At 38.1% G+C, this 288,358-nt stretch overlaps 3 protein-coding genes across 29 annotated transcripts; 1 reads left to right on the top strand and 2 right to left on the bottom strand.

Annotated features, from left to right (window-relative positions):
- The first annotated feature begins 4,869 nt into the window (after window positions 1-4,869).
- LOC134162654 (non-POU domain-containing octamer-binding protein-like) lies at window positions 4,870-7,119 on the top strand. The gene is given in 2 exon segments (XM_062616777.1): window positions 4,870-6,217; window positions 6,219-7,119. Coding segments are annotated over 2 exon segments (1,374 nt in total). The 5' UTR covers window positions 4,870-4,982; the 3' UTR covers window positions 6,358-7,119.
- A 57,167-nt stretch (window positions 7,120-64,286) lies between these two features.
- Window positions 64,287-109,962, bottom strand: AEBP2 (AE binding protein 2). 3 transcript variants are annotated; one of them, XM_062616773.1, is made up of 9 exons: window positions 109,112-109,960; window positions 92,778-92,985; window positions 89,680-89,787; window positions 81,430-81,616; window positions 75,160-75,284; window positions 71,071-71,138; window positions 68,040-68,153; window positions 67,710-67,776; window positions 64,287-66,410 (listed from the first exon to the last, which is right to left on the bottom strand). In XM_062616773.1, the coding sequence occupies exons 1-8, from the start codon at window positions 109,744-109,746 to the stop codon at window positions 67,722-67,724; spliced, it is 1,500 nt and encodes a 499-aa protein (XP_062472757.1). In that variant the 5' UTR covers window positions 109,747-109,960; the 3' UTR covers window positions 64,287-66,410; window positions 67,710-67,721. The 3 variants fall into 3 exon arrangements, with proteins under 3 accessions (XP_062472757.1, XP_062472760.1, XP_062472758.1); XM_062616776.1 differs by lacking the exon at window positions 68,040-68,153 and having other exon boundaries at window positions 109,112-109,962; XM_062616774.1 differs by lacking the exon at window positions 67,710-67,776 and having other exon boundaries at window positions 109,112-109,958.
- Window positions 109,963-127,610: 17,648 nt separating this feature from the next.
- Window positions 127,611-286,796, bottom strand: PLEKHA5 (pleckstrin homology domain containing A5). 25 transcript variants are annotated; one of them, XM_062616761.1, is made up of 30 exons: window positions 286,614-286,796; window positions 286,394-286,470; window positions 283,234-283,291; window positions 191,074-191,157; window positions 189,972-190,092; window positions 186,085-186,189; window positions 181,887-181,959; window positions 178,110-178,210; window positions 177,037-177,152; window positions 169,925-170,392; window positions 164,394-164,862; window positions 162,777-162,860; window positions 159,967-160,086; window positions 159,216-159,269; window positions 153,651-153,731; window positions 147,791-147,853; window positions 146,593-146,673; window positions 146,309-146,458; window positions 144,897-144,998; window positions 143,650-143,761; window positions 143,368-143,414; window positions 142,222-142,410; window positions 141,546-141,663; window positions 139,170-139,285; window positions 137,638-137,847; window positions 134,993-135,151; window positions 133,561-133,688; window positions 132,597-132,742; window positions 131,363-131,447; window positions 127,611-128,491 (listed from the first exon to the last, which is right to left on the bottom strand). In XM_062616761.1, the coding sequence occupies exons 1-30, from the start codon at window positions 286,709-286,711 to the stop codon at window positions 128,473-128,475; spliced, it is 3,834 nt and encodes a 1,277-aa protein (XP_062472745.1). In that variant the 5' UTR covers window positions 286,712-286,796; the 3' UTR covers window positions 127,611-128,472. The 25 variants fall into 25 exon arrangements, 22 of the variants coding, with proteins under 22 accessions (XP_062472745.1, XP_062472733.1, XP_062472735.1 ...); XM_062616749.1 differs by having other exon boundaries at window positions 131,343-131,447; window positions 286,614-286,786; XM_062616751.1 differs by having other exon boundaries at window positions 135,020-135,151; window positions 286,614-286,786.
- Window positions 286,797-288,358: the final 1,562 nt, after the last annotated feature.

The following is a 288,358-nucleotide window of genomic DNA, read 5'->3' as shown; positions in this document are numbered from 1 at the left end:
TTTCTTTGAAGCGCTATCTGTATTTAAAATGCGAATTATACCACTTCAGCTGCACAGAGAACCTGAGGGAAAAGTGGGTGACCTGTCAACCCCCTATCACAAATGAGCTTGTTTCAAGAGTATGCCAACCACCTAAGCTCTCAGGACCAGCTCTGGAAATCCATTAACAATCTGCCACGGGGATGGTTCAGTCACATATCCTCCACTAAACAGTTATATCAAGAGTCACAATGAGCTACAAAGAAATCTCCACATTTTTATAACCCTACAGTGTTCTCCTCAGTTTTTATAACGTGGAGGATCTTAGTTTGTGCTTCCCAAGATGACAAAAAACCTGGCTTAAATTTCAGAGCATCTGTAGGCAGAATGGTGGATAACTCCTCTACTCCACTGGCCCAAGGAGCTGAGCAGAACTCAGGATGTATCGCCATTCCCCCACAGCATCTCAATCTTTTGAACAAACTCCACAAACCTCTTGGCACACAGCACAAACCATAGGTATCTGCAAACCAAACCATCTATCAGCAGGTACAACCCTTGCTTTTTCTCTGAGGGATTCATTTTCCAAAATTTTCTGGTGGACCTTATTCCCTTATTGAGTGAACAGTACATAGAAACCAGATAGGCAGTGGATTGAGTGTATCTTGCTTTTTTAATATCACATGCCTTTGTTTCTTATTGCATCCCATCTCTCCTAGCCATTTATTCTGTTGATTTTACTGTTCTAATGTTATTTATACTGCAAAAGTACAAAGAAAGGCATAAAAGCAGAACAGCAAAGCCTGTTAAACCCATATCTGACAGGTATAAATGATTAGATGAAATTTAGGGAACTGAAGAATTAGGACCAGAGTGCTCAAGCCCTGAATAAAACAGGAACTGAAGATGGCCAGATGATGTTCCGAACACTACATTTTTCCACTGGGAAATGAATTTGTTCAGAGAGAACAGCTTGGAAGCTGACTCCTTCCTTACCCTTAATGCCAGAAGTCTTCCTCAGGTGACATCTGAAGTGTCACCTCATCTCCCAGCAGACAGAGAGATGAAAGCCTGTTAACAACCATAACCAGTCTTCAATTCTTCTGTAAGTGCCACCTTTGCTGCAGATCAGCCTAGGCTCTGTCATCTTCTTTGCAGATGTCTATAAGCCTGGGAGTCTCCAAGATAGGAACATGTCCACATGGCTAGATCCTTTGCCTTTTTTTTTTTCTTCCAAAGATCAGCAGCTGGCTGCAAACTGAACCCTTTAAAAAAAAAAAAAAAAACAGACAGCTATAAAAGATAGCTACAATGCAGGAGCAGTTTCAAAACCTGTGAATTTTATCAAAACAGAAAATTCCATGACTTCTCAACTCCAGCAGGGAAAAACCCCATATCCTTTCTTCTGGTCACAGACATGGGGATATTAAAATTTCAGTGAACAGAGAGACAGAAAACACCTTTTCCTGTGTAACCCCATAACCAGGGATATTTCTCACCTGTTGCAAGTCATATTTCAACCATGGCGATCAGAGAGCTGAAACGTCTGAGCACGCGGTGTAGAACACAAGCAATTTCTCTTCTCATGACTTGACAGTTGCCGATTGCCAGCAATGACCCATCTTTTAGTCTACACAAATCGTCCACAGCTGATCAGTGCAAGTGCCTGTGCTGTTCATACTTTTAGGAAGATCCAATGTGAAGGCAGGACACAAAAAAATCAAACCAAATCAATCAGCCTCCTGTAGGTGAGGCTGAGGAGTGACTCTGAACTCAAAAAAAAAAAATGCTTGTGAAGTGAGAAAGGCTTTACTGTGTTAATTCAAACTTCTGCAGGCAATTGCAGGCAATCTGGATTCCATTTTGAGGTTAAAGGAGTTTGCCTGTATGATTCATCTTTAAGAGAGATCAGAATAAACATCTAGAGAACTTCAGTGTTTATGACTGGAAGCAAGCCTGTTAATTGTTAATTATGAAGTGAATACTGTGTAAAGTAATGTTTTCAAATAAGATATGAAAAGGCACTAAAGCAAATATAACATCCCTAGGAAAAAAGCCTCCTAAAATATCAAAACAAAAAGGAAAAAAGAGATGGAAGTGACTTAGGTCAGGGTTAGTTCTTGAGGAGGACAAGTGGAATACAAGAAAGTCTTTATAGTATGTTTTCATCTGTTAATCATCTACTAATTGGCTCATCTGAAGAGCTATTATCATCACCTATGCCCGCATCCTAAAATTACAGCTGGCAAAGAATTCTTCTTTCTCTTGTAGCATTTGGAAAGTTGCATAAACATTGACTAATACGAATCTGGTATTGAAAGGCAGCCCTGGGTAATGAGAGGAGCTTGGACAAGGAAAAGTTCTTGCCTTCAATGGGTGTCTGGGGAGAAGAAAACACTCCCAAGCAAGAAGGAAATCCAAGCAATGAATCTGCTCAAGAGCCTCAAATCTTCTCACTCCCAGTTGTTGACTTGGCTAACAGAGACAAAAATTATGCTTTCCCTGCAAGACACAGAACAGATTATTCCATGATAAGAAATTGCACCCCCTGAGGATTTGTAGGGAGAGATAAAACAGGAGAACAGCAGAGCTAAGATCTTAAAACAGAAAACCTAAATCTCTGTCTAGAGTTCATGCAAGTCCCCTTAAAGGAAACCAAAGAAAAGAGACTTACTAAAACCCCTCTGTGGTTGTTGTTAGTGCTCCAAATTGGGAGTGGCCGACTGAAACTGTGGACTAGTTCTGGATGTTACTGGAAAGAAAATAGTGAAGTCGACTCATGCTAACATTACAGAGAAGGGATACATGCATTTTATTCTGTGGGGTTTTCTTATGGATTCAGTTTCTGGCTTTACCAAATGCATTTGACATTTCTCAGATAAGAACTATTTTGTATCTGTGTGCAGAAGGCCCCAGGAAGGATGCACTTATTTATTTTAAGTTTCTGCATGAGAGCTCAACCTGATTTAGAACACACTTGGGAGGCAGCCTAAATATTTTGATTCCAACCATTTTTGCTGTCACTAACCACCTGAAAGCTTATAATTACAATGACAGACATCTGTCCAAATCAGATGTTATTTTCTTTTAGCAAGTTATCCTACCATCACAGGGAATACCTCTAAATAAAATAAAAACATCCCCACACAGTTCTGCATCAGTACAGACAAGACACATCATCTTCCTATTCCATCCCTATGGACTGCTGCAGTAGGAAAAAGAATTTATGCATAGCTTTTTCATTTTTTCCAGAATTACTAAAGCTCTGCCTTCTTTCCAAGTCCAAGGAAACTTTAACCTTGGATCACCTGGGAAGAGAAGAAATTTTTTTGCAGCTAGCCTACTAGCAAGCTCTGTCTCAATCAGTTTCAATTTTTAGGATATTTTGGCATAAAGTCTTCTGTCTGGATCCCTGGCAGCCTGAGTCCAAAATGGAAAGACAACACAATACAAGGCAGAGACAGACAACATGGATCTGTATGAGCTGATGTGGGAACTAGAGTTAGGGCTCACTCCCAGCCCACATCTCTTCTTGGAAATGTAATACTGTATGTGATACTCACCTGAGCTGGTGTTGCCAACTCAGTGTCTGTGCTGTACTGCCTTGTTCAGTATGGACATGGAAAAGGGAAACAACCTTCCTTCAAATATATTAGCGGATGTAGTGTGCGAATGGCATTCCCACTCTTCTTTGAGTCAAGGTCTCTATAGAGGAGAACATGTCCTTGAAAGGTGTATTCCCCCAGGACATCAGCTGAAATCCTGACTCTCCTGCCCTTAGAAAGCCCTCTCATAAGGTATCATCTCACAGGTCGGAAGCGCTGGCAGCTGGCGATGAATAAATCATACACTATAATCTCTTTAATACTAGTCTCACTCCTACCTCCTAATAAATGAAAACACTACGTTTCCTTTAATAAGAAATGCATGAAAGTGTGCCATTCATAAAAAGATTCAATCAAACATATGAAGCATATCCTGCCGTGACCCACATTTCTGTAACAATGTGATCTTCTTGTGTGGTGGTGGGACTTGTTTAGGCAACTTTTTTGTTTGCTGGTTTGGTTTTTTTTTTTGACATGCTAGTCACCTCATTCAGAAAACCTGGACAAATATTTAGGGATAATTTTACAAACGCAAAATCATTCTCCCGTTCAAAAGTGGTAAATACAACAATTTATTTAAAGAGAGGCTGACAGATCATGCTTTTTCTTAGAGCAGAAATAAAAAGTCCCTTTTCTTCCTCTTACTGGAAAATATGGGGGAGTTTTGCTTTAGGCCAATTAAATCAGAAGGAATAATGGAGAAATTGTTCGCAAGAGAAGGAACCCCTTCTTCAGTCTTTTCTCTTATAAATAATTGCATTCAAGTCTGAATGTAAAAAATTAAAATGTAATTTTAAGAGCTGATTTTGCAAAAGTATTTTAAACATCTTTTGCCATCTTTGATTTCAACAACTGGAGACAGAAAAATGAGAAAATGACTGAAGCTAATTCACCAGAACAAGGGAGTCCAACATCACTAACAAGAGAGAATACTCCACATATGCACTATCTCACCTTCTTATTAATCACTTGCACAGTCAGAAATCACAAAAGTATTTGATTCACTGTCATGGAAAATCTTTGTCCTAAGCAAATAGATTTCACTAAAAATACTCAAAGCAGTTACTGAACATTTATCTTTCTAATAAATTTTTGGAAGAACAGAATCATTTAATTAGGGAATTAGGTTGAATCCTGGTTCACTGAAGCCAGTGGGAGTCTTCTACTCACTCCACTGGTGTGATGGTTTAATATTTAGAATTCAAAAGGACTGTCTACCTGCTTAAAGTTAAGCAAGCGCTTAGGTATGCTGCTGCATCGGGTCATTAACCTCCAGTTTGGGGCGCCTGGTTAGGTTGTGTGAGGGCTGCCTGCGCACGCGCTCTCTCCTCCGTGCCGCTGAGGGGATTGCAGGCCACCATCTGCCGCGGAGCCGGGGTCCGTCGCCAGGTGGGGAAGATGCTGGGCAGCAAGGGCTTCAACATGGAGAAGCAGAACCACGCTCCGCGGAAACAGCACCAGCCGCACCTGCCACCGTCCATCCCCGCCAACGGGCAGCAGGCGAACAGCCATAATGAAGGCCTGACTATTGACCTGAAGAACTTCCGGAAACCTGGTGAAAAGACCTTCACCCAAAGAAGCCGCCTGTTTGTGGGGAATCTGCCCCCTGACATTACAGAGGAAGAGATGAGAAAGTTATTTGAGAAGTATGGCAAGGCAGGTGAAGTCTTCATCCACAAGGATAAAGGCTTTGGCTTTATCATGCTGGAAACTCACACTCTGACAGAGATTGCAAAGGTGGAACTAGACAACATGCCTCTATGTGGGAAGCAGCTAAGAGTGCATTTTGCGTGCCACAGTGCATCACTGACAGTCAGGAACCTGCCTCAGTTTGTGTCCAATGAGCTCCTGGAGGAAGCCTTCTCAGTGTTTGGCCAGGTGGAAAGGGCTGTGGTTGGTGTGGATGACAGAGGACAATCCTCTGGGAAAGGCATTGTGGAGCTCTCAGGGAAGCCTGCTGCTAGGAAAGCCCTGGATAGATGTAGCGATGGGTCTTTCCTGCTAACTACATTCTCTCTCCTTGTCACTGTGGAGCCCATGGATCAGTATGATGATGAAGAGGGTCTGCCAGAGAAGCTAATCATTAAAAACCAGCAATATCACAAGGAGCGTGAGCAGCCTCCTCGGTTTGCACAGCCTGGTAGCTTTGAATATGAATATGCCATGCGTTGGAAAGCTCTAATAGAAATGGAGAAACAGCAGCAAGAGCAAGTAGACTGCAACATCAAGGAAGCTCGAGAGAAGCTGGAAATGGAAATGAAAGCAGCACGCCATGAGCACCAAGTTATGCTCATGCGGCAAGATTTAATGAGACGCCAGGAAGAGCTGAGGAGAATGGAGGAATTGCATAACCAAGAAGTACAAAAACGTGAACAGTTGGAACTCAGGCAAGAGGAAGAGAGCAGGTGCCATGAGGAGGAAATGAGAAGGCAGCAAGAAGAGATGATGAGACGCCAGCAGGAAGGCTTTAAAGGGAATTTTGCTGATACGAGGGAGCTACCAGACATGCGAATGGGACAGATGAGTACGGGAAGCACCACTGGCATGAACAGTAGAGGAGCCATGGGTGGTACCAATGTCCCAGCTGCTGTACCTTCTGTGACTGGTCCTGGAGCTATGATACGTGATGGGAATGACTCCACCACCACCTGCAGACCGCTTTGGCCAGAGCGGTGCGATGGAGGGCCTCGGAGCAATGGGAGGGAATCCACCTGCCTTCAACAGAGGAAATCCAGGGGCTGATTTTGGTTCTAACAAGCATCGCAGATACTAACAGGATTAAGCTACTCCCTGCGCACACCCCAAAAAGGAAAGGAATCTTGGCAGGCCACGCAGGGCTCAACTCAAGGCGGGGTGGGGGGGACGGGGGACACGGTGATATTAAAAATAGTTAATTAGGGCCTGTTTTGGTAAAGCCACTCTAGGCCAAGGGGGGTGCAGTCTGACTGGTAAAGGTTTTAGAAGAATTCATGTGGTGCATTCCTATAATTTCAATGTGAAAAATGGATTCTGGGAGGATGCCATGGTTGTTAAGCCGGTAAAATCCAGCAAGGACCCTCATGCCTTGACCATTCCAGGTTGCTGTTTGCAGCTGGAGTCCTGAGACTAAACTAGATAAAAATTGCAGTGTCTTGGCATTTTTTTAGTGTAGTGTACCTTGCTGAAGAGCACAGGGAAGTTTCTGGAGAATAGGGCAGCATCTGGGTACTTTGCAGCTCCCATGATTCTGTAAATTGATATAGCTCCAAATGATCCATCACATAGTTAATTGGGGAAGATTTTATGTTCGGGGTTATTTTGGTTTTGTTCTGTTTCTTTTTCTTCTAACTTGCAGTTACTCCTTTATCTGGACCATCTGTTTCTTTAAAGTAGTTGACTGTCGTGTGCAGCCGGAATGGCTGTGGGAGGCTCTTCTTTGGATGGATTTTTTTTTGATAATGTGTTGTATTGCTGTTCATTTTTACTGGTAGTAAAGTACAATCTATTGGACAAAGATACTGTATCTCTTGATGAAGATTTAACTAAAACAAATGTTTATTTATCAAGTTTCATAGAACTTCATATAAGGGTAAAAAAAGTATTAATGAACTTCTAGAAATGGGAAATTGCTTCATGTTTAATTCCCAACTGAGTGCTATGTCCTTCTTTCAGTTGCACAGAGAAACTATAAGTAATGTCTTTTTGGCTGGTTCTTACTATCCCAAATCAGCTAAAGGATTTATCCCATTTCTGTGGCAGATGCCACAGTCTTAACTACAGCAGAACACACCCAGATAGAAAACAGCTCCCAATAAATTCTGATAAACACAGATACTGTGTCACCTCTCCTCTACAACTGAAACTATTAACAGCTCTCACTCTACTCTCCCATCATGGCTTCCCTCACTAAAAAAGCCTAATGCCAGGTCACCATTCTTATTTGCTCATCATGAAGTAGCTTTTGGTTACTGTAGGTATTACATTTAAGACCTCTCCCAAAGCTGCAGGATGAAAATCATGTTGTCAGCAGAAATGACACACTGGCACAATCAGCTATGTTTATGTAAAGGTGAAGCTCAGCTGTGCAGGATACCAAGTTTTCCTGAAGGACATTCAAAAACTTCTCACAGAAGCTAATACAAGCCTTACCACATCCCAATCTGTATGCAAAACACACTTTAATCTTGTCCTTTTCTCTTTCTACCACACAACACAGCTGTGGATTGTTTTGAAACAGAACCCATGCAAAAGGGTACAAATAACAGCATGCACATTTGTTCTCCAGGGGAAAAGCTAAGAGACTAAACAACATGTAACAGACATTGGCTGCATCACTTCTTGCAGACTGCAACATGCTTGGAGGCTGACAGCTGCAAAAACCATGGTGGCACAGAGCACCCTGCTCCATGAACACACTGTTCAGCCCACATTACAAGTACTGACTTGGAACCAGCATGCATTGTCCATAATGAGGATTTAATACTGTAAATGCTCAGAAGATAACTGACCATTATGAAAAGAAGCCATATCGCTTTTATACATAACTCAGTTCCTCACAGCAATTGTCTCACATCAGAGATACATCCCAAACGAAATGCTCAAAGATACCCATACCTAAATGCCAGCCTGATTACAGCGCACAGGCAGAGTAACTGTGGGCAAGTTTCTCCCTAACCTTTCTGTCAGAGCCAAGGTATTCATTTACAGGGAGCTCAGTGACCACTTGAACTGTCCAGACTGGGGTACAGCACACCAAGGTTGACAGGTTTCAATGAAATCACTTGGTTTACCATACCTTTTTGGTATGTTCCTTCAGCAAGCACCAAAGACTTTTATCGTTGCATTGCAAATTCAGCACAAATAAACTGCACATGGGGAAAACAGTTTATGATTAAAGTATAGCAAGGCCTTAACACCTGTGGGTGTACGATTACTTGATATGCTTACTAAAATGTAAACATTTACAAAACTAAAACATAGCTATAATGAAATATCTGATAACATAAGTCTAGGTAGTACTGGTGCTAAATTGTGCAATGAAAAAATTGACCAAATTTAATAAAACTAAACCAACATCCTTGGAAAATATGTCACCATATTACTAAAAATGCATTATTTTAAAACGCTAGCAGAAGTCACTGAAGTGCCATTTCAGTCTACGTAGCGTAAAACTCAGTTATAACAGAAGATGAATGATAATTCAGTCACAAATCATTCTTTCAATGCCTTATTTTTGGCACTGTGTTCAAGCAAATCTCAGCATTATCTCATAGGCTTTGGTGTTGCTGAATTAAATGAAATGTTTACCACAAAAAGCTAAGGCAATAACCTGTTGCACGTCTCAGTTGAACTAAGACACATGGGAAATGCTTGCTGGAGTTTATTTTAAAAGTCAGCATTTATATACAAAACAAGAGAGGTCTTCAGAAAAATATAGTTCATTGCCATCAGAGTTCTGGGAGAACTTGATGGAGGCAGACTGCACTCCCCAGCAGCAGCCCATGTCTAACAGTCTCCAAGAACATGACGACAAAGAAATTATCTGCTCTTTGTAGGAGCTTAGTGCTGCACTACACACACCGAGATGGTAAAGGACTGCGCCCAGCAGAATAGTATGTCCTGCCACATGGACACCCCTGGTGCACAGTGGGGGTCCTGGAACACAGAGAGATGCAGTTTGCATGAGAATGGAAAGCCAACCTGAGAGACTGTCAAGCCTACCCAGGCAGTTATAATACCATAGTTAAACACCATGAAATTTGCTTTAACCTCTTTTGCTTTTTTGCTCTTTCACTGAAATTTGCTTTTCATCTCTTTCTGAATACAGTTTAAGTCTTAACAGAATGGGAGAAATAGTTGAGTTTATTTTTGTTTGCTTCTCTGGTAAGCTAACATTCACATTAAACTATATGAAAACAGGCATTCAGTATTTAGGGCCTTTTATGTCATTTTGATTGTCTTTTTTTTATACACAAGGACTCACCTCAGCTAGTTGCAGCTATATGTGTATGTACAATTGCCACTCTGCCCTTTGCTATTCAGTATTTTAAGGTCATCTACAGCAATAATCCTGTTTCATATTTTATTAAACTATCATTCTCTTCCACAAAAAATGTAATGTTAATCTCCTAAACCCCTTCTGGCTTCAGCTGTAATTCTCTTCCACCACGGATTTAGTCTGTTGCTCATCATTACAGCACCAAGTACACTCGCTTTAATAAAAATAGGAATGAATTTAGTCTTTAGTTAGCAGTTGTACCAAAGGGCAAGGTAATTAATAGCTAAACAGACATGAGTATATAACCATTCATGTAAAATGAGTAGTGTGGGATACCTGGTTGAAATCCTTATTAAACCTTTACTTGTTTTATCCTAGTATCAACAGAATAAGGCAGAGTAGTCAACTAAGCTTTTGTAAGAATGATTTCTACAACAGGCTTAATGCAGACCCTTAGCATTTCAAGATAAAGCCACAATTGAAGCTTCAGAAACATAAGCGATTGTGTTTGACATCTTTGGATCACAGTTTTACCTTCTGTCTAGATGAAGGATATTAGTACTGCAGTCAGAGACACTGCAGTTCTTGATCACTTACATAGTACTGTCAGCACATCACTTTGAAGACTAATAAGCAGAGCCTGCTCCCAGCATGCACAACAGTGCCAGGTGAAGCAGGCTGAACAAAGAGCTTAGTACTCAACCTGCCACCTCCATTGCTCTCTTTTAAATTGAAAGACATTACCTTTGACTCAGGAGCTACATCTTTGCCTCACTCATCTATTCTGCCTTAGAATACTCTGATTACTGTCGCTGTCAGAGACAAGGTACAGGATTAGATGGATCTAGCCCAGATATGTCATTCTTATTCCACATGAAGTTTCATTAGCAAACTCATAATGTGGTAGAAACCTTGAGCTTTACAGAATACTAACACTACTTTTCTATGTAATTGTTAGTATGAGCTAGTAGCAGCTCTCACTAGGTATCTAGGGCTCTGCATCTTTATTCAGTAGCTCTGCTTCTAGGGCCTCTACTGCTGAATCAAGAGTATCCATTTTATCAATATGGATATTTTACTCTTGTATTGTGATTCTTACTGAGTCAAATATTGTCTGTCCTCCCAGTGCTGACATGAAAGCGAAAGGTCAACTTAAATCATGTTGATTCGAATCTGCATCACAAAGTCCATTTAATTAAGATATAAGGTTATTGCCTCACTATTCCTAATTGAGATCGATCATGTAACAGTAAATTATCCCACATTGGAAAAATTAAGTATTAGTGATCAAGAAAGCCTAGCATCATTTAAAACCTCTGCATTAGAGAGGGCAGCAAACGAAACCAGGATTAATACCCCCTCAAACATTCAAGGTACTTACACCAGAAAGAAAAACTGCCAAATTATTTATATTTATATTCCAAATACCACAGCAGCAAGTGATGCAAGTCTTCAAAATGTGTTTTTTATTGGATTAGAAATAGGGAGCCAAGCTTAGGGTAAAAAAACCCAAACATAATACGGTGAGAAGTAGTCACTGCTTATGACTGAAGGAAGATACCAGTGGTTGAGTAACTCCAGGAAAACTATACCTTGAGGCTGTTAGGTCTCCAGGTCAGGAAGGATAGGGCTGAAAGACTGTCAAGAGCTTGCCAGCACAGAGTAGTCTGATGTTGAGCTATAAGCCTATCTCTCCAGCTTTTTCTCAGAATGCAAAAGCAGCAATTTACTGAACACTGGTGGACTTTAAGCTTTAAGCCCCTCATATCTAACTGTAAGAAAATGTCTGCAGTACCTTCAGAAAGAAAATTTAGCTAACTAGCAGTGGTTGAGTTAGAACAGAATTACAATAGTATTTGATTCATTTTTTCACCAAGTGTTTCTGCTCTTTCAGCTAAAATTTGACCTTAAGTCTTAATTATTACCTCTAGTATGTTATTAAGCCTTCTCAGCATTGTGGGAACAAGGAGCGTTGGATGCCTGGTCTTCACAGAAATACTGACAACAAGAAAACCACACATACACACTAGCAAATCAAAGACCTGAGACCCATCCGGATCTATAAAGACCGCAACCTGAAGAGTGCTTACTGCAAAACTGTTCTGAAACCTGTTATTATATAGTGCTGAGTTTTGGAAAGAAGTGTTGCATAGCAGGCATACAGGAAAAGAGATTACTTACATACACATTTCATGAACAAACCAAGAAATGTTATGCTTGCTTTTTGTGAGATTATTAAAGAAACAGGTAATCCTCCTAGTCCAGTCAAATGCTATTCTGCTCCCTAATTGTACCATTGTATCAATTAATGATTTGTTCATACCTTGAATTGTATAGGTTGTTCTAGTCTCATTACCTCAAAAAGAATATGTTAGAGTTTCTCTATAAGGAAGAGGGGTTTTCTGCCTGAGAAAGATGATGGGGGGGGGGGGGGGGGGGGGGGGGGTCTGAAATCTATGTAATCGTGAATGATATAGCAAGCAGAGGTAAGGATTGTCAGTTCCCTGTTCCTTTGAAGGTGAAATAGGGTCCATCTTATGAAGCTGCTGTGAAACCAGTACAAAAAAAAATTAAGAAGGGTGGTTCTCAGTACAGTGAGTAGAGCAGATCTGTGAAACTCCTTAACACTGTGCACACAGGTTTAAAAGCAAACAGGTATTTGCAAAGTTGCATTGTAGATCACAAAGCAGACTAGGCATAAGCATGCTCAGGAAATTCTCTGGGGTGAGTATAGTCAGCCTGAAAAGTACTAGGGTAGACCTGTTTTCACACTTCCCCAGTGGACATACATCCCCATGGATCTCTAGGCAGTGGACATACATCCCCATGTATGTCCACTGCCTAGAGATAGAGTTCTGTGTTTTGTGGACAATTTCTATAAACAGTTATGAATGTTCTTATATCCCAGCAGGCTTGGAACATTGTTCTAAGTTCCACTTGCTGCAGCATATCAAATCCTTCTTGTAAACATATTTTTCTTAAGAACATGAAGAACTCAAAAACATTTCAAGATCTGACTTGTCTTTCCCTATGTGATGTTACCCTGTGCTTCAGATCTCTCAAAGTGTATATAACAGGTCTTTGAAAACATAGTGTGAGTTTTCTGTGCAGAACTGTCAGTTCTGCACATTCCGAAGATTACTGTAACACTTAAATATTTGAGTTTAAAAAGCACTGTAAAGATGGAGAAGGTGACATTTTAAAAAGTTAACCTAAATAACACAGACCTATCATCATCCAAGACAATGTTTACATAATTTAATAATCTGAATTTTAAAAAATGCTGTGTAAATCCATATTTAATACATACCACATACTTGCTAGGAATGTTGAGCAACTGCTGAGTTACTTTTAGCAAGAAAAATTCAATAGAAGTGTATCTATCTAAAATACAGGCTATAATGCCAGTCTTCCGTTCTTCTTCTTTTTTTCAGTTGCTATTTTATTTCCTGATCATTCAGACTTGTCAGATATTCACTATTTCACATCATGCTTATACATGCAATTTACATGCACATTTTTCTCTCCTGTGCTGTTAACAATAATTAAACACATTTTATCAAAAATGAAAAAGGTCTAATTAAAGATAAGAGGCCAATAAAATCCTCCTCTTTGTCTGCCTCTTTGGTTCTCAGCAATTTCATCTTCCAAAGTTTTTTTTTTACTCATCCAGTACTAATTTGTGAATCCACACATAGGCTTATGAAAATTAAAAACAGTCCTACCAGCAGAACTGAGTAGAAAAAATGTTTCAGAAACCTACAGATTTTTTTGCAAATAATTGTGGTCTCTGAATGGACGTTTTCTTTTTTCACCCATATGTAGGTGCTAGTAGTTTCCATGACAACTTTGTCAGTCTTCCATTTGCAGTAGTATTTTTCATTAAAGCTTACATATGTTATTATTCAAATATTAGCTTTAGTTTTTGCAGAACCTTAAAGCCTTCTTAACAAAGGCTGTTATGCCAATAACACTGGAGAAATGTTTCGAGTCGATTTTGACACAAATGACAGAGCCCTCTTGATAAAAGCATAAAAAAAAGAAAAAGCAATGACATATGTAAACATACATTAGATATCTTGCAGCCTCAGCAGTCTACTCAAAGCATACCATGCTATCATTCAAGCATATCAAGACTTTGAATGCAATTATACAAGAGGTGTCTCCGGCAGCATTCTGAGCCATGACAATCAAGACTAAAACTGCTGTATTTTCCCTGGTTTGTAGTCAAAAGCTTGTAGATTCTTTAAGTTTCATAAGGTCTCCTTTCCAGTCATAAAATCAACCTTGATTCTCCCAAGCTTATAATGGGTGGGCTCATGGAAGTAGCCCAGTTTTCAAACCAAAGGAGAAAAAGATATATATATACAGAGAAAAGTGTTTCTGTAAAAAAATAATTGAGCATTCAACACAAGAAATAATGATGAGACTTCATTCATGGCAGAAAAGGGGAGATATTCCAGCAGCAATATTGCAGCTGAACCACTAAAATCCTCAAGTAGGGTCCAACTTAAACCTGCTTGGATGCATCTGCTGTCATGACAGACATGTCATTCTACAGTGAGATATCCCAGAAAATTAAGACACGTGAGGCTGGGGTTTGGATTTGGTATGTGGTTGGTTTGGGTTTTTTTTTTGTGACTTGGTTCTGGGGACTTGTTTTGTTGCTTTTTTTTTCTTAAAGCGGAACATTTGATGTGATGTGCAATTCAGATAGGCTTGAAAAAAACATAACCCTGTAAAGCATTTAAAATTGGCACGCAGGCTGGGTTGAGCATTCAGGCAGCACAGCTGGGTGCCTGAAAAGGGAGAATCCAATCAGCAGTAACTGCACATGTATAAATTGTGTGAAGATGGGGAAAAAAGGAATGCTGGCAATTTTCTACCATGTTTAGAACAGGGAGAACCCTGTACTGACCCCAAACAAGGGGAACAGTAACATTTGGTGATTCAGCCTTAAAAGGGCAAAATACTTCCTCTAAGTTTAGTGGTAGATGTCTTTCAGGAAGCATCTGGACATGTGAACTGGAGGAAGGAATGAAAGCACATTTGGGAAAGCCTCAGATAGTGCCCAACTGTGCACATCTGTGACTATGCAAACAGTTATGTAGTGCCTCATATAGCCAAACCTTTTTTTTGAAACTGAGCATAAAGATTAAGCAATACAAAGCCAAACCAGAGAAGTGGAGAGTTTCAAGTTTTCTAAAACCCAAAATGACAAGTTTCAAAACCCTTCTAATGCCACCCACTGCCATATTTGGGTGATGCGCATTAGATTACGTTCACAGAGATGCACAGTTGCTATAAAGAGCTTTTATCACACAAGGATGACAGGATAGCAGCTCCTCCAGTCAGAATCATCAAAACAGGTCTTAGGAACATTTAAAGTGTGTTTTAACACTTCATTAATTCCTGTACACTGGGAAATGAACAGGAAGACAGCATTAGCTAAGTAAGCCAGTGTCTTAATAATAAAATCAGAGCTAAGTCAGTTCCTAGGGTAAAGGTCTGAGGAGGGATTTTATTACCTTGTGGAGTTGCACTTAAGCTGTTTCCAGGAAGTCGTTAGCTTCTAGTGCAGTACCACAAGGACACTTTCCAGTGCTCGCAAGTTTCCCCATTCAGTCAGAAGACAGAACACAACTGTAGCAGCTCCAAGGGTCTTTTCTGTTGCCTTTGTCATAGATGTTTTTTGAACTTTATCAGATAGTTTATCTATTATGTTCTGCCTCTTCTGTTGCTTCTGTTGTATCCAAGCCAAGTATTGCACACTCGTTCTCAAAACCTCAAAATACATCTATGCTACTATTTACATTTGGGAGGCTACGCAGAAACCAGGCTACTCATTTTCAGTGTCTTAGGAGTCAGACCATTTGGCTTTATAAGTCAAGGTAGTTATCTGATTAAGCAGAAAAGACTCAATAATCTATCCTTGAACCCTACAAGGGGGAAGGGAACTGGACTGAGCTCACTCTCTGAACTATCAGTTCTGCTCCTTACAATATCTAACTAAAATTGCAGATAACAGGCAGATAGTGATAGATTACATCATTTGATTCTCTTCTCTTAGGTGAGCCTGTTGAAAGGTTAACATTGCAATGAGATTTTGTTGCTTTCTTGGATGCCACCAAATTTTGCTCCTTTCCATTAGGGGAAATTCACTGTCTAGAGAACAACGGAAAAGGACTCTCACCTTCTGCAGCAAGATCATGGCTATGAACATTTAAAATATTTCTGAAGCAGAGAAAAGGTTGTTGTTATAATCCATTGCTGATTTCAGTATTATTATACTGATTTTAAACACCACGCAGTGAACTACTAACTGGGTATTGAGTTCCCCTCTGCACTGTACACATAATAAGAATCCAGCTCCTTTCTGTAACAGGAAAAAGGAATTTCTTTTAAAAGTCTGTTTCAGCTCATTATCCAAAATGATACATATATTGCATTATATGAGGTTCGCAAAGAGGCAAGCTGTCTTGATCTGATCAAGCAAATGATCAAAGATGGTTGCAGTGGCAGGCTGTAACTCTATTAGCATAACACTAGGAAAGGAAGCTGCTCTGCTGGCTTTTCATATGCATAACAACTTTCTTTTCTCATTATTCTCCTCATTCCTACCTAGAGATGAGCCTATTTAGAAGGTGGACCTCAATGTGTAAGGATTTTGGGTTTCTCCACTCTATACAAGGTCTATGACAAGGTTTCATCTCTTTATTCCTCTATTTATTCATACTGATAAAGCTATAAAACGCCACTCTCATAAGCACCTCTTTTTTATAAGAAGCTAAAAAGGAGATTTCAAACAAACAGAAAAAAAAACCAAACACAAACATCAAGCCTTTCCCTACCTATCTCCTTGGATACAAGAGACTGACCTCCCAGGAAGACAAGGAGTCAGATCCTGCATCTTTTAACTTATAGGTGTTGCACCAAAGCTGTGCAACTGTTAAAAGGACAGAAAACTCGAAAACACTAAACACATTATTTTCATAAAGACAGTAAACCTGAGCAAAGTGGAGCTGCAGATGATCTTGTCTGGGTACTTCTAAACCAAAGCAAGAGATTATGTCGTACCCCTTGGGAAGCAGCTTGCAAATCCTGCTGATCAGCCCTTGAAGAGCTCTCTGGCAAAAACAGGTAGTGAACGAACATTCGGTGACACCTGAAAAGAAAATTATCAAGTCACTACAACAATGCAGTAATAAAATGAAGGTAAGTGGGGGTTGCAATTTCAGCATTCATGTTCAGTCTTATCATCTAAAGTTATTTTCTATGCCTATTTTTTTTCAGGGCCACCACTGCTTACCACAACTAAACCTAAAATAGTACAAGTTTTGTTGCTTTTTGTTGGACTCTGCAACATTCTTTAATGTGGGAAACTGAACCTTCACAAAATAGTACAATTCCCAGTTGTCACTCTAACAGCAGAAAGAAATCTCTATTCCCTTTTAAAGTCAGCCCAAGCAGTCTAGACTTGCCCAAAAGAGGTTGCTTCAGCATTCTCCCAAGTGATTTTTCTTTTGCAGAAGATTTTATTACTAACACCTGGTGCAAAACCACCTACCTTTACTGAAGATCAAATATCCTTCACATCTATTCCAGGCAAGGCTGTTGCTATACATTGTTTATATTATCCCTATGATGCCTGTTTCACTTCCCCTATTGCTACCATAAATTTCTCCCTCAGGGAGTTGCTCAGTCCCCTGATGTTAGCATTCAGTCTTTTCCACTGCTTCACACCAGCTACAACTTCACCAAAGAGGACATTGAGTGCCAGTCAGCAAATACCTCCTTCTGCCGGACCAGTGGCAGAAGAGCCCATTCCAGAGCATTTGTGTTATCTGGTTTAGTAAATTATGGAAAATTTTATTATTAAACCTTACTCACAGGGAGGGGAAAAAAAATAAATACAACCTTCTCTTTTTCAAAACTACCAGAGAACAAAAATATGAGATTGGTGAAACTGGTTTCTTCCATTTCTTCATTAGTTTGCTCAGAAGAACAAACAATCCGATTCTTCCAAGGACAGCGAGTGCTGCCATGGTGTTTTTGTATCACCATGGCAGTAAAATAAATGTTACATATTTGGAAATCTTCAATGAAAGAAGGCAGCACTGGGTGAAATATGAAGATGCAGGTTCACATTTAAAGCACTAACAGTGTGACACTGCCACCTCAATATTTCCTAAAAAAACAGCTTCAATAGAATATACCAAGAAGCATTTGTACTCCTGTTCATAGCCAGAGTAGTTCAGTCCCACATAGAGCAGCAGAAATTATTTGGGGGAGAAGAGATGCAAAATAAAAAGGAAAGGAAAAAGGAAATTCTTCCCAAAGACATCTCTCAGTCCTGACACCTGGTTGCCATGTGCAAAGGGCTAAATCACAGGTTCCCTGCACAGCAAAGATTTGTCTTTAAACAGTTTTCAGTAAACCATTTTTCTCAAAAATAAAGTTGTCAGTCAAATATTTTCTGTTAAAATGCATTTCCAATTGAAATTTGGACTTTCTAATAAGTGTTGGGGAGGAATAGGAAAGGGAGAAGCATAGGTTTTCCACAGAAAAAAATCTATTCCACCTCAAATTTGAAGTTTGTTTTTATAAATCAAAATAGTCCAGGAACTTCATGTTGTACACTTTGTCTGAACTGGGATCCTTCAACAGATTATGTCTAACTATCCAACAATTTTGCAACTTTTATTATGAGATCTATCCAGGCAAAACATCACCTCATATATTGAGAACATAGAACAACTAATCTACAGTTTCCAACAGTTTCTTTCAACAGTGCTTTTGAATCAAATTATTTGGTGCACAGGCAAAACTTTCCAGTCATTTCAGAAAAGTAATTTTTTTCACTGGATTTTCTGTAAAAGACAATGACTTTCCAGTTGGAAAAAAAGGAAAAAAAGAAAAAAAAAAGAAAAAGGATGTGCAGGTTAATAAGTACCACAGACCCTCAGCCAAAATCCATGCACACCAAAATAATAGTAGTAAAGTAGATTAGGATTTTAAAAGGCAGAAGGAATCTCCTATATGCAGTCTGCTTCAGTCCCAGTCTAGCCAGGATAAGAGTGTGCTTTTAACTCATTTAATCCCTGCACCTGAGCTTAAGGGGCCAGTCTACTTACCTACACAATGTTGCTCTCAGGATGAACATTCATAATTTCAAGTATTCAGAAATATAAGGATGGACAGAAGGACAGTGAGATATATCACACAATAAAAGTAAGGCTGTCACGGTTTAACTCCATCTGATAACTCAGAACTTACCCAGCCGCTCGCTCACTCCCCCTCCTACTTCACCTCAGCTCCCATGTTCAAAATATGAAGTAAGCCTTAATACATAAGTATGCAATTCTTGCATACATTGAAAACAATCAGCTAGGATAACAAAAGAATAATTTAGGTTGTGGTTTGTCCTCTTTTTACAGAAGTGTGCTTGAAGTTTATATAGGGAAAATATTTTCCCTATATAGGCTTGCTTACTGAAGATATATATTGAATTTTACACAATTAACATATGGAAGGTCTCAGACGATATTAACACATAATCTAAATATAATCAGTAATTATATATGATGTCATCTGAAACTAATTCAGTCCCCTTCACAGCAAGCCTAGATTTTGATCTCATATATCATACTGGCCATGTGTGTTCCAATCTGTCGTGTCTCCTGCCTCCTTCTTCAAAGGCATACAGGTGCCTCAGTGTCACCTTCCATGCTGCCCGTTCTGCACAGGGCATGCTGTCCAAGTCCATCTGCCAAGCTACCTTCTCTGTCAACATTTGTTTTCCATGCTGCCTGTAGGAACAAGGACAGTTAATACAATGTCAAACCCACAAGTGAAATGCACACCTCCCTAAGTTGACCATATGATTATTTTTCTTCACCCTTGTTACCTTCCTGTCTGTAACACACAATTATTTTTCATATTATTGTACATCAGAGACTAGGCTTATTTGTGCCAGAATCTGCAGACTGAATACATGGCTTGCTTCTGACCACAGAACAGATTACCTAGTAGAAAACCAACATGATGATTATGGCACCATTCTTAGTTATTTCTTTGCTACTAATTCTGCTGGTGTTAATAGCAGTTGATGAGTACTTGACACTTTTAAAAAACAATCTTCCATATTAAGTAAATAAACATTGAATGAGGAGCCTATCTTTAGAGACTCATTTATTGCAATGCCTTACACTGCATGATTCTGTTTTTCAAGCTAAATGAATTGGAAGTATTATCCTACTGTTAATATCTACACCACTAAATGCCAGCATCAACAGATTCTACTGACAAGCTGTGTTTGGGTTTCCCCCTGCTATCAAATATGCCAGGGCTTTAAAAATGTCCTCAAGTAACTGGAATTACTCATTCAAAATAGAAGCATCTATGAACTCCCCCCATGTCATAAATAATTAATTCTGGGCATCTCGTCCATTTTGCCTTTGGCCATTTTCTGCAGATGCCACCTAAAATTCCAGAAAATGGGCTTTTCAGTCAAGAATCACAGAAAGTAGTCATGCCAGGAACAGTCACAGTAGTCAAGAATGTTTAAAAGAGGTCCTCTATCGAGATATGGGTTTTGTTAGACAGTGACTCGTTATTATGAATATGTGCATATAATGATGCATTTTAGGTCTAATGAAAAAAATAATTTAAATTCTTAAAATCTTTGAAAGGAAGCACACATGCAGTACATGCTGAGGAACAGCATTTGGCAACTATGTTTAAGCCAAGCTGTTAATGTCAAAGCATCACACATGTATGTATGAATGTAAGTAACTGCAATTATTAATATTATGTATTGTTAAGCACGAAATGTGTGGTTTGTAGATTGCACGTATCTTTACAAATTACACTGTAAGCTGAAACTGTCTTCACTCATCAAGAAGTCTATGAAGGCACTTGTCAACCCTAGTTGTCCCTACTGCTGAAAGCACAGGCAGACGCAAAATGTTGCCTCACCATATTTGTTAGGCCCTTGTGGAAGTAGTAGTTATTTTGCTACTTTTTGTTGCTAGCTTTCTTCTCAAGAAGGCAACAAACAGAATTATAATAGCTTGGTGCTTGGCTGCCTAAAAATCACAAATTTGTGGAAAGGAATAGGAAAGCAATATTAAAAAATAAAAAATATTAAACGGATAATCAAATTGGTCAGCTGTGATATCAGTGCCATCACACATAGGAACATAGTTCCATATATAGAGAGAACCTAGTCACAGAAAACATGGAAACATTTCAAAACGTTTGAAGATTGACAATACATTTGACAAAGCAGAATATGGTGAAGACTAAGGAAGTGTTGGAAGAAAGGAATGGTCAGATATTTGCAGAATTCATTTTGAGCAAAAGACTTACTGTTAGTTCACATCCCAAGAAAGCAGCAGAGAACATGAGACACAGTAGAATAGACCAGGGAACTGCTGCAAATGTTAATGAATTTACCTTAAGTGGGCAGAAGTGACAGTAAAGATCTATCTTTTGCAACTTGCACATTAACAGACAAAGTCAATCACAAGTATGATACCATGACCCCCGACCCTCCAAGAAAAATCCCATAACCCCACACATAAGTGTAAAAAAATAAAAACACCAAATGTCAGACAAGTCTGGACTGGAAACAAACAAACAAAAACCACAACCAAAATAAACTTGGAATAGAAATGCAGAACAGGCAGAAGATACCACACTAAAGACAAAGCAAAAACAGGTCCATGAAGACACAGGGAATCCTTTACTATTAAGGAATTTTACCTAGTCTAAATATTTCCAATTTCTAAAACAACTTAAATCATAAAGAAAGTGAAGAAACAGCAGAAAGCAAATTAGGACACTCTCAGGAGTATCCAGATCAGTTAACTCTGTATGTCATTTCCTGTGTTATGGGTAAGCACACTGGAGAGCTATTAGAGGATTGTTATGGAAGACTGTTAAAACTATTTTAGTAATAATGTTTATAATGACATAGAATTAATCATAATTCAAAGATACACACAATATGTAGTTACAGAACACAACATACTGTCTATGGAACAAAATGTCAGATGGAAATATTGATAAGATTCAGGATTGGCTTTAAAGACTCATCTTGGAAATCCTGAATAAGACCGGCAAGAGGAAAACACAGAGAGAAGACCACTACTGTTCTAGTTTATTAGAGACTTTTAGTACTAATTCTTGAAATGTCTCAGAAGAGGCTTATGTGAATACCAAAAGCAAGGAAAACAGGCCCAGTTTATTGCAGCTGAAGGATTTCTCAGTAAAAAGCATAAAGAAGTATAACAGAATGGGATGGTGTTACCACCAATGAGATGAAAAGGAGCTGACAAACATGTGAGCCAAAGTGGCAAAAACTTAGGGAAAGCCTCAGGAATGGTTGTTTAAATTTGATATTAAGCTTGGAAGGAAATCCTGCAGCTTGTTGAGGGACATGGAGCTTGGCACAGTCAAAGCAGGATCAACTTCCACAATTAATGAACCCACAAAAGGCTCCTGTACAGCTCTGTAATAGTACTCCCCTGCTCCAGCTTACTGCTACAGCTGACCAGGCATACAATGCTCAGTGGAAATCTTGGCAGGGTGCTTTTTTGGAAGCCGCAGAAGAGGACTTAGAACAGAGACTCAGATGTTCCTTTTTTCATCCTTCATCTTCTTTTTTTTTTTTTTTTTTTAAATTTTTGTTGGATTGGATGCAGGTTTAGTGAGAAGAGCAATAGCAGAAAGCAAGCTTCAAGGAAACACCCTGAAATGTGGCGAAAATACAGCACAGCTTCCAAAGAAATTGTATCAGCAACCATTTCAATTCATATATTTGGATGAACTTCACTGAGAGTTGGAGCAGAAAGGCATTCTTCAAAAGCCTTTACACAAATCTCTCCAAATTTGGTCAAAAGGCATCTTTAATTAAATCATGTTTAAATAAAGAAATAAAAAATAAAAAAAAAAGAAACATTTGCCACCACGCATTTCAAAGTTAGATATCTCAGCTACATGCTTAGCTTTTCATTTTGCAGCACAGCTTAATAAAGCCAGAATCAATCATTGTTTGGTCTGAGGGTTTTTTTTCTTCTCTTCCTTCCTCCCCTAGAAAAGGGACTGGTCAAGGCTACACTGGCCAAAGTCTGAAGGACAGTGTAAATCAATTCTCCAAAGGCAGGAAGAAAGGGATGAAGGGTACTGAAAAAAACAAAGCAGTCATTTCAAAATGAAAACAACAATATGACACTGAAGCACAGCCAGGACTACCACATGCCATTAACAGAGACTGTGTGAACAGCTCCATCACTGCAGCTGCAAGCAGATGCTCATGTCAGAGGAGTGCTCTGCATGGACAGGTCACAGAAGGCTGCGCTACACCCCAGGGGGAGCAATCGATGACGTAGATCTATGACAGTTCAGCACAGCAGGATCAAGTCGCTATGGGACAAGGATTCAGCATATAGCTATGTTGTCTTATCTAGCAAGTTTTATTTCTGGCTGACAGAGCTGGCCTTTAGGGCCTCCAAAGACGCAAGTCCCAGGCTGCTTTGATTTGCAAAACTGGAAACGCTTGCTCTAATCTCAGCTTGTTTAAAAAATAAGCATGTTTCTATCCCTAGTCTATCCTCTATCTTTCAAAATAATCTTGACAACAGATACTGACTGATAGAGTTGAAAGTGTCATAAATGTTTTTTCACAATCAAGTTATTTTCACAGTCAGGACAAACAGCCACTCAGAGTTGACCTCAGAGATTTTTCTCAAGTTTTTTAAAGGATCTCTGTACATTTCAGCTATGAAGAATAGCACTGCCCTGGCTTGCAGGGCCAACTGCAATTGCTCACAGCTGTAACAACTCTGGTGTTCAAGCTGTGTGATGGCAAACCACTAATTCCTGCCCAGGGCTGTGGCCTGAAAGCTGGGCATAGAGGGGACGTTGCAGGAGTCTCATTCGTCTTAAAGTACTGAAAACTTAACTAGGCCCAGCAGACACCAAAGGAAAGAAAGAACTGATCATAACTCCTGTTGCTGCTGCTTCTTCCCCTTTATCCAAATCATCGGCAAACTCCCCAGACTCTCTTCAGGCAACATCACTCCTGTCCAGAGCCTGTGACCAGGGCATCCCTAAGGAGTCTACATGGTCAGATTTGCTGAAACTCAGAAACAGCTTCTGTTTAAATTTTTTATGATGTTAGAAGTGAAAAAAAAAACAAAACCAAAACCACATCTCTATCAAAAGCTCCTTAATCTTGCCAGCTTTCCTGCTATTCAGCATTCAAACATCGGCACTACAGCTTTTCAGAGTCCTGATCCTTTGCAGCTAGGACTACCATGGGAAACAATAGGTAAAAGGGTTATTTCTAAGGCTGCTGCTAGTGAAAAAAAAAATTGAGATAAAATACTCTAATGAACTGAACAGTAAAGCACACACAGATGAGCCTGTACAGAGAATGATTGACTGTCCAACAAGTGCTTTGATTTTCCACTCTTAAAAGCTAGCACACACAGCATGAGAGCTTTAAAAATTCACCCTCATACAGGTTTTCTGAATCTACCTAAATTCAGACACAGTTTTTTGAAGGATGTTATCAGAGCATAAAATGTCATTGCCTCCTCCTTGTTTCTGAACGTTAAAACCATCTAAATTAGCAGGTTCATGTACAACACAGGATTTTTTTTAGGTGCAAAACCACCTTGCTTTTACAGGGGTGTGCTATATAGAGAAGTTATACCTTTCAGCACTGGCGCGCATACGGAGAGAACTGCTCATATATGAAATGAAATGGCACAAATTAGTAGAAGATCTTACACAAAAGAGAACACCTCAGACAGGTGTGTTTCTATGAGATAGTAGGTGTGTTTTCCTCCATGATATCGCTGTAGCTGTGGGAGTCTTCCAGACAGTCCTTTTGCTAACATATCAAACCCCTTCAGTTTACTCATGAACACTAGGACAGTGAAAACAATCCTCTGAATCAACCAGCCTACCCACAGGAGAAGAGGACTTAACTCCTCCAAGTAGCAAATCTTCTGTTCCATAACCTAAATGTCACAGCTTGCACTGTACAGTAAATCAAATATTTACCTATTTGACATTTCCACTGTCATTATATTATCCTTACATGCTCTTACCTACAGTAACATTCTGCCACAGCTCTTTTCTTCTATAGCTATTATTCCCATTTCATTTGCCATATGGGAGCACTGAAGAGCTGCTGTAATAGGAATGCATCATGCCAGACCCAGTAAAGAGCAACAAAACCAGTCCATTTCCTAAAGATTTTCCATGTCAAAGTAACTTTTCTTTGAGTTTAATCTCTGACATTGATTAATCCTTTTACTTTATCCTTTTCACATGCTCAGATTTTTGTCTGTCTTCCACTCTAGTTTTACTTTTGTCAAAAATTGTATCCTGTGCGAATTAACCATATATATAGGCCCTGTGTTGCCTTTCTGCAAACCTCTTAAAAATGTATAAAGTTAAGTTCTCATAACCATATGGCTGAATGAGACTAGGGGTCCCTTTACCTCAGTGACTTGTAACAACAATCAAAGGCAGTACCTCAAGAAAAATGGAAACCCTTCTCCAAACAAATCCTGAGTACAGCTTTACTGGACAAGTATTTCCAACATACTAAGCATCTAGTGGCAACCTTCCAAACTTGTGCAGCCATCTTAGTGTAGTTCTTTTTTGATTTGTATCACATAACATAATGCAATATTTCATCAAATGTCTTTCCAAGAACAGAGATATTCCTTTTTTATTTGAATTCAACTAATCTTACACATAAAAAAGAAATCAAGTAACTATAGCATGAACACTCTTAACTTAGTCTGCTATGATATTATGTGACTACTGTCTTCCAGTCTGTACAGATATTGTCTCCCTAATCAGTCAATGATCCAATCAGATATTCAACCAAAGCTTTTACTCTTTAGCATACAATTTCCCAAGTTTCTGCTCTGGCCAGATGAAATTTATCTTGCCTCATCATTTTCAAATCTAACTGCTACTGATTTTCATATCTCCTCAGATATTTTCCCGAATTTAACACTTCTCAGTGAGTGCCACTTGCTACTATATTTTTTATACTTTCATGGCATCCTCAAGGAGAAACAGAGAGGACCCAAAACTGTATTTATTATTATTTACAGATTTTAATTGATGTAAAAAAAAAACAGTAGGTACCATTGTTAAGTATTCTCACAATATAAATACAAGGTAGAATAACAGACTTTTCTATGTAACTTAAACAAAAGGCTGCGCGTAAGAGTTAGTTTCAGCATAAGCTTAAATGACACTGCTTTGATACAGTTTCTTCCCACTGTTTCACATTCCTCATTATAAAAAAAAATAAATAAATCTTCTTCCTCTTCTTCTGCAGTCTACAAGTGATGTGCAATCCTCATCCAAATGGATTTAGATATAAATCTAAACCACTTTCAGAAACTTTAAGAATTATTATCTGGAAAACAGTGATGCTTTGAGATGTGTTCTACATGCATCAATGTTCATTCACATAAGGAGTCTGAGACTGGGGTCTTCTGATATTAGTAGCCATTCTGGTAGACATAGAATAAAATCAGCCTCCCATCTTTCTAGAGGACAGCATAAAGACTGGAATCAGCCTACATGGTTTACATGTGTTCATTGTGGAATCCCAGAAGAAAAGATCCCATGATATCAGGAGGAAGAATGGATTATAGGTTCAATCCAGAAAACATATTTGAGGATTCACAATCACTGCAAGGTAAATAGAACCATCTTCTTTTCTCAGTGACTGCCTTCACAAATTCTACTTTTGGTGAACACTAGGTCAATCCTCTTTATGTTATAGAACAGGCATGAGGAGGCACCTGAACAGAGACTGCTGGATAGCATACTGTCAGGAAGCCTATGCCTGTGTATAGTTATAGTTAAATGTGAACATGAAGCTTCCTGCAATATCTTGGGGCAGAATTAAGTAGTAAGGGATCCTGACAAAGTGAGGGATTGTCTTCTGACCTCTTGTTTATTACTTATACATTTATGGTATTATCCACCTGTATAACTAATCCATGAGGACAGGAGAAGAAAACTTCTATCTATCAGTCATAGGCTTCAGAGTTCCAAGATATATCATAGTATATCATATATCATTAAGTATACATATACTTATGCACCACTTTCCAAGTGGTTCAGGGATCCTGAATTCATTCAGATGAGTTTTCTCTCTAGAGTCCTGAGTCACTACAGAAGGTTAACTAACTGATTGCATCAGAACAGTAAAGCAGACAACTTGCATCTTTTAGAACAAGGATGAAATGTAGGGAACATGGATGAAGTCATCATTCAAAATTTTAAATGTAAAATACCATAAGATACTAGAGACGAAGTGTGCACCTCCAGTCCCTTTGCTGCATTGAAAGCATCAAGAAAAAAGGCAAACCTCTGAACATTAAAAGCATGTTCATCAGCAGGTCCAAACACAGATCATGATTATCCTCCTCCCATGAAAAGAGGAAAAAAAGAATAAAAAAAGAAAAGAAAAAGAGAAAATAACCAAAGGAATTGAAAGGATCCTAAGCTGTGTAGATTTATCTGACCTAATACATTTCAGAAAACAAAGATCAGTAGATCTGACAAAACTTCATGAAGAAGTCTTCCTCAGATCTCAAGGACAGTAGAATGAAAAAACAGTGCAAAACACTCATACTGTTGTCAGCAAACATACTACCTGTAGGAAGCCTCAATCAAAGCACGGTGTGCTTTTTCTGGTTCTACCACATTAAATCTGTGAATCTTAATGGCTGGTGACAGCATAGCACCACATTAAAATGTGTTACTTGTCACAAGTTTTCTGCTGTCTCATTTTGGATTTCTAAGGAATGATGACACACAAGCCCCACAGAACTTGCCTGAGAGCATGTTATGATGTGGAAAGAATCACATACACCATTGATGAAAACAACCTCAGACAGATGTCCTCAACTGTTATATGGATCACTCAGACAATTTGAAAAAGCTAAAATAATGATTGCATCCACACAAATTATTGCATTACGTTGGCGTGCCAGCTACATTTAGTGTAACCTAGAGGCATACAAGGCAGAGAGATTAGCTTTTTGGAGCTATAGCTAGTTTAGCAATCTTTAATGAGTTACACAGGTAGATTTTATAATGAAAATGATAACACATAATCCATCTCTGCCATTTTAAAAAATGCAGGGTAAACACTTTCATACAGAATGCTTCAAGGTGGATCAGAATGCAGGTGGATACAGAATGCATTCAGGGTGGATCTTCTACTTGATTTCCTCAACCGCTGCAGTCAGGCACAGGAGCAAAAAACACATTAGAAAAAGCTTTTGCAGAAGCTTGATGTCTTCCGTCTGCTTATTTTGGACATAGCCAAGGTCTATACAGGTGTATGCCAGATGGGCATGGTTACACTGCTTGTGTTGACAAGTGCAATATTTCCAAAGGTTTTCTTGTTTTTCTTGGACAACCTTCTGGAGAATGTCTAAGACTCCTGCCATGTATTTCATTAAATCCTGGAAAATTTTGAACTTGCCTGGAGAAGCCAGGAGAAGATGAGAATATTGCAGCTGGGACTGGATGTTGTTCTGCTGGAGTTTGAAGTTTTTCTCCATCCTGTCAGATAGCTGGTGTTGGAGAAACAGAGTTGTATGAGAAGATTTAATGAAAGTAAAGAGCTGTTCTTTGGAAACAGTGGGCAATGCTGGCTTTTTGGCCTAACAGTAAGTGGTATAGCTGAGTGAGAGGAGATGGCAGTTCAGCCATGACAACGAACACAAGGAACTGCGCAGGGGGATATGCAATGGATGGGACAAGTTCCTATGGAGTCCTTACTGCAGCCTCTGGGCCTTTTTCTGGAAGTTTTGCTGCAGGGAGAGAAGAACCTGACAAAAAGAGAACAGAAAAGTGCACCCACAAGCAGAAGAGGAGTAATTCTTTTTGTGTTGTGTTGGGACCACCAGTCTGAAGTCAGTTCTCCAGGCACTTAAAACCAGAATTGTACTATGCAAAAGCCCTTTTGTCTTAGCTCTGCATGGCTTTGCTGGAGTTTTTTTCTAGGCATCTTCACACACTTATATGAAGTGCAGGATATTAATTCAACACTCATTTTCCTTCTCGGTCTAGGTTTGCTGACAGATTTGCCAAGTATCATCCAATCCAGCCTTCACAGCTGGCTCAGTTTCCCAAACACCTAGCAGTGTTTGGGAGTTTTCTCTCTATCATATACAATACAGTTACAGTTTTCCCTTTGCCAGCCTATCAGCAGCTTCTACAAATGTTTATTTCTTAAAAGAGACCATACCTTGGCAAAGGATCATGTCCTGGCCACTGCTCCCGAAAAAAAAAGCAGTCATTTATGCTTTACTAAGTTCCTACAGAAATGTGCCACCACAAATCCAGTCATGAATTAATATACATTGTTTCAGCATTACAGCAACTAGTTGAGTCCAAATGACTCTATTTATATAAAAATAGACATAGAGGCAGACAATGTGAATAACAAATATAACCCCAGCGCACTGGCACTGGTATTATGATTGATTTACTATAGAGGAAAGCACCATATGAAGGAAGGCACCATATGTGCTGTCTTGGACATCAACACAGGGAACCTAAAAAAGAGCTTAATCCTTTTAGCCAGAAAAGAGCCTATACTTGCAATGAACCTTTGCCTCTTTCCATACACTAGCAAAAAACAACCCATGCCTATAATACATGATTCTTTATACCCCAAACTAGCACTGACACAGATGTAAAAGAAACCTCATTTGCCTGTACTTATCAGCATAAATAAAGAGATCTGAGGCCTCACTGACAGAAAAAACAACCTGCAAACTGAGGTTATTCAAAAATTTCCCCTTCGGAACACACCAAATTTCCTAGCAAAGTTTTATCCTCATCTCTATCAGACAAGGCATTGAGAGCATTCACAGATGAGCTGTGCTAGACTTGAAACTGTTATTTTCTTTAAATCATGGAGGGAAAGCTTCTACTTACACATTTAATCTTCAGTTCCTATGATATCAGAGACACATGCAAAAGAATTTAGTTCACATTAGAGTTTTGTGTGTATTTAAAAATATATACATATATATGCACAAAATCACTGTAAATTTAGATAACTATATATTCACTGACTCTAAAATCAGGTCTGTTAGATAATCACTATCCATTAAGATGTATCTACCATGTTTATCCATACTGAGCCTGTCTTCTAGTCTCCTGGAGACTAGCAGTACTTTTCCCCCCTTTCTGAATAGTACCCCTAAAGGGATTCTAGGTTCCTTGGTCTCTTTTGCATAATTTGGCAATTACCCAATTGCTAAAGTGTTCAAGGAGACACTCTTTCTTAACACAGGATCCAAAGTTTTCCAACCTCTTCTCTTAATAGCTTCTTCAAACCTAAGGGGTTGTTGACAGTTGATGAGTTCCTGTATTTCTCAGAAATTTATGTTAGCAATTCAAAGTTTCCAGATCTCCTTCTGCATTTTTAGAAGACCTACAACTTTCAAATAGGTTTATTAAAATGAAACACTGAAGATTCAGTGATTCACTCTAAACTGCAGATTTCTCAAAATACAAATAAAAGCTGCCAAATGCAACCCTGCCTTAGCCAGCTTCTGATGTTTTCATGAGGATATGACTGCCAAGATATGTAAACTGAGTGACTTTTTTCTTTGTCTTCTAGAATCCAGATCCCGATTTCTCATTACATTTATTTGTAGGGTTCTTCCCTCTTCTGCCCCCCCAAAAATGAAGAGCAACTCCCTCTTTTTTGGATGATTTTCTTGTGTTTACTTGCTCCCGATTGAACTGTCACATCAAAGAGCTACATGATTTACGCGGAATTACTCTAATATACTGTTATCAAAGCATGTAATGACTCAGCGTGCATATCTGCAAGTTTTCTCATAATGAAGTCAATAACGACACTATTTACTGGAGGTGAAAGGATGCATTCAAGTTTGATGCTAACATCTCAAATGGATAAATTGTTCAAGTTGATAATTAAAAATAACATCAGACCTTTGTGCTGTTTTTCTTGGCACATCACACTAAAACATTCCTTACTGGATTGTGGTGGAAATTTCTAAACAAAACCTGCAGATGTATGACCGGCTTTCCTCTCCCTTCCATTTGATGGCCTCTGAGGATTCTTACAGAAGAAACCTGGGCAATTCCTGATCTTCCAGGCTGAGACTAACTTCACCTTCTTAACTTTCACTGATGAGGTCTTTTGCAGATTCTTCTCAGGGATGCTGCGTAATATTGCACCAGTATTTGCCATAGTTTTCTTTGGTATGTAGGTGGCAATGTCTATTTATCCACTGATTTTCCCAGTCCCTTGCTTCATTTAAGACAATAATTTTGTCACTTACCTTGCCTTCATATACTTCTGTCCCTCTTTACTATTACCTGGTGTTTGGCTACAGTTTTCTTACAGTTTTAAATGTTTCTTCTCTTTTCATACTCTTAGACTCTACCACTTCCTTTGTCAACGTCCTGGAGAAATAATACACAGTAGCACTGGCTGAACACATTGCTTCTCATTGCTTGTCACCCCTTCTCAGCAGCTAAACCTTTTTTTTTTTTTTTTTTGCTTACCCTTGCCAAATACCCCAACTCATCCAGACACATAGACTTTCCAGGGAGGATTTTTCTGGAGGTATTGCAGCATCTTCCTATCGCTGCCTTCAGCAGCAGTGTCAGCTTCAGTGGTGTTTTATTCATGTACTTCCTTCAAGCTCATATTTCACGGTAAATTATTATAACAGTACAAACTCATTACAATGTTATTGGAACAGCACAACACCCTAGAGACCCAGCAAGTGACTTTGCCTTGCAGCAACAGCCTGTAAAAACAAAGTCAGGGTTAGTTGGACAATTCTGTTCTTTATGCCCTCAGGCGGGGTAGACACCCAAAAGGCTTAGACAGCTCATACATAAGGTACCTGCACTTCAGATTGTTTCCTTGGAATCCATTTGACTAACTTAGAGAAAGCTCAAATCTTACCATTCACTTTCTAGCTTCCACCTCCTCTCTAAGAGAAGAGCACTTTTTTTCCTTCCCCTCTCTTATCTACACTAAGTTCCATGCCCAATCAACATCAAGATTTTTCCTTTCTGCTAAGAAGAGGTATTTTTCTAATACTACTTTTGTTGAAGATGACTGGGAGAACTACCCAGACTTCCACAAGTCATTTGCAAAGCTAACCAACATATTGACATAGTACATGCATTCATCTTAGATATAATATACCTATAAAATTTTTAGATATCTGCAAATTATGTGCTTGCACTTTTTAATTACGAAAATAAGCAAGCTATCAATGCTTATCTTCATGACATATTCATTTTACAACTTGTAACTCTCAGAGAAATTACCACATCTGATATTTTTCTTGTCTCAGAATATCCGACTTGAGATGACAGAGAACTTTTTGAGCTTTTGTATCTTCAGGTAGTTTGTACAATGTTCAGGCATGACTTAGTGCCTTCTCTAAATGCTCTTCTAAGAAGCACGTATCATTTTCAGAAGACAAAAGTGGCATGGAAAGATAAGCCCCATTTTCACAATCATCGGGAGCATTCAGACTGCTAATAGACAGCAGCTGCCATTCACCTATATAGCTTAGGCAGACTTACAATGCCAGTGTGCTAAATACATCATGCCAGACGAGGGTTTTTCTGTGTAAAATTACAATTGCCTGTTGCTTTGTAAATGTCACCATAATTATTACATTCACTCTGCAATTTAACCTCCACAGTGGATTAAGATACCCAGCTTCAGTTGAAAACTGACTGATATTTGACAACATCTGTCAATTCTGACACCATGGCTGCGCATTTCATATGCTTGGAAGAAAGATAACCATATGACAGCCTCTCAAGCCAACATTTAACAAGTCTCCTTCACGGGATCTACAGGCAATTAAAATAGATGCTGTTGATTTGAATAACTTTCTGTTGAGAAACTGGGTAAGGCTGGGTCAGGGAGAGGCAAGACACAGGGAAGAGGTGAGACAAAGTGAATTTCAAGGAATTACTGCTTTTCAAAGCACCAGCCCAGACCACCAGCAGAGCCTACATGACAGGCCAGCTGCCAGGCACAAGGGTGCTGAACCAAGCCTCTGGGCTCAGGATGCATGAGGTCAGGCAGACGCAGAGCATTCAGGTCCATTTGTTGTTTTCCAAACGGCTGTTGGGATCTCAAGAGCTTTCCCAGCTATGGATAAAAAATTAATTTTGCTAATCCTAAAGTCTTGCTTTCCAGCAACACCATTCCTAAGGATCTGTCTGGTCAGCTTCCATACTCAAGGTATTTTTTGGTAGTCAAAAGATAGGAAGGGCATAAAGCTTCCTCCAGAACCTGTAGTTCTCTGCCTGTGGAGTCCACAGCCCAAGAAAAGGACCAGACACACAGTTAGCACCCAGGGATACCTCTACCTGATGTGAATCATGCCATGCCTATTCAAACCACTGGGAGAAGAGAAGGGAATAGGGACTGGGAAGTATTGCATAGGTTCATTTTCAGCAGCTTGGTATAGTGACTAAACAGCTTCTGTAAACAAGGCCAGATCAAAATAGCTCCTAAAGTCTAACTGTGAGAGACCAGCATTCCACTTTGTGCTTATGTGGCCCAGGAGATAGAAATCAAAGAATTTAAGTGATTTATCAAAATCAGGGTTTATTGGGGTCTTTTGTGTCTTGGTCTGGACTGTTTAGGTTGACCTGTGTTCTGTTCCTTTGTGATTGTGTCTTTGATCTTGCGTATCCTCAATTTTTTCACTCTTGCTTGTTGAATGATCATGTTATTGTGCTCACTGGTGATGGAAGTTTTTCCAGGTACTGCTGCACAGAGGTGTAAATTCTCAGTGCAGTTTGTCATCTCTATTGCTGGTACAGTCTAATCCCAACAAGGCTCAAAGACACTCTGCTTTGTACCTTTTGGCATTATCACTGCTCCTGCCTCATGCTTTGATTTAGAATCTTAAGGTGAATATTTAGACTGATACAGAAAGAGCAGAAATTTTATTTCATTTTTTTTCCTACCCAGAAATGCACAGCCTCATCTATCACTGTGATACTGTCTTTTATCTATTACTCATTCTGCATTCACATTGTACCACCTGCCCACTCTTAACCTGGATTTGCTATGTCTAATCTGTGCATCACCACCACTCTCTCAGATGAAAAATATAAAGGATTTGCTTGAATTCAGTTAATTAGGAACTACACCATTCAGGGAGCTGTACCAAAAAACACTTGATTTATGAGTTGGCAGTTTAAGTGGCCGCTTAGCAGCACTTAACAACTACTGCTGATGCAAGATGTCCCTATTGATTTAGGACCATGCAGGTTTGAAGCAAGTAAGGTAGCTCCAGCTCACGTGCACCAGAGCTGGCAGTTCACGTCTGGAGGAATATATCTGAGACACAGTTTCTGAGCGAAATCCAGTTAGAGAGCTAGCAAAAATTTACTATCAAATCACTGTCTGGGGTGGGGATAAGGGGAAGTAAAAGAAAAAGAAAACAACAACAACCTACCACACCCTACATCCAGAGTGCTGTTAGCATTTTTGCCTTAAACACCGAGTATGGGAAAGTAAATACCTCAGTTCTGTACACATTTACTTACTTTTTCTATTGATATCCTAAATTATAGAGAGATGGAATATATTAGCTCTACTTGATTGTTTTAAATACAGCTTAGAGAGCTGGTAGTTGCTTTTAGGACAGCCACTGAAATGTGCTTCAAAATGCAAGAAAGGAACAACTTCTGCTTCCTCAGTTTCAGATCATGCTCACTTAACACGATCCTATGTTATGATGCAAAACAAAAGGAACAGGTGAAAGTTACTAGGTGGTGACTCAAAGACCACAGGATTGAATCCCACCGTCACTCTGGTGATCCCAAGAACATGTATCAGTCAGGGTAACATTTACTGAAGTACATTGGGAAAAGTGAAGCGTTGTAATGTAACGTTTCCACACATTTCTCTTCTGCACACCTTTCCCAGTGCACATCACTTTTTTCCACTCAGGCTTTCATTGTTGCAGGCACAGGTCAAAGCCTGAATTCAAAGCCTTGCCATCCATCTTTGCAGAGGATGCAGAGACCAACAGTCCTTCAATATCTTTTCCACAGTATACCTCTACCTACAACTGAATGAGAAACACTGAGTAGCCAGTGGTTCATCCACCATATATGTATTTGTACCTGGGGTTTGAGCACTGGGTGTGAGCCGATTGTGAGACCAAAAGACACCCCTTTGCATGCACAGATCTCAGAGAGCTGGGCTTTCAGTACTCGTTTGGCCTGGGGTCCCTGGAGAATTGGGGTTACTGACATGGGAAAGGAATGGGCATCTATGGAAAGACTTAGATTTGTAGCTGCAGAGGCTCAAGGCTGGGGGAGAAAACTTGCCACCACCACCTCTCCAAACAGGGGTGGAAAGAAGTAGCACTGTGACAGTTCACTCAGGAACAAGCTGAGATCCTAACAGCTCCAGCTAAACCCTAGAGGAATGTAAGTCACTCTATATGAATCAGATGCTGTAGAAAAGTCTAAAAAAGAAAAAAAAAAAAAGCCTGGAAGAAATCATGTACAGCTAAGATATATCCCATACAATGTCTGGAGGCAGAAATAGGCTTAAATAAATATGGGGGTAGGGACTACTATCCTTGCAAAAGCAGGAATAATACCACCCCCATGCCTGACAGGCGATAAAACACATTGTGGAGCAAGGCACCAAGAGGCTACAGTGACTTGGGAGATCAACAGATGAAAGGAGTGAGTGAAAATGTCACTATATATGAATAGATGCATCTGAGCACTCTAAAGATTTTATAATCTGTTACCCAAACCAAGATGCTGTAAGAATGGATCCTAGAGAAACAGGGACAGAGAAATAGGGAGAAGTAGGAGAAAGAAGACAGGAAATAGCGACTGAGTAATGCTCCTCACACATAAAAAAAGTTTGGAAGGAGAGGAAGGGGGAGTCGGACAGCTTTAAGCTCACATGGTGGCAAGCATGAGTCCTGTGCTTCCTGTAGCTATTCCAACAATAAACACATCTAAGCAAGAGCAAGCCCATGTGACTGTGACATGCATGTGTGCCTCACTGAAGGAGATGTCATGTAGATCACAGATAATTCATCTGATGTGGCATTTGCTCGGGTAACCGTGCAATTTTCTGTGAACAGCAAACTAAGCAACTGTGTAAAATCAACTGTGTTCATTGCTCTCTTCTTCCCTGTGGTTGAATCAACATTTGGGTTTTTTTGTTAATGCAGTATTCAACTATCTGATCCATTCATACTTCTCCCTCTCTTTTTTCAACTGATCTCCCATTTATGAATTTGTACTGTATATGAGTGCACATTGAAATTCATTCAGACATTCTGCATTCATAGGGATGCACAAAAGAAAGACGCATTCATAGACAACACAGACACGTCTGCGTGGAGGAGACAGTGACGGCCTTAAGTCTCATCAAGGAATACAGAGTCAGTCTTTCAGAAAATCCAACCATTAGTGGGCTTCCTGGGGGCTGACACCCTGTAATTCATCAAGGCATGCATCATACACAGAGCCATCTCTGCTCCAGTTTAATCAGTTTTCCAATCTCAGTTCCAGTTCTGAGCATGGAGCTCATGTTCCATACATGATACCTTGTGTCTCACCCATTGGCCATGCTGTATTACATCTGCTCTCCCCACCCTCTTTTTCAGATTCTGTGTGCTAGACATGGGTTGTTGGCTGTCCTTCAGGGTGTGGATGGGTTGGAGATTTCTGATGGGTTGGATTTTTTTCCTATGAATGTTTTATAATTCAAATTAAGAAAAGAAATTTATCATTATTGACTGGACAAGTGCTACCAGTAAGTTTCCTCTCATAACATACTCTTGCTTATAGTTTCAAGTGTACAATCACAAAACCTACAGTGCCCAGGGAGGTTGTGAATGCTCCATCCGTGGCGGTGTTCAAGGCCAGGTTGGACGAAGCCTTGGGTGGCATGGTTTAGTGTGAGGTGTCCCTGCCCATGGCAGGGGGGTTGGAACTAGATGATCTTAAGGTCCTTTCCAGCCCTAACTTCTGATTCTATGATATATAGATTAGAACCATGCTAGGATTTATGAAGCTTTCCTGATTTAATGCCACTTTGTTTTTTATTTAAATATATGCATAGAAACCTCTGTAGCATTTAAAGGATATTATCTATGACCACACACAGAGATGCTTGAATCTGTTTTTAAAAGCCTGCTTACCAGGTGGCCTTATTTTCTACTCAAAAAACAAGGCACATGCACACAAAATTGCCTCACGTGATTTATCATAAAGTTGTTTTTCTATTTAAGTGATTAGGTAACATGTTCCCTGCTTATACAAAAAAAAATGAAGGTGTGTACATGTCAAGGAATTTCAAAAGGAATATCCTGTAGGAAAACATTGCATCTGGGAAGCAGCAGAAAGCAGATCAGACCAGACATCTGTCTTTTTTTTTTCCAGTGCAGCAGTTATGAATTTGGTAAATTGACTCTCAAAATGAGAGTTCTGCTTCTGCACAAAAATTCACTGAACTCTAACTCATTATCAGGGGAAGGTTGAGTATTATGGCACTCATAAAACCAATGATCCACTGTTTTGAAACTTACCCGTGCATCAGGCATCATGCAGGCTGATCACGCAAGAAAAGAAGCTCCAAACACTGAGCCACATGAAATGGGAGCCCATTTTTTTTTTGCCAGCAAGTCTCATGATGGATATAGTCTTATGTTGTAGAGCTATACTCAAAGGAAGCCCATCCTACACCACAGCTGCAGCATCCTGCATCTTACTTGCCATTCCCTTTGCCATTGCAGTATGTGGTCTCACGCATCATATACTGCAAGCTGACACACTAATTGAGGGTGCACTGGCATGAGACTAGGAAGAAATACTAAGGTTCCATCGCTTTAGTAAAAGAACAGGATATAGATGAAAAAGTCCTGCACATGAAACATGACATGATGTTCAGGTGTGATGTCTCTGGGCAATTTGCCTCAAAGATGCTTTAGTGAGATAACACTGATGAGAAACATTATTGTGGAGCAGTTGAAAAACAATAGAATCCCACTGAACAATTCTGAACAAAGGTTCATTTAAAACTTATATGAAAGGTACGTAAACACACAGTCAGTCTGCTGGCAAACTGGACAGTATTTACCACAGCAAAACTTGCGCTGACATTCCACTTGCAGTGAAGTACCTCCACAAACTTCTACTCATCTTAGACCGTGTATGTCTTAAGAAGTGTTTTAAAGTGTTTTCCCTGTACTGCAGCAATAACAAGGCCTGAAGGTGATTAATACTAAAAAGGACATCCATCCTCTGTAAAATCCCTATTGAAATCAAGCAAATCAGGGGTAGGCAAAGTCGGATCTCTTCCCCTGATTCCTCTTACCTGCAGGAGTAAAGCCATTATTTGCAGAAGGGAGGCAAATTTTAATTTGAAAAAACAGATAGTTCGTGTGCCAATAGAATTTTGCAGCAACACTGATGCAATAAAAAGCAAACTTGTGCTTTGGACAGGTCCTTAAGCGTAGATAGGCTTCTGCCATTACAAAAACTTCTTCCTGTCTCTCTTTAGAACTTGATTTGGTTTGCTGTCATTTCCTAGCTACTGACTGGATACCTTGACAACACCATAAAACTTCATTCCATTTTGAAGGTTTAGCATGTTATATAACAATAACCAGCTCACTCCCCCTAACACACACAGAATCACAGAACTGTTAGGGTCGGAAAGGACCTTAAGATCATCTAGTTCCAACCCCCCACCATGGGCAGGGACACCTCACACTACACCATGTCACCCAAGGCTCTGGCTCTGTCCAACCTGGCCTTGAACACTGCCAGGGATGGAGCATTCACAACCTCCCTGGGCAACCCATTCCAGTGCCTCATCAGCCTTGCAGTAAAGAATTTCCTCCTTATATCCAATCTAAACTTCCCCTGTTTAAGTTTTAACCCGTTACCCCTTGTCCTGTCACTACAGTCCCTAATGAAGAGTCCACCCTGAGCATCCCTATAGCCCCCCTTCAGATACTGGAAGTCAGGCACATGCAGGTGACACGAGGCACTTAAAGTCAAGAATAAATCCTTTAATTATCCACCCACAAAAAAAATCATTGTCACTTTTTTTGCCCAGTGTTGCAGGAAAGAAATGCACCTCTGGTACCATGTTGTGTGATGAGCCGGCAGAGTTACGGTGTCTTGTATTTGGTTGCCATGCATCTACCTGGCACCTCCTCCAAGACGTACAGGGTTACAGATGCAGAGAAAGGAAGAAGAGATGGACAATTAAAGGAAAGTGTAATTACTCTGTGGGTCTGCAGCAGTATACATCCAAGAAGGACCCATGCATTTTACACTGCTCATATCCTAAGAGACAATCATGAGTACTGCAGGCTTTGATCTTTTCTTTAGGATGAAATAGAGAAGTATATTTTACCATGTGTTTCTTAACATCGTATAATTTATCTTAAGATCTTACAGAAAACAAGGCATGATAGCTTGTATGTGAGTTAGCTGTTCCTGGTAAACCTGGTGTTTTTCCCACGTGGGTATTTCCAAGTATACTGCTTTGCCCAGAACAGACTTCGAAAATGCCATTCAAGTGCCAGGCCCCCTAAGCCCATGAATGGAAAAGCCCAATTTCTTTGCAATTCTCTCATATCACCAGCTGTCTAAAAACCTCTCTGAGAGGATTTAGATTGGATTTTGTGCTCAAAAAAATACTTTCTTTTGTGAAAAGATAGAATTGCCTAGAAGGAAAGTCCTATTTGCGCTTCTACAGTTTGGCACCAATTATTTATTTATCATATGAGTTTAAAGACTTTTCAGAAGTAATTCACAAACCAGAAAATCCACCAGTATCTGTGAAATTATTCCACAGGTTTCAATTAGCTGCAAGATTAGTTGTATCAATTAGATACAAGTAAAACTAGTGATTTCCTCCCCCAGTGAAGCCCAGAAACTTTTTTTTACAACATTCACAAAACATACCCTGTACTTATAATGGAATGAAAGAGGAAGACAAGGCAGACAACATAAAATTACTTCTGTACTTACTAATAGTCTCCCTGCAGCCTTTCACAGTATCACAGTATCACAGTATGCTAGAGATTGGAAGGGACCTCAAAAGATCATCTAGTCCAATCCCCCTGCCGGAGCAGGAACACCTAGAGAATGTTACACAGGAATGTGTCCAGGCGGGTTTTGAATGTCTCCAGGGAAGGAGACTCCACAACCTCCCTGGGCAGCCTGTTCCAGTGTTGTCACCCTCACTGAGAAGTTTCTTCTCAAGTTTAAGTGGAACCTCTTGTGTACTCAAGAGGGTTTTAGGTGGGCTTCAAAAATACACTCCAAATCTGCTGAAGATGAGGTTCCTGCTCCTTTTGAAAGCCTGCAGAATTAAATTCGCTTGAAAACTTCAAGAACTTCATCAGTTGGAGAATAATTGCTGCTACAGCTGTTTTAAATATGGAAACCAGTAGAAAGAAGATCTTTTCTATACATGACCCAGCAGTGTGCACTCACAGCCCGGAAAGGCAGCTGCATCCTGGGTTGCATCAAAAGGAGTGTGACCAGCAGGTCAAAGGAGGTAATTCTCCCCCTTTATTCCACTTTTAGGAGACCCCACCTGCAGTACTGCATTAAGCTCTGGGGCCCCTAACAAAAGAAGGACATGGACCTGCTTGAGCAAGTCCAGAGGATGGCTACGAAGATGATCCAAGGGCTGGAGCACCTCTCCTATGGAGACAGGCTGAGGGCATTAGGCTTATTCTGACTCTCTCCAGGGAGACCTTGTAGCAGTCTTCCAGTATATAAAGGGGGCCTACAAGAAATATGGAGAGGGACTTTTTACAGGGGCAGGTAGTGACAGGACAAGTGGGAATAGCTTTAAACTGAAAGAGGGTAGATCTAGATTAGCTATTACGAAGAAATTATTTATTGTGAGGGTGGTGAGACACTGGAACAGGTTGCCCAGAGAAGTTATGTTAAAGGCCAGGTTGGATGAGGCTTTGAGCACCCTGGTCTAGTTGAAGGTGTCCACCTTCCCGTGTCCTTCCCATGGCAGGGGGCTGGAGCTATATGATCTTCAAAGTTCCTTCCAACCAAAAACATTCTATGATTCTGTGACAGCCAAATAAGCAAAAACTTAGGTAGTATCCATGCTACACCTCTTAAAAATAATACCACCACCTTTCTGGTACCTTTTTAAAAACTAATACTAAAATCTAAGAGTTAAATTCGAGTCAATCATAATTTTTCTTACCTTTAAGTAATGCTCTCCTATACAAACTAAAGGTCATTATTTATTTCTGATTTCAGCATTTGAGAAAACTTAGACTTTGCTGGCTGTTATTTTCCACTTGTGCATACAGAGGTGCACACAAGAAAGGAATGAAACACCTAAAGCTCCTCTTAAATAGATTCATGCCAGCAGATCCTAGATTCTTTTGGGAACTCTGTAGAAACAACTGAAATGTAAGAAAGGGAAACACATAAACATAAAAGCTTCAGCTGGGCAAAGTTTATTAAAGGACTGGGATCCTAAGTTGACCACACATTATTGCTGAATCCATTAATATTATGTTTGCAAAATGTATTATAAAGTGATTCATAGATATTTTGATAATTGGGTATACGATAAATTATGTTTTTATAGACTTCTAGAATATAGTAGATAACCACCTTTAACTGTTTTATAAATGAAAGTTTAACAACAACTGCAACTATGACCTTTAATTTTTACACACTAATTCTAAAACTATGACACATGCAGAAGCCTTTACATCAGTCAAAAGCTACATAGCCTGCAATCCCAAATAGAATCTTCAGACAGAACTCCAAGGTTTGGGTTTCTGTTTCTGAAACACTAAGAATGAACTTTTTCCCACGTTGTCTGAAACAAGCAGATTTTTCCTGCCTTCAAACAAGGAAGCCTGCGGGCTCAGAGTGGAAGAGATGGACTAAATGTTGACTGAAACACTTAATGGCCTTCAGGAAGCAATACAAATGCCAGGTGCTAAGGTTCCAGAGGCCTGTAACCAGTATTCCATGAAATTGAAATATTGCAAATAGTCTTCTACTCTTTGACGGATGTTGCAATGATGTTCTTGCATTTTTCTGTCTTTCACACTCACATACTTGTCCTCTGGACATTCCTCATATTAAGCTCATGCTCGTATCTGTTGTTTGCAACAAGTCTCTAAGGCAACCACGGGGTTGGGCAAATAGTTTCAGTTTGTACATGATAATAGGTAATTCAAAACATCTATTTTTTTTAAGCAATCAAGTCATGTACACATCAAGCATTGCAGTTCATAAGTGTCCAAGAAAAACAAATTATTGTGTCCAGCTAGACAATAACAGCTTGATCCCAAAGCTCTGCAGCTCTCAGTAATTTACAGGGTCAGGGCTGAACTTCAGGGGCATGTAAAACTCAGCCAGCTGCCAAACATCCACCTGTTGTAACCACAGGGTAAGGAAAAGACTGATTAACTGCAGGTTTTATTGCCAGAGAATACACATAGCATGTAATTTCACCTAAGGTGAAATTCACTTCTGTCCAAAGTCTGGCACCTTTACACAGCAGGTACACCTCATGCAGGCTCCAAGAGGGTCTGATCCAGAGCTTGAGCCAGTGGACAGACCACTCAAAAAAAAACCCACAATAGTAAACAACTTTCATCTCCACTGGGCTACGGTGAAGCTCTGCTTTGCTCCCAGCACAGGTCAGAAAGCAAGGGCTTGATCCTGATAAGACCTGAGCACCTGTGGTTCCAGAGCTTGACAGGATGAGCCTAATTCACCACCACACAAAACAAAACTGTCTGATGTCCTTTTAGGTGCATGGGAACAGAGGTAATGACACTGACAAAACTGATCTTTCTGAATGGCTGTTTGTCATGAGAAAAGCAGCTCTGCTCCAAAATTTCCAGTTACTCTACAATTCCTAAGAGATCAGAGCAGAATTAAGCTAAAGCTCTCAGGACAAATCAACTCTTAAAAGGGTTTCTGCATTTAAGACCCTGGAGACAGAGGGAGTTGAAATAAGCCACGTTGATCGGAGTCAGACTCTGATGGTTGAAAGCAGAAGTGTGCTGTCACGGCTGAGCTGTGGCCAGCACACATCTCCTCATGCAGTACCGACAGTACCACAATGCCCAGAGCATCTAACAGGTGATACTGGTGCCATGGCAGGACTGCCAGGCAGCCACAGGGTTTCCAAAGTCCTAGCAGAGCTGTCTACTTACCTCCTCCATTGCTCCCCGAGCTGCAATGAACACATGGCTTTATGGTATGGTTTATGCACTGTTCAGCTATAATGCCACCAGCAATATTGCTGCTCTGAGCTCCAGTGTAGAAGATTATTTGAAGAAAAAATGATAGTGTATTAAAAAAAAAAAGGTTTCAATTGATTGACATGTTTTGCTTGGAAAAAGGGGGTGTTTGTTCTGCCTCACACACTGTAAGCCTCCGTACTCACCCGAAGTGCTGCTGGCAGTTTTTCACTCGTAATATACACTTGCCTCAGTGGCTGAAGTACAGTCACATGTGACGTTGCTACTCTGGAACTGAACAGCTTAAAGCAGTGCTTCTTCAAAGCTTTGCACATGCTTGTGGACAGCTTAAGACTTGATCCTGCAAGCACCTCACTCACGAAACAAGACCCCCGTTGAAATTGGCTTATATCCTAGATTAAGAAGAATTGGGCCCTCAATATTTTTCTCAATTTCATCATTTTCCTGCTTTCTGTGTATTCAGGTGTTACTTATTTCTAGCTCAGCTGGTGCCTGTGCTTAATGCTAAGACAGTGACCCCAGAAATATCTGAGAAATAGGATAACAGTAGGTTTGCAAGCCAGTTGCAACAATGTCGATGAATCCTACTGACCCCACAAAAGATACTATTGCCTCTGAACTCCAATACTCTGAAATCAAAATACGCATGATATCCAAAGTGTTTGCAGAATAAAGAAGGGTCATTTAGCTTACCAGTAATAGTACCAAGTTACCGGTTGGCAAAGGTCTCATCTCTGGTATTTGTCGCTCTCTTAGGGCAAACCCAGAACCTGTTGAAACTCTGGTCCATCTTGTGGCAAACATATGTCCCAAATGTGTCGTCTCCTCCTCTCATGAGAGAGGCATCAAGGGTGCAACATCACTCTTCTAGAAGCTGTTTTATTTAACTTCACAGTACCTGGAAGGACGAGAGCAGAGGTAGGTTCTAGGTTCCACAGCAGAAACATCTCAAATGGTCACAATTAGGCAATTAGGAATAAGGCAAATAATTCCTCCTTCAGTAAGAATTCAGCACAGATCCCACTGCAAGACACAGGTCCCTCAGCACCAAGGGAAACCTTGCACAGTTACATGCAGATGTGAGAAACAACGTTCTAGATGTGTTATCCGATCCAGCAGCGCAGACTGCTTAATTCCATAGAGCTGCTCAATGTATCAGCCTATACATCTGATGTCAGGTCTTCTCAGGACACCAAGAAGACCATCCAGGTGTGATGGAGTGAGCTTCAAAGGCACCAAGAACATTAAGTTTTTGAAATATCTGTACAGTGTCCAATGACAGGAGACACAGTATCAGCGGCTGCATACCAGAACTTGCTGAGCTAGTATACTTCAGCTGAGTTAAACAAAAAACCAAAGTATTTTCACAGGTGTACTCAAGGGCATCAGCAGCAAACAAGCTTTCCACTTGGTACCCAATAACATCCTGGATGCCATTACGGTCACAAAAGCAACTCCATTTCAGACATCAGCAGTGTTGAGATGCCATATTCAGTGGCATCATTTAGTGCCACAAGGACCATCAGATTGGCCTTATACTGTTTTATTAATGAGACACTTTAAAAAGAACAGCTGAACTAAGTCTGAACTCTACTGCAAACAAATCCCGAAGTCTGATTAGTAGATGGATTAGTAAGGTTAGAAAAGACCAGATTGTTAGTCGCATCTAACAGCGCATCTTAGGTAACGGTTGTAATAGGAATAAACTATTCTCAGCTGAATTTTTTGTTGTTGTCGTTGCTGTATCGGAAGGGGAAATATTCAGTTGTTTCACACAACAGAACAAGCCTTAGCTTCTTGTAGACTCCTGAAGATCTGAGGATGTTTATAAACCATGGATTCAGCAGGGTGCTTACTATTGCTCAGGTCTAGGCAAATTCACAAGTTGTACTGACTTTTGCAGAGCTGAAGTCCAAGTATGTATTATTTCCTCCCCCACTCCTCTCCAATTACTGGTTTCTTTTGGAAGGATAACTGGTAAATGAACATAGAAGGGTCTATTACAAGTGGAAGGAGTGTCTTCTTCTCAACTTAGACACCACCTGAGACTCCAACAGCTCTGGCATGACCTTGATGGGCTTCTTAAACATGTTAAATCCATAACATTTGAAAGAGAGTAATCCACAAGGAGCAGAGCAAAGAGAAAGAATTGAGTGCAGCCTCAGCAAGTTTGCCAGTGACACCAAGCTATGTGGTGTGGTTGATGTGCTGGAGGGAAGGGATGCCATCCAGAGGTATCAGAGCTTAAAAGGCCTGAGAGGTGTGGCTATGTGAACCTCATGAGGTTCAACAAGGCCAAGTGCAAGGACCTACACCTGGGTCAGGGACAATCACAAGCACAGAGGCTGTGCAAAGGCTGGATTGAGAGCAGCCCCGAAGAGAAGGATTTGAGGTGTTGGTTGATGAGAAGTTCAACATGAACCGACACTGCTCTTGTAGGCCAGAAAGCCAACCGTGTGCTGGGCTGCTGCAAAAGGACCAAGTCCAGCAGGTCAAAGGAGGTGATCCTGCTCCCCTCCTCTGCTCTTGTGAGACCCCACCTGCAGCGCTGCGTTCAGCTCTGGGGCCCCAGCACAGGAGGGACAGGGACCTGTTGGAGCAAGTTCAGAGGAGAGACATGAAGATGCTTAGATGGCTGGAGCACCTCTTCTATGGAGACAGGCTGAGAGTAGGGCTTGTTCAGCCTGGAGAAGAGAAGGCTCAGGGGACACTTTACAGAAGCCTTCCAGTACCTAAAGGAGGCCTACAAGAAATGTGGACAAGGAATTTTTTACAAGGGCTTATAGCGAAAGGACAAGGAGGAATGGTTTTAAGCTGGCAGGGTAAACTTACATTAGACATTAGGAAGAAATTCTTCACTATGAGGGTGGTGAGACACTGGCACAGGTTGTCCAAAGAAGTTGGGGCTGCGCCATCCCTGGAAGTGTTCAAGGCTAGGTTGGATGGGGATTTAAGCAACCTGGTCTAGTGGAAAGTGTCCTTGCTCATGGTAGGAAGGGTTGGAACTAGATCGTCTTTAAGGTCCCTTCCAACATAAACCATTCTATGACTCTATGAAAGAAGGGGTGATTGGCCGTTCCTCATTTGGGAAGTGATAGGTAAAATACATCATTCTGCGTCCTGAGGACCACAGTCTGACAGCACAGGGGCAATGCTTTCAGTACTGTTGTCCTGGGTTCAGCAGTAGCAGTCATTTTTTCTCCTTCTTGGTAGCTGGTGCAGTGCTGTGTTTTTGACTTTTGGCCTGCAATCGGTGCTGATAGCACCGATGGTTTTAGTTGCTGCTCAGATGTTTTGATCTGGTCAAGGACTTTCTGGGCCTCGTGCTCTGCCAGGGAGGAGGGGAGGCTGGGAGGAAGCAGAGACAGGACACCTGACCCAAACTGACCAAAGAAGTATTCCATACCCCAGCATGTCATGCCCAGGATGTAACTGAGAGTTACCCGGAAGGGCTGGGAGACTGCAGGGTTGGAGGAGGTATCGGCCGGTGCTTGGTTGGGCTGGGGGGGGGTGAGTTATCAGTTGGCTGGTGCTGAGGTGTTGTATTCTCTTCCCTTGTTATTTCCTTTACCATTATTATCATTGGTGGTAGCAGTAGTGATTTGTGTTATACCTTAGTTACTAAACTGTTCTTATCTCAACCCGTGGGAGTTGCATTCTTTTCGATTCTCCTCTCTGTCCCTCCAGGAGTAGAGGGAGGGCAAGAAGGGGGGAAGCGAGTGAACGAGCTGCCTGACTAGGTTTAAACCACTACAACTGTCCTCAAGTTACCCAATGAGGGAAGCAGCTCACTCATCAATAAGCTCCACCCATCTTCAATTATCTTTTATCCTTTTAACCATAGGTGTTATCAGCGGAGTATTTTAGATGACAAAACTCATGTGTATCATGCAACTCTAGACGTTGCAATACAACCCACCTGGTTTGCAGATGCTGGTATGGAAGGAGCAATGTCTTCCATAGGATCTGCATAATCTCTGCCAGCTCTGTGCAAATACCTTATAGTTTAGAAAGTATACCAAATGCCTATATTTAGGTAGGTGATTGCTCCCCAGATAGATGACTGCTGTATCCACAGTTGAAGCCATTGTTCATTGTAGTATTTTCTACAAATATTTGCCTTTTCTTTAGACACTGTACCAGCACAAACAGGAGAATAAGACCCTCTCCTTCCAGTAGAGAACTAGCGTACAAACTCCTGGTTAGCCTGCAAGGTGGTACATACGAACCAGGATGTAATGATTTCATTGAGGGTCTCATCTTGCATGAGTCTTTGTGGAATTTGATTCCTACCAGACGTGTTAGGTTTTTGAGCCTTATAGCACAATCTTTGGGTGTAGTTTAGTAACTAACCAGGTTGACTGCTTGGGGCAGATGTTTCCTTTTCTGAAGCAGGAGGGATGTCCTGTGATTAACATTGTGACAACTTTTGCACAATGATTAGAGGTTAAAGCACTAGTATATGCAATATCTCATTCTCTGCTCCCCTCTGGGTTTTTTTTTGGAGCACTTGAAGTTTAGAAAGAAACAAAACAAAACAAAAATTCATGAGGAGTTTGAGGATGAAACAAACAGCAACAGATGAGACACTCCCCAGCTTCCATCTTGTCAAGAGTGCTAGGATAAAAATAAAGGTCACAGATCCTGGACAGAAGCACAAGGAGAGACATGTGTTCCAAAGGACATCAGTATTCAGAAAACTACAATGCCACTGCCCTGAGGGCATCTGCACACCTACCAGGAGATCCACACCAACTTCTATTTTAATAACTATTTTTCTTGAAAAGCCTCTTGCATACATCTGAAGAATGGAATTATTGGCACGTCCTGTTAGAATGAAACAGAGGTACCATTGTCATGGAGCTGCTTTAAAAAAATTCCTAGACTGAAAGAAAAACAACTAGAGTCACAGTTGGATCAAAAGCAACTGAAGCTCTTGGGCTTGCATCCATTAGCTAGAGGTGAATTGAAATAAACTCCCCATTCCACAGAGCTTTGGCAATCTCCTGGGAACTATATGCACCTCCAGAGCTATAAATAAATAAATAAAAGCAGCAAGCCCAGACCTCCCACACCATCCATTTGACATTAGAGTCCACACTTGGGTGGTCCAATTCGTAAACCAGCCTCTCTTTTATGACAGTGGAAAACACTAAATCATGCTTGTGAAAACTGAGTATAGTTCCCAAAAAGATAGGAAAAAGAAACAGAATATAAGCAATAGTTAAAGCAAGTTAAGTACTCAAGAAGGAGGGAGCTGAATGAAAGAAGCCATTTAAAATTAGACTTGTATTGGGCACTCCATACCTCCAGTGCATTTTGATTCATTTTGGCACTTCCCATACCCCCCTCACATTTTGGAACATCCAAGCCTACAATGCTATTGACCAGGACAGACTCCTGCCCCCCACTATAGAATCTCAATGATTCCACATTTGCAGAGTGTCAAACACTTGGTATCCTCTGTAAAATTTCATGAGACCCCTTCTTTCTCCTGCTGACATACCCTTTCCAGAAAAATGGCTGTTGCTGAGGGGGAGTGCCAAAAGCTGCGTGATCCCATTCTTCTACCTTATCCTCATGCTGCAGGTAGCGCTTTTGCATTTCTCCATCACTGTTATTTGAACAAGCACTTTTAATTCTCCCTAGAATAACCTACATCTGCAATATGACAGCACAAACCTGGTAAAGCCCTTTTTTCAGTTCTGATTACAAAGCTTAACTGGAGCACATTTAATTGTAGGGCTAGAGGCTCACCTCTCACTGCCAGAGCCTATAGTTAAAAACTGTAAAATCATGAAACAAAAACTAAACTTAATCCCTCTTGTGAGATTCTTCGATAAAATAGAAACAACAGATTTAATGTTTAGAGCTTGTCTTAAGGGGGATTTATAACATCAGCCCTTATCTCATATATGAACTGATCTGGGACTAAATGCCATGAGACTGCCAATTGCACATCTTCACTTGTACCACTGCTCTGATGGCAAATTTATCTATTGATCATTAAGATTGCTTTCAGTTGCTTAACCCTGTCTACCAAAGAGTTAATGCTGATGGATGTCACTTCCACCTCCCCGTCCACATGTGCATTTTCTTGCCTTCCACACTCTCACAGTCCTCTGAAGATCCTTGTGTTCAACAGATGCTAGACTATACAAAGGCCTCATTTCAGATGAGGTCTCAGGTGCCTACAAGAAAGCCTCTCCTCCATGCAAATTCCAAAATATATCTGGTCTTCCTTCGTAGCACAGCTGACTCTCCTGCAGTCTGAACTTTCAACACTGGTATTTTAATTTCTCATTGCTTTTCTAAAAATGCATCCATATTATGACATACACAGTATATTGTTACCAACCAAAATGATGAAGAGACACCTATAACCACAGTCTATACATTCTGTATATGTAATACATATATGTTTTGGTTTATATGTAAATAAATACAGAATATAAAGAATATCTTATCCTCTATCAATTATCTTATGTAGCAAAATAAAGCTGAAGAGACCCATAGGCAGCTTTATTTGTCAGCACTTTTAAGGATTCATGGCTGTTTCGGAAATCACAGTAGTATAAAGCACATATAATATTTGATTTAAATAATGCATAATGTCATGCCATTGGAGATTGACGAAACCCATCTACCTGCAAACACTTGTCAGTTTACCCTGTGACCTCAAAGACACTGAAGTGTCATCTAACTATAGCCAGTCTCCTATTTTATCTGTTGCATGTAATAGCCTGTATATAGGTCTTTGTATTTTGTCTACAGTAAAATGACTGGTTATACAGCTTAATTTTTGACATAATATCAGGTGCCCAAAATAGGAATTAAGCATATGAACTGTATGAAAGCCTAATTGTTGTGACTACATGGTCAAAGCCCACTTACCCTTACTGCAGTAATTTTTTTTCTTCAGGCTAAAAAATGGAGAGAAGCAGCTGAAAGGGGACAATAATTTCTGTTGAATCCTCAGGCTTTTAAACACATGCACTGGACAAGAAACCAGAATTGAAGGACAGGGTATAGGGAAGTAAATGGCAGGGCAAGTTAATTGTTTGATGATATTCTGTAAGGAATTTCCATTAAGGATTTGCAGTCTAACAGGCACTCTGTACCAATCCACTGGTCGGGTAGCTGTGCCATGAATACAACTACTCCATCTGGCATGCAGACAAGGTAAGCAGAAAAACTTGCTACTAATTAGGCTCAGCTAAGCACCAAGCTCCTGGTTTCAGTGAAGGCTAAAGCTGCGTTTTGGAAACCAGTGAATACTGGAAGAGGGGAAGTTTACCTGACAGACCTTAGGATACCACACCAGTGAAGAAACCAAAGCTCTGGTAACAGCTAAGCAGAAGTGGTTCTTGGTACCACTGACCTGTCAGAACAAGAATCATAAGGCTGTAGAGCAGCTAGGCTGATTTCGGTATTCAAAGTAATTCACATTAAGATGGAGAATGAAAAGGGCATTCTGATCTGCAGCTTGGGTGCTAAGCACTCTATCACATTTTAAGAACCTAGACACAAGGAAAAGTTGTGTGCTCTCTTCCATATATGTTTTCAGTGCAACCAAGAAGACAGGTATCATTCAGACAGAGAAACAGACATTTATCACAGAACTAACAGTATGATTGTTGTTTCTGTACTAGCTCTTTTGTTAACCTGGTTTCAAACCTTATTTGACTTGTAGTTTGTTCTTATAGTACATGCAGATGCCATTTCCAATGCCTCATGTTTTATTCCTATAACCAGCAGCAGTCTGCTGATCATTACTAAACGTACCCTTACTCATGCACTAGAGCCTGCTGTCTTTCATTCTCACACACACACTTCAGGCTAAGATTAGTTAATCTAGCATAATCTCAGGGATGGAGAATAAAACCTGCACTGAAGAAAGCTTACAAAATCTTTCCTTTCACATAATCATCTCAAAGGCAGCTGCCTGATAAAGCAGTATTAACACAGTGAATACTTTGTTAATTTAGAAATACTAGTACAGCTAACTCAAGCGTCAGTCCTAGACATGCTGTACTCTCTGCTGCTAAAACAGGACTTTCCAGTAAATTCTGTTTACTGAAAGACTCACTTAACGCATCCAGTCCCTGGATTTCTCATGGAACCTTGCTAATAATAGTGAACAGGTCCAGAAGACTGCAATCATTTGGGGTCATTTATCTAACAGCATTAAACAGAGCAGGACTGTAGTAAAAAGACCAATCATGCCAGAACCCAAAAGTTCATGCAAAGGTAACCAAGAGTCCCCTGACTAGTAGGGCAAATAAGAGGTGGATTGAGGCAATAATAGGAAAATAAGTTGCCCTTCTCCCCCTCTCAGTGATGACAGAGAGACTTCAGGCTCTAGCCCTTTTCTGTCATGTCCCCCCCTTAACTCTAAAATTGTCTTTCCTTTTTTGAAAAATGTACAGCGTCTGGAGTCCCAGACATCAAATATTTTATGGTTTAATACATTTGAACTATTAGCTGCCTTACACTGAGAAAACAAGAGCTTGTCTGCACAGAAGTTTTATCAATACAACATACCAATACAAACTAAGCTCACCTAACAATGTCAGAACAAAGGTACATTTAACCCAATCACTTTTCAGTCTGGCTTGATGTCCTCTCTCACATACAGCTAATTGAAGAAAGCCCTTGGTGTCACTGCAGAAAAGTAACTACAAGAATTCACATCTTACATCAGTGTAAGATTTTGGGTAAATTCACTCTTCCAGGTCCAGATGTGCTAGCAAAAGGGGTCCATCTTTAAGGGACTACCATTTCAGCAATGTACCGCAAAGCATTCAGGTGCTTACAGATTAATTCTCTTCAGGTAGAATTAGGTTATACTAAGCAGTTAAGATAGTTGACCTCATGTAACACAGAAGACACATTTTGTTATTGAAAGGCAGAGGTATTAACTTTCTCTAACCACTCCTTGATAAGAGTGATCTGAAACAGTAAACGATAACTGCCCTCTTCTTTGTCAAACACTGATACTAGCTGTGCCTTTCTTCAGCAAAACATTTTAGAAAATTAGGGGGGGAAAGCTGTATATGATAATCAGTAAAGATACAAATTACAGATGTAGACTGAACATAGCAAAGCGTTGGGTCTCAATCTATTTTTGGTATGGACTTCTGAAGTCAACTGGGCATCAGAGAAGTTTCTCACACAAAAGGCCACTACATCACACTTCTGTTGCATTTCAGCACTTGCAAGTTTGGCTTGGTTTTGGTAGCAATTTTAAGAAGCAGCAGGGAGCTCTTATGATTTTTACAGTACAAAACTTGTGCTGGAATGGAACAACAGCAGCAATATAATTTCATTTACTTGAAAACACATTTTTATATCCACTGTTAATCAGGAGAATTAATATTTTAAGTAGTTACAAGTATAAACTAGGTTGTAAAAAGCATATGCCTTCACTCCATCCTCCCCCTCATTTTTATTTTGTGATGCTGATTTCAAGTCCAAATCTTCATGATTTTGCTCAGTCATGATTTGGACAGAAGTCCCATCAATCTCCTCATTTGTCCTGAACAACCTTCTGATAGGGATGTTGCTTTAGCACTGGAAATGTAATGAAGGTCAGCTTGGAAATACACTGGCAATATTTTATGGTTTTTATGTGTGAACCATTTGTTCCTTTTCTGTGGGTGCCCCTTTTCTCTGAAAAAGTAGTACAGCTTCTTTTGTGTAAGATAGCAAAAAAAAAAAAAAACCAAACAAAAAAAAAACCAACCCAAACTCACTAACCACCAAAAAACCCCTACAAATAAAACAAACTGATGCCAACAGAGCTTCCAAGAGGGAAAGAGGAAAAAAGTGTACACAAGAAGGACATACTGACTTTTGGAATTTTACTGTCAAAATATACAATCACTCAAAAGACACATCATCTGTACAACTGACAGCTAAAAGTTTATCCCTTATTATAAAAGAAGCTGATGAAGTGCAGATGGCAGCTTGTGTATTGAGTTGGCTGCTTCATAAACTGTAATTATAGTGGATGCAAAATGGATCACCTCATCCATCTGGAATAAAAATGGGATTATCACTTAGCATTTTTTTTCTATATAGAACTGCAAAATAGCTTGCCCATCCCTACTCTTTGCCATGGCAGGGATTTGACAGTGAAAGAAAAAAGAACGCAGAGCCCAGGTTATCTTTTATTCACAGAAGCGATAAATTAACCACTGGAAAGATAAAACCTGCCCAAGGAATCATTTCTCCTCACTGACCTCATGCTTAGGCACCGCTTGGAATGAAATCAGCTTTGGAAAAAGTCACCCATAATTGAAAACAAGTGGTGACAATGCACAAAAAAGATACACCAATAACTGACTTGTAGCTCCAAGACAGTTTCCTAAGCTCCTTGAAAGCCTGAACCTTTCCTAAATAGGCAGTATCTAGTGACATACTCACCATCACTTGCCAGATTACTGTCATGTGTACATCACACATCAACCCGTGGATTTGTTTGTTAAAAGTCTAACATGAATACTGTGCTCTTTTTAGCTGTGCAAACTCCAGCAACAGAGGTCTCACCATAAAGTCCACAGTACATCATACAACACACATAGTTAAGGATCATGGAAACACATCTATTATGACTCAAATCCCACTTAAATGAAATGATCTTAGGCTTTGTGACACACATGCAAGTAATGACTCAATTACTCAGCATTTACTTGTACACTTACATTCAGGAGGTAGCTCAGGGATAAACAATAAATAGCTACCAGATTTATAAAACTAGTGTTATAAAACTTAAAAGATTATTTGTTGATGCCACTACTGTTGGAGGCAGGGAGGGGAACCATATAGAGAGTAAATGTACCATATGCTTTGGCAAGAATGCCAATTAGACCTTTTGCAGAAACAGAAAAAACAACTTACGGATTTCAACCAAAAGACAATCTGATTTCTTCTGTAACTTCTGATGAGCAGCTTGATACACAAATAAGAACTCAAAACCACCTAGGTCATTGGAAAACAGCTTATTTTGAACAAACATATGTGGCAAAGGAAAAAGAAATTACCTTTAAATCACCAGAAAAAATGCCCCAAAGCATTTCATTTCAGTTTTCAACTGTGACTCATTTAGCACTATCCCATTAACAATTCTAGTTTCTTTCAGTTAATCATCTGTTACGTTTCACATCCAGGCAGAAGAAGTACAGAAATTCTATATTTCTGCTTTGGCAGTATCTTGCATCCATTTTGGATGACTATGGAGTTGAACAGGAACACTGAATTTGGCTCAACAAATTCTTAACATAACTGAAACATTTGCCAAAACACACACTCACGTTTACTCACTGTAAGAATTGGATCTGGAGGAACAGAGAAGAGGGCCTAAGAAATGGCCATCGTGCACATTCTTGCAAGTCTCTGCTGGAGCAATAATGTGATTTATGTCCAAGTCAAGGGACCACCTTTGCATCAGATTCATGTGTCATTAACCTACTCCCATGATTTTAGCCTTCATTGTTGGGATTAGAAACTGGAAAGTACTCATACGCGGATTGACTCCACAACTCGTTAAGAGCTGTAAAGTAGGTATGCTTTATTCAGCGCTGAGGCCCATGGGAGTTGCTCCTCCTTTGTCACTCAGTTCGTTTATATTATATATAGTGATTACCTAAACATGAGATTGCTTCACACCTAATACATATGTAAAACCTATTCCCGTCTAGTATTATAATTAGTTTTCTGGCATTCGTCCCATTGGTGCGCCTGCGCAGTGCCTCCTGGTGGTGGTTGTTAGGGGGTTGTGAGGATGAAGGCCTTTAGTTCCTCTTCATCACCACGAGTAACCTCGCTTTCAGGCAGACTCAATAAGGTTTCAACTCCTATCCAAACTTCAGGTTCGGTACAAGTCGGTTTTGTGTATCTTAAAGCAGAAACTTGTCAAGTTTGCAAATTGCGTTACTCTGGCTATCTTTTGTTCCTTTTCTTTCTAAAGATACTATTTGAACATGAATGTCTTAAATGTTAAGCTGTGAATCTTATCTACTACAATTCTGCCTAGCAGCTGTAACTCCTACAATTCTGCTTCACCATTCCAGTAACTTTGACTCCTACAGCTCTGCTTCACCAAGCACAGCGACCGCTTAAGCAAGCAGGCACAATGTCAACCCTTTATTTCCCGGTATCACTATGACCCAAGTGTACACAATGTACTGATCTCTGCCCGAGACTGCAAAGAGCCTTAGAGTACAACCATGAGTACAGAAACTTCACAATGACATTATCAGAAGGAAGCCCTAGAAAGCTACAGAGACAGTGATGAGAAGCTGGTTACTTTCCAGACAGCCCCCCCAGAAGAGGGCTGTAACCAAATGATTTGGTAGGAGATACGGCTCAGGTTCTACAGTTCCTGGACACAGCCCATCCTCTGCGCTCTTCCGCATGTGGCCATGCAAGATCATTTCTGAAATGCCAGATTAAAACTTCAGGCTTTAAGCATGAGCAAGGCAGACACTGTATGTCAACAGCTCTGTGCTTACTGCGCTATCTTGCACCACTCCTGGACTGATGCAGAGTAATTCCTTTTCTTCCTGGGAACAGAACTATGTCGCATGATCTTTCACTTAATAGAGGATAAAGGCTAGGTAGGTCATTACTGCAAAGCAGTAGATGCATAGCAAAGTTTGGGGGCATCAAAAGCTATTACAAACCTCACACCACTGAAGACATACAGTAGAAGCAAACCAACCAGCCAGCCACTTTCTGGAAAAACAGGTTTTCTTCAGAAAAGTTCTATAAATACCAATACATGGTACATCTTGCTGCCATCACTTCCATGCTGCTATATTGGATAATTCTCAGGGCAACTGCAGCTCTGAGTTTAGGAACTTGTTTTTAACCCTGCCTTGCGTGTGACTTACTTAGACACTAAATACAGAATTCCATGAACATACTGGCATCCTGTCATGCCCCTTTAAGAATAATCAGGTGGTCAAAAGTGGAGCCTTGGGTCCTGGAATTGAAAAGGTGTTTAAAGTGATCAAGCACCATAATTACCCAGCCACATTTTCCAAAATTTGATAAAGTTCAAAATAAATTTTCTGTACTTTAATAACATTTCTTTAAAATATTTTCACTTTTATTAGTCAGTTTTATTAAAAGAGAAGGCAGTTTGTATTCTGCTCTGCAATATCTGAGAGATATAGTCCAAACAGTAAAATAGGAAAGCTGTTAAAACAGTAATACACAATTCCATCCTATAGCAACAAGGGCAATAAATTGCACATAAGGAGTCAGGTTTAGAAAAGGAACTAAGCACCTTAAGTAATATCACTACAAAGTGACACATTTATGCATAGTCATAGTATGGTAGATTGCTGCCACCTTTTGGTTACAGACTGCTACAAAATTAAATTACCTAACACAAGCAATGGAAACTCATACTGTAACACATGGGATCCTACATTTAACAACAGTGGGATGGGACAGGAGCATCATTTATACTTTCCACAAACTTCACACTGTGTGGCTGCATGTCTTGACATCTACTTACTATCCTCCAGCTTAATATACCTTCTTCTTCTATTGCGGAAATCAGCTCCCATTAGAATGCATGTACTGGTTACTAAATTATGAAATACTTTGAGATTAAAACTCACAAATATATTAGCTAAGAAAAAAATAATAATCCAAGGAGATAAACACATCAGAAACTACAATGTAGAATTTGTACAGCTTGTAGTAGATTACCCAGATGAGACTTTAGTCAGGATAAACCTTTCATCTTGCATTTCTCCTCCACAATAATTCACTCTGAGCAACAATAAATGCTGCTTATTTTAAGACAGAGGCCACCTTTCACCCCAAACCTAGCTCTTTGAAAATTTTACAGCACAGATTCAACTTTTATCCTCATCTATTTTTAAAATTATTACTAATGAGTCAATGAGAAGTAAAACATGCAAAAAAAAATCACTGCTACCATAGATTTTACCTATGCAGCCTGTGCTACAACTTAGGAGACTATGTACATAATACATGAAGCAAACAAATCCAGTTAGTTTTACCCATGAAGAAGGTATTTCCAGACTCTGAGATCTGACTGTAACATAAGTCCTCAGCCTTCCAATCTATCGCAAACTCATCAACTGTAGAGGTAACAGCCACAATGAAACTATTAAAAAGATCTTCATATCTATTACCCTCCTTTCTTAAGTCTATGCAACCCAATCAAATGTTATTTGAATGAGGCAGCACATGTGTCTGGTCAGTGAGGACATGAAATTCATAGATGACTCCACAGCACAATGAAAAGGCAGCAATACTACATGATGGCTTTGAGTATGAAGGCACAGCAAAATTTTAGTAATTACACATGAACTTGCTCATTGTCAGCAGAACATCTCTTGACATCCTTTTATGTTTCCCCACCTCCCCACTTGCTTAAAAAGAAAGAATCCAGCTGCAGGCAACTGCTAATTAAATACTTTGGCTTTCATCTACAGTTGCTGTATGCACACATCTGCTGTGCAATAAACACTGCTTTAAGTGCAATTGACATATTTTCTATGCTCTAGGAGAGAATATTTATGACATGAAGAAAGAAAAAGGAAGCAGGGTCCAAACCCCTGCCTCACATTCACTAGAAAGTAAAAGCTGCAAAGTATTTAAAACGGTTTAAAATGCCTTTATTGCTTAAGGGCAGTCTTTAATCTCACATTCCAGTGCTTTGCTCTAAAAATAACATATTTACTAGTTTTTTTTTGCCTTAAAATTATGTAAATCCAAACATATATTTCAGCACCTAAACATGTTTAAGTGGTTCATGTTGAGCATTTTGGCTTAAATGAATCATAAGCAACAGCATGCTCCTTTCCTCCTGATTTCACAATCTGGGTTTCAGGCATGGATTTAAACAGAGGTAGACAAATCACATACCTGTAATCAAGTCCTTCTGAAGTCAACGAAGCATCCAGATGCTTCGTCAGACTCCATATGCCTGTACAAATCTCACTGACCGATGTGAGCTTAGACATAACATGAATGGTACATGCCAGAAAAACATGACTGATCCATGGCATTCAAACAAAGGAGATCTCTGAGTTCGGTCAGTGGCATAGAATCATAGGTAGGAAAACACCTTAAAGATCATGAAGTCCAACTTCTATCCCAGGACTGTCAAGTCCATCATATCACTGAGGGCCTCATCTAGAGAGTTTTTGAATACTTCCAGGCATGGTGATTCCACCGGTGCCCTGATCACCCTTTCAGGGAAGACATTTTTCCTAATATCCAATCTAACCTTTCCTAATATTCAATCTAAACCTTTCCTAATATCCAATCTAAACGGCTTAAGGCTGTTACCTCTTGTCCTATCGCCTGTTACCTGGGAGAAGAGATGGACCCTCACCTCATTACAACCTCCTTCCAGGTAGTTGTAGAGAGTGGTAAGGTCCCCCCTGAGCTCTTATAGGACATTTAGTCCTATGTCCTTATGTCATGCTTTAACCCCAGCTCGTAACTCAGTATCATACAGCCACTTATTCACTCCCCACTGACCGCTCCCCATGGCAGGATGGGGAGGAGAATCAAAAGAACGTAAAACCTGTATGTTAAGAACAGTTTAATAACTGAAGTATAATATAAAACTACTAATAATAAGGGAAATAACAAGGGGAAGAAATATAAAAGGGGAAAGCAAAAAACCAAAACCCCAAACAATAAACACAAGTGCTGCGCAATAAAATTGCTCACCACCCACCGACAAAATACCCAGCCTGACCAAGCAGTGATCTGGGCCTTCCAGGTAACTCCCCCCAGTTTATGTACTGGGCACGATGTGCTGTGGTACAGAATACCTCTTTGGCTAGTTTGCATCAGGTGTCCCGTCTCTGCTAGCTCCTGGCTTCTTGTGCCAAGAAGCTTCTCACATGAGAGACTGAAAAGCCCTTGATCAGGGTTAAGTACTCTTAGCAACAACTAAAACACTGGTTATCAGCATTGTTCTCAGACTAAAACCAAAATGCAGCAGTGTATCAGCTACTAATAAGAAAATTAACTCTATCCCAGCTGAAACCAGGTGCCTTCCTATCCCTTTCAGCTGGGATGGAGGTAATTTTCTTCCTAGTAGCTGGTACAGTGCTTGTGTTTTAGATTTAGGATTAGAGTGACATTCGCAACAGAGATGCTGTTGTTGTTACTGAGCAGTGCTTATCCTAAGTCAAGGGCTTCTCAGCTTCTCATGTTGTCCTGCCAACGATGAAGCTAGAGGGGCACAAGAAGCTGGGATGGGACACAGCCAGGACAGCTGATCAGAGGTGGCCAAAGAGGTGGCCAAACAGATGGCAGCCCACTGCTCAGGGACTGGCTGGACATTGGTCACTGGGTAGTGAGCAATTGCACTGTGCATCACTTGTTTTGTATATTCTTTTATCATTATTTTCCTTTTCTGTCCTATTAAACTGTCTTTATCTTAACCAACAAGTTTTACCTTTCCTTTCGCTAATTCTCTACTCATCCCACCACAGTGAATTGAGAAAATAGCCATGTGGACTTTAGTTGCCCGCTGAGTTAAACCACAACATATTATTACAGAATGAGTTTTTGCTGTGAAGTTGTTGTGCATTACTAGTATTCAAGTATGACCTAAGTCCCTTTGGAACTTCTGGTGAAACATTTTGCTGGATATTGTTGAAAGCAGCTGTTCTCACAAACAAGTACTACAGAAGAAACACTTCCAGATATTCACCTATCTAACATTCTCCTTAAATACAGTCCAATTATACACTCTCAAGAAAAAAAAATAAAAAATCCCAAACTCCCCATCTCATCCCAGACTAGAGCAGCAGGATCACCTCCTTCTACATGCGGGTCACAGTCCTTCCGATGCAGCCCAGGATATATGGCTGGTTATCTCAAATCAGAAGCAGTTCTTCATAGTAAGTATGAAGGGATCTTGTATCTTTCACTGAGACTACAAACACAGGCAAGGTATTAAGACAAAAAGATATTAAAATTTGACACAACTTTTCAACAGCATCCAGTAGACAGCACACAAGTTTTCTGTAAGCAAGACAACCCAACGGTATGCTGATCGGCAATTATCTCTCATCTGGGATGAAGTAAACAGATTTATCATATTACTTACTATTTGTTAGTCTATTGTCAAGGAGGATTTACAAGACTGAAAAGAAACATTTCCAGAATTAGTAAAAACAAATAATGTAGCACAAATCACAGCACAATAATCTTCATAAACAATTGCAGGAGCTGAATTTACCCATGACCAGCTGGTTGACAGCCCACCTCTAGTATGCAATCAAGTTTTATTCTCTCTACACTTGTAACTACTTTTCTTTATTCTGTTGTTAAGCTACATTGTGACATCAAAGACATCTTGACTTTTAATTCTTCTTTGGGAAAGAATTAGAGATGAAGTGCAAATATGCGTGTGGGAGAGAAGGAGAAATAAATATAGTAAACTTGATGTACAGCTGACAGCAAAATAGCACTGGAACAACAGGCTAGAGCAGAACACTGCTTTTCTTTTTGCCTTAACAGAAAACAGGGAAAACAGTATCACTAACTCTCAACCTCCATCCCCTACCAAACCCACAAGTTACATCTTTCTTCCCCTCTTGTTCCAAGTCTGCATGGAAGAAAACATCCACTACTAGTCTGAGTTACTCCACTAGCTCTAACATGACAGCTCAGCACAGTGAGCCTTGTGGATATCAACAGGTAACTCCCAATACTGCTATTGCCCCTGAAAATGATGCTATATCCTGGATTTTAATAGTTTAAGAAATTACAGATCAAAATACTTTAAGATGACATTGCAAGCTGAGATTTCAAAAATCAGGGCACACAAGAATTACAGGTACATGTGGAACCTTACTGTAGTCCATCTCGATACTGTAACTACTGTGTGCTGTGAATGGATTAACATGGAAAGTACTGGACAAAAAACAAGAAGGTTGGTTAAATTTTAAGGATTACAAAGCACTAAGCAGCAGACAACAGCATTCCAACTGTATGCTTCATTAAAATGAAAAATACAAAGCAGTGATTACAGGATATTGATAAAGCTGCATCAAATCCCAAGCATACATACAGATTACTGTACAGAGTACTGTATACTGTCGTATGAGAATTAAGACACGTGGACATATATAGTCTGGGGAGAATTTTTCGCTGTAAGAACAGCTGCTGTAATAAACACAACAGGAAAACAAGTTCTCAATATTGCCATTTCCAGTCAAAACCCCAAAACAGAGGCTGCAACACTGGTCTATGCTCATGACCAGTCTCTTACCTAGAAAGAGTAAATTTACAGCTCCTGTCTCCTGGAAGCAGTGTTCCGCTTTAAACATAAAAAATTAACTGCTGGCATTTTTTGTCCCTCCAGCAGATAAGCTGAGATTTCACAGCATACCTAAATCTACTTGTTTTTTCTAGTTTGTCAGCTATGTTCATAGAAACATAACAGAATACATGGTTTAAAAAAAAAAATAAATCTTCATGTTCCAGAAGTATGAGGTTTATTTTTGGTCAGATTTCAGTTCGTTCCACATTAGAAATAATATTGTAAAAGAGATTACAGTAGTGAAGCCCTTCAGCACTGTAATAATTCTTCTCATATACTGACACATTCACCTCTAATATTTATACCTTAGTCTTCTCATTGCAAGCACACAGAGCATTTCACAAAATGAGGCCCTATTACAAAGGCACTAACAAATGGACATTCTTGATTTTAAAATACATTTTCCATGATACTGCTGAAAACAGTAGTGCAGGTGGGGCTTTTTTCCCCAAAATAATGTAATTTAGAAATTGTTACTAGAACTTGAAGTGACATCATTTACCAAAGAGCATTCTTTGCTTGGAATAAGTAAACACCAGGATAAAACATCTAAAGGCACTTTTACTTGGCTAAGAAAATCCATATGATGTTAAGACCATATTCTGCCACTGGAATGTTTTTAGAATACCTTGGTTTAGGGATCAAACTGTTTATTTTATTTTCACAGCTGTGTGCATATAGGAGCCATTCACAGAATGTCTCCTTAACAATTTGGAAAATGACTGAAAGAAGCCATAGATTCTGCTGCTTTTTTGAAAGCCAACTATCCTGATGAGATTTCTTTTTTCTGTTGTACTTGTCATCCATTAACGTGACAAGAAAAATTTCATATCCACGTTTAAAGTATCAAGACAAGAAAGCATTAAGTGAAAATATATTATCAATTGCAGACTGATAAATAAGACTGGTTTGCTATGATAATCAATTCACATGCTGCCCTGAAAAGCTGAAAGAAACAGAAATAGACTGCTTAAATGCCTATAATTTAAAATTATGCAGATTTAAATATAATTAACCTATTTGTTCCCAAATGAAGCTAGATTTAATACATAATTTAAATTGGAAACTACCAATATTATCGGTATAATACATACTAAATTAAAAATACAGTGTTGAATGTTAAGCAATTTGGCCAAAACCTGAAAAATTACAGTAACTTCAGAGAAACTTATATTCAATACAAGAACTGATGTGTTTCTGCTCCTTAAAGTGCTTTAGTAGATAGAGATTAACATCAAATAATCAGCTATAAGCTATGCTCAAATGCTAGGATATGAATTTCCATCCCGTTTAGCAAAAGCAATGTTCTTCATTCTCAAACCACCACTACTCACTCGAAAGTCCTGTTATTCAGCTTTAGAAAACTGTCAAACTCAAGCCAACACATTCCAAAAGGACTGGTGACTTTGGGCACATATACTTGGGTGCGCTGCAACTCTTGAAAAGTGAGCCTTTCAAAAAGCTTGATTTAGTACTTCCTTTGAAAGGCATCCCAGAAGTAAGATAACCCAAGACACCCACAAACACACTTGAGATTTCTGTGCTAGTGTCACCTGACAGCAAAGGAGTAAACATTCCCTCCCACACCTTTTTCTGACCCACATCCTCAAGCATCAGCAGCTACCTTAAGCTAACGCACCAGCATAGTTCAAGCACAGAGCAGGCCTAAACATAGACTAAAGCCCCAAATCCAGCGAGAGATGATCAATTTTCAGTTCAAACAGCTCCAACTCTAGCCATATCCTATGACCATAGATCACTAACATGATCTAAACATAGCTGATGTATCCGTGAGCACGTGGGCTGGAAGAGAAAACCTGCTCAGTTCCGAGTGACAGCATCACAGAACTATTCATGCTGGAAGTGAGCATCTGAGCATCCAAGTGAGCATCTAATCCAACCTTCTGCCCAGTGCAACACTAACAGCACTGAATCTAGACCACGCTGCTCAGGGCTTTGGCTGCATCTTGAAAACTGTCAAGGACAGATTTGTGGCATCTCTGGAAGTAATCTGCTCTGACTCTTGACTATCCTCACAATGACAAAAATTTGCCATTTCAACTTATGACCACCGACTCCCATCATTCTGTTGTGCAATTTTAAATGCGCCTGGCTCCACCTTCTTGTAACTTCTCAGGTACTGGAAGGCTGCTGTTAGGTTCCTCTAAACCCTTTTCTTTCCAGGCTGAACTTGTCCAGCTCCCTTGGCCTCTCCTCACAGAGTACACACTCCAGTGTGTTCTGCCATGATTTAACTGTGAAATGAAGTAATTTTCTTTTGCTTACCTTCTGCAATGTGTTAAGGATAATACAGAACCTCTACGCAAAAAAATACAAATTTAGGATATTTACACAGTTTCTTGTTAAAATAGTCTGGAAAAAGACTGCAGTGAAGGGTAAAATAACTACAGACTTGTCTTGATGACATTTCTCTACAGGGAAAATAAAAATGCTGTAAGAATTTGGGAAATCTATTAAAAAAAAAGTGTTCTTAGGACAGGAGGAAACCTCTGTATGTTACATCCTGAAAGAAAATACATGGAGCTACTCAATAGGGAAGGGGCCAACTATTTCATCAGACTTTTCAAGAATAACTGTTCTTCTGACTGTCAGTTTCATGTATCTTGTAATCCAATAAAACTGAAATTCATTTAGGGACACACACAAAAACTGAAGGTAAAAAACAGCCAAAAGTCCACTTACCTTCTGACTCCTATGGACAGTTTAATTAATTCCAATGTATTCATTTGTTCACAGATATTTTAAATTTAAACTGATTTTTCCTTCCAAGGCAGAAGCTGTACCACGTGAGTATCAGGTAATACGTTTCTCAAACCCAAAGAAAGAATGTTGTGGTTTACATGAACAAAATATGACTTGAAACCATCATTTCCCCATTTTGTAAAGGTATGCTTTACCCCATTTTGCAAGGTAAGTGTTACCACTTAGGAAACAGAGATAGTGACATTTTTAAATTTTCCTTTAAAAACTTCAGTAAAATCTTACAATTTTGAAGCTAATGAGGTTTGTTTGCTTTGTTTTATTAGAAAAAATACTCAGGCAAGGTCTACAATCATCTGTCAATTATAAATGACTTACAAGAAACTCATGAAGCAATAAAATTAAAAAAATACAAACTATATCTGAAACACTTCTATTTGGCAATTTTATAATGAATTCAAAAAAAGAAACAAAGATTACGGATTATTTTAAAGGTACAGAAAAAGCAGTAGGTGAAGTGCTCAAGCAAAAAAAAAAAAAAAAACCAACAAAAAAAACAAACCAAAACACTGCATTTTTTCTTTTTCAAAAATAAAGTCACATCACTACAGATTTTATGAATAATACCCTTATTAAACAACCATTCCAGAACATCTTATATTAGTGGTGCTTTTAATCTGCACTTCATTTTGTTTGATAAGATTTTTTTTGTTTGTATATAAGTAACATTTTTAACCCACTGGAGCTAAGCAAGACTCTCGTGTCAGTACCAATGCAGAATGCATCTGTAGTATATTAAGATATACTCACTCCTGCAACCAAAGGGTTACTTTAAGTTTTATTCTATTTAATAAAAATTTAGTGTAAAAACTGCTGGTTATTAGTTTCACTGTAGTAAATTCCTCCCCAATAAGGAGGACTAACTCTGCAGTTTGACTGCATATATTCATACAAATTTTACATATTAGTTCCTTCCAATAGTAAGGAAAAAACTAATTTCATGTTCACTATTAGAAAGGAGCGCCATGAATTAATTATGGGTACTATTCATCCCTCTAAGATTTCTGGGAAGGATGTTCAATGTTATTTTTGTTCTTACAACAGATATTAACAGTAGTATATAGTCCCTTAGGTATGTAAAAGAAGGTTTTTTTTATTGTTAAGGAAGGTGCTTTTTTTAAACAATTCTTCTGGCAGCACTAGTGAATTACAATATCCTTCAATATTATTTCTACCATAATATATACATTTTAACTTTCATGCCTCTAGAAAAACATCTACAGTACATTTCATAATATAAAAATATATTACAAATCTGCTGAAATATTTACAAGCAATGTCCTATTATCTATATGCAACATTTTTGTCTCCATACAAAGACTAACAGGTTAGACGCATCTCTATTTGTCAGTTAAAAAAAATCCATGGCTTCTTGCTTATTAAGCAAGAAAATGATTTTACTTTCCTTTTCAAAGCCAACTTTGGTGCATAAAGGATTGAATTTCTAGATTTTTTTAAAAATACCATTTTCTTTACATCTAGAAAACATTAGGCCAAATAAAAAAAGTATACTTTACAAGTGAATGGGGATCCTAGAGGGTCAAAAAAGTAAAATAAAACACCAATAACACTAACTGCTTACGTAGAGGTTTTTAAAAACCCCACCACTGATACTGATCACATAAAAGCAGATCTCATTAAACATACTATACTACTCTTGAAGAGGGGGTCAGACATACTGCAACACTCTTAACATCTTTAAACCGTACTATGTATTCATAGTTGATTGGAAAAGACAAGCATTCCATCAACATTCATTTAAACATTATAATCCAACATATTTTAGGGATCTGCAAAAGGACACAAGATTACAAATGACAAATGATTACTATCCACCATACTCAAAAGGGCAACAGAATAATCCCTTGGTAGCTATACTATTGTCTGGCATGTGTTGTATTTAGTTAACATTGACAAGAAGCCTAATAGCTTGTTAACAGTTCTGGGAATTGTGAGTAAATGGTGATGGTTACTTTTTCTTTTCATCAAATATAAACTACTGTATTCACTAAAGAAAAAAGCAGCTTAAAGAAGCAAGCATGCAAAGCCTTTTAGTTGTTCCACTAAGTTGCCAGAAGAGTGTTTGCTCAGTCTCCCACTGTACCATTCCATGAAAATGTGGATATACAGTAATATATTAATATATTCCACAGAAGCATCAACTTCATTCACAGAATGTTTACACTAAGCATAAATATATATCTAAGACAAAAAAAAAGAAAAGAAAAAAGTTAAAAAAAAAAAAAAAGGATGGGATTTGACTAATGTGCAACTTTATTTCTAAATCCATTGTCAGTGACTAAGACTGCAGGTGTCCCCACTTCCTTGGTTTTTACCTCTTCAACCTCTTCTGGGGCATTGTTCTGTAAAAGAAGACAGTACAGTTTTACATAAAAACCCTGAGAAGTAAATTTGAGTCAGCTAGAGTATACTATGAAAACATGACTATATAAAATGTACTTTCATTTAATTTGATTAAAAATGAAAAACATTTTAGATGATCCTATATTAGCGTACATTTCAGATTATTATTTCAAACTTTCTATTGGAGTCATCATTTTAGCACAAAATTAATAGCTGTCACTGAATTTCTTTAATCATTTTTTCCCCTTGTAAAGTTTTGGTCTTTAACTTTTATTTCTCTAATCTCCCACAATTGGTCCCAAACCTCTTTTTAATCACACTCTGATCTATACTGCTAATAATCTAGTACAACATTATGTATAAGGAACCTTTTTTTTTATTTGGGAGATGCAGAAAGGGTGGCTCATTTTTTCCCAAGGATTTAATCTCAAATATCATTAAATTTTTATTTTAAAATATTATTTTTAACTTTTCAAATCAAACTGATCTATCAAGGTAATCAATATAAACATGATTAACACCTAAACTGGATTATGAAACAGTCACTGTGTTAAGCAGTTTTAAAACACAAAATCCAATTTCCTCGTAACATTTTTATGATTTACAGTTAACATCAGTAACTAACATACTAAAGTAAGTATTTTAAATACTTACACTTACAAAGAAAGCAGAAATAGTATGAATATTTATTTTGATATCGTAAACCCGGATTTCATTAATTTGATTAGTGAAATACATTAAAGGTGAACTGAAATGCTTATCACATATCAAAACTTCAGATTAGTGCTCTAGTTACTCCTTTAGACCCTAGGTTACTGCATGTTAAGGAAGAAATACAGGAGCACTGAACTTCTGTTATGGTAGAAAAAAAGACTTTTGTCCTAAATTCATTTCATGAATTTTTAGCATAAGCCCATAAATACGTATTTCTGGGCTTTAAAAAACTTAAAGAGTGATTAAGCATTTCAATTACCTTTAAAAACTGTACACGCACAAAAGTGTGGGTACTGAAAATTATGTGAGAACACTAATAAAGGGGAAAGGGGGGAGGAATCAGGAAATTATAAGAAACAAGATGGATCTTTAGGGCCAATCTGAAGCCCTAAAAATACAATGTGAATATAGCGTAAAGGCAAGTAACATGTACTGTCCCCTTCTTTCCCGCTCTGAAGAATCTTGTATTAAAAAAATAACAGTACTTGTATAAAGTACAGATTTCAAGGTAATACTGCATGTATTACAGCTGAATATAAAATATGTAAAGGTAAATTTGGACTTTAAAAAATTGGCATACAAACCAGTATGTGATCTTAACAGAAGTGATCTTTCAGGATTCCACTGTGTGTACCTCCTTTACTAGAATTTCTGTACACCAAGCACAAAAAAGTAAAATACACTTGGTAAATACACACATTCCCCGTTTCTCAGTAACTAGAGTTCAGTTCAAGTAGTTAAGAAATTCTGAAACAACTTAAGACTTCAGAACTTAACCCCTGGACGCTGACAGGATTGAGGCTCCCTGGACTGGTGTATAATGCCATTAGCAATCCTGATTTTCCAACGTCAAAAAGTTAAGTGAGTCTTAAGACCATATTTGAGTTAAGAAAGTTTCAAAATTAGGATGTTACCTGTATATGTTTGGGTCCAGAAGCAAGGCAGTATCTTTTGGTAGTTTTGATAAATGAACTACTTTAGTTTTTAACTGATGTCGCTCACTTTCATTTACCCACACATCAGGAAGACTATGAATAAATAAATAAAATAAAAATATTCAAAAAAGATAAAACTATTTTTCTTAACATAAAGCTATGTGGTAAACTAGCACATATGAGATTTTTTAAAGCAACTTTTACATATCACTGTTTGAAAAACATCTTCACAGGAGTGAGAAAAAGACAGCCAATCTTTACACATTATACTTCAAATTTTTCCAAGTTCCCAGGATGGAAAATATACTAAAAAGAATTTAGATTATTCCAGAAGAATGCTAAGCCAAATGTATCATGACAACAGCACTACATTCTCCATTTTAACAACTTAATGTGAAAATGGGTAGCAGGAATTAAAAAAAAAACAACAAAACAGATATTTGAAAATACTTTATTTTACTGGGCATAAAATTCTTTGATGCTGTCAAAAAAGGGTAAGTAAAAGCCAGAATACACTGCAAGCACTGAGCTTTGAGTTACACTAATGTGCTTGCTCCAAGTTCCAACTTTGCTGAAGTTAACTGATTGTCTTCTGAGGAAATACAGGCAATCACCACAAAACAGTTTGGCTCTGTAACAGTTCTCATTGAGATACAGAATAAAACTTGGTCGTTACATATCAAAAGGAAATGCTGCTTCAGTGCGGACTGCAATGAAACTTGGGGAAGAGGGCTGCAGGTAACATACATCACTGATCTATGATTTGTACTTTAATTTTTTGAAACCAAACATGCCCACTTTAGAGTGGCTTACTACAATGTTATTGCTTCTTTTACTGAAAGCACATCGGGTTTTTAAGGCCCTGCTGAAGTTTTCAGGTAATGCATTAAGAAAAGCACTCAGCCTGCAGAGGTCGTCAGCATCTTAGCGAAAACCTGCTTTCGTGCCTCCTGTAAATTAGCATTGATTAAAGCTGTGCAGAACAAACAAGTGATCCATTTTGCTTCCACTTTTTAAAATAAATTTCAGATTGGGGAGAAAGTTTAAGATCATAATTAAGAATTCTAACATTTTCTAACATTTTGAAACAAGTTTCAAATTAAGAAACCCAGCATTTAAGACTATCTACATGAGTGTTTTCTCTGACAAAGCTATATGCGATTTTTACATACTTTTGCAAATTATTAAACTGAGTCGCTATTTTTCATCAGTAAGTTAGCTGTAAATCAAATTCAATTTTTCAGGTAAGCCATCCCAAAAGTTAAATGAAAGAGAGATCTTTTACCCCAGTAGGAAAAGCAGTTTCTCCAATGATACTTTCCACTTTTCAGATGAAGGTGGAAGAAAAAAAAATGGTGGGGGGAAGGGGGAAAACACACATACAAAACAGGACAGATGCAGCGCCCATGACACCACCCAGAAGGCAATCCATGTATCTACTAATGTTTAGTACGGATCATGAAAGGTGAAAAAAACATAAGTTTTTTTTAAATAAATCCAAAATTGTTTTTTTGACAAGCAATGTTTAGAAGACATTTTTAGTAGAAGCTATATGCTGAAGATGCAAAATGATACAAACCACAAAGTAGAAAACTTTTTACATTGAAAGGCTATTTGAAATATACATAAAGAAAACAACTCAGTAAGCTAAGAAGTACTGGCACAAAGTATAAACTCCTGCTCCAAAAAGGAAAAAAAACCCTCAAGGGAAATGGGCATTTACCTTATTTATAGACTAGTATTTCACTTTCTGGGAAAAAAACCTTAATGTACCCATAACCTGGAAGAGTTTAACAGTTTCTCAAGATGACTCAGAATAGAAAAAGTTAAATCACTATTACTAGCTCCATCTGAAAGCTTGATGAACAGCTCAGCACAATGGAAAGTAATCATCATGACTGCATTCAGCTTTCTACAGTGTGAGTACATTCACTGTGTAAAACAAATGGATGACATAAGCCATGAAACCTTGCATTTGCTGTTCTAAGCTGTAATAATCAAGGTGAAATTGAGTTTACCAAATACTCAAAAGATTTAAAGCTATAATATTCAGTGCAGGAAATACACCCTCTACCTAACCCAACCAAGATGCAAGAAATACCAATTAAACCACATTATTCCTCTGACCTGATACTACTGAACAACTTGCCTTCTCCAACGCAGATTCTAATACTATATACAACTGCATGAGCAAAAGCCTTATTTGAATCTATATTAGAAAAAAAGCAACACTGAATCTGAAAGATCCCCTTGTTCTAGAAGCGTCAGAAGAAAAGAGATAAGGTCTCACCTATTTCAAAGAAGTAGGGAAAATCTTTTTAAACTACACTTAACTACTTCATCTGTCCCAAGCCTACCTGAGGGAAGTACTTTTGTCGTACATTACATGCGAGAATACTCATTTGGAGCAAGGTAGAACTTTGAAAACCCAAGAGGAAAAAAGCAGCCAAACATGCTGGAAAAGTACATGGAGCTTCTGTGGGATAATCCAAAGAAGCAGCAACATGAGATGCACACCTTACAGGGCCAACTGTGGTTATTATACTGCTAAATTTTGGCACCTAGGCAAAGATTCTTGCACTTCTGCTGTTACACTGATGATTGTATGTTTTTCAGTACCTAGAAGTATTTTAGTATCATGATGAATCAGTGGGTAATACAAAGCTGTTTCGGTGATAAATTTTCTTATGCACACAGCTGGCAAAACCAACCTGAGCTTCCTATTCAATAATCAGAGGACCTTGTTATTAACACCTAAAGTGACAAAATGCATTAAGAATACAGCTTCAACTTTAGCTGAACTGACTTAAAAGCTGAAGTAAAAAGAAGAAAAAAATCAATTAAAGCAATGCTTATTATTTTTTAATAATGACTTCTTTATAAAAAACATTAAAACATGAACTTTAACTGTTCAACAGCATAACATAATTTAGCAACAGAAAGTTCATTTACTCCACTGTAAAACCTTCCCCATTAAAATCCTATATTGTATCACTAGTAATATACTCACATGTCCTCTGGTGTCCAATGAAGCAAGAGTTTTATTTTTCCAGAATCTTCTTTTCTTTTAGCTATTACCTGATAAGTCACATAAATCATCATTAGAACCACATCTGCAGACTTTTTGCTCAAAACCTATTGCTCTTCATGTTTAACTGGATATTTATAAAAGGCAAACTGTTTTACTCTGAAAGTTGTATTACTCTATATAGAGTTAGAATATACCTTGTTTCTTTTGAAATAGCTCAGATTTTTAAGTTGCTACTCCAAAACTTGAAGAATACACGTTTCTCTACAAATACACTCATCTTGTTCCACAACACATCCATAGAAGATGGAAGAAACTGATGCAGCTTATAGTTTAATTACAGCATGGCATAAGGATAAAAATCTTCTCTCACAAATGCTTTGACATCTGGCCATACTGTATAACTGCCTAGGTAACTTTTACTCGTTCCTTTTCAATACCCAAACCAAGCATTGAACCAGGTTATGGCAAAGGCTACTTGGAAAAACTCACAGGCTTAGAGACTATTTAATGCTTAGGTAATGAGGACCCTTAACATTGCAGAGAGTACACTTGCTGCTATTGTTCTATGAATGAAAAATCAAATGACATGTCAAAGACCTGTCAACAACTGATAAGAGTTTAAGCAGAACACAGGTACTCTACTGCTAAGGTCCCAGACAAGAAGTGAGAACTCCTTTCTCATAGTTTCTCATACTAGCACATGGTAGACCAGCACATAAGACGCTCTCACAGAGAATAAAGTTTTTAGGTGCAAGACCCTGAAGCTAGACTCCCAACTTTAGCCAAGATAAAGTTAGAAACACACACACAGGAAGTATAAAAAAAAAGAAATCTGTTCATTCAGATGCAAATTTATTCTTTAACACCAGCATGTAAAAGGTATCCCAAAAATTTCCAGTAACCTGAACAACAGTGAAAAGCCACCTGCTTCCTCTTCTGATTTACCCTTCTCCTTCAGTACACATCACAAGACTTAATACAGATTTTCCTATCTTCTTTAAATACCCATTCTCCTACCTTCTGCACCTCTGAGCATAAAATTCTTAGTAAATCTTTGAAAGATTCCATACACAGCCACTGCAGATACTGTGAACTGCAAAAACTCTTCTGAAAAGAACAGTAGCAACTGATCTTTATGGAAAAGGCTAAACTAAAACAGCATATACCAAAGCCCGTAATCTGCACAAACCAGTTGAAAATCAACTCTGCATAATCTGAATATCATGCTTCTTATAAAAGATATAAATTAACACAATTAGCACTACGAAAATTTTACCATATCCTAGGCAGGCTAGAGTTAGAAACACAGCTATGATGCAGACAGATGCAAAATTGCAAAAATTTTGCAAAAAAACAACTGGAAAATTTCTATTTTGACAATAGTAAACAGAGCTTTACAGTCAAGTCTGCAAAAGTTACGACTGAAATGGGAAAAAAATCTAGCATATCTACAATAATGATGCTCTGAAGACTCAAAACTGTGTTGTAAAGAACTGAAGTCCATTAAGTTTTTCACTTAAAACTAGAATTCAGTCAGCAGACGTATGTTCAAAGACAGCTTTATTTGAGAAAACTCACACTGTATTATCTAAATTTCATGCACTGTTCCAGAAACAGTGAGTTTAGCTCTGTAAACACATTAAAGCTGTCTCAAATCAGAAATGGAGTTCTGCTGACCTCTTCTGGAAAAAAAAAACACTTCACCCAGCAAACTGGTATACATCTTCAGTCATTTACTGTGTTGCAAAGTTTTAAGATTTCAAAACACATGTAACTAGTATCAATACATGTGACCACTGAATTGAAATACCAAAACCAGCTAAAATCAGTGAAAAATAGTTTAACATTCAAATATTATAGAGAATTAATTCTAGCAATTCAATAAGCAGGGGACAGAGGAGGCAGGGACAGGACACAGGACACAGTATTTTTTAATCACAGTAATACCTGCTCTTTAGGTTAAATGGAAATGATAGAATTTTTCCATCTGACAATTTATAGAAACAAAGTATCAAGAAATTAATTCCAATTAAAAAAAAAAAGCATATAAAAAACTCATAATGAAATCAAAGATGAACTCCGGACAGCAAAACCATTTCTTCAAAAAGGCTTTATTGATGACTGCATTCTACAGCTTTCCATATCTATAAAGAAGAGCTTGAAAAATAAATACATATATAGAAAGGGAATGACTTTTCATAGATGGTGAAAGGTATCTATAGTGACTGCTTAGAAATTCTTAACATCAGTAATCTTTCACTAGGATAAACATCCTATCAAATATCACAGTGCGCAGAAATTATTCTTATGCTGGGTAAAAAAAATAAATCAACATGATTTATGTCAATTTTCAGACAGCAAGACAATATTTTCTTTATATTTTGCACTTTTCAAATTAATGCCCCTGATAGCTACACATATTTTTCTTCATCTGAAGGTGGACTACACAAATCATATTAGATTATTTAGCCAGTCACCATTCAAATTCCATGTCCTAAAGCTTTTAAATTATGCAAAATGTGCTTGCATCTGAGGTGACCATTAGCTCAACATAATAGCATGGATCCACAAGACTGCTTCTATTCTACCTTTTCTTTTCAAAGCAGATTTTAGGCTGAGTCTCACCGATATGGCTGCTGTCCAGCACACAAGCCCACACAACTGTAGCAGCATGCTAAAACAGTATAGCAAAGTGCAGTTCAGGGCAGGAATCATAAAACACTTCTCCCAATGGTACAACCTCTCCCACAGCTGCCTAAGTGATTTCATACCTCATCAACGCCTATCACCTTAAGTGGCACATGCACAGATAAACTAAAAGGACTTGCACTACTTCCTCGAAGTTTATTCAAAGCAGTTTCAGAGCACATTCTGCCTTATATCTCTTATGTCTCCTTATGAATAATTCCAATAGACAAAGGTGAGCTTCCACAACCAAGTAGTCTGCTTCAATAACCTTTCAGATTACAGCACACTGTGAATTGGAAGAGAATCCGCTTTTCTCACAGCACTGTAAAATCCATGTTGGCCATGAAAACTAGAATGAGATGTAAAGAGAGTAACAGCTAAGCCACCTTCAATTAGCCACTTGCAGCTGGTGCTCAATGCACATAAAGTTCAGGAGTAATCACTTTGGAAAAATTGGCCACAGACATTTTATAACAATCATCAGTCTTGTAGAACAGGGTGAAATAAATTAAGCATATAAAATCATGTTTCATTTATGGGAAGAGATTGACAATCCAGTAGCTAGAATCATGTGTTAAGGCTAAGCCATAGCTGAAGGTAAAGCAGTCAACACTCCTTCCTTGGACTGTAGTTCATTTTGTACTAATCTACCAGTTTACAAAGCACTCCTCCCCCTCATTTTGTTCCATCTCTTAATCCTTTCCTTCAGCTGAGTCTCTACTCTCCCAGGTTGGTTAAGAAATTGGAGGTTATACAGCTTTTAGAACTTTAGATCCCTATACCCTAATTCAGTACTTTCTTGCATGTTTTGAACTTTTCTGAATTAATACTGATGTTTATCCTATCCAAGCACAAGTGAAATTAACAAAACAGGATACAGGAATAGGACTAAAGGACACCTGGTATTTGCCTCCTCCTAGCAATTCACTGACATTTTGCTGGCAAGCTTATTAAAAAAGAAAAAAAAGCATAAACACCAATTTCAGATCAGTGTCTTTAAATACTCAATTATATAATTACCCTCAAATGATATCAGCATTGTCATTTAGGAATATGGAAATGCTATCTGCATTGCATTCTCATTTGGAATATATAACCAAATTTTTCTGCAATGCATACTTGCTGCTAGATATTTCCCCCAGTGTATCAGACAGGAAATGTTGCAAGCTACTCAATTTGTGAGCTAGAATAACTCCTAACACTACTTTTTAAAAGATAATTTATTAATAGAAATGGACAAATCAACAATGTAAAATACCCTCAATTACTTTTTTCTGATTAAATGCCTATAGCAGTAAGAGAAAAACAGAAATCTTTCTGAAGTATTAGGTTTTTCAAGCACACAGGTAAACAAACAGAATGCATAACATACATACTTACAGTACTATGAAATACAACACTGTGGCCTTTTCCTAAGCTTTCTATATGTGCTGAGAGGTTAAAGCAGATGGCTCGATGTCTTATAGCATCCAGTGTTTGCGCATCAAAGAAGTCATGAGGTCTTGCTAGAAAAAAAGGAAAAGAGATCCTTAGTATTCCACACACTGAAAACATTCAAACACATCCAAGCATGCAAATAAGTCTCACGCATCATTAGTAAATCATTTATTATGGTAGTAACACTACCTTGTCAAGGTGTTGTAAACATTAATTTAACTGAGATGAAGACTACTAGGGTGGCACCTTGTAGTGGTGCAAGTTTGGTCAAGACATACTTCATGTAGATAAACCAGCTATTTTGACACACTGAATTACACTTGCTCAGTTTTTAAAGTTTCAAGTGAATCCTTGATCATTAAATTTACCAACTCATTCATTTTGCTCAACACCTCTGGGAACATCCATTGCTATCACCTCTTAATAAAAAAGTCCCACTACAAAGAAACTAAGCCCAGAACTCATTATTAAATATAAGGTATAATTTAGTACAAAAGCAGCTCTTACAGCACAGTCAAGAGTTACAGTATTATTCCTGTAACTTCTTAAAAACTGGTATTAAAGGACTTCAAAAGATGATAAAGCTTACAATCAACAAATTAAAAGCAGGGCTATACATATGCCTTATTTCTTAACTTTATTATGAACAATCTGAAAAAAAAACACCAGCTATTTCTATTGAATAGAAAACAGAACTGCTTGGTACTGCAGTGGAACACAAACCAATGGATTAAGCAAGAATCATTGTGAACATACAGAAAATACCAGCTTGTCAGGAAACTTTTGATCTTTAAGGAGTATTAAGGAGTAATAATGCTGTTCATGTGAAAAACTCCACACTGCTAGACGTGTTTGCTTCTGTGTACAAGTTGTCATTCCATGTTCCCTGATTACTGGCAAACATATTATCTCCTAGCCAAGAAGCACCACATATTACACTTGCATTTATAATGAGTAAAGTGCAATTAACATCCATCTGATATTTTACAACTAGTCTAAAGTCAGCAGGCACTAATAAAGCCCTCATCCTTTTAGGAAAGGACTTTTATAGTTAAGTGTTTCTTGAACAATAAAAAATTATTGAATTCTGATTTGGAGTGTAAAGAATGTCTATCAATTCTACACTAAAACTAGCTAAACAGTAACTGCTACTAGGCACATACTTGCATACTGTTAGAAATACTTCACACACTTTTTTAAAAATAAACCATATGGTACAGTAGTAAAATTACATAAGCAAATGAAGCATGAATGAAATTAGGCTTTTTTAAAGCTTGAGAGCAGTAATTCTCTATATAACACACTGAAATTAAAACTAAGAATAAGATTTGATATTACATTATCAACTATGTACCTTCCAGTAATCTGCAAAAAAAAGCCATTAAAAATTCTGCTGTCTTCACTGAATATAACTTCTATATTCTTTTTCACCAACCCTATCTATGAATTGCTTCAAAACAAACTACAAATTCCTCTTACAGCTAGTATTTGCTCCACTCCTGGGACTACTTGTTGTTAAGCATTCATCTGTACATTCTGTCCTTACTCTATCTCAGTTGGATACTGCCAATTAAGCAATCATCTCACTGAAATGCTTTCTCCCTGTAAGTGGCAAGTAAGCTCATGCTGCAGGTGGTCAATGATGCAAGCATATAAATATTTTATAAATATGAGGGAGGAAGAAAAGGGAGGGTAGAACGCAAAAGAAGCCCTACGTTTTTGCTTTTGATTTCATATGTGAAATTTCTTCAGGATTTACCACTGGATAACATTCAACAGACGCTGGAAAAAGGCCACAGTTTGTCAAAGGCATAAGAATAGTTCTGGTTATTCCTTACTGTTAATGCTGGATCTTCTCTGTGTCTTAAAGCTATACCCTCAAAATCATTTCAGAGTAAGCTATCTCCTTCCAAGTACACAAATAAATTAAAATCTTCACACCAGTATCCTACTAAATGAAATTCCAAGTCTTATGTAACGCAATCTTACTATAAATTTCACGAATAGTAAATTTCCTTATCACGCTTTTCTCCAACATACTCATTTATTATGCTCATTAATTACTACAGTGTCATCTTTTCTACTGGAAAAGCAAGCGACAGTATTATGAACGTAATCTTAGGTTCTGAAAAATTCTCCGAGGTAGCTTCAGAGTAACAATACTGTGACCTATTTGACATACACAGTTTTAGTATGCTTGGACTATACCTCTAAATGACAGACTACATGAAACAGTGAATGTGCATAAGTTTATCCAGAAAAGAAAGCAAACTACTGACCGTAATCATGAATTATTCTGCAACATCAAAATTTATGACAAATCAGGTGGTCTCTATAGCACCATTGATGTTAACAGCTATAAGGATGTCCATATTAAAACATGTTTTCATCATAAAAGTACTAACTTCCAAACATAAAAGAACACATAATATTAACAGACAGCGAAAAAGAAATGCAAAACAGTTTAAGAACCGCAAGATGTTACAAAAGAAAGAAAAAAATATCAAGTTAACAGTAAGAATTCCCCTTATAGTATTAGATGATCACAATCTCACATAAAGCCAAAGCAAAGTTTCCTTTCTTTCTTCATGGATTAATGTTTTTCAGAAGGTTTTTACTATCAGATATAAAACATAAAGGAAACAAATTTATTGATTTGCTGTATTTAAACTATTAAGAGTTTATACAAAAGGATGTTTCAATAGCAGCATGTATTAGCAATCAATTGCCAATGAATATTTAGTTAGCTGCTTACACCTTGCAGAAAAAGCCAGGGTCACTTCAAACCGTGAGGAGGAAGAAAGAACACGCTGACAACATTTTTTGTGAAAAAATTTCTGTGATGCAAAATTTATTTTTCCTCTAATGGTTATTTGTGAGCAACTTAGACTGTACGCTATCAAACAGCATCCTGCTTTATACCCATTTCTCATAAGTTGGTTTACGTCAACTTGCAGAGAACCTGGCACATGCATTCAACACTCCTCCATTTGGACTCTTAAAATGCCTAAATATAAAACTACGTTCCCAGCTTTATATATTCTAGACTGAAATTACTTAATGCTGTTCCTTCATTAGTTTGGTTTCTTAGGTAAGGGTCTTCTCTCTCCCTCATAATTCTTGAAAAGCCAAAATACATAAATTAGCAGATTTCATTCTTTAACTAAAACTAAGCTAAGAAACAGAAAGACAAACAAATCTGTCAAGGTCACCAAATCAACAGTAATCCACACAAAATTTTAAAAGAAAATCAATAGTTAGTGTTTTCGGAAAATGCCATCAACTTTGGATACATTTCTGGGTCACAAACCCTCTGGAGAAATATATTACAGCAGTCAGTTCCCAGCTCAATTAAAGATTATTTCTGCCTTACGGTGAAAAACTCTACAGCCAGCACTGCATTTGCCTCAAGAGGCAAGAAGATTAAAAAATTGTTCAAGCAGCTGTCATTTTTCTTGCTGAGCAACACTTGATCAAGACAGCAGGCCTTTCAAGTACTAGTCTCAACTTTTTAACTTTCCCATAATATTTACTACTTACACTTTTTACCATAGATTCTGTCGTGGTTTAAACCCAGTCAGGTAATTTCGTTCGCTCACTTCCCCCCCTTTCTTGCCCTCCCCCTGCTCCCGGAGGGACAGAGAGGAGAATCGAAAAGAATGCAACTCCCACGGGTTGAGATAAGAACAGTTTAGTAACTAAGGTATAACACAAATCACTACTGCTACCAATGATAACAATGATAAAGGAAATAACAAGGGAAGAGAATACATCATCTCACCACCAGCCGACCGATAACTCGCCCCCCCCCAGCCCGACCAAGCTCCAACCGATACCTCCTCCAACCCTGCAGTCTCCCAGCCCTTCCGGCTAACTTTCCTGGGCATGACGTGCTGTGGTATAATACCTCTTTGGTCAGTTTGGGTCAGGTGTCCTGTCTCTGCTTCCTCCTGGCTTCCCCTCCTCCCTGGCAGAGCATGAGGCTAAAATCCTTGGCCAAACCTAAACTCACTTCAGCAAGCTGAAAGTCAAAACACTGCACTGCACCAGCTACCAAGAAGGGGAAAAATGACTGCTACTGCTGAACCCGGGACAGATTCATTCAAGAATTCTGTAATATATTCTCACTACAACTAAAATGTCTTTGCAGGTAATTTGAAGTTTTAACTATGAAGCTCTGATTTGGAACTTGGCAGTTAATAACGTTTATCAATTACTAACAAAATGCCAACCTGAAAAAAACCTCTACTGCATAGGGTGAAAAAAATGAATAAAGACACATTAAATTGGCCATCTAACCAGATTAGTATGGAGAAGCAAGCTAGGATGCAATTCAAGAACCTCTGAAAGTGAAAATTTTTAAGGGACCAATCTTATATATCTGTATTTTGAGTACCACAGTCAACAAATCAAGATAATCCTTTAGGAAACTACAACTATTTCAAGTAAGTCTCTCTTTCATTACAACTATGATGAGCTAAAAACATACTACAAAGTGACCACATAACCCTCCCCTGATCAGCCTTTTTTTCTTGAGCCTTCTCATTTACACAGACCGCTAAACAGAAACCTCTTTGAAGTCAATTTCTGAAAAGAACAGAAATAGCTTTCTACGGTCTTTGAATGTTGAAACAGTGTCAAAAGTAGAGTTTACACTTCAAGTTTACACTTTTAAAATGTATTTAATGATATAATTTGCTCAGATATATTTTAAGAATACCCAAACATTTCCAGAAAAATAAAGTATAAAATAGATCACCATAACTACAGTTAACAGCAACTCTTCTAGCACTGAACCTCACAGTGTGGAAGAAAGACACAGGAACTAAACTTTTCAGAGTTCCAGGTGACACTGTATCTTTCCAGGTCAGGCTTGTGTTCCAGGCAGAAAAATGACCACTGTTTCATAAATTTCAGTTGCTTAAAAACTCAGGTGAGGTATTAAGATAAGAATAATCACAATCATGATACAGAGCAATCGCCTAAGACCACTAGTATGTGCATCCCCTGCTGCAGTACTAGGTGAGTAATTGGTAAATCTATCTTTCCACAGGAAGAGAAAGATCAATACAGCAAAGTGTTCTGCCACAGAAGAGTCCTGGAAAATGTAAGACTGAAATTGCTGTCCCAGCAAACCAAAAAATGTTCTCCAGCAACAACATCACCAAAAATCCTACTGCCAGCCAGGAGACAGTACTGAAATTACTGCCTGCTTATGAACAGAGCTCTGGACAATATGAGACCACTGGTTCTTAAAAAAAAGGTCTCGCACTGCTCTCCGATACTGTAAGGTTGCCGTTACACCACAGCTAGAAATTAATGGAAAGGTTTTTTTCAGCTGTTGATGTATCAGCAGGAAAACAAATCTAAGCTCTTTTTACATGCTTCTAACTCCAAAATGTAACTGCCACAGTAACAGTTTAAAATTAGTAAACCAGTCCAGTATTGGAGAGCTGCATTCAGAGCAAACAGAAAACAAAGCTAGATTTTTTTAACAATTGCCTAGTCTTTCCTAACATTTCTGCACATTAGAATCTCTAAATAAATTTAACACGGCTATTATTCTGATGCTAGAACAACTCAGGAACTTAACAACTGGATCAAAATGGACTAGGAAAGGTACTTGGTGATTACTGCCTACTAGAGGAAACAAGTCTCATTTTAAATGATAAATCACACTTCTCAGCACATCGGTTCATATAAAATTAATGAACGTCAACTGTGTGGAGATAGATTTAAAAAACGTAGCAAGTCACATCTGTTCAAAATTAGATCTTGGTTATGCTCACAAAATTATCATTAAGCTAATGAAATGTTTTGCTCAAAAGAGAGCTTATATAATATGCATTTATCTCTAATTTATATGAATCTGCAATCTGTCTGCAGCACTGAACTTCAGAACTCAACATCACTAAACAGAACATTTTCCAGCAGTAACAGTTAGCAAACAAAAAGTAACTCTAAAATGAAAAGTATCTTTAAATTGTAAATGCAAACTGTTGCTCACAGAAAACTGAACACACAGATGCTTTACCCGAAAAACTGACACAAACAGAATCTGGGATTGTTTTCCTCCCATCACAAGGAATGCCCACACTATAATGCTAAATATTGCCAACCCTACCAGACCCACATCTGTAAACAACCACACTGAAGAAGAACTTCCTATCTAAGCCACAACTTTCAACAACTTCTGCTTCTGGAAATACTTACGTAATGACCGTCGTCTCTTGTTCTTTAACTTTCTTCTTTTATTTATTCCAGCTTTAGATGGAGATTCCTCTTTGGCCTTTGGCTGGCTGGCAACTTTTGAAGAGTTCTGCTGGCTGAAGTGTGTGGGCACATGACGGGCAAGTCCTCCCTGAGATGCAAAGCTGGCATTGCACCCACCAACTACACACTAATGAGAAAAACGAAACAGAACAACTGCATCAATATGGCACTCATTCACAGGAGTTTGACAGATCTTTCAGTTTGACCTTTCTGGCTCAACCTCCAACACCAAAAGGAATACAAATTCTTAATGACCATGCAATTCTTCAAAAGAAAACCAGAAACAGAATCCGAAATAAACTTCTATCTGAACTTTGTAACTTTCCATAATTATTCCATAACATATTTTCTAGGCTATATTATAATCTGTAATATTGTATAGCATAAAAGCAAATCTCAAGCAATACACTTATGTTGACAAACTCTTCCCACAGAAAATAAATGCTTTTGAAGAACTTTCCCATCCAGAGTTAAACATCCCCTTGTCTTCCAGACTTTCTGTATTTCTCAACAGCTCTTCAATCTTCTGTATTTGATAATGGTAACATTTCCCTAGCATCCTCATTTCTTGTGACAAGGCAAAAGTAAACAAAACACAGCCTTACCCACATTAAATTTTAAATAGCTTAATGCCTTTTGTAAGTACTATACAAAGACAGTAAAAAGCTATTTTACGGTTCTGAGACTTTAACTTCAGTAACTTGAAAGTTGTATTAACAATTATTTTTTGGGATGCTACGGTTACTCCAGGAGTACTTAAGAAAGTCTTTATTTAAAGAAAATGGCCTCTCCTTCCCAAACAGAAAAGTAAGGAAAGATTTAACAATAATTAAGCAGAAGCACAGAAATTGCAAGGTGCATGTGACTAAGCTAGTACTGGCCATAATAATTATTGTTATTTTTCTAAATATTTGGTTTATATTTACAATTATTTCATTTACAAAATAGGTATTTAAATTATACTGCTGGGGAGGGAGGCACAAACTTTTTCTCTTGTATATTTGAGCTTACATGGGTAATAGAAAAGCTATTTTAAGATATGCATTCCATGACTGGCTGCAATGAATTGTGTATCCACATGACTGATTTTCCTTCTCATCCGGAGAATAGTAGCAGGGCAAATGAGTTGACTGGCCAGTAGCAGAAAACCCATTACCACACTAAAACACTGGAAAGTCCTCCTTCTTCCACATCTGTTCTGCTTCTCCCCTTGGTCCTCTCTTTCTCAAGCTGTCATCTGTACCTCTCTCCTCTACCACTTCTCTTTACAGCAAACTGTATGAGGCAGCTCCAAAAGGAGCTCAGGAATAAGTAATGTTGCAACTATGTACATAATGCTAAGTTTTCTCTTAAGACTAAAGATGAATTTGCAAGCCTGTACAGTAATCTGCCCCAAGCCTGCATATTTGACTGAAAGACAAGTAAGCAACAGTAGAACACCATCCAGCATGTTTTGTCCCTAAAATCCAACTCCGATGTTTCCCAACTGTGGCTGCAGAGCTGAAAAGTCTATTTCTGCCTCAGACCTAGTAAATGGTTTTCCAGGATCATTATAAAACAATAAAGTGCTCATGAAGAGAAAAACCTGTGTTATTTCTGAGGACTTAATACTTGCTAAGGGACTACAAATACGTACATATCATCTCAAGACAGTAAAAGACAAAAAAAAAGGGTTTTTTTTCACATTTCTTACTAGCCTTTTTTTTTTGAAGGAAAAAAGAAAACAAACAAACAAAGAAAAACCCAACCTTATAAGAGTTCAGGGAAAGTTTTCTAAGTACTGAACTAATTACAAAAGCTTTAGGATCCTTCACACTGCATTTGTTCATCCCCATCTCTCCCACTAGTAAGTATCTCAAGAATTGTGAAGACTTTTTATCAAAAACCTACCCTACATCTTTTTACCTCACCCTATGATTTCCCATGTTTAAATAAGAGCAATATTGCATGCTTATACCATAGTAACTTAAAATGTAAGAAATCCCAGCACACCTATAAAACTCAAAATACTCAAGACCCTGATCTCAATTACACTCAACTAAATATTTATTACTTCAAATTAATACTGAAGATTAAAATTTACACTTATAGAACCATAAAATATTTTGGGTCAGAAGGGACCTTTAAAATCATACAGTTCCAACCCCTCCACTATAAGCAGGGACATCTACTAGACTATGTTGTTCAAAGCCACATCTAACCTGACCCTGAACCCAACCCATTTAGTTCTGTTAAAGATAAATCAATAGATATAGGTAAGATACATGCATGTATTAGTTCAAACAATTTTTTATTCTCCAATTTTTAAGTCCTTGAAATAGCTGTCTTGCCCTTAAAAGCAGTTTCATGAAACAAAGCAACTAAGTCTAAACTTAGGTTTAACTTTCATTAAGGTGCTTCTGACTTCTGCTTTTATCTCTTTCAGATCCTACAAACACTGACAGAAAAAACAAAGACCAAAAAAAAAATAAAACAAACAAACAAAAAACCCACACCCATACCCCGAAGTTCAATCACACTGAGAAATTAAAATTTCAGCCTTGCCAATGCCTGCTAGAGGTCAAAATTAGCCTAAGTCTTGGTACAGTTATGCATTATCATATTCCAAGTTTATTAAAGTATAATATCAAAAGGCAATACCTTCTGGAAATAACACATGAACTTTGTGTCAGGCACATTTCTAGAGCTTTTTAAAACACAAGTTCATAAGACTCAATTGCATTTCTTGTAAGATGGGGAACTTTGGGAATCAAACTGCAGTTTGCCAAAACAATGTCACAATTTGACTTTTGTCGAGTCATCTACAAAGAAAAATATCACGGATATTCTATACAAATTATCTACAGAAGCTACTACTTACTTTTCTTGCTTTACCCAAGTTTTACTTTCAAAATTCCCAAACCAGCATCCTTAAATCTTCAATATACTCAACTTGCAACTAGAAATTATCTTCTTCAGGAAAGCCTATTTATACTCTGCAGCCACAATATGAAATACTTGCAGAAATTATTACATTCAGATATTGTGTAGTTTGACTACCTGATCATGTCATCAAATAACAAACAGCTGATATATCAAAGATGACACATAATGCCTTTGCAGGAGACAGGAAATAGTAAGAGAGGAGAAAAAAATCTTACCTGTTTTTTTCCTTTTTTTCTCTAAAATAATATATCCAGCAATCCGTTACTAATGGGTAAAGTCTCTTCTCTCCAAACATAAAGGAGCAGTTCAGGCTGTCACTTCAGGATCTCTGGACGGTAAGTCACACCAAATCAGCTTCCCACCAGATAATTATACAGATCTAGAGGGCTTCTAATAAATCAAACTGAACTATTATGTACAACTTTAAACCAATCTTTACATTTTTCCCCAAAAACCTATACCTATAAATTTTGCATTCAGTTTTAATATGATAGATTGGGTCCGGATTGGTGGATATGTTACTTCAAGAGAAAATAAGTCAACATATAAAAGGTTTAATTTCTCCAGTGTACCCATACCCACCATTATTAATGGGCAGTAATGACCAGTGACTTTAACAAATAGTATATTAAAAAATCTAGTAGTACAGGGTTTTTTTTCTGAATTCAGAATAACCAAATCTCCTTTTTAGAATATTCAGTGTGCAATTTTTTCCAGTAAATGTAACAGTAGTATTTTAGACATCTGGATAAACTTTCTTACTGTCTCAACATCTAAGAGCTTAGGCAGAATGCCTTTACATTTTCTATCTGCATCTGCAATACTCTAATGGTTAGAAGATATTCTGCCAAGAGAGTGACAGATATGAATTCCAAATGAGGACTGAAGCTGCTTGGCTGTGTTTTCTGCATTTCAGCAAGTATAACTCTACTGAGAGCCATATCAAATGCAGTCACCCCTTAATGATTTCTGAAGTTACAGGTGGTAGAATGAGCATCAAATTTCATTTTTATTATTAATTTCTCCCTCATTCTCCCCTTTTAAACGAAGGATGAAAGCCTCCAATGAACACTGTACCGTTATTCTTTGTCACTGAAAGCATTTACCCTACATGAGCAAATCCTGTATGAGACTGATCTTAAACATTAAGAGCATACCCACTGGAATCAGTATGTGAAAACAGCTGTTACAATATGCACATGCAGTCATATTTACAGAAGACTGCTATATGCAATTATTTTGCATAAAGTCTCCATTGTTTTGTGCTCTCTTTACCATTCCACAGAAACAGAGAATGGTTTGAGTTGCAAGGCACCATCTAGTTCCAACCTCCCTGCCATGGGTAGGGGCACCATACACTAAACCATGTCTCCCAAAGCCCCATCTAACCTGGCACTGAACACTGCCAGGGCTGGGACATCCACAACTTCTCTGAACAACCTGTTCCAGTGTCTCACCACCCTCACAGTAAAGAATTTCTTCCTTAGATCTAATCTAGATCTCCCCTCTGTCAGTTTAAAGCAATTACCCCCTGTCCACTATATGCCCTTGTGAAAAGTCACTCTCCAGCTTTCTCGTAGGCCTCTTGGATACTGGAAGACTGTTGTAAGGTCTCCCCTTCATTGTACCTAACATCTTGTATTTGATCATCTAGACTACATTTTAAGACTTTGATATGTCTTCAAGCAATTTTCAATGCCTTGTACAGCAACAAGGCATGGTCAGTAGTACATCAATTTTTTTTCAGTACCAGAAACCATGCTGCAAAATGCAGGCTGTCACATCACATTAGCTATTCAAATTTATTTATTATCTGTAACAGTCAAGTTTAGGACAAGCAAGGCAGAATTTCTTCATTCACTTTTTCTTAGCTTGCCAAAGACAGTTACTAACTCAGCAGATTATTCCTCTAGATACACCTGCCTACATATTCTGAAAGCCTGAAAGCCTTTAAGTTGCTGAACCCTCAACAGGACCACCACTACATGTTGGTGATAATCCACAACATTCCACCAGCTTCTAAAAAGCTTCAAAAATTATGTAATTAAGTGTACTAAAAAAGAATTATGTTCAGGTTTTTCTCTCTCAGCTCTGGATGCAGAATCATACACAAGCATTAAACATACTAAATGTCTTCAGAGAAACAATTATATGCTCTGAAAATACCTATATTAAATGAATGTCTACTATGTCCAAAAACCCCAGCAAAATATCCATTTATGTTGTTCTACATGAACCCAAGGCCACCAGCATTAAACACTTCAGAAAAAAAAAAAAGGTGAGAATAAACAGAAAAGTAATACGACTAACGGGGACTAAGGTTCTAAATTCTGCCCAAAAATCTAGGGTTTGGGGGTTTTTCCCCCCTTAGTTCAGCAGATGACTCAGATATAAAATATCTCCTCCTTATGAACAGGACATACGCTACCTAGAAATTGTCCCATATAAAAATGAAGTTAGAATAACAAAGATATTCATAAGGAAATTTAGCTTTTCTGAGACAGAGGTATTGCAAGATTAATTCTGAGGGGGATACACAAACAGGAAATAAAGGAAAAAACTTACGAAAATATGAAACATTTGCCTTTTTAATTTAGAAGTGGGTTTATTTCTGTGACAAATGCATTACAGTCACACAGTTTATATGTATGCATGGAAAGGACATGTAAACCTACAACTAATTTTTAATATGAAAGCACAGCAGCTCATTTACAGCTGGATAAAGCTTTTAGTCAAAGAACACCACACCATGTGTATCACAAAAATAGATAATTAAATCCAACATGGGCAACTACATAAAACAAGTTCACCTGCAAGCAAAAGAATGACAGGAGAGAGCAGGAACATATCCTTCAACTATTCTAAGTTCTCTAAAATGACAGATTCCTTTATTTCATGCTAGAACTCAAGTATATTCTCATGAGGCAACAGAAATTTCATTTGCAATTTAGGTTTTGGGAGATTTGTTGGAGTAATCATCAGGAACATGAGGTCCTTACTACAAATCTGACTTGAAAAAAAACTGTTTTTTCCTTAAAAAAGAGCAATTAAGATTTATAAGAACAGCTAAATGAACCAAACAGAAACATTTGCTCTGTTTCTGAATGACTGCTGTGAAACAATTAGTAATGGCTGTTCTTAGACCAACCAAGGTTAATATCCAACACTTTAAAAGTTTTTGTATCAGACAGTAGACTTCAAAAGCTTGCAAAAGAAAAGAAGTAAGGAGGAAAGGAGTCTAGTTAATTAATAGGCTGTTACCACAGACACTTACTTACTTGGCTACCTCATGTGAGCCCTGAAGCCTATATTCAGTATAAATGACAGGGGAACAAAAGATGTTACAAAATTCTACTGAGACCACAATTATCCTCCATTCAAAGCCCCCAGGAACAGATTGAGAAATAGAGAGATAAAAAAAAGGAGGGATTAAGACAACAGTAGGAAAAAATGCTGAAATGACACACATTGAGCCATGATGATTAACTACTGCAACCCTAGCCTGTATTTTCTTATTTGCCTTAGTTATGACCAGAAAATACAGAAGATCAGCTGGTGAAATAACACATATTTAACACAGAACTAAGTGTTTTAAATTTTAGGGCTCTAGCTCTATCAGCCTAGCCAAAACACCGGGATGACAACTTTTACTGACTCAGCAGGTAACTGACAGACTCGGAAGCACTTGCTGTATATCTGAGCTATGCCCACCTCTTTTAAACCCAGTGTCTCTAAAACTCAGTTTCTTCGATCCAGACCAAAAGAGTACACAAATTACCCTACTGCAAGGCCCTCTTTCAAGACCAAAGCTTGCCATTATAATGTATGTAAAATATTTAATTCAAAAATTAGAAGACCTAAGGTACAAGTTTATTCTGATGACTTTTTCTTTTACTCAGGGAACAGCACTTAAGATTAGATCAGCTGCTGGAACAATCATATCTGCAAACTTCCAGGGATCCATGATCATTGTGCTTCCAAAAGCATGCCAGCCTTACTCCTTTGAACAAAAGGTATGATAACCTCAAGAGCAAGTTTCCTGCTGTTATTCATTCTCAGTCAGAAATTTTCAGACTAAACTACACAGTTCAGTATGGAAAAAAAGTCTAACCTTTATTGAAAAAAACACCTCTTTTCACATACAATGCACTATTTTTACTCCCTATATTTGGAGTAGTTCTGTTTTCTGTAATACCTACTGTTATAAGCTATGCAGAAGCAGCAACTTCTGGAAGGCATCATTGTAACAGAAAAGTATTTTTTTGTAATAAAGCTGCCTTAAAAATGAAAAAAACCCAAACAACCCAAACCAAAAGCCAACAACCACCGAAGAAAACAAAACAAAAAAACCCAGAAGATAGTACCTGAGAGGAAAGAAGAGAGAGCGAAGTGAAGAAAGTGACTAAAACTTAGTGAGGCTGGGGAACTGGGCAGAGGAAGGCATAAAATGCTACCTAAACTTACAAAAAACAAAAACAAAAACAAACAAACAAAAAAAAACAAAAAAAAAAAAAAAACCTAATTCATTTTCACATCCTACATGGAACGAGAACTTCAGTCTGAAGTAGTGTGGGTGGGACTTACCATCAAGTGATCCAGGACTGACAGCTATGAACTGCCCCAACTGTATCCATAAGAGGATGAAGCAACTCATTAATAACGGATTGGTGGATATGGGAATGATAAACACTACTATACCTAGAATTGCAGGTACAGATTAGGGGAAAAAAGAAAGAGAAAGTTAGCAAATACTATGCAGGAAATACAGTCAGCTCAATGGTCCCGCATTCCTGACTTCCTTATTATTCTCTGAGCGGTTAACCATAATCACTGACTGTGTTTCATCTGAGTTTTGTTAACAGAACCAACTCTTACTCCAGCACAGAACGTGCACCATTAGGCATGATCCAAAGTTTAATGTGAAAGTGTAAAGCATGAGGCAAAATGTCTTGCCGTTAACAGTGTAAGCAACTCAACTGGAAAATGCACAAAAAATTCAACATCAACATTACTTACTTTCACATTCCCCTACCATTTATAGATTAAAAGAAAAAGGGATACAGAAACAATAACAGTATCTTCACCTGTTTTCATAACAGAACAGCACCTTTGGGCACTATTATTGCAAAAGCGAAGACTCACCTCACTGGATACTTTTTAAGAAATCCTCCTGTAATGGCATTTTTCAATTATTACATTTTATGAGGAAAAATAAATACGATTACTTGTAAAATAAGGGATGATGTATCTTACAGCAAACCTTACCTTGAAAGGTTTGTCCCCGCTGTGTGTCAACATATGCCTCTGCAACCAACTTTGACTTGTTGAAGGTGTATTATATACTTTGCAACCTTTCCACAAGCAAACAAACACCTGATAGAGTAAAAATGTGGTAAGGAAAAAATAATTACAACCACAAATAGTCAAAAAGCAGGTCACTGGAATAAAGTATCAAAAAACAGATGCTCCTGCAGATAAGCACAATTAAAAGCCACTGCAACCCCCATAAAGAGTTTGTGTTTGCACTCAGTATCTGTATCAGATACTGAGACTCAGTGTTTGCACTCAGTATCTGTATCAGATACTGAGACAGAACATTTTTAAATTATGAATTTACATTTTCTGGGTAGCAGATAAAGAAATAAAATCATTTAGTGCCATAAGCAAATAACAATTTTATTCTTCGAGCATGAAAAAGTAAAAGCTCTTCATTAGAATACAGTTATTTAGATACCTGAGTAACATTATAGAATACTGGATACTTCTAGCTAGGGCCTTATATTCAATTCCTGATAAAGAAAGTTACAACTTCTAATAGGATTTAAAATCTATGAGTGTTCTGAGATTCTAGTGTACAGATCAGTCACATGTACAATAGTGCATTAAGGGAAGTAAGAAATTTTTCATGCTGCTTTTCTCTCTCCTCTCATTGTGTCTACCTATAACTGAGAGAACAAAAAAGCTCCATGAACTTCCTTTTCATTAGAATGTCCTCAACAGGTCTGTGTGTGAAGGGAGGTATAACCCTAACCTGTAGGAGCAAAAGACAGGCCCCTGGAATAGCACTGTCCACAATACACATTTTCAGACCTGCAGGGAACTAACTGGATTCAAGTTTCTTGTTCTCTTCTGTAGATTAAAAAAAATAAATCTATCTTCAAAAGGCTGTATTTTCAAAACAAAAGAGCACCCACAGAAGTGCTACATACTTGCTCTATAATAGATAGATAACCCGGCTCTCTAAAGCAAAGCTGAAAAACCATACATATCTGTATGACTGATACATAAGACCAACCCCTCAAGCAGTTTCGAGATCCCCCCCGGAAGTCACAGAATGGGAATTTCCAAGATTCCTAGCTCTGCAACAGCTCTGTAACTGTCCCCGTATTTCCACCAGCAACTGCAGCCTGCAGGATACACAGCAAAGGACATTACGATGAAGCACTTGGTTTTACAACAGCCCACCAGAAGTCCAGCCCCCAGTTTTTGGGAACTCTTGACAAAGGGCTGAACCCAAAATATTTCAGGGAAAAAAAAATCTTGGAAGTAGAACTATTTTGTCAAAAAATTTCCTGGACTCTTCAAGGATTTCTCTGGCTTGGTTCAGAGCCATGCTTCAGATTAGCTTGAAAATATACATTTTACTACTGAAGGACGCTTATCACATTGCTTTTAAGTTCTCAATAAGCACTACTGCCCACACTTTTTTTCAAATGCAGCTAAGCATTTTTTTTCATTGTAGCTAAGTAATAACTGAAATCCAGTCAAAACCACAAGAATATAATTTCTAACACCACTTAAACACCTCACCAGCAGGTGGCAGACAAATCCTTGAAACAAACCAGCCAGGATCAGTCCCCTTCCACAGCGCCAAGTTCAAGAGCTTTTAAAAAAATAAACCAACTCCAACGGGGGATAAAAAGTGAACTGACTGCAACAGTTATCAGTCGCTTGGTGCTTCCAACAACTTCATCCCTCAGGAGGACAAATACAGTCTAACATTTTCTAAATAATAATAACCACAAATCACATCACATGGTAAAAACCAAACAAACGAAAACCAAAACCAAAACAAGCCACCCTGAAATCTTTTCAGCCCCTTTTTAAGAAACGAAATGGGGTCACAGATAGGCTAATAAAGACTCCAGAAATGCAGCTATGTGGGAGCCCACAGGATGCCAACACACCTCATCTATTTCATTGTTTCAACGAAGATTCATGTAACACTTTTATGGACAGATCCTGTGCAACCGAACTACAGAAATCATCTCATGGGCGGCTAAAGAAAAAAACAGCTCATTGGACAGATGATTCTGCTTAGACTGAAAAAAAGTCACCAAATATGAAAGTTCAATCATGCAAAAACCACTAGCTAAATACAACCAGAGTCACAGCTGTCTCAGTGACACAATTACATAACAAAATATTTAAATTAATGCAAATTAGCGTTTTATTTAAGTCTCTTACTCAAGCTAAACTGTAATGGCCTAATATTTTACTTCTGGAGAAGTGACAGGACAAAAAGTCAAAAGATAATGACTCTTCTAGGTTAAGGATTCATATTAGCTCTTCAAGAAATTAAAGAGCTGCAACATATAGCAATGAAAGCAGGCAGACTGCTTGTCTTTGATGCAAAGGTAGTTTATATGACATATTCCAGACATCAAAGGCAATATGTGAGGTGCAGGTAGTTAAGTACAGAGCTGAAATTACTCTACTGGAAGATGGTCTGAAACATTAAAATTGTGAGACCAACGGAAATTGCATCATTTGACCAGTGACTAGACTGAAACATACATCATGATATATGCACCTCAATTTAAAATAATAAATAAAAATACGAGATACAATTATATTGAAGGTATACTTGCCATCAGTACTATAGAGCTGTCTTGGTGAGACTTTGTCAATTAGTCTTCATCTTTGCTATTATACATTCTGTATACATTTTGCCTCTAATGAGACTTCATTCATAAAAATCAAGATATAACTTCACCTGAGTTCACATGCAGTAACACCTACACTAAAAGTTCTAAGAAACTGAATTCCAAGTACAAGCACTTAAAAGACATTCCAATAGCTTCAGAATGCCAAGAAGTTAGTGCATCAAAAACCCGACAGCTTTAAATCACTTACTAAGAACTCACTAAATTCTTAGACATTCAATTAAAAGTACATAATACCAAATCTAGGGAACTACGCAGAAGACAACAGCTAAATGCTTAATGCCAGACTGCTGAAGACCCAACTTTTGTTGCCACTAGCTACAGAACTGACACTTTAAAATATACAACTTGCTAGTGTCATTAAAGAGCAAAGCACTGGCAACTAAGAAAGAGGAAGAAAAAAAAAGTAACACCAACCCCTCCTCGCTGACCATCCACGTGTATGGAGCGAATGTGATCTGCCAAATCTGGGCTGGAGCTGAAGCAAGCATGACAGTGGTCCCAACAACAGTTATAAGCAATGCTTTTTGCAGAGGAGGCAGGAACTCCTTGTCCATTCATCATGACTGGAGTTGAACGCCCACTGGAAATTGTGCTGTCTACATCCATAATAGTGCTGCTTATGCTGCAAGACAAACAAACACACCAAAGTTCATCTTTGTTGAATGTTAACAGAACAAATAAAAATTGTAACTCTTTGGGGTATGGTTTCAGATATATTTATACAGGTTGAAAAGAAAATCTGACATAAACTTACTATTTATTGTGGTTCATTACTTTAACTAGAACAAAGAAAGTCAGGACATAGCAACTTGACAGTAGAACTTCTCCTGGACCCTGGCAATAAAAGGGAGGGATGGAAAATTCTTCAATTCACTGACTTGTCAGAAAATTAACTCTCATGTGATTAACAAGGCCATTTTTGAGCTACATTAAGCAGCCATTCATTGTTTTTATTTCCCGGAGTGAGGGATGGAATGGTGACAGAGTGCTGAGGAGGGTGGAAGGCATGCTGGGTCAGACCAGAAATGTTTCTAGCCCAGCATACACCACTAACAATAAAATCCTTAAAAAGAATAGAGCACTGAAGTTCTACAGAAGGTTTAAGGTATTCCCACACTTGCCCCAGCATGGTGTCCATCACATTCATGGTCTAAACTCGTGCTTTTCTAGAGTAGCCAGAAGCAGCAGCGGGAATATGTGGCCACCAGGGGTCATTCTCATCAGCTGTTCTGATCCATACCTTGGCAGATACAGAGCCAAATGTAAATCGATCAAAAAGAAACTGCAGAGAGTATACTCTTTCCATATATGAGCCAAGAATAGGGAAACAGATTGATATTCTTAGTGAATAAACATTAAGTAACTACTGATATATCTTTCTTTACCTTGTGAACCTGTTCCCTGCCTTTTAGGACCGTTATGTTGTTTGCCTCCACAAAGCCTCAGCATCACAGAATAGCTTATCTCTGAAAAGCCCCCTGAAGGCAAGGTGGTTAAATCTCCTGCTCAAACAGGAGCAAGTGAGATCAGACTGCTTGTAGTCTTGTCCAGCTGAGTTGTTTAATGGGTGTGTTCAAAGGCTGAAGTTTCTGCTACCTTTCCGGACAATTTTCCCAGTGTCTGACTAACCTCGCTGTGGGGGAGAGAGAAGATTTCCCAGCATCTCATCAGAATTTCCAGTGTTGCAACTTCTGTCTGTTGCCTCTTGTTCTTGGCAGCTGTAGGGCTGAAATGACTCTGGTTCCTCCTCTGCTAAACCTCCCTATCAGGTCACTGAAAACAGCAGTAACACTGCCCTTCCTATCCTAAAACTGAAGAAACACAATCTCTCAGCCTCTCTATGCATAGCATTTGCTTCAGCCTTCTAACCGTCTTGGAGACCCTCCACTGAATCCTCTCCAGTATAAGAATATCTGGAATTAATCCCAAACCAGACAAAGTAATCCGCACACAGTGCCATTATGGTGCCAAGCAGAGGTGATGAATCACTTCTATTGATCACATATATACACTTTTGCTAACGCAGCCCAGTATGCAGCAGTAATTTTTACATAGGTGCCTTTACATATTCTTCTGACCAACGTGCAAGGAAAAAAAATCTAATTATATACTTTAAAGAAAGAAAATAACTTCCTATTCAGCACTTTGTAATATTTATAATTTTCTAACTTCTATCACATCCCTCTTCTCCTCTACCTCTCACACATGATTTCTGTGATAAAGCATCCTGCTTTTTAAAGGTATATATGGTGCTCCGTATTTTTGACCATCACTGTTTCCATACCCACTATTATTAATCTATTACACACTTAGATTAATAAAAAGTACATTATTCAAAATTTGGAGATCATCAGCATGCTTACTCTTTTGCTCTAAAAGCTTCTACTAGCAATTTCTTATGTTATCTGTATCTTCTTTTAATCATTACTGTGATAGCTTTTTTTTTTTATGTGATAGATTTTGAAACTGTCACAGGTATTTACCTTGTTTAGGTTTCCCCTTCTCACCCACTAGTAGACGCCTTTCTTTTCCAACTTGAAAAGAAGGTTTTAGACACCTATTCAACAGGGGTTTTTTTACTTTAATATATCAAATACGTATTTCCTAAATACTGCACAAATACTACATGACCTGTTTTGGTTTGGGGTTTTTCCCCTCCCAATTTTGAAAAAGATCTAACAACTTACAAGGCATGACTTGTACCCATGAAAGTTGTATGGGCTCTTTGCTGCTTCACAGCATTTTTCCACAGGCTCCATATTTTTATTTTTTATATTCACCAGAAACTTATAAAAAAATTGCAACTAGCACCCAGCTGAACCTACTGTTCTCAACAGTGTTTGCTACTGTTAACAGTAGTTTAGGATCCCTCCAGGAAAATGTCAGAAGCTTTAAGTGCAAAGAATGTTGCAAGCAATCCAAAGTTTTCCACCACACTAGGCCCACAACAGATGCAATACGGGGATTAATATCCCCTCCTTCCTCAGCTGATGCCTAAGCAAAATATTATCCCCAAAAGTAAAAATCTGTAAAACTGTGCTATTAAAGCAAAGTTTACCAATAGGATGATAGGAAAATTGAATAATTAAATGTGACTACACACACCTGAGTTATCTATACAGTTTTCTCAAAATCAATACTCGGAATTAGGTTTGAATGCATGCAAAGTGGCACATACATAGCCTGACCACTTCTGTTGCGTACAGTAAAGTAACACACATCAGTGGTTCCAGCAGGAAGTTGCTTAACCAAGGATGGCAAAGTACTGCAGATACAGCACTCCTGTAACAGCTGCCTCAGACTATTGGACATCAGTAAGCAACCCTAGCTTTCTCTCAGTTGAAAGGTACCAAAGTGCAGTACTTCATAAACACTTAGGACCTAAAACTTTCAAGCTATTTACAGTCTGAGCTTCTACATCCACTGACGGCATTAGTACCATTCTCAAAAAACCCATAAATATGCATAAGGAAACTTCCAACTAAGAGGTATGGTAACTAGGACAGATTATGAAGGGGTGTTTAGCATAGGTCTCTCGAGGGCTCCCCAGTTTTACAGCCTAGTCTTAAGTGGAAAAGCAATGAAAAAACGTAACACAGAATGAGTTCTGTGAAAGAATGGGGGGAGAAGTGTGCACTCAAGCAGGTGAAGTGTGGTTTCTCTGGTTAACAGGCATGCAATCTGGTTAATGTCTCTAAGCAGAGACAAAAATAACTCAAATAATGAACCTGCATAGCATGAGAGTTTATTTCATATTGCAAATGCAACGCAACATACCCTCACCACTCCAAGTAGCTAGCTGTGATTTAGTCTTCCATGTGGTAAAAGCTTTCTGCTGGATTCTAGGTTTTAACTCTTCAAGTTGCTGTAAGAAATAACTGTCATTCACAATGTTTCCATTATTCCCAGTTTGTTTTATCTAAGAGCCACTGTTCAGTTTTCTTTCTTAAACTTCATCATTGGGATTGGAACAAGGTAGCTGAAGCTTCATGCAGAAACCACAGGATATTTCACCGACTGTTAAAAAGCTAAATAAACTAGTAGGGGGTTATGTTTATTTGGGAGATTTGGTGGGTTGACTGTGGTTTCGTTGTTTTTTTTTTTTCCCCTAAAATGTTCACTTACTTCCACTGAGGTTTGTAGTATTTGGATTCTTGAATATTAATTATGCTTTTCATCTATTTGGAGGCTATCTTCTATGGATTTGATGCTTTATGACTGGATTATCATTATGTACTTCAGAAGAAACTGTTTCTGAAGATTTCTCACTTTAATTAGTGTAGTGTGCAGCTTGAAGGCTACTCACTACAGGTTTTAGCAACCCTGCAATGTATGTTCCCTGAAATCTCTGCTTGTTTTTAATTTGATGACTTACAAGATACGGTTATTTATTACAGGATCTGTCACAGTCATTTCCCTTGGTGTTAGCTGAAATCAGCTGGGTCTTTTGCTTACCTACTGAACATCTGGGGACTGGAAGCTAAGCGCACTAGGTGGAGGTACTGTAACTCTGAAATGAGTTCCTGTTGATCAGACTGAAGCAGTGCTTCTTGACCCTCAAGGGCATGGTATAACGCCCATCTGTTAGGCCTGAATTTTGCCTGAGGGAAGGTTACTTCAGCTAAGGTCTAGAGGGAATATGCTTAGCAGACATGAAAAGTATAATAGCAAATTGATTGGCCTTTTGTGTGTGTGTTCAGTGCCTGCCTCTACTATTACTTCAAGTGGACAGTTGCTAATGGGTTTTCATGGAAAAGTAAAAATTATGTTCTTCTATGCTGCTCCTTTGGTTTCTGTACATACTCCTTCTGGACTCCTACTGTCCATGTTTCTGCCAGATTAACAAAAACAGGAAAGAAAAATTGGAGGCATACTAGTCATTAAATTCAGTGCAAGGGATTACTTGCACTAGTGAGGAAAACAATCTCCTTGGAGAAACAAGTGTGTGTCAGGAACAATGTCAGATACAACATTTCCTTTAATGTGTTACATCACAGGGTTGTTATATTTTCATTCACATCTAACTGTGCACAACAACTACTGCCCAAATACGCACATGGTAAAATATGTGGTTTAAAATTTGTTCATTCTGAACTAGGAATAACTTAGACATTTATTTTTTCCTAGCAGAAGATACTCATATTTACATGAGTCCAACAATAGCTTCATTTTGCTCTTAAAGGAAAAGAATAATACAGAACTTAAAATGCTTGAAGACCTTCTTTTGTTCTCCATAAATGACTTAGAAATTCTTGCAAGTTTTTTAGCTGTGTTTTTTCAGTTTCAGGATTGTTTATAAATACAGTTTGGACTGTATTTAACCACCTAGACACAGCTGGTTCACATGCACATCTAGATGCGCAGGTACTAGCATTTTAAAATGACAGTGATGCTAAGCAAAACTTTAATCATCTTAATTGTGAAGATGTATTATTTCTAGCTACAGGTAAAGTATGTACAGTTAAAAATAAAACCTGAAACAGCACCTTTGAGGTAGTGAATCCTCTGCATAAGCTTGTGTTAATGTTGTTTCTTACTGAACTCACTTTAAATTTCAGTATCTTTTCAAAGCTGTTGATAGGTGGAAAAAAAATGCAGAAGGAAGAGGGGAAAAGGTCTGAGTCTTCTGAGAAAATTCTGTATTTTCAGTTCTACCTTGCTGCGTTTGGAAAGCACTGTTTGCACGCTTGGTAAAATGAGGTGTGGGTTTAAGAAGGGTACTTTAGAAAGGCATTCAGTTCTTGCCTCTAAAGCTATGATTTTTACTTCAAGTTGATTCTGGTGCTTGGATTAGGATGAAAATAGGGATAACAGACTTGAAGACTAGGTTGTGCTTGCTGTAACAGTTTTAAATTTTAGCAATTAGTCCGTCTTTTGAATAGTGCTTCTTAAAAACAGCTATTGTGTATGCAGGCTCTCTCCAGCAGTGACTGTTTTTGATGCTCTATTGTTTGGGATGACCCCTGAGTTGAACTCTCTGAAACTCAAATGTCTAATGTTCTTCATCAGGCTATGGTCTATAGATCCATTACAATGGAGCTGGAGCCTGCTTACAGCTTGGGAGCAAACCAAGACCTGTCTGTCACTAGCAATAGGGGAATGCCACAAGCGCTTAAGTTCTACTTGTGTCATTCTGCTTTGATAATGGCAGTCAGGATTTAAACAGATCTCCCGGCTGGGGAAAAACAGCTTAGAAAAAGGCAGAAAAACCTGCTTTAACTTATTTAGCTATAAATTTATTTCAATGTCTTTGTTTTGTTACCAATAGTTTGCCAGAATGTCTGCGTTTTCCCTACTTTGTTCTGTTTCTCCTCTTTGATATGCATTATTACTTTCCAACTTACAAGCTTTGAGGATTTCAGATAAAGAAAAAGGATGTAATTTCCATTACTACCTTCCCTTTGTTAAGGAACCTTTCCCTCTCTTGGATAAACCCAAGCAGATAGAAAGACACTCTGGATTGAAAAGCCCATTCATGGATAGAAAGATAGAAACATTTTAGTAGTCCGACACTTCCTGGGCTGAGTTGGCGTGCTTCTACTTTTTGGTCAAGAAAAGACTTAAGTGGAATAAAAAAAGATGGTGTGTGCACACAGCTTCCTTTTATATCCTGCCCTCACACCCTTTCTAAAATCCCAAGAAAGAAAAAAGTGGGTGAATCAGCAGGTCTAACAAAAACAGTGTTGCAGTTAAGTATTTGCAGAGTTAGTAGCAGCCACACCTCTGACAATAAAACATCATCTTCTGCTTCATCTTGAAATGGGAGGTCAAGGGACATCCCAAATCAGTGTCTTTTATGATGCTATATATACTACAAACTTTTGTCTGAAGGGCTTATTTTTTTTCATTCTATGGTATACTACAGAAAGCATACACATGCTTAAGCTGTGCCTCTTGCAGCCTTTACCTCTTTCCTGGGTGGCCCAAAACTAGCTAATTAAGAAAGACAGCAACTGATTCTAGGTTCTCAGTGTTTTGAGGTGTCAGATCATCTGAAATACGATGATTCCAGAGGCACAGGGGAGAGAGAGAAAAAAAAAAATACACAAAAAAACCACAAAAAACCCCACACCACCACAAAACAAAACAGAACAAAAAAAACTAAAAAGCCCCCTACATTTTGTTATTTATAGAGAAGTGTGTCAGGGCAGCAAGCTTCTTGCATTTTAGTGGAGCCTATCAAGAGAACTATCAGAAAACTGTGACTCCTAGCCATTTTGTTTTATAAGCAGTTTAGCCATTTCTGTAGTAGGTCCTGTTCCAGCAATATTCATCTGTACTCTTTAATGTCTTACACAAAGTTCTTCGAACTAGAAGAAAGGAAGGTATTCCCTTTTAAATAAAATACTGATCTGTTGCCACTCAATTGGATTTTTTTTTTCTTCTTTTAGACTATATCTTGAATGGATTATAGAATCATAGTTCCATGTCCTCTTTGTCCTCAATTTCTGATAAATTCTATATGCTACTTTTTGGTTTAAGTGCTATGGGCAATCTTTTTTTTTTTATTCCAGTTCCTCTGCTACTAAATGTTGGTACGTATGCAACTCTAATCTGCAAGTCCTTAGCAAACACTTAAGCTATTAAACCAAGCAAGCATTTAAACTATTACAACTAAATCAGTTTTCTCAGTGTTATTGTTTTCTCCTGTCATTAATAACTCTACTTATCAGAATATCTTTTGATGAATCAGTATTACTAGTTGACTTTTACATATATTTCTCCAAAACCAAAAGTAATTTTATATAGGTAGAATAGTATACTAAAAAAATACAACCAACCAAACAAAAAACCACTAAAACCAAAACCCAACATTCCTTCGGTCTAGCATTTTCCAGAAACACCTTCAGGTTCTTGATACCTTTAAATAAATTAGAGCAACATTAAGGCAACTTCTAGATAAAAGACCATGATTACCAGGACTGCACAATTTCAGAAAGCACCCACTCACTTGGAAGCACTTGTGCTTCTGATTCACTTATGTTTCTTTTTTTAAATCCAGCATATGCTTTACACAGATTAAGTAATTCTAACAAAAACTTCTCAACATGACTCAAACAGTATTCGTAAATCAATCTTAAAAACAAGCTTGCAGAACTATTGAATATCTATATAGTTATGTAGCTACTAAGAAATCAACTTAGTAGAAAACAAAACAATCAAGGGAGAAATTTTATACAGCATTGAAGAACTTGCTTTTAAATTCTTTTTGAAGCAGCAGCTTATTTTAGTGTACAGCGACATCTAAATTAGGTATAAATACCCAGAAAAGAGGGTTACACTAGAAACACTCTCAATTGATAACGTAAAACCAGGCTAAGAGAAAAAAGCTCTTCAAGATAGAGGAATTGAAGGAGCTTAAAATAACAAACATGCACAGGAAACAAAAGAAGACAGAGAAAGTGTGTTATGAATCACCACCTCTCTAGAGCTTTTTCCACTCTCCTGGATCACTTACTTTGATTATTTAGATTGTTAGCCCCAGAATATTTGAGCTCAGAATATTTACATAACACAAACCCAGGTCATCACCGGATTTGTAGCATACAGAAGAATACAGAAGAACAGGTAACACAACAAAGAACCTTGGAATGCCAAAATATCTGAAGAGCAGGAAGAACAGAGCAGGTTAAACGTACATGCCTTGTGATATGACAGCACCAAGACTACATCTGCAAAAGAATTACACAAATCAAGAAACTGTAAGTGGTTCTGCCTTAAAGATACAAATAAAATTGACTTTCATTTCTGAGAACCACTATCTTCAACTTGACAATCTCCTCAGAAAGTTATGGAACAGCAACAAGTGGTTCATAATTTTCAACCTTTATTTATAAAACTGCACATTTACTAAGTAGCACATCTTAGGAGAAGCACAAAAGAAACATTCAGTCATTCAGGAACCACCAGAAATAAATATTTGAACCATGCTTTCCATCTCAAGAACCATAATAAACATGAAGTGGTGTAATCAGCACAGGAAGGTGACAGCATTCAGGCAGGGTGTTGGGGAAATCACCCTCCGATTCTCCCATCGTCAGGATACCTTCCCTAACCCCCAGAACACAAAGCTCTGAAGACAAAGCAACCAAAGAAAGGTACAAATCTCCCAGAGACCTGAAAATCCCCTCCAGTTTCAGTTACTGTCATGTTAGGTTCAACTTAACAGAGAATAATAATTCACAGATAGGATAGCATTCTATAAAGCAGCAGCTTTTCCTATTCATACTTCAGTGAATAGGTGCTACTTCCAGTATTAACCTGGCATCTAAAGCAGAGGAATCAGCAAAGTAAAACTCCACTAATTGACTCCATTCATAATAGAAGGTTATAAACTGAGGTCCAATTCCTGTTCTGCTGGACACTGAATTAAGTACTACTTGTACAAACTGCCTAATCTACAACTTGGCATGCAAATTACCCTAAGGAAGTCTACTTAAAGACATGCTAAAAGTAGTTTTATTTCTAGTGCAAAGAAAGGTTTATGTTTCTCTGTTTACTGTGTATATAATGAAATACTGTCTTCACATCTTGATTTTTTTTTAATACTTGGAATCTAAGTTGATTACAGCGCAATAAACTACAGTGATCTAAATACACTGTTCCAATTTTACAGGGGAACTAGTAATTTGTACAAGATGCTGCATGAAACATTAAGTGGAGATTCTTTATGCTGTACTTTATTTAGGTAAAATACATTTAATAAAGAATACTACTACTATATGCACCAAGAATCTTGTCCTTTACAAATCTCTCAACTCAACTTTGTTTCTTTTTACTCTGTCTGACACTGCACAAACTGCTGAATTACAGCACTCTCTTACAGTGCATCAGGATGACAATGGGACTTTCAAGATCATAACAAATCTTTTGCTTTTCTATCACTATCAAATACCTTTGCATCTACCTTAACTGACCATCTATTAAACAAAGTATCCACTAAACATCAGCAACTGCATCTTAGCAAAAGATAGTCTAGAGAAGAATATGAAATATCGGAAAAGAAATCCCATGTCTTTCCCCATCCCATCCACAGGCCCCCCTCCCCCGGAAAAAAGCACACCCATATCTTCAGAGAGAGGCTTCACATTTTTTCTCAATTATTTGTTGTTGTTTTTAGTGTTGCAAAATCACAATCTAAGAATTGTAACCACTATTTTAGCACATCAAAACCCCAATGATAAATAGCAAGCATAAAATGAAATATTTATATTTCATTTTCTAAAACAAATTGATTTGAATACATTCATATTCTAGCATTAACAACTCCAGACAGATTACATAAAAAGTTATAAAAAGGAGCTGGTTATACAGATAGGTAACAAAACAATGAAACCTCTACCTCAAAGAATATACCCAAACTACCACTTCAGGCTTTCTGCAAGTCATGCCACCTTTTTTTTTTTTTTTCTTAATAGTAACTGGGAGAGTGGGTAAAATTCACTGTTCAAAGTAGTCCCTTACTCTCTTCTGTTCCCTTCTCCTCCACAGGTTAACTGGAGTTTACATTCCCACCTTTTTCAAGGATTCCCTGCAATTACTTGCCTCCTGAACGGTAGAGACCAATTTTTCACTTTCTTTGGGTTATGCTCATGCTTTTTCCTCAGGCTATTAGATATCTCTCATTCCCTATCAAACCAAAAGTGTGTACCTCATGTCTCCCCCTCAGCAATAACCCCTATTCCCACCTCAAATACTCCATTTGCTCGCTTCTATGCCAGGTCCCCACTTACTCAATAACAGGCTGCTCCACAACTACCCCAACACAATGGGTTCTAGGTGTACTTACATACTACTGTCTTCCATGCTAGCTCTGCATACTGCTTATTCCCCTACCATTTTTCTGTAATTCAACAGTGTTGTTCAAAACAGATGTAAATATAATGAAACTACTGGAAAGCTGTGCAAATTTGAGTAAGAGTGGCTATGGCATAACACTTCTACTGCATCACAGTTTTATCTGTGACCAACTCCAGAAATGCATCTCTGCCAAATGGATGTTCAGGCTGCACGTAACACCCAGTTTAACTTAACTGGAAAGTGAAAAAAGGGGAAGAAAAAAAAGGCACAAAAAACAGCCACCAAGACGGTTCTTTCCACTACTGCCTAGAAAATTCCCTGAAACAAACCCCCAACTAAACCACATATTCAGAAGTTAATAATCTTATTGAAGTCACAAACTTAAACAAAATGCACCTACACCTGTGTGGAAGTACAAGTCCAACATAAAAGCAGTACCACTTATCTTTTACACTGAATAGGAAAATGTTTTTCTCAAATTCTATGAAGTATATTTACATCTTACTGCAATAACTGTAACAGCCCATTATACCAAGCTCTTTCATTTGTTAACAAAAAGACCTCATGTTAACCACTCAATTATACCAACCAACAGATTTGGTAATAAAGATAGTCACCATACAAAATATCTGGGCTGTTTTGCCTTCCCATCAAAAGCTGTTTTCTTCAGGGCCAGAAAGGCCTGAACATAACCGTTACAGAAACAAGGGGTTTATCTTGCAATCTGAAAGTAAATAATGACAGAAACAATAAATGCAGTCAGAAATGCTGAAAATATAATTTTCAGCAGAATTTTGTAAATTCGTGTCATCTTCTATATAGCCCACTCTGATGCATCAATATTACACACACTATAAAAAAGAATGTAATGACTTAACCACCTTGCCATAAGTGCTAATGAATGATTCTTCATTTCCTGAATAGGAATAAGTGAGAGTATGCAGCAAAGAGAGGCCTGAAGCACTTTTTAATCTGGTCACATGGATACATGGAGCATACCTATTAATACCATATGCCTTTCTGATTATATTTCTAATTTACTATGCTGCCTTCATAAACATCACTTGTACAATTCACAACACCACTGCGTCATCAGTTTTGAACATTCTTCGCTTTTGAGAGCTCAAAAACTAGATAAATACTGTATTTAAACCTCTAAATTGCTAATATTTTAAAATCAGCATACATATTAAAGGTTGAGAAGGCCTTAATTTTAAACATTTTAGACTAAAAAACCCTCAGCCAAGATCCCAGATTTTTCAGGCCTGAGTCTCTTACGTTTCAACTTGTTTCACTCAAAAAAAAAAAAAGAAAAAGCCTAACAATCTGAAGAACAAAAAGGTTTATTATTTAAACACTTTTCTGAAATGTTTCTAAAGCTACTCACCTATTACACAGGAACAGAGTAATAACATTTCTAGGATTCTACAAGTCTAATATGGCTAAGATAGCTAAAAGTTTCCTTGAGTATTACTGAGTATGCCCTGATTGAGCCCCTCCCAATAACTGACTTTGTTAGTGAGTAACAGTAAAAGACAGGCTAAAAAACAGAAGCCTTGCAAGTTACATGAACATTGCACTGTGAAGATGAACATTAATTAGCGTGGAGGGAAAGATTACTGCATAGGACCAACAACAACCTGTTACATCTGGCCTACTGGCTAATCAATCAGCACTCACATACTAGTTGGCAAAACAGCTGATACCTCCAGCTAAAACATTTTTTCAGTGCTTTTTGCCTAGTCAGTAAGAGACAGGAACAAGAGATAAACTACTAAAAGTAAAGATGATGTATGAATGGAAGAGGATCAGAGGTAACTTCTAAATGACAGTACAAAGAAGACAAATCCACAAGGTGAACAAAAAAGCCCTTCATTTAGCTCTATTTGTATTTCTGCTAAACATTTTATTAAAACTGCAGGATCTACTACTGTTCTGTAAATCAAACAAAATCTGATAATGAAACTATTTCGGATTTAGATACATTTCCTAATAAACTTTCCAGTAAACAATATTTAAATTATTTCAGTATTCTAACATTAAGTATTTGTAAGTAAATACTGTAGTTCAGCAATAACGTATCAGTGAGCTAGAAATACATCTTCACTGCATCCAGGTCAACTGATCTGTACCCATTTGTACTGCATCTGCTCAGGTCTAGCTTCAGTACCTGTAGCCCAATGTGTTTACAGTTAACTGAACCACTATTTTTTCTGTTAAAGTCGCATCAAATGCTTCTCAGCATAGTGATAAGACTAGCTGCTCCAGAGAACTCTGGAGAAACACATCCATCCTTTCAGCACATGTATGAACTTAGGGAAAGGCACAAGAAAATTACCAGCATTCACATGCTGATAACAGTCTTTGTTCTAACTGTAAATCTGGAGGATAAATTAGACGTGAATGCAGCCTATTATTAAGCCAGCTGACCTGAGCTTACTCAAAAGTTGTAGACAAACTTCAGCACAGCAGAAATGAAATTATTACAGATCAACAAGATACCTACCAGTCCCATAGTTACTGCACTCAATGCTCATTACTAATACTACTGAACTGAAAAGGCCAGCTGGTTATCCTAGGTATCAACTTAGGGTTTGCTTTTTTGTTTCTGGGCTTTTGGGGGAGGAAGATAAATATGTTTTAACAAAGTGCATGGAAATAGCTGGTTAAAATCTACCTCAAGTTTCAGGGCACCAATATTTAACATCGTATTTGTTTCCAGTGTTGTTATGAATACTTATAAATTTCCTACAGTAATGCCCCAAATTATTTACTTTTTCAGTAAATACTCTCAAAATACACTCAAAATGTTAGCAATAAAAGTTGATGAACAGTAGTTATAATTTGATCATATGCAAATTTGTCCTGTTCAGCTGCTTTATTTGTAGTTTATGTTTGATAGACAAAAACTAAACAAAAATCACTAAAACAAAAATCAAAGAGATAACACATTTGTATTGTGGAGAATAATAAAGACTGTGCACAGGGATGCGGGAATTTGATCACTCATGGAATTCAGGCCCTCTCACCACACCCTCTTATTTATTCAAATTTTCTGAAGAGGAAACAAGAGAAGAAATCCCAAGCCTGGGGGCATGCTCTGAATGTTACCAAACCTGCCTACAGCAGGAGAATCATATACCCTTCTACCAGCTTCCTATAGCTTAACCCAGGGACTATAAATTCAAGCATGTTAGTTCACTCTCTTTTTCTCTCTTTTCACTCCCCCAGGTAATCTTACTTTGCAACATACTGTGAGATAAGACACCAAGTTCCTTAGGACTTCAGAGACACAGATAGTAAGCAAAGGTCATGAAGTACCACCATACAACATACTATTTAATATAAAACATCACTTAATAAATAGAATAATAGTTACAAAACTTTAATTTTAATGCAGAGGTGGCCAAACCAATGAATGATTAAGTCATTAAGGATTTTAATATATTAGCATAAACCTGTGCCTTTCACCTATAAGTCTAAACCATTCCCAGCTCTTCCCTGGTATTTTATCATCCCACCTCACATACTCTTTAGGTCTCTGGCATATCCCCTACCTTTTGCAGCACTCTGCTTGTCTGTCTGATCATCTAAAAGGCACAAGACTATGGTGTGGCGGGGTTCCAAGCAGCAGCAATCATTTGGATCACTTAGATTAAGCAAGTGACTTGCTGGACTACACGTTGCAAAAATAATAAAGCATTTACCATGCTGCAGCAACGAATGCACACAAAATGAAATCTCTGATCAGCAGGAGTAACAAATGACGCTCTTGGCAGCATTGCTCTTTTCCTTACCCAACTCAGCAAGGAAGCTTTGAAATTACAGCCCAAATTCCCTCAGCACCCCTGTTTCCAGCCAGGCAGTTCAAGATAAAACTTTGCAACAATTAAAACCGATGTGCAGTCTTTATTTAAACCACTAAATGCCAAGAGTCCCACTTCTGCAACCAAGTCTGAACCAACAGTACTGGAAAGGAGCAATGATGAGTATACACATTGATTTAGCTGCATGACTGTAGCAAGAGAACCACAAGAACAATGACAGAGAAAGAAAGTAGCATGCTAGCTCTGGAGTGCAAAAGCAACGCATAATGACACTGAACTTCCAGAAAACCCTGCAAGTTATATCTGTTATTTCCTCAACTCACAAATTGACATGCACTCAGATAAGACCAGGACTAGATTTAGACTTCAATTTTATGAAAACCAAGAAACTAATCTTAAAACTCCATTATGTACCTGTTGTTTTTTGAGAAGTCTATTCCCATACTTACGTGATTTCACATAAAATTTCAGCTTTTGAAAAAATAAGAACCGAGCAAACAAACAAAACCCCAACACTCAGACACACGCAGCCCCTTCCATCTCATACAAGTTTGGAAGAAAGAAAATGTAAATCCTATGAGTCTCAGGAGTCAGATGGAAACCAAAGAACTAAATTTTTGCTCTCTTCAGACTTTTAGGCCAATTACATGGTTTTGGGGAACTGACTCACAAGGGTTTTGTTTGTTTTTAACACTTGAGGTTAGATCTAGTGACGCCCCACTCCTGAAATATGGGTATTTGTACAGCTACACAATTTGCTGCAACATACATTCAAAGTAAGTTTCTGGACCAAACCACATAATCTTCATACTTAACAATGAAACTACCTTAAAGTATAAACAAAAGTGTAATTGTTATTTAACTGCAACTCTAAGAGGGACCTTAGCATTTTTAAATGCTAAACTGAAAGAAAAAATAGCACAAGTTTCTTAAGCTATTTTAAAAGACTAAGAGCTACAGCATTTTAAAGACTGTTCTTATGTCTACTTTTCATCCTGTTTTCAGTTTGTCAATTAAACCGTTGCACACAACAGCCAAGAAAGCTACTACGTAAGCCATGTTCTTTGAAATGCTTGACTTAGTAGGCTAAACCAGACATGAAAAGTAGAATTCAGCCATGTGTGAGAATCTGGTTGTGCCTTTCCACAAGAACCTAGCTAAAGTCTCGGTAAAATTAAATGCATACCGTGAACATAAAAAAAAAAACTAAGAAATAATCTCTACATTTACTATTACAGAAGTCATCCAAAGATGACTTTGAACCTCGAATTACTGAGCCTCGCTTAACAGTGTGCATGCTTCTTACGTATACATACCTAATACAGAAAAGGTGGTCTCCTTTTTATTTTAGTAAACTAGATCCCCCCACCCCTTATGCTTCAAGAGGTTACCACAGCTTTCTGACTCTGCTGCAGAGACCCTGGTGCGGATGCCGGCAAAACCACATCCACACACCATTTTCCATCCTGAAGCTTTAGTACACCCCGACTGTGCGTTGGCTCAAGATACAACCCTTAAAAAAAACCAAAAGCCCCATGTGAAACAAATCAGAAGCTTCTGAAGAAAGCGACAACCAAATACCGCCACCCGAACAGGCAGCGCCCCGTGCTCAGATCGCGGCGGGGGCCGCTCCGGAGCTCTCCACGAAACGCCTAACAGCGATGGCTGCAGCCCCAGCACCCCCCACGTAGCCTACCCCCGGTGCCGGGCGGCCGGGGAAATGGGGGATGGGGGCGCTCCCCCTCCTCCCAAAAGCAGCGGGCAGGCTGCCGGAGGGGGCCCGGCAGGGCAGCAGCCGAAGCGGGGCGGAGGGCCCTGGCCCTCCACAAGCCGCCCCCTGCCCCGCCCGGCACAAGTTGGCCAAGGAAACCTGTGGCTGCCCCTCGCCGCCGCCCTGACAGCCCCTGCTGCTGAGGGGCGGTCGAGAGACAGTCGGCGCCCGGGGAAGAGAGGCCCCCTCGCCTCCGCGGCAAGGCGGGCTGACGAATTCCCCGGCGCTGAGAGGCGGGGAGGCGACCGGACATGGCGCCCGCCGGTCGTGGGGCCCGAGGGACCCCCGGCTCCCCGGGAGGAGACGGGGAAGGGCGCGGGCGGCGGTGGAGGAACGGGACGCGCACTGACCTGTCCTCCGAGTCCATGCGGCTGAGGGGCTCCCCGTCCGAGGACATCTCCAGGCTGCCCCGCCGGCCCCCCGACGTGGCGCTGCAGCTGCTGCTGCCGCTGCTGCTACCGCCGCCGCCGGTGCCGTAGCCTTCGTCGCCACCGCTGGACACGCTGCTGGAGCTGCTACCCCCGCCGCCACCTCCGCCGCCGCCGCCGCGGCCCAGCCCGTCCTCCTGGCTGCCCCGGGGGCCCTTGGGCTCCTCCTTGGCGTCGGCCTCGCTGCTGCCGCCGGGGCTCAGCGAGCGGGTCTCGTCGCTGCAGCAACCGCTGCTCGTACTGCTGCTCCCCACCAAGCTGCTCTCCTCCTCCTCGCCGCCCTCCTCCTCCTCCTCTTCCTCCTCGTCCTCATCCTCCCCGTCCCCCGCCTGACTAGCGCTCTCCGGGCTCGGCTCTGACATGCTTTCCGCTTCGCCGTTCAGCAGCAACAAGGACTCCGCCTCAGCCGCCGCCGCCGTGGAGGACGAAGGCGACGACGAGGACCCGGACCCGGACCCGGGCCCAGCCCCAGCCTCCTCCTCCTCGGCCGCGGCGGCCGCCGCCTCGCCGGAAAGCATCCCCTCCGGCTCCGCCATGTCGCTGCGAGCGGCCGCCATGGCGCCTGCGAGTCGCTGCGAGCGGAGCCGAGCGGGGCCGGGCGCGCGCGGCGGCGGCAGCAGCAGCAGCGACGGCGGGGGCGTGCGCGTGTCTCTCCCTCCGCGCGCGCGCGCGCGCGGCCGCACTCCCTTCCCCAGCTATGCCCTTGCTACCTCAACCCGCACAATCGCGCGGCCGCAGAGAGGAGGGGCCCCGGGGCCGCCGCACGCGCTACGGAACGCGCCCCGGGACAAACATGTGGGGAAAGGCGGAGCGGCGCGGCGGCCCCTGGCGCAGGGCGCCGGGGGAGGCGGGGCGCGGGAGGGGAGGGGCGGGGCGGAGGTTGGGGTCCTGGGTGGCTCGTAACGCTTCGACTCGCGTCGTCGCTACTCACCGCGTCCGGGCGATCCCGAGTGTGCGGAGGAGGAGGCAGCAGGACGAGCCGGAACGGGGAACGAGGGGCTCCCCAACAGCGGGTGCAGCCCCTCTCACTGCACCGCCCGCCCCTCTCATCCTCCGGCCTGAGTGAACCCCGGTGGTGTAAGCGTGCCACACCTCAGCAGTCTCCTGGCCCCGGGTAGCCTTAGGCCCCTGGGTGTCGGAGGAAGGGAGGCAAGACACTGGGAGCCACGGCTGAGGAAAACTTGGGGACATTTCGGGGCGGGGGGGGAGACTGTAGGGAAGGAGCTGAGTGGACTCGTAAAATGGGGAACACAGAGTTTAGGAGAAAACGAGGCACCTCGTGAGAGAGCTGCAGGGTGGAGGTCACGGTGTGATACTGCTGTGAAAACTGTCGACAAACAAGTTCGGCAGTGACACCTAGGCGACAGAAAACGGTTTTCTGCTGTATTGACTGAATAAAAAGGAGTGATAAAGCAGTCCCACCATGCAGCGAGGGAAGAGAGCAAAGAGAATAAACTACATGTGGCCTTAAAGCTCCATTTGCAGTAAAGAGGCATCTTGGTTGCCGGGCAAAAGCAGTATGATTAAAGGGGAATGCAAAATACAGATCACTGCATTCAAATGAAAGTCCTAGAAGTGGGGAAATAGGATATTTGTTTTTTTCTCATGAACCTGAATTCGGTTCTGGGAGCATGAGGTTAGTAAATTTGTGTTGGAAATGGTGCCATCTGTGAAAAGCAGCTCTGTATGTGTAGAAGAGCACAGGTGGAAGCTGAAGAGAAGGACTATCAATCACATACCAGACTTCAGAGCAAATTCTGAAAATTAAAGTCATTGTAATATTACAGTCAATTGGTTTACAGTTTGCTAAAGGTTGATCATGCCAGACTAAAGTGACAAGCTGCTTGACAAGAGTCTTGTCTACATGGACATCAAGACAGCATTTGATAAATTGTTGTGTGTAAGTGATTAAAGCTTATAGGATGGGGATTTGCAGTAGGAACAGTGGGGTGGGTAGAATCTGAACACAGAGGTGAAATCGGGTAGTTTTGACAAACTGTTGGTGGGATGAAGAGGTTAAATAAACACTGAAAATGCTATCCTACATGAACTTTAGATGTCTTATACAGACCTGTCAGTCTGTACCCAACTTTATACACAGCTGTCAGTCTGTACCCAACTCTTACAGAGCTTGTCATATTTAAAATAAATTAAAAAAAAAAATCGTGAAGTGATGGTAGTTTAGTTAAAAACAAACCAACCAACCTACAAGACACAGAACCACAACTCAGTCCAGAAAAGCATTGTGCTATCTGTGTAATTAGAGGAGCACCACCAAGTGATAGCAGATGTATCTGGCATATCCAGAGACCCTAGATTCCAGGAGAAATTCACCATGTAGGATTAAAATCGGGAAAGGGTGCTCTGAAGACCAGCACTAGCATAGCTGGAAATGGCTCCCAGCCCATCAACAGTTGTGAGGATAACACCAGTAACCCGTGGCATAGCAGCATTGAAACAGAATGCCACAGTGCTGAAACAGCCACGTGGTATTGGAGCAAAGGGACATGGCATTGGATTAATCTTTGGAAACAAACCAGTGACATTTTTAGCCGGCAGAGGAGCATATGTGAACTTTGGAAATCAACAACAGTCATTTCCCAGGTTCCTAGAAACCAGCCTCAGCTAAAAAGTGGAAATGGCAATAACGCTTAAAAAATAAATAAAGGAAAAAGGAGAAGCAAAAAGACAAGGACGGCTGTAATGCTATTTCATCTGTATAATGTATGTATCACTGGTCTAAAATAGTCACCAGACCCTGAGCTTCTACATCCCGTTCTGTCTTTCCTCCTCCTGTACTTCCCTCTTGGCTTGGAACAGTGTGGCACTCCCAGATGGGTGTTGCTGTCACTCATCAAACATGAAGCATGAGGTTTCAAAAACAAACGACACCCTCTGATTCAGTCAGAAGAGAGCAGTAGATAATGTAATTCATATGTCTCTTCTACTCACTGATTCCCTTCTGGAGTTCTCTGATGTAGCAAGGGACACAGAATCAGGTATTGAGTGATGAGAAACAAAAACTGTATGAAGGACTTGGGTAAAAGACACCTTTCACAACCTAAAAATATGAGAAAAAGTATATGTAAGGGGGAAAAGTTATCGTAAAGCCTCCGTGTGCCCTAATGTAAATTGTCCAGATCCACTCCTCTGTGTTTTTGCAAGCCCATCAATGTTCTCTCCCAGGTTTCTTGAGGTCGTGTGTGCACGCAAGGCACCTTCTATTTACCGAGAGCAAGCAGGGTGATTCAGACCTCCCACTTCCCTAAGCGGAACTGTAGAGACGCTAGCTCATTAGGTAATTTGTGTATTCAAAGAGGTTCAGGGAGGGAAACTTCAGGACATGAATAGGAAGGAGAGTGTGAACCTGCCTAATGGAAACCACTTAGCACTTGCGCAAGAGATCATTACCAAAGGGTCACTGCTTCAGGAGCAGGCAGTCATCAAAGAATTACTTGGTGATAATCTTTTGGTGTCCTCTCAGTTTTTCAAAACTACAAAATTCTGCATCCAGGCTTGGTCCTTGAGAGCTTTAATAAAGTCCTATTCAAGTGCAAGCAGCAGTGATTACTTGAGTCTTGTTATTGAGCTTTCTCTCTACAAAAACACCCAGTTTACCAAAGGTAAATATTGTTCTCCAAGGTTTTTGACTTTTCAAACCTCTTGAAAGAGGAGATTTTTCTCAGAACAGATGACTCTAGAACTTGCAAAGACATCTAAATCACTTGCATGTGAATGGACAAATAAAAGCTCAGAACAGGAGATGGGCTGTTAGGAAGTCCTTTTGAAAAAAGAATTTACACATTCACTTGGTCTTGGAGTGTGGATGTTACTCCATCATTCACAAAAAGGCCTTCTGCTATGCTCAGTCTGGCTGATATGATTGTGCTACGACAGGGATGGTGCTTTAAAGCTGTGATATTTATGTCGAGGCATACTCATCTGTGGTATTTGGAAAATATTCTCAACAGAGTACAAAATAATAAAATCAGTAGATAGATTAGGAGAAGCTTGTTTACAGGCAAAGACTTCAAGCAGAACCATTCTCCACAGGTGCAAGAACAAACAACATTGCAGACACAGCAGAGCAGGGAGAACAAATTAAGATTTTATTCTCTTACCTCAGGAACAGCAGGGTATGGGGCAGTCACAGTGACAGCTGAATCAATAAAGAGCACACTCCAAAGAAGTAGTTTCTTCTTTTCTTGAGTCACAACAATTTCACTGATTTGTGGTTGGTTTTTTTTGAAGGACAGTTAGTTGAGGTCATCAGAGGATTTTGTACATGTAAAACAGTATTTTTGAGTCTTTTTCCCTAATTATGATCAGCATCATAATACTGTGATGTATAGCATACAAACAAGACACTTCAAAACTCTGAGAAAGTCCTATAAAGAGAGAAGAAACATGCTGTAGGCCTAAGATACAGAAGAACTGGCATCTCGTCTTGCACTTGGTTAGGATACCAGAGGAAAGTCTGTAAAACAAAACAGCTGATCACTGAACTCCCTTCTCCTGCCTCTGCCTCTGCGTGTTTGTCTTAAGCACTGCAGGAAATTCCTGCTGCCTGAACCTCATGACTCACCTTGCTGACAGTGTTCTGCCTGCTCAGCAGCCTTTGGAAACTGCACCCTTCCCTTCTTTCTGCCCCGCCCTTACCCATCCAAATTCAAGATCTGGAGGAAGAGGCTGCAATCTCCATTTCTTCAAGTAAGCATCCACCACTTGGTTCTCACCCTTCCCTTCAGGCCGGACTGAAACTGCCTCATTCTGCAATTCTGACCCCACCCTCTCCTGCAGCACCGAGTTAATTCTTCCTTTAAACTCAGCTTCTACACTCTTCTCCTTTTAAAGCTGCCTTTAATCTTTCCTCACACTGTTTGCTTAGAAATGATGACTATAGGAAACTTCAAGCCTTGCCTCTATTGGGCCAACCAAAGGAAGACGGCTGGGAATACACGTTTGGGCTGGGGTCCCTCTTTTTTTCCTGCTGAACAGTGAGCCCTTGCTGTGGCTTTGCAGAACACTTTGCAGCAATATGAATTCTAGACACTGCTCGGGTCCTTCTTCCCCCTGTTCCCTGCCCATGCTTTGTTACAATTATCCTGGTGACGCACTGCCTCTTCTGTTGTGCCAGCACAGCTGTCTCTGAAATCCATGCTATGAACTAGACCAAGCAACTGCTTTTAGTAGTAACTGGGGGGAGGGGGGGGGGGGGGGGGGGGGGGGGGGGGTGGAAAGAAAAAAGGAAGAAAAGGCATTCTGTTGCTGTTAGGTCATGAAACTTCACAAAACTCCAGACAGCTCAGGTAAGTGTAACTGTGCTCACTCTGGGCATGGGGAAAAAGGAACAGAAAAATTAAGATGTTATTAAGGTGACACAAAGCACCAGGAGTTCAGAAATAGAAAACCCCATTCTGTCATTTTGGAGCTCATCCAAAAGCACATCCTAACATTCGTTATATTTGCATTTGTATTATAACAACTTGCAAGATCAGTGGAGAGGAGGGCGTCTTTGCATTAAGCCACCTGTAAACACAAGCTGTAAGAGGAAGCCTGTGTTCCATAGATGCTCTGACATCATTGAATCAAATATTTTACAAGTTCATAAAGCTTCTTCTCTAAAATGCAGGCTAATTGATGTTAAATTTGCTGTCAGATGATATTGAAGGAAAACACAAAACCACAAAGATTCCTTGTAAGTGAAAGATCTAAAGATTTGAGTTCAAGGCATTAGAAGGCCTCATAATGTGGTTCATTTATGTGCTTTACAGCGTGTTGCAAAAACTGAAACATAAGCACAGAATCTCAAATAGATACTATTTAGCTATGATAAGCTATTACTTATTATAGATATCACTGAGAATGATCTTGGAATTTGCTTCAAAACCAAAAGCTTCTTGTTGTACTTCTGCACTGTTGTATCTATGTGAATATTAATCCTGTCACCACGTCTCTCAGTTTTTGTGAGTTCCAGGGACTTGCATAAGCATACGCTAAAAATGTGTTCTATTTTTCTTTGAAACTATTCAGAAAGTGTTCCAAATACCATATTGGAAAATTTAAAGAGCTGATGCATATATATGATCATATGAACAGGTAAAACAAATAATACATGCAGTAATGTACAAGCAGACGGAGCATCTTTTTTCTGTCATGAATGCTCTCAATAGTTTTGTATCATGGTTCAAAATATACATGAATTATAAGAGACATTTTCTTTCACTCCCAAAGTGTCCTGTACCTCCTTGTGTAAATTTTTCACTTGGCACAGTTTGCTTTTTCAATAAAAGGCAGCCCAAATACTTAAGTCTCAGAAGAGCCAACATTCTTAAAGGGTGCAATTTAGATTAGTTTTAACCGAAGATAATTAACATATTTGCTTCCATATTAAAGAGTCTTTATGTGCTGTTAGTTTGGGGAATGCGTGTTTTCTACATTCTTACGCATAACAGAGCAGGATTCCAGCTTTAAATGAAGGTGTGCGCTCAACCACAAATGCAGGGTTGCCACCAGTATGTCCATTTGTTTTCTGCAAGTCAGTTATTACAGAGCATTACAACAAAACCAGGGGGATGTCATCCCAGTGAAGGGGGTGGTTCTGAACAAGCATGCTAGGCAGAAAATCCAGCATTTCTCTTCTAAAATGATGTGAAGTCAAGAGCAGAGTCTTTCTTTGCACACATGGAAATTCTTTTCAAACCATAAAAGTAATCAAAATCTTGCATGTTGCAAACCTGGTGTTTAACCATTACAACCAAACAGAAATGCATAATGAATTGAATGCTAATTAAATACAAATCACAGCTTGGAAGGAGTACAAGTTTACAGCAGCTTTTCCATGTTCTTCTATGATTACTCTAAAACTCCCCTTCTATAATTTGTGCTTGTAAGTAGAATGTTTTTTTTTTTACGTAAAACAGTGTTATTTTTTTAACATTAATATTTTATAAAATTAAAATTCCCTTGCAGAAATGTAGTTATAATGTTTGTGCATTTTTTTCTTTTTTCCCCTTTTAATCCCTTGTTTTACCAAGATCAAGCTCTTTTGAACACAAGTCCTTCCAACCATGGTTCTCAGCTTCCCAGAACATGCTGTGGTAGGCCCAGCAAGGGGCCCTGCAGATAGTTAAGGAAATGGAGCATGTTAGATGAGGAGAGGTTGGGTGAGCTGGAACTGTTCAGCCAGAAGTAAAGGCTCAAGGGGATCTTACCGAGGTGTGTAAATACCTGAGGAGGAAAGGAAAGAAGATGGAGCCAGACTCTTCTCAGTGATGTCTGGAGAAGGGCAAGAGCCAGCAGCCACAAACTGAAACACAGAAAATTCTATTTAAATATAAGAAAACACTTTTTCACAGTGAGGGCTGTCAGTCAGTGGAAGAGCTTGCACAGAGAGGTTGTGGCATTGCCATTCCTGAAGATACTCAAAATGCAGCTGGACATGGTCCTGAGCATCCCATTCTAGCTGACGCTGCTTTGAGTAGGGGGGTTGAACTTGATCTCCAGAAGTGCCTTCCAAACTCAACCTTTCTCTGATTCTGTTCAGTTATTATTACCACGTTATGCCAATCTGCAAAAACAGTAACCATTTTTCTGATATACCCTGGCTTTGCCCAAGCTTCAGATGGCATGAAAACCATGATCATACTGGACATGCCTTGCACCATGATTTCTCAAGACAGGAAGGGAGCCTGGTCAGTAGCCACAGAAACTAAGCAGAGCTGGATGACTGAGGGCAAGCCGTGGGTCCCCGAAGGCAGGTTTAGATGCAGCCTGAAAGACTGACTGCATTCAGAATTCCCGTGATAGTGTGTGTGACAAATTTAGGGTTCTGCTAAATCCCGTGAGATTAAAAGTGACGAGCAACTAAGATTACGTACTTTCCATGGTTGCCAGAGTTTGGCGTGCTAGAGAGTTAAGGGAAAGAGGTTATCTTGAAGAGACACATTTATCATGAAGTCTGGTCAGCCTTGGGCAAGATACTGTCATAGAGAAGGCGTCAGAGTCAGATATCCCAAAACCTTAACAGCTGGACGAGTCATCTTCTCTCCCCACTGCACTGCTTGCAGTAAAAATTCAAGTCATGGAATGTTTATCAAACAGCTAAAGATATACAGAAATAGTGTATTTAAGTAGAAATTATTATTTGGGAGGCTTGAGCATGAGCAAACACCTGCATTTCAGAAAAGTTCAGATTTGCATCCAAAACCTTTCCATTATTCACTGAACAGCAGAAGTCATACTCCAGAGTAATTGAAACTAATTTAACAATTACAAAACCAGCAGGATGATTTTATTGTTATTTGCCACTTATGACCAATATAGAGTATTTGTCTTCTGAGCTATTAAAATGATGTTCCCAATTCATAACTCTTCAAACCTTTCCTGTCAAATCAAGGATCCATCATATTCATGGAAAAGCAAAGTCCACAGAGGTACAGTGTCCTTCCCTATTCTCAATCAATCAAGTCTGAGAGAGAGGGAGGTTGATGAAAACAACCTACTTCTCTGTGCCTGGCATTCACTGACTGTGAAAAGGGGTTTCAGCAGGACCAAGGAAGTAGCTGTTGTCATGACAGCACTGGGAAGCCCAGGGACTGAAAAGATCCTCATCAGCTCACTGCAGCAGTTCTGTGCCAAAGCAACTGCACTGCCTGTCTGCATACTGACAGCAGAGCCAGGGGAATGCCTGTCAAATTTCCCAGGTTTTACTCAGGGAACTTCCCCAACCCTGCCCTCTGAAGATGGAATATAGTTGCAGTCTGGCAAAACTGGAACTCCCTCTCCTCTCCCCTCCTGCCCCTTCAGTAGCTCACACACTGTCATCTATCTGGTTTAATAGGGGCAGCACTTCGCCTTCATGTGCTCCCTTTTGCCCCTCCCTGGCAACAAAAATGCCATGTAGGAGGCAGCAGTAATCTGTAGAAAACCTATACAAATACCAGCATGTTCTAGTATACTCCATCAATGTTAACAGCTACCACTCCTGTTATCTCAATGTCATGGGCCAGCATGGCTGTTTGCTGTGATGTTTGCATGGCAGCCTTGGGGCAAGAGGCCAAGAGGATTTCTGTGGCAGTATCAGCTGTTTGGGGTCATATCCTTGACAATGGTTGGGTCTTATCTGGCCATTCCATTCCAAATAATTGCATTGTCTTTCACAGTGCAGTTAGGCAACCTGCCATCCATGCCAGCTGCCCCACTGTGTTACAGTTTTCAAGCACCAGTTTGGGGTGACCTATGAGACTATTCCATTCAAAGTGAACTTTTTATGTTACCAAAATGACTGAAAATGGTTGTTGCATGGCTTAGATCCTTGCAATGTCAACAAGTGAAGAGAAATTAAAGGTTTTTTGACTATGCACATGTTGATCAAGTTCCAGTACTGTTTATTTGAAGCCCTGGGAAATATAAACATGAACATTTGGAAACTTGCGTTGTGCTCCTGCTGATTATCAGTAACAGAATGGGAATGGCAATCAGACGTTTTATATCAAGTCTCACAACAGCCACCTTTATTGCAAATTAAATGATCAGAGATGGGTGCTCTCTCTGCAAGCCTTGTATGAAAATTTGCCCTCTCTGGTTTTGATTGAAAAATTCCCATTAACCTCAGTGGGACCAGAATGTCCAATTCAGCCCGAGAGCAGGGGAACAAAGGTTTTGAGGAACTCACAGCAAATCCTGATACGGTTGAACTGTAGAGGGTGGCTGCTAGGAGGTGGGAACTCAGCACGTATGACACAGAAAAGTCTGAGTTGCACTGTGACCCTTCCATAATTCAGAATTTAAATGGTTCAGAGGGTCCTTCTCTCGGGAAGCATGGAATACATTGCAGAACTGGGAGACCTAAATCCTAAATTAGCTGAATGCCCCAGTGACATGCCCTACAGCTGTGCTGCATGTCTTTCAATAGGCAAAGCAGTGATTCCCCTCTCCTGAAGTCTGTTCCCAGCTCAGTTGCTCAGATTCTCCAAAGCAAGAGACTCTATAAGTGGGCAAATACTTTGTTATGCAGCAATTTAACCATGGGTAGGATGTGCATAATAGAGACTCTTTCCCAAGACCGCTCTGAGGTATAGCTGTCTTTGAAGCCTTCCAGTGACAGCTGTTTTATACATACACATGGAGTGTTCTCAAATAGAGATGGGCCTAGTTTTTAATCACATAACATTTTTAGTTCTATTCAGTCTTTTAAACTTTTTGTTTTTTTTTTCAGTGAAGATGAACATTTATTATGTGCTTAATGACTTTTGCCTAGTGACACATTTAAAGTGTATTCAAGAAACAAATACTGTCCAGTACTTTTCCTACGCAGTTTAGTGCACCAAAACAACCTACTATACTGCTTAAAATATGTAGGGAAAATGTGGCACTATAAATTCTTAGCAAGCTGTTGCTATAGAGGCCTACTATCAGGACAAATGGCAGCAGTTTGGCTTTATATTACATTTAACTAGACAATTTATCAGAACTATCATCTTTACGGTTGAATTCCTAACTTTTGGCAATGCTAAGTATTGGTTTTATCTTGGTGAAAAGTGGATTCAGCTATTTAAAGCCTGGAAAATACAGGAAACATTTCTATTGCAATACTTTAGAGCAAGGTGAAAAAGAACTAATTTTAAATGTAGGGCATCTTACAAGAATTCATGCCTACATGTCTTCACATAAAAGTGGGGACTCTAAGTTGAGGAAACTATTTGATTTAGGTTGTGCTACTGCGTGAGAGGTACAACAAAGAGGCATGTTTTATAGAAGTGTAACTCAGACACTGAAAAGCGTTAAGGTATAAGCTCTGCAGAGAGCGATGACCTACTTCTGCCTTGTTTCTTCCAAGGAAAATCCTTTTGCACTACTTCAGGCCATGGTTTCTGTGCTCCCAGCTACCCTGAGGACCTGGATCTTACACAAACGTCCTCAGCCATGTTCACAAGTTCCGTGTAAAGAGGTAGCAAAGCAGCCAGTTTAAAATGGGACTTTACAGAAAAAAACCCAAACCAAACCAAAATATTCCCTGCCACCCCCCGCCCCGCATTGATTATTTTCACATAAGTTAAGTGCTAAACCAATGGCCGTGAACCACTTGTCTTCCAGTTTTGTTTTACTAGCACACATTTTGGAGGTCTTTTTCTGACTAATGCAGTCAGATTTTGGGACTTTCTTTTATTGCAGTAGGTGATCTCAGTCCATCACCTGCACTATGCTGTGATAACTTCCTTTGGCATATTGCATGTACATTCATTTCCATTACATGCAATGTATTGTTATCAGCCTATGATCTGTGGTAAAATATTATCGGCAAAGTTCAACAACCCAGTTTATATCAAACTTTAAGGTGAAGTATGAGAAAATAAATCCTGGTTTAAAAGCTATACAAATATTAAAACGTGAAATATTTGAGAGTTACTCCCCTCCTCCCTTACCTAATTATAGTATTAATAAGAAAGATTCTGAATTTCAGCAAGATCTAGTAACCACAAGAGATCAGACTCTTGCACAAATTCTCTTGTGTTTCATAATGCTTGCAGCATGTTTAACTTTTAATCATACAAGCTGTCCACCTGAAGCCACAAGGTCTGTTCCCATCTGGGCTCAGGTCTGCTATATGAACGTGAATGCTGTTGCCCTGGCTGTATGTGAGTCTGGATTAGGCCAGGAACACATTTTCTCTGGTTTGAAGCAATTTGCCCTGTAGTTCCAGTTTAATATGATTGTCCAATTTTTACCTTTAATTGCGCATGATTAAGCAGCAATACCATGACACTTTTTCTTTGTGGTTGGTAAAACAACCCTATTTTATGGGCAAAGGAATACTCTTGAGATGTGGTTACAGCGTTACAAAGCAACTTGTTTGTGCAAAGTCACATCAGGAACTTCTTTCATTTATGTTAAAGGATCAAATCCTTAATATTTGAAAGTACAAAATAAACATACAACACCAGATCATTGACTAGAAGGTTAGTAAAAATAGAGCCTGGCATTAACATGTAATTTTTTCTTCACTTGTAATTAGTTCACACAATGAAATAATCTCCTTTCTTATCCTGGAAACACAAGCATAAACGAGCTCAGATAACATCATTTACATATAGGCTGCTGCATCCGCATGCTAATGTCTGGCAGTGAAAAGTTCAGACAAGTTTGTAATCCCTGATTTCCTGTGTGTGCTCAGTACTCAGATTCTCAGAAAGTCAGAAGAGGATGCGATACTAAATATCACTAAGATGAGAGGCCAGCTGCAGTCTGTGCCGCATCTGGACGGCTTGTGAGTTACAGTTTCCCAGGCCGCAGGATCTTTGACAGTTCTGGCCATTTTAACATCAGGGTTTTTTAAACACGCATTGGTATTTGTATATCACAGTTTCTTTTGTCAGTCGCTTATGGCGATCATTCTAAGCCTGTTGTGCTGCTGCCACTTCCTTTGTCCACGTTACTATATTGCTGGCTATCAGAACCAATCTGCATTCCCATTTAAAGCACTATCTTGTCATCCATCAGCAATCCTTTGCTTTTATCCCTTAAAACTGCGCTATAATGGCAACCATACCATGAGGACAAAAGCACAGGCAGAGAGGAATAAGGAGGAAAGCCAAAGTGGGAAAGCAGGGGCAGCAGATGCAGCGAGGCTAACTGTTCTTTGGAGTCCTTCTGGGCGAGTGCTTGAACTTGGTCTGGTAATGTACGTGCCCTTCATCTTCTGCTTCGCCGTTAGCACAAATGATCTTCCCAGAGCAGATACTGGAAGCTTAGATAGCTGCTTTTGCAGGTACAACACTGCTGTACAGCACAAGTCAGTGAGTCTGTGCCTACTGATAGCTGCAGGAAAAAGGGAGGGCTGTGGTAGGGAAAACCTCCTACTGCAGTCATATTGATTGCTAGCAGCACTTTGCAGAACACAAATCCAGCTTGCTGGGCATCCTTAAAATCAACAGCCCTGCAACAGTTTTTGGAGGTGGCCATCTGATCAACTGAATAGAAATCCAGTTTGCTGCATTCAGGCAAAGATGTAGTTACAGCATCCGAAGGTTTGGAACTGCCTAGGAATCTGGAGTGCTCAGGCTTTAGCTGTGATTCACTCCTGTATATAGTTATCGTAACAGTTTAGAGCCATCAGCTGTAAAGAGATCTCAGTCTTCCCAGACTACTATGGTTAATTGCCTAAAAGCATTATAAAAGTTAGGGACTCTGTTCAAGGGTGAAATAACTGAAGTGCTCCAGCCTGGAACCAGACAGACAATGAAAGATGTATGGTAATTTGTGCAGAGCACTTTGCTGAAACAGGCATTGGCTTAGAGCAAGGCAGACACCACCTAACTGTGCTCCTTGACGTCCCCAAGGTTTTAATGAGGCAAAACCGATCAAAATGTCATGGCCTCGTTCTTCCTTGTCCTAAATTCTGGATAATGGAAGTGAAGATGAACTTTCCTAGATTGTATTCAGCTGATTACACAGAATGGAGTAGCTTTAAGATCATGAAATAGAAGCTTTAAAATAAAATGCTGTGAGTTCAGAGTAGTTACACCCCCCATCCCAAAGAATCAGATTACATAAGCAAGTCCCAGGGTTGCAATTCATTTGAGTATTAACCAATTCCTCTTCACTAACACAATCTCCTAAGTGGTCGAGAGCCTGGTTCTTTAATTAGTAACTGCTACCTTGTAAACAGCAATCAGGATCTCACACATTATCCAGGCACTCTGCCTTTATTAAAACTCTTTATTGAATCTAGGCACAATAAACTGGAAACAGTACTTACAAAATATGAGGTATGCTGGCATAGGCTAAGAAAACAGCCAGTATTGTTATTCAGAGGTGCTTAAGATCAAGTGATCCTGGGTTTCCAGGCAATGTCCTGGCTCATGAAATGACACATTCAGCCTGTCCTCACCCTTACAAGCTGGCTTCCATGCAGTACCAGCCCCTGCATGTGCAAACTCTCTGAGACAGTTTCTACACAGCCAGAAGTCAAACACAAAATGGCAGCAGTCACAAACATCAGGAAACATTAATCAGAAAGTTGTCTTTTTTCCTGTCTAGATATAGCCATTTCAGTGTATAAACAGAATAAACCCAATGGCCATAAAGGCTGTTCCTGGGACCAGTGGATGAATATGAAAAATATATATAAAAACAATAAAAATCATTAATCTCTAAAGTGAAAACATCTGCATCAGCCCCCACATTTTTGCCGACTTGGGATTTTACCAAGAAAAAGGTCACACAATATAGAGCAATTGACTACACATGTAATCAAATGTCAAGACTCAGAAGAAATTCGTATTGCGAAAAGGTGATTGTGAGTTGAGAGTTGCTGAATTTTGTAGCTTTTTTTTTGATCATTTTGAGATATACTCTTTGTCAATTAACGATGATTTGTTCAAACTCTTAACATATTTGTACCTACTGATTATTTGATTCCTGGTCAAACGTAGCCAGTTCCTAGTGATTAGTACTTTCTTCCTTCACTGAAAATAAGGGAGATTCACATGCAAGTTACTCGGAAATACTAGGTGCCTCACATGATAAGCTTTGAGCTTGGTCTTTCAAGATGCTAAGCACCTGCAGTTTTCAGCAATTTCAAGCCAGAAACTGGTGGGCTGGATTCAGCTGCCTATGTCAGGACAGAGCTGCTGCACGGAGGAGGAATTTTTATTCCATACAAGGCACACAGAATATTTTACACATTGGGCTGGAGTGGATTTAAAGCTGCAGAAGGGAGTCCTAGACGTGGCAACCACTTCACTGTGATTCAGCAAGACCACCAGATGAGCATAAAGTATTTTTTGGGTAAGTTTTCACTGACCAAATTTCTAGGTCATTAAGTAAATCTTGCTTCTTCCCTGGATGAAGTTAAACCTGCAGGGTCTGCTTTTGAGATATATATATATATATATAAACAGTACTCATTTCACCTTCAAAAGAGGAAGAGGGTGTTTCCATTTTTAGTCTGAAATTCTTTGAAGTATTCCTGTTCCATAGAACAGAGATCTGGATAGAATTTGACAAAAAATTAGTTCCTTATTTTAGGCTTGGTTTCAGCAATAAAGAAGTTAATGATACCACATCTGTTTTTGTCCTGGTATACCTCACAGCAGTCCACTGGGAACAGTCCCATTTGCTTACATCTTTTGCTTTTATACCAAACAGAACCTAACTCAGCCTAAATAAGTGTTCTGCAGCACATCCAAGAGCCAATTAGCAACTGCTGAGGTGATGTTACTTACCCATAATTACAGTTAAGAGTTGCTTGCAGTTTCACAACAGCTAGATAATATTTAGACACACCTTAAAACCATTTTCTTTTGCGTAAGACAGAATGAAGAAATATCACCAAAAAATACCAAAAGCCTCACAAGTAATATGTGAATACTGACACATCTGGAACAGCTGGGTAACAAGTTGTGCGTGTCAAGTTCAGAAAGCAGCTGCTTTTAGCCTTCACTTTGGGCCAGACATTTGCTTTCAGCCACCAGTATATTCCACTTTATTTTGTAGCAGCTTCTTCAGTGTTCCCATATGGACAAGCTAAACAGCTCCTAGAATATAACAGCAAGTATATATAATGCTCTTTAGAAGAAATGAGGGCCAGATGTTGCTTTGTTATCTTCACATGCATCCTTAAGAAAAAGAAATTGTTTCAGATATATTATTAGTGCCAGGTATAGGCAATTTGTTCACTGGCTGTTTAAACGTCAACTTTCCAGAGAATGGAAAATAACATTTTAACTGAGGATTCCAACTGAAATAAGATTAAGCTACTCCAGAATAACTTAAGAAAATAAGCATAGCAAAATCCAGGATCACAGGGACAAAAAGGTATTGTGCAGAAAAGACGTGATGATCCACTTCTGAGATTCGAATGAGTATTTATAGTTTGCTTTATTAGAAAAGAAAAAAACCCACCACCTTATGGTTAAAATACCATGAAAAGTTTCAGGAAAGACTTATCCAGCACCACCACTGATTACAGATCTTCCACTCTGCTGCTCTATTCAGTCAGGATAGAAGTCAAGTCACCAGTCCAATTACTAGAGAATTCAGTAGATCTGTTGCAAACAGTGTAATCTATTACCGCTTGTCATGTATGTACTCCTGGTTCCTACATCTAGAGGATGCAACAGGGTGGGCAATAATTCTTTCCCAGACTGTCCAGTTAAAGAGATTTAAATAGAAACAAACTGTTTACTTTTTTTTCTGATTTCCTGAAAATAGAACTCACTGTGTTCACTTTATAACAGATATATGAATGAGGAAATAGTAACTGAAGACCACTTTTTCCCCCTCAGTAATAATATAAGCCAGGTTTGGGTTTCAGGGGCCTGGTGAGGTCTTTCTCTTTGAGCCAGTCCACAACGTACAAAAACTGCCAAGACACCAACTGTAACTTTTTAAGTAATGTCACTTTATTAAGGGACTTAAAAGAATCACATTCTCTAGTAGTCTTGGAACAATGCAAGTGGTGAACAAAAGACAAAAATAGATGTAATTGGTTCTGAAAAGCATGAACATCTGTAGAGAACGTGTTGCATTATTCCTAGGGACTCTTTATTTCCGAAAAAAATACCCCAAAACACGTTCCATATATACAAGTGTCAGTGCAATAGCCAATAAAGCAATCAGAAATATAAAAATATCCTAGATACAAACTTAAGATAGATGTTTGAAGTCTGACAGTATCAGTATTCTGATATTTCTATATCTCAGGAGTATGATCACTGGGATGAGTTATTCTGATGAGGTAAGAGGCAGGAGATGCTCTGTGGTAACACAAAGCCATATATTTTTTCTGTAAGACACAAAAAAATAAAGCACCCAATGAAACTGCAAGCCTTTGCTGCAAGCGCCCATGGGAACTGAAATTACAGTCTATGAGCATGATTACATTCCTGCACCATTTACCTTTGCTGTCTTTGCCAAGTTATACCAGCAAAATCTTGCTAATTCTCCCACCCTCCACCTGTTTCAGTATAAACTGCATGTACTTTGAAGATATATCCAACTGTCAACTGCTTTAAACACAGGCAAGATCTATAAATGTCCCAAAATCACTTAGTCATTCTTTCCTTTATTGGTTGCAATTCTTTTCTTGGCAGCAAGGACAGAAAGAGATTGCAAAGTTTGACAGCTGAGCAGCATTCTTAGAAGGGTTAGGGAGAGAACAGGGTGTGTTCTGTTTGCTTTGCCCCAGGTGTTCCAGTGATGCCACTGAACTTAAACCTCAGCTGGTTGAGCAGTAAGAAATGAAATCACATTCCTCCTCTTTGCTCTGTGTTTTGGATGGAAGAATGCACCACTCTGGGGCTGCAGTTCCAAGAAAGGAAGAAAGGGAATTTGGTCAGACGTTCAGCTGGATGCTGTCTGCCTGCATCATGATTCATCTTCTTCAGCCAAGTCTTTCACTATGACTCTCCAAGCTCTGCTGCTAAATTCTGCTTCCTGGTTCTCCACTTTTCTAAGAAAATGGCAAAACGACAGGTAAACAGACAGCGCACTCTGTGTCTTTGTGGCAAAAAGAGGAAGAACAGGTAGAGCTCAGAGTGGCAGAAGAGTACAAGAAACACAAACTCCTACGGGGGAGCAATGACAGAGAGTTGATTTCAAACTGTGTGTCAATCTCAGGCACGCCTCTATGGAAAAGCTCAGTTAATTATATAGGCTCTAGTACAGCAGTATTAACTTGAACAGGGCATGATTTCTATGATAAAAAAAGAGCCAGCGGTCATCTTACGAAACCTGCCTTGCCACTTAATGGCACACACACTCACTGAAGGAAATGGCAGTTGCCTGAACCTTTGAAAGATTTCTTAGCTCTACATCCTAGACTCAAAAGCTTTCCTTAAATCTTTTCATCAATCTCTTTTAAACCTCTTTTGTCTTGGGCAAATTCAAACAGCTGTGTGGGATGGAAAAGTAAAGCTAGTAACATCTGTACTGTGATGACACTTGACAAATTATTTCAGGTTTTCTTTCAGTTACTGGGAGATGCTTTGCAGATGTCAAAGCCTCAAGGAATCATCACACTTCTCTCTCCTTAACCCCACTGAATGTAGCATTCACTATTGGCAAACACTGAATTATTACCTGCCACACCCCAGTAAGACAAGCTATTACTGCTCAAGTAAACAGGCAGGGAATGGAGGTACAGAATGACTAAGTGATTATTCATGATACAAGTCTGCCAGAGTCAGGAGCTGAACCTGTATTTCTTGTGTCTCAGTCTCGGGTTGTCTTTTTGTTCTGTGTTGCAGCCTTATTCTTTCCTGTAGAGGAAGACTGGAATCTCTTAAGAGTCTCTCAGTGCTACTCTGGTCGTCAGGTGATGTCGCCAATGAGACAAGAATTGTCGCATTCCCCACATCAAAAGGTGGAACACAGTGTGACATCTGTTTGCTGGAAGAAATACTAACCATACAAGTCCTTAAGAACATCAACATTTATTTAATATGATATAAAAGAAATGGGATAGGAACAGTCGTATTTGAACAATAAGTGGCTTCTTATACTTACATCTTATTTGCTCATTGTATAATATATACACAATGAACATAATTACATCTGTACACAAACTAAGTACTGGATTGAAAACCTGCTTATTGCTGTACACACTCTAACCCAATGAAGGAAAAGCCCAGTACCTCAAAATACCTACACTCCATTTTATTGAAGAAAAAGTAACCACTAACATTAATGCATATGTTGACAGAGGTGTGGCAGTAACTGCTGACATTGCAACCTGACCAAGAAATAATTACAGCAGAAACAGGACATATTTTACTAAGCAATAATAAAAATGGCACATTTTAAATATATCTATATGTATATATATATATAAAAATTTTACAAATAAAATGTTAAAACAATAAATTGTAATGTTTAAAAAGTGTAAAACAAGGTTTAGTGGTGGTATGTAAAATTAACCGAGTTATGCATCTAAAAGAAGCAAAAAAGTAAACTTATATGATCCATAATTAAAAGAACATTAAATTCTGGAGACTATCAAATAAAGTTCTGACTGTAGGCTGCACATTAAAAGAGCCTTTATTTTATGTGCACAGAAATCATAGCAGCAAGCTGGTATCAGGAGAACAATCTGAAGGTTGTTGAGTGTACATGTGGGCCATTTAAAGCTCTCTTGGAATAAACATTTTCCAGGAAGTGATAAAATGATGCTCTGTGGCCAAAAGCATCAGAACTATGAATTTCATAGATTTAAAATATACTGTACAATATCTTCTCATATTTCCATAGGCCAGGTCCATACATCTCAGGCATGAATTGTTTCAACAGAAGCCATTAGTGCTGAAAGACAGACATAGATTAAGTTATGCTATTTTAGCAACAACAGAATATTGTGAAAAGCAATTCCTGGGATTAAATACAGCAAGGAATTTCTGGTCTCATCCTACCAGTAGTTATCAATGTGCAGAACATAATAAAAGTACCTCAGAAATCAGTTGTTTCCAAAATCAGTTTTCCTGATGAATAATACTGCTTCAAGATACACTGACAGCAAGAAACAAAACAGCTTTTTTCAGATTTACACAGCTTTGTATGAAAGTCTGCTTATTCTGAGAGTTTCATCCTGTTGTACACAGCCACCTCCATACATTCTTCATGTAAAACCAGTAATAACAACGAGGTCCCTAACTGCTCCTACAAATGACAGGCATGGTTTGAGGAGGATGCAGTATTGTTCAGTTGCTACTCTGTAATGGCAGTGTAGCTGTAAGGTGTTCTGAAGTTTGAGTGCTCTAACCAAGAGCTTGCTGTATCTTGGTAACTGCTGAAAGGACTTCTATAAATAGCTTTTAACAGTTCATTAGTAAAAATGTTTCTAAGCTTTGAATCCAGGTGCTGTATAAAATTTCATTATCCCTCCATTACTCAGTGTAAATGTAATGCTTAAAATGTAACAATGTTAGTGGTATACATCCAGATTTGTCTCTGCAAAGCAAGAGCCGTGACAATGAAAGTAGCTTTGTGTTAATGGGTTTTTCCTTAGTCATACAATATCCTGTGCCACCAGTTTCCTATGCAGAATTCCCCTGGCAACATGCCAGGAGTATCATTTTACTAATTGACCATAAAAGCCAAAAATAGGTATTACCTCATTATTCTCTGAAATCTACCCTACATTTTCCAGATGCTGCCTGAAAAATTTGGTTATATATGAGCAGGGCTGATCCCACAGCTCTGAAGTCCCCTTTTCTGCACGGGATTTCTTGCATCTGAGAGACACTGAGTTCTTGCATGTTAAAACCCCCTATCTTTCAGTAAAGCACAAAGCACTGGAATACAGCAATGACAGCCCCAGAAGGTAAGGGGCAATAAACACTGCAGGCAAGCAGACTATGCTTCATACATCTATGTATATTAGACCCAGGTCACAACATGAATTTGATGGATTTGAGCAATCTGGTCTAGTGGAAGGTGTCCCTGCGTGTGGCAGGGGGTTGGAACTAGATGATCTTTAAAGGTCCCTTCCAACCTAAACCATTCTGTGTTTCTATGATTCTAAGTTAGAAAGCAGATCACTGTAAGAATGATTCATTTTTGCTAGCCTTGTTTTTAGCATAAATCCTCAAAAAAAAAAAGGCTTTTTCTGATCTGACCGTTGGAACTGATGACAAGAGCTGACAGCAGCTTAATGTAATTGGTAATAAATTTCTGGTGAAGTTACGGGCTGTTTCCCCTTTCAAAACAGGCCTGCTGTGGCTACAAACAAAATTCACTAGTGCAGTTTCAGTTTCACTACTGACCTGAAACTGAGATGATGGGATAACATTTGTCCTACTTGAAAAGATGTATGATAAATGCACATGTATTATAAAATGAAACTGAAAAGCATAAAGCAGCATAAAACTGAAAAGCATAAAGCAGAATTTCCAGAAAAACTGAATAGTCACACTTATCTTTTTCAAACAGTTCTGCAATAAAACTTCAGTATAGAAGTACAAAAGTCCAACCTAAATCTAATCATGGCAGACTGCACCCATCAGGAAGTCAGCAACACAGGTGTCAGTACTGAATGTGAACAGTGCATTTTACAGTCTCTTAAAAGGAGAAAAAGATTAGAATACATTTTTCCTATTTTTAAAAGAACATAAATAGTTTCCTGCCCACAGTTTATATAAGAAAGGCATCTCTGATGAATAATAAGCCTAATTTTGCAAAGATGAAAGCCTGGTTTTGAAGATTAGGACAGTAAACAAAAAAATGCATTTTCAGATCTCCTCATGCTAAAGGACTGAAAACATCTTGAAGTTTTCTTAATTTTAAAGTCTTCTTAAGTTACATTAGCTATGGCATTTAACATTACCATTGAAACAAAGCTCATTCTTTTAGTAGAAGGCTTACTTAAATAGGTACTTCTGACAACAAAGAAATGTGGATTGATTTAACTGCTAGTAAAGTGCTGAAGCATTCTCATTGGTATTCTATTCGTTTCTTTAAACACTTGTATGTTTAAACCAAATATGCTTACTTGTATTTCCATTTCCATTTATTAAGTGGGTAACAATACAGGCAGGAACACGTAAATCTAGCCTAATTCATGTTAGCTTGATTCCTAGAAGAAATCACCTCCTATGACAAAGAAGCAGCTGTGTAGGACTACCTATAGAAATAGTAAATAAATGTGTTACATTTCTTCCACTCTCTTTTTTTTTTTTTTCCCCTTCGATTTGTCATGCCTCAGTCATCTATGGTTTAAGTCACAAGCTCTGCTGGGGCATTAACCATTGCCTCCTATGCATCACTAACTAGCTCTAGTTGCCTGTTACCATGACTGAAGAAGCATCAAGATTCATCTGCACTTGAGCACTGATGCTCATACCTTATCTCGGTATCTGATTGTAACAGCTTAGGTCTCTCAAGTAATTCAAAGGGCTATTATCTTGCCTGTTGTGGAGAATGTGCTTGATAAGCCAATTAGTCTTTTCTCTTTGTACTTGGATAGAGAATACGTTTATTTCAAGCAAATCAATACATGTATTTGTTCTGTCTTCTGTTTAGTTTATATTCAGCACTGCAGGTAACTTTGTCTTGCCAAGTATTGTCTACAGATGTTTCTCAGAAAAATAACTATAACATATGTACTTAGAAAAACATAAGAAAAAATGGCACAAGGGGTGCAAAAAGAAAGACGTACTTCTCTGTAACTATACACACATGAAATGTGATCCTTCTGTGAGCTGTTTCTGTGTAGATGGAGCTGGTGACAGTGACGATTCTGGTGAAGAAGGCAGACTTTCCACTGCGAGTCATACAGCAAGATAAATAAGAATACAAGTTACGGAAGGCATGATTTCAAGCCATAATAAATATAAGCAGAACCAAATGAAAGTTACACAGTAAAGACTTAAAAATCTGATCAGCACAATAAGCACAACTTCAGGGGAGAGCACAGCTGTTCTCAAGAAAGACCATTACTCAGACCTGTGAATGGCTAGTAGAACACCAAAGGAACAAACAACGGACACATGAATGTTGATGTGTAATTTATGTTGCAAAGTGGGGGGGTAGAGGGAGGTAAAATTTAACTAGTCAGGATAGTCCCAGATCCACCTTTATATCCCAGCTCAGATTAAATAAGCGTTTTTTATTCTGCTGAGTACTATATAAAATGTATTTACAAGTTCTGGTTTTGATTATCAAGTCATGGAAAGGATTGCTGACTGCACTACACAGGTTCATGTCACCTTTTATATACATAAATTGAACCATTTGGCTTACTTAAACGCTCCCATCACCAAATATCCTAATGATGTCTTAAATTCTATCTTCTTCCTTCCTCCCCTCCTTCACATCCCCTCCCCCCTTTTTTTCTTAATATCTCTGCAAACAATTTTGCTTTATTCCAGCCTTCTCTTCTTGCTAAGTAGTTCACAAAAGTCATTTTACCAGTCAGCTAGTGTTTCCTGTTTCTTCATCTTTTCTTATTCCTGGAAACATGACCAAACTGGGGTCTTTTACTTGCTTGTTCAAAATTTACTAGATATATTGGAAACTCTCAAGGATTCCTCAATCTTGGGCCATCAATTTGCAAGGAGGTAAGGGGAAACAATCTATACATACCCAGGACTGAAACACTGTTCTACAAGATGAATAGGGAAGGATTTGTTCCAACTAACCACTACAGTATGACTCAATTTCTGGCAATAGTTATTTAACTCCCTGAATTACATGCAACCATAAAACCTACATTAAAACCTCACAAAACTGGAATTTCTGTAGTTGTCCATTGGGAAAATATTTTTCTCTATGTTATAAAACCATACACTTGATAGCTAGACTAGCTCAGCATTTTCAATTCACAAGGGTCTCACAGCATCAAAAGACAGTCGAAATGAAGTTTTACATATGTACTGTTTAAGTTATGTTTTAGTCAAACTCTTTCCCATACCTGCTGTTGCCTTATTTCCTTTTGAAGACTGTGCTGCTAATTCAAATGAAGACATAATTCCTTCTTGTTCTTGAACACTAACTACTTCACTTTCTTCTGAGCTGGTTTGGGGTTTGTGGTTTGTAACTGTGGTCACACTCTGCAAGCTGGTTAAAAAAGCACAGCGTTTAGAACTTGCTCTAACTTAATTTCAGGTGTTAACCACTAAGTATAGGAGTTACAATTTAATTTTCTTCTGTTAATAGAACACAGTTGCAACCTACAAATCTGTGTAATGTAAAGTCAGCACATATTTTGAAACCCTTCTCCTTGTAAAGTTAGACTTAAAAAAACCCAGAAAATACTGGAAATTGAATTCCTTTCCTTTACATGCTCTTGCAGTTTCTTACTGTGTGATATCTATTTTGCTGAAGGGTGCTGTGAGAAAGTTATGACCTAATGTAAAAACTCTCACAGAATCTGCAGTGCAACTTACATTACCATTATGAATCCTTAAAGAGGAATATCCAAGGCACAATGTTAATCTAATTCTGCAGTGCTCCAAAATAGTGAAGTTAAAGCAGGAGATATAGAATAAGCTGTTTAGGCTGCTCCTAAATACCAGTGGTAAAGAGCTTGCTGTGGAAGCCCTGGCAGAAGCTTTCATAATAAACAGATACAAAGCTTGAACTGGCATTACTAAATACATTTTGTATCCCAAAGCAACAATTATGAAGTATTCTGTTTATAACTGGGGCAATACTTGAAAACATACATTATTTTACCGACCAACTCATCACCTCTTACTGAACCCCTTCAGTGGTTGGGTTTCTCACTAGATTTCTCTATATGTAAACCACTCAAAACCGTATGAATATACCTTTAAAGTATTTAAGGCAGTATTTCATTAGTTGCTCAGTCTGTTCAGCTAATAAATACAGCGTGCAAGTTTAAATAGCCTCTGAACATCTTGTTTTATTTTTACCTTATATCACCATCACGTGTTTCTTCCAACTTATTTTTCTTTTCCTTTTCTGATTTCTCTTCATTACTCACTTCTTTTGAGCCAGATACAACATGTGCATCTGATAAAAGATCATCAGTTTTTGTCAGCTATAAAAAAAAATTGAAATCATGAAACAGAAAGCTGTAACACACACTGAATGGCAGATAAGAAATACAGTATCAGGAAACAGTTTTATTAACAGACAAATTTTGCCATCATGTATACTTAGTAACTCAGAATTACCTCAGAAATTTTTATCAATACCATTCAGGTTAATAGAGTTATCCTGAACCTTATACCAGAGCCAATGGACAGGGTTTGGCTTAATAACTTCCAGAACTTCTCTGAACTCTGGATTGCAGCCTGCCTATTTTTTCATGCTATGCCTTTTCACACTGACAACAGATTCCAGCTACTGATATTGCTGATAAGCCTGAATACTGCTCTTAAAGGTCTGATTGGATATAGCCAATAAGTGTCTTACATAATTTTCCTTTATAACATTTGCATACGTAACAAAGCTACAGACTTGCAACAGAAAGTGCTTTCAAATAACAACAATAGATGTTAATTATCTGATTTTATATCATTCTCCATCAGATGTATGTTTAGGAAAAGCTCAATATAAAACAGGAAAACAAAAGGAAAAATGAGTGAGGAAAAAGAAAAGCAAAGGATGATTAATTAAAGAATATGGATAGAAAACAAGAAAAAACCCTCTACACAAGATTTGAAAAAATTATTAAACTACGAGCAGGATATGATTATGTAGAAACAACTCCAGTAATCTATTCCTCACAGTCAGTCTGATTTTGCTGTATGTTCAGGGCACTTTAGTACCAGAAATACCAAGGTAACTCACTGCCAAGTGAGTCTGAGACTATTTCAAGACAGAAATCAATCCAGTGACCAAATAGTACAAACTGCAGTTACTGCCCACTTCCATGTCTAAGTTGTGTCACATTTATTCTGCTTCCCCTAAACTATTTGACGCACTATAGGCAGCCAAACAAAAAGTCAGGTGTATTAAATGACTGAAAAAAATCCTACATTGGGATATTACAAGCAGTGAACCAGCAGTGATTATTATTTAAAGATGCATCAATATCAGGTTTGTTTCAAAGAAGTAAAGAAAGATTTGTACTTTTCCAATCAATTAAGACAGTAACAGGAAAAGTTAAGTAAAATGAAATTTAGGAAGACCTTATACAGAAAAATTCAATGTATCAGCTAGAGACAGATCTGATACAATTCTGTATTTCTCCATAGAGTATTTATTATATCCAAAAAGAAATCTTAATCTTCCAAGGAAAAGGAACAGGTTCAATTTCCTGTACTCTGCTGTCTGTGGCTCAAAATTTTTCTGCAAGACAGGCTGATGCATACAGTTCAATAAGGGGCTGTTTAGTACCTCTTTAGTAAAACCCAAATGACTTACTTTTTCTCCATCATGTTTTAAATGTGCTGTTTCTTCTCCAGGACTTCCATTATTTTGTTTCAAATGATTTTCTTTATTGGTGCTCTCTAATTCCTTCATGTTATTAGATACTGTATCATCCTTTTTTCGATTCTGTGGAACAAAATTGACACACAGATGTATTCTTACAAAAGGTATCAGAATTTCAGTTCTGAGTCTTGTGCTGTCCTCTGACTGTGATTAAAAAAAAAAGAGAACTAAGTATACTACACTGCAATAAAGAAAATGGAAATTGCTAAGAACTTTTTTTGTACCTTTCATAAGAGTTCAGTCTAACAATTGTTTTCTCTGCAAGAATATTGTACTTTCTGCACCTGCCTGCCCCTCCAATCTCCAGCATTACTACAAGTCACCTTTGTCTTCTGAGATTTCATTCGTATTTAACTCAGTCACACGCCGGCTCAGTAATGTTCTTATTTGTGTTCGTAAGCACTGATTTTTTAAAAAATATCCACTGCACAGAGGTTAATTTGATGTAAAATTTTTGAGGAAGGATGGTAGAGGTGACTTAAGATCATGAACTGCGCATCTTGGCAGAGCAGCAAACCCAACTGAAGTGAGTGAGGCTCATGTAAATCTTATCAAACTAAGCACGAGGGCTGAGAAAAACGGGGGCCAGGAAAGCAGTAAATCTTGTGGCTGAACTCCTGTGATTTAGCACAAGCAGTCTGTTAAGAGAAAATTCCACATAAGTCAGTTCACAAAAGTATGCACCCATATTATGCACTTCTCCCAAACAATAACAATTGTGAAGCAGCATCCTTTTGTATATTGGTAATGATTTAAAAATTACACAGTAGGCTGCTTGTGAAATAATTTTCCTCCAGTTCTTAAATAACCAAACCCCAGCTGAAAATAGACTTTCAGCAGTTAATGCTATTGCACCATTTTTGTATAGAAATCAATAGGCATATAAATTATGCTTTTAAAAATAAGAGCTATTACTGCATTGTAATACCTCATCTTGGGGCTTTTTGCCAAATAGCACTCTGGAAGAATTAAAGTTTTGATAGAAAGAGTGATTTTGTAGCATGGACTACTAGCTAAATGTTCAATTCAGGCACGTTCTCACTTATTCCATAAATTTATCTCATCCACGTAGCACTGATCCCACAAAGAAGACTGAGTAACATGCTGACATGAGCAAGTTTCTTTTGAGTTCTGTGTAGCAAGCAGTGCTGGCACAGAGGATTTGGCCATTTCCCCCACTCTGCTCACAAAGTACTGGCTAACCAGGTATGACATATACACGACTGTAGTTTCCTCACCTTAAGGTATGAAATGACACCATAGGAAAATGGTAAAGCTCAAACACCTCTGTAAAAACTACAGAAAGAAACATCTGCAAAGGTTTGCTTTGCATGTCTTCTTCTTGAGAAAGGCAGTGTTAGTCACAAAAATATTTGCAGGAGCCCCCTTCACATATAACATTCATGATGTCAGCCCAAATACAGATGCTCTAAAGCAAAGGCAAAACGTGAATCCAGTGTCTTCTGGGGATCAGTGTTGTTGATTTGTGGTGTTGTTTGTACAGCTCTGAAGGCAGTTTAGCGTGCTCAGGGGAAAAAAAAACAAACCTAAAACCTCTTTGGAAATATGCTTTTCAAAAGTGCAATGTATTTAATCTGGTTTTAGAAAATCAGATGTTGAAATGCTTACAAAACATAAAAGAGGGCATGGAGTGGAAAAAAAAAAAGTAAACAAAAATAAAGCAGCAATATGGTCTGAGAAAAAAAGCATGAAGTATGCCAGAGGATTTTTTTTGGTTGTTGTTTTTTTTTTTTTTTTTTTTTTTTTTTTTTTTTTTTTTTTTTTTTTTTTTTAGAATAAAGGGTAACTTTATTAAACTATTGAAAAAGAAAACTAATTCTTACCAGTTAGAAAGCAGTAGGCTGTATAACAACAATTGCCCTGGGTTTGTTGTTTTTGTTTTTTTTTTTGATTTGGTTTTTTTTAGATGCATATGCAGGGTAATATTTCCTGGTTAATGACAAGCAGTTATATCTTCCTCGCCTCTCCTCACCCATTACCCTTTAATAAATTCAATTCTTTGCCTTAACAAAAGGGAGGGTTCTAGTTTTATGTATTTATGGGCTCAAAACACCACAGCAAAAGAGCACTAGTTAAGAACTATCATCATAAACATACATTCCTACCTAAAAATGTTACAGATTTTTGAATAGATTACATGGCAGAACAATCTCCATAATTTATACATCAACCGAATCATGATCCTGCCTGACACTGCTTTTTGTCAGAAAGATTGCAATTTCATGTTGTTTGCTAAATTTGACAAAACCCCCTGTTAACAAACATCACAACGCATAATCAAACATATGTGGATTTGAACTATTTATTTTCCCCAAAGACAAAGAAATGACTTCTACCATCATAAGGTATAAGCATGAAGATTGTCATCTCCCTTTCTTTTATGTCTGGCAGAGAATTGTGACTGTTACTCTATACAAGCAGTTTCAAATAGACATCTGTGGCATCATATAATTTTGGAGAAAGAAGAATTTTTAAACTATTTGTTTTTAACTGGACACAGTGAGGTTTTTGAGTAATGTGGGACCCACCTGTGCCAATCTGAATGGATTATCTCTGACAAACGACAAACTCTGTGAGGGAGAGTGGTCTGAAACACCAATAATATTGAGTCCTTTTCTCTTCTCTCTCAGACAAGCTTGTTGGTGTCTCTTTATTCTTTCCATCTGTTCCTCCACAGTCATTCGAGGCCGTGTGCTTTCTGCAAGACACAGCTGCTCCACTGCACTTCTTGGTCTTTCCTTAAATGGGAGAAAACATATATATATATATATATATATATATATATGAATTTAAAAAGCAAGGTTCTAAATTGTTTAGCTTGTCAAAGATCACCTAATGATTTACCAGAAGGCAGAAAAATAGCGGGGAAGTAAAGATCTAAAGATCTCTTGCGTATGTGAAGAAAGTGAAAGAAACAGTTATTAATAAATGAACACGGAAATTCAAAATAAAAGGAAGGAATAATTTACTTATTTGAACACTGACATTACCACCATCAATGATAAACATTAGAAGAATGGTACATGCTCTCTCAAAGCCAACCTATCAAGTTGAAACTATTTACCAGACATTATGCAACAGACAAACACAAGTTACTCGACTGAGACAGAAACATAATAAAAATTTAATGATCCAGGATGTTTTTATCAGTTGGTCTAACAGTGATTTCTGCTTTTTATTTCAGGAAAAACTACAGCTGGGCATCATTTAACGGGAAGGGCAGGCTGAAACAAAGTGAATTCATCACCAATTAAAAATGCGTAATTCTAAGCATTGTATTATTCACAAAACAACAGCTATCACTGTATCTACTCTGTTCTTGAAATTCAGTAACTTTCAGATAGAGCTGTACTTTGTAAGACAGAAACAAACAAACAAACAATTACTTTGGGCTAATCAGCTGCATTCAGCACATTCACAGTAACTGATTTCACTTCTGAGAAGTGGCATTCTTTCTCCAGTCAACAGCCTGGGAGTTTCTCTCTCCTCCCCCATTCTTCCTACAACTTCTTTTATTCATGCCGTAACTATGGCAGAAGTTTTTCCCCCTTTTGCATGAACTAGATTTAAACACCCGTTTTCAACCCGGAGACTACAGGACTCTGTAATCTGAAATTTCAGGCATATTACCCACATATTGCTTCTTGTATCTTTATTTTCTGGCTATTTTAGGTATTTCCCAAATCATTTTAGTAATGAAATAAAGACAGTATTTTAAACAGGTGCTGTTAAGTTTCCCCAGAAGCCAAAAACAACTCCTCGCAAGTTTTAATCTGCTTCCTGTCCTTTCGACTCATGCCGGAACTTCAGTAGCTTAGATTTACCATTACCACTTACTTCTTGCCCAGTCTGAGTGTCTCTATGCAGTTCAACGTACACAAGCTTTGTAACTTTGTCATTCTTTCTGCAGCTGTCTCCATTAACCTAGTATATTATATTTTTGTAACAGTGACTATTTTGCAAAGAATATTAAAATTACAACTTTAGAAGCAACTACAGAAATTAAACTTAGAAATGACACATCACTATCCATCAATGGTCAAAAGTTATTTTGAAGTACCGTTCTTAGCTCTATCTTCTTACTCTTCCTCAAAGTGACATAGGAGGCTATTGTTGAAGACTCTGGCGTCGGTGATTTGGTTCTGGGCGGTACAACTCCCACAGGAAAATGTGAGCCTGTGAAACAGTAAAGCAACATTGCCAAGACAGTTTCTTGTTTTCTAGGAAATATGTCTTGTCAGCCTTGGAAACTACTGTTCAAAAGACCACAAAGATCTTAATGCCTAACTATCACCTCTGTTAAGGTGCACAGGCAGATGACTAGCCCCTAGCCTGAGGCTAACAAAACAGTCTGGAGGTACTTAAATGCCAAATACATCATTCAAAACGAAAACTACAAAGCAAAAGTTTGGGTCTCCGACAGACATAAGATACAGCAGAACTCTGTTTTCTTTTTGTGTCACCTTTATGTACCACTCAGGTCATAAACATTCTGCTCACAGACAGCTGTAAGGGTTAGTTTACATTGTCCCATTAAAACATTTATCTTTGTTGACTTTTGAAAAGAGAGGGAAAGGGCTGATATGACAAGTGTCTAGTAGAATAATGTGCACAACAAACTAGAAAAACAGTTTTAAATTTCCTCTGAAATCTACTAATTTTTAGAGCCACCCCCAAACAGTAAGAAAGAAAAATTGTAGAGAGGAGCTGCCTCAGTTTGTTCCCTTTCCACCTTATAAACTGTTAGGACAGAATGGCATAAAAATGTTTGTTGAAACACCATACAGTTGTAATGGCATATGGACTATACAAAATCCCAACCAACCAGGAATGGTTATACTTTTCCTACTGCAGGGAATTGTTAATATAAATGAATGCTCAGAACAAGACATACCAGTTCGGAAATTCACATGCTGAAAAGCCTGGGCCAGATGATAAAGCACAGCTATGATAAACCAGATACACTCTGTTGTTTAAGAAGATAAAAAAGTCTCTTGCTGCTTGCTACTGCTGCAGCTATTCTCTTCCCTGTCCTTAAATATTATTTATATTAGAATAATTTGTATTATTGCCTTCCCTCACTGAGGACTGTTTTTCTACAAATGGACATAATAAAATTATTTCTGTCTTTACAGAAGAAGATAGAAAGCAGACTGGGGTGCTCAAAAAGCATTGGTTCGCTTTTTATACAATCAGCATAGGCTTTCTTGTATTGTGATAATTACTCTTCCTCTTGCCATAAATTACTCTAAATAATCTGAAACACCACAAATCAATAAACTAGGCCTGTTGTCAGAAGGGCAACTTCCTCAATTTAGGTGGCTGATGATTAGCGTATCTCAGGCTAAGCCTTGCGTCTTTCACCACCAAGGTAAAATAAATTTACTATCTATCTTAAGTGAATATTACACCTCAGCAAATACCACAGTGAATTTGAATTGTCTAATTGTCTGGTAAGTGCAAGCTTAATTAAATCACAGGGCCATTCTCATTGTTCACACCCAAACTGTTTGCTAACTTACTTTTAAAAGCCTCTGTTACCATTCTGATGAAAATAATATCCTTATATGATCATAATTCTTGCTCAATTCTGGTACTGTTGCGCCAGCCTGCTATGGGCATACTTAGTCCAGCTACCAGAACAGAAGGCAGTGATCCTGCTGGCACTGAAAACATCAACTGTTATGGTATAAAAAATGGGTAAGTTTAGTTACTTTTTCTAAAAGCTCTTAATATGGTTTCGGGGAGGTGCTCAAGTGCTTTCCCTGAAGTCACCTTTAACAAACTATTCTGTGTGTTTTAACAAACAGAATTGAGAAGCACTTCCTGGTAAAAGACTCTACCAAGCAATTAGTTGCTTTTATAGAAGCTAGATGAAGAGAAGAATCTAAAGCATTTACCAATTGCAAAGACCTTTATTGTCTGTACACTCCAAGGTCGTGATCATTATTCCTATTATATCAGAGGACAGAAGGCAATTCAACAATTACAAGATTAAAAAAAGAAAAAGACATTGTTTCCCTGCCTTATGAGAGCCTGAAAATTCTGTGGTGCTGCCTTTTTGGAGGTTCCAGCGACATAACATTGGGAGCTTGATTCAAAAACTGAGTAATTGTTCAAGGGCAAGAACATAAAATGGGTAATTGTTCAAGGGAATGGTGTGTGGGGAATGTGAGTGATGTGATTAGACATGGTGTCAATAAGGATTTCAGGGTTGTTGGTGAGTGTAATGTTTGATTTTTCTGCAGTGTAATTGACTGAAATCTTTCTCGTCATGTAATTAAATCATTATTTTATCTGGAAGCTCTTTCATCACATTAAGAAAGGGACAGGCTACAAAAATACGGAAGATGATATAGCTTCCGTAACACAGTTAAAGCTTTGTATTTGTTGTGAAAAGGCTGAAAGGTTGTAAACACTGTGCCTGGAGACAAACCTTTAGCAGCAGATTCTGATTCTGAAATTTGTTCTGTCTTTTCTTCGCCATTAGACTCATCCACTTCTGCTACTGTAGTTAACTCTGGTTCACTCTTATAAAGCCTATAATCAGGACCCTGAGGAATGACAAGTTATGAGATAAATAAACAGGCATTTTTTCACAAACATTTATGTCTTAAGACTCAAAACAGTTACTTTGCGACAGCTCCGCTCTCACTTTAAGAATGTTTGTTCAAGTGCCATTGCAGCAGAATTTCTTTGTAGTTAATTATAGTAACAACATTTGCAGACTTTCAGAAATTACAGAAAAAAAACTGCCACAAAAATGTGGAGGGGGTTTCCCTCGTCCTCCCTTTTAACATGACCTTTAGGAAACAAACTGGTATAAGGCTTCAGCAAAAACTGATTCTGAGCCTAGAGTTCTGTAAGAACCTGGGAGCAGAAGAATCTGCTGAAATGTACTCAGATACAAGCATTTAAGTCTTAAGACATTTTACGTATGCACAGAATATATGACAGCAAAATGTGAAGAGCAAATGATGGAGTTAGAAATAAAAGCAAGTAAACAAAGGTAAAAAAGTAACAAAAAAGTAGCCAATGACAAAATAAAAAATTGTGACTGTGCAAACAAAGGGGGATGCTTCAAGAACAATGTGGCAATTTAAGCCACTTACACAGTAAGATCCATTTCTCTGATATCCTTGAACTTGGTGAATCTTCTTTTCTTCTGGCAGATGTACTGGGCCCCTGCTATAACAGAGCAAGGAGCTGCTATCACTGGGCAGAGGGGGGATTATGGGAGGATGCTCTGTAAAGTCATAGGACCGAGGGAGTGGAGGACGAGGTGGGACTACTTCCTCTTCCTAAAGATTGTAGAATAGTCACCTTATTTAGATGTGCACACCTGTTACAATTATTTATAACTTAAAGAGAAAAATATATTACCATAGCTATGCCAGCTATAGATTTTGGAATTAAAGGGACAATGTCACACCAAAAATAAACAAACAAAAAACCCAACAAGCCTCTCCTCCCCCACCCAAGAAATAAGGCCAAGACAGCTTTAGTTTCTTCAGGTTTCTTTGGATTGTTTTGCTCATTTGGTTGCTTTTTATTTTATTAGCACCACCTGGACTGAAATACTTCAATAGTTTCATTATTCAGCTTCTCAGGATTTTCAGTTCTAACACCTGCCCTTTCTGTTGGCCACATATGAACATTCTGTATCATTCTTTTAAAAATTAAATTCAATATCTTTTTAAAGATTTTTACATGGATTAGGCTTTTAGAAAGTTCTGTAAGCCAGATGTACCTTGCAGACATTTTAGATAACCATGACAATGTCCCTTTAAAACTGTAACTTCTAGCCAGATTTTCAGAGGAATTGAACATTTGGGAGCTCCCACAGTTTTAGCTGTTCTTGTGAGTGCTCTGGCCATCTGAGAACCAGGCTTGATATGTGCATCAACATATAAAGCAATGTCTTTCTTCCCATTAAAAGTATGGTGGGTAGAAAAAAAATCCATAAATAGGGGTTTATATTTCTAGGGAAGAGCCTAGGGAGAGGAAAAGGTGAGAAATGGAAAAGAGAAACATACCAGTGAGAATATAAAGAACAAATACACGGAACAAATGAAAGTGTTAGAATTACTAGTGGAGATATAAGCCTCTAAAACTAATTCATAATGCAGTATTTCCACAGAAACAGACAGAATAAATATTTCAGATATCCTTAAAACAATTATAATAATGTTAATTTTTATTGTAGGCATATCAGAAATTCAGTGATGCTAAAAATGGTAAATATTCTAAAACCATACCTCATTTTTGTATTTAATAGCTGCAAATGCCCTTGATCCCATGATGCCTGTTTGGTGGAGGGGAAGATGTATAGAAAGAAAAAGAAAAATTGTTTTCAATAAACAGCTTCTAAAATCTGAACTATAAGCTACTGCTATCAAACAAATACACAATGCATCAACTTCCTTTCTCAGCAAGCTGTATCATTTTTTCACACATATAAAAGCAACTATGGAAGCTTGTCCTTTAAAAATGTAGATGATCTAATTTCACTTCCTGCAATACAAAAACAACCAGCTTACCTGCCTCTGAACAGCTTCTTTGCTGTTTATGTTTACTTAAACCCTCCATGACATCTTGAATTCTCCACAGTTCCTTCTGAATCTGAGCACGCTGTATCCCTGCTGACTCAGTCTGCCAATAAATAAACAGCACATATAGGAAATAAAGTGGAGTACCACAGCAAGCAGAATAAAAAAAAAAACAAACAGAAAATCTTTTCTTTCTTTAGACCACACTGCATATCATTCCCCATAAAACACAGTAATGACACTCTCCTTTCCCATAAAAGTGCAACATTCAAATACTGTCAGAAACAAAAAGTGTAAGATGAACTAATTTCATCATGTGTCAGTCAATTCAACAGCAATTTCCTAGTTCAAACTCCACTGATGAATAGTATTCTATCTACTGTCTCCAAAGAAAACCTGAGCAAACTTTGCACAGGAGACCTGCATACAACAAGAGAAAAGGAATCATCAGTTCCAACCCTAAAATAGGTGGAGATGAACATGGTGTTTGCATACTAGCATATAAAATGCAGGCCTATTTGCATTCACGGTCATGCATACTTCGGACCGCAGAACACAAATTTCTCAGCTCTTGGGCTTCCTTGTAATCTCCCTTTCATAGCTGCATAGAAAATCAATCCCTGGAGCAAATAGCCCTTAATGCCTCCCAGCACGGACCACACCCATCTGCTTATTCCAGATAATGTATGCACATCTCTGTGCATGTGTGTGGGGTGTCTCAAAGATCTTACAAATTCAGAACTTACATTAACTGTCCAATCCTCCACAGAACAGCAAGGAAATAAGATACACATCAGAAGTCTTGATATGTAAGACCTGAAGCAATGCCTAGAATATTTTTATTATAATTTATTGTCATAGAATGATTTAATTACATTTTAAAATATCTAGTTAAGTGGAAGGATTTGTGTGAAGATTTAATATGACTGTCATAGCAACTAAGGTCTGAGGAACATACCCTACTTTGGATCCTGAAATACTGAAACAGAAAGAGGAGGCTTCCAGACACAGGAAAACCCGTGATATAAACTTCAAAATGAATAAATAAATTAAAAAAAAAAAATAAAAAAAAATAAAATCTGAAGATCTCAGAACTTACATACTTTTTATTTCTTTTTATACTCTGTAAGTTAATGCACCACATGTCACCTTTTTTTTTCATTTGTGCAGTTTTTAAACATAATCACAGAAAATTAGAAAATTAGTGACTTAAGTGTACTTTAAGACCTGTGCCACACCTGAATTTCTCCAAGCCGATCAAGTTGGTCCTGCATATGGTTCCTTGTTACAGTAACATCATACTCCAATTTATCATATTCTCTCCAAGCTCTTTCCAGTTCCTAAAATTATATGACAAAAGTAAAGAATTACATATGCACATTCAAATATACTATTTTTCTTTATTCAGTGGCATGAAATTTCTAGAAATAATGGATAAATTGGTATCAGCAATAAATAAATACGTATTTTAGAGAATGCAATGTTTAAACAGCTTTCTGATTTTCTAATCATCCTGAATGGAATTCAAACAAACAGGATTTTGTCTTTTCACAAACAAAAAAAAAAAGATAGGCAGGGGCAAAATCTTCAAAATACGTCAGTGTAGTCAAGCAGGCAGGTAGGTCTTAAGCTGCTCTTCCACTGAGGCAGAAAACCCACAAAAATGGATGCAAATTTGTCTCTTTTATCACACAGAATACGTATGTGTGAGTGCACAGCATGTGCATGTATACGCAATGCATTATGCAAGGCAAATGTAAGTCACCCAACCCTGCCAGGAGGCAGCGTTGGGTGACTTACCAGTGAATGCTCCAGGCCTACTAATACACCATTATTTTACATATGTGAAACTACAAATGCCAGAAGGGAGAAGGTGCAAAAAGAAAATCTTCTTTGAGGTCAACTCTGCTCACTCACTTTTGAAGCCTACATCAAGCAATTCACTCAATTTAGCATAAATTAAAGAGTTAACGAGGGAAAGTATATCATGAGGATTTCCTTTCCCTGATTCTGTTTTCCTTGTCTAACAAATTCCTTTTACCATATAGTCTAATGTTCAGACTAAAACCAGCATTTCAGTGCCTATGTTGTATCAATTGCACCAGAACAAACTACTGGAATTTCACACTGAAATACCTTCTTGGATGTATACGTGTAGGCAAAAAGATTCCTCGCCTTGTCATTTCAGTGTAGAAACCACCATGAGGTGGAAAAGGCCAGTAAATAGCAATTCCCTTTCTTTCTTTTCATCCCGCAGCTGCTTTTACTAAAAATAAGTCACCTGACAGAATATCTGCTAAAAGTTTGTGCTTGCTACTATTTTGTCATTACAAAAAATGGCTTATTTGCATTATTTATTTCTTCTGTAATTATTTTTTCTTATTATAAATATGAAAACCAATTAAACTCATTCGTGGTGGGAGGGAAGGGGGAGGAGGGGAAAGGGAGAAAGAAGAAAGACTACTTGATGAATATGGTGAGAAGATCACATTCCACCTGTCTTTGACAAAAAACACAAGCAAGTAAAAGACAACCGAGTTTTGTTGGAAGGTAATGCAAAATAACCAAAGACAACCCAATTAAGAATGTGAGCATGAAGACAATCATTTCACACTTCACTGAGTTTTACAAACAAGAATGTATTACTTACTGCAGTAGCTCGCGATACTTCTCGACAAGTGCTAAGTAGTCCGTTCTGCAAGTCATCTCTCTGTAAGACTACATTTTGAATGGCTGCGGGATTATCTGCATTCATTTCTATCTCCTGACTTGCTGATAGCAAAGCCTGCTCAAGCGTGTACTATTATAATAAAAAGAATTATTTTTAATGTTCTGCATCACTGGGCTGATTTTCATTTTATTTCAGTTATCAATGTTCTGATAATAAGCATGTAAAATAACATCCACTTTAGGTAATAAATACAATTGTCCTACTTTCTCCTTGTGTAGCTGTTGAAGCTTCTCCTCCAGTGCTTGTACAACTTTATCTTGTTCACATAAATGGCTAAGCTTAGCCTAGTAAATAACAGAAAATTACCGCAATTAGGATTTAATTTTTAACATCTTCAGTAATCAAAATGTAACTTGATAAATCCTTACATGTAGCTATATAAAATGTTATTACCATAAAATATAAATTCTGAAACTATGAAGCCATCAGTCTTGCACTTTCAAATTAACCTTAAGAAACCCTCTTAAGCTACTATGAAATAAGTGTTGTTATAACTTGAAACAGCATTGCTTAAAACATATTTTATTATTCTACAGCTAATCTTTACAATTAAATAATAGGTATTAAATACTGCTTTACTTTACATATTCCTCAGTATTACAAAGAATATTGTATGCATTAACAGTGTTTCCCATGATTTCAGATTGTAGTTTTTAATAGTTAGTTACTAGTATCAGCCATGCTCTGCTCTGTTTTGGCTCTGACAGAGGCTTGGCTATGACTAAAACTGTTCCACTCCAACTCCAGTTTGAGCAAGTAACTATCCAGTGCACTCTAACAAATTTGAGTTTTGTTTTTAAATAAAAATTTTTTTCATCCAATTAGTACTACTCTGACTTTTTAGCTCTAAGATAACACTGGAATCCTGCTTTCCTTTTTACTTGAGACAGCATGCCCATGTCTACTCTTAGTTTCATTGTGCAAGCATGACTAGGCATGTATATGTATGTATATACAGTATGACTATATGTATGTATGTTTCACCACCAATTTTACACCAAACCCCTTTTCTTTTATAACTAGCAACCCAATACCCTGAATGGTAATTACCCATGACAAATTTCAGTTTTGGAATATCAGTCATATTTCCTGAGAAATTACATCTCATGCATATAACTGAACTACAACTGTGTTCTTCCCTGGTAAAGTAATTAATTCCTTTCTAGCAGCAATTTACCTTTTAACACATATAATATTTGAAAGTTCAGCCTAAAATGTAATACTTCCTGCAAGTTAAAGGTTATTATAAAAACAGTCTTATGCGCCTCAATTTCACAGAGCAATTTCTGTTGGTAACTATACGAAGTGAGTTTCAAACCCAAAAGTCAAGGGGGATATTATTATCAAAAGAAAGAGACAAATACCAACATTCCCAAGGAAGAAGAAATACAAATGACTTACATCAATATCCAGCTCTTCAGTTCTATATTTGTATAGTGTACCCCTACATTCTTCTTGTGTTAACTATAAGGAAGAATAATATTGCCATAAAACAACTTAATTGGACTATGAAAATGAAACTACCATTCAGCTTAAGAGTTTTAATACAGAAATCACCTTTTGCTTGGAAGTCAAACATACCACATAGAACAAGATATTTTTAGCCAATATACATTAATGAAGATAAGAAAATGGAATGTCAAGCATACTGTCAGTAGGAAGTTGCATTAACTTAACAGGCTACATTTCTAACGCAAACTGGATTTTCAAAGATGTGTAACTAACTCAGTCAAACATGGATTATGTAGGAAGATGAAACTACCAGAGTACACCTAGACATATTATGTAAGTTTTCGTCTGTGCATTCTAAATACAGGGGCCCATTCTACTTGGAATTAACTGTTCTAGGCCCACTAAAGTCAAGTGTATCCACAAGAAGGATATTCTGATATGAATCTGAAATCAGAACAAGATGACCTAAGTATACAAAATATGTATAAAATATTTTGTTACAGACATATGCCAAATAAGTGCCACCAAACACCCTTCTGCCTACTTTTTCCTATGGATATCCTCACCTCCAACAGAGTATTACCAGAAATGCCATAAACAGATGCCCTTCTATCTATCTTTGGACTCAGGAAAACTTGAGCCCTCATGCCAGTCAGCATATGAGGTATCCTCAAACTACTTTCATACAGCTCCTAACATTGAGTTCTTAATTCTTTCAGCCTCTGAACTGGCCAATAACAAGATTTAAAAACATTTTACATGAAAAAGAGCAGCTCCCCATTTTAGAACGGACTGTCACATACAGTAACTATTTAATGTCCTACACAAGTATTGGCATACCACTATCGGCCTTCATATTCAACTTAATTAAAAACACGATGTCACTGAGTCCCAACATAGATGCTTTCCTTTCAAGTATCTGTCATAATTAGCTCATCATGACTTAATAGTGCAAGAAAGTCTATAGAACACAAGTCCATGTTAAAAGACACTTATAAATAAAAGGACTAGGGAAGGGTTAATCAGACAAGCATTCCAAACATACAGTAAATCTTCAACTTAAGTGTTTCATTTCAAGACATTATGTCCACATACTTCATGCAAATGCACCTGGTGACAATTTAAAAGTATGTATAGTGTATTAAAACCACATAGTAACTTGCTTTGAAATGGACATTTTATGAAAATGAACGTTGGAGTATGAAAAAAGCCACAGCACTTTTGCACCTTATGAATGTCACAAAAATTAAGAAATCTATTTAAACTCCTACTATTGTGTGGAGTTGTGTTTTTTAACTGTTGATTTTACCACAATGAGAGAAAAATGAGGAATGGAAATATTAAAAAAAAACTCATAAACATGGCCAAATGTCTTTAACTTATAGAAAAAAAACCCTAGTTATATTTCACAACAGGAAGATTTTACAGAAGAAAGATTATCCCCTATTAGATAAATACATAATACATCTTCCCAAGATGATGCTCTGAATTTCATATGGCTTGACTGGAAAACTGTAACGTTATCTTCTCAAGCCAGTATTTTTTACACTTTCAGTTCATTTGTATTTTTTCTTAAAGGAAGGGTTTCTTTTTGGCGTTTCAACCTTAATTACAGCTGAGTTTATGATAGCTTGCCAATTCAGCATCCTTATCCCTACCTACCTCCTAAACAGAACATATTTTAAGTATTTGGAAAATGAAAACACCTTTTCAAAGAACACTACAGGCATGATAATTCTTATTAAATTCCTATCAGACATTTAAAATTGCTGCCAACTATTCGCTTTTGTCGTGGTTTTGGTTTCCCACAGTAGGCACTGCTGGCGAGCCACTTCATTTCAGTATTTCTACTGCAACATTTTATGTAGACTTAGCTCAAAACCTCTAAAAAATCATGTGAAACAATTCATTTCTTACAAAACAGCACCTTCTCTTTCCACAGTACATCCACAGATCAGCTTAAGGCAAAAAGTGAGTAATGCTATTGCATCCTACTGGAATTATGAAAGGAACTGCAGTAGACAGAATACAATTACACATTACAAGCAAAGGTTAACAACCTCATTATTCTGGAAATGCATTACAAGAGCTCCAATGATCAAGTTATAGAAACGTATTTTATGTCACGTTCAATGAATGCCTCTCACCAAATCGTTCCTACAAAAACTTTACCGGGACAGTAATTCCAGAGAAAGACTGCCACCTACTGAACCAATGACATGACTTGCTGCTGACTTCCACACTTTTCCTCAACATTTGCCTACTCAAATACAAAAAAAATCCATTCCTCTTAACATGGTGAAACATGCTGCACAGCTCCAAAACTTTAAGGGGTACCACCCTGAACACCAACAAACAGAATTTATCATTTCTGAAAGGCAAACTGCACATGCAAAGTCTGGCCAAACATGTATCTTACATGTGAAAAGGTAAAGTGACCTTAATTGAACCTCCATCTTACGTTAGAAATAATGTGTCCTCTAGTTTACCACCTCACTGTACAGTCCCCATCTCTGTCAGACACCAGTACCAGATGAATCACAGAAGTGGACAAATCCACGATAATGGACACGGTATAAAACATCCTTAAAAGCAAATTTCTTCCCAGATAAGCACAAATCTTTCTCAAGACATGAGGGCTCAAACCTATTTAAGCAGTCAGTATTAAAAACATTCAAGTGACAGTATTATTTCATTACATTATAAGCTACTTTCAGATTCTGCTAACCATTTTGATTCCATAAACACATGGCAGGATATTTCACACCCTGAGAGCACACTAAGCATCTCTGTGAGATACTGCACTTAGGAAATTAAAACAACAATCTAGGCTATTTTGTGGGGAGTGCAAGCCAGACTTCCGAGAGGCTTTTCTACTACTTTTTACTATCAGTAAGCAGGGCAAATGGGCATTTAACCCACAGTAAACAAGATTCTCCTCTAATTTTGCACAGTGCAACAGGTTACATTTCAAATACAAATCAGAAATTCAAGATTTTTAGCTCAAATACAATCATCCCCATGTGTTCATACAAAACCTGAAAAATATGGCTGCCAACAAATCACAAAATCCAACATGCATAGCATTTTAAATGCATGTAGCTGCTACAACAGCAACAAAGTATGCCGTAAACAAGATTGTCCTACTCTCATAGAAACAAAATTTGACTGTTTTAATATGTTTTGCAACATATTAAGAATAATTATGCAAGTAAAGACCTGGATGTTAGTTAGCTTGTTGCACTTAGGTTTTTGTTTTTCCCCCCTTTAGGGAACTCACAAACACGAGGAGCTGAGGATAATCCTGCTTCTTAAAATCAGCATGCTTTAGAAAACAAGATTAACACTCCTCATCTAGTATTAGAAAGAAACAAAAAAAAACCCAAGGTAGAAATGGGTCCGGGCTTAAAGACTTCCACTTTTCTTATCTGTGCATATGGAATCATTGCCCTAGCTCATACTTGTAAATTTACAGTACGGTCTGTAAAGCAGACTGATGTTAAAGTGATTTAAATCACTGTGAAGATGTAACAAATCACAAGCAAAAATGTCTTATAAATAACACATCTGAAATAGTATATACCTTAGCTGTTCTACTAAAGAACCATTAATCGTTACAAACAGGAAGCAAGACACCTTAATTTTTAATTAAATGCAAGCTTTTCTTGCTTCCTTTGCTAACTCTAAATGAGCTCAGTCACAAAACTGATGTGAATAAACTGAAGCAAATAAAGATCCTTTTCTCTACCCGCAGGAATGGTTACGGTCATCAGAAACGGGTTTATCATCTTGTCAACAAAACAGATTTCAGTCGCTTACAGCAAAGCCTCTCCCGGTTGTTTACTTTCCTTTAAAATGGAAGTGGGGAAGATGACTGGTAAAATCAATTTATTTTATTTGAATAAAAGATTACATGTTTAAACTTTAAATAAGTTGCCAGGATTTTTAACAGGTTAGTTTTGCATTACAAATGTTTAGAAGACTACTTAGGCAGTGAACTTTTGAGTGGATTTTTATCCTTTCCTGGAAGTAAGCTAATGCAGTATTTCGTATAGGAAACTTCATCAACAAAAGCAGGTCTCGTTATTCTCCAGCTCATGCAATACACAGATTCTTTTACACAAGCCTGGCAAAATGTCACAAACAGTGTGACCTGAGGAGACCACATCACTAGTGACAGGTTATTCAACCTTCACGACCTGTTACATTCACTGTTTCTTTGAGAAGAATGTGAAAAAAAAAGTGCGTATTCAGTGTCAAATAGAAAGCAGCAGATAAGTCTACAAGGTGAAGGCAGTGCTGTGTAGCAATACCTTAGCTGACAGCATAGCTTCGTCAGGACAGCGCCCTGAAATTTACTGGTATCCCTAAATATGTGGCAGACTAGCCAGGGCAGAGCTATACCTCAAACGTATCTATATTAATATTAAAAGCTGGTTTACCCTGAGCACATCCACAGCACCTCTGGTCATTAATACTTAGTTGTCTTACATAATCTATTACAGAAAATCAATTTGTTCAAAAAAATCATAACAGCTAGGCTTCTTTTGAAGAAGAAACCCAACAAAATCCAATTTCATACAGTGCTTGAGGGTACCTTACGTCTCCCATGCCTCTCCCAGATAGCTCCTTCAGGTTCCACGTTAAAGCTCCTGTTTTAATCTTAGGAGCACAAATTGTATGATCCTGAAATCAGTCACTCACAAACCAACTTCCCTTGGAAAGCTGAGATTTTTCTTGCAACTTTTCTGCATTAAAGGCAAATCTACCTTGTGGAATTGACTTCCAAATAAACAAAACATGAAATTAAGTTGCAGCATATTTTAGAAACATGGCAAATCACTAATAAATTACTGTTTTAAATGGCAGAATATCTCCTTTTTTTTCAAACTATGCAACCCTTATATGCCATTTTGGCTCACATGGGATAAACACAAGTGTAACGGAACTGGACAGATGTTCCCTTCTGACTGGCAGCCAGAATTGCGTATTTCATCTGCTGCAAAATACCACAGCCATTTACATAAAACCAACATCTTTATTGCAGTTCAGGCTAGAAACTTTCTAAACATTCCCTGATGCAACAGGAGCTATTCAGTCACGCCCCAGTCATCTCTAAAACACTGCAGTGCCAACGGATAGGTATTGGCCATGCTCATAAGTTAATGCAGGTCTCAACTCACGGACAATATTTCCATTCACATTTCTGATTCTTCTTCCATCTTACCATTTACTAAATACTCTGTAAGTGTGCACAGTTAAATCTGCTGTGACTTTATGGACAGACACTGCCTTTTGGATTTACAGTCCCCAGATCAAAGTAATTTTGATCCTTCCTTTCTTCAGTGGCTAAAAGGTTGGTAGGTGCAAACAAAAACTTGTAAATCCACTTCTAGAACAAAACAGAATTGCCAGAAATGACCAGGTAAACACCACTCACATGCTTTTGTAGTGGTCAAAAGAAAGAAGCACCTTTGAACACTAATTGCAAAGAATCATGCTAAGACAAATGTTGGAAGCTTATTGGAAGTTTTATGAATTTACTGGACACCTGCATAAAGCATCAGCTAATTAAATTGTCTAGACAAAGTTATTCAGAAGTGTACACTGAATACTTAACAACAAAAACGTAGCAAAAGCCATGCTAACAATATTGCAGCACTTTATAAAGCATGGATGAATTGTGGTTTTCCAAAGCAAATAAGAGAAACACCAATGTTATGAATAAATCTGAGGAACAACCAAAACTGTCACTAAGGAAAATTTTCGCAGATGATAAAGCAATTTCATTCACTCTCCAAGACCTTACTTGCTGGTACAGTTGCGGTCTTAGCGCCGAGTTCTCAATCATAGTGTGAACCATGGTGATTAAAGGTTCATTCTCTTTCATCTATTTCAAATCAGGAGGAGCATACAGCAAACATCAGTTTACAGCATGGCTAGATTTGAAAGACGACACTGTAAAATATAGCCTCTACTTTAATTTTTTCTAATAATGCAGTAGATCACATTTTATCCCATGTTTTTATATATTCCATCATTCAATAATATCAACATCTGAACAGTTTAGTAATATCAAATATATCAAAACCACATAAGTTCTCAAAACCAATATAATATTTATTCACCAACACTTTCCCTTTTTAAAAATAAAAATGCTTAAAAGAAGCCTGGCTTTGCACGATATTGAAAAGTATTACTGGATTATGCAATAGGAACACTCAAAACTGTATCAGAAAACCTTTTAAAGTACAGATTTAATAACTCAATATGCTTTAAAAAGATGTAAGCATTTCCAGCCTTTCAATATTGAAGCAAGGTTTAGACTTATGTTCATATATCACAAAATGCCATTATATCCTGCACTGAACTTTGAATCATTACTCATTGTATTTATCCACCCCCATACACGGGTGTGAAACTACTTAGGAACTGGTCAGACATCTTCTATAATGATTAGTATTTATTGATATGTGTGCAAATGTCAAAACCAGATACTTTGATTTTTGAAGTAAAAAATGCAAATGCTTAGGATTTCAGAACAGTATGCAGCACAGAAAATAGTATAGGAATTCTGGTTTTAGAAAGCAGACTTTCCTAACATTAAGGGAAATATTACAGAAACAGATCGTTTTCCTCTCCAAAACAAACTGAAAAGTCACTTAAAGCACAATCCCCCCTCCCACTCCCCGTTTTTTTGGAAACTTTAGGACCTCTTGGAAACTTTACCAGTACATGTTTCAAGTACGGTTATATAGGAAGGAAATGTGTGTATGAATATTTATGACCTTTATGTGTGTATGTATGTGGAGATATATATATATATATATATACACACACACACTCACCATCAATTTGCATAGCAAGGTTTTGTTTCACAGAATTGAAATGCATCAGACAGCCTGAGTTCTTGATGCCTTTTGGAATTTCTTGCCCGTAACTATTTAGGAAAAAGCCTAAATTTTATATGTGGAGAAGGAATTTCTTTTTTTTTCTCATGGGAAATAAATTTTTCTTGTTATAGCTAGAGAACCTTTTTGTTGTTTTTTATACACAGTAAAGTCTGATCAGCTGATAAGGTAACTGCCAAATAAAGAACACCTTATCTTAAGAAGGCAAGTTTATGATGCTTTGTTTGTTCAAGGCAGGAAAATAACCAAACAAGCAACACCTCCCATTTGCTCCATCATCTACAGTATACATGTACAGAAAACTAGAATTGACCTAAGAAGTTGTTCAGCCTCTAGACTAAAATTTTGTCCAGAGTGGGTATCACCAAGCAATACCGAAAGATATCTCAATAGGAAGATCAACAATAAGCCAAGCAATCTAACTACAGCCAACTGAAATATTTGCAAAGGAAAAAGTGCCCTGAAGCTGAAATATCTGGATAGGAGTATACTGGTTTGGATGCATTTTTACTAGAAGGATTTCAACAGTTTCAGGCTCTTTGGCTAATGATTTTTAAAAATTATTTCAAATTTTTCCTTTCTTACCAGTAACAGACAACTCAATTTCTGTGGAACTGTTCGAAGATCATTTTCATCCAGATTAGAGAAGAAACAAAGTGGATTTGATCAAAATGTGTTCTGAAGTAGTGTTTTATCCTCCACCCAGCTCCAACTTTGATTTATGGGACTTCTTCCAATATTTTTACTACTAACTGTGCTTATAAGGACAGTGTTAGAAAAGGCTACTTATTTCCAGAAAAGCTTCAGTTCCTTAAGCCCTTATAGAACCAAGATCAGAAACCAAATAATTTGTAAAGTAATTCAACCAAAGAGCCTTTGTAGCAGTTAAATATAGCAAGCTTTCCCACCCTTTTATTAACAGTATTTCTAAAAAATACTGACATTTAATTATTGAGAAGTTAAGTTCTTGAGGGAGTATGTATCTGTCATAAACCTTCCATTCACTAAAGCTAGGACACACACAAGGCAATGTGTAATGAAGAACTGTCAAAGTAAGCCAGAGTTATATGGGACACAATGGCAAGTCTCATGCTCTGAAAGGTTAAAAGGCTACGTATTTTGTGTTTTTAAAAGCATTATCATGAGGCTACTTCCAAAGTGAAGTTAGATGCTATTCATGTTGAATAAATAGCTCAAGGAAAAAATACTTATTTGTAACAAGTAAGTCTTGATTTCCTTTCAGTTCAGAAAAATCCCAACATTACTTTTGTACAGTAAATGAAACCTTTTAGGTCCTAGTATTATACTCAGAGTCTCTCCAACTAAAAAACTTACAGAAACCAAAGATTCTCATAAGCAAACTGAAGTGCAAACTGCTGATGCCACACAGCAACACAGCAGTAAATCCACAACATCCAGCAGTCTTGGCTTTACCACTTTTGACTTCTAGTAAATAACTAGTTTTTTCCAGAAGCGATGCTTTATCTTTGCTTTTTTCTTTACTGATGTAGTATATAAAAGCATTTTCCAGTTGGAAACAATGAAAAAAAACACCTCTTTGACCTATGATCTATATGAACTGCTAAATTATTTATGAGTGAGCATCTGAGTATTTTGTGTTTTAAGCTGAAAAGCCAACCTATTTGACAATTTTTCTCTTCCTTCATTTTCCTGAACTCTTCCATGTTTGCTAACACCCTACCAAGATGACATTTAAGTATGTGATGTTGTGGTGACAGTGATCAGCTGGAACTGTGGCTCCCTCCCAGAACAGTTGACCTCACAGATGAAATAAGACCATATGTTATAGGTGACAAAAGATTGGCAGTTTTATTCCTTTCCTCTCAAGCTTCCTGATGGTAAGAGCAGTAGCAATATGACCTTTTCTCCCTACTTTCTCTGCTCTTTAATCTTCTATCCAAAAAAGGAAAAGAAAGAGCACTTTTCCTTCCTGCCTTCTTTTTACAGCAATGCTACCTCCAGTGCAATTTTTTTTCAGCCTATGGAACCCCTGTCCTTGAGCCTCCCTTCTTCCTCTGGGGAGGGAAAACGGAGAAAAGGCAGTAGGAAACACAACAGTGGTGGCTGGGACAGCTCACTGTACCTTTTACAGATAACTTGAAAAATACAAAAATAGTATTATACTGCTGTCACTAATATAAGGACATAGAATTTTAGGCTGAATATATCACCTATGAGATGTATCTGTCAGCTCATTCCAAACCCCCTTTTACTATTCCAGCCTCCCTTAATTTACTACCTTTCCCCAGAACCGCTTTCAGCATCTCAGAAAAAGGGTGGTGAAGAGGAGAAAACAGAAGCAAAGCAAAAAGAAAGTACGGATGTTGGCTGTGGGACCTTCACCCCTTTTATCTGTCAACTTCTTGTTCAAGTTCTGCTTATTTTTATGCATCTTTTGAAAACTGAAAGAAAAATGAAAGTACCAGCAGAAGTATATGGACTACTTTACACCTAAACTATTTACATAAGTAGCCATTAAAAAAAAAAAAGAAAAAAACAGAGCCAAAACAAAACAGGAGGGAAAAAAAAAAAAGGTAAAATAAATTTGGTAGAGCTTCTACTGTAACAAACCAAGCTGCGATAAGCTGAGATCAATATGCCAACACGCATGAAGAGTTTTACAGAGATAGCTTGAGCTCAGTAGAAAATGTTTTTTCAGCCAAAGAAAAGTTTTGCTATCAACATAAAATTCAGAAGCATACTATAAAACCGGTTTGCTGGAATTTTCCATGGTAACAGAAAGAATAAAGTGGGAGCTCCTGCCATGGCTTTCTTTACAAAGGACAGAAAAGTGTGTCTAGCTTTTATTTGAAAAAAATAATGTTCCTACTTCTTGTTACTGTGATTACTGGGTACGAAGTAAAGAGAATCTCGGGGATTTATTTCATACAGGTAAGTGTCAGTATTAAATTCAAACCGGGGGGGGGGGGGGGGAATCTGATCATCAAGTGGGACAAGTATTCTAACCTGCTCTTCCATGACTTATTAATTAAGGGGATATATTTTAGACTTGAAAATTATTTGTTACTGTAAGAAGTACAGTGATTTCTTGTATCTCTGGTAGGGGCAATTACAGCACATTTATATGACACAAACATTTCCTTAAATTAATGTTTATCACATTACATCTCTAAATTTTATCAGGTGCAAGTAAAAAGAAAATCCTTTTTATTACTTTGTATATTTTACATAGGCAATACTCTCCATTTAATATTATCTAGTATACTCACAAGCTTGGTTAATCAAGCAATAGTACAGTATATGGTTTTACACTTTACATGAATAGTTATCCTTTCTTGGCAATGAATTACACTGTTGAAGACAGAATTATTCCCTCATTCCAAAACATTATAAACTGGAAATATTTCAGTTGGACAAAGTATTTTGGCCTAATTTAGCATGAAGTTTTTCCCTACTGTTTTGGACCTCCTGCAGCCCCTTAAAACAAGACAGAGATGTTTAGCAATGCATTGCCATCTAACTGAATTGATCACAATTCACATATTGTTTCCAAAATACAATAGGAAAATAAAGTCACTGGGTAAACCAAGAATGTGTCTCAGTGGTTTTTAATAACTTACTGAAATCCTATTGCAGGAAAATGTAGGACATAAAAATTCTAACAGCAATTGGTTTTAAGTGTAAGGCTGAAAAAAATCATTAGAATAAAGAATAATAGCTGAAAAAGCTGTAGCTATTTTTGTATTTTTAACTAATGGACACTTACTGCTTGTATTTCTCCTAAGCACATATGACTGTCTTTTGTAAGTGCTAGGACAATTTTCCCATTTAAAAACTTTTCACACACAACTTCAGCAGAAGTCCAATTTGATCACTGAACATTGATCATTCTTCACTCAACAAATCAATTCTGTTAGTGAAGACAGAATTGTACCCTCACTCCATAACTTATCAGAAATGCTAAAGAAGTAAAATCTTATATAAATCTTGAAGAAATAACTGAGTAAAAGAAGTATCGAGCCAGGCTATGACTTGTTTAAAACACTTCTTCATGTTTGACTTCTCTTTTATTTAATGTCCTGTAGAAATATCTAACTCTTCTTGATTTGGAAAACTAAAGTTATCTGAAGCTCCAATCTTCTACAAACTGCATGTGTGTCATATGAGCATGGAAATATATGACTACTTTGGTTAAAGATGGTAAGATGCTACAGTTAGCATTATCGTAAGAAGGAAATAAACAGAAAAACTAATCGGTGAGTAGCTACCGTATTCTGATGAGTTTTAAACTGAGTGGTTTTTTCTGTTACATGTCAAATTTGTAACTGATTAAAATATTCTGTGCTACTAAGAAGTGCATGTATTAAATATCCAACTCCATAAGAAACACTGAAAATCCTTATCCCCAAATATTTCCAGCTTGGTAGAGCAGGCAAAAAGCATTAAGAAATGAAAACACACAAGAAAATTGCAAATCCCACCTGATGATCCAAATACAAGGCATTCCTTTGAAGGTGATGTGAAAGAATCTCATTCTATCAGGCAGCAGTGAGGGGGGAAAGGAAAGGGACAGAAAGTGCAGAATGCATGAAAAGAGCTTTAAGAGGTGTAAACTAGACAGTGATCTTTCTGTTTTACATAGAAATAAAATGCTTTTTATCTGCTGAACTATTAACAAGTTTTGATCCCGAAACAGAAGTGATAAAAGTTTGCCATGAATTAGACTATGAACTACTACATCATATTTTGCTTTTACATATACATTAAACTCATGTAAATGTCTACTACATAGATAACTATAAACCCTTTGATAAACCTGTGTTTTAAACATGTCCTGATTTTTGTACACAAATTACACGTAAGATTATGTCTGATATGAGGCATTATAAGCAATAAATTAATCTCATGATCTATCGCACTATAAGCAATAAATTAATCTCATGATCTATCACTACTAATTTTGTTTATAACACCAACAGATTAAGAACCTTTAAACTTAACTACAATATATTTAAAATATTCCTATGTAATTTTGACTCTGCTAATTTCAAAAAGCTATGAGGAAAACCTCAAAGGGTTAATAGCAGAACATCACATACACAAAGAATCAATGTTACTCTACTTCCATAGTAGTCAGAAAATTTTGCACTAACAGTACAATGTAAACTTTGATTAATGAATGACTACAAGTTAGTGAGAATGGCACATGACACACATTGCTTTATAGCTGACCTTTGGGCTGCTGGCCTCAAGTTTTAGTTGCATGAGCTGTGCTAGTGTGTGTTCCCGGATACTACTCAGTTCAGCTTGCTGCCGTCTCAGCTTTATTAGCAGCAGCGTGAGCTCCTCTGGCTGAAGGAGTGCAGTGTGAGAAGCCAAAGAGTAGAAAAAAGGTTAATTGGTATCCTAAACATCACTTTATGAAAATAAGGGTTCTTAGTACTTTTCTTACAAAAACTTTGAATAGCGATACAAAACATAGACCATTTTTCCCCAACTGACCATTTTCAAATACATAATGAAGGGTTTACTTTTAACTACTCAAGTGAATCAATACTAGAAATGCCATAAAAATGAACCATTCTGTAATACAGGACAAAACTAAGTAAGGATTTTGTAGGAGAAGGTCTGTGCGGTCCTCAGGTTTTTTTCTGACCTGCACACCAAATTGATGATATTGACTTAAGTGAAGGGGGAGATAATGCCAGCCCTTAGGATATATCATTACCTGTACATGGACAGCCATTTGAGCTTGGTGAAAGAATCAATGCCCTCAAGAAAATTTAGTTTCTAAAATAATTCTTCAAATGCATGCATCAAAATTAAGGATAAAAATAATACCCCCCCCCCCCCCCCAGTAACTGAACTACATCAGAAACAATCACCCTTCACAAAATAGTGCACAAACATGACAAAAGTAATTTTCCATTCCATCTTCCAGAGGTCTGAGGCTACCAGCTGATTTACTGCTTTGCTTTTATGACTAAGATGCATAATACAGCCTTAGGAAGTGACAAATAATAGTATTTAAACCCCAAGATTATATATATAATAGAAATAAAGTCACACTCCAATGGGTATTTGTCAGGTAATTTCACACAAATCAATTTAGGTCAGTTTGGGAAACTACCTGAACCAGTCCTGGGAACCATTTCTATTAGAAATACTTCAAAGAAAAAATCCAATTCTTTAACGTTACAAGTATTTTGCTATGTTCCTGTTTGCTTCTGTTTCTTACACTTCTCCAGAAGTCAGCTTTATAAGAGGTTAAATATTCATTCAGCATTTTGGTTTTCTCAGTTCTGTGTGTTAATAAAAACCAAATCTTAAACACAGAAAACCCCTAAACCACTGCTTGCTCTCTCCCACAGTCACAGAATTTCCCCAAAGCAAAGAAGCAAAAGGTCCAGAGAACCACATACTGAATTACTGGAAAACGAATACCAGTTTCTTAGAATAAAGGGAAAAAATTCCTGAGAGTAAGTGTGGCACTGGCACCGTTGTGAGTGCGTACCAAAGTAGCCCACGAGAGGGAGCAAGGGATTTCCACATATCTTCAGCTGTCAAAACCGTCTGCTTTGAGGGAAATCCAGCACCAAAACCAAATAGCCTAATGGCCAGTCTTCCTCTTACAGAACTCATTCAGTACCTGAATTTAAAATACCTAATTTCAGAGAGTAAGCATAGGAATGTACACTTCTATACAAGACATTTTCAAGTTCTCTCCAAAAATCAGTGACAGTGCTTTCAGTCTGAAAATTAATGTAATTTCAAAGCACAGAAAACCTTATTTTCAGAAATAAGGATATTGAAAGTAGCATCTTTAAGCAAAAGGAAAAGTGGGTCACTTTTTCAAGATGAAAACTCTTGTAATATTCTGCAAAAGCCCAATTTTAGTGCATTAGCAATAAACTATTTAATGGTACCTGAATCCAGTGTTTGCAAGCAAACTGTTTTCCACAGAGGAGCCCACTGAACAGTAATTCCCACTCCTCTCTAGAGATTCATAATGTTGCAAGCATTTTTGACATTAAGTGTTGTGTTTTTGATACAGCTCTTGGGACTCTCGCAACAACCACAACACAAAATTTTGCTTAAAGAGCTACCTACAGGATTCCTCCTCAGGCCTTTGCAACGCTTGTGCTGTGGGCAGGACTTGTGGTTTCTACAGGCAGAAGCTTGGACCTCCTTGCCCCCTGCCCCACTCATCAGCCCAGCTCCAGGAACAGAGTCCAGGAGAGCTGATGCGGCTCTGAACCCAAAGAAACATCTGAAGAAGACAAGGCACAGAGATAAGGCGCCAGTTGCCAAAGGCCAACCCCTAAGTTGCAGAAGGTACCAGGGATTCATGCTGGGAAGTGCAAGAAACAGGGGTCAAGGCAGTGGAAGGACTGACTGGAGAGCTGTAGCCTACTGTATTATTACTCCATAACACTCTCAAACAGTCATTTCAGATGGACAGAGTACAGAAAGGAGACAAAAGCTAGTAAAGAAATCACAGAAATTTAAGATCTCAAAGCTTTTGGCTAAGTGTCATGTTTCAGTTAGGAAGGTGGACAGTATTCACCATTACTGCTCTGATGAAATAACTTCAGTGAGAATTTCAGCTCTACCACAGTAAAATGGGAGATATCAAAAAAAAAAAAAAAAAGACACAATTTTACCAAAAGCAATTTTAGTACCCTTAAGATTTCCAAAAACGGTAAACTTTACTTTTAGGATTTTCTAAATAATTGATGGAGAAATAAGTGTTCTGTAATGTATTCTACTCTCTCTCAGGAGTTTCTATAATGTATCAAAAATGCTTAAAATAAAACCCCATCTAGTTCTCAAAGAAAATCTGGACTCAGTGGCTACACAATACTCTCAGAATTCAATGGAACCACAGAGTACTACTTTATTTGCTTTTAAAATCCCTGATAATAATTAAAGGCCACGTTTATGGCAAACTTTGAATAGAATAAAATTTCAGTGTTGCCTCTTCATGCTCAAAGGATTATTCTTAAAAAAACCCTGATGTACCAAATAAAAATGCAACTCACTGTTTTGCCTTGGAGGCTCTGAGGAGTAACAGGCTGTAAACTCAGACCTGCTGGCATTGACCTTCTGTCAGGCACAAAGACATGCTGTACAAAAACAAAACAGCACATTATGATCCACTGTTATCTGAAGACTCAAAACCTATTAAATGCTAAAAAAAGAAGTCAAGCCAACTTCAAGTCAAGCCATGACAAACTTCACAATCATGATAAATTTGCTATGATTTGTGCTAGTTTTAGCCAGCTGTGCTCCCTGCTGATCTACTATCTAGGACACATAAGTAGCTTACCTCTAAATTTTAGAAATATTCCAGCTTTCATCATTCATTAAATTAACAATCCCCCCTCACAGTTGTTGCCCTACTGACAGCACATGTAAACAACAATTTTAGCTTTTCACCCACCATTAAAAGCTGTTTGAAAACCTAAGATCTCTCTATAGATGGGGATTAAACCTTAAAATTTACCCCACTCATTTCAAACAGCCTCCTTATTAACCGCCTCTTAGAAACAGGTCTGTTTTCAAGTTGATGTCAAAACCTAGCTGTGTAACAAAAACAAATGCAAACCAGACAGCATGAAAAACCAAAGGCAAACAAATCTTGTATAAAAGATAGTAAATATGAAATACTAGCATAGTGTTTTAACAAGGAAAAATATATACCAGAAGGGAAAACATGGCTGAAAGTACACACATGCATTGCAGCACTGACCCTAGTGATACTTCTCAGATGTGTGAGAAGCACTGATTACTAAATTTTTGAGACATAAAGGATGTAAAAAAAAAATTACTCCTTTGTAGATAGGGACCTAAATACTTCCAAGTCAGTAACCAACTGGAAGTTATTTGAACTGCTTTAAGACATAGTTGAAGGATGGGTTTTTCCCCTGCATCAAGAAACATAAAGACACCAGAGAGAAAGACTTTGGAAAAATGCTTGGAAACTTTTTATACAAACACTAGTTTTACATCCAACTGAAAGAGTAATTTTATGTAATTATCTCCAATGTATTAGAAATCATGCATAACACAAGCATGATGGATACAGCAGAGCCACATACGGCAGCCAGGTTTATTGGTCCATGTCTTCCTCTCACTGATGAAGACCAGCAAAGTCACACTAGTCAAGTGCTAATGTTGTGTGTAAATAGACTCTGATCTTTAGTGATCGCCCTAATAACTCAAAGGCATCAAAAGAAATAGGTGCACTCAGTTTTCTGCTGGCACCCAAAGCAGCCAAGCTTGTGGCTGAAGAACGGAAAACAGCACATGGAAAGAAATCTGGGATTTTCGGTCCTCTTAATGTTCCAGGTAAGAAAGCTAGAAAGGAGAAAGATTTCTATAAGTACAACAAACTATTATGAGGAATTTGCATCTGGACTCCTTTTCTTTTCTTTAGAGAAACATGGTATCATGGCCAGTAAAAGTAGGACAACATGTTTTCACCTAACATATTAGAAAAATGCCTCTTTACTATCTTTAGATTTTTAAATGCTTTTTTCTCCATGAAAACAGTGATGTAACTTAATAACACTAAAATGGGTACTACAGCACAACATATTTCTACTAGAAATCCTTGTAAATAAGATTTTTAATTATTAAAAAAAAGGTATTTTTACCTTAGTATGATGTGCCCTGTGTCTGCGATCAATAGTTATATCTCCCCTTTGCACAGGTGAAGACACTTCTGATCTGTATGTCCGCTGTGGGGAATATCCTTGGAAACCAGCGATTGAACCATGAGAAGGTGAAGTGGGAATCGAATGCATTGTCTGATCAGAAATATTGATCATAGTTTTTGGGCTACTTAAAGTACTGTGTCTGGTAAGAGTTGTTTGCTTATTGTAAAACTGACGTTGCTGCCATTCATAGAGCTGCCACATTGTGTCATCACGCATTGACCTCCGTTTTTCTTCGGCTGTTACTGGTCCTATGGCTCTGTCGTAAGCCGATGGTGTTATGCTGCAGAGGCTCTCTGGCCGTGCTTTGCTGTTCCTTGGCAGTGTTCTGTAGCCTTCTGGGTACCGAGGTAAAGCTTGAGGTCGATGGCTTGGCATGTTTCTTGGTAATGTCTGATACGAGATTATGCTGATTTTAAATAAAAAACAAATTTTTATTTTATTAGCTGACAGCATTAATATTATGGCTATATAAAGTTTTCCAATGCTGGTTAAGTTTATCTAGCTAATTCTTACATTTTTTTAATATTACAAGTGTCATTTTAAAGTTATGCAAGAAAATTAAGACAAGAATTAATGCATCAACTGTACTGACTGAATGCACTGTAGCAGCCAAAACTGCATCTTCTCTCTGATTAGCTGCTCGGTTGTATAATCCATACTACATCTCTTTACCAGCTAACAGCCTAGTAGTGTCAAGTTTAGACTAAATCTTGTCACTTGTCTATATGCTGGACAGATCAAAGTTTTGAAAGCTTTGAAGTTCTATACAGTTTCAGTATGGGCCCCTTTTAAATGTTCTCTTTTTGGAAAGTGAAAAAACCCTCCTGTTGCTTCCCCTACGAAAATCTTGAGCAATTACAATGGACATAAAAAGTTATGACTTTTTTTAACAGAAAAAAAAACCAGTAACTCTCTAATGAAATTATATTCTGAAATTGTCAAGGACAAACCATTCTGTATCAGCTATTCAAGAAAAACAAGCAGGCAAACTCATAGTACCATAAAATGGTCTGGGCTGGAAAGGACCTTAAGATCATCTACTTACAACCCCCCTGCCATGGGCAGGGATGCCTCACCCTAGACCATGTCGCCCAAAGCTCTGTCCAGCCTGGCCTTGAACACTGCCAGGGATGGATCATTTACCACTTCTTTGGGCAACCCATTCTAGTGCGTCAGCACCCTCACAGTAAAGAACTTCTTCGTTATATCTAACCTGAACTTCCCCTGCTTAAGTTTTAACCCATTACCCCTTGTCGTATCATTACAATCCCTGATGTCCCTCTCCAGCATCCTTGTAGGCTCCCTTCAGATACTAGAAGGCTGCTATGACGTCTCCATGCAGCCTTCTCTTCTCCAGGCTGAAAGTTTTCAGTTTGATAGTAATACTATATTGGTTTTCAACTTGGATATGAACACAAAGCTTACTCTTTAATTTGTTGCCACATTGAAATCTTGGAGTGCTGCAGTAACTCTCAGCATTAGTTAAAATGCAGGATTTTCCATTCTGAGTATCAATGCATGACTAAGTATGACAAAGCATTTATTGTTTTGGGTTTTTTTGTTTTTTTGTTTTGTTGTTTTTTTCCAGAAGACAAAATCTAGGTCATAAACATTGATTCATTCAACCCTTATCTAAAATTCAGATGAGCACCTCTTAAAGCCTTTTGCTACTGATCATATAGATGATTGATACTTGCCCAGAGATAAGTTTGATCTCAAATTGGACTTGATTTAGCCATCAGAGGGCAGCAGCTTCTAGCTACAACCCAGACATTTAAACTAAAATCTGTGCCACCAGCAGGCACCAGAATCTGAAGATAGTTTTGAACAACCTAGTGCCACAATTAAAGAAATTGTGTGGGGCAAATGGCAAGGTAAACTAACATCATGCATGTTAGATCCTTATGGAATAACTATGAAGGAAACTGATGATGGTGAAAACTACTTTTCATTGAAAATAGTTAAGCTGAATATAACCACCTGTAACATTCTGCAAATGAAAGCTATTATAAAAAGCTTTGCATACAAAACCTACTACAGTTTCTGAAGCTTTCGAAGAATTATGAAGTATTAACCCCATTTTGTAGATGGAACAGCTTTTCATACACAAAAAAAGGAAATAGATTCTAAATCCTATTCTTTTGTTGCAAAACCTGCTTAAATACCTCTAAATTTCTTCATGTAACATACCGTTAATGATGGTGGGCTTTTCTCCATCTCCATATTTAAAAAACAACCAACCAAGACACCTTTGGGTTCAATTTATAACTTTCAAAGTATTATTTTAGCTGTTCACAAATGGGTATGGCAAAGCCTGGTATTTTCATGAAGATATCCAGTAGCTAGATACACCTCACTCACTGAAGCTCCTCTCCCATTTTACTAATTAAATAGGCAGTCTAATCCTGTGGGCTCCTTTAAACAACCCGGACAAGAAAAACTATCTGAACTTCTTGCTATGTAAAGATAGCAATTTAAAGTCTGCATGCAATTACTTACATTCTAGAACATTTAGGAAGATAACATACTCATCTTCTATTGGTAAACACAAACAAAGCCCAACTGCCTCAGTATTAAGCCTTGTTTTACATCATTTTATAAATTCAAAACAGATTCACCAATGTCCTGCTGACAGTCAGTCTAGTCAAACCCAAAAAGCAACTCGAGACAGTACTGCAGCTTATAGCCACCTTGCACACAAGGAAAGACTGCCGTAGTCAGTCAAGCAGGCATGCACACTATGAGGTTGCAAAATATTTCTGAAACTTTCATAAATAGCTTCCTACAAATCTTCACATATGAAAAATAAAGGCTTCTACATGAGTTTACAGACCCCTTATAGACACCTAATTTAGAGATTGTCTCTAGGATTACTGTTGGGTAGCATTTCTGGTTCTGGCTTCCAAGTTAGACTATTTGGGAAAGCAACTTTGCTGCTAAATCTTTAGGGGCTTAGTTCTGCAATGTTATAAATGCCTTCAGACTGAAACCTCAGAGTTGCCCTTCATCTTAAGGAATGCAAATACCAGCTGGCCCAGAATACTGAACTTCCATGTGCAAATCAAGCAAAGGTTGGCATGGTGAAGACAGAAAGATGGGGCTGTACAGCAGGCATTTATTATTTAGAATGAGGCTTATATGGCCAGGGTGGGGAGACAAAGGCTTACATCCTGGGTTAGCAGCCACGAAAAGCACTTGGTACCATACACCCCTTCTGTATTTTCCTACATTTTAGAAAGACCACTCAAGTGAGCCACTTTTGGTGAAAACATTTATTCGTAACTGACTTGTGCAAAACAAATTAAATAATATGATACTGAGGTGGAATGATTTAATTTTCATTAAAAAATAACAATTTTATTTTTGGCTTAAAAAAAGGTTTTTCTTCCCCAAGGCATCAGCTGTGCTTATTTGCTTGGCTCTTGCAAAACTAGATGTCTAGATCCATGGAAATGGCTGATAACAGCTTAAAGAATTAAGAACTACACTGCTGGCATTAATTTCTCAGGCAAACTACTCAGGGGTCAGCCTGTTCCTCTAAAAAAATTACTAGTTTTACCAGTGAATCCTTTTCATACCATACTGAGGACAGCAAACAGCTCCTATTTTATATATAGTTATTTAATTGAACCTGTTTGATAACATTTCAGTATTCTTAAAGCTCTAATTTTTTTATTTTTTTTTTTTCAGTCTGACACTGGAGATCCTCAGTTTTGTCCTCCATGGTTTCTCTAACACACCAGAGAGACAGATGAAGTGGAAAGCATCTTTGTTAAAAGTCAGCAACTCTTCCCCATTAAGTGAAGACTGCTTTTCTCAGAAATTTGAGTTGAACAGGTCTTACCACAAAAAAGCCTTACCAGCCTCTCACCCCAACCTTAAGCTTTAACATAAACTGGAGCTTCTTTCTGCTCTCACTCACCAACTTAAATCTCTGTCTCCAGACAGAACTGGTAGTCTGAATAAAAATAAGATTTTAAATTTAAATGAAACCACATTCTAAAGACATTACTATACATTAGGAATTAGATCATTATTCAAGGCTGCTTCCACAGGAAATGAGAGATAGCTCAAGGCCAATGCTTTTTCAGTTTGCAACCTTTATGCTGAAGTGCATTTGGAAGCATACCCTTTGCACTATCAATACGCCAATAATTAAACAGATATTGTTAATTAGTAGCATATTGTTAACAGTACTTCCCTTTATTTGATTCCCACAATGAAATCAATTTTAGGGTTCTTTATACTTGTTACCAACTAAAAAAAATGGCACAGCTATTCAACTTTCTACTGTTTGGTTGCAAACTTTACAGTCAAATTAAAAAAAATCTAATTGCATCAAACAGCCTTCTCAGTTCTCATTACGCAAGCACGCATGATAAAATCAAAGTCAGAGTCTGCAAGACCCTGCCTGTATTGAAAGCTCAAACTTGATCAAACTACATATGTTGAGTATTTCATGAAACAGCACATTAACAATTCCTCATTAGATTTCATTAAGGACTGAAAGCAATGAGGAAATGGTCAAAGAATTTTGGCAAGTGTAAGTCAAACTGATGTAAAATTTTCAAATTCCTGCAAAAAATGTAAAGCCCTCAACCCGCAGATCTTTTAATTTGTGGAAAACACATTTTCTGAAAGTGGGTCTGTCTTAAGCTCCTTGTCCTGTTAGCTATCTATATGCAAACTCCCTCATTTCAGCTCTTCAAAACATCTCCTGTGATATCATCTCCATACTTCCTATCTAAAGCAATATTAAGAACTTTTGTATTTTACTCCTAGAATTGCTTGTATCTAATAAGCCAGCCTGGAAGAAACGCACCTACTACTCTTGTCAAACAAAGAAACTGCTATTGGTACAAGCTTCAATATTGTCCATCATTCACACATGATTTTAAAGCTTCAGGAATAAGCACTGGAACTCAGAACTGAGAGGTGTTTGATTTCATGAGGTGAGAAGCTCTAATCACCATGTTAGTTAGATCTCTATGAGTTACTCTTAGGTAAAGCTTCACTCTCTTCAATTAAAGCTTGTTTAAAGTTTAAAAGCTCTCTGCAATAATTTTGAAGAATTTTAAACAAAATATTATTACAAGAATTTGTGAACAAAAATGCAGACCACAGGGCAATTTCAAGAACAGATTTTAAGAGGAAAAAGAATTGTTATGATGGATGACACCTCCTCTCTGCTAGGAAAGAGAAATCTGTAACACCCAAAAAGGGTTCCTGGCCATTATTAAGTTATTAATATTGATAAATTTATTAATAATCAAATGTTAATAAAAAAAGAAATTGTAATAAATCTGTTCCAAGCAGTCATCCAGGCACTTCTTACAGAGAACAATGAATTACATATTTATGTAATAGAGAAAAGAACCTAAAGAATCTAACCAGGATACAAGTTTCAGTCCTTTCTTGCTAGAAAGCCTAGGAAAAAAAAACAAAAGTATTTATTACATAGTACTTACCCTCTTGTTTCCTCCTCTTGTCCTTTCCCTCTTTGTATTTTAATCCACTGTTCCAACTGCAGCATTGAATTAGTTCTCTGCATAACTCGTTCAGACTCCATATGTGACTGAACCACATTGTGGTGACCTCCATCTCCAGCATCTGCCAGGACAAGCCCAACAGCTTTATTCTCAGACCCATTCAAATGAACTGGTCTGAAGTGTCCAGCCTGAATTGTGCTTATGGGTAAAGTCCTGTATTCGGATGCCAGAGGATTTAGCTTTACACTGTTAATTTTTGTTAATGGCTTATCTTGCCCAACTTTCTGGAATCCGTATTTTTCAGCTTCCAAAGCTTTCTTCTCTTCATTTTTGTTCACTTCTTTATTTTTCTGGTTATTGTGTGCCTCTGGCTTAATTAGCACCCGATGGTTTGAAATATTATTTGCCTCTCGAGGTGATGTATTTTCAGTGGTTAACTTCTCTATTCTGGAAAGGAATATAGGACAAGCTATAATATCAACAAAACATTCATTAAAAATAGGGATAAAAATTGAAAATGAATATATTGATGTTTACCAGGATTATTTCAGTGAATCCCTGGTACAGATATTTTACACCAAATTTTCTCTTCAAGGGAAAAACGCAGGTTGTATTTTCACAATAACCAAGACAGGTTGGGTTTTTTTTTTTGGTGGTGGTGGTTTTGGTTTTGGTTTGGGGTGGTGGAGTTTTGGCTGGTTTGGCTTTTTGTTTGTTTGGGTTTTTTTTAATTGGAGAGTGTGAGTATTTTTTCTTCCAGGCTTCTCAATTTCTTTGTTATTTTAAAATTATTTACAACATGGGTGAACTTTTTAAAGCCAATTTCCAATTAACCCCCTAGAAAAAATGTGCACAAGAGGAAATGAAGCCAAAGTCTGTAAAACTGGATGTTCAGTTCCTAGAGGGCTGGACATTCAAAGAGTAAAAATATTCAGTGATGTTCCAACAGCTACAGCTTCCAGATGTCAACAGCATGAAAATCAGATGATTTTTAAAGCCATCTTTAAAAATGGTAGCAGATTACACTGCTGACCAGCCTGTGATTCACATTACTGCTGAATTTAACATATAATGAGCGCCTTTGAAGAAAGCAAACAACTTTCCATGGTCACTGGCATCAATTAGGTTTCTCTGGTATATTATCACTTTGGCTGGCAAACATTTTGTGGAAAATAACTGTGGCTTCCTTAATTTTAAGGGGGGAAAATGGCTGCTGACTTAGCGAACCATACCACAAAAATAATGGTATTTTTAGAACAGTTACTGCTTTACAGTACTTACATAAGTACTCAATATACGCAGTTCTTTCAGTTATCCTCTTTTTAAAATTTCAGAGTATCAAGAACCTGTATCGTTTTTCCATACTGGCACATGAACTGAACACACAGATCAGTGACTTTCCCCTTCTCCCCCTCATTTTTACCTAGGAAAAACCAAAACCAGAACCAACCAACCAACAACAACAACCACCACAAAAACACCCAAACAAACAAACAAAAAACCAAAAAAAAACCCCACCAAAAACCAAACCCCTAGAATGTTTCAAACAACATTTTCTGGTACAGGACATAATTAAAGTAAGAGATATAATTCTTTAAGATTATATCTCTGTATAAAACCAAACCAAGAATATGAGATTATTTCAAATTAACCTTTCACATTGTTTTGCATCTGTTTTTGCAAATGCATTATTCATCTTTATAACTGTGTCCAGTTCAAGTGCCTAATCCGTGTGTAAAAAGGCTGTTACCTATACAGCTGCCCAAGAGCACAGGTACAACTGCTCCTCTGAAAAAGACTCTAACTCCAAGCAAACTAACTACATACAAAGTGGTAAGTATTTTTCCTTACCCTGTCTTGAACAAGAGGCTTAAATGTCCAACATGCGTACACTTCCCCAACAGGTTATTTAAGCCATAAATTCCCAGCAGGCCAACAATTACCTGGGACACAACCCCAGCAAATATACAAAGACTGAAAACTGTAAGGCCCTTACAAAATACTACCTACTGCTAGTAATACTGGACACTTAATTTTAAATGTAACTCCCATTAACACCCTACGCTTGCTATGAATCCTCCACGGTATGAAAAAAATCCAGAGATTCCTGCCTTGACAAGTATACCATTTTAAACCTGTGAGTCAGAAATCGTAAGATGTCAAAGTCCTCTGCATAGTATATATCAATTAGAATGAAAGGCTCGTGCACTTTGCATGTTAACAAGGGGTGTTATTTTTAATCCCCATGCCTCTTCCTGACATAGTTGTGATGATCCCATCCTCTGCTCGATACTTAATAATGCTACAGAAATCCTCCAAACTTCACTCTATTAATATAAGTAGCTCAAAATGGTCCTCCTCTTTCAGTGATTATGCCTTAGCTGCTGACATGAAAGCGTACACGTCACAAATATCGCGAACTAAAACATTACATCTATAAAATACACTATTCAAGAGTGAGGTGTTCTCTGTTCCCAAGACCAAATATTTCTGCCTATGTTCCTTCTCAAGATTACGAAAAAAAGACCTGCTTACCCCCCCCTCCCACCTCGAAACTGTACTCCCTGCTGTTCTACCACAAACTGAAGGATTTCCCTGAACAAGAAAGTGAATGGAAAACTTCATTCCCCATAGTTATTAACTCCTAGAGTGTTGGTATTAAAATTTCAGTTTTCAGCCAGTGCTCAAGAATTTACAAATAAATGTAAGGACTACCTTACAAATAATTCTAAACTTGGGCATTAATATATGCAACATGCCTCAATAGTACCACCTACACCTTATATAGCTCATGATATCAATTTTTCTCAAGGCGCTTTACAGTAGAGAAGCAGTTGCCATTCTACACATGGAAAATCTCTGGTGCAGAGAGAGTGGCATCTCTAAGGACAGTCATCAGATATGTAGCAAAGTCAAGACTTGGCACAGTTTTCAATTTACACTATTACATTACTTTCCACTGTCTGTGCTAATTAAAAATCAAAATCACTATACTGTTTTTTTGTGCAATCTCTGTGCTGTATTACTTGTTACTATGGTTATACACAGCACAGATAAGCACGTCTATTTGACCTTCTTTGTGATGGTGTAGAGGCTGAATGACTGACATCCAAACAGACTTCTGGGCTCTCCTTTAACTTTGTTTACCAAATCAGACAACTCCATGTGAGTAAGATCTCTTTCCACAGCAAAGGATCCAAATGGGAAAGAATAACCAGAAACTAACAGATAAATGTGAAAAAACATAAATCCAGCTCTGTATTTAGCTCCATATTTGTATCTAACCCTCAAAGACACATTCAACAAGACTTGAAGGGTATTTTGTTGCCATGTGAGGGAGAAGATGAAGAGAATGAGGAATGATACTGATACACTGATTTAGCATATACCGAATACAATTTATATATTTCCACAACCAATCAAGCTTAATACGTATGGAAAAATACTACAGGAAAAGTACTATTTTCTGCTGCTTTATATACATAAATAAATACATAAATAAATAATTTTAAAAGGGTCAGGTGGGGGCATGTAATTAAATATCATGATTTAAGGGTATGAGGACTGTGATTTAACAAAGCTTGGCAGAGGCACTTGAAAAAGCCATCTTTTCCAAGCACCATGACATCAATAAACCCCCGCTGTGGATGTCGCTATGCTAACAAGTGCTTTTTTGGCAGCCTAGCTTATGCTGCTTAGGGAAAGTAACTACATTAGAAGGAGGGGAAAAAAAAATAGTCTTTTCCTAGTACATGCTGCATCACTCAGAAGAAACAAAGGCCCTAGCAGACACGGCTGACAGTGAAAGGATAGAAAAATGATGCTCAAACATGGAAGAGTAATCATCATTTAGAGTAAAATAATAAATCAGTATGTTGGCGGTATTAGCGCGCAATCAATAATCAGATATAACTTAACTGTGGTCTGCAGTGATACAGCATGGAATGAGCAAGATGTTTTGCTAATCCAGAGAGGCTGTTTCAGCTCATATTTTGAGTCATAAGCTTAAATAGTTCCTTACTAACTAAAGTGTTTGTGTTCAATTATTATGATAGGTCTCTCGGTATATTATTAAACTTGAATTCACTATCTAGGTAAAACAAAAATGTTCAGAAAGGTGTAATTACAGTTAAGTCAACAGGACCAAGTATTATCTGCCCTTCCCTGCAGTTATATGTAAGATGTTTTTCTGCTTTTACTGCAGATCACTTCAAAAAGAAATGGCTACATTTTTATTTTCTCACCTCAATGTCTCATTTCTGTGTTATGTGGCTTACTGTATGTGGAAAGCAAGAATAGTTCCTGGAAAACCAGGAAAACAAGCCACAACTTCACATTTTAAATATTCCTTTTTTTTTTTTTTTCTCCAAGGAACTAGTATCTTCAGAAAAATAGACTCTAGCTCTGAAATTATTTAATGCTGAAACGTTCAATTTAACAGACTGCTGGGTTTGGATTTCCAGAGTATCATAAGCAATGAAGCACCTTGACTACCAGGTTTAAAGAACTATACTGTAAAACCATACTATACTATACTTTAAGTTATCATCAGGTTATTTATATTAACAAGCACTAAAGAGTGGCTCAACATCAGCTTGCATAAATATTTAAGGGAGTAATTTCTTAATAACTCTAGCTATTGTATTGTAAGTTTCTAGTCTGTTAGAAAGCTGTATTCGGTATCATGTTAGAACCTCCAGAAAAAAAACCTGAAAAAACAAAGGCATTGGCTGAATTTGACTGAAGCAAAATCATTTATGCTTAGAGCTATGTGCATGCCAAAGTTTAGGTTACTTAGAGATGAGGTAATAAAATACTTAATACTTAACAGATTTTTTTATTTTTATTTTTTACAGAGAAGAACTAGTATTTCTTCTGGATAAGATCACATCCTGCTACATTGTTAAGAACTGGTTTAACAGCCAAAAGATGGATTCTTTAGAAAACAAATGTCTAAAGGATTTTCTACCTTATTATTGCTAACAGACATGAAAGCTTTGAGACTACACTGGTCTTGAAATGTATTTTCTCTCAAGTAATTATTTCAAGACTACTGACAAACTTTTCAAAGAGGTCACATTTACTTCTGGTTTGTTCTAAGGTTCCTTGCCTGAATTAAACCACCAAGATGGTGTTACTTAAGTCACTTTTCGTTGCTTTTCTGACACTGCTTTGGCTGTTGGCAAGCCTGTTCTGCCTGTGATATCCAAGCAGAGAACTACTGATTTTGCTGCTGAGGGCTTTCCCACTTCTTTCATGTGCTACACCCATTCACCAAGGAGTAAGACTGGCACCTGAAGCAATGAGAAGGCAGACTGCAGGTGCGGGTATAGTTGGATGAAACATGTTAGGTAAGCTGAGCTGCATTAGGGATCCCCACCATTTGTCTATATACTGCTGAACACCCAAAAGGCAGACATCAGTGCTGGAACAGGCACTACAGCTCAAAGAGTGGGCTATGAATTGAATGCACGACCGAGCATTTTGGGAGGCTGGAACACCTTTCACAGCAGTGGCCTATACTGACCGTCTTGTTAGAAGAGCCATGGCAATGCAACCTAGAAGGATGACTAGCCTGCAAAGCTGCACTGGGTACCAGTGTGAGCTCACCATGTGTCCACAGGCTCTGAGGCAGTAAGCATGACTGTACAGTTGTATTCATCAACTGCACAAAACAGTGGTTATTTACATTAACATTTTAAATTGCTTCTTATGTTAAAAGAAACATCACAATAATGTAATGTCTGTCTACATAATTTACTAAGTATCTTCCATAGGGCACTGACTCTTAGGGGAGACGCTATGAAGATAGGGCCTAGAGCACAAGTCTTAGGAAGCACAGCTGAGGGAACCAGGGTTGTTTAGCCTGGAGAAGAGAAAGCTCAGGGGAGACCTTATCACTCTCTAGAGCTACCTGAAAAAAGGATGGAAAGAAAGGAGATGCTGGTCTGTTCTCCCAGGTAACAAGCAATAGGTCAAGAGATCTAATGGCCTCAAGCTGAGCCAAGGAAGGTTTAGACTGGATATTGGGAAAAATTTCTTCACAGAGAGGGTGATCAGGCATTGGCACAGGCAGCCCATGGAAGTGGTGGTCACTGTCCCTGGAGGTGTTCAAAAAACTGTGTAGATGAGGCCTTTTGTGACATGGTTTTGTAGTGGCCTTGGCAGTCCTGGGGTAATGGTTGATGATCTTAAAGGCCTTTTCCAACCTAGCTGATTCTATGAAGATAACACTTAAGGATACACTGTCAGACTGAGATACACTTTTTTTCCCCACATTGTTTTCTACTACGAAGGTGTCCTCTCATCAAAGTTTCTCAGCATTGCTGTCATTCATTTAGCTCCATTATAGCAGGAGTGAACAGGTAAGTGACTGCAGCCCTCAGCAATAACTTCTGTGCTGTCAATAACAAGCTTTTAAATTATCGATTGATGAGTTTTCCGTTATAGATGCCATGGAGCTGACACAAGGGACCACATTCAGAGAGAAAACAGTTCTTACTGGATAGACAGCAGCAGACAATATTCAGTTTCTGAGAACACAAGATTTCCAGCAATAACTTGCTTTTCACTGACAATACATGAATACATAAAGGATAAGGCTCCAGATCAGGTAGATATAAATTTGACAACAGCTTAATGCTGATGAAGAATGACTCCTCACAGGTTGCCCATAGGTACAATTGTTTAATTTAGCTGGAAACTACAGTTGTTGAGACTTAATGACAGGTTTAGGCCCAAGGCCACCACCAGCTGAGCTGCTATTTCTATTCAGTCAGGAGTGCAGAGGAAGTCAAACATGCCTGCACATAGTATTTGTCATTCCATTTCTTTTGATGCCACTGGCTAAAGGAAGCAGTCTTTTTTCTGCTTCCAGCCCCTTACACTCAAGGCATCCCTATTCAGAACAGAACTTAGATTACTTTTGCTACTTCAAAATTTTATCCAACATTGTTATGTTAGTAAGGTGTCTTCAATGTAAGGAGAAATTACTTCAGCCAATTTTTAAAGGTACACCTTTTCATTTAAATAAAACAAACTAAATATGAGAAAGAAATTCATTGTGCCACTGTTTTGTCAATCCACACTACCTTTTCACAGGCTCTGTCTGCACAAGTGCAGCATCTGTCATGGCTTTCATCCACAACTCCATTTCCTTCCCTGTATCTGTGCAGAAATAATAGGTCCTCATGTTTGGATGAGCTGCCTGATTGGAAATGACATGGTCATTGCAATAAAAATTTAAGATTCTGTAAAAGAAAAGAAGCAAATAATGTTACTGTATAATCACTCTAATATTTTCTATAGTAAAAATTCTGCCAATCATATTACCAGAAGAAATACTGGAAGGAATACTTCGGTGTTTCTATGTCACTGCATTCATATTTTTAAAATAATTGCCTATAATTTTTAATCATAGCTTCTTCTTCATTAATACACTGAATAAAAAGCCCTTAAATTTCTTCAATCTATTAAAAACTACCTTGACTATCCATTGATGCAAATTAATATGATTATTATAAGTAAGATTTTGACATAGCTTTTTTCATTTTTTTTATCATTTGAATGATACAGTAACTTTTAATCTGTACTTACCATAGTAAATAAATGATGCATCACTTAGGAGGCTAAAAGAAGAGCCAAAAGGAGCTCATAAAACAACAAAAACAGGAAAAAAGAAGTAAGGAGAAAATATTTAGTAGAGTGATCTATATAATGATTAAAAAGATTAGCTGTGAAACACCCCAAATGATTCATGAAATGTTATGATTTAAGAGATAATAAAACCTTCCTTTTACTTATATGTAAAGATACTTTGTATCTAAATAATTAAAGAACTTTCATTAGCGGAATAAGTCCAGCTGCAGAGGCAGTCTACTATTCTAAAGCACCACACAGTATTTAAGACCCATGAACTAAAAATAAAAGACTACTAAGTGACACTCACTCATTTTCTTATACTAGTAATTATACCTATATTTGCATCAGGCTAAATACTTGAATCCTCTGCTAGCATATTACGCAAAAATAATTTTCAGAAGCTGGTTGTCAATCTATTATTATTTAATTTTAAATATTATGTAAAATAATAATATTATTTTGCATAATAACTCAGTAAAATGAGTTCTGACATAAAATTAAACTGAAAAATTGATTCGCTTACCTTAAAGGCATATTTACGGTTAATATGGTCCTCAGCAGAAAGCACAGATATCTGAAAACTAGGTAGAAGTATGCTACCTAGTATTCCTTCTTCTTTCTCATCTGTGAATGTATAGTCCTTGATTAGAGAAACAATGTGTTTTGACACATAACACCTGTACACAGACACTTCAGTGAAATTCTGTATTTTAACACCACAAGAACACTAATAAGATGACCTCAGTAAAAAATTCATGAGAATCAGAAAGCCAGACTGTTTTGTTTCATAGGTGTCTGTATGCAGTCTCAGAAGTCTGCAGACCACAAGAGCAATAAATTATGCAGCCCCTCTTTGCCAACACATGCCGCAGAACGCGTATGACACAAAGGGTGCACCCCAAAACCCTGCTAAGCTCTGTGAAATCTGGGCCATCAGAATACGGCCACCTTCAACTCTTCCCCAAGATGGACATATATAAAAAACCCTCCTGAGTGTGGTAGTTCTGTAGAAGTTTAAACATGTGAGCTACCTTCTGGAATATGCCTTATGGAAACCACTATGAAAACATTATGCCTAAGGTTTTTCTGGGGATCAGTGCTCTTACCTGCATATGACTTCAAACCTGAAAAGCAGATGGAAGTAAGTCTCTAATTCAGTGACAAGAACAATACCTGCTATCCACTGCCTGCTCAGTAAAAACTGCAGATACCTACGACAGCAGAAGTACTTTAAAATACTGCTTATGATTTTTGGCCTTTGAGAAAATTTGTACATTCTTCTTCTGATATGGGGAATATTAAGCTACAAGTTTTTGTAATTCCCATGAAGATTTCATACTCGATTACATTCTGTTTGTATGAATGCTTATGTTTCAGATAATTTCTAAAAAACAAACTCTCCCACAAAATACACACCCTTTTCCAGAACCTTGTTCTACGTAACTTTTAAATGTTATTACATTAGTACATTATAATAATAAATTGACATTTTAAGTGGAAGCCACAACCACCCCTGAAATCCAATCATACTTTAATAAAGGAATAATTTGATGCAATTCACCAAGTTAATCTAAACTGTATTTCAGATACAGAACTTCTATTACAACCAGTACCTTAGGAGACTGTCCCCTTTAACGCTTCTCTTATTTGAAGACATTGCCCACAACAAACTATATATCTATGAAATTAAGATGAAAACATAGATATTCCAAAGTTTGAGGCATGGAAAATTAATACTGTCACAACTAAAATACATACAAGAGTATAAAAGGTCTACCTCTTATATACACAGATTTAAAAATCTTTTCCCAGTTCTCATTTACTCAGTAAATTCTGAAAAGACACAACTTTAAGTTATTCACATGGCGAAAGCTCTGCCCAGCCATTTTAGCATTACATGACATGGTAGATGTAAAAATTCTGCTTTCTGGAATAGCTATTTATGTGGAGAACTGAGCACAGAATTATCCCGATTACAAGGTAGAAAAAGAAGCAGATTTACTTTCAGGTACTCAACTGTACTCACTTTTGCCTGAAGCCATCCCACCTCCCCTCTCAAATATTTACTCCTTACTAGCCACACACAAAAAATATCTGCCCCTCTTCCCTTGGCCGAGAACGCATGGCAAATGTTGGGGTTTACTTTACTTGTATTGCTGGTTTGGGGAAAACCTCCCTTCTTCTAGATTACACTTTGACTTATTACTGAGTAAGTCACACCCACCAGTGCTATATAAAAGCATTAAGCATTTTTGCTCCACTGAACAGCTGCACGTCTGGAGGACTTTGGTCTTTGTTAGAGACACACTGCTACATTCCATTTCCAGATTTTAAAAATCTGTTCTCAATCAGACTAGCTTTTATCTACACATTACACTGCGCCATACCCATCTTTACTTGTATGCTGTGTATGAATAATACAATATGAATAAGGGGGAAATAGCAGATCTTCTGTCCAGCTCTAAGATCTTCTATTTATTGCAACAATAACCTTCCAATACGAAAGTGGGCAGTCTTTTATCCTTCCATAAAACAGAAAAAGAGTATTCTCTAACCTCTGAAAAAATACAATGAACCAATTTTAATTTCATCCATAAATTAGATTGAAGCTGCTAACATTGTAACACAACTGTAAATGCTCATTAAGATTTACTAACAAAACAAAACCAAATACACACCAATATGAACAAACCCCCAAATCCCCCAACAACAACATTCATTAAACCAGAAACACTGTTTGTGACCTGGGAATAAGTGCATGGCTCCCCACTTCCCAGTTTTTCAGTATCTGGGACAGAATCAACAAAAATATAAACCACAGGCTCTAGAGTGCAAGGGTGTTTTTTTATATTTTACTAGCCATTTCTAATACTTTCAAGACTATCACTACCACGTTTAATTATACTTTATCAGCTTTAACTGGTTCCGAGTGATAGCTCAAAGCTAAGTTTATCATGTAAACAATTTAGACTATTCTGCTTGTATTTCAGCTTATGAGCTGTTTGGAGTTGGTCTTGCTTATTGCTATTTTGTTTTGAGATCTTCATATGCGGTGCTTCAAGTAAATTTAATGTGTTCTTAAGGCAGCTACAAAGCAGCACTTTCTTTAGAACCTTTGGGAAAAAGAGCCTGAAGACTCGTTTCATTTAAGAAAGCCCTATAAGAAAGGACAAAGTATATAATGACCACCTAGCCAAACACAGTGTAACTATCACAATCAATGCCTCCATGACTGAAATTATGGCCTAATTTTGACTCAGCAGTGGTTTATCCAACTACACATACTTCTTGGGGTAAAGAAACAAAGCCTAATCATTACATTTCAATAATTCAGAATTTGTTAACTGAAACATGTTTTGTGACCTGATTTGTCTTGATTAGATTTGAATCACACTGAACTTTGATGGAATAGCATTTTAAATTCATCAGTCACTGCTTTCAGCACCACCAGCATCAACACCATTTCTACAAATTCTAAAGTCTCATCTTAAACCCTTTCTTACCCTTACTCTCTAAACCTGCAGCGACAGCTGCAGATGGCCTGAACTGTTTATTTTCCTCTATTTTGCCATGCGCTACCATCCTCTTCACTCTTAGTCTCCTTTAAACTGTTATAGTTGTACACCTTATTTCAGGATTGGGTATGTTTCCATATGCACAAATCCCATTTGTTTATCCCCTCAGAAGCACTGCAGTTTTCTAACATACAAATCTCCAGACTAGAATTATAAGCAGCTAATTTTTCCCTTGTAAAATCAGTCTGATGTAGCTACATGAGGGTACTAATGGATTCCTTTGTTCCAAGTGCAGCAGAGTTCTACACTTACGGAATTTCACAACATTTCACTTTATAAGCATTCATGAACACTGATTAGATTCTCAACAGGCATATCCACCCTCTTTATCATTCCAAAGGCAGAGTTTCAGCTCCCCTGCACTATCCCTTTCCTATCCCCATTTTAGTTACTTAATTTGTATGAAAAATCACATTTAACCTGGCATATCTAGTTCCTAGCAACAGAAGCAGCAAGAAAACTACAATCCAGAATCTAATAAAAGAGGTGGCTGTGAATGTGTTTGCCCTTTGAGCATACCTGACAGGCAGAAAGCAATTATGTGAAGCTGGCAATTAAGAAAGAAGGAGGAGGGAAAAAAAAGATAAAAGTAGTAGGCCTGGCTATTGACAGCTATACAACTACTTTAATCCATTAAGTTAAGTAGTAGCATCTTACTCCTTATATTTGAGTGGAATCTTCTTCCAGTAAAATTAGTAAACAAAGCTTTCCTAAGTGGAACTTACCTCTGTAATAGAAGAGACACAGATCTGAGAGCACAAACCACCGTTTCTTCCACAACTTCATTCCAGTACTATCCTGTATTAATCAAAGTGATCACGTAAGAACTTTCAGAATGTTAAGAGTAATAGTTCATAAAGTAAATGAGGTTCTACATAGTTATGGTAGTGTGCTAGTTGTTAATTTTCTTGGCTATGATGCTTAAAATATATTTGACTTCTCATCACAGACTTGACACTGCAAACAAAGATCATAACCCAGGAAGCCTGAAGTTAACATAATTCAAGAATAAATAAGAGGCCATTATTTACACAAAAAGTATACTTTCTTTTAAAAAGTAAAAGAAGCAAGGTAATATTAGGGGAACCTCCTCCTTTGTTTAATGAAGAAACTCTCTGCTGAGCTTCATCTTCTACTACCACTCATATATCTACAGCAAATTTCTTTCCCAAAGAAAGTTTATTCCTAAAGCAATTTCATTTTCTTTTATGCTTATAACCAATTTACACAGTACACCCCAGAATGAAAGACTGCCACCACTACTGCAGTGTAAATAAGCCAGAGCCTTGCAGCATGCACATCCTAGTAGAATCAACTTTAATAAATATGTTAATGTGTTCCAAGAAAAAAAGTATGTGTGAATTATCAATACTCTTATAGTAAACAGGCTTTGAGATAACCAAGAAAAGGGATTCTATAATGAAAAACTGTGGGGTGGATTTGGAAGCTGTTTTGCTTGTTTTTTTTTTTTTTTGTTTTTTTTTTTGTGTGAGAAAAGTCAGTGTAATTTTTACCTTCATGTTTCTGCTCTTTCTGGGGTGGGGAGAATGAGCTGAAGGTGGAAGAAAGGGTAAAGCAAGCATTTGCTAGGAAATATTATTCAGAAAAAGTTCAGAAACTTTACAAACATTTTCATAAACAGAATAATTGAACACTTTATAGCACCTTCTTTCTGAGGACCTCAAAGTGGTTTAACAAACACTAATGAAGTCTGGAAGTGCTGCCCACAGCAGTCAGCTCTTATTTCACAGCTGGAAAGGCAGACACAAGGAGGGGAGACTGCTGCCCTCACATCACTGACAAGGTCACTGACTCAGCAGCAGATTAGGATGCAGAACTCCTGGCCCAAAGCACAACTGTTGAAATGTGAAAACACTCAAGGCTTGTTCAGCAAAAAGGGTTATCACAAACCCTCAAACAGACTTTCTGAAGAGGCTGTTATTCAATGTCACATTTATCCCATCACTCGGAAACACCGGGTTTCTACATGTCCACATAAAATTCTGGCAGAAGTGAGACATGCTAGGAATGATCTTTCAGCCTTCTTCAGACATTGCAGAGGCATACATGAACTGATTGTGAGGTTCTTGTATTTTAAATTCTTTCCTACTTTAAAGTACATGCTTTCTGTATCAGTGGATTTACTATTAATTGTTTCCACTTGATTGTGATTATGTCATAATGTGGTAACAGTATGTTCAGAGTAAATACCTTTCAAACAAAAAGGTGACTCTGGACTTGAAAATTAGCAGAAAAATGACAGAATAATAGCCTTACATTCAATGAGCCAGCATACCCCGAGTCAAACAAAACTTGCTGTTCTCTGTGATTACATAAACACACTAAGAAAGTTACTAGCAAACAGAAACCTGCACAAGCTTTCACTCTGAATTTGTGAACATAGTTATCTAGTGGGACAACTCTTGACTAAATTGCCTCTCAATTACTACAACAACATAGAAACATGTAACACCTTTCCTTACAAAAAACAATCCAATACCACAGTATTAAATCATTTTACAGATAAACCCCTGTCCAACAGCATGCATTTGGACAGTGAGGTGGACTGAAAACTGGTTGAGCTACCAGGCCCAGAATGTGGTGATCAATGGCACCAGTGGCGGCTAGTTGCTAGTGGCTTACCCCAGGGGTTGACACTGTAGCCAAGATTATTTGGTATCTTCATTAATGAGCTGCTCACTGGGACAGAGTGCACTCTGAGCAAGTTTGCGATTAATATGAACCAGTAGGAGTGGCTGATACACCGGATGGTTGTGCTGGCATTCTGAGGGACCTTGACAGGCTGGGAAACTGGGCAGAGAAGAACCTCTGCTTCAACAGTGCTGTCAACAGATGAAGGGAGGACATCCTTCCTCTCTACTCAGCACTACTTAGGTCTAGCTGGAGTGCTAGGTTCAATGCTGGACTCACTAGCACAAGAGAAATGTGAACATACTGGAGTGAATCCAGCAAAGGGCCACAAAGATGATTAAGGGAATGGAGCATGTTTCATATGAAGAGAGGCTCAGAGAGCTGGGAATATTCAGGCTGGACAAGGGCAGCTTAGGGGGCCTCTTATCAATGTGCATAAACACCTGATGGAAGAGTAAATAAGATGGAGTCAAACTCTTCTCAGTGGTGCTCAGTGACAGGACAAGAGGCAATGGGCAAAACTTAAGAAACGTGAAATTCCACCTGAGCAGAGGTAAAAATTTTATTGTCAGAGTAATCAAACACTGGCACAGGTTGTTTAGTGATGTTGTGGTGCAGGTTCCATACACGAGGTATTCAAAACCTGGCTGGAGGCAGCCCTGGACAACCTGCTCTAGCTGTGCCTGCTTGAGCAGGGAAGGTTGGGCTAGATGATAGTAAATCTGTGACTCTAAGATCTTAAAATATAGCTACTTTTTCTTTGTTAGTAAAATAATACAAATGTACAAATAGTAATATGAACATAAAGTACAATCTGTACTACTTTGTATGCTGAAAAAACGTGTTTTGACATGAAACAATGCAAACCAGACAGTCTTTAGAGGATTCCAAGTTAGTTCAGGTACTAAAACATCTTTTCAGACACATAAAACTCTCTTTAAAGGACCTCAGAATGAAAAGCTAGAATATAATGAATCCAACTTATTGAGAAGTGGTAAGCAAAGATAACACAGATATTCATGTGCGCAACCATCTGTGCTGTGATTCAGACTTCATATTTCAATCCAGTTGTTTCATTTAATTAATTAATTTAATTAAAACATTCATAAAACATTACTTAAGGAAGAAGTTTTTTACTGTGAGGGTGATGAGGCACTGGAACAGGTTGCTCAAAGAAGTGGTAAATGCTCCATCCCTGGCAGTGTTCAAGGCCAGGCTGGACAGAGCCTTGGATGACATGGTCTAGTGTGAGGTGTCCCATGGCAGGGGGTTGGAATTAAATTATCTTAAAGTCCCTTCCAACCCTAACCACTGAGTATCTAAACATGGAAAAATCTTCTACTAACCAGACACTACTAGGTCATTTTATTTGATAGTATTTTTTAGAAAGTAATTTATCAACAGCAGAAAGCCAGTTAGGTCATACCAGTCCATCAGAGTAGGCACAGTAAATGGCACTGCAGATTCAAAATCACACACACACATTTGCCTCAGCTGAGTTTAAATTACAAGTTCTTACAGGGTTCTTGCTGGATTTACAAAGTACATTCCCAATATGGCCTGATCAGTTTTGTTGTTCAATTTTCTGACCAAACTATTCTACTCTGATCTGCAGAGCAAGAAAGGGCAAATGGTTTAGTACTGCAGAATAGCAAATCTACAGCAGGCTAGGTACACTGTCACTAAATACTAAAAAGCACATACTTCAGATGAGTTTACATGCAATAGGAAAACCTAAAGTAGTACGTGGTTTTAAGATTATTATCTGAGTTAACAAAACAGCCATTCCTCTTTTCAAATGCGAAAAAAAATTGCTTGATTTCCCATTTGTTATTGAAGATGTTTACTTTAAAATAAAATTAATAGATATAACCTAACAAAAGAAACTTTGGAATTAAAAAAAAAAAAAAAGCTGGACCATATATCCTTGTTCCATCATCTCAGCATGTCTGAAATTAATTTAGCTATTTACTACCAATGTCTACACAGATTTTTCAAGCCCTTTCTGTATTTTAGAGAGAAATATGTATATATAATATATTTATGTTCTACACTTGTGTGACGCCCTTACTGATTTGTACAAGAATGTTATCCAGTAAGGAGCTAATTAAAATACCACATATCAGTTTCTCACAATTTATAGCTTCACTCTGGTATTGCTATCATTTTATGCAAATGATTCTTTTTTACAGTATACACCTTACTAGAAAAAATAAAGGGGGGGGGGGGGGTGGCAGCTTAGGGAGAGGGAGATGAAGAAAGGAAGAGTACCTGTTTGTAGAGCCAGCCACGTCTGACAACTGGTGCATTAGGATTTCTCTTTATTGAGTTTGATCGCTTTCCAAAATTATGAACCTTCTTTGAAGATCGTGATGTCTAAATTGAATTGAACAGGTTAAAGAAAACATTACATCAATATCTGTTGAAAAATCACAGCACATTTTCTTTTAAGTTTTTTCTTATACATGTTCCTCTGGGGGACTGCAGAATACAAACTATTCCATTTTTAGATAAATAATTGTTATGATGGTTCTGCTGGATTCAGCATTTCTTTCTTTTTCCTATGCAGAAAATTTAAAGCCAAATCCCAAGACAAGTACTTAAGGATTTTCTTCACAAGAAAAATGAACCAAATAGATAACTGACCTTCTTATAAGGTAGGAAGAAAGCCTACCAAGCTGTAGAAAGAGAAGTAAAACTAACAGGACTATTATTAATTATGAAAAACTGTGTCACTTGGGCAAGAAAATTTTACTCTTTGCTGCTTCCAACACCACCACTAATACACAAAAACTTGCTCAGATTTCAACAAGATACAACTCCCTCTTTCCTAACGAATACTGTATTTTTTCTAATTATTTCTTCCCTCTCAAAAGCCCTTTGTTCTGTATCTCTTGGCTGGTTTGTATATTATTTTACCTGCTTGCACTAAGGCCTGCTTTGAAACTTTTGCCCTCAAACTCATATTTGCTGTTGCTTATACCTTTAACAAACTTACAGCTATGCAATGAACACAGGTAATTCAGAGAAGTAGGATAAATAACCTATTTTAGATTTTATCATCCTTCTACTTGAGTAACCAAAAGAAATAGGAAAAGGCATAAAGAAACATGCAGCACTTTGTCAATTCACACTTCATTCTTTTCAGCCTACATTTATGAAGTTTGTTCTGCAACGAACTGAGCTCAACTTGTGTTTACTTGTGTTTTAAATCCTTTAACAATTGGTGCCTCAGAGACAATGCAATGTGATACAGCAAAGTATCCCACTCTGCAAATGCAAAGTTCAAATACATTTTTTAAGCTGTGTTCATGGCTCTCCTCCAAATTCACCATTTGATTTGAGACAACATAATCCTGTGCTTCAGCTTCGTCATCTCTACTACTGAGACTAATCATAAGGTTATGCAAAGTTCCTAAAGGAGGAAGGCTAAACAAACACCCGTTTTTTATTGCAAATTAGGGTATGGGCTTTCTCTATGGGAATCCTCTCAACACATCACAGAACTGAGTTGGGTTTTATACATGCTTCAGAGACAATTCCACAGGAAGTTTAAAATCATAAACTGAAAACTGTAATTTAAAATGATGTGCAGCTTTTGTCAACAATGCCATTAACTGAAGAGTACAACACAGCTTAGGCAAAACAAAACAAAGTAACTTTACAAGACCTATGTGCATTTGCCTTAAGTCTACACCACAATGAAACAAGGTCGTTTCATATTTCTTTGTTGAAAAAAATTGTGAGGGAATATAAAAAATACAGTGCTTTTAATTTCCCTTGGATACACAGAAATTTGACTCGACTCTTGTCTGGAAAGCGAGACAGAGCACACAACTGAAATCTAATTAAAAATAAAAGTAAAAACCTTCCACATTTCATCTGAAAAATTCTACCAGTACAAAATGGAAAAAGGTTCATAAGAAGCCAGGAGAATTGGGTCATCCAGCTCTATGAAAGGAATATACAGAGAACCTTTAACAATCCACAGCACATTATAATGTCAACTACACCTATCTCAGTTAACCTGTTTGGCTACTATACTGGCATACCACACAAAAGCTGCACCAAGATTTTGATCAGAAATAATTTATAACATTCAAACCCATTCTAATATTAGGAAGCAAAAGCTCAAAACCTCTCAAGGATGTTCCAGACGTTCTGCATTTGTAAAATGGCTAATGCATTAAGGATGCTTCTGAAACCACAACCAACCGTAAGTACTATTACTGTCAAGTCTACTAACAAAATTCAGGTAATTTAGATAGATATCTCTTAAGTAGGTCTGATAATAAACCATATTGAATCCAATTCCACTGAGGTCACAGCAAAGTTTCAATGGATTACATCTTACCAACTGTGAATACAAACTTCCTTTAATTCAACACAGCATCACAAGTGCTTTCTAATTTTACTTAATACAAAAACCACTTTAGATGACTCATGATTATTTTACCGCACACTGCACAAAGAGAGTAACTGTTCCCAACAAATTCTAGGCCTTAAGACAATGAGTATTTTAGGATACTGAAATACCAGAGTTGTATATATGAAGTAATTATGAGTTCTTAAACTTTCTAAATCACATCCTCCACTTGTTATGTTTGGGGTCCTTGGCCATCCCATGTTTTCTCACACACATCTAATACATCACAGGAAGGAAACAGGAAGAAGGATAAAACATAAGAAATGAAGGGTTCAACTACTTTTTTACTCCATAGCTCCAAACATGCAGGCCATATTGCACAGCTTCAGCTTCTGGATAAAGGCAAAAAGAGGATAGTGAATGAAGGGTCCAACTTCTAACCACTTGCTGGAAGGTACAGAAGATAACAGAGCCGGCAAACTCAGTCACATCTGAGATCATCTGACCTGTTCTGAGAAATAGTCCTGGCAGCTGTGAAGCCTCCAAAACTAGACCTTATGGGAGGGACCCTGTACAGTTCCAGTGCTGAGAAAGAAGTCTGAAACTCCCAGTGACATTCACTCTTTTCCCAAACCTGAAGAAAACAAACACCAGCAGGGTTCTGAACTCTGGGCAACAAACCAGTCAGTACCTGGGGCTGCACAACTCATCACTCTGCAAGCTACTTTTCTCTCTGCTTAGCTGGTAGAGGTCACAGAATTTACGTGGGCTTTCCTCCCCAGTTTCAAAACCAACACAGAAGTAAGTAATCAACACTAAACTTACTGCATACTTGAAAAACAGGGGTTGAGAACATTTCTGATAAGGAAATTTTCTGCATGTGAACTCAAAGAATGGAAATTGAAATCTTTGCTACTTTCAACTTCTGTTTAAAAATATATTTCCAGTCTTCAAGGCTTACATTATCTTCCAAACCACAAACCAACCATGATGCTGCCTTCTGGGTTTTGTAGGCAATTTCAGTGCCTACAAGATGGTTGCAATTTTCCATGATATGAGTGGATTTCTGCCTCAGCATTTTAGCTTGGACCAGAAGGTTGCTCTTGAAGCAAACCTCCCAGTCATTCACTCTTACTGTGCTTTGGTTTGCATAGTAGAGCAAACTGGACTTATATTAGATAAGACTAAAATGCAAGATGCTGTCTTGGTTTAACCCCAGCTGGTAACTCAGCACCATGCAGCTGCTCTCTCACCTAGGTAACCTAGGAATCTCCAGGACTTTTAACAAGAATTTTCCTAGGAAGCCAAGACTTCAACTTCTGGTCGAATGACAGCAAATCATGTCATCTGCCCTTCAATTTTACCTCAGAGTCACCTTCCACCTCTCTTGTAAGTACTTCTTACACACAATTATAATTCTCTCCCTTTTACCTGGAGATCTAGTCAACTGTTTGTGACTAAGCAATTTCTGTAACAATGCTTACCCAGATGTCTGATCAGTCACTCAACATTTTGCAGTTCACACAGAACAGAAAGGTCAGATTCTGTGAACAATGTAAGTGCATGCAAGTCATAAGAGCTGTGATACCTGATAAAAATTACAGTTTCAGTGATAAAACTTGTTTCAGACACTTCAGTTTCCAAATTAAACATGAAAAAAGCCAAGTGCCCTGGAAAAGATACATGCTTTGTTTCGCCTTTTTTCAGTGGAATACTAATATATAGTCTATACTGCCTACTATCTTGTGGTCCAACTGAATAATTTTATTTTAATTAGGACATAAATACTTACTCTGCCCAAAGGGCTCATTGGATGAGCAGCATAATCTGATGTCACATTATAGTTAGTTGCTTCACATATCATGCTTATTGGTCGCTCCTTCTTTTCTTCAGATGTCATTGCTGCAGCAGTCCTGAAAACAGAATATGTAATAGCACTAGAACATGCTGTGTGTGCAGACTGCTATTAAAAAGCACCCCTAGATGTAGCCTAACACAATCTGTGTCCTACTTTTCCAATTTGAAAGCAATTCACACTTCATTGTAAAGTTACCTGCACTGTGTTTTAAACTTAAATCTATTATAAATGAATTTTAAGATGTTTTAAAATAGGATTTCTCTATTACCGTTAGGTGTTGGTGGGAGGGAAAAAGACAGGTATGAGCATGAGACAGAAATGAGAAGAAATGCTCTCCAAAGCCCCCATATGGCTTTGTCCCAGTTCAGTGAGAAGATGCACGTTTGTGAAATGTCACATATTGCATTTCTGATGGTTTTCACTATAGCCACAACATAACATGTTGCAGCAATGGTGGTGAGCAGGACACCCAATACCCAGCCGTATATAAAATATTGAGGTGAGGTATGACTTCTATGCATACCTTCTCATATTACTGTATATTCTACAAAACTAATGTAAAGATAACAAAACCACGTTATTACCCAGAGATTCAGAAAGTGTCTCAACTAGCCAAGAAAATAACCAATTGAGGAGACACTATCAGGCAAAACACAATAAAGGCACATGAATGTCCCTATGTGATTCAAAAAAAATATTCTTTTTTGAAAGTTTACTGGATCATTATATAAAGTACGTCATTTGCTAATATTAAAGAATAAGTAAAGTGACAAGCGGCAATTCACGCTGCATGGTGCATTTCTACCATACAATTCATTTTGGCTGTGCTTTTTATCTTAAAAGTATTATTAAATATTTAATAATACTCTGACATAATTTAAAACAACTACTCTGAAATAATTTAAACAAGTAAAACTTTATACATGCTAATCTGACTTGGAAAAAGAAATATGGCAATTATCGATCACTGAATCTTACTTCAATATTAGTAAGTTTTAAAACACCTATTTTACAGACTGAAACAGATGTTACTTACTGTTCATTCACAACAAAAATACAGTTGTCCTGCGATGGCTGTCCTGTTACTGGATGTTTGCAGGTTACTTTTCGTTCATTATGACTGTGGAAGAGAGATAAAGAAAAACTGTTAGGCAATATTTTCTAATTCAAGTATATAAATTCAGGACATCGGTTATATCAGCACAGTGAAAACATTCATGAGTATTTCATTACAGCATATAAGAATGCAGGTGTATACACACAAATGCATATATATATATATGTAAACTAATAAAAAGGATGGTAACAAGTAGAAAAGAATCTTCATCAATACTCTGGAGAGATATGGAAAACACTGGCACTATGTTGGTAATGGTTTTGAATTAAAAAACTAGAGCAGTAAGAGTGTTACTAGTTCATATACGACCACCTATAATTCACTTCAGCTAAGTGTCTATATATTCATAAACAGGATTTCAGATAGAGACAGTATAAACGTAAGACAAACAACTGCTTTGTAGGGATAAAATACCACCCATGATATTGATTGATTGGAACAAGAGCGATGCATCACAATCACAGTTCTGATGGTGACTTTCTAATTCAGAATGCTACTCCCCTGTAGTGATTTTTGGGAGTACCTTCAAGTGGCAGGGAGCCTACTGCTGGAGGGCTTCACCCTCATCAGCACAAACCACTCACTTTGCAGCATCTAGTTCCCCTGAGCTGCATGTGTTTCTACATCACAGCTCCCACAATTTGGAAGAAATTGCCCAAATTCAACAACTAGCAGCTGCTACCTCTGAAGAAGGAAATGTTTGACTTGAGCCCTAGAGGGGAAGAAAGAGAAGGGGAGGAATTGCTTTTACCACCTACCAGACATGTCAATCAGTTGACAGCTATAACATGTGCCTGCTGAAGCCTGGGGCTTTTCTACCTGCTGCCTCCGAGGAAGTGGCAGGGTCCCAGCATCAGTTTTGCTCCAAGCTGGTATAGCAGCAAGACTATACAACTGTAAGAGGCAAGGGTGCCCAAACTGCAGAAAACCCCACTGAACTCTCTGGCCCCAAAATGTAGGAGAGAGAGCAAGAAAGGTGCACTGACAGAATCTAAACCTGGTTCAGTGATTAAAAAGCATACAAGCAGAAATCAGACACACATATGTTATTTGGATAACACATGCTTCAAAACAAACTCACCTCTTCTGTTTTTAACAATTTCAATAACATTTATAAGCAAAATGTACATAATACAAACCCATCAGCCTTGGAAATCAGCACTGTAAATCACAAAGAAAGTAATTCCATTTGATAGTACTTACTTTTGCAAAGAATATGTGATGATAATCTTGTTCATGTAAGTTATCTTACATAATACTATGCCTTTCTTATCATAAGTTCAGCCTTGAAAAATATTCTTGAACAGAGAATAAATTGAAAAAGAAAAAAGGTGCTTTAGTTGGAAGATAGCAGAAAAGGTGCAGAACAATAAAAACTTTGAACAGCACTTTATCCTTAACACGTACTTCTTTTATTGCCTATTTATTCAACCATCTTAGCTTCCAGAACTATGAAGCACAGCTCGTCTTGCAAATGTTATGTTGTCTACTCTTCCTGCTTAAGACAACCCAGACTTAACAAGACCATCTTAACGTTCCCCAAGTTTTCTGAAAACTCCTTTGGATCATAACACTTTGCAACTAGGGAGCATTACTAATTAAAAGCTACCTCTAAGCGAAAGCTTAATAGAATATTCATGCTACCTTTATGGTCAATGGATAGTTGGATAAATATGCATAAACCTAAAGCGCAAGATCAGAAAGATAGCCCAATTCTTTGCACTTCCTTTACTGGGATTTTAAAATCTTCTTAATACCTAAATGGACAGATGTGTTATCGAGCTTAACTAATGAGCTAGCAATCGCAGCTATTTTATCTTCACACTAAATTCAGCAGAATTCTAAGTTTAGCTTCTAAAGAAGCTTCCTGCTCCAGAAATACATCCGTTAGAATGAGGAGACAGAAAAGACATTACCCAAGTTTGTCTATGCCATCCCTAGTTGCCATGGTCCTACAATGCCTTTCAAATGAAAATGGCCCAGATTGAAGGGAATTAAGATTCAAAATATTCCTGAGGAAGCTCCCAGGGGGTTTTGTGACTCTTCTTTTTCTTCATTTCCCAAAACCTTTCTTTTTGTTCTGACATTTCAGAAACTCTCACATCAAACTAAACAAAAAAAAAAAAAAAAAAAAAAGAAAAAAAGAAGACAAACAAACCCAAATTAAAATTATGGACATGAGCTGGCATTCCATAAGCTCTTCCAAAATGCTGCCATCTTAATCACATAAAACCTTGACAACTAGCTATCAGCTGACATACAGAAATGTAGAAATAAATCAATCAGGACTTCTGCTCAAGGACAGCCAATACTCAGGACAGCTACAAAGGTGGCACATCCCATGTTTTATATGAGTGCACCTAGCTCACACTGACACAGGAAGAGGCCACAGTCAAAGAATGTAAAAGAGAGGTCATATCAAAAACAGGAGGGAGGGAAAGAAGGAAGGGGTAAGAAGAGAGAGATGAAAGGAAAGGAAGCACTGACACATATCTATTCAAGAATATTTTATTTCAGGCTTGAGTCATGTATCAAGTCAGTATTCCAAAAATATAAAAACATTTTTGGACAAAATACAGTTATCCTTACTACTCACACTAGTGTTGAGATGTGTAAAGGAGTAGCCAACATTACATTAAAAAGGCAAAAAAATACTGTAGACAGGAAACATTCTCCTGTGGGATATTTGCTTTCTAACAATTGAGGGACACTTCCTTCTAAAAAGGCAAGGCAAAAAACCAACCACCTTTTCTTCCTCTTCAGCTTAGACACAAATGAAATTGCCTCAGTGAAGTGAAATTCAGCTTGTACAACTAAGCGTGACAACTGTAAATATGTCTAGCTGTTATGAACACATTTTACATACTTCCATTTGAAAACTTTCATTACTCATCTGAACTACTGCATTTCTGGCATTAATTTAGCTGATATTTTGACAAGACACCTCCAAATACCTATGTAAGGTGTAGACTAACTTGGTAATTATTGTCATAACCCTCCCACGTAACAGTAGGTTAAAGCATTTGTTTTAACCTTGATCTTGCAGACTACTGAGAGTTTCATTAAAATGAAGGTATTTGCCATCTTCAATACGCGATTTAGACAGTTGTTCACTATAATACTACATATCAATAAATCTCAAGGGAAATAAAGAAAACTTTTTAACTGAGAACTCTAATCTCGATTTTATAGTGCATAACTCGGAGGTTCAGCTCTGCATATTTATGTCTCTGCACTTCTATTATGTGGTAAGGAGTGATTCACATTGACAGAGGCAGCTGGAAGCCAGCGTGTTAACTTTTTTGTTATGCAGAGATACAGCTTCCAGGAGGTATATGGAAACAACACTCCTTTTTCTGTCCAATTTTTCATGTCAACACGTTTTGCGAACGCAGCGTATCAACACATGCAAACACGCTGTTGCACATACACTGAAGGATATAACTGACCCTTATTATTTTAGCGTCCATAGTTAAAGTTGTATTAATAGCATGCTGTTAAAGATCAAGATGGATGCTATCAAAGATGGAAAAAAATCCCTTTGTATTTTACTAGTATTAATGAGCATACTCTCTACACTCAGCATATGGCACAAACTATTCCTTATTAATACTTGCTACTGGGATGTGTTGTGCACCAGAAATCAACACAGGTGACTAAGATGAGAGATAAGCATTTCAATGTGAAATAAAGCCTAGTTCTTGCATGTATTGAGATAATACTCCATTCCTGATCCCAGCAGTGGCCTGGGACAATGACCTGCTATGAAAGGATCAAAACCAACACAAAGCAAGCCAACAATAAATAAATAAACCCCCTACAACACAAAACCCTAAACAGACCAAAATAGCTCAAGCAGGGACATGTTACATTTTTGGCTAAGTCAGTGCAAGACAAGAAGATATGAATTTAACAGCACCAATTTAACTTGACCTCTTTTCTCCAGAATTTTTAAACTTCTTCCCAAACCTTTCCTCTGAACGCTGTGAGCTTTGGCATCATTTAGTAGGTAGCTTAGCTTTGGCACATGGACAAGCCCTCAGAGCAAAGCGATTTATCTTGTTCAGGTCGGAAGTTGACAGTAACCTTGAACCTAACTCATGGTATTTGCCTTCTTATCCACTCTCCTTCTCCTTTTCACACCTTGAGACTCTTTTCATCTCTTCAGAAGGCAGTATTGTTTTATTTTCTAGACATGTTCAAAAAACCCTACTGTGTAGTTTTAATCTACTCACTAAATGTACAGTCAACAGCAATCTTTTTGATGGCCAAATGCGATCCAAAGACTAATAAAAAAAGGCCTCAAATATATCATTCAAGTATATTACTCTATTTGTAAGTAGCAACAGAATGCATAATTCCAGAAGCAGTACTTCCCGATGGAAGTCCTACACAAACAGGATTGTTTGGTTTTGCTCTATCTTGTGTTTTACAAGATTGCTGACCCCAAAATGCTGTGTAACAATGCTCTGTTCTAACACATACACCACTGCAAAACCAGGAAATTCAAAATTCTGTCCAGGTTTGACATTTTAAAACTACTATCATCTTTAACAGTACAGGGATTTTTTGCATAGGGAATAGTCAATTGGAATGGAAAAAAAAGAGAGACGAGTATTCGAGTCATACAGGAGGATGCACATGATGAAAAATTAAGGGTTAGACAATCTTTCCTCTGAACAGAGCAGTTCACTCAGAAGTGGCAAGAAAGATAAAAGTACTAGGGTGGGGACAGTTGGTTTGGGGTCTCTCCATTGTATGACTTGGCCGAATTCCCTGTCCTCTCAAAAAAAAATGAGCTGGGCCAGAACTCCCAAAGAAACATCTGGTTTTCTCCCACCAGAATTAAAACTAGATGCCACTTCAAAGTTTCTTTCATGCCCTGTCTTTGTAGACTTTATTTATGTGTTCCTAAATGCTAAGGCCTTCTCATTTGCTCATTCTCAACACCATCAAAGTAAAGGCTGAGTTCTACTTCACTGAAAAAACACAAACAAAATCATAAACCAGGATACAACTTTCAACAGGCCTCTGAATCTTTAATTTAGAAAGACTGTTCCTTTTGACAAGTGAACACTGAAGGACACATTTCGGAAGAATGCTACACCAAGTATCTGACTCCTAACATTTATTCTACATCTTAGATAAGATTCAGTCTGACAATTTAATCTGTCTGATGCCAACATGCGATCCCTATATATCACAAATATACTCAGAATGCATGGAGAGATTTCTTACAAAAAGCAGTTTTATGCATTTATAATACCTGCTTCATGACAAAATACCTTAAAAGATCACAGTAAGGTAAGACTACCAAAATTACCAAAGCAATAAAGTCATCCTCTCTACATTAATACTAAATTTTTGCACTGATATTTAAATAAGGTTCAACTGGATACAAACGTTAGACAAGTCTGGGCCAGCTTTACTTCGCTTCTACGATTCTATGTCATTCCTCAAGGTGTGTGTGTGTAGAAATAACATCAGCTGTTTTTACCTTGTGTGCTTGCTTTCTAATGTAAGAATGTCTCATTTCTAATTGAAATACATGCAGCAACTTAGAGTTATCTAACAAAAAGTTGTCTGAATTTGGAAAAGTTTAAGTAAATGCAGTCCCTAAGCAACTGTTAGCACGGATGTGGTCTGTGGCTGTACCAGCTCTTCTATTTTGCTAAATCTGTAATGCCGCACTGCACAGTAAATAGCAAATGCAAGCACTTTTTTGTCAGTGCTATCATACCCTAGAATTATGAGCCTTTTTTCAATTAAGCTTTTTAAACAACTTTGGAAACCAGGCTGCATGGCTCCACTGGAAAACATACCAGCATGGTAACATCAGCGAGTGAACAAAAGAGGGTGTAAAGAGACAGCAAGTTTCAAAGCAAAGTGCTGACAGACCTGTATAACATCACATTTGCTGCTAAGAGCAAAGTGCTTATAATCCTTTATGTGTGCAAACAAGTGGGGAGGTGCATGCAAAATTCTGCTAGTTTTCCTGGCAGACAATTCAACACCTAAACTGTAGCTGCTGCTGCCACCATTTTTTTGGTCTAAGAGTTTATTTTTCACAAGCAACTTAGGCAACTCAGGCAACAAAGCTTTTCTCGCTTGAGCAGATATGATTAATATGCTCTCATCACATACTTCCAACGTAAAAATGTAAGTTCATGTGATTAAGTGCAAATATTAAAAGCTCTTTAAAAATGCTGGGATGAAATGTTTTCTAAAGTAGCATATATTGTATTAAAGATTGAAAAGCTTTTAGTAAGAAACTCTTCTTTCTAATCAAGCGCTGCATTTTTAGAAAAAGGAAGTGTTGCTGTTTTCAGTTTTCCCAAAAATTTGTGGGAGGGTTTTTCATAGAGTCATAGACTGTAGATACCATAACTGGGAATTTGTAAGACTTGATACACACCACAGGAGCCACACACCTGAACAGAAGTGTGACAGTTTGTGAGGTGTACTTGCCATGTCTCATCAATCTATATAACGTTTCACTACATACATTTTAAGCCCTGTGCACAGTATCTAATATGGTACCCTAATAACACCACTGCACATAAAGAATCAGACTGTAGTAAATATGATTAATACATCATTTCCTGTTTGAGAAAATAGCAGTGTGGGTGTTAGAAGGCAGAACTACCTGTGAATCTCAGATTTGACAGCTGAAATTCAAGCAGCATCCCTTAATGGTTAACTACCTGGAAAGCTCCCAACAACTAGAGTAACATAACAGTTCTGCAGTGAAAACCCACAATCTGTTTTCTAAAGAAAAATGGGATTTGGAGTGGCATGGTTCAGCAGGTGGCTTGTGGACCAGGAGAGGCACTGGATGCTCCAATAGGGTTGCTACTACCTCTTCCTGAAGACTGTCCATATAGTCCTGATCAGTTAATGCTTCCCAAAACCTTGCTTCCCTGATGCAGGAGTCACACTGCTGCAGGAGGCACACTGCTGCCTCTCCTGAAGAGGTAAAGGGTAGAAGACATAAAAGCTGACATGTGGAGAAGACAACAAAAATACACTTTAACTTCAAAAGGGATCTCAATGGATTCAGTAATAAGATGACACAGAAAGAAAAAGAAAACTTTGGGTTTCATTCAGAAACAGTTGCGTGTTTGCTAACAAGAACAGCAAAGCCTACAGGCACTTACCTCAGGGTTTTTCTTTTTTTCCCCTAACTAGTTTGGAGCATTCTCTGATACAGAAGTAGTATTTCAAAAGAGCCAGTGATTCCCCTTCACAAAATCTAGGTATTTCGTAAATAGCTATATTGGCCCTCTATTTACAGTTCTCTTACTAACGATCTGTTCTGCCACACATTCATTATGCATCAAATTTCTTTCTATCCCAGTTTTTACCATACTGTAAACACCACCGCACTGTGGGGCGTGTTTTGTTTTTTAATTATTTTTTTTTCCCTTTTCCTGCAATGTTGATAAAAGAGCACACACTATGAATACATGCTCATCACCTACTGCATGACTTCCATTTTCAATATTTAGCACTTAAAAGACTTGTCTTTGCCTCTCCCAGTTAACAAACCAGAAGACCACAAAATGATAAAATGTGCCTGTAGTTAGCCAAATTTCTACTCGTTTTGTGCAACAATTTCAATGCTTTCATTGTCATGCCTTCTTTCTCCCTCTACTTTTGACTTTTCAGTAACAGCGTACAATTACCTATTATAATTGTGGATTCTCATTGCCTCAAAATTCACATTCCACTTTGCTTCATTCTTGGTCTCCTTAGAGCTGTTAATTATCTTCACTCAAGTTTGTTAAAAGATACCACTTGCCCCATATATTTTTTTACTCTTGTATCATATAACTCAGAATCTTGTTTAGTTTAGTCTCAAACTAAGTGACAGCCTTTAAAGAATAACTGCAGGAGTTACAGCATAAGTCAGTTGTTCAAATAAGCTACTGCAAAAACGTAAAGCTGCTTAATCTTATTGAGTTACAAATGCAATATATGTAAACATTATAAAAAATATGTATAGTTTCAGTAAACTACTACCTCAAATTCAACTTCAGGCTTTTACAAGACATTTGGTGAAATCACACTGGGTTGCTCCACAGATCTAGGTAAGGACATCAGGATCAAAATCTGATATGCAATAACAGATGTAAATACTTTAAAAAGTATTTAAGTATTTAAAAAGAAAAAACCTCTTAAAAGTCTTCTACCTTCGGTCAGATTTCTCAGGGTACCTTTCCCTTATCCCATCTGTTATCATTTATGATTACACAGAAGTGTAACAACATAACACTACCTTCAGACAACTACATGACTTCCATGGCTTCTTGATCACTTTCCCAATGCCTTAGGAACTGGCATACTTCTGCAATCACATCTCTAGTGAGCAGTCATTTTTATTAAATAACAACACACTTCTATTAATAACCCAGTAGAGCTTTAAAAAGAAAGCCATGCTTATGACAAGGTCGTAACTCGACAGTTCTTCTGTCTTCTAAGAAAAGAAAATGGTCTGCAAAGTACATATATTATCATCTGGGAAATGCTTAGAAATATTTATTTTAACAATCTGACAGAAGAAAGCAGCTGAAATGCCTGTGCATTCACTTGTACATCAGTTTTAGTTGTGGTCCCAATTCAGACACATCCTGCATTTCAGAATTTTCCCTCACAATAGATCCTATTACGGAAGAAATAAGGATAGACATTGAAATTTAGAAAAATAATTATTTTATAAATGAACAGTCATCACTAACACTTCAATCACACACCTTCTTAGAGCCACTGTAAGGATTTAATTGAATAATCTTGGTGGTCCACTGATAGAGCATATGCAAATATGTGCACCAGACCCCAGAGGATAATTAATTGAAGCTTACACCATGTGTGGGCCTGCATTCATCTCAGACAAAAGAGCACAAACTCTATTAAAAATATTCATTGCTTATGACGTAAAGTCCAAGTACAGAGACACATGGGGTATAAAACACGGCACTGAACTGGAACACTGAACGCGTCAGCTGTCATCTCCAAGGTCCAAGGGCGCAGCTGGGCCTTGCTCAACTCTCCTGTTTCTTTCAGTGCGTTGGGCTGCAGCCTCAGGAGCTGATCATTTCAGAAAAACAGTATTTTTGTCTCAGAAGAATAGCAGCAAGTTGTTTTAGAAGGCTCCAAACGACCGAAACATTAGCAACAAATAAAACTGGTTTGGGATTTGTTGGAAATCACAAGTAGATAGGAAGTTATTTCAGGATTTTCTCTGCACACTCATATGCTTTTGAAAACCTACATTGTTTTTTCGAAATGTCCACATATTATGTTAATGTTTGCACTTTGTGTTTATTTGCTCATATTTTATATTAAAGATAGAATCATAGAATAGAATCCCAGAATAGTTAGGGTTGGAAAGGACCTTAAGATCATCAAGTTCCAACTCCCCTGCCATGGGCAGGGACACCTCACACTAAACCATACCACCCAAAAAATCCTGGTGAAGATACAACATATTTTAATCTAGAGGTCTGAACACCAATCAGGCTTCTGAGAAACCTTGAGAACTGTTCTAACTGCAAAGAGGCCACATCTCCTCTTTTCTCTGGTTTTAAGTTCATCATTCCCTTCTATTTGTCTTGCTACCTTAAAGTATTTCTAAAAATTAGGCAGGCTACAACACTTCAGCAATTACTTCTTTTCAGAAAATACAACATTATAATATTATCCACAAGGAAATACCACAGGGTGTCACACTTTGACATGGTGCTAAGTCTTCTCACACCTTCATCTTAAGCATAAGCACAAGTCCTCATCAAGCAGAGAGTGCCAGGGCAGATGGACCCACCGTCTGATCTACCGGAACATCTCTTATGCTCCTATGGCGTGTTTAACTCTGATTGTCAGAGTTAGGTGAAATGACTGTCTATGCCTAATTGTTGGTGCCAAGAATACCTGTCAGAGCAATTAGCAAAACCAGCCCCTTTACAGCATTGAATCTATCTTCTGCACTGTTTAGTGATACTAGTCTACAGCATTAATTCATTGCTTGGATGCATATGATCAAAAAATAATGGAAGCACAGAGTCTCATGCAACAAGAAAGAGGCTGAGAAATATGTCAGAGAGCCAAGCAGAGCCAAATGATGGCTGGGAACTGGAGGTTGGCACCTTCCCTCTGTTACCAAGCACAAAAGTGAACAGTGGGAGGGCAGTCTAAAGGAAAATATCCAAGGTTAGCTACAGGTGATTAGTCAGATTCATCTACAAAAATGCAATAAAAGCCCCAAACAAACAAGAAAACCATCCCAACTCTAAAATAAAGCTTGGGGTTGCTTTTTCTTGATCTGTTATTATATGCATCATCAGATCTGGCAGGAGCCACAGATATTGGAGTATCTTTCTGTTACTTCAGAATGCACAAAGAAAAAGTTAGTAACATTATGATAGTGTTATGAAATGCAATCATCTGATATTTAAAGATTCCTAGCTTATACCAAGCATCTTCCCCAAAATTATTGCAAAAATGTCAACTTAGTTGAATACTAAGAAAGAAAAAGTGATTAAAAGGATATAATCTTCCATATAAAGATCACTCACAGTAAAAAGTGATCCATTGATTTTAGAACCTACCGACAAATAACAGAAACACAAGTCAACCTGAATACAAGCTTAAGTACTATTTCCTTTATATAGTGTTTTAGCTACTTTTTCGACATTTCAATGCCACATTTCTGATAAAATAAATGAACACCACACCTCAGTGCTAGCAACAATTTATCACAACTTCAGCAACACACTTAGTCATTATTACATAAGGAAATAGAACAGATGAAGAGTAACTACAATACAAAATTGCTAGATTAAAGCTATTTGGCCTTCTTAAATAAAGAAAAAAAGGTCTGTGTGATGGGTAAACAAATGAACTATTCAGGGTACTTTCTTTTATGAAATGGATGTACTACATTAAAAAAAAAAATTGCTTTATAGAATGTGCTGTAAAGCATACAATCAGGTATTTTAAAAGGTGAATTTGCCAAAATAAGTACTGCAAGAACAAGGTCATTATTCAATTATATCATTATTCAATTTATCAGATAAAGTTTTAGCATCCCATCTGATCAAGAGTTTACATCTACTACGCAGTGCTTATAAGCAGATTGTTAATCACTTTGATGCCTGTTGGTCTCATATAATCGAGCCATTAGTTCTAGAAGTTTGAAAATTTTTCATCTGACAAAAGTATTTCTTGGCTGCATCCCCTTGTATTTTCACATCTTCAGTTTCAGCACCTACACAGATTGCTCTGCATTATCCATTTCCTTCATAAATGCCAAGGAACAACTACAGCTTATTTACAGAATGAACTATCAGATTTGTCAGCTATGTGGAAACATACATGGCAAAAAGTATTATTCAGTTTCTTAGTTTTATATCCTGACCCTCACAACCATACCCCTTCCCCACAATACAACTGATATAACACTTAGTTTTTATTAAAAACTATCGCTGACTCAGCAACACACACCGCTTCAGGAAACAGCACACCAGGTTGTTTCTTCCAATTACAGTCACAGGTTAACTGCAGCAGTAGGAAAAAACTGTGGGACAGTACCTCCTCTTGAACAGACATGATGCATCTGACAACCTTGTCAGCATTTTCTTGCATTAAATTCATACCTTAGTGAGAGCCAAAAGCCAGGAGGTGTTTTCTTTCACAGGTAGTTTTTTCAAGCTGTTGTGAAATTCCAAGCTGCTGGAATTGCAGCATGCCACTTGAGGTCTACATGCAGCCATCTTTGGCCAACTTTGGTAGGCTGCTCTCTTGCATACCGAGTAATCAAATGTTAATAGTACTGGTGACGACTTCTTGAGTTTTAATCCCAACAGCTAGGATTTTCTCATGTGACGTGCATACATGCACACACACCTGCCACAATCCACTAAAATCGAAATCCTGGTGAAGACTCATTTCATAAAGAAACACGTAATGTACAAATGACAAATCAGTTTGTTTCATTTGCGTCAGAGCAAGAGCTCAGGATCAAAGGGGAACTTGGATGGCAGACACTCAGAGTCGGTCACTTCTATGGAATATTTAAATGACAAAGAAAAACCAATACCATGGTGGGAACGCTATATCCTATCAACCTCTTTTAGAACTTAAGTTTTTCTTACGTTGAATCTCACTTTAGAAGGAACTTTAAAGGACTACTAAAATCATACCCAGGAAGATAAATTAACTGCAGTTTACCATATGGAGTATTACTCATTTCTCCTTTTACCACTAGAAAACACGAACATAAGGAAGAGATCTGCGAGGCAGTGAGTTTTCATATGAAACGCAGAAGTGAAAACTCCACCTCCTCCACCCTCCCCCCCCCCCCCTTTTTTTCCTTGCTGGATTACACATTCTATCACAAAAGCAGATTTTAGGCTGCATTTCAAGACTATAAAACAGAAGTTCTGTTAAAAAAAAAAAAAAAAGTTTTTACACTTCCCACCTTATAAGGTGTTTCCAGAATCCAGAATCAGCAACTTCAGAGATATTCCCCATCTATAAAGTAACTATGCTATGCAGAATTCTTACAGATCTCCAGCTACTCAATACAGTTCTACATGTTACATGCCTTCTGACACCAAATTGCTTCAGAATGGTTTTCTTCTGGCATCCACAATTTCTTAGCATTCTTTATATGTATTCAGCCTCTATAGGGGTGTACCCCCTCTCCCAGCTACAAAGGATGGGGATTTGAAATGTATTTACAGCCAGCAGGTTTATAGCAGCACAATACTTTATCACTGTTACAAAGCAAAAGAAACCCACCACAACTAGATGTTGCACTAAAAAGACCTCATGTCCTTCCTCAGAGAAGACAGCACTGTTCATTTGTTTGTTTGCTTTAAACTCAAGATTCCTGACATTCACTAAAGATTGAGGCACACTGTAGATCACAGAGCAGGCATCACAGACCAGCTCTAACTCCTTACCAGCCTTTTATTGCGTATGCCTGCTCTGACCAGCACAGTAATGAAATCCCTAAAACAGGCTGCTGCCTACAGCTGTATGTACAATAATGTTAGTCCTCAATGATGGACTTGACAATGAAAAAGCAATTTGAAACCATAACCTTTGAAGCTATTCATGAATATTATTAATTCTCCTTCTATCTCATTTGAGTCCCATAAAGCAAAGGAAAAGTGGAGGGGAAGGAGACAATTCATCAGGGAATTTCTCATTCCACATGAAAAATGGGCCCAAAAGTAAATCTTGCATGTTGAAAACAAAATGTCACTTGAATAACTCTTCTATTCAGTCTCAAAGTATGGAGTTTGGTTGTACTATTGCCTTAGGCTGGGAAGCTTCCAGATGTCCACAGACTGCAGGCTGTGCTAACACTCAGTTTGCTCCTGTTCCCTGGATGTCAGGGCAGGGAGTCTGAAAATGCTCTGCCAATGACAAGTCAGCAAAAAAACTTGCCATGAGTTCCTCCCTCTTCATGCCCTTTCCCTGGTGAAAACTAAAGCAAAACCATCCAAATCAAACAATTCAACCTATTAATGCATTTCAAAAGAACAGAAACTGTACAAGGCAAAATACATATTGGTAGATCAACTTCAGATAAAACTTATTTTCTCTTTTACTTGGATAGTTCCAACACTGAAAATGACTGGGATTGCTACGTAACTAAGTTTTTCATGATTTAATACTAAACTAGAAGTTTGATCCCACAGTACGTATTTAATAGACACAAACACTGTCTTCACACAGCGTCTTCAGTATTTAGTAAGAAAGAAACATTCTAGAAGATGAAAACAAGTCAATATATGAGGCAACTGAAATGAAATGTTACGTCCAAGCAGTAAATTCAACAGCTTCACCAAAAGCATGTGTGAACAAGTGGTAATGCCTTGCCATGAACATTGCTCATACTTTTCCTCATTAGGTAGAAGGTATTTTGAGGTAAAGAATTTGTTCAGTGATGATTGTTCTAAACTATTTCACTGCTCAGGTGCAGGAAATTCAACCCCTTCCTCTCACCACTCCCCAAAACAAACATAACGCTTTAAGCTTTTGAAAATTTCTGGCAGGATGATAACTTTCACTCTTCATGAAAGATACCTGTTTCTAAAGCCAGATAAAGGGAAAACACAGGTCACACAACATTCACAGTTTGTGTTCCTTTAGGGATCCTGTTATTTAGACAAAATAGGAGTTTCAGTACCAGAAGAAACATATTTAACCCCTCTCCCTGTTCTCCCTCCCCAGTAAAACTGATACAACTCGGTTTAGAAGCAAAGCCGTAAGTTTCTTCAATCACTCGGCTTGGTGACATCTACCTTTAAATACATCCACATACTGCTCTTTTAACCTATATTAAGTAGCCATACATTTCAATCAAGGTATACTTTAAGGTTTAACAAACACTTGTTCATATTTAAACTGCATCTTTTTCACCTTGAAACAAGGTGAAAAAAAAACCCAAACAAAACAAAACAAAAAAACAACAAACCAAAACCAAAAAAAACAAAGCCAACAAAAAAAACCTAGGAGAATGGGAAACTTGTAAGGAAGATTGTTATTCCTTAGGCAGGAAAAAACTACTGGAAAATTCCAGCCATCACCATGCTAACTCGAACTAACTATAGCTCTATTCAGCTAACCAACAAACCTGGAAAGTTTTGTATTAACAATTATGTGATACAGCTAACAGATGTAGTAAGTATCTTTAGACCTGTGTTTAAGAAAGGCCTCTGTCATTCCACTTTCCACTTCCCCCCTCCCCCCCCCCTTTTTTTTTTTCCTGGAAAGGATTCAAGAAGTTATCCTGTTTATTTAAAAGTATGGCTGCATGTTTTCTTTTGGTAAAGAAGCAAATTAGAAGTTTAAGCACAATCCTAAATTCCAGCCAACAGAACAGCAAAATATCTATTTGTGTAGTTCAACTTCTATGACTCCTAACCTAAAATGCTACCAGCACCTCATGTTTTGTGTATAACTTCCATTTAATAGTGCATTCAATAGAATTTACATATCAGAAAGTACAACACACTTTAAACATCTTTGAAGACCATCTGATATAACCACCTATAAAACCCTATTTCAGCTAAACCCAAATTACACTAAGTAAAAGTGATACAACTGATAATAAAGTTTAACTTACTAATATTTTTTTTAAGAAATGCAAGCCATCATCCTAAAATGTAGAAAAAGTAAACTTTACCCAAATTGAACATTAAAATTTATTTGGAAACTACAATGACATTGAAAACTGTTGCATTTGTGACAACATAATTTAAAAAGCACTTCCCACAGCCCATTGCTTTTTAGTTCTGGGTTGGAAGCCAACCACCTACATGAAGAGTCAGAGCTACAAAGGAATTTTTACGCTAACAGTAACCTGCCAAATCACATAAATTGTAAATATTATATCAATTCTGTATCTGCAATATATCATCACCACACTACTGTATCATAAAAATTGCCAGTTGACGCATTAATGAAATTATCCTAAGCACAGGCTTCTGAAAGTAACATATTACATCCACACAGCTACCTACAGCTCTGATTCAGATCACCTAAATTCAGTCTGGAAATGATTTCCTGCTGGAAATCAGTATCTGACTCTTACCAAGATGAGTTTCACTACTCCCCAGAATCTTCAAACAGAGGAGGAAGATATTTTTGCATATATTCACCCATCAAGACTTGTCACCCTTAAAGAAAACAACCAAAAGAAACCAAAACTAAAGTGACACAGCAAAACCCTGGGCTTCCCTTTCAAACTACCTCTGTGTAGATAGGTATGCTGTAATTTTCTTACTATAATATGGAAGATTATCATCATATTAAAATAGAAATCCTTTCAAAATTGGAATCTGCCAGGGTTTCTGAATGTCATAGTATTGCAGCACTTTACAGTTAGACCTTTAAGAGCTAGGGAGAAGGAAAGGAAGCATGTATTTTATATTTCTTCTGTGATGAGAGAACAGTTACCATGAAGCGAAAACAAAGTGCACTGCAGTTATTTAAAACTTAAGCTACAACCAGATATGGTTTTGTGGGTAGGATTGAGCTTTTTTCCTAAATAATGTTTATGCTGACAGATGCTGTAGCTCAATATATGACATTCATAAAGAAACAGACATACAGCTTGACAGATGATATACACAGAGATACTTACAGTGACTGGAAATGCATCTGTTTTGACACTTGGTCCCCCCCTACTTGCATACAGCACTCCCAAAATAACATCTGAAACATGGTCATCTATTAACATTGCTGTATGAGGTCTCTGTTAAAATAAGGTAACTTACAAGTGTCTATTGGGAGAGTACTTCACATTCAGTGTTGCAAGCTAATTAAAAAAAAAATAAATCTCTGATTCTTGCTACATTTAATGTCTTAGACACATGGTCTAGTAGACAAGCATGTCTAAATAAAAAACTTGGAAGTTATACACAGTTACATTAGCACATCAGTAATCATTTGATTTCTACCTAAAATTAGGCTTTTATTTAAAATCTTAACTGGAATGCTATGAGTGTTGTGTGCTACTTTGCATATATTGTGAATTACTGAATGCTGGATTAAAAAAAAAAAAAAAAAAAGTGTTTTTCCAAAGAAGGAGGAAATGCTTTCTGTCTCAAGAAAAACAGTAAAATGCATAAGAATTACTCACCAGTCTCCAGGAAAATTCATTCTTTAGCAAAATCTTGACACACATACAACAAAAAACACTTAAGGATGTGAGGTACAACCTTTTTCTCTTGGTAGCTGCTCCCCAGTGAGTACTGCACAGCCGTGACCCAGAGAAAAGCAACTTAGCTGTCAGGACTGCTAGCCTCTGAGAAAGCTGATACGAAGAGTGATGTCACATACTTCTGAAACGTTACTGCAGCTCCGAATTGTCAAGTCCCTTCTACCAATAAAATCTCTACCTCAAGATGATTGAAGATAAAACATTTAACAACAGGATTAAGTTTCAACAGGAGCTAATAGTAAAAATTTTTAAGAGCATAACATGGGGTTGGACAAAACATGAGTCAGTAGAAGTGAAAAAGAACAGATGCTGACTGTGTTATCTAAATATGCGCTTCTAATTTACTTTAAACTTGCAGAGTTTCTATTTATGGCAGCAACATTCACAAAACACTTCCTGAGCTAGAGAGAAAGAGCAAAGACCAGTGCCACAGCTCTGGGCATTTCTATACAATGCTCCAGCTAATCCAGCCCTGGTGTTCTCAACTTCACCTGGTGGCCCTCAGCTGGACCACTTTTCTCACTCTCTTTGACCTCCTTCTGTGCCAACATTTGTCCCACTATCCTTTCTTTCATCCTGCATACCTTGTCCCAGCCACAGGAAGTACTTAGAAGCACAACAGACTCCAGTCTAAGATCCTCAGAAAGCACTTGCATAATTCCACTGGGAAACAATACATTAGGGAACTGGAAATTTTTACACAAGAAAGAAAAACAATGATCTAACATTCTACTCTAAAAGTATAAAGCAAAAATGGAGATGAACAGCATGAATAAATTATGTGGTATGTAAAATCTGCTTTTGCACAGGTAGTAACTGGAACTGCAGTTGCAGGAATGGCTTCTATAAATCCCCAAATTTAGAGTATGAACAGTGAGTTATAATATTAAAATCATACACAAAGATAATCTTCATGAATATTTCCAAATTAACATCACACATCTTTAAATATGCCAGCCCACAGATTTTCAACAGTCCAGAACCAGTACACTAATTTAGAGCTGGTTAGTAATCAACAGGGGCACCTGTGGCAAAGTACTGCCTTCAGTCAACTAGACTGCTGGTGACAAAGCCAAGGGAGTCATTAGACATATGAGCTATATTTGATAATGCATGAGAAATAGACTAATTTCATATAGAAAGAAATGAATAAGCAAGAGGAAGGCGCAACAATTGTGTGACAAAATTCAGGAGTACAAATGTAAGGTGATACCTCTAAAATAAATCTGTTAAAAAATAGACAAGAATGTGAATGGCATCTATAGGTATGCAAATGCTTCTAATCTGGCATCTCTACCTCTGCGTCCTGTGGCTACTCCTATGGTCTGTACTTCCCACTGCCTTTTTTGTTTTTGGCCCTTTTCTAAGGGGTCCATAACTTGAGAAAGGTTGAAAGGCAGCAGAATCAGAATATGATTAAGTAATGTACCTATGCCAATTAATTATACCTATTAATTTAAATTACAGAAAAAAAACAACCCCAAACAACCTCACCAATATGACCATTCACTCAAAGATTACAAGAATAAGCCTCTCTTGGCGAAGCAGTATGAGGTAGGACAGAACTACACTACATGAAGGTGACTCTAAGCTGTACAGATAAAACATTAGGAAAGGTAAATAACGCTTGGAGCTAGAAGAGATAAAAGGAGTCCCAGATGTGTGAACTGGAAACAAAAGAGCTTTAAAATAAGGATGGTCTTGTTAATTGGTGAGATATATAACTTTTCTGTGTCCAAAAGAGGTTGGCTTTCAAAATACACAAGTGCTAACCCTTAAGTTAGGCAAGTGACCTATTTTGAAACAGTTTCACCTGTCACACTTAGAATGGCAATTATCTGGCAGGCAAAACCTGAGCAGAGGTGTTTCAGAAAAGTATGGAATATGAGACGTGAAGCCAAAAAGTAACCCAGAAATCAGACGAAAAATTGAAGAGTTTTACCATCAGTCATGTGTTAAGTGGCCAATACTAGAGACTATGCTTCCCCTTCTCACTTGCCTGCGTGTTTCATGTACAAAATTGATCCACTGCTTGAAATTAAGATGGCAATCTTTTCCTCCTTTTTTGTTAGCATACGATAAGCTTCATAGAAGTAATTAGTCTCCTGTTAGATCCACACCATGACTCCCTTTGTATGAGCTGTGCCATTTCCAGAAGAATCTAAGTTTCCTTTATCACCTTCAGCTCTGATTTCAGAGTTGATATGTGAGAAAGCATTACCACATGATTCTGTGAACACAAAGAGAAACAGGACCAAGGCAGTTGGAAGACAGAAGAACTATCGGGTTTGAGAAAGGGTAGCTTATTTTGAATGAGAGAAAAACTTAGTATTAAGTTATACCAACTTTCTGCAATTTTCCAGTTTTTTATTTCAGTAAAAAATATGAAAAGTTACTTCACAGCAAAAAGCTAAATCCCTGCTTCTGAACAGCCTGCAAACTGAGATAGCACCCAGTGCCAGAGCATTCATTTTGAACAGTTTAATATTTTAAAAAAGTAAGATAGCCAAGATTAATCCCAAAAATCTAAATCGGAGTAGGACAACCAGTCACAATTTGTCACTGTTGGGCACACCATCCTAGAGAGTTATGGACTGTTCCAGAAAACCTAATTTGCTACTTTTAAGTAAGAAGAAAAATTATTTTGTTTTTCAGTCAAGCCAATTTAAAGACAAAACAACATAACTGAATCAAAGGAGCCAGGGAAAATAAATTGCTCTGGGCAGATATGTACTGATGACCACATGGCAACATTACCTATATTTTCCACAGAATTTAAGGTTTTCTGCTCATGTTATTACTGAGATCTTCAAACATCTGGTTTAGGGAATGCACTTCTGATGAATCCAACAAGCTGTCTTATGGACAGTATCAGGATAAGTGCCATGCTATATATAAACTTTAGGTCAAAAAGGTTTTCCATATACATGAGACTCATACAGAAATGTTAAGTTGGACAAGACCTGTGGTGGTCATCAAGTTCAACCCTACACTCAGAGATAAATTCAATACCGGATCAGAGCGCAAAGCCCCTTGTCCCCAGGATGATTCCATAGCCTCTCTGTGCTCAACAGGTTTGTGTTTTGTTTTGTTTTGTTTTTTTTTATTTACTCTTATTACTGATTTTTATTTTAACCTGTGAGAATGTACTTTGTCAATTTATGACCACTGCCTCTTGCCCTTTCTTTATGCACTTCTGAGAAGATCTGTCTCTGCTGTAAAGCCCATGTAGGTAATGAAAGAGTGCAGTTATGCTACTGCTTTTGCCATTTCTCCAGGATAAATACACCATTCCCTTTCAGTTTCTTCTTGTATGTCATATGCCCTGGCTCTGTAACCATTCTAGTGCTGGACTCACTCATGTTTGTCTGTCTTGCATACTGATGTGACCAAAACAGGACACATTACTCCAGAAATAGTCTCAAAAGCGATGAATTGAGGGGAATAATTGCCACTCTTGCTAAGACAGCTCAATATGTGGTTAGCCTTCATCACCATTACAGCCTAACACTAACGTTCAGCTTCCTGTCCACTAGGACATGCAGGCCATTTTCCAAGATGCTGCTCTTCCATCTGCACATTCACCTTTGCTGAACTTCACCATGTTCCAGTCTGCTCACTCCTCCAGTTTGCTGAGGTCCCTGGGAATGACCATCCTGCCCTCTGGCATACCGATCCCTCCTCCCAGGGGTGGCGTTACCCAGGAGCTTGCTGACTGTGCATTCTGCCGCACTGCCCAACTTGCTGATGAGTGTTTCACCAGCATCAACTTCAAAAAAGAATTCTTGTAAGCAGCCATGGTTTAGAACTTCAAGCTACTGGTTGCTACTCCGTAAGCCTGATGATGCAGCTGCTTTTTCGCCCACCTTGAAATCCATGCATCCAAACTATACCCCCTCATTTGGATACAAGGATACTACATGAAAATACAGCAAAAGCCTTGCTAAAGCTAAGTGGCTTCCACTGTTTCTCCCCTCACTTGAAGAGGCAGTGATCATATAAGACAGTCAGGTTGGTCAAACAAGATTTTTCCCTGATACACCCATGCTGGCTGTCTCAAATTACCTTCCAGTCCTTCACAAGCCTAGAAGCAGTTTCTATGAGATTCTGCTCTGTAAAATTCCCAGGGAAAGAGGAGAAGGTGACCAGTGTTTAGTTACCTGGATTTTTTTTTTCCTGTTTTTCTTTTGAAAGCAGTAATGTTTGCCTTTTTCCAGTCATCAAGGTTATCCTTGACAATAACCATATCAGTACCCTCAGATGGTTATATTCCTAGAATAAGAATCCATATCTGTTTCAAACACAAGACAAAAAAATAATAATAGAACCGAATGTCATATTAAGAAAAAAATGTGAGGGGGAAGGGCCTTGAGAAAGCTTGTATCTGTCAAGACAAGAAAGAAAGGTGCAACAACAAATGACCCCACAGGAAAGACATCACTGGTCTTGGGTGCAAGCAAACCCAGGTTGCTGGTATGCTCCAGGACCTACTAACTGACTTCTACAATTTCTGCTATATCTACAAAATTACTGTAAACCTATGACTGAAAGCACTGATGTGTTGCTCTAGCATTTCTTTAAGCCCGCTTTGCTTACTTTTAGCTCTATACACCATGAACAAAAATATGATTTTTGAAGTAGAAATTTTGACTGCTTGCTGTTAGCAGCACAGAACCAAGTTTTTTCCAAAGGGAAAGCCCAACCTTGGCTGGCAACTGGAATGTCTTGCTCTTCCGCAACATCAGACATGTTAAAGATACGTAATAGAACATGCACGCACAAACATTACCAGTCCAGCAACCTTAGCAGGGGAGGCAAGACTTCAACAGCCTATGGGACTTTCTCAATTACAGGGACATGTGTAACACCGACAAAGAACCTTAAATAAGTTTGGCAATAAAGAGTCAGCATTTACAGTTGCTAGCCTTTCTAGAATAACATGTTTATAATACCCTGCACATAAAAACTCTCTGATTCTATGCACCTAAAATGAGAAGAAACAATGCAAAAAGCATTTGTTTCTTCTTTTCCAATGTTTTTAAAGGAAGGAAACAATACTTTTAGATTTATGTCTGGAACACCAGGATTAAAGCAACGTCCTGTTAAAGCAACAGCCACGGACATACCAATTTAAAAAAAAAATAAATATATACACTTCTCAGCTACAGCATCTTTTATTAAAGCAAACTGCACCCCAGTCCAAGTGATGTAGTCACATCACACTCTCATGCTGAAAGGGAGCTTGACATTAGGCACAGCTGCACAAAAAGTTTCAGAGAATAACTTTAGCACTCTACTTAAGCCAACAAGAGTCACAATCTACTCTTCATACTAATAATAATTCTGAGGATATTTTCTTCCTTTTCCAAACTACACTTCATGTTTAATCCAGTCCAAATTCAGAATGTAACTGGAAAAAAAGCAATCATGAAACCCTATTAAGAATTTTATTCACAGTAAAGCACATTCTCACGCATGTGGCAGACGTGAACGACCAACAGTCTCCCACAGCTCAGCACAAAGACCTGAATCTTCTGAAACAGAAGACAAATACTCTTACTCCCTGAAGGCTGTGACAGTCTTCTGCTCCCCCCAGTGGCAAACAAAAATTAATCCAGAGGGAGGCCATTAAAGAAGCGTCACTTGCTCATACAGTATTGCTCTTGAAGGTGCTTCAAACCAAAAGTTTCCAGTACTTAAATGTTTTGTAGAACAGTTTTGTTCTACAAAAAGATAAACAATCTAAATAAACATTCATCTTGAACCTGTATTACACTAAAAAGTACCAGGAACTGACAAATATAAAGTAGTTGATAATGGAAACAGATTTTAAATTGATCTATAATGCTGAAGTTGTCAGCCATTTACTCAGGTTATGATAAATAAAAAAGGCCATCTTTAAAAACACTTTTGATAGATGTCTCTTGGAAATCCACTGCCACACAAATATCACTTGCCTACTCTTATCAGGGTTCTGATGCATTCCTTCTCATAAGATTCAACAAGAGGTGAACCAAATGAGTATTTTGAAAAAACTCTGACATTTATTGAAACTTTGAGGACATACCTTAGATACAGTAAAAAATTATGTAAGTACCAGTCTTTTATGCTCAAAGACTGACTACAAAATTATGTTCCATCAAATATTTCTGGCTTTTATTACTGGCAACAAATATGCAATTTAGCCTCATCTAACAACTACCTGACTTGTATTTAAAATCTGTACAGCACTTAAGATAAATGACTTTTCATCCAAGACTCTCAGAAACGTGAATTCAGCATGAGGAAGCCAACAGCCAAGGAAAAGCATAATGGATGTGATATGTGAACTCTAGTAACTGTTTCAGAGAACTACAATATCTAGTGATTGTGTAACTTCTAGGTTGGAGGTTTTCCTCGTTTTTCCGAGGATTCTTGTGCCATCTCTTCACTTCTAACACAGAGAAATAATAACCTTCATTATTTTTGCATACATCAAGGTTCTTACGTGCTATTAAGTCAATGCCTTTGGACTTTCATAAAGTGATTCCAGACTCATTTATTCTGAGGAAAAAAACAATGAACTGACCAAAATGTCAGAAAGAGTATGTTCTATCAGTAAAACGAATACTATTGGGATGGCATAATCATGTCAAATGTTGATACTGGCATTACTACACACACCACTAAAGCCCGCAAGGCAAGGTTTACACAAGGACCAGAAGCTTTTGTCACATCTACTGACAATGCTGGAAATGAGTTACAAGCTTACAAAGCAAGAGCCATTGTACAAGCTTGAAGTACAGGCAGCAGTGCTCACGAATTCAGGAAAGCTAAATACCATCATGCTGAGTTGAAATTAGCTATGTTTATCAGACCAGCTGAGAAGAAAATTAATTAAGAGGCCAGTATAGGGCATCAAGACTTGTTACCAATTTTATTTATTATTATTGCTAACTTTTTTTTTCTCCCTCTAAAGGGGAAGATGATAAAAAGGTGGGATTAGCTGAAGCGGAAAAGAAAATTACATGGTATAAAAACACTGAGTCCATGAGTTTTAAGATATAACAGATTTCCAAATTTCATTCCCATGCTTGTCTTTCAAATGGACTTTGCAGACTCTCCTTGAGGATTAGGATGATGGCACAAGAAGTAGCTTTGGAAGAATTTTTCTCACACTGTCTTTCAATGAGTTTAAAAGTGTTCATACTGGTGGACATCGCTTGTTTAGCTTCACTGGCATGGTTTCCGTGAGTGTGTTCACCTGAGGTACATCAAACACAACCTCAAAAATAACCTGAATACCAAATATTCAGTGCGCAAGACTGAGAAGACCTGTTTTTTTTTCCCAGTAATTATAGGAAGATTCACATTCCAAACAGTTCAGCTCTTTGCAGAATGAATTCTGATGATCCAGATCTATTGGTGAATACTGCCTGTCAGCAAACATTAGTTTAATGTTTTGACAGAAACAGAATTACTGGTTACCATCTCCAGAGTCATAAAAGATTTGGCACACTCTGAAAACCCATGTACTTAAAAGTTACAACTTCTTTATTCTACATATTTGGGTTCTGTTTCTAACACAGATGACAAGCTAGAGTTATTTGTCAGTACCTTTAATCCATAACGTGTATAAATTATAATTTCTGCCTCCAGACTGCAACGTCAACAAAGGAATCTACTGTCTCCAACTAATTTTCTTTCTAGAGTAATAATACTGATTATTATTACTTGTTACTGTAATTCTTCAATTAAACTTCTATGTTCATTCCATATGAGAAAGCTGTAGAGCACTGTAAGCAGATTCACCAGTCAATGCCTAGATTTTTAGCAGTGAGTGCTACTATTACCGTGTGCAGTAGTCCCACAAGTTTAAAAAAGTGTACATATACATACAATATGCAGAAATGCTTTTCACTGAAAAAGGGTCTAATCTTCTAAATAGTACATTTTTCCTCAATACCACAGGGATATCAGAGCTTTGCACAGAACCAGCTGGAAACGTTTTGAAAACTATTAAGAATGGTTTTCTTCTGATGTCTTTCAAGGAAATGGCTACCATTTTAACTTAAACTTTTAAAAATAAAACTATGGAGGCAACAAGAGAAAAATTCAGCATGGGAAGCTGAAGTGTTTTCTGGACCAGAGAGTCTGGAAGTGTCAGAGAAACTACAGTGTGGTGGTTGTTAATGTAAAGTAATGGCTGGACTTACATACACACACACACCCCTCCATGCACTCGCACTGCAGTGACTCCAACATTTCTCAGCTTCTATTCACTTAATTCTTAGACTTTGTTTCATCTTTACACAGGTGCAGTAGAAGTTTTCACAAATTTCTATGTGAAAACGGAGGAGGGGACTGTAGTCAATCTCTCAACAACACTTCAATACAGTTGTCAAAAGATGAGACACTGCTCTAATAGATGTATCACTATAACAAAAGAAATTAAATAAACCTAATTTTAAGTCCCACACTAATTAATATATTTAACATCTCTGTTTAAACAAAATCTAAACTGGTCTTACTTGATTTCAACGCATACATGTTAATGAAATTAAAAAGGGCATCCAAGGAATCAAATTATCAATCTGAATATACCTGCAAACAAGAATCATTACAGGATGCAACAAGGACAGAATACTTGTTATACAAGAATAGTGCTCAGGGCCCCAAGCTGATGAAGTAAGGACCTTAAAGTTAACAAGACACTGCCCTGTAACATGGTAAGATACCAGAATGGGCTGTGAGTGATCAGGAATTTCTAGATGGAAACACAAACCTGGTAGATTAAATCTCGAAAACAGTCCAGCCTTGTGAGCAAAAGGTTTCTCTGCAGCTATTTGGCTTTCCTTCCTATGAGGCCAGGTGCAGCTTTGTACTGACATGCATTTCAGTACCTGAGGTCTTTCATTGACAGTCATTCAGGGATCACATCATCAAGTTAATTGTATTGGGGATATGCCCTTTGGCTTCACTTTCTGCTTCATTAGACTTTCTGTGTGATCTTGGTTAAGTAAACTTCTGTTTCCGTTTCCAATTTGTACTATCATGATCTAAATATATCATTAAAGCAACTAAATATAACTGCAACTGTGAGACATTAATGCTGTAAGGGAAGATTGTGGGGAATGTTCTCAACCTATTCTCATCATTGAAGCAGTCAGAAATTAAATTCAGCCAATGCCTATGAAGTACCATTTTTAAAAAAATCAAACTCAGTACATCTAGCAAACAGTTAAGAAATGTCTTGACTGCTTAACATCAGGAATACTCTGGTAGCTGGTGTTCCTTTTCCTCTTGACCAATGCCCATCTGTAACCAGCTACATCTTACAGATGTTTCTGTAAGATACATTTTAAGATATTATTTTAAGGATCTGCTGAAATTCCATCACTCTTATAATTATTTTCTTTGATTCATGCCACCAGCTCTTTCCCTCATCCTCTGTGCAAATCCTCCCTTCCCACTGGCATTGCTGTGATTTACTGAACAGCAGCCAGACTTTACCAGACTGGTAACTTAAGCTGCCTCTGCAGGAAACACATTACGGCTAGAATCATGCCATACTCTGACATACCTTAAAAAGCGGCACTAAAGTCCTTATTTTTGACAGCCACATCGTGAGGGCTACTAAAGATACTTGCCTTTTCTTTGCTCATAGAGAAAACAAATGTACTGGCCAGTGTGGGATGAAACATGGCATTACAGAAAAAGGCATTAAGTCATGCTTTTTCATGCTCTGGTAGGATATGACAACCTTGATGTCACAGGCTATCTTCTCAAGAAGGAAAAAAAATAATTTCATACTATTTCTCAGAAAGGTGAAAACCAAAGTTTATTTTAGATTTCCCAGGTAAGATACAATGTCTTATACAAAATTCTAGTTAGCAAGATTGCTCAAAACTGTACTGATCTCCTGTTTTTTAATGACACCCCTGAAAACCTTTTCTCATTTACTGATTCTCTAACATTTTCCCTCAAAAATCTCCATCGTATGCTGAACACATCTTGTCGGAAAGAACTGGCACAATTTAAAATAGTGCAATACAAACATTTTGCTTTTTCGTTTTTAACTTAATCATAAGTCACATTCAGTAAGGCCTAAAAAGAGACCTCTAAAAAAATTCCATGGCAAATGTTATATCAAAACCTTGAAGGTCATTCCAGCTATGTGTGTTATCTACTTTTGCCATCAAACACCATGTTTTCACTGATTAAAAGGTCTTTATCAAATTGCCCATATGCTGATTTTCATGTAAATCACAGATTATCACTGACATGGTTAAATTACGATGCCTATGTAATTCCCTGGGAAAAAATCCTGCACACTTTGTTATACAGAAAGGCAAAAGATGCAAAGGAAGCATCTGAAATATAAATACACATAGATTTGTGAATAAATGTTAAAATACAAAATACTGATTAATCATTTCTATATATATGGGAAACTACAGAACATGGAAAACCTTTGGTGTTTGAGGTTTTTGATACAAAAATGTATCAAGCTATGAACTGCATACAAGCCCCTACAAATGACCTGAAGTACATAAAAAATAATTTTTCATTCTTTTTTCTTGATGGTCATGCCTTGGAAGAGCATAAATTTGCAACTGGCTTAGAAACAAACGAGTCACATATTCCCATTAAATTCCTAGTTTTAAGAATGCACAATGCAATTCTAGTTTTCTTAAAGCTACTGAGATGTTCAAATACTAAGCTACTGTATCCCCACCACAGTAGTGAAGTCTACGTAAGATTGAATAACCTGAAAATATTTCAAATGTTGATGTTCTCTGGAGCATAAAATAATGTATGCATATGTATGTATGTAAGGTAAGGGATGTTGTACTGTACTGTACTGAGAACACAAGGGAAAAGTTAAAACTAATGTGCTATTTTGAGAAACATTTCCATGCTACTTTCCTTTTTGTTTTTCCCCTTTTCCCTGTACTTCCTGGGGGGGTTGGAAATTCTGACCTACAGAAGTGAAATATTTTACTCTTGGTCATCTTTCAGGAAATCTAAAGCTCCCAATGCTCACTTTATACAACATCACTTTCTCATTTATTTTTTTTTCATGGACATTCCCACTACATACCTATTCATTATTGAATTGCAACGATCTAGTATATACATGGCTAAGATCTGCAAAAATTCACAGGACTGTATCGAACAGCAATTTTAAACCTCAATGTACTGAAAAAGTAGAGATAATTCTCAGTTCATTCAGCAAGGTCTTACCCAAGTCTTTACCATTTCCACTCTCCTGGTACAAAAAAATCCCCAAACCCTGAGGATTTTTTAAAAAGAAAACAAACTGAAACATTTCAGATTTTTACTGTAATAAACCTGGTTCTCAACTTGTACTATATACATACAGAAAGAGCTAATAATGCCTTCTTTATCTTTCCATAAAAGTCTCAGACCAGTGCTGACATTACAGCCATTTTAAATGAGTACTGGTGTGCAATTTCTTTTTTTATTTGGAAAAGTAAATTTAAATCATGTGAAACACAGCTCCACTCTATAAAAAAAAAAAACAAACAACCAAGAAATGGCATTATTCTTTGAAAGTATCAGATTGTAGCATGCTGTCTAAAATGGGTCAAGATTTGATGCAGAACGCTGACAATGTTTTTTTTTTTTTTACACAAACTTCAGTCTAAAATTGTCACAGGCTCCCCATCTGGCACATGAACTCAGTTTGTGCAATTGCCAGCAGTAGTAAAAGCTTTTATTTAGAAGACAATGAGAATGGAAAAAGACTAACTCTTCACTGACCAAAAGATTTTAATAATTCATAAAATAGTTGGCAAGTAACTTAAATGGCATATATATCAGAGCTTCCCAGCATCCCACATCCCTAATTTCAACATCCTTTTCTGATTTCCCCCTCCTTCCTTTCTTCTGTACATTTATATTAAAAAATTTCAAGCAGTACAAAGTTTATTTAAACATCATTTCAGCAGTGGCGCTTCCTCCAAATGACTACAGTCACTACCACACTCTTATGAGTATACTGCTCTACTAGTGAAAAAGTGCCACACAAGTCAGTAAGCTTTTATTCATGTGAAAAACAGAATACATTTTTCACCCTTTTTAAAAAGTAACTGAATAAGGTAAATTGCATGCCTCATACTGCCAGTCACATGAACAGGTACCTCAAAGCTCCTTCCAGATACCTACAGTGGAGCCGTAAGAACTTAACTTTTCATATCAGCCCTGTAGAGGACTTGGGGGTGGTGTTGGTTGATGAGAAACTTAACATGAGCCAGCTTCAGTGTGCGCTCGCAGCCCAGAAAGCCAACCGCATCCTGGGCTGCATCAAAAGAAGCATGACCAGCAGGTCGAAGGAGGTGATCCTGCCCCTCTACTCTGCTCTCGTGAGACCTCACTTGGAATACTGTGTGCAGTTCTGGTGTCCTCAACATAAAAAGGACATGGAACTGTTGGAACAAGTCCAGAGGAGGGCCACGAGGATGATCAGGGGACTGGAGCACCTCCCGTATGAAGACAGGCTGAGGAAGTTGGGGCTGTTCAGCCTGGAGAGGAGAAGGCTGCGTGGAGACCTCATAGCAGCCTTCCAGTATCTGAAGGAGGCCTATAGGGATGCTGGGGAGGGACTCTTCATTAGGGACTGTAGTGACAGGACAAAGAGTAACAGGTTAAAACTTAAACAGAGGAAGCTCAGGTTAGATATGATATGAAGAAATTCTTTACTGTGAAGGTGCTGAGGCATTGGAATGGGTTGCCCAAGGAATCTGTGAATGCTCCATCCCTGGCAGTGTTCAAGGCCAGGTTGGACGAAGCCTTGGGCAACATGATCTAGTGTGAGATGTCCCTGCCCATGGCAGGGGGGTTGTAGGGGTTGTAAGTAGATGATCTTAAGGTCTTTTCCAACCTTAACTATTCTATGATTCTAGCCTTACACTCTGGTATTTTATTGCAAGTCACTATATATTCATCCACAGTAAAGTAAAATAAAATCCTACTGATGAGTGGCATGTGTAAAGTGACTGAATCATAACATTCTTAGAAATGGAATAAAACTATCTTTTTTTATTTTAGTTCTCAATTCAGTGGAATTTAAATTCATTCTGAATAAGCCTGTATAACCAGTGACCCTTACACACATTCACCCTCTCTCTCTGCACATTGTGCGTATATATATAGTTTATATTAACAAAACTAATAATAATACAGTAAAATTACAGCAAAGCAGACAGTAATAAATGGGTGTCAGGTTCTCCAAGATCTCAACTTCACCTAATTAAGTGCAATCACCATTAAGATCATAAACACAAGGCAAATTTTTCTGCATGCTACCCACGACCAAAAGTGGACTTACATGCTAAATAAAACAAGTATAGCAAGAGTAGCACTGCATATTAGACAGCATCTTTCCTCTAAAACTTCAGTTAACCTTTACATCCATAATATAAGATTTCTTCTTTCTGGAAAAATAACCAGAGTCAGCACTCACTTCAAAGGAAAGACTAAACTTTATTCTGCAGAGTAAAATAGACAAGATCAAGGTTATTAAAACAGATTAACTTGAGACATTCAACGCTTGCCGATTTCTGTTTTCCTTTGGACTAACAATTGTTCCCTTACAGAACATGTAGAATATGACTTTTTATACTTCTTAATTTAGCTATTTTAAAGGGATATCTGAGTAAATCATACTAAGTTCAAACTTATTCAGCAGTCCAAACCAGAAACCTCACACTCTTGCATGCTCACAGTGATGAAGGAACACTGCCTATTCAGGTATGTGCTGCTTTCTTTGCACATTTGCCTTTAATAACTCTGTTCCTCTTATATTGCCATCGCCTGCTCTCCAGTCACTAACGCAAGTCTTTACCTTTTCTCATCTCTTTGTTCCCTTCCTAAAAGGTCTTTTTCTAGGTTTGCTGTCCATATTGAAACTGTCCTACGGCAGATCTGTATGGCTTCGTAGTATATTCCAGATCTCGGAGACACACAGCTCATGGTACCTGAAGGCACAACTATTATCAAATGACATAGTCTAGTTGTAAAAGCAAAAACTTAGTATTAGAAATAACATTTTGAAGATAACAAGGCAGTACAGTAATATATTTTGCACGACACAGGTTTGCAGTTACCCCTTGCTCTCTTTCATCATTCGGCAGACATACAAACACTAGAATCCTGTTTTGGCAGCCAAAGTGCAGGTTTTCTGATGGGTTATGACAGCCCTTTTCCACAGTGAGGCCTCAATTAAATGCATTATCCTCAGGCTTTAACAGTAATCTTAACTATTACAATAATTTAGATAATTTCCTCTAAGAACCCTGCATCAGGAGGTCAAGCACACTAATGTTCAAGTACTCAAGATTCACACACACCACTGTCCATCCTGTCTCCCAGCCTGTCAAGGTGATGATGAAGTTTATACATTTATTGATTTAAACCCTATGAGTCAAGTCAATCAGAATCATAACAGGGGTTATGTTCAGTAAGAATTTCTTTTGTAGGCTCAGTGAACTCACTGACAAACAGTTTTCCCCCACTGTAATTCAAATCTTCTATCCAGAAGACTATTTGAAGTATATACCCACAACCATAATAAAAGTATCTGGTTGTGAAAACAAACAAGCCTCCCAACCCAACACATGTATTAGAATTACAATCTCCAATCTCAATCCTGTAATTAACTGTATTTTAGGAAGTCACATTAGTATTTCACAACTGCAATCCTGAAATACATATTTAGATCAATCATGATGCTAAATCATCTTTATTCACTGGGATGTAAGTGCAATTAGGAGCCAACTTTTTATTTTTGTGGGGGTGAGGGTAGGGAGGTGGGTGTTGGTGTTTATCAATTCCCTCACTGCTTTTTACAACCCCAGTTTAGATGTTTCAAAAATATATTGTCAAATGACTTTTTGCTGCAAGTTAAATGCATTGCATTAAGGAATTTAAAAGTCAGATTTTGCAGATGTTCTTGGAAGAAAATAAGATTTTTAAGCCAAATGCAAGAACTAAGCTTTGACAATACTCTGAATCATAAATCCTGCCTCCCCACAGTCAATTAAAAGTTAATGTTAAGCTGTATCAAACATGCACTTCAGCTACTATACAGACTACAAATTTGTTCAGAAATTCCAATTATATCTTACCAAAGTGCAAAATCTCAGTTATAACAAAGAACTACGAGATGCCTTTTTGTACTTCTTAGCTGATTAAAGAAGGAAATACATGCAATATGATCAGCAAAAATAACAGATGACAACAGTTAACTTACCCTGATTAGCAGTCTGTGTTGAAACCAAGTACTGTAAATATCCTTCAGTATTGTCTTACATAAATAAATTCCCTTTTGCAAGACTACTCAAACTCTCTCTAAAATATTAGATATACAAAACCATCTAGGTTTTAAACCTATTTCCTAAGAGCAAGGAGAAAATGAAAAATGACTGAGAAGTGATGGTTGAAGAACTGCTGCTATATTTAGAATAGTTAGCTAATTCAAAGTCAGGAGAAAAGAAACTATGTCCATTTTTTTGGACTTTTGAGTGAAACACCCTAGCACTCCTGCTAAAAAAGCAATTCTTCTCCAATAAAGAAATTAATACCTAGGTACCTGAACTGTTTTACTGAAGTGTGCAACAGCAGAGATATTTCAAATAGATACCATTATTAGAGAATAGAGAGAAGTATGAAGCTGAGTTTTATTTGAGCTATCTAAAGGCAAGAGAAAGGAAAGAGATCAATATCCACTCACCAAAAACACTGGCGATCTAACAGAAAGGCTCGTCTCACATCTCAAGCTCCCAGTTCCAAGAGAAATCATATGTACACTGACAGAAAGATAACAAAAGGGCATGCTGTGCTCTCCTCTACTTCACTTGAATGACAGCTCTACTAACAGGGAACCGAGACACACGGTGCAAAATCTAAGAGTGGGTACTTGATATGAGCATGCTCTGTATCTAATTTAAAATGGCCTGATGCTTCATCTCAGCATGAGATGGCCTACTTCCAAACAATTTCAGAACTTTAAGTCAAATCTAAAATCATTAATTGGAATACGCAAAACTCAGCCACCAAGCAGTATTGATTTGTTTCCACACCCCCCCCCCCAACAATCTGTACTGATGCACAGATAATTATTTGCACTACTTCCCTGCAAGGCATCCTGAGGCTTAAACACTATCATCATGTGCTTTAATGTAATTACAAGGTAACACTGTAATAGACTGAAAACCTTTTCAGGATGGCATATGATTTGAACATCAAGAAGCACAAATCCTAAATCAAACAAAGCCAACAAATGTCTTAAATATTCTCCAAATTCACCCACAGACAGACACAAGCTGTATAGAAGTCTTCTAGGTTTTGCTTTTCCCTCCCTCACAGGCCTCTTTCCATACCTAGTGTATATTCGTTTTTCCTAAGTCTTTCCCCTCTTGTGGGAAGACAAAAGCTATGCCCCAGGCACTCTTGTTTTTTTCTTAAATGCTTTCCTGCTTATCATTCAAGCTGAAAGCAAACCCAGACAGGCTACTTTATATATGCTGTATTTTAAAAGGTACTATATAAAAACCGACACAGCCAAAATCCCGGTCTCTACCACAGCTGGGCAAAGATACCTAACTGAATTTGGAATTAACCCTACTACTTGGAAGGCATGTATCAAATCCTCTTTGATGGATAAAGGTTAATACAATGGCCAGGAGAGAAGCAAGGCACTATCCTTAAGCTTCACTAATGACTACAATTTAAAAATGAGACATTCATATCTGTGCAAAAATGCTTATACTTACTATAAGAATCTGCAACTTCAGCCCCAGATTGATATCAGAAGTCTAAGACATACACAGAACTCATTCTTTGAAAATCCTCTTGGCATAAATACAAAGTATTTATTAAGGTAATTATTTTAACAGTTATGCTTAAGCATTTGCATTTGAACTCACACAAAAATGATAGGAAGTACATTTACTTCAGAAATTCCTTCCAGGAATAAACCCAGAAGTCAAGATGCACAATACAGCTACAGCACAGTTAAACCTGATTTCATGAACAAACTGAAACATCCTATTTCATATTCCAGAGATAATACTGCATCACTATAAAAGGAAGTTTATTTATAATCATATAACACTAACTGCATTCATTTGATTTTTAATCACACAGCACCTTGGTAGCTCGTTTTCTTACACCAACACATACAAAAAGCAACACTTGCTACAGCATCTGTCCAGGTTGTAAAATTCAAATTAATTCTATAGTCTACCATTAGGCAATGTAAAGTCTGCTTCTCAGTAAGCATTTCAGCATTACTTTGTCAGTTAATGAACTCTTAAATTAGCTTATTTTCTCTCATCACCTAACTTTTCATCATTTGCTCTGTTATTTCCCCCTGAACATCCACAGAGATTTAAACTGATGAAATACAATGTATTTTTAAAATGCAAGATGTTGATAACATAAGAGTTGTTTCCTGAATGAGAAATGTTTTCATCAATGTGGGTTTGATCTAGCTTCAGATTCAAACATATTTTAAAAATGCCACTCAAGAAAGATTAATTGTACAAACCCTATCTAACTAATCAGTACTTTGTAGTTTCCACAAATAGAAGATGAAGATGAAAACAAGTCACTAGTAAAATCCATTGAAATTGAAGTACATTGTTCTCTTGTTTCAGGTTTCTTTGCTTTTGCTTTCCAAAATCCCATTAAGCTGAGCACAAATTACAAGAATTTTCTTGAGGCTAGACAACAACTTACAAATCCAAAAGGTCTGCTCTGAAGTTAAATTTTTTGTGGGCATATTCTCCCCCAAAAGACCAATTTTTGTGGAAAAACCTCCTCTGCGTTGCCTGGACATCTGCCCAACTTGTTAGAGGAGCTTAAGTAAGTTTCAGGACAGTTTCTGTTCCTTCTTTTGATGAATCTGTATCTTATTGTCTTAATGACCAACAAACTGTAGCTACAATAATGAAATGCAAAGGGGCACTATAAATAGCACTTGAAACCAAAATACTTTGATTCAACAACTAATGAAAATGCTAAAGGAAATCTCTCACTGAATTTGAAAGGATTCCGCTACAATGACATAAATTTGAGTTTGAAGACCTTCACATTTAATAAGAAAGTTTTATAGTGCGTATAAATTTGTCAATTTGTAATCTAATACATATCTTGAAAGAAAAAAAAAAAATCAATACGTGAGTAGAAAAATAAACCCTGCACATAGGACTTCCAGAAAATAACTATTCTTCTGAGCCTGTCAAAGCTGGTAATAGATTAAAATCAAACTTCAGACCTGAAAGCTGAAACATTTTTATGAAGTTTCTGCACTGACATACAAACCAAAGCCTTGTTATCACATCGCACACTAAAACTATGCCAAACTACTGTGTGTTGCTATAACGACCTATGAGAGTATTTCAGGAGTAAGATTCACTTCAGTAAACTTAGCACACAGTTAAAAGTTACAACAGAAGGTGTTTAATGACTGAGTTTTTTTTTTTTTTAATATATTTATCAAGAAATCATGTGGTGCACACTTTGACATCTTTGCTCCTTTAACAGCTTCTTAGCAACAGTTCACTCACAAACACCTTCGATCACATGTTCTGACAGCAGAGCAGCTCATTATGATAAGACTGATGTTTTACATTCTGTTTAGGTTCATTTTAAGTCTCAATATCAAACTCATCACTATTTCAGAATGAAGATTCCCTTTTAAGCTTATAACTAGGCTTTATATGGATTTTATTAAAAGCTTTGACTTAACACAACTGATGTTTTTAACTAAATATGATAAATTTTTCAGTAAATTATATACAGCTGAGTTTCACAAGACTCTATGGCATCCTAAAAAAAATAAATCAATCCACAATCGTGTCTCTTACAGATTGAAAAATCTGTTTGCCATTATGTTTTTATGTCTCAATTATCAGCTGACCTATTCAAGTGGAAAAAACATTTTTTAAACAAAACTAATTAAAAGTTCATAACTGTGTTTAGATAACCACAACTATATTACATATGCAAAAGTTCAAAAGATGAGTCATTTTCCTCTTATTTATACAATATCACTTATGTTCTTAATTTGTATTCATAGTTTCACCTGTGCTACATATTTGCAGTGTGCTTATTGTGTAATATTTAAGTTTCTACACTAATAAGTATATTTCCCCAGGTTTGATTTTCTTTTGTGATTGTTTCTGCACCTTATTTGGCTGTCTCACTAGTTTACAGCTTTTCTTTCCACCCTATGGGTTATCTTGCTTCAATTTTCTTCCTTTTTTTTTTCCCTGTTAACTTATCTCCTCATGCCTTCAATATTGAAAGAAAACTGAACAGATGTTAAATATTAGTTATGAATAGCAATTTTGAACAATCAGGCATAACAACAGTTGAGAAAAAGGAACATACAAATCTTTTGAACGAAGAATGCTAAATGAACTTTCATTTAGCATGTATCATATAGCTAAAGGCATCAGGAACTGGTTAATACCAAAATCAGGATTAAGACATAAAAACACTACAGAAAGACAGCACTTATTACCTGTGGTGTTTGTTTTACTTTGGTCACTGTCTATGTTTTCACAGTTTATCTGAGCAGTTAACTCCAGAAACTCAGAGAAGCAGGAAGTGTCTCACTCCACTCAAGCATAGCAAAGTCAGTGCACCTGCAGTAAACCTAAAAAGAACAGTCCGTGGGGCTCACACAACCCACCTGAAAGACATTACCATTACTAACTCTAAGAACCTTCTCTAAAGCGTGTCCTCCTCACCCCATCTCTTCATTTGAAAGCTTCATGATGGAGGAGTTTACAATTACATGACAAAAGGGCAAACGAGGCATCAAAGAATCCACAAAATACATTTAACTACATCAGCTGAGAAGAGACCTGTATTCTACTCCTTATCAAGTTATTGCAAACCTCTGGTAAGTCCGTCTTTTCATACTCTGATTTCACTCTTCATATACCCATAATTAAACTGAATAATCAGCTACGAGTTTGTGTATTACCATTTAGATATCTATCTATATAGACCTAGATAATATATTTTTAATATATATTTATAGGGTGCCTGACATCAAATCCACCTTTCATAAAGGCAAGCTACATGTGTGTCTATCCTGATTACAAGCACTAGCTACACAGACAACTCACTACCTATCCTCAGAGTAGACAGAATTCCCCTTCATCCACTATTCCCTTAAATTTTCTTTTCTTTCAAAAGAACTGTACTTGGTATGGCAAATTTTTGATGGTTTCTAAAATTCAATCCATTAGTGACATTCCTTTATATTTTGTGACTATTCCCAGAGTTACTATTACAAAATAATAAAAAAAAAATAGTAATTCCCTGTATGAACATGCTTTTACTTCTGCTCAAAATCAGCAATCTCAGGAATCCAATCTGAATACTTGATGTCCAGTATAACTGATTTTTCTGTAGATTTCTGATACTGCAAGAATTGCTCAAGTTAAAAACATTTTTTAGGGCATTATAGACTTGGTTGGCTGGTAACACATCCTTCAATTACATCTAGCGTAAATAAAAGCAGCATAAAATATTTTTCGGTTTTGGATGAAACACAAGTGAACCAACCCATAAATGAAAGTTTTTATGTAAGAAACACTGAAGCTCAGCAGCCCTTTTGTGCTGCAAGACCTACAATAATTTTCAAATCCTTATTCAATAACTGTCACAGAGCACAAATCCTTTTCATTAACTGATAAAGCCAGAGTTAACACTGCCGAGACTCCACCTGGAAGACATCTGAATTCTTCCCTCAAACTTACTTACTAGCCAGCAAAAGCTCTTTGCAAGGTTCTTAAACTCATTCTGAATGGCTGTTACACATTCACACATTAAGCTTTTTTGTACCAATGGAATTAATTCTAAAGTAAAAACAGCCTTTTGTAGAGCTATCATTTAATACTTACAAAAAATACTTACAAATACAGTGATTTAATTAATTTAAAATTAACCAACTAGAAAAGCATGCTACTCTGACAACTTGCTGTGTACCCAATATGTAATTACAGACAGGATTACTGGCTGAACCAAGTTGAACAAGGATCAAGTTCTCTGTCCCATTTCCAAAGTCTCTCCATATGCAAAAAATTGATGAAATCTGTGCAATGAAAGAAAGGAGGACATTACAGGAAATGTAATATACTGAAGGAAAATATGTATCACTTCTTTCAAAATTATTTAAAGCAAAATACAGATCAGCACCTCTAAATAGCAAGGTAAGAAAAGTTTACTGAAAGAAAGAAAAATTCTGGAAGTGTTGGTCGATTGCTGAGGTGAGTAGCTCGAGAGAGGACGCCTTCAACACCGGAGCGGGGGGAGATCAGCGTCCAGGAGCCTCAACTCGGAGCAACAAGAGCCACCGAGGGAGCCTCAAGTCCTCGACAGGACCTGCCCAGGAGCCGGCAGCTCAGCTGACGCGAGCGAGCAGCTGACTCACACGGGGCGGAGCCAGGAGCAGCGGCACCAGCCCTGATTGGTTAAAAACCTGCCCCAGGGAGCGCGGCGAACAGAGCGGGTCGAGGCAGTTCGCGCGGGCAGGCGAGCGCGGTGGTGAGCGCTCGGCGTGTGAGCAGGGCCCGGTCCGGGAGCTCGGCTCTGGCTGCCCCGGCGGTGGCAGCGTAGGCACCCAGACAGAGCCGGTGAGAGGGGAGGCTGCAGTGCAGAGCTCGGGGTGCAGAGAGTGCCTGCACTGGTCTGGTGAGGGGAGGGTGCGCAATGGGCAGGGCTGCACTCGGTGCTCCCTGGTGGAGGTCCTCCTGCAGCAGGGGCTGAGCTGCGGGATGTCAGGGAAGCTGAGAGGAAGCAGGAATGCTTGCTCCACGCCCAAACTGCCCAGGGGCCTCGAGCTTCACCTCTACCTCATGGAGGAAAGAAGGAGGCCGTTAACCCGGGAAGCTGGGAATTAGTGACAAAAAAAAAAAACAAACACAAAAACACACAAAAAAAAAAAGGAAAAGGACAACCAAAAGCAAGGGGCTTCCCCCTAAATCCCCTGTCCCCACGCAGAACCGCTTTGCTGGCCTGCAGGGGGCTAATGAGGAAGCGCACTCGAGCCAGAAACAGGCGGCTGATGCACTGCTAAAGATCTCTACTGGTGCTGCCAGCAAAAAGCGACGGGTTGTAGTAGTAGGGGACTCTACACTGAAAGGGACAGAAGCACTCGTCTGTCAGCCAGACCCCATCTCAAGGGAGGTGTGTTGCCCACCAGGGGCACAGATCAGGGATGCGGCAGAGAGGCTGCCTGCTCTAGTGAGTCCCATGGACTATTACCCACTCCTGGTGATACATGTGGGTGCTAGGGATATAGATAGTAGTAGCCTGGGGAACATAAAGAAGGACTACAGAGCCCTGGGGGAGGTGGTTATGGGCTCTGGAGCTCAGATTGTCTTTTCATCAATTCTCCAGGGTACAGGAGAGGACCTAAAAAAAGCTAGGAGGATTAACCAAGTTAATAAACAATTAAAAGGGTGGTGCCATAGTCAGGGGTTTGGGTGTCTTGAACACGGGACCCAAGCTTGTAGGCCAGGTCTAGTGGGGGCTGGTGGAGCTGGTCTGATAAAGAAGGGAAAGAGCAGTTTTAGTAGGAGGCTTGTCAGACTGGTCAAGGAGGCTTTAAACTAGATGTGTTGAGGGAGGGGGGCATCATTCCATTCCAACACACCCAGTCAGTTGACAGAACCTATAATAAATGCTCAGAGCAATGTAGAGATATCCCAGCTGCTCCAGCCAATGAGCCAGCTTCAGTTGGAGCTCAGCTCAGATGCCTCTATACAAATGCCCGTAGCATGGGAAACAAACAAGAGGAATTAGAGATGTGTGCACATCTATGGGGGTATGATATAATAGGCATCACCGAAACATGGTGGGATGGCTCCTATGCCTGGAGTGTTGGAATGGAAGGTTACAGGCTCTTTAGAAAAGACAGGCCTGGCAGGTGGGGAGGGGGAGTTGCCCTTTATGTTAGGGATAGGCTGGAGAGTGTGGAACTGTGTCTGGGGACAGGTGAGCAGTTTGTGGGTCAGGGTTAAAGGGAATATAGCTATGGGAGACATTACTGTGGGGATCTGTTACAGACCGCCTCATCAAAAGGACTCTGTGGTGAAGCACTCTATAGACAGATAGAAATAGCCTCACGCTCACAGGCCCTTGTTCTCATGGGTGACTTCAACCACCCTGACATCTGTTGGAAGGACGGTACGGCCCGGCACAAGCAATCCAGGAGGTTCCTCGATTGTGTAGAAGACAGCTTCCTCCTGCAAGTAATAGCAGAGCCTACAAGAAGAGGTGCCATGCCTGACCTCGTGCTCACCAACAGGGAAGGGCTCGTTGGAAATGTGATACTCCAGGGCAGCCTTGGATGCAGCGATCATGAGATGCTCAAATTTGAGATCCTCAGGACAGTGAGAAGAGCATGCAGCAAGCTCACTGCCCTGGACTTCAGGAGAGCAGACTTTGGCCTCTTCAGGAACCTGCTTAGTAAGGTTCCATGGGATACAGCCCTAGAGGGCAGAGGGGCCCAAGACTCTTGGTTGATATTCCAGGATCACCTGCTGCAAGCTCAGGAGTGTTGCATCCCAACCAGAAGGAAGTGCAGCAGGAGGGCCAGGAGACCTCCTTGGATGGATAAGGAGCTCCTGAGGAAAATTCAAATGAAAAAAGAGGCTTATAATAAGTGGAAGCAAGGACAGGTGGCATGGGAAGAGTATAGGGATATTGTCCAAGAAGCTAGGGACCAGGTTAGGAAAGCTAAGGCTCAGTTAGAATTAAACTTAGCTAGAGGTATTGAAGACAACAGGAAGGGATTCTACAAGTACATAGCAAATAAAAAACAGACTAGGGAGAATGTAGGCCCCCTCAGGAAGCTCTCGGGAGAACTGGCTACACAGGATTTGGGGAAGGCCGAGGTTCTGAATGACTTCTTTGCCTCTGTTTTCACTGGCAAAGGCTCTGACCAAACCACCCAAACCTTGGAAGGCAGATGCAGGGACTGTGAGAATGAAGACCTTGCGCCCACTGTAGGAGAGGAACTGGTTCGAGACCATCTTAAAAATCTGAATGTGCACAAGTCCATGGGTCCTGATGAGATCCATCTGCGGGCCCTGAAGGAGCTGGCAAATGAAGTTCCCAAGCCACTGGCCATCATATTTGAGAAATCATGGCGGTCAGGTGAAGTTCCTGACGACTGGAAAAAGGGCCATATAACCCCCATTTTCAAGAAAGGGAAAATGGATGACCCAGGGAATTACAGACCAGTCAGTCTCACCTCTGTGCCTGGCAAAATCTTGGAGCAGATTCTACTGGAAGGCATGCTAAGGCACATGAAAATCAACAAGGTGCTTGGTGACAGCCAGCATGGCTTCACTAAGGGGAAGTCCTGCCTGACCAATTTGGTGGCCTTCTATGATGGGGCTACAGAACTGATGGACAGGGGTAGAGCAGTTGACGTCATCTACCTGGACTTGTGCAAAGCATTCGACACAGTCCCACACGACATCCTTGTCTCTAAATTGGAGAGACATCAATTTGATGGATGGACCACTCGGTGGATAAAGAACTGGATGGATGGCTGCACACAAAGAGTTGTCGTCAATGGCTCAATGTCCACTTGGAGACCAGTAACGAGTGCTGTCCCTCAGGGATCAGTGTTGGGACCGGTCTTGTTTAACATCTTTGTTGCTGACATGGACAGTGGGATTGAGTGCACCTTCAGCAAGTTTGCCGATGACACCAAGCTGTGTGGTTCGGTTGATACCCTGGAGGGAAGGAATGCCATCCAGAGGGACCTTGACATGCTTGTGAGGTGGGCTGATGCCAACCTCATGAAGTTTAACCATGCCAAGTGCAAGGTCCTACACCTGGGTTGGAGCAATCCCAGGCACAGCTACAGGTTGGGCAGGGAAGAGATTCAAAGCAGCCCTGCAGAGAAGGACTTAGGGGTGTTGGTTGATGAGAAAATGAACATGAGCCGGCTTCAGTGTGCACTTGCAGCCCACAAAGCCAACTGTATCCTGGGCTGCATCAAAAGGAGACTGACCAGCAGGTCAAAGGAGGTGATCCTGCCCCTCTACTCTGCTCTTGTGAGACCTCACCTGGAGTATTGTGTGCAGTTCTGGTGTCCTCAACATAAAAAGGATATGGAACTGTTGGAACAAGTCCAGAGAAGGGCCACGAGGATGATCAGGGGACTGGAGCACCTCCCATATGAAGATAGGCTGAGGAAGTTGGGGCTGTTCAGCCTGGAGTAGAGAAGGCTGTATGGAGACCTCATAGCAGCCTTCCAGTATCTGCAGGGGGCCTATAGGGATGCTGGGGAGGGACTCTTCATTAGAGACTGTAGTGACAGGACAAGGGGTAACGGGTTAAAACTTAAACAGGGGAAGTTTAGATTGGATATAAGGAGGAAATTCCTTCCTGTTAGGGTGGTGAGGCACTGGAATGGGTTGCCCAGGGAGGCTGTGAATGCTCCATCCCTGGCGGTGTTCAAGACCAGGTTGGACAAAGCCTTGGGTGACACGGTTTAGTGTGAGGTGTCCCTGCCCATGGCAGGGGGGTTGGAACTAGATGATCTTAAGGTCCTTTCCAACCCTAACAATTCTATGATTCTGTGAAATGAGAGGAAAAAGAATACTGTATTCAATGAAGACAAGCAAGCAAAAAAATAAATACACTGCAGGCTCTGAGGAACCACTTGCAAATGTGTATAGGGTGAAAAGGGGAGAGATGGATCCTGCATCTCAAGCCTAATATAGCTTGTCTTTCAAACTTTAGAATTAGGAAGCTTTTCAACCAAAAAAAAAAAAAAAGAAATTAGAAAGCTAAAATGAAACAAAACAAGAGGGCTGATAGTAGGTATGGTCACTGCAGAAAGCTCAGCTAAATTATTTTTCTGTTTTCTTTTTACAACTGGGAAAGCCTTTATGGCACCCTTGTTCACCTAACTGACTCAAGGCTGATTAAACAAATAATTAAACTAGTGGTTGAATGCCGAACAGGGTGAAGCAGCCAGACAGTGTTCTGTAACCACAGTTTATCTATTGACCAAGTTATCTGCCTTAGTTCCACAGAACCGGAAGGTCCCGACTCTTTGTCAAGTTTTACAGAGCATTTAGGGTCACCTAGAGGACTACAGACCAGGTAAGCCCTATAGTTTGTCCCAGACAAACAGTTTTGTGTTCATATTAGTCCTTACACACAAACAAAACATATAAACTCCAAAGATGTTCCAAAAAAACTGCAACAAATATGTCTAAAGCATGTAGAACACTTGTAAGGAGCAAAAGTAGATTGACAGATCTCAGACTGGGAATGTGATAAAGATCATTTTATCACTCAGGTTTTATGGTAAACAGTGCACCGCTGCACCTACATGAAAAGCAGCATGCATCAAATGACACTAGATGGTAGCAATACAAAACTAAATAGGTGATAGTCCTTCATACATGCAGTCGGGCAGTTGGGGCACAGAGCTCCTTCTAGCCTCTAAAACCACTTGTGAAGAGTTTGCATTGATTCAGGAATGCATTCAGAAACCCATCAGGTGCAGTCAAATACAAAAATATACCCTCTGCCTCTGGAAGTCACAACACCCCACTGTTGCTGGATAGGAATTCTTGTATAGGTTCCCTCCACAAAAAAAAAAACAAAACAAAACAAACCACCACAAAACAAAAATCCCAGTCTCTGGCTATCTCAATTTCTGCAATACTAATACTGCAAAAACTGCAAATACACTCTTATTAGAAACCTAGAAGACAGAACATATCAAACTACCGAGATAGTTTCTCCTGTATTTGGCTGCTTTTCTCAGCTACTGTGAAGACCTGTAGGAATGGTATTATGGTATCAATTTATTATGTATTTAGGGTTTAGGGTTTGTTGTTTTGTTTTTTTTTTTTTTTTGTGGGGGTGGTGTTTTTTGAAACTTACATATTTCTTTAAACAGTTTTCACTATTCCCCTGCCTTCTCCAGCATCCTTTTTCAACAAGATAGGGAATGAGCTACCAACTTGTGGCATGGAGTTGACTTTCACTTCAAATTACACCAGCAGGCCAGAGCTTATGGACTGTTCCCTATTTCACTGGAAACTGGTGTAGCATGGGTTGTGGAAGAGAGAAGAGAGTAATTCTCAAGCCACAGACACTGGAAGATTATTAAATCAGTGAGCAGGATAATTAAACTCTGAATGATCCACAGCTAATTTGGATTTGAACTTTATCACACAACACAGGTATATAATTACAATTTTCAGTCAAGAAATCTTACAGAAGAATCCTCGTTAGGGTTTCCCACTCACAGATGCCTAAAACAGGGATACTATTTCATATATTCAAACAACAGATTCACAAGCTGGTGTGTAGCTGTTTAATTTTATTCTCAACTGAATCACCACATCCAGCCGGATTAGCCACTAATATTACAGGCTTTCATTCTGTACAAGCTGCCACCAATTCAGCAGAGCTATCCTCACCAAGAACTCCCACTGTTGGATGGATACCAACCACTTACACCTGCTGAAAGCAAATCTAATCAAAGTGACAGTTATAATAACACTAGCACAGACAAAAATCACTATTATGGCTTTCCCTTTTGTTAAAGTCAATTTCACTGATCTAATGAGCTTTATATTCCCCAATATGAAAAAGCCTACATGCATCAATAAAACCTAGAGGGAGCAACACTTTAAATGCCTTTTTTTTTAAATTTACTTTTATTTTCATGACAGCAGCCCAGGAATAAAGGTTTTTTTATTATTCCAATATTTCAAGTCCTTCAAAAAGTATACAATTGGTAATCAGGATACCATTCAGACATGATTCACAGGAAATAAGCTAAAAACAAAACCACAACAAAGTCAACAAGTAAATATGATTTGCATGACTAAAAAAAAAAATCTCAGTTTTGAATCCTACAGTCAAATTTTAGTTAAGATAGCAAACACCAAGATTATTTTGCAAGCTATTCATATTTTCTTAAAATTCCCATCTTTAAAATTAAGATATACTCACACTGACATGGGGACAATGTGGATTTACAGTACCTTTAAGAACAAGAAGGTAAACACTGAAAATTTGACTTCCTACAAGTAAAACACTCATTCTCATCCAAAGCACTTAAAAAAAAAACAAACAAAAAAAACACACAGGAAATTTGAATGGTGAAGTGTGTGGTATACTATATGCTGAAACCAAGCTCCAAAAACCCAGTAAGTCCAAAAAAGAAAAAGAAAAATTAATGAGCAAGACAGCCAACATGTGTGGTTTCAATTCAATCGAGAGGAAGTTCATTCATAGGTTTACTTAAACTTCCCTCTCAAGCAGTATCTGACAGACTTCTGAGGTTTTTAAGGCCAAGGCATTACTTTCATATATATACATATATATGTACACGCACACACACTGATACACAAACAGTCCCAAAGCAGTACTACTTGGAAAGCAGAAAACTAAAAGAAAAGTTTATTGCTTCATTCTCCACTGATAACACGAGAATCTTATTACTTTAATCCACTGTTGAGGAGATGAGAAGTAGAATGCTGCTCATTTTGCACCTTTTAAGCCCTTTGTGACTCAAGACTTCAAAGCAAACTGCAAAAATAACTGTGTAGCTTAAAAAAAAAAAAGACGAACTGTTGTTGGTTTTAACTCAGAATTGAGTAAAAAAATATATATACACTAAAAAAATATATAAAATAAAAAGACTGATTAATTGTAGCAATTCAATGTTTGCAAAACAGTATTTTGGTGCAGCATAGCCTGAATCCTGGCTCTCTATCAGTGTGCAAATAGCATAAATGGATAAAACCTGAAAATGTGTTTATATCAACCTACCTACGAGTTTCTCTTCCCAATAGCTGCTCTGCCTATTAAAACGCATTATGCACACAGACATTCATCTTTGCAACGTGCAGTTTTACAGTAAGCAATTTGGTAGACAAAACTCGCAATGTTCGTTTGACATATGCACAGAGTAAACCCTATCAGACCATTCCTTCATCATGCCCAGCTACAGAATTCTCAGGAAACCATCTGCAAACAAACAGGAGTTAACATTTTCGCCACGTGAATTCCTCCATCTTAAAAATCCTGTTGGTCTGAAGTGGTTTAAAAGCAGAGCTATAGTTTTCCACACAATATCCTATGCTGCACTTCAAATTATGTTTGAAAATACTTGAAACAATGTTATAATTTACTCTGTATACACACATGTAGTATTGTTACAGGAATTAATGACACAACAGCAATTATGGATTAATGTTCTTTATTGGTAAATCCGTAGCTGCTAAGACTATAATGCTGAGATATTACAAAACTGCAAAAACACATTACCATGCTCTCAGTTGTAGAGTGATGCCAGGCCAGCAGCATTCTGTCACTAGCGAAAAATATGACTGTTCTATTTCCTTATCAAAAGGTATGCTACAGGTGCTTACTTCTGGCAGTACCTTGTGCCTGCAAGGAATACTGAGACAGTAGTGTGAAATACATCCCAACTATTAATTGTGGGTTATTAATCAAGTATTGATGGCCTTTTTAATTTTTCCACCTACAGGAGGGAAGCATAAACTTTCAGCTTCCATCTCACTGGAACTCAAGACAACAGCCCAGCCCAACAAGAAGTTCTGGGATATACACTGATTGCACAGCCGTGCCTGAAGAAGAGTCAGTGTCATCTTTCCCCTATTTTGAATAATTCATTCACTGTTAAAGCAAATGAAAAATACACAACCTGCATTCAAACCCCCAACACACCCAAACATTCCCCACTCAGAAAACTGGGTCTGAAATTCAGTCAACTTCTTTTGAACTGGAAGTTTGACAAATTAAAAAATGCCTTTCAAAAAGTAAGTCTCAAATAATGCGCTAACGCACTAAAATCCTCATCTTTGCTGGCAGTATCATCTTTCCCTCCCTCTGTTACAAGATGTGTTCCAACTTGTGTTGATCGGTTGCTTTTTAAAAATCTAAATTAGGCTAGATAAGACACTGTCAGGGTTCATCACACTGAAACATCAAAATATCGTATGAGCAGTATTAAAAAAGTTAATTCTGCCAGGAGTTTTAGAAAACTGGTTCTTAAACACACATACTTGAAAGTAAGGTTTTGTTACAGTAAGTATTACTGTATTATTATTTATTACTAAAACCTTGCTGTTAATGAAACACAGGAGCTGCAGTGTTTGTGGGGTTTGTTTGGGTTTTGGTTTGTTTGCTGTTTTTTCTATTTGTCCATTTTGCTTTGAATAGCTTACTATAAGGCTAATAATATTCTGAGAAAGCCTCCACCCACCTGCCCCCAGATTTTAGAATTGCTATTTCCTCTAGGTTTTGTAACAGGAGGTAAAAATCAATCTCCCTAAGCACTGATCTAGTACTCCACTGCCAACCAGTGTAAATAAGAATCATCCAGAGAGTGCATACAGAAAAAATAAATACTATCTGTATTTCTAACAATTTTTTGATATCTGAATTACATGTATACAGATATTTTAGTGCCATTATGGTACCATCATTCAAAATTACTATCACCACTTCACACTTCAAACATGAATTATTAAAGAACATCAAGCCAAACTTGTTTTTCTTGCAGGGCATTTTGACTCTTTAATGTTACTCTGCGGTATATTACTTTTTTCCTTTTTAATCTCATTTGACAAACTGTTTCAGACTTTTGTCTGCTTGAGAAATGACTTTTAGAAGTTGACTGACAAGCATTTGAATTTCCTGTTCAGTCTGAAGGCAGAAGTTACCTTTGATGATTAACAAATTTATTCCTTCTGGATATGAATTTAAAAATCTTGTTATTTATTTTAAAGACAAGATATAGCACTTCTGCTCTTTTAAGCCTTGGTAAAATATACTCAAATGTAAAGCATCAGCATTTCTGTTTGCCTGTAAGGTGCATTTACTCCAAATCTTTCCATTTTATTCACACAAAAGCATTATTAACCCTCAAATATTTTACCTAAGTTTTAAAACTTAGAAGGACTTCAGAAAGCTGAACTGACTGCTACACTGGTGTCCCTTCCTGGTGCCTTTTTCCTTCAAGCCATGTAGAGATCATTTGTGCCTCTCCATGTATGAATGCACATTAATGTGGCAACAGGTATCCCAGAACAATCCATATTTAAGTGAGTCATATAAGCATAACCTAAAGAGTTAGAAAAAACAACTGTCTACAAGTTTATTCAGGATAATAAGTGTGATGTAATAATTAACTGTCAGAAGTGCATCTGGAAATAATTACACATGAACTAGTCCTTTTCTTTAGCACTGCAGTACTTGGCATAGCTTTTGCAACCTCAAGTCACTTCACCTGGAAAATCTTATTCCTGTGCCAAGGAGTCAAATACAGCCTCCATTAATATTTTAACATGGAACATACATAACTTATTCACGGAAGTATCTGAAAGAAGTCATGTGATCTGCAGTGTAAATTAATATACAAATGCAACTTAAATAAACACATACCCCAAACAAAAGCATTTAGCCTGTCCTGAAAAGACAAAGCTCGTAATGTAAGATAGTCTGCATTTGTTAAGATGAGCCTCATATGTTCTTCTCTGGTTTGAATAGCAAGAGCAGGAAGGTTACCACAGAGTTAGGTCTTATCCTAACCACATGCATCTTAAGTGGTAGAATGGGCAGGAAGTGAATTTATTCAGACAAAAAATATTCTCACATTTATTTATTTGCCCATTACCTCATCTAAAATTTCAAAGATACTGAAAAAGAATTTACATTAATTTTTATATAAAGAACAGAATTTGCCTTCAGAGTGTGGAAAACCAGAATAAGTTTCCTGGGGAAAAATACTTATTTCTTTCCCCTGGGCTACCTACTTGAGGTTGGGAGAAAGAAGGAAAAAGAGGGCAAGAATCGATTAAATAGTCAAAAAATGTCTGTTCCTAGCAGTAACAGTATTACTTCATGCAGCAAATCTTTTATCACTACAAACATCACTGTCTTTCCTCTTCTGAATTAATGATTTATTCACACTGACATACACCTGAACACCCAGTGACCTCTGCCATTCCAGACACATGAGAACTTGGTCAGTTCCAGTAGATTTATAGCCCAAAGAAAGTGCAACATATTAGCGACGTTCATCAGGAAAGCAACACATGATTTAACACTTGCAGTACAGGTATTATAAAGTTCTTCCATAAATGCTAATGCTTTTAGCAGTCAGGGAACTACAAATTCTTCAGGAAATCTTCCATATATATCTTCTGATGATTTTATAGTGTCTTTGACATGATTGGCAAAAACATCCAAATGTTTTTCTTAACAGTAAGAACATAATGAACACATTTTAACTATATTTTCATTATGTTCCTTGAATCTATTTGGAGACAAAAGTCAGCACTTCCATAATGCAATATTTTCATTCCTTCCCCTAACATTCAATCATTTCAAGGACATAACAAGCAACAGTCAAATATTGTATCACTTTTTCCCCCCTCACATATACTAACTGGTTTAAAGCAGAGCTACCCAATGAAGCCAAGCATGCTTGCTTTTACAAGAAGGATGAAAACACCGAATAATACAATTCTCTTCACCCTTGACATACATGAAAATGGCATGGGAAAAGTAGGTATGTGCCATTAATTTCTACTCCACATCTTACTCCCAAGTACTTTTTTCCCCTCTCGTGGTCCACTTGTAAGCTTATGCCAAAGTAAAATGTTAGACTGGACATTGATTGTGTTCCTGTACAAGTTCGCAAAAAGGAAGAAACCTGAAATAAAGATTGAAAATACCTCCCACTTTAAAGGGCCTGGATAATCTCTGCTATTAAAGCAGTACTAATGACAGATTTCTTTCGAGAAGAACCCTAGTGTTTATGTTTAAGATCAAAGCCTCACCCAAGTTCAATTAATCTTGAACATACACTATCTATATATACCGTATTTACTGTACATGGGGAGTGAAGATAAGATTTGCATGAAGAACAGTTTGGGAATGAGCTCTGAGGCCTTGGTGCTTTGACAAACCCTGGGGTGCTGAAGGCCAGGCAATATGGGGGTTGTGAGAGGGTCTGCAGCATTGTGATTGGACTATTTTCCTGGAGAGTTTTACAGGGGCCAATGAGATTGAACGTTGTATGTATGTGCAGGCTGGGAAAGTACCGACCAGGGGGACAAAAGGGCTTGGTTGTAATAAAGTTGGATTTGAGTCTCTGCATCAACTTCAGTCTGTGTCACGAAATGCCGCAGCCGTATATGCATACTGCAGTCCGTCTTTAGCATTGCGCAACAGACTAGCATTGCCTTTTATTCAGAGGTTAAACTACTCAAAAGCAGACTATGAAAAAGGAAAATCCCTTCTCTGCCAAGGTACTCAAAGTAAGCAACACCAGTGCTTCCAAAAAAAGAAAGGCACATAACCACTGCTGGCATTGCGTCCTTGGCAGCCTGACACAAAGCAGACAGAAAACCAGCTGCTTCCCCCTTACTTTAACAAGTTACTCCTATATAAGCACGTATTAACTGAAACCAGCCACTCAGATCCTTCAGCAAAGCACTGGGACAGGCAGGCAAACAGGCAGTAAATGCTGCCATCTACCAGAAAGTCAGGAATTTTCTATTCCAGCTGGCAGCAAGCAAGCGGGGAGGTTGGGGGGCAGGCAGAGGAAGGAAAGGTGCTGGGTAAACGCAGCAGCCAACTCTTACCTAGTTGTAGTCTTTAAAACATAAAAGCCACTAAATAAAACCCACAAGAAAAAAAAAAGACGTTTCAAAAAGTGGAACTCGAATTTAAATACAGAAACCAAAAGCATAATGTTGCACTTCCTCAGGCCAAGAAAAGTCGCCTCTGGCACATAGCAAAAAAAAAAAATATCAGAGACTTTCGCCAAACAGACATCTTCCAGAATCTGAAGAAGCAATTTGATATGAAGATGCAAAAGGCAGCACTCAAGACAGACAAAACCACAGCAAAAGAGCTACCCATGTTTTTCTCATTGGAGAAACAAAATTCCCTTCAGATGTGCCAAAGTGTTTCTTTATAGGCAGAAGAGTTTTATAAACAGTCTCAAAACTATGTCAGTAAAAGAGATCTATTTTACTGAGTTGATATAACTGAACTACAATAAAACCACCAAGTCAGTTTAGTATGTATTTAATAATTCTAAGGAAATAAGAAGAAAATCAGTAGTATGACATGACGGCATACATATGAACCAGCTTTTCTGTTGGAGGAATGAAGTTTCCAAATGGTGATGCAATGTGCTATGAAGTGCTCTACTTTTTTCAAGTTCAGCTTCTGTACTGTGTGAGTTATCAGGTATAATTATGCAGAAGACAAAACTAACAGATATACCATATACTTGCGAAAGAGTCAACATCACCTCTGTGGGGGTAAGGCTAACCTTGCATATTTGCTGCAATGGAATCATACTAATCAGGTCCATTATTTTTATCTCAAAAGTAATGCAATTTTTAACAAAGTCCTTCATTCAGACCTCTTAAAGTAGCCTAACTGCAATGAAACAGAGTCCTCTATGTACCAGTAGGAGGATGCAAAAATACAAGAACCCATTATACTCAAGATTTTCATAAGCTAGCTGAAAAAGCAAGTGAATACCATACGAATAATTTGCAATTGATAAGAAATTATTCAGGACAGGCAAACTTAGATTGAAGATTGTTGCCAAGAAAACCCATAATAACCTCCGCCTGAGATACAAGATAGCAATTGAAAGTGAGTACATTAATTGCGAGGCAATTCTGAAGAGGAAAAAGAAGCACAGGGACAAAGGTCAGGCTTGAATTAGGTGCCACTTCTCTGGTGGTTTCAAAGTCTCAGCCCTGTGGCAGTCAAAAAAGCAAACATGTTAGAGGAATTGGTAACAGCAAACAACCGCATCACCACTGAACTCTACAGGGCATGGGGATCCAGTCTTGACCCCCAACTCCAAATGCATATTGAAGGACTCCATGAGGGACAATCAGAAAAATGGAATGGTCTAAAACAGATGAGGTTCAACAGAGCAGGATTCAAATTAGGTAGCAGAAGGGAGATATTCATGGGAAGTGGTGCAGATAAACCAGAAAGCTGAATTCAGAAACAATACTGAAAAGTGATATTGAAAATTATGTCTACACAGGAAGCGCTGATCAGTTCTCAAGATGTAAGAAGTGGTAATGTCAGTAGCAACTTTACTGAAAAGCAAGTTTTTTAACAAAGGAAACAAATGGAACTTTTAAAAATATCTGTATCTCCTCATCACAAAGTATTCTGGACAACAAAAAAGAAAATCCACACATATGCAGAATAAAGCACTGACAAATACCACGACATACTTTGGTACAGTTTTTAGCTGCACGCACACTCGTCATAGTTACTTGATGTTTATTATATTCTTCCCTAAAGATCTTAACATTTATCACATACAGATCTCTCTGGTCTGCCTAGAAGTTATACTCCAGATGACCACTGATTAAGAAAAGAAGCAAACAAAAAACCACAACCCCTTCATTTACTAGACAATTAAGACTGAGATATAAAATAACATCACTTGGACCAAACATTCCTAAGGTAGCCTTAATGTTTTTCCCACCGTAGGAACACTGGTATCAGTGTAATAATAAAATAGAACATTTAAGATTACAATAAAATCCTGCCCTGAATATGCATTTGGGGAACGCATTAGCATTGTTTTGAAACTACTGTATAACTCTTTATGAGAGCAAACTGATGCTTGTGGGACTTTACTCCCCTCCACCTACTAAAAAATAATGTTAAATCAATATTCGTGTCATAGCACAGAACATGCACTACCAAACACATTAGTTTATTAAGAAGCAAAGGGAAATCTATTATTCCCAACAGGAATATTTCCACTCCTAGCACAGTTTAGTTACTAGTGTCACTTCAAGGCTTCACACCAAAGGTACAAAGAAAGTGAAATTGTGATGCATCCTACAGGATATGCTTTAAAACTGCATGGACTTATATCCCTACATGACATCACAGCAAAGTTAATATTGTAATTCAGGGCTTTCCATTAAGAATTTTGCCAAGAACAATCACAGAAAGCAACATGTGGGTAGGAAAAAGCACTAAAGCACTACTTGTTTTGTAGGCAGTCTGCTTGGCCATTGCTACATGCGTATTTGTAAGAAAAACAGCACTAATTCCCAAAAGACAAAAATTAGTTTCCCTGCAGAAGGAACATTTACTATAAAAAACGTGTGACCAGATGAACAAAGGCAAATCAGAAATTCAGCTCCCCAAAGAATGCTGAAAACACCCAAAGCAAAGCTGATTCCTACATATGCCAGACAGTAAGTTATATTTATACTATTTCCAGTCTTTAATAGTTCCTGAATAGATTCCGTAACACAGCTGCTTGGATACCCCAATATCATAACAAAAGCATGCAGGCTGCCAAATGTATGACATTTTACTTAGAAGACCCTTTTCCTGTCCCTGAAACCAAGTGGTATTTGGAGTTGTACCCTACACGATACAGAAAAACAAAGGATCTTAATCCAGGACTAGTACTTTACCTAACATACAAGCAAAAAATAAAACCTCTTACTTCAAAGAGGTTACAGTCAGATATAGAAAGCAGATAGACCAAAGAAGCAGACAAGGTGCAACAGAATGCAAACGATGAATTTACTTAAGGAAAACAAACAAAAAACACAGAAAAAAATCCTTCCAGAAAGTAATACGAATTTATAAAGTCCTTCAAAATACAGAGAGCAACATAAAAAAAAAAAAAACAAAAAAAACCAAAACAAACCAAAACAAAACAAAAACCAGGTCAACAAAGAACGATTTGGAAAGTTTAACACATCTATAAAGTGACAATTTGCCAGTGGGCACAGTAACACTCATGCACAGTGTATTCCTAGCCAATAAATCCAGGGTATACCTAGATATTTTAATGCTTTCATCACATGTTTAATAGACAAAACAACAATCTGCAGGTACGTCAGCACCATGAATATACGCAAATACAGACTGTCACACATAAGCCCATCAAGGCTTATGAAACTATTAGGGACGTTATTCCTTTTAAATGGTTTCTCCCCAGCTCTAGCTTCAGAGCATTATTACATGTCTTAACTACCACAGACATAGAAAACCAATTACTCCCACCTTAATGTAGCTGTTAATGTATTTCTGGAGTTATGTTCCCCTTTGGCTTTCTTTTCTGTAGGCTAAGCAATTTCTCCTTACAGGTTGTTTCCCTAACTGACTCTCCAACTGGCTTGCACTGTTTTTTTGTATCTCAGAAAGCCTGCATACACTGGATATAATTTTACATGTGCCCCTAATTCTTCTTGTTCAAATACAGTAAACCCATGAACTTAAAACCATTTCACTATTTTCTACAGAGACCTTATAACAGTCTTCCAATACCTAAAAGGGACCTACAAGAAAATTAGAGAGGAACTTTTTTACAAGGGTATGTAGGAATAGGACAAAGGGGAATGCCTTGAAACTGACAGAGGGAATATCCAGATTAGGTATTAGGAAGAAATTCTTCACTATGAGGATGGTGAGACACTGACATGGGTTGCCCAGAGAAGCTGTGGATGCCCCATCCCTGGCAGGGTCCAAGGCCAGGCTGGATGAGGCTCTGAACAATCTGGTCTAGTGGAAGGTGTCCCTGCCCCTGGCAGGGGGTTGGAACTAGATGATATTTAGGGTCCCTTTCCAACCCAACCCATACTGTGAGTCTACAGTATATTTGAAATGACTGGTGAAGAAAGCAGAAATTTGCATATTCTGCCTTTAACAAGGGCCTAATTCACCCTATGTTAAACAGGCTCCTGGTCTAAAAAACTAGACTGGGGACAACAGGCTTTCACAAGCCAAGATTCCCAGCATTGATGAAATCACTGGCACGTCTCATCCTCAACAGGCATGCTCCACGTTTTTAATATTGTTTTTTTCCCATATCCACGCCCTCCCCCTGCCCCAAGTTGCAAATATACTTAGAAAACAAATCTTAACAGGTTTTATCAGCTAGGCAACATTTAAACAGTTACAACTCTCAGACACTAGAGACCTGACATACAATCACAGATATATATATAAACACAGGTATCTAATAAATTCTTGAAAGAGAAGCTGACTAGTACTCAGGATTAGTTACATATCACAGGACCTACTGCGTACTTCAACCAAGGATCTGACAGTGGAAACTTCCACCGCACATTACTAAATGCAAAGGAATTCTGCTCTATTTTTAGATCATTTCCAACAAAAGGCTCTATGGCTGAGGATGCACCTATGCAGCACTCTCACAATAAGAAAAATCAATTGTAAACCAACCTCCGAGATTCAGTTGTAAGTCCTATCCAGGATGATCATTTCCTGACAAGAATGAATACTAACAAGATCATCCTCCAGCAAGCACATAAGAATTAGCAAATTATTATTTTAAAGCTATTGCACTGCTGACAAGGAAAATCAACACGCTTTTGAAAGTCAATTAATTACAGATAGGCTTGAAAGTGATTTTGTAACAAGGAAAGCTTACTGAAGAGTATGGGGGGGATAATCTCCTGTTGATTTTAGAATAATACCAACATTTTATTTTAAATAAAGCAAATGTGTCACTAAAATATACACAACTTGTCAATAAACTTCCCTTTTGTGGAGAAATACTTTCTGTATCCTACAAGCCCCAGAAATTTGCTTCAGTTTCTTTTCAAAGCAACAATCAATGTATGAACATTCAAAACATTCTCTTGATCTGCACCACTTATATAACTGCTCTAATTTTTGCTTGAAAGAGACAGTTTTTTGAAGTTCCTTCCTTGCTCTTCTCTGAGAATGAAGAAACCTGCAGCAGTAGAACTGCAATCAAACCACCGATGATGCTAGTGGACATGATGGGCTGGAAATGGACCACACAGACAAACATACTTTTAACTTCTAGACAGAAGTATTGCTTCATAACTATAGCCACCACAAAACATCACTGGATGTAGTATCTATATCTCTTCACTCATTCTATATATTTTCTTAATTAGAACTTATGTTGGTTAAATATTTTTCTTAAATGCCAAACAGCTTCTGCTCTGTAACTACTGATAATCCCAGTCTAAGTAACTCTAATGAGTAGTAAATGAATTAAGCTTTTTCAAGAGTTAATTTTTAGGTAAAACATTTTTTCCAAAAGGAGCAACAGTGGTACAGTTCTAACTTGTTCATTTTACCAATATAACACCACCAATTTCAGCAATCCATTGCAGCTGCAGTCTTTAACTGCCCTTTCCCTGCCCAAGATATGATGGAGTGAGAGCAAGATTTCACCAGTGGCAAGCCTGGTTTTGCCATTCATTTCAAGTTGAGGGATCAAATCTCATAACAGAAATGCACAGAGATCGAAGGAGGAAATCATCAAGTAAGAAGATATGTAAGAAATGATCCAGTATTGATAAAGGAATAAAAGCAACATAATCTGGGGAAACCCCATCAAGCCATACAGGTGCAGAAGAAAATTCAGCCAATGCCAGTCCTTCCTGTCAAATCACTGTAGGTTATACCCTAGTTCAAAATTATAAAGCTAAATAGAAACTCTGGAACAAAAATCAAGCTCATAACCTACCAATTAGTTCGGCCTATAGCAGACTATTGAGATAGCTTGGAGCTACTTTAGATAAACTAATCAACTATTTTATTCTTCAAAGACCATTCCCAGACTTGCCCATTTCCAGGCTTCGCCTTCCTATACTACATTAGATGTGAGATTTTATTTTTTCCTGTATGTCCTGCAAGAGCCATGTCAACAAAAACATGTATTTTTGTTTCCCTTCTATTTTTCTCTACTCCCTTTTCTTACACACTGACTTCTCACTTCACTTTCCATTTCACACATCTACAGCTGCCTTAAGGTGTCCAAGTTTGAACATTTCTTTCTGTGTTAGACTTACCTCTTGCATCAGTTTGCTTTTTCTTATTTTACTTCCTTTTATAGCAAATTCAGTCCTCCTGAGACCACCCTAATATTAAAAACTAAGAAACCAGACGATCTATACAAGTTTCCTGCAAAGAAAATAAAGATTAGAACTAAATACTGCACACTAGAGGTAGCTTCTTTTTTGGAGTACATCCAAAACTACCTCATGTCACACAGATTAAGACCATTACTCTTCATACACCACTTCAGAGATCATGATTACTACTGACTCCAGAAACAAATTTCGATTTGCTTCACAAATACTATCTCCCCACTCCCTTCCTGTCAAAGGAAGCTCTGGCATCTTTTTTTTTTCCTCTTGTGTGACCTCACCCCCCCCCCCCCCCCAACAAAATACCCCACAAAACCAAACAAAAAATAAACAGAAAACCCACAACCAAAACCAAACAAAAAATATCAACCTTAAGTGAGTTACAAGTTTTTTCTTCATATGGAACGAATCCAGGATGATAGCCTAAAGGCACTGGTAGCAACTTCCTCAAGACATCATTTTTATTTCAAAAGCTTGTCTGAACACATTCAGGCAATGTGGAAACAGGCTTTTGTTTAAACAAAGTTACACAAGAGGGCCACAGGGACCCAAAGAGCAGATGCAAACAGAAGCCTGAAGCCGATGGTGATTCTGATGCTGATGTGAAGAGATTCCTCACCTCCTGAACTTCAAGGTTGAGTGTATTTTTAAAGCAACAACACAATCATTTGCTGCACTTCACACTGCAAATCAGTTTACCAAAGAACATTCAACCTAAATGAGGCTGTTACACATCCAGCTGTTATGACAATGAGATCTAGCTTCTACACAGCTGCTATAGTGAAGACAAGGTACTTAACACCCTGACATTTTTTTCAGTAAATCTGCTACCCAAGACAGTGTCATCCCATTAGCAACTGAAAATTTTATCATTTCAGGTTATGCTTCTCATCACTGATACCTGCTGGTGAGTAGGAACAAGAGGCAAACTGATAAAGTCTCATCACAAGAAGCTGCTTGAGTAAGAGCACCTTTTAGAAGCATCCTGTTGGCTTTCTTTGCCGTAGCTCCACACTGTTCACTCATACTGAGCTTGTCATCCACTAGGACCTGCCAGGTCCCTTTCCACAGAGCTGCTCCCCAGGTAGGTAGATCCCAGCCTGTGCTGCACTCCTGGATTGGCGGGAGCTCCACCATTACAGCAGCAGCACGAAAAAGCCCTTTTTAAAAGCTGGCAAAATAGAAGGTACTTGGAAGAAGCACAGGTGAGACTATGAAGACTTGGCAACCACTACTGAGGGACTGAAGAGGCAGTTTTAAGGTGCAAGTATGGCTGAGGCATGGTGAGGAAAGCCACAAAAACATGTCAAGTTCTGTCCTTTACTACAGCTTGACTGCTTCTGGAGTGTAACTAACTCTTTAAAAGCCAGACCAGGAATCTCTACACTACAGTGTGTCAGCACAAGCATCCTCCTTTCGAGATAATTTTTGAGATGCCTGAAGCTACAAGATTAAATCCCTTCAGAATTCCAACTCAAAACACTATCCCGTTTACAATAACAACTTGAGGGTTGGTGATGTGGAAGTTACAGCAGAATTTGCTGGCAGGCAAACCATCCCAAACTTAACATACTGCTCAGCTATGTCCATCATACTGCTCTGTTACATCACCTAAGTAAAAACCAATTTAAATTGTACTGAGTACAATTGGGAGTGTGCACCCATTGCTCTACTGTACTTGGAAGCTGCAACTTAATTTCAGCTTTGCTCATTAGGAAACTTTGAACAGTTGCAGGACATTGCTCTGAAGAGGTCATTTATCAGTATTAAGAAGTTTTGCTGTCCTGTTATGCCTTAGCCTGATATAAAGTCATTCAAAACATCTATATGCTACATTTAATAGTAGATTATGTTTTAGAAGACTAAGTAGAAAAGAAAAATGAGCAATGCTTCCAACACCAAAAAAAAAAAAAAAATCCACCAAGGCAACTTTCTTTGACTCCTACATGCATTAGTAGTTTTATTTCTCTACCGAGGTCTCACAAATAACCAGAGCGAATACTAACCTCAACTGAACACAGGGCTAAGACTTTTAACCTACAAGCTACAACATTATTTTTTCTGCAAAGATACTTTCAGTTTCAGCAGCTATAAGGTAGCAGTCAAAATATGGATGTACAAATTAAGTCTAAACCTGACATTTTCAGTTAATTACTATGTTTGGTTAATATGGTATTGATCATTTCAATAAACATGATGCAAGCTCTTTGCTTGCATCAGTTTTGCAATCTGACATTTACATTATGCAACTTGTGTTAATTAGCCTTTTCACTGTACAGAGTAACTCCACCAGACGCAATCTTTGTGTGACTACAGTAAAGCAGTAAAGTCAAGTTTTTCAAAATTAAATGTCACTATCTTAAAGTATTTCCTGAAAAACAAAACAAAGACAAACTCCTGAAGTTATTTATTGAGACATTTTTGGATAGCTTTTATACGTCATGCAGAGAAATGCTCAGTATTAAAACTCCTCAAATGAATTTCAATACAAATTCATTTACAGCTACCTTCTACTCTACCATTTTCAGTTTACTGCTACTTATGTATCAAAGTCATGCAACAGTTCATAGGCTTTTGTGACTCATTATTTCTGAAGAGAAAATAAAATTGTTAGTAACCGATAGAATTCCTTATTATTTTTATCTTGTCAAAAATCAAAGGTCTTATTCAAGGCAAACATATGGAAGAGGCTCATCTGAAACAAGAAGAGTAAATAAAAATACCACAAAAAAGAAAAAAAAAACAACAAAAAAAGCCCAGTAAGTAACAGCAGTGGTTCGGCTGGTAAAGCAGGAGCCGTAATGCAGCTCGATTCCACATGGGGGACCCAAGTCTTACTCTTACCAGCTCTGACACTGAAAGTTATTGAGGGGGAGACACCAAAGCTCTGGAAGTTCGAAGTGTTTCTAAAGTGCCAGTCTGACAAGGAATCTTCTTGATTATCATAGAAGAAAGAATCACAGGTACATTAACATAACTCATAAAGGGGCTCTCAGTTCAGAACTGGGAGCAGAAGAGCAAGCATGCACAAACCAAAGCAGCTGATAGACACACAGGGACAAAATAAAGTGGAGACTGATCCAGTCTACTGATTCAATGTTTTGACAAGCTCAACTTCGTATTTGTTTCTTGAAGAACTGACTCACTACACAGAGTGGGGGGCGGCCTGACATAACCCACTATTTTTTGGTGTTTTGAAGTTGTGTCATAAAAGCCTATGCTGCCAAAATAGAGGTGCGCACAGATTCTTCAGTACTGAAGGAATTTTCTTGACGATCCTTCATTTGTAGTCACGTTAGGTATTCCAAAATAATTTCTCATCACTTCTTCCCAGAACCATTTCCCTCTTAAATAGTGACTACTTAAAAGCAAAGACAACATCCAAGCAGCATTTTAATACTGAAGAAAATTATTTCAAGTTGAAGCACCATGACAACTAGAAGTTGCTATGCGTTTTTAGTTCACCGCTTCTTCTGAATTTCCATTTATAACAAATCAGAGTGGTTTAACACCTGAACACAACGATAATGCAGCCCTTCAAATAATGACATTTTCAAGTGTGATTCTCCATTAGTCAACAATCAAAACAAGAAAAAAGTTAACAAGCAGCTGAGACTTGTGTTAGTGTTTTATTGGCAAGACAAACACTGCAATGCTGGGCCGTGGTGGTGTCCCTCATAAACTGCTTATTGCCATAACTACTAACATTTTTGCCAGTCTTTTCATATGGAAATGCAGGGGGCTACAGAGGAGCTAGTGTGCTCACAGAAGGAAAGGACATATCAGAAAAGCTTAGAACACAGATGGGACAACACAGCAGGATAACTGAGGATATCAAGTAGAGATGAGCACCTAGAAGGAATGTCCAAATCTTAAATAAAAAAAAAAAAACAAAACACAAACCAAAAAACACCCCCCCCAAAAAAAAAACAAAAACCCACAAAAACAAACAAAAACAACCAAACAAAACAACAACAAAAAAAAACAAAAACAAACAAAAAAAACAAAACAAAAAAAAACACAAAAAAAACCAACCCAGCATTCTACAATTGGTTGCAGAATGTCTTAACATCTCCATTTACAAATATCTTCCAAGTATATGTTAAAAAAGTTAAGATGTACTACACTTGTTCAGATTTTAACATTATGATCAGAAGTAGAAACTAAAGCTTTAAACCCCCCAAAGACTAATATCTCCAGTTAACAATACAGCTTAGATTAATAGAATCATAGAATAGTTTAGGTTGAATGGGACCTTAAAGATCATCTAGTTTCAACCTCCATACCATGGGCACTAGACCAGTTTGCTCAAAGCCCCATCCAACCTGGCCCTGAACACTGCCAGGGACGTGGCAACTTCTCTGGGCAACTTGTTCCAGTGTCTCACCCCCCTCACTGAGAATAATTTCTTCTTTAGTACTTTTGATGTATCTGAACAAATTTTTAGCACAACATTTTTTTTAACACACCTGTTTAAGCTTTCATATGTTTTAGATTTCTTATGAGCATGAAATACTGTACTGTTCAAACAGCAGATCAGTTACTGAATCCAAATGTTTAAAAATTTAACACAAAGTAATTGTAAGCACATGGTACAAACAAAATTTCATTGGAAAGGCACTATTTGGGTTATAAGGTAGAAGCTTAGCTTCTGAATTTACTTCAGTCCAACATGTGTTGAGAAAGTTGAAATAATAACCGCTTGCTCATTTACAAAACTGAAAGGTACAAGTAAATTCATAAATACATTCTACTTTGAAACACATTTCATGGTTTTGCTGCAAGACACAACTATGTATTCCTCTTGCATGTAACAGTCTCCCAGTAATATATAACTGGCCCAGGAATCTGTGTCCAGGGTACAAAATTTTAATTCAATGACTCTACTCACTCTAGGATAAAACAGATAATGCAAATTCGTATCAATACCTAACTATATCACAGATATAACTTATGCCAGAGGCCCATTTCATACCTGAAGTGACCCCTTTTCCAGCTACATTATTTCTGCTAGTACATAATATATTGGGGCTCAGATTATAATCTTTTAACGAACTGAGTTGCCAGAGTTTGTGTTCACATCTCTGTTCAAATGCAACTCCATTGTTTGAAGGCTGGCTGCTGGTTGGGTTTTTTGCTGGTGGTGGTTTTGGTTTTGTTTTGTTTTAAAAAAAGTCTATTTGTTTTGTGCAAGCGCTTCACATTTAAAAAAAAAATGACAGATTGCAGCAATTTGATCTATAATGGCACAAGGAAAACCAACATATTTTGTATTTTTGTTCTATGCTTTTACAGCTGAGTGTGCTACAACAGGTACTTTTGCTAAAAAAAATAGTTAAAACTAGTATTGTCAGTCTTTATGCACTTAAATATATTTAAGAAAATGGACTACTTTTCCATTTCTACATCAAGTATTCAAACAAAGCATGTACATTTGAAAAAAAATTATAGGTATAAAATTTATAGATTCTCAACTGTAAATGCTCAATATAATACTTGTGCAACTGTAATACATCCTGAAAAGGCCTCTAGCATCCACTAAGTGAAACTAGGGAAAACAAAAAGCAGGCCTTAATGAAAATTCTTACAGTCAACAAGCTGAAATGTTTAACAAATTAAAAATTGCTACTTTTCTGCTTTAATTTGCACTGACATTTCAAAACTAGGAAACTTCTGAACAGACAACAGCAGCAAAGGATCTCAAAAATGGCATAATGGAAAGCTCTCAAAGTCTTGCAGGACTAAAGATTATCAGAACTTTGTAAAAGAAAAGAACTCCAACTTAGTTGAAAGATATGCTAAACTAGAAAGATTCACTACTTAACACATAACTTCACAACATGGTTAAAGTCCTGAACAGTCTCAATCCATGAAAACTTTTGAAGAGAGACAAAAACCACAAAGTAAATACATTAGAAACTTAATATATTGACTATTATGTATTTCTTGTTGGTAAGGAACAGGATATTTTTAAACTATGTGAAATATAAAGACCATAGCATGCACCTTTAACAGTAAGTGACTACAGCAGCAAGTAAAATAAACAAATAGGAGCAGACAGTGTTTACAAGTCTTTTGCACTACACATTTCAGTTAGATTTGGTTTTGTTTCCAAATACTTCAGAATAGCCTTAGATCAGTTCCACAGATTTAACATCTGAAACAGAGTAACAGAAGGAAGAAAATTTAAGCTACTACTTTCTTCAGTGATTCATTCTGGCTGACAAAATGTAGGGCTGAAGGTCTACATTTCTTGGAGGTAAGAATCTGTACAGGAAACACAGCAGGGAAATAGTGCTCCAACTCTGAGAGATGCTCAACCTACCACTGAACAGAAATCTCACAAATTTCCAACAGAGGGAGCTGGCCAAACTTGCATGGTAGTTTCACTGTTCTCAAAATAAAAATCAATAAGTAAACCAACGCCACAGAATAATTTATTCACGCTCTCTTAGGAAGCTGAATTTTAAAATGCCAGAAGCCAGTCTATTTGAAAAAGGGGAAATGCCACATTATTTTACAGAAAGATTTCAGGCCAAGCAAGCGGCAGGATATTTAGTTCTGTCTGGGGTATTTCAGATGAATATGAACACCACACTTAAGAAAAAAATAATATTTTTTTTTGTCAACATGTTCTCTTTTCCTGTTTTTGCCTATAAACCAGTAAAGCATGGTCTAGGAGTGTCTCAAACAGCCTTGCACAGGGTTGTGTTTAATTCCAGCAAATAAAGGGTTTATAATTCCAATTCTGTTACCTTTTCCAATTAGTAGGGCTGTTTACAGGCCAATAATGGACCATCAGAAGGGCCGTTTTATCACCCAGGTGGCAGGGAAGGCAACACTGCAAATGAATGCACACTCCCAATGTTCTGATAATGTAGTCTTTATTAAAATGGATTCCTAAGGTGTAACCATGACTGCAAGAAAAAAAAGGTGCAAAAGCCACTAAAAATCCAAAGGAGGATGACTACTATATCTCATGTTTTTCTATAATTCCACATAAAACCTGGATAACAATTACTCATTGGCATAAGCATGAATGTCAAGCATGAATGTCTTGACTCCAGACAATTTGTGAAAGAACTCTTTGATGTGGATTTAAACTCAAAGGGCTCTTCCCCTTGCCCTCAAGGAGCAGTAAAACTCAGATACTGACTTCAGTATTTTGTCTTCATTTAGAAACTACTTTTTGATTGACAGAAGACTTCCAAGATATTCACTTTAATGTAGATGGGAAGATAAGAATATGGTTGTTAGCCATATCCATAACATATATGCATATTGCAGCTACCAGACAGACATAAAATTACCAGGACTTTAAATATATATTTAGCACTTGAAATACTGCAGAAGCAAAATTATATCCCTAACATTTCTCAGAAGAAAAAGTAAGGCATCAGTATTTTCACATGTTAAGAGCTACTACAACTAAGAGTTGATAAGGATCTGTAACTAGTTGTCAATTGATATCTATTAAAGGTAAAATACAAATGAGCAAAATCCCACCACATGTTACATACCCAACTGATGACCACCTGCCTTTTAGAACTTGTAAAAAAAACAAAAAAAAAAACCCAAAAGAAACAAAAGAAGGAAATACTATTTCCATTAGGTTACTTGAGGTAATGGGAAGACTTCCAAATACACTTCTATACCACTTTCCCCTCCAGCAAGGAATACCTACAAATACCTACAAGAAATACCTGACAGCTCAAAGATGCACTCTGGCAACTGAAGACCTAAGACAGATAATGAGGCAGCTGCCAGTCGCACCTCAGTCCCAGGAGTTTCCACCTCTGCAGCAGGGAAGGCAGAATCCTAAATCATAGAATCATTTTGACTGGAATGGACCTCTGGAAATCATTTAGACCAGTTCCTCAATTAGAGCAGGGCCAACACAGATCAAGTAGCTCAGGGTCTTGTCCTGTTAAGTCCCACAGGGATTCAGCAACCTTTCTGAGCAACTTGTCCAAGTATATGATTACCCCCAAAGTATTTTCCCTTGCTACAGGTTCTGTTTGCTTTTATCCTACCACATGTGCCTACAAGAAGGCTTTGTTTACCTGCAGCTCAGCCATCAATACACATGCTAATTTGTAAACTCTTAAGCCATGGATTTTCTTTATATTGTGCTATAAAGAACAGACATGTCTCTTCTTGTACTGGTTTTCCTAAAAGGATAACACACAGAAAAAATAACCTTCGGTACAAGAGTGGAGAGGTAATCTCTTAAATGAAACCACACTGAAATTCTGAAATCTACCTGAACACAGAGTCATTAATGGATCAACTTGGCCTTCTTTATCTTGCAAGTTTCCAGTATTTATCCCCCAACAGTGGTTCTTCACACTTATTTATGCAGCATATTAGTGCAGTGCATTTCCTGCTGTTATCCGATTAGAGACTTCCTTCAGAAAACCAGGATTGGTTTCAGGTTGCATCTGCCACTTCAAGCACAGAAGACCAAGTTATAAGTAGTTCTGAACTACCGACCACTTTTGATAGCTATTCAACTTCATTATTTCAAAAGCTCAAATGTAATTTCACTGATAATGGTGAATTCTAACCACTTCGGGTAAAATATCTTAAGAACAATTAAATGGCAACAGTTGATTGCATACAGAAGGGACTGACAGCAGCCCAAAAATTACAAATGCTGAAAAAAAATTACCAGTTTCATATTTATCATACCATGCTGCATGTTTCAATTCTTAATTCCAAAAATTTTACTTTTACCTGTCCCCCAACAAATAACTTCCTAAATAAAACAGAGAATGTAATTTTATAGGTTGTTTTTTTTTGGTTGGTTGGGTTTTGGGGGATGGGTTTTATGGGGGGGGGGGGGGAAGCTGGGGCAATTGGTGGTGGTTTTCTGGTTTTTGGTTGGCTGGTTGGGGTTTTGGGGGTCTGGTTTTTGTTTGTAGTGTGTTTTTTTTTTGTTTTCAGGAATGATCTAATTAACATACATACATCTAGACTTCTAGAGAGCTAAAGCAGAGTGATACATCCTTTGTGGTACGTGCTGGAAGAGAAAGCATTGCATCACCAACATTATTACTAACATAAGCGTACATCTACAAAGTGCAAGCCAATGCAAAATGTGCATCTTCTAAGAGTCATACTCCTCCTTAAAATGCTTAGCCCTTCCTCCTCACCCAGACAAAGAATCCAAAATTTCAAAATCCCCAAAGATGAACAACTTTTATAAGCACTACACTGAGTCAAACATTCCTTGTTCTTTTGTTTTGTTTTATATTTTGTTGTTGTTATTATTATTGTTATTATTTATTTTTGCTGGGTTTATTTTAACTTATGAGTTGTCATATAAATTCCATTTATCCTCATTTTTCTGGTAGGTACCAATGCGATATTTCCATTTTCCATGTTAAAAATCAAAACACACGTACATTCATGAAACTACTTCCTGCCTTAAAGGGATTTTTCTTGTACCTTTTTGTATCTCCTTCCAAAAAGATTACACTTTAATCTCACTAAACCACATTTATTTAAATATTTTGGCCTAAAAAGCTATAAATCCCAGTTATACAAAGCTGTGTTTATGAAGTCTAAAAATTTTCACTCGTTTCTTTTTTTCATGCCAGTATAATGCAGTATTTCTCCAGAAAGTAGAAAAGCCAACACCAACATTAAAGTTTGTATAATCCCAAATGATTTAAGGGGGGGGGGGGAAGGAGAGAAAACAAAAAAGAAAACCCCAGGAGAGCTTCACAGCAGCCAGCAGGTACTCGCCCCGAGGCCTAAAACAAGTTTTTCCTGTTGACCACACCAACCATAAACTCAGTAGTTTAGCAAGGAAGAACACTCCAATTAAGCACTGGTGTACTAAAAGGATGTTTACTTTTTCCTTCTGTGCTAGTCCTTTTCCATTTATAGATGGAGGTAAAGTAATTCATTGCTAAGACTCCTTGATCCCCGCACTACTGATGTAATTTAAGTGAGAAGTGGAGCAAGAGTGAAAAATTTGAGACACTGTTTTTGAACCAAAGCAGCACAAACAATAAAGCTAGCATTTTATTGCTATTACCTATTTAACTACAGGTTGCTATACACTTGAAAGACGAGGCCCTAAACTGGTTGTAAATGGCTGTAAACTAAGTTCAGCAACAGCAACACCACCTAGGAAAACTATAATTACATACACACGGCATTGTGCAACATAGTAATAATCTTAAATCTCACTAAACCTTATGTTCACCACAGCTTCATTGCATAAGTCATAATAGCTACAATACTGTTGCTCTTAAAACAATAAATCCAACTTTGCTGATGATTGTCCTCCATTGTCCAACTGAGTTCAAGTAAAATGAATCACAAAAAACTCAACTATTTTTCTTGCTCCCAGAGATGAGGTGTTTGCATTTGATCAAATGCTCATCAAAAGGGATGCTTACCACCTATGGAAAAAGTTTCACAAGCACTTGCTATTTAAAATGATAAAACATACAAAAATGATGTCAGATGAGAAAGACACTCAAGTATTGGAAACAGGATAGCTCATTTTTGATAGGTGTCCAAGAAAAACATTGGCCAGATTTGTTCTCTATTTGGAAAACCGATTAAACATCCAGATACCTGTCAAGCCATTAAAATAAATAAATAAAATCAAAGTGAAGAGAGAAAAGTATTACAACAGCTCTCCAACAGCAAAAAACAGACACTTTCACACATTGCCACAACAGACATAACAGGACTCCTTCTTCCACAGATGAAAGCAAGCAATTCCTGCTTTATGGTTTAAAGCATATTATTAGTCTAAACAAGTGTTTACTCCACTTTACCCTAACTTATGTTCTGCCTTATGAGAGAAAAAGCAAGGGCTACAGTGTCATACCTGGGTCATTTCAACAAGCTTAAGTTCTGTTTCTCCAATCCTTTCATTAATCAAAAAACAATCTGTATCTCAAATTCTCAAATTAATTTCAGACTTCTAAACTATTATCCTGGCAATCAGTACCCTCTTAAGCAATCAAGATGCAATGTTAAGGTTAATTTCTAGGTAAATTAATCCAAACCCATACATTCAGGACTCAAACGTCACTTTAGAATGAGTGTATGCACTACCACCAGGCGTGCACACTCTCATTTTACAAGTGCTGTGCCTAGAAGTAGCCTAACCCTGGGCCCATCTAAACTTCCTCAATAGCCATATATCATTTGTAGCTTTCAAGTATAGTTTTTTGTGGTTCCATGCCCTCTGCTAAACCCCTGCATTTTTTTCCAAAATAACATTTCTATTAGAAGAGCGCTATTTGAATACTCAAAAATAACCCACCACAAAAACCACTCACCACCACAAAACCCTACAACACATGTGCACTGATCTTACTTCAAAAAACACAAAGAAATTAGCATGAGTTAGATAAAAGATCAAAGCCTTGCATGTAACATGACAGAACTGCAGTCATGACTCACATTCAGTTTCTGAAACAGGTTTGACGAAGTGAAAAAGCAGCAGACTCAACAGGTAAGTGGCTCTCAGTACCCTGCCTCATGAACAAGCTGCTTATAATATTTATTTTTATTCTTACAAATAGTTTGTCTTGTCTATATGAAACTATTCCATTCAAAAAGAATCATCCCAACTTCTTTTTCCTTGGTGCTGGGGGCAGGGAAAGCATAATTTACTTATTTCCAATCTACTCTATTCACAGCAGCTACTGCCGCTGTGGTACAGGCAGCTGTGGTTGCCTGCACCAAAAATGTCAAGCTTTACTCCATACACACTTAGTTAGATTTTCCTCCTGTCTGTTCTTCATTGCATTGGTTTTTCATTCATGCTTCCAATTTTTTTCCAGAAGCATGAACTAAAATTAACTGCAGTGATCATCTCACCAACACAGATTCTGCCTAGGGGGTGCCCAAAAGTTCACATTTGCTCTATTTTCTGAATGCTGGTGAACACCATACTTTGGAAAATGTCTATTAAGACAGCCTTCACAGTGCTCTCTACTAGTGATCATTAAGAAATTTAGGACATGTTAAAGATGCAAAAGCACAGTGGAAATCTCTAACAGCAATCAAACTGGGACTAATTCAAACTAAGCACATAACTATGAAGCAATATACCTTTGGTCTGGAACTAGTACAGAAGTATGCCAGAGATTAAAAGCAAACAAACCAAAACCCAAACACATCATCTTTCAGCTCCAGAAACTTCAGTCAGGAAAGACTTCTTGATTAAGTAGTGGATTCTCTAACACCTGACACAGGAATAAATTTTTGAGGTTTTCCATAATATTTTCCCCATGCAGATTAGATCCTTCTAACTGTTTTCACAACTTCATAGGAATTAATAATCTCCAAGCCCTACCCCACACCAGGCATGCCTGAAATTACTTATTGTAGTCATGTCATTAGATATGCATATCAATTCATCTCTCCACAGTCACATTTTCCCCCTAATAATCTTTCAGCCTGGCTTCCCTTTGACTGACAATCAAGACAGAGCAAAACAACATGTAAATCAACAGTCCTTAAGTTCAAGTCCTTTAGTAGCAGCCTCACAGTGCACCCAAACTGACACAGATGGTCTTGTTCAGGTGCCAAAAGCTGTAAGACAAACTAATGTTGTATATACACTGGCAAGGAGGGACATGCATGAGAGGAAGACTCTGTGAGAGAGAAATGAGACTACAGGGATGTTAGACAGTAGCTGTAAGGGCTGCTTTCCTCCCACATACTGAGACAAAGTTATTTTCCTCTGAAATCATCTGTATTCACCTTTGGAAAGCTACACTAACTGAGATCTGCAGACAGAGCATAAACCCCAGTGAACTCAAAAAAGACCTCAAGTGATACAAGTTTGTGTGTACATCAGCATGCCAACAATTACAATCCCAGACTTCCTTCTCCCAATTTATTTCTTTAAGAAAAAATTATGTCTGAAATAAGATCACTAAATCTATTGGCATGAAAAGGCAAAAAAAAAAAGTCAAAATGGAACAAGTGAAACACCCCAAACGAAGCTTATGTGTTACCTAACTTCTATAGGAGATCATCTACAATAAGCAAAACCAAATAAATAAAGATGGGTCCATCAGTACACACATCTTCCATGAAAGTCAATGTTCCTTTCTTCCCACTTTGGACTCCCATATGCCAGAGGGAACTCTAGTTTTTGAAATTATATTTGAAACATAAAATTAGGCTACATTTACTTTTGACAAGCACTGCAACACTTAAACCACAGACTTAAAGAAATCTGTGAATGTAGCTGCATTTTTGCTTGGTATTCCTCCTCCCATATTTCAGTCAAAGGCTAATGCCCATGGAGAAAAAGCTACTACAATACTATCTTCTTACGGAAGACTGATGGTTTCACTCAAAAAAAAAAAAATCCCCCAAGGGTTCAGGCTTAAAAATATCTCTGGAGCTCATTCAGTCCAACCCCCAGCCCCAAGCAAAGCCAGCTTCAACCTTAGCTCAGGTTCATTAGAACCTTGTATTGTCACATTTTGACAATCTTCAAAGATAGAGACCCCATAGCCTCTTTGAGCAAGGACCGAGATGAGGTGCACAGATTATGCACTGCACTTAAAGGGTATCTACATTTTCTTACCATCAAGAGCAGCAAAAGCCCCTACCATTGCTGACAAAATGATACTACAACGTCAAATAGCACTGAAAAAGTTAGCAGCAGCAGCTATTCCCTATAACAGAGTTTCTGCACTGAAAACTTGGTTTTGACAGCATTTTTCAAGGTAGAACCATTTCCTGGTTTCTGGCAAGTCATCTTGCAGACCTGACAGAACTTCAGGATTCAGTGAGAAATACTTCCTTTATTTCTAGGCATATAAGTCCATGTTTTTAATGCTATGCTGTCCTAACAGATGGAGCAAACACAGCATAATTCCTCTGCCTTTACAGCCAATAGTCACATCAATCTGTGGAGAAAAAACAGTATTTACAAACAGGTCAGATAAATGAATGGTCTTTTCCTTTACTTTATCAATGTAGTGAATGACTTGCGCTCCTAAAGTCAACTTCCTTTGTTGTTGTTCTTGTGGTTATTTTAATTAATTATAGTAATGAGCACAAACACAACCTAAAGATTCAAATTCTTCCACGAATTTGTAGCGAAGATAAATGTGCCTTTTCCCATTGTTTCACACTTGGCGCTTCCTTCCCCCCCCTTCTATTCTACCTTTGTTGACTGCTTTATCACAGAAATGTCACTACCAATGTTAAGTCAATTATTTTCTGGAATTGCTGGAATTTGAGAGATCTCAAACATGAATCATATTATCTAAATGCACCTCCACTTTTTCTCACAGTTCATTAGGAATTAGTGATTAGAATAAAATTATTAAACTGGAGATTGAAAAAAAAAAAATCTTTACCTTCTCAGTAAGCTTGGCATTCGTTTTCTTATGCCAACTTTTCCCCTAGTTGTCATCTGGAAGTCCACAAGAGGACCTGAATTTTTAACACAGGCGCTAGCAGGAAACTATACAAATCTCAAACCTCGTTTCATATCTATACACACATGTGTATAGATATGGTGTTGAGAACAGTTAATCCTACTATTCTAATCAATTCCTGTTAGTATAGTTACACTTATCTACCATTTCAGCTATACTACAAATTTCTGCAGAAAGATAGGCATGTTGTTCAATTCAATAAACTGTATTAATAATTTTTCCAGATTTTAAAGCTTCAGCTGATTTTGGAGGCAGCCATAAAAGCAGACTTCAAAGAACATTTTTACATACCTATTTCAATATGCCTTCTATTCTAGGAATAGCACCTACTTACTGGTTTAGTTAATCAAAGAAAACTGTAAGTATAAATAGAAACACGAGTTGCGGGGAAATACTGAGCTGGCATTACTTAAGTATGCACATAAGAACATTGCATAAAAACTATAAGCAAATCTACATAGCGGATTTTTCCCCATATAGCAGTACCATGCAGCATGCTATTTAGCAAGAAACATTTCAGCATTATTAAACCCTCTTAAGACAGGTGGAGCTATGCCAAAAGCCATTTCTCTGAAAGCTGATACTGCCTGATGAACAGGTATTTGCAGAAACACATCTTGAAAGTTATACAGGTTCAGATCAGCTCACACAACTGACTGAAAACTATTCCTACAATAGACAAATTTTCAGTTTGATTTGACTTGCTCCAACACTGCATGATAGTGGCAAAAGCCACTGTAAGAGAGGAAGGACTACATGACTAGAGGAAAAGGAATCTCTGGGACTGATCTTTTCTAGACAGTTTCAAACCAATTTAAACTGAAATGAACCTATCCTGGGAAAGTTCAGAGGAAAAAAAAAAGCCTCTGTCTGTTACAAACAGTTTTGCAAGAGTTCAGTCCTGAGCATTCCGTGGGGAATGAAAATAAGAAAGAAATGTGGCTGCACCCCAATAACTTATGATTTTTGACACAGAAGTGCCATCACATGGATTAAAGAGTAAGCTAAGTAATTACAAGAGATAACGTGGAAAGAAAACACAACCTATTTTCAGGAAAAATTATTTGTCAAGTCTTGGAATTTTACAGAGAAGAATTTTAAAGTAATTCCATATAAAGATGTAGCCTCTCTGAAGTGAAGTCCATTTTCCATTTATACTTACTTCTGGAAGACTGCAGAGTTTTTTTATTATTATTATTTCTTTCAATTTTTTTCAAACTGCTGTTCATGTTTTTGCTGCCAGCGACTGGGCTTACAAAACTGAAGATGGTGCCAAGACACTAGTTGCTGACTTCTCTGCCAAATAATTCTTCTCTTGTTTGTCAGGATTTAAACTGACATCTTTTGGGGTAAAGTAGTAGTCACAAAACAGTCGAAATTGAAGAGCCTGAAAATTGGGAAAGCATGGCAAGATCTTTATCAACATTTGGAAACACACTCAGTTATTCTTTAGTTTTGTTATTTTCTAATTCTTTATTCAAAAATGGATAAGCCATGCAAAAAAAAAAAAAAATCAAATGCTTTTAAAACCTTGGCTGAATTCCTGGTAGGAATAAATTTAGGCAGTGTTGGTAGAGCACCTCACAACCCAATTCCTGGTGATGAGTAGCTCAAATGAACAAATTTGATTTATAAATTACCAGTTCCCAATATTGATGTTACTCAGCTCCCTTTTATTTGTTTACGAGATAAAATGAGAACCCAGAGTACTAATATTATTACATACTTATTCCTAAACTTGTTCCTCACAACCCAAATGAAAATTAATTAAATGCAAACAAACTGTAGACTAGGAATCCAGGTGGTGTTACAGTAAGCAGCTTTTACCAGCTAAATTACCTTTACAGCATTATCTTTATATTTTAAAAATATTCCAGAAGCACATCCAGTAAATTTAGAAATTGATTCCTATTAATTGAGGCAGTTTACATCTCTATTCCCATAAACGTAATTTAACAACAAAAACTGTCACTTGTGTCAGACAGAAAGTCCGTACTTCTACTCCTTAAAATATCTGAAAAGGAACCAGAACACCTTCTCTTTTCTTTAATAATACCAGGTAATACTGACTACATAAAACTAATCCATTTACAGAGCTTTCTAGTAAAGAGTTCTTATACTCTAAAGTCTTTTGGAGTTGTGTGCACACAACGCAATTTACTATTACCCATAGCAAAGTTAAGTCATTGCCTTTTAGATTTCGTGATTATGCCTGTTACTTTGCAACTCTGGATTCTCACATCCATTTTGGACCACATGCAGGAAAACAAAATATAATTTTCAGAGTTGACCAACACTGAGATCTGCAAGAAGCCTTCCAGATTCATTGCTCAAACTATTACAGTTTCACTAATTAAAACAAAAACCTACAAATCTATAACCTAAGAGTTGTATAAATTATTATTAAAACTCTATTTCTATTCCAACTGTTACATTTTCCAAGGAATTTTTTCCTTGAGAGATTAATATAGAAAGAATAGTTATTTCCTAATAATCCAAGTACTGATGTAGAGATTAAGAAAAATGCCCATGTGCTTAGACAGAATAGCCACATCTTTGGGGAAGAAAGGGAGGAGATTTTTTTTAATTATTTGTTTGCACCTATGTTATCAGTCCACCATTTAGACTTTTGAAAGTATCTTCTCTGATCGTACTCAACTAGCATACTCTATCTGATGATTTTATGTTTCATGTTCCTCTCATTAAATCTGTGTGTAGTAAAGCTTATGTAGGAAGATCAGTAGCATTTTCATGTTCACATAGTTTATTTTCAAAACAAGCTAAGACAAACACATTACTATAGGGAAAGTATTAAGTCTTCCCATACCACAACATTTTGTGCACACACAGCATCCATCAAAGCTTTAGTGATAAAATACCAGTCAGACACTCTGCATAACCATAATTAAAACAACATTCCTATCATTTACTACTAGTAAATGAATACTTATAACTGGATGATTAATGTTCGTAAGAGCAGCTGAACTAGATCAGATCAAAACTGCACATAACACAGTACACTGTTCCCAGCCCTGATTAGTAACAAACATCCTGGAGAGCCCATCAGGAGACATAAACACACAGATACCTTGCTTTGGCAATTATAAGCCTCAGAGGCAGGACACTAAACAAAAGAGGTGACCACATATTCTTCCACAAATGCAGTCTCACAGCCTACAGCATCCTGAGCCACACTTTGTACATATTTTCAGTCACTTTTTAAAATTATATATGCATTTCTTTCAAACCTTTTGAACAACCATCAGCTTTTCTTGATTCATAATTTCTCCTGCTAGTTCTTTTATTGGAACATACAGCAAATATTCTCTACTGACCTACCATTTATAATTCTGTAGACCTACACTCTCCACATCAGCCCTCAGTGAAGGATTACAGATGTTCTTCAACCAAACAGCTTCCATCTTCAGCCAGCTTTGTCAAACTTCTCTGTATCTCCCCTAGTTTTATTACAACATTTTCCTGTTAAACCAATACTACTTTAGCATAAAACTGTGCTCATATTTCAGACACACTTAACTGGAACAATATTATTTTAGCTGTCAAGCCTATTATTTTAGATGTCAAGACGTGACTTTTTCAACTGGAGTCTGATTTTAAGAAGTCTGTTTTCTCTAAACTGTGAATCAAGGCCACAGTTTCCATTTTTTTTTCCTAAATGAAAGTGATAAAATATAATCTGAGTATCAGTAGATTCTATTTTTTTTTATATCCTGGGGCATGCAATTCTGTCAATTCATAAGCATAACATCATGAATATGTCAATTAAATGTTAGTAAGCAGTGCTTCCTTTCAAATAGGAAAGGTTGTTAAAGAGGTAGAAAGCCTTGCATCAAAAGGTCAGTCAATGACTGGTATCTTCAGCTACATCAGGTTGCTCAGAACCAAATCCAGCCTGGCCTTGAATGTCTCCAGGAACGACCCATCCACTACCTCTCTGAGCAACCTGTGCAGTGTTTTACCACCCTCATTGTAAATAATTTTTTCTTCAAGTCCTCTATTTCCACTCTCCTGCCACTACAGTGGGAACACCGATCACCCATTGGTAAGCTCCCATTTTCTGGAAATACTAGTAAGACAATAAACTGACACAGTTGCATGCAAAGCTGTTGGTTGGTTGGTTGTTTTTTTTTTTTAACCCAAGTAGAGCTTCCTTGCTAAAACTGCAAAGATATTCATTCTATGAACAGACATCTGATCTAAGTTTATTTAAACAAAGGAGACATAAAAGATTTAATTAAGATATTGGCTCAAAAGAACGTATAAGGAATTAAAAAAAAAAAACAAACCCAAACAACCCACAACTTAGCCAGCTTTAGAAAGGCAGCGCTAAAATTTAGGAGCTGATGGCTCCATAGATTGAAATGATAAAATAGTACCTATCCTGCAGATTGCCTCTGTAAGTGCTCAAATTACATGAGGAAAGGAAAAAGCCCACTATTATTCAACTGCTTCCAAGAACTAAGACTCACATATTGACTTTACTAGTACAGATTTTGTGAAGTGGGTACTATTGACAAAAATTGGGATTTATATGGAAAACTTTCAAAGATGGTCTGAAAAAACACAGGGGTTATACTCTCTTACATACTGCATGCTACTGTTGAATTCAGTATTCAACCTGGCACATTTGGAGTGAGGGTAATTTTCTTCCTAATTGTCTTAAATAAAGAGAAAGGTATTTCAGTTTTCAAATCACTACCTAAAGAACAAACACTACAAGTCAGCTAAAAAAAATACTTCCAGACAGCATTAGCACCACACAGATGTGCTTTCTTTTGGTTATTTTACTTTGGGAAAGTCCCTCTCCCCAGGCAAATTAAAAAAAAAAAAAAAAAGAAAAAGGAGAGTAGGTCAATTAAGTAGTAATAATTAACGAATATATAAAGAGGAAAAAGCATTCACTAAAGTAAATTCCCTAACGAACATCATTACAGACCTCATCATAATGATTTTTTTTTTAGTGCTGAACTACTTATACAGAATAATGTGAAAAAATTTTAATGGGTCTCTAACTTCATGTTTTTCCATCTGTTAATCTTGTACCACAGTGAAAACCTTCAATCTGAGTTTGTACCAAAAAGATCTCTTACAAGCAAGATGGTTAACTTTGGTTAGATAAAAAAAGAAATTAAAAAAAAAAATTAAAAAAAAACCACAAACTTTGAAAGGGAGAGCAGAGCCATGTAAAATGTTTAACATAAGCCACTTCAGCTGCCTCAAAACACGCTATAAAGATACATAAACTTCTGATGAATTCGCAGTACTCAGTTCATTTACTGCCCAGACAGGTCATATCTTGAAAACACAGCTGTTTCCTTTAAGCTCAAGAGTAACTGTATTTAAATTCCTGTCCTAACTTCATGTAGGGTATTAATCTTTCTATCCTCAGCTGCTGGGCCTATACACCAATCCTATTCCCAAGTATTCACAGAAGCACAAAGCTATCTTCCTTGTAGATTTTTACTTTCTCCATTAGAAGTTTTTATTCTGAAGAAACGTGCCCATTCAGAAGCATACTGCTTCTCCCCACTCAGCTCCCTGCCTGTTTACTGGTGTAATTCACAAAAATATTTCTGTCACTTAATAAGCTGCTTACAGTTACTGATGCTCACTACCTTTCTGGGGGACTTGTATCTCCTCAGCTCTCTGTAAGTCAGTTTTTCCCAAATTATGATTGCTCATGATATGAAGCTGGAGGGAGTGGCTGATACACCTGAAGACTGTGCTGCCATTCAACAGCACCTTGATAGGCTGGAGAACTGGGCAGAGAAAAACCTGCTTAGAGGCTCAACAATGGCAAGTGTAGGGTGCTGCACCTCCTGGGGAGGAAGAACCTTGAGTACCAGTGCAGGTTGCGGGCTGACCTATTAGAGAGCAGTCCAGCTGAGAAGGACCAGGGAATACTGGTGGATGACAAGATGACTATGAGTCGGCAGCGTGCCCTTGAGCCCAGGAGGGCCAACAGTATCCTGGGATGCAATGGGAGGAGTGTGGCCAGCAGGTCAAGGCAGGGGATTCTCCCGCTCTACTCAACCCTGGTGTGGCCACATCTGGAGCACTGTGTCCAGTTCTGGGCTCCTCAATACAAGAAAGGAGCTACTGGAAAGGGTCCAGCAGAGGGCCACAAGGAGGACTGGGGTCTGGAGCATCTCTCTTATGAGAAGAGATTGCAGGAGCTGCACCTGTTTAGTCTAAAAAGAAGGCTGAGAAGGGATCCCATTAATGCATATAAATATCTCAAAGGCAGGTGTCAGTAGGATGGTGCCAGGCCCTTTATAGTGGTGCCCAGCAACAGGACAAGGAGCAATGGCCATAAAATAAAGCAGAAGTTTCACCTCAACATGAGGAAGAACTTCTTTACACTGAGGGTGGTAGAGCACTGAAACAGCCTGCCCAGGAGGGTCATGGACGTCTCCCTTTCTGAAGACATTCAAAACCAGCCTGGACGGGTTCCTGTATAATCTGCTCTAGGTGACCCTGCCTTGGCAGGGGGTTGGACTAGATGATCTCCAGAGGCCCCTTAATGATTCTGTGATTATCCTGGCCATTACTATACTACCAGGTGAATCATAATAGCATAAAGTAGTTAACACTGGAAGATGAGTACACTTAATTACTGAAAATAAAATCACAGCTTCAAAGATTGTTTCACACACAAAACTTACATGCTCTTCTTCATTACACTGTGAGCGAGTAACCATATGAATTTATTAAATAACTTGGTACACCTAACAACCTAGTAAAGATCTCATATAATTTCTGGTGGCCCAAAGAATTATCAGAACACCAAAAAAAAAAGAGATAAGAATATATAGAGAAATAGCTAAAGGCAGTATCACCAGAGAGCTCTACAACAAGCATTTCCATGATAGTGCAGTACCAAACATGGTCTAAAAGCATGAAAACCTCAGCTTCTTCGAAAAATGAAGAAACAAGAATAGGGGTTGTGGAGGCAAATAGAATAGGATAGATAGATGAAATCAGTCTAAACACATAGCTGGTACCCAAGCTGCTAAGTTACAGAAATGTGTTATGAAATCAGATTCTTCTCCCTTCCCATCTCTTTTATTTGAGTGCTGAGTGCTAAGCATGTACCATTATATGGAATTAAGCAACTCTTTTTACTTTTACCATTTCAATACAGAACTTGGAATGCAACCAATGAAATAGCACAATTTATCTCTAAAAATAAGAACAGAGAGTTTAGTGGCTCTTGATTATGTTTTCCTTACAAGGATACTTTGCAGAAAAGTACATGTTTGAGTTTAGGACACTGATAATTAGTGCCTGTGGGAACAACGCAAACTAATCTTTCCACAGCAATAGTTTCCTGTAACTTTAATTTTTACATTATGATATTCCAGTAGCTGTTCAGATACATCATTTTACTACCTACAGTGTGATCAGAATTTGAAACAAGTAGTTGTTTTCAGTTTAAACACCCCCATTAAAAAAAATTAATAATTCGTTATTAAAAAAAACCTCTCAAAACAAAGTTAATTTGCCAATAGATACATGTATTTTTCTAGGGATGCTAACAAATTCCTCTAACTTGGGATTAAATTATTTAAAACCAAACAGATGCAACTTGTAAGTGCAACTGGAGCCATCATCATCTTGTTATTGCAATTAAACTCTTTTTCAGAGCTCCAGGAATCCACCTTCACTGAGTAGGAAGAGTAATATTTAATCAACATAAAAAGGGGCACAGCAGAATTGCTTAAATACAGATACAGACCTGACAGTGGGTTGCAGAGAGAAAACACTAGAGGCTACACTCCAACAACTAATGCCAGTCCCATAGTACACTTAATCGATACAGTTCAGATGTGAAGGAAACTACAGTTGTCCATAGAGCCCTTGAACTGTTATTTTTTTGTTCAGCAATAATAAGAAACAGCATTTTAATGGAAAATGTAGCTGTACAGAAGACAGCAAACGCAACCAAATTTGAAAGAATAGACCTGCATCCTTTCCTAGTGAAAGGAGAAATAAATATCAGCACTTTTTAAAAGATTTTAATGATGCCCAGGGAACTATGTTTAATCATCACACCTCATGAGGAGGATTCATTAAATACTTCAAAAGAAGCTCCTAAAAAAGACCAATGCTCCATTTTATAGAAAAACAAAAAAAACAACTACATTCCCTTGTAGTCTTCTTGGCTAACAGTATTGGATCTTTTCCAAAATAAATCCTGGGGTTATAGAATAAGACCAAGAAAAGCACTGATGCGATGACGAGTTGAATGGATATCATGTCATTCACTCAGGCAGCTCCAGAAGCCAGAACAAAGTCAACCCATACAGTGAAGTTATGCATGTATTCATACTCACAGCATCCTTATTCCCTGACTTTAAGGCTCTACAAATTCAACAGCACAGTTGCAAAGTGGTGTAAAACAAAACCAAACAAACCTTACAAATGCTACATAGCCATTAACCTGAATTTTTACTTATAAGCATTTTCCTACCAGCACACAGGTGTTTATGCTTTTCATTTTAGAGAGCAAAGGTATGTGAGGTTGATCTTCAGATAAGTAATTTCTAGTAAAAAGAAAAAAGATGACTCTATTCAATGGCACAAACCTAAATATTAATAAAACCATCCCAGACATGTATGAGTATCATTCTTCAAAGATGGCTTTACTCTCCATAATATATTTATCCTTGCTTCAGTGTAAGCCATTTCATAATGTATTAATTTGAACTTAACATTACTTACAAGACAGCTCTAACTGCTTTCCATTTTAAAATCTGTTTTATTCTCAGTTGAGCACCATACTTTTTCATCAGTACCTCGGTTAATTTCAATATATACTTTCATCCACTAAGAAAACTGAAGCACAGCATTCAGTAATCAAGTATTTCTTCATCTGAGTATCATGAAAGCCTCCCACACAAAACCACAGTTGTGTTGGTAAAACTTTACCAGGAACATTACAAAAGCACTGTAAAGCATTTTGGACTTATCTAATGACCGCAACACTATTTATCTGCTCACAAAAGTAAAACAGCTTTAATAAAAAGACAACAAAAATTCCCTAGCCAGAATTCATATTTTTCTGTTGTCATTTCACAGTGACATTATCACAACATCTCAGAAACCTGGAGATAAAAAGAAGAGTGAATCATTCCTGTCATGGTGTGGCCAACAGAATACACCAAAGAACAATTCAACCCCCAACATGTCCACTAACATTCGGAAGTTGTTTTCTTCTAATTTCATCAATTAGACTGATTCCTTTACTGAAACTAATAGCAGCCAATCTTCCTTAGAGAACAGTTCAAAAGACAAATACGTGTGAGGTGCACTAGTCTACTGACACAACAAAGTAAAAAACCTCAAGTTCAACTCTTAATCTATACTGTCACTCCTTGTAAAATGAGAAGTGCTGCATAAAGTCCTTAACAGCACAGAGATGCAAGTAATTTAGACTATCATATGGCCAATTAAAGAGCATCACTGATCTAAAGGAAGCACACTGAACATTTCTCCCATCAAAAGAATGACTAGAAGGCTAGTACAAAGTGTAGTACAAAATCATAAAAAGCAATTTGGGCTCGCTCTGCTATTTGAGTTTACCACAGTGCTCTCTCCCCACCATTCTTTTTGGGTGAGAAAGGGAGGAAGGAGGGAAGGAGGCAAGGGGAAACATGGAGCAATAGATTTTATTTGCTATCAAAAGCATGTTAGTTTAATGCTTAAGTATCATCATTTTAAGTATGTCGAAGGTAAGCACAGACACACACCACTTTCCCTGGCATACAACCTTAAAGAAATATTTTGAGTAATCCATCAGTATACAGAAAGAGGGTTTTTAAACATATCTGTTAATTACCACGATTATAGCAAGTTGTCCCTAGTGCTCACTCTTTAGTTTAGGGGGAAAAGTAAGCGTAAAGTACTTTAAAAAATAATCTGTGAAGCACAACATACAAAGTATTGACTTTTCAAATTTTTAGCACCATATCCTAGGCAGGTTCTAATTTTGACTGAATAGCAGAAGATCCTGCAGGGTTCATTTCAGGCTGCAGGCATATGATACTGAACTGACCTCACAGTATTTACATTCCCCTTAGCAAAATTTGTCATGCAGTCCAACTGAGGAAGATCATGTCTAACACTAGTTGAGCTACCAGTGCCAAGAGCAAACAGAGTAACAGTGGAGAGAGCAGAGTGAACAGTAAGGGCACATGTATAGAAATAAAATTAAAAGGAAGAAGATAAAGAGAAGGTCAAACAGCAGAAAAAACAAAGAGCTGAACAGGCAGGAGCTGAAGACAGTTTTTTTCCAACACAAGCGCGTGTCTAATTCTTTTTTTCAAACTAGTAATGCAAACAGGCTTTCAACTAGCAAAAAACAAATTACTTCAACTCAAGGAAAATAAACTAATCAGAAGACTTGAAATATGTGTCTCTGCTCGAAACAAATTAACAGCTGCCAACTGCACTGCATGTGCCGTTTTGTCTGCACAGCATTTGATTTCTTGCTGTGTTGCCTTACCTACATTAAATCTTGACACGAAAGCCCCAAAACCATAAAACTCCCCCGTAAGACCTACTTCTGACCATTCCCACTACAGTTGCAATGGACACCCCTATCAAATTCAGCAGTTAAATCAAACCCCAAATGTATTCACATCCATTCATTACAATTTAGGTCCCTACTGTTGCAAACAAATTAAATAGGAATACAAGAGCTAATCAGCAAATCCTACTCTATTTTTTTCCTAGAAGTGCTTATCCCATCTTCAAACAAGTGAAGAATTATGTTTGTTCTTAACAGATTCACTCTGCCAGCTACATAATCTCCTACATACCAGGCCTGGTGAAATTGTACAAGAGACACAGGTCTGAACCAACTCCAGATTAACTTCTTCACATCCTTGAAAAATCAAATAGAAAACTTAAGTTACCATAATTTCCTTGAAAACCCTATTTCCAATTGCACAAATCATTATTTAAACAAAGTAATAACTGAAATGTAAGACCTGCTGTACCAGTTAATGTTGATTGCAGCACTTGTCTAAAATGAAAGGATCTTCAATCCTCATCGAAAGTTTGAGAAATTTCTGTCTGCTTTAATGTCTTACAAATATCATCACTAAAAGTCAAAAAAAAAAATCCATACTGAAGAACAGCTGTAAAGACTCTCCCCTCAACAAGTCTTATTTAAAAACAGGATGCTAATAATGCTAACACCTCACCGTGATGCAGTCTTTCAAGTAGTCCACACTCAAATTATTGAGGCCTGTGAAACACAACCAACCCCACTTAGAATCTAATGGAACATCACTGCTTTAATCAAATTATTTTTCTACTTACATCTCACTTCATGTAGCTCTTTTCCATCTACAAAATTGCAAGATTTTCATGTAACTGACATATTCGAGCTCAAAAATGTTTTGAGGCAGCAGGCACCCAAACAAAAGATTATAATGAAGAAGATACAGCACAGGCATTTGAATCGACTGCTGAATTTGATAGCACTTTTTGTTGTTTTAAACCACAGAGTGAGCAATCAGAGGCAACAGAAACCCTGAATTTCTTGTTAGACAGGTTTGGCACTCTCACCTGAAGTTGAACAGAAAACACAGAGCTCTGTTCTAAAGTGTATTGCAAAATCTGTGTTTAAGCTTAGGATGCAAGAAAAATAAAAAGGCACTTCAGGAAAAGGTTCAGATTTTTCCTGATAATTATAATTCTTTTTTTCTACTTTGAAAGTGAAGTGAAATTCTAGTGTTCCCATGTAAGAAATCTGCAGTGGAGGTCCTTGAAAGAGGCATAAGGAACAACATGCCCTGTGTATATATGCATGTGTATGTATGTACAAAAATATGTATACAACCACTACTGGCAATGACAGGACCAAAGTGATACTCCTTCATTTAATTTATATTTAAGCAAGTCATTCTCCCACTAGGTATCACTCACCTAAGTAATTCCAAAACTTCATCTTTTATGCCCTTTACTACGTACTATGCAATGTACTAAGCCAGAAAATTACACTGGTTTCATGGTTTTGTTGCGAGTTCATCTGGTCTTAAGAACAAAAAGAACCCTTCTCTTAAACCTGTTTCTGTCAAACACTGCAGAGAAAGTTTTAACCTGCTAAAGTTATTAACTCAATTTCCAGGAAAAACAACCAACCTTTCACCTAGTAATTGAATTATCAGACATACAGGAGCTGAAGAGAAAGAAATACAAGGCTCAGAACAAAAGAAAATAAAAGTCAAACCATCTTTTCCAGCAATGTTACAATTCACACTCTGCTTCTTTCTACACTCCACACTACTTCAAGGGAAGGTTTATCAAGAGGCCTTACGATTGCAATATTGTCAGTTCATTTTTATCTGAAGTTGAGCAAAAAAAAGGAACACAGGCAGGAGACAGACTGTGTGGCAGAGACCATAACATAATACTGTCATAATACTGGTAGAGTACCGGGTTCATCAGCCTTTTTTAGTCCCTACATATGCTTACATAAAGAGTTGAGAAATTCTAAGTCAGTATTGTTTACTGATTATAAAACGAACTACAGACAGATGACCCAAGACTCCCATTGATTAATGTAAGTATTTAGGCTCTCAAACTCTTCAAATTCATTGTAGAACAATTTTAATACCTACCTCCTGTCTGACCAAGGATAACTCTAATGACCTCATCCCATAAAGTTTACTATACTAGAAATATTCTTAGGTGCTCAATTCAAACAACTAAAAATGTACTGGTTCAAGTGTCAAATTCTTTTAACTCTGCAGATACAATAAAAAAGATAGATCAATTCATAAAAGCTAAAACTTTATTAAATGGCAAAAAATAGTTAACATTTGTGTGCTTTAACAATTGAAAACACTTCAGCGTTTCAGACCAGGTTAAGCAACCAATACCCACATCAAACACAGCAGACAGAGATCCTACCATGAGACATTTGAGATCAGAACAGATTATATGAATTTCTAATGAGGTTTAACTTGCATCATTATTCTGATTAAAATATACATTTGATATTATGACATTGATTGCTCAAACACATTTTTGTAGTTTTTCAATCTTCTGTATCAAACTTCAAAGATTTTAAACAAGAAGTTTCACATTTATCTAGAAGATTTTCACTGTATATGAAAAAATTATAAAACAAAGTAGCCTTACAAAATGGTGTGGCTAACATGTAAAAGCAATAAACCAACAAAGGACCCCAAACCCAACAGTTAGAACCCACGCTACCCTTTCTGACATTCAGATTAAAACATTTTTTCTTCCCCATAGATATTTGAGAGCACCATGTGTTTATTCTTGTTGCTTACAATATTTTAGTTTAAAATGAGATTTATGTCCTTCTTATAAACCAAATTAATTGAAAAAATATACAGATTATATATCATGTTTTTACACATCCCAAAAATATTTTCAAAAATGTTGGATGTCAGCAGCTGCGTAATCTGTAGGATTTAACACAAAATCAGAGAATAAAAAAAAAATTATAACGTGAAAATTTAGTTTGTAGCACAGTTCAGAAAAAGCATCAAAAGCTGTATTTTTGCAGGACATATGCAAATGCAGTAGTCCTACTTAGTGATAGTAAAGAAAATAAAAATTTCCATTAAACACTGGAACTGAAACATGGCAAAAATAGCGCTTTACCTCAAAACTTTCCCCAGGTGTTTTCCTTTCAAACGCCTTTGGTCACTTATACCCTTCACATACTCTGGGTCTGACACACTAAAATGTTTCCAGTTAATAAAACACATTTTGTAAGTATTTGTTTCTATTAAGTATGATTTATAATACCTTCTCAAAGAATTAAAAACAGGGAGCTAATTTTAAAGGACAGGTTGCTTGATACATACCTTTCCTTATAAACAGCTGTTCTTACCAAGTCACTGTGGAGAAAGCCATGAAGAACTAAGTTTATGAAGCCCCCTGAGTATACAGATTTTTTTTTTAATTATTTGCATTATATTATAAAGTTCTGAGACCACTGCAAGCCACACAAGCATCCAAAATGTGTCTCAAAGCCTTTTTTTCCACTTAACAGATTTCAAATTAATATTCAACTCGAGTTTTGCAAGTCCAGAGCAGAAAGATGTAACTTCACAACCAACTATTTAAGAAGACCTCCCTGTTCTACCCAATATGGGAACTAGAAATCTTTCCCCAAGACTTTTACTGGAAGCCCTATACTAACAAAATCCCATCCCCAAATTTCTACTTTTGACTGTGGCTACTGATGCAACTTCTTCCCCCTCGATATCACCTTCAGAGAATACCTTCCCTTCAAACAAATGCAAGAGCAAGTGAACACAGAGCAGCTATCTATCTTCCACATTCAAAAGAAAGAGGCAGGAGAAGCAAGAGAGAGAAGGGGGAAGTGTTTAAATTTAGGTATTTACTTACTGAAACACAGAAAACACATATAGGTACCACGTTGGCAGAAATCTTAGCAGTCAGGGCTGTAGAGCTTTGCTGTGGAGCCAGCATTTGCATCAAGCTTCACAGGAGTTTTCTCCCTCTCTCACATGCACACACAAGCGCACTGAAGATCACTCTGAACTGCCAACCAAAGCGTATCTCAGGTTTAATGAAAAGTGTAATTCATTATAATAAGAGACAGTGTAACATAAACATACGCAGGAAAAACAGGCTTAGCACAGCACCACAACAAACACTCGTTTTGATCCAGTACAACAAAACACTTGCAGACCACAGAAAAAAAAGTAGGCTCAGTTCCTTTAAAGTAGAGTACAATGTGCACCAGGTAACATTTGGACCTGTAAAGCTTCTACCAAACAGTGGCTTCTCTGCTGTCAAATCTTACATGATACCGGCCTCTGGCCAGCTTTTGGAAGTGCCCCTGAATTCCAGATACTGTGAAAAAGGGTAGAGCTCTGCAGCACCCTGACACAAGAGGACAATGAAATACTGGTAACAGGCCTCAAAATAATTCTTAAGAGGGCACAACAGCTACCTTTTGCAAAGGGGGCAGGGTCTGGGGGAAAAAAAATGCATCACTATTTTTAAAATAATGTAGCAACCACCTACATAAAAGTACAATCGATGAGCATTTCCTTTGCTTTTTACCATCCTTCACACATGGTAGATACCAAAAACGACGGACCACAGGAGAACTCGCTTCCCTGTAATAACATCTTAAAAGTACATTATTAGCTTTAGCTGCTATTACTACTCAGTCACTAATTAAGACCAAAGGGAAGAAATATTATAGCTTCCAAAACAACAACCTAAAACTAGACAAGTCAACTTACTGATCTGTTAACAGATAGCAAAAAGCTTGAGTGTCTTCAGTGTCTCTCCCCTGGATTTCAACATTTCATGTAGTAACTTACATGATTTTTTTGTGTTTTTAAACAATTATCCATTAATTCTTATAAGTGCTAAAAAGCTTGGAAATGGTTTAAAAAAAAATAAAAAAAAAAATCAGTAAGCTCCCTCACAGTTTCAGATCAGACAGCTCAAAATATCAACCATCAACCTCACAGTCAAAAAGAAACTTCTAAGCACAGCAGTTCCTAACATTCACATTTGATATTCTACCTGCCGGACTAACTTTGAAACAGGTTCATAAGCCAGGGTAATAAGCCCTGACAGACATGCACACGAGTCAGACAACATGCTTGCACAGGGTGAACTTTTGCCACCCTTCCCTCTGGGAGAAATTACACTGAGTTCGCTCCTAGGAAATCAGCTTTCACTCCTACTCCTTTTAGTGACTTTCCACTGCCACTGTTCCTTTCTACTTCGTTTAGCCTCCACTCCTTTCTCTTCTGCAAGTACTCCCACCCTTTTAGCCTTCTTCAGCACACCACTACCTCCATCCTGTTCCTTCCACATCCACCCCGCAAGCTGCTTTTTGGATGCAGTCCCACCTCTCCTCCTCTGACCCACACCCATTTCTTCCCATATCTAGAATCCTTCCACCTCCACACCCAGCTTCAGCATTGCAGTATTTTTGGTTCCTGGAACACTTGAGTGGAATAAAGAAGCAAATGTTTAAATAGATATAAGAAATTTGCAGGCATTCCTACAAAGTCCTCCCATTCTGAACTGGTTTGCTCTCTACAAGGGTTAAAGGCACATATAATTCATCGTAGTGTTATACTCCAGTGCACCCATCTAGCCATATGCCATTATTTGAACTACTGGTCTTACCATGTAAGAATGGATCAAATAAAGGCAAAGAATAAACTTTAGTCTTTCCTTAATTTTAGTAAAATAAAGGTTAGAGGTAACAAGGAAAGAACTACATTCCTGATAGGAACACTGTGATTCTTACTGATGGAAGAAAACAGTCTGATATGTTCTTATTTTTTTCGAAATCAATTTTTCCTTTCACGAAAGGGCATCTCTGCAAACACGACTACTTGTTCTTTGATTTTTCTGGAGAAAGTCTCAGCTGAATGGGAGAGGATCTTTAGAATGCACATAAAAGACAAAGGTTCAAAGAAAAGCTGAATGCTCAATGAGCACAAGTTTATTTTTGTAAACAACAAAAACTCAAGGCTGAAAAGATCTTATCCCTTTTAATCACTTAATTTTTTCTCACCTTCGCAATTTTCAAGAGACATGCCTACAATAAACAAACCTGCATTGATAAAAGTCTCTGTAAAAGCACAGAAAATTTCTATTTGATGCAACAGTGAACTCAGCTTTGGCTTGGGTTTGCTAATGCCTTGCTTCAACGAGCATCAGGTAAAAACTGTTGTGATAAAAAGGTAAATTTCAAAACAAATTCTTAAAAATGAAACTTTAACCTTCTCAATTCATGAAGACTTTAAAAACTTTTTCAATCAGCCTAACAGTTTACCTAAGAGTACTTCTGTAGAAGCTAAACTAGGTAGACTGATGAAACAAAATTCCTCAAATATCATCCCTGGATTGATTTCTGAAACAACTTTATTTGGTAAATTAATAACCTAAATAATACAAACCGGGTTAAAAAAAAGAATCAACAGCAAAATCCTAACACATATTCAGAACTACTGAAGTGAAAAAAAGAAAAAAAGGCAAGCAAAATAAGCAAATCCCTGAATATATATAGTCAGGTAATTCTATCCAGCAGTAAGTGTTTCTCATACACACGCATATGAGTAAATACACACACACACACACACACACACACACACACACACACACACAGAAAAATAGATATTTATGTAATTTTATAGCTCTCAAAACCAGCGCCTTGATGCCTAATGACTATGTAGCCATCATGAGGTACTAAAAACATCAAGATGAAAATTCTTATTGATCTCAACAGGTGAAGAGCTTGAAGCCTATGAACAGGCATGCCTTCTTTATTGACAATCATCATACTGGGATTGCCACAGGAGTCCATTTTCTTATGTGCTTCTAAATAATCTAAATAACTTAATTTCCTATACTGCTGTCCAGCTTAAATCTGTTTTGGGGATAAAGTCCTTAACTTTTCAGAGCTCCATGAGTGCTCAATACAATTAAATATAAATAACTAGTCCAGTGAAGTATTCTATGCAGAACAAAAGAAAATATCAAATTTTTCAGCTCTGTATTCCAGGTAGAAGTTTAGTTATTATAAAACTAAAGATTACACCCAAACCAAGCATCACTTCAGAAAAACTGACTTGAGTTCCCATGAAGTGATGAGGAAAGGCTATCTGCGCACATTTGTAACACTAAGCAAACACAACCAGATCTGTTCACTCCCAAAGAAACAAAACACTTTAACAATGTAACCACTTCTCATGAGAACATATACAATATATTATGGTACTGCATATTTTTTTAACTCCAAATAACAAACATCACCTTTTGTCATTAGCATTTATGGGGGATGGGGAGGATGGAGGGAAGAATTCTGTCATCACCAAGTATTAGAATTCTACTAATTTAAATAAATAAATAAATAAAATGCAAGAAGGGTCAAACTCTAGCTAGCATCAACTTCAACTTACTAACACAACTCTATACAAAAATAAAGCTACCTTATGTAATGGAAACAACTCCTTATCTATGCCTGTTTCAGAATAGCTTTCCTTCTTAAAGCAAATTCAATGACATGGGGGGAAAAGAAACCCACCAAAAAAACCTCAGTCATGTAAAATAGTCAATTTGGCATTTACTTACTCTGAAAACGTGTGTACACATCCCAAGAAAATAAAAAGTGTCCTTTAAAAATAACCACATTTCAGTGCAGTCTATATCCTGAGTCATTTGTTTGAAATGCGAGATTTAGCTGACTATTATCTCAACATTATCCCAATTTGATTATACAGTGTTTACTACATCAAAGCCAAAAAAACACAGTAATAGATTCAATGACACACCCATTTGGAACACTGAAGACCTATTATTAAATAACCATAAGAATAATTTTCAAAAGGTTTTTATTTTCAAACACAGTCTAGCATAAGATCTTACCATAAAGCAGGGTTGTTAAATATTTTTATTCAACCCACATACTTGAAGCTGTGCCTCAGAAGTTAGGTGAAATTATTTATGTGATCAGGAAACTTGACTATCCTTGCCTAACTCTATTGGACACGTTACAGAAATCCAACAGCCAAGTTTCACATGGCTGAATACACCAACAGCATGCCATTAACATTCATTCCCTTGTAGCTTTGTAACTCATACTGGAACATAAAACAACATATTTCTTTCAGACCTGACCATGAAGATGTTTTCAGTATTTTTAGTTTTAAGACAGCTTTATTATTCCAAAAATCGACATAATAAACATGAATATTCAGCTAATATTCAGAATATTCAGCTAATATTCAGAATATTCAGATAATCAGGACACCCAAATAAGAAGGTTACAGTTCAAAATCTGTATGTAGGGGTGCCTGTACAGCACAAGGTCACAACATGCTGCGTTGTTTCCCACTCATGCAGGAGCACTACAGTAATTTAGATTCAGACAACTAGAATTATTATAATCAACACAGCTTCCAGATTTACACTGCCTAGGATTACAAGATAGTGATTATAATGTTGTCAGCCTGTCTACCTTAGCTCTCACATCTTCCCTAGCACTGGTAAGACTGAATGCTAGACAACTTTAAATGGAGGAGCTATCATTGGGCAGAAGTTTAAATTCAGCCTCAGAGGCCACACAACAAACACATTTAATTAAGGAAGCCAAACTGGTCATACCATGTGAGCCTTTCAGCAGGCTTGACAGCACCATCCATGTTATCCTCCTACATATATCAAATCAGAGAAGTGTTGTTTGTGCAACATGTTTTCAAAGATGCAGCAAAACTTTTAAATATAAGCAGAGCTATTAAGTGCTGGCTATCAGCAAAACAATCAGCTTAATGTACGTCCTAACGCTTATGATAACACCTTGAACACCAGATCTTGTAGGCACAAGGACATACAAACAACCTACCACTTGGTTTGTCCATAAGTGCATCAGTGAATACAGTAGCTGTCCACACACTTGTATTTTAAGAAAACTTAAGTTGCTATTTTCCAGGTACTGTAGCTAACACACTGTTCACAGGTTTATTCTATGAGAACAAGTTCCATCTGAAAGTCTAGAACTTTTTGCATTATATACATGCACAAATGCAACTTCCTTTTATTTTCACTCGTTTTCATTTTTCTGAACAGAAAATTAGGTGAAAAATCTTAGCACATTCCTGTCCTCAATCTAGTGTAGCTCTTACCAGTTTTTACACAACACTAGTGTAATGTGAATTACACGCAGGCAGAATAGAACAGGAAAACAAGTATGTCATTTATTAACAAGAAGCCCCCTCCCAGAGAGCACAGACCAATTCTGACCAGATTTCTGAAGCATTATCTTTCAGTAATTTTTTTTAATTTTTAGTATCACATCAAACATTTTCCTATATAAACCATGCAACACATACCTAACACCCATCTCATCATGTCTACAATGCAAATTACAGAGACACTACCTTCTGCTCAGCACTAAGACAAATAAAGCTACACGCAACCTACAACTTCTATGTCTATTAGCAAGCTTCACTCACAGAAGCTATCCCACTCATGACACTATTCATTTAAAGATGGCAAACCAAACACACAGTTTAGTGAGTAAAAACTCCTGAAAAGGTTGAGAAAACGCTGAAAATTGTTAAATAACAGGGAAAAAAAAAAAGCATATTAACTGGACGAACGTATGTACGTGCCACTTTAAAATTTTCTGGATAAGGAGGATCTGACTATCTAAAGAGGAAAAACCTTGTAAGAAGTTTGCACATATCTGATCAACACAACCTCTGGACTTCTCCGTAAGAGCTCTATTTCCATGCCTCTCATTCAAAAAGACAATACATATTGCAAGTCTACCACAGTGGACACATGCCTCAAAATGTACTAAAACCTGAACAAAACTAATAATGAAAATCAATGCTAAAAGCAGAAACAGAAGGTCTGCAAAGAAGACAGCCACAATAAACCTTCAGAGTGGCTTTAAACAACACAGTAACTGGAGAACAGGGCTGAATCAAGACTCCTCCCAGTGATGAAGTAAGATTTTGCCTTTCTGAAAGCGTTTACGGTACGACAGTGTATACGCACAAGTGTCAAACAAAAAGACAAACTCAAGGTATTCTTGACTTGCAAAGACATTTGTTGCTAGATGATTACACTCACAGCAGCAATTTCATTTGAATTTGCATCTTTAAGCAGCTTTAACAAACTATTAAGAAAAATTCAAGAAATTCTTTTAGCTGTGCAGAATTCAGTAAACAAAGGACTACATACACTATGACAAACCTGAATACTCCCTTTAGATGTACAGCATAACATTTAAATTTAGCTCGGAATACATTCAAGATTACAGCAACATTTAGACAAATTCATTGAAAATTACAGTATTGTGACAGATAAAGATTCAACTTACTTCACATAATATCTTGCACCTTCAAAAGTATAAGCTTCCTCCCAACCTGTAGGTAAGTCTGAAAAATAAGTAGCAAAACATTCCAATTAACTTTTGAAATGCTGCTAGGCATACTGGTCTACTCCCTAAAACTAAGGCAGTTAAAACACTGTGTGTCTGACTCCACACATTGAAAGCTTTAGTCCTATAAACAAATATTTTAGAATTGGCTTCTGTTTTGAATTCTGTAATCCAAGAAAAGATGTACACATGAAAACCTGATTTGGATGTCTCATTGTCAAATAATACCGATAAGAGTTTAAGGGTGTCCTTACTTCACAATGTTCTTTCCTTTCACCAGTAACTGGAACTCATTGTCACCGCCAGATCTTTCTGCCCTGAACTTCAGCAGCATCAAATTACCTGACAGGCAGAGACCTAAACAAAATCCACTTACTGAATTTGCATTACATGCAAGTCACAAGCATCTTAACAGGCATGATACCAAGTACACCACAGATCATCGACATTTTATTAGCATAATTCTACCACTGTTGTGACTATCAAGTGTTCCTGCAGTGTTTACAACTTTATTCCATTTTACACGAAAATAATCTTCAATGCAAAGCTAGTGGAGGAAGTAGGTACATCTTTCCCTTCTTTATTATCAGTCTTAAGAGTCAGAAGCCCATGTATAAAAAAAAAACACCACTAATGGTCAATTATTTTCAAGTAACAGCTTCCTGATGTAATGGAAGCTCTGAAGATACTGGGCAACTCCGGATGCACCACTACCCTTAAAAGTTTGTGCCAGTTAATAAAAACAATAATTGACTCGTAGGACTCATTCACTGAATTACAAAAGAAAGAATGAATTTCCTAATTAAAAGAAAAAACATTCAGTCTGGGTCACGTGACACCCTCCCCCCAGTTTACTTATTTGCTTTGGCTGACTCTTTTCTTCACTCCTGTCTTCCATACAGCAAAAATCAAGGTGTCTTTCAATAATGGCACAGGGCAAAGTACAGCAAACAGGAAGTTTCCCCAACAAGTATTTATGGCTGCTATAAGAACTTTGCAAAAGATACTTTTCCAGTGTTGAGATATTTCTCAAGGAATAAAAAGCACTTCAAGTTATAATGGAGGACAAAGCTTTCCTCATCCTCTAGTAACTATCTCACAGTATTATTTAATAAGTATTATTTAATAAGAACTTTACAGTAATATACACTTCCAAAATAAGCGTTATATGCTCAAAAATTGTCTAAGGGAAGACCTATTTTAACATATTTTGACTGTGTTCCAAAACAAGAAATAAAGCCCAGAATTAATCAGTTTGATTATATCTATGCAGAGAGACTCATTCACACACACGAAGGATGAAAACTACAGAAACCGACTTGTTTTGCAGATGCTTCAGTACCTGATTGATAAATCATGCTTAGTACATCCAAGGTCATGCCTCACTCTTGTGCTCCAAAAAGAGTTTAATTACCTGATAACAGCTGTGCTATGTTACACACAACATTCCAGATACTGAAAAGCAAACTGCACTTCCTTTAGAAGGCATTTAATGGCAGAAACAAATGAGATGCTTAAAAAATTACTGGGGAATCACCATCAGTCAACAGAGACACTGGCAATAGCTTAAAAAAAGAATTCATACTCAGCTAATGCTAGTGTCCAACAAGCAAAGTACAAGTACATCTACCCCCATGCACACTGCTGCAGATGAAAGCCAGTTTCTCAATTAATCTGAGTACTGAAAGTGGGGGGGGGACAAGAAGCTCAACAGCAATCCATAGTTCCATTTCCCGGCATTAAATGTCTTCTTATAAACAACAGACCTTCACTCCAAACCAAACTGCAGAGTTCTAACAGCCAGAAACCTGTGATTTTTAAACTATCCCTAACTAAAAGAAAAAAAAAAAAAAAGACAAAAAAAAAAATCAGCTGTCCAGTTTTCCAAAAACCTGTTTCTCTGATTTCTTAATGCTTAACTATTAACTAAACATAAAAAGCAAATAATCTGATACAGTCCAATTCACTTGCCGATTTCCCTGCGATTATCCAAATGATTACATACATAAAACCAACTGCAGTCATTGCTACACTCCACCACCTCCCAGTGGCATATGCAGCCTGTGTGCAATTCCAGCAGTCAGAGTTTGTCTCTGGGTCTCCAGAGTGTCTGCTGTAAATCCTCCTCCTCCAGCACCTCCTGCTGCTACTTCCCCAGAGTGGAACAAACAGCAGTAGCAAAGAAGACCGATTCCACCCTCCTCCCTCCAAGTTATTCCTAATGTTTCAGTCCCTTTTTCTCCCACCTATTCCAACTCTCAGTCTCTTAGAAACCACCCACACTCTCAGCCTAGATGGAAGTGAAGGAAGGAAAAGGGTTTCTAGGTGACTGGTGAAGTAAGCCTTTACATTTCTAGTATGCCTATGATGGTTATGTCTAGGTGCTGCTAGAAATAGAAATATGATGAGTAGTTTAATGCTAAACTGAGTAAGGATGCTATGCAGGTGAATAACCAGGGTAGCCTGTAAGAGGCACGAGAGGAATAAGGCGGTTTCTAATGGTAACTACATAGTATTATAGGGGTTATACAAGGCAACATAAAGCAAGCAAAGAAAGAGAAATTACACAGACAAGGAGGGAAAATTCGGGTGCAAAGGAACGCGTTTTAAAAGACCAGGCAAGCTAGACATGCAAGGCTGCACTGTAAAGTCGTTCTTCACAGAATTGTTTGGGTTGGAAGGGACCTTAAAGATGATCCGCTTCCAACCTCCCTGCCACGGGACACCTTCCACTAGCCCAGGTCGCTCAGCCTGGGGACAAACAACTGCCAGAAGTGCGGGGAGCACGGCAGGCACAGGATCAGGAGTTCTCTCGGGTGGCTGCGGCAGCACCAAGGCGGCTCCCAGGACCGGGCGGCTTCGGGGCCGCGGGGCGAAACCAGAGGCGCTGCCCGCGCCGCGGGGGGATGGGGCGGGAGCCCGGGGGCCGGCCGCGGCCGCTGCGGGGCGACGGGCTACGAGAGACCCCGAGAAGCGGGAGGGGAGGAGGAGGAAGAAAGCGGCGCTCGGAGGGCGGCCGGGTGGTGGCGGCCGTGCGGGGTAGGGTCGCGGGCGGTGGAGGGGGAGCCCGGCCGCCCCGGTCCCCGAGCAGGACTCCTACCTGCGCTGCGGCGGTGCCCGGTGATCACGGCCTCTCCGGTGAGCGGGTGCAGCCAGGTCGTGCTCTTCGCCTCCTCGCTGCAGAGACGGACACACGGACCGAGTCAGCCAGGCGCAGCCCCACCGCCTTCCCCCGCAACCCTCCCGCCCCTCTCGGCCCCCCGCCCGCCCAGCCCAGCCCAGCCCAGCCCCGCTCCCCTCCTCGCCGTCCCCCCGCTCACTTGATGAAGAAGACGCGGCCGCCCTGGCTGATCCCGTAACTCCAACTGCCGGGCAGCGCCCGCAGCCGCTCCACGCTCAGCTCCGTCAGGGCCGCCATGGCCGAGCCGCCGCTACCAGCGCAGCCAGGGAGAGCCGAGAGGGGAGCGCTGCGGGAGGGGGACGGGGTGGGGGGGGTGGGGGGGCGGTAGAAGAGGCGACACGGGCACGAGCGAGCGCGTCCCCGCAGCCGCCGCCAGCACCTTGGGGAGGAGGAGGGCTCAGCGCGAGGGGGCGGAGGGGGTGCAGCGGCGCGCCCCGCCCCGCGCGGGCACGCCCCTCCCGCCGCGGGGGCGCGCCTCCTGCCCCCGCCGCGGCAGTTGGGGCGGGGCGGGGCGGGGCGCCAAGAGGGTGGGCGGCAGGCTCCGGCGGCGGCGCGGCCCTGCGAGGGGCGGGGGGAGCGCATGAGGGGGGTTCTGCAGCGCGCGGGGCGGGAGAAGGCAGAGGTGCAGGGGTACCGAGGGCCCGGCTGGGAGCCGGAGGGCGGGGGGGCTCAGGCGCACAGGGTCCGGTAGCGCTGTGGGGATCGCGGGGGCCGGGGCGGAGCTGAGGCGGTGCGGTGCGTTTGTTGCGGCCGGGGGAGGAATCCCGGGCTTCCTTCGTGGGGCTTGGCCTCTCCACCGGCCCGGCCCCTCAACGAACAGGCGAGCGGCCCCGGTTGGAGCGGCAGCGCCTCTGGTAATCCGTAATTGGGTTTTTGTACACACGTATTCCTACAGGAAATAAAAACTTTTCTCGAATTTCCGCCAGGGGCGTGTACGCTCTTCTCTTATCCTCAACTCAAAGCTTTTTGTAAATTTCTCCTATAAAGGTACAGTGTTCAAAGGCAAGAGTGAAGAGATGGCGTATGTGTCCCCAAAGGGATCTAGGCTATGGCATGCATCTATGTTTTCAGTGTTCAGGGAGGTAGTAGTGATGGAGGTAAAATCCACATCTGTGGAAAGGAGAGAGTGTATGTATCTTTTTGTTCACAAGAATAATCTGATTGCATGTACATTTATATGTAGCTGTGCACACCTTTAGATTTAAGTTGTACATGACCAATGTAAAGGACTAAAATTGTGTTGTGGCCATGGTAGTTCTGGGAGAATCTTGGCTTACAAGAGAACTTTCTGAATAAAGAGTGAAGCTGGGAAGTCTGTCGGTATTCCTGTGTCCGCAAAAACATTTGAAGTTCGCAGCTAACAGTATTCTGCCTAGCAGCCTTGTCCCCTCTCCCATTCTGAACACCCTGGGAGAAGTAAAATTCAACAGGACAAGTGTCTGTGTGGCTTGGCTCTCACCATGCCATGTGGTCAAAGCCTTAAAACCCACTTGATATTCCAGACCAGAAGAGCTGTGAACATGTGAGCAGATCTCAAGTTTTCTTTAAATAGCTGGATATAAGATAAAAAGTCCTCCCTAACCAACAATGCCCTTCATTTCCCTCACCACTGACATCAGAGATTTATAGCGTATCAGAAAAAAAGATATGCTGGAGAGCACAAGTTATTCTATGAACAGAGCCCTTCTCTCCTAAGAGAAAGATCCCTTGGATGATGAGTAAAAGTGAATAATGACTCCTCCTCTAAAAAGCCGTGGAAAGCTGCTTGGCAACAGCATGCAGGAAATCACACAAGTTTTGGACTCCTGAGGTGGTAGTGGCCTCATCATGCAGCCTAACTAGAGCAAAGAGCAAGTACTCTCAATCTCCAGAACACTGAATACC

The sequence above is a fragment of the Pezoporus occidentalis genome, unplaced genomic scaffold (assembly GCF_034315485.1).
Source record: "Pezoporus occidentalis ecotype Australia unplaced genomic scaffold, CSIRO_AGI_Poc_V1 ctg19, whole genome shotgun sequence".
Lineage (NCBI taxonomy): Eukaryota > Metazoa > Chordata > Aves > Psittaciformes > Psittacidae > Pezoporus > Pezoporus occidentalis.
The sequence above is the reverse complement of the archived record's forward strand: the minus strand, read 5'-3'. Positions and strand labels throughout refer to the sequence as shown.

Excerpts from the sequence above, each read along its gene's own strand:
- PLEKHA5 (XM_062616761.1), bottom strand. The coding sequence starts at position 286,711 with ATGGCGGCCCTGACGGAGCTGAGCGTGGAGCGGCTGCGGGCGCTGCCC. Across the intron at positions 164,863-169,924 it reads CAAGAGGAGGAAACAAGAGG|CATAATCTCGTATCAGACAT; the intron begins GTAAGTACTATG and ends ATTTAAAATCAG. Across the intron at positions 143,415-143,649 it reads AAGAAGCTGTTCAGAGGCAG|GCATCATGGGATCAAGGGCA; the intron begins GTAAGCTGGTTG and ends TCCACCAAACAG.
- AEBP2 (XM_062616773.1), bottom strand. The coding sequence starts at position 109,746 with ATGGCGGCCGCTCGCAGCGACATGGCGGAGCCGGAGGGGATGCTTTCC. Across the intron at positions 81,617-89,679 it reads GCGGGGACAAACCTTTCAAG|TGTGTAGTTGGTGGGTGCAA; the intron begins GTAAGGTTTGCT and ends TTTTCTCATTAG. Across the intron at positions 75,285-81,429 it reads CAAGAGACGACGGTCATTAC|CAAGACCTCATGACTTCTTT; the intron begins GTAAGTATTTCC and ends CTTTTTTTCTAG.